General features: G+C 41.9%; 5 protein-coding genes across 16 annotated transcripts in view; 1 reads left to right on the top strand and 4 right to left on the bottom strand.

Moving 5' to 3' along the window:
* The window catches only part of nostrin (nitric oxide synthase trafficking), a 10,917-nt gene extending 1,046 nt beyond the window's left edge, over nt 1–9,871 (bottom strand). Inside the window, exons 1-14 of the mRNA XM_064327458.1 lie at nt 9,759–9,871; nt 9,489–9,574; nt 7,337–7,420; nt 7,137–7,199; nt 6,890–6,971; nt 6,724–6,786; nt 5,777–5,875; nt 4,366–4,491; nt 4,045–4,143; nt 3,459–3,584; nt 3,256–3,364; nt 3,059–3,147; nt 2,813–2,938; nt 551–776 (exon numbers count right to left, since the gene is read on the bottom strand). Of these exons, the coding sequence (XP_064183528.1) occupies nt 551–776; nt 2,813–2,938; nt 3,059–3,147; nt 3,256–3,364; nt 3,459–3,584; nt 4,045–4,143; nt 4,366–4,491; nt 5,777–5,875; nt 6,724–6,786; nt 6,890–6,971; nt 7,137–7,199; nt 7,337–7,420; nt 9,489–9,574; nt 9,759–9,785 (1,405 nt within the window). The 5' untranslated portion in view covers nt 9,786–9,871. The remainder of the gene's footprint in view (nt 1–550; nt 777–2,812; nt 2,939–3,058; nt 3,148–3,255; nt 3,365–3,458; nt 3,585–4,044; nt 4,144–4,365; nt 4,492–5,776; nt 5,876–6,723; nt 6,787–6,889; nt 6,972–7,136; nt 7,200–7,336; nt 7,421–9,488; nt 9,575–9,758) is intronic.
* A 1,255-nt stretch (nt 9,872–11,126) lies between these two features.
* On the bottom strand, nt 11,127–44,837 carry cers6 (ceramide synthase 6). Of its 2 annotated transcripts, XM_064327459.1 has the most exons (11): nt 44,501–44,837; nt 33,830–33,935; nt 33,136–33,266; nt 26,466–26,523; nt 24,242–24,292; nt 23,257–23,349; nt 18,738–18,866; nt 18,234–18,340; nt 15,267–15,423; nt 13,193–13,216; nt 11,127–12,621 (listed from the first exon to the last, which is right to left on the bottom strand). In XM_064327459.1, the coding sequence occupies exons 1-11, from the start codon at nt 44,668–44,670 to the stop codon at nt 12,463–12,465; spliced, it is 1,185 nt and encodes a 394-aa protein (XP_064183529.1). In that variant the 5' UTR covers nt 44,671–44,837; the 3' UTR covers nt 11,127–12,462. The 2 variants fall into 2 exon arrangements, with proteins under 2 accessions (XP_064183529.1, XP_064183531.1); XM_064327461.1 differs by lacking the exon at nt 13,193–13,216 and having other exon boundaries at nt 44,501–44,836.
* A 2,086-nt stretch (nt 44,838–46,923) lies between these two features.
* stk39 (serine threonine kinase 39) lies at nt 46,924–98,274 on the top strand. Of its 5 annotated transcripts, XM_064327453.1 has the most exons (20): nt 46,924–47,129; nt 50,080–50,192; nt 50,930–51,038; nt 52,151–52,292; nt 53,788–53,843; nt 55,831–55,940; nt 56,049–56,063; nt 57,854–57,955; nt 58,651–58,784; nt 59,237–59,285; nt 59,393–59,458; nt 68,070–68,147; nt 68,743–68,865; nt 69,600–69,629; nt 70,514–70,564; nt 71,409–71,479; nt 89,955–90,007; nt 90,450–90,518; nt 90,696–90,760; nt 96,535–98,274. In XM_064327453.1, exons 1-20 carry the CDS (start codon nt 47,024–47,026, stop codon nt 96,607–96,609), a joined length of 1,617 nt encoding a protein of 538 aa, XP_064183523.1. In that variant the 5' UTR covers nt 46,924–47,023; the 3' UTR covers nt 96,610–98,274. The 5 variants fall into 5 exon arrangements, with proteins under 5 accessions (XP_064183523.1, XP_064183525.1, XP_064183526.1 ...); XM_064327455.1 differs by lacking the exon at nt 70,514–70,564; XM_064327456.1 differs by lacking the exon at nt 68,070–68,147 and having other exon boundaries at nt 46,926–47,129.
* Nucleotides 98,275–102,040: 3,766 nt separating this feature from the next.
* Nucleotides 102,041–229,019, bottom strand: b3galt1b (UDP-Gal:betaGlcNAc beta 1,3-galactosyltransferase, polypeptide 1b). Of its 2 annotated transcripts, none has more exons than XM_064327452.1 (4): nt 228,941–229,019; nt 190,975–191,176; nt 157,522–157,661; nt 102,041–105,158 (listed from the first exon to the last, which is right to left on the bottom strand). In XM_064327452.1, the coding sequence occupies exon 4, from the start codon at nt 104,901–104,903 to the stop codon at nt 103,911–103,913; it is 993 nt and encodes a 330-aa protein (XP_064183522.1). In that variant the 5' UTR covers nt 104,904–105,158; nt 157,522–157,661; nt 190,975–191,176; nt 228,941–229,019; the 3' UTR covers nt 102,041–103,910. The 2 variants fall into 2 exon arrangements, with proteins under 2 accessions (XP_064183522.1, XP_064183520.1); XM_064327450.1 differs by having other exon boundaries at nt 157,610–157,661.
* A 13,240-nt stretch (nt 229,020–242,259) lies between these two features.
* Nucleotides 242,260–288,358, bottom strand: part of xirp2b (xin actin binding repeat containing 2b) — a 68,019-nt gene continuing 21,920 nt past the window's right edge. Inside the window, exons 2-11 of one of the 6 annotated variants that reach the window (XM_064327445.1) lie at nt 272,575–272,707; nt 259,391–259,560; nt 257,656–257,787; nt 256,383–256,475; nt 255,251–255,320; nt 253,903–254,006; nt 246,152–253,229; nt 243,695–246,115; nt 242,531–242,664; nt 242,260–242,398 (exon numbers count right to left, since the gene is read on the bottom strand). In XM_064327445.1, coding sequence (XP_064183515.1) covers nt 242,570–242,664; nt 243,695–246,115; nt 246,152–253,229; nt 253,903–254,006; nt 255,251–255,320; nt 256,383–256,475; nt 257,656–257,787; nt 259,391–259,560; nt 272,575–272,707 — 10,296 coding nt within the window. In that variant the 3' untranslated portion in view covers nt 242,260–242,398; nt 242,531–242,569. Of the gene's footprint in view, nt 242,399–242,530; nt 242,665–243,650; nt 253,230–253,902; nt 254,007–255,250; nt 255,321–256,382; nt 256,476–257,655; nt 257,788–259,390; nt 259,561–265,022; nt 265,204–272,574; nt 272,708–273,383; nt 279,772–282,196; nt 282,632–288,358 lie in introns of those variants that run through there. The other 5 variants (XM_064327447.1, XM_064327448.1, XM_064327444.1 and 2 more) reach the window with 5 other exon arrangements.

The following is a 288,358-nucleotide window of genomic DNA, read 5'->3' as shown; positions in this document are numbered from 1 at the left end:
TGCGGTATGTAAGTTTGATGTAAGAACACTTTTGTTCATATTTGGTCAAATGTCATTCACATCCCAACAAATATCAATAATTTAAAATATCAAAGAAAAAAAATCCAATCTCTGACTGCCCCAGGCTCTGAAATCAGACACTCCAAATTTCACCATGCCTGAATCTTAACAACCAATCAGGACAGCTGTCTGCCCTGCCTCCTGTTGCGCATTCACAGTGCTGCTAAAGCACACAGGGCGGGTGGGGCTAGGGCTACACAGATAAGAGCAGAGCAGAAGTAACGTTAACTAGACCTTCAAACGACGCTAAACTCTGGTACTACCTATCTGGTAAATATCAGCCTAATAACATCCAGTGACTTGATCATACCTGTGCATAATGAATATTTGTAATCAAATGTGCATAACTGAAGTAGTACTGTGGAAAAATGCTTTTTATTTAAATCAATAAAAAACCAAAACAAAAGCAGTCAACAGAATATCTCGCAACATTCAAATATGAAAATGAGATCATATAGTTAAGCCGAATAATTATTCATGGACTGTTCACCTTTTTCGTTGTCCTCATCAAATTCACAGAGAAGCCCATTCAGCCCATCTTCAGACTGCATTTCGCCGTCCTGGTCAGAGGCAGGCTGGGCTTCAGGAGGCTGTGCTATTGCATTCTGGGTAGGAGCTGTGCAACCGACTGCGGACCTCATCGACTGTCTCGACCTGAACGGCGTCTTCTTAATCTTGACCGGACGTGCCAGCTGTACAATGCTGTGCTCAAAATCCTTTAGAAACACAATAATACACAAAATAGAACACTGTGTGATGTACTGATGGAATGTATGAAAATGTATTGAAATAATGTGTATTACGAAGATATTGCGTCACCACCGTGTATTAGCAAGTTCAGGATTTACCGCTATTTACAGATATTGAAATATATTTCTCTGTTATGTTCTCCAAAAAGTCAGCATAATCACAATATACTGCAGTATATTCATTTTGTAAGGGCTAACAGTGAATGCACAGTTCTTTGGATGATTTTATGGATTTTATTTTTATGTTTTTGACTGGAACCTAGCAAGCTAGTTTGGTTTGTTTACAACTGCAGCCAAAATGGCAACCAACAGATGAAAGAACATCCAAACGCTGTGAAATCCCACAAAACAGCACCCTCTCAGAATCGGATGCTATCAGAGAAAATGCACACCAAACAGTTGCCTGGGACCCGACCAACCTGACAAGCAGACCAAACTACAAGCATTTGACGGAGGCTAGCAATATACAGGAATATTTTCTAGCAATTGGACCAAATTAATTCTTATTTGTCCAAGTCACCGAAAAAACTGCATCCTAGCAGAGACGTACAAAAACGCTGCTGCCCAAAATACCCCTTTGCCACAGAGTGGCAGAACGTACTTCACTACTAGATATGAGTAAGTTTATCTCGGTCAATATTTTGTATGTCAATATTTTTGTTTTGTGTGTCATCAATGTTAGTGCTCTTATGTATTATGTATATTGCTCTTGCTTGCACTTTGAAAAGGCATTTACAGGGCCACCTACAGTTTGTCAGGGTTTTTCCTGCACAGGTAGATCTTTGGTGTGCAGCGAAGCTAAATTTGCGTGCGCAAAAGCGCAAAAAAGGGAAAGCAACTATTAAAACTGCAGCTTGAATATTATTTGGGGTAGAATGCAGTCATCTGATAATCAAAGAAAAGCAAAGAGAGAGAGAAACATGACAGCAAGACAGCACATTTTGGGGCTCTGTGGGTGGGACTATCACGTGCAGGGACGACTGGCTTATTGGCGGTGCCACCCACTAATCAGCTGCGATGGTACTGTATGTGCCGGGAGAAAGCAAAGGCAGACATAATTCCATTGTGTTCTTTTATCAATGATTCCAGCATTTATAATATTTTAATCCCTATCACAGGAAACGTCGTCTATAATTTTGAGTCAGAGGTTGCAACAGCTTGTTTGTACAGAAATGTCATTTTTGTCAAATAAGACACAAACAGTTGAACTGCGGAGTCTTTTTTCCCTCTCAGAAACAGTTTGGTGAAAGCTATGATTTAAATGACAATTACGGTTGGGCAGTATACTTTATTTTTAGGCATACAGGCATGAATTCACACAATGGTATGCGGTTCTCCAGTACCAGCATAGGCAAAGGTGTTTCATTGTTTTTCATTCAGTGAATATAAAAAATTGCACATTGGAACAGTATGATAAAGAATTTGCGGAGTAAACTGTCAATTGTGGTGGGGGCTATAGCTGGCAGAATGACGGGGAGCACCAAAGAACCTTTTCATGTAAAAAAAAACCCTGCATATTGACTACAGGAGCAAGCATACTATTATTTTCATATTTTCTCAAGTCAAATAATAACTTGTGTTCTTTTATAGTGTGTATATTGTTCTTTGTCATTTCAAAAGGCATAGGCAGAGCACCGATATACCTAAATTAAACAATGATTATTATTTATTACAAGTGAGTCTGCTTTCAGATAGGCTTAACTGCTGCTTTTGTAATGTGGCAAATAATTATTGTCGTAAGATCATCTCCCTTCATAAGTTATCAAAATTAACTATTTAATATCTGTTTTTTATTCTCTCCAGCTAGGGGGTACCCCCTTCCTGTCCTTGCCTCATTGTTCTATGTAAACAGCCCCACCTATAACAAACAGCCCCACCCATGACAATTCCCACCAGCCGACACTCATTGTTATAAACGGAAGAGGGAACATTGGGCCATTGTTGGGAGACCTGTGACCAAATTAGTTAGGTACACATAAAGTTCTTGTAATTAATCTGTCTACCTTATCCTTCCATTTTGTAATGCTGTGGCTGAAGCGATGAGAAGATTTGGGTTTCCCTTCTAGTTCAGCCATGGTGGCAGACAGTTTACAGTGCGTTGCCTCCAGGAGGTCCAGCTTCAGTGTGGTCTAAGGCAATATGAAAAAGACACCATGTTTTGAGGGTAAATACATCACATCTGAAATCTGAAATACAAACACAGGCCAGAAGCCTCAGCCATCTCTTTGCATGTCTCAGTATAAAATGACCTCATCAAGCATCTGCTCGGTCTCCTCCAGATTCTTCTTGTTTGAGAAAGAGGGGTTTTCGGTGTAGGTTTTAACCATTCTCTCCAAACCTTAAACATAGATAATTTGTAAAGGTAAAAAAAAATTATTCTTCTTGAGTTTCAATTTGTCCATTGCATGCATGCACCATAAAGCATTCATTATCCCTGCACAATTACCATCCAGATCTTTCTTCGTTCTTGAGATGTTATCCTGCAGCCGCTGGAGTTTGGACTTCAGTGCCTCTTTTCGTCTTTCTTTCCCCATCACAGTCTTACTGTCCTCCTCCTATGAGGCATCATGAGTTCATAAAATAGCAGTGTTACTTACAATGCATCACAATACACATACATAGTTCAAGGTTTTGAAGAGAAGCCCTCACAAAATAGTCAGCCAGCAGAAATTCAGCCTTGTTGTCCTCTGCTGTGACAGAGGTCTCTTCAACGAGCATCTGAATGTCCTTCTCCACATCTACGTTTGTGATTGCCTGTTCTATTTGTTTCTGACACTGTGAGAGAAAGAGAGAGAGAGAGAGAAAATAGGGCATAGGGTATAGGGCATGGTTGGTGAAAATACTATAGACACTGCAGTCTGCAGGACCTGGAGTTGAGTAGTGTTGATATAGACTTTTTTCCAAGGTTAAGGGAGAGCTTGTTATCTACTAGCCACGCTCTTATTTTGAAAAGCTCCCAGTTTAGTAACGTTTTTCTTTATCCTTGTGCGATACCAGGATGGCCGGGTTGTCTGCATACAGGAATAAGCGGAACAGGCAGTTTTCATATCATGGGCATATAGAAGGAAGAGAAGTGGGCCCCAAAATACCCCCCCTTTGGTATATATTCATTGAGAGAGAGAGAGAGAGGAGACATTTCAAATTCTAAAATTCTCGGAGAATACAATGTGTAAGCCATGCAGAGGATGATGAAGAATGTTTCAGTTGAAGCACTTGAAGAGGAAGGTATACTGACATGGATGAGCGTCTGACCAAAGCTGGACATGTAGAGGCTGTATTTATGAAGGATGTTGCTCAGTATTTCAATGCGCTGTTTCTCCAGCTCTTGAATGATCTAAAATGGGAGCAAGAGGTAGACATTGTTGATCCTCAGTTGAGCACTGTGACCCTTATAGGTGATTTGTTGACAGACACCACTTGTTTGGCAACAAAACTTTTGTTGCTGGGGAACAAAAAAAATCAAGAAAACTATGTGGAAAGTTTTTTTTGAAAGAGGCGTGTGGAGTTTCAGGAGACAGGAAAAGTTGTAGACATGCCATTGGTTTACACTGATCACCTGGTAGCAGTTCTTCAGTGTTGTCTCCCATTTCAGTCTGAACTGATGACCGGCCATGTTGACATTGAAGTACTCCTCATCTGACCTGGCCTGTGCTTCAGCGGACTTAGTCAACCTGTTGAGCATCTGGATTAAAAGCAAAAGGAAAATCACATCTGGTTCAAAGCTACCATTGTAATAGCTGCTGTTATGAAGCTGCAAAGCTTTATAAAAAAAAAACAAAAAAACAAACACAACCAACATTTTGTTAATGCCTCAAATATCTAATTGGCAAAACATGGAATTCTCAGGAGCAATAATAAACTGTTCTTCTATTACATTTCTGCATTTAGCAGATGCTCATGTCCAGAGCAACTTTTACAAATACTATGTTGCATAAAGACAATGTATACAGCCGGATATCTACTTAGCACTCAGCAGATATTTACTGTAGCATATCAAGTTAGCACCCTGCTCAAAAATGCAGTGCACCAGCTGGGAATCAAGCTGACAACCTTTGAGTTATACTGCCATCATGACCTTAGATTACATGCTGTTCTATTTCTTCATGCCATTATTTTATTCCGTTATTATACAGCGCCCTTCAGAATTATTGCCACCGTTGGTAAAGATGAGCAAAAAAGGCTATGCAGGAATGTCTTTGTTTATCAGTTTGATATTACATGAAAAATATTACAGAAATCTGACCTTTAATTGAGGACAAATTTCCTCAAAAAGACATATCACAAAAATGAGAAAATCTAATTTATATATATTTCCATTCATATTGAACCTTTTTTATGCACTTAAGGACTTTTAGTCTTTAGGAACTCTTAAGTGGCCATCCATGGCTTCCTGTTTCACTGGGCCATGAATATAAGACATAATATAAGAATATAAGGAGCCAAACTCCGTCATCATTCATCATCCATCAGCAGGCTCAGACTTGCTAACAGTATCTCTTCAGACTCCTCGCATGTTTTAAACGAAGAATACCACCTTCTCCCCTCTAATAGGCGTTTCAGAGTCCCTCAGTTTAAACGCAACAGGCTGAAGAATTATTTTATATCACTATCCTGTTGCTAAACCAAAACCAGTGTGCTGCTAATTGAGATCTGAATCCAGAGGATATAATGTGATATGTATGTTTGTCATGACTGTTTGATGTGTTATGTACGTCTATGATAAGTGTCATATGTGTAACTATATGTTTAATCTGTATGTAATCTCTTGAAAGGAAAAAAAAGTTGGAGAACCTCTGGTATACAGAGCTGGATAAGAACTTTCAACATCTAGAAAAAGGTCCCAAAATTACAAAAAAGTCTTAGATTTGATATTTAACTAATAGATGAACCCAATGTTTACATAATTTCCCCATTGTTTCATATGGTAGAAAATATGAAATTGTTTTACTATTTTATTATTAGTTTACCTTCTGTTTTTCCTTTTCTGTACATATTTGCTTGTTGTTCTCTACAAAACTGAAGAGAGCTTCATGTTCTCTGGTCAACCCAATCAATTTCTTCTTGATCTGCAGGGAAATAAAAATTAGTTATGTGTGCATTTTTTCTATCTACATTTAATTTTAGTTGACATCCTGCTCTTGCAAATGAAGACAAGTCACTACAAAATTGGCCATTAGAAATCCATCCTTGTTGTTCCTGCCTGGTTCTTCAGTTGCATTGAAATTAATACATTTGACTTGTTACATTCACTGTGGACAATATAATTTAACCAGAGCACTATTTATGAAAATATAAATCAAGCCTGCATGAGAATTTCATTAGTGTTTTATACAATTAATTTAAGCAATTTAAATAAAGCTTGCCTGTAGTGTAACTGATTCAAATTTGTGAAAAGGAATAGGATTATCTCCATACACTCTGAAAAGCTATTTTGTGCTTTTCAGCTACACGCTCAGCATTCTAAATTGGTTATGAAATCATTCTACAAATAACAGTTTGTCTAAAATCACAATAGACATTTTTAAAAGCTATTGATTAAAAGTGAATCCGTTTCACTGTCATCTTAGGGAAGGAATGTGGGGCAGGGCTCAGTCCGGCAGAAGGAATGAAAGCAATCTGGAGCACATACACCTGGGATGCCTTCACCACCCAGCAATAGGGGTTCTCCAGAACCCTATGTGGAAAGAAGCACACCTTTAAGTCCTGGTCTGATTAGTTAATGCAACCCAGGTGTGTGTGTGCCCACTTAACCGCTAGGCGTGGCTCCAGATTGCTCTGATTCCCCCTACTGTACTCAGCCCTGCCTCAGAATGTTATATTCAAGTCTTAATATGTAAATACTGTATATTACTTTTTTTAAAAGAGTAATACAGTATAAAATATCTTTGTAATTCACAGTATTTGAATACCTTACCTTAAGTTGCTCATTCCAATTTGTGACAACAAGTTTCCCTGTCTTCTCAACAGCACCATCAAGCTACAAACAGACAATTAAAGTTATAAAAAGATGATTTCAAGTACTTGGATAATTTATATTTAATAACCTGCATAATTCTAAGCGAATAAAGAAAGCCACGTACTGGTCGTTTCCGCTTAGTGTGTTCATCAAGAACCTGGCGAATTTCTAGAATTGCTTCTTGTTGAAAAGCATTTCCCAACGTCCTAAGATTAAAATGAGAAAGGAAGATTTTCCTTTGGATGTGCCTGTCTCACAATGTAAAAATTCAATTCTCTCCTACCTATGGATGAGGCCAGTTGGTACACCTGATCAATCGAATTACAACAAGCATCCCTTCATGAACCAGGGTTTGGATTTTAAACAATTACCTGTGTATGTCTGCCATGGAATACATTTCATCTGATACCTGGGACCAAGCATTGTAGGTGGAGCTTAAAACAGGAGGAAACATAGTGTACGTTTAAGTTAAAGGTTCATTAGAGCTGTAGTCTTGATGTGATTTGTAAGCACAGTGCACATTTTAAAAAGTAGGTACAGGAGGCCATCCCGTTCGAGGAGGAGCCCTCACTTGCGTCCCATGCTACTCAAGGCCTTGATGAGCTTGCCGGCCAACTTCTGCAGCCCTTTGGCGTAGCTGGTCTCCAACTCGGCCCTGCGAGCACACAGATAAGAGGCATCACACGCCTAAATTACACCACCAATGAAAATAAAGAGCAAAGTCCTTAAATATGTAACCTCAGAACCGCAGCGCCTACACATATTTGTAAAATAATAAACATTTTGTATGATATCTCTTTGAAAAGCATGTGTGGCTAAGCACTATTGTGACATATTGCACATATTTATTTAGCTACTGTATGTGGGCCAAACTTACTGACTGATTAAACAAGGGTCAACATTATTTCAGTGGAACTTCTTTTGGTTTGTTAAAATGAAAGTCCAAATTCCACAAGAAAGGGATGCCTGTTCATAAGTTTGTAAAAGCAATGACTACAAGAGTGAAAAACCCCCTACAATTTCAATTGATTCCCATTGCTGTTCACACTGTTTTTGTGTGGTAGCTTGCAAACTTGAAGCAAAGAAATGGTGATAACATATTTAACTACTCACACTGCACTTTGGTCCTCTACCAGCAAGAGGTTATCATAGCCTCTTTGTCAAGTCCCTTCTCAAACAATTATCCTACTTTCACCACCTCAAGAATCTAAACCAGTGGTGACCAATCCTGTTCCTGGAGATCTACCTGGAGATCTGTAGGTTTAATTTCAACTCAAATTTTACACTACATGGCCAAAAGTATGTGGACACGACATCCAACATCTCATTCAAAATTATAGACATTAAAATGGAGTTGGTCCATCCATAGCAACTTCCACTCTCCTGGAAAAACGTTGCTTCCATTCAGCCAGAAGAGCATTAGTGAGGTTGGGCACTGAATGGGCAATTAGGCCTGGCTAACAGTTGGCTTTCCAACTGATCCCAAAGGTGTTGGATGGGGTTGAATTCAGGGCTCTGTGCAGGCCAGGTCTTCCACACCGTTCTCGACAAAACCATTTCTATATGAATCTCACTGTGTGCCTGGCATTGTCATGCTGGAATAAAATCTGTTTGGGGAAACAGAATCGTCTAGAATGTGATTGTATGCTGTAGCATCACCTTTCCCCTTTCGCTTGAACAACATTGCTGCTCTAACCACCCAAATATGTACTGCTCTCCACAAACATCTTAATGTACAAATTATATATCTTGGCATATGTACACACATCAAAAAATGATCATTTTTACTAGGTAACCATTTAATTTTTTGTACATTTGCAATGAAACACTTACACTAAGTGCTGTGGTATAATTTGACTTGTGGTTCTCATGACATATAGGCACTTCTGGGGTGGGAACACAGGGCTCTATGCAAACATTTTTTTCCAAGGAGCACATGTGCTCCTAAGATAAAAAAATTTAGGGGCGCACTAATGTATCCCAATTAGTAGATGTTCTCGGAAATGATTTTTCCAGTTAGCCAAAATAAAATTTTAGGAGCAAGCACTCCTAAAATGGGAGCACTCTAGAGCCTTGCAACAGCACAGTGTTCAGCCTCTTGCTACATCACCATGCCAGGCCTGCATATTTTGCATGAGAGCAGCAGGGGTTTTCATAGACTATTCCTTACAAATTATCTCCAGACTTCTCTAATTCTTCAACCTACCCATTACCTCAGTTGTGTACATTACGAATCCCAGTCCTACAACATTTTCTTCAAATTAAAAAAGACTTAATTTTCCCCAATTCTGTACAGTCACAATCCTAAATTTTCATGAGCAAAATGACCTCACCCCACCCCCAGTGCTGCTGTGCCATGTACCATGCTGCTAGTGATGGTAAGCGATATCATCCTTGGAATGTCAGGGCCACTCAAATGCTCTCTCTTTCTATACCCGTTCTCACAGGCAGCGAGAGGCAATGAAACGATAACCACAACAGCGATTAAAATTTAATCCGGAAGCTCAGACTTTAACCTGCAATTTGTGGGCTGAAGGAGCTTGCATTTTTCAGCATCAAATTCACAGCAGTGGCCATTTCTACATCATCCTTCCTTATTATTAAATACAAAATATCACAGCATACGTTTGTGTCACTCAAGAATGTTCCGTTTAACTACCGCCCATTTTAAAACAATATATACAGCATGTGGTCCAAATTTATCACAAAGAAAGTTTAGTTACCTTTGCTGAAAGACTATCATGAGTTCTTTGCAGAAATGCTCCCCATTCTTTGAAAATTTCTTCAGATCTTGGTACAACAGATTGTACTACAAAAAAGAAAGCGAAGCCACACTTTTACTTCGAGCAAAGCACAACTTTCAAACATTAAACCCACCAGGTATCTAAATAATTTAAGCTTTAAAACAACGCCCTCTTTAAAAATGAAGCAGGGCAGTTTAAGATCACCATGCTTAAGAGTTTTGTAGGGATATTTTTCTAATCTGCCCTCACCGTGCAACCGCTCACAGGGTCCTTCATGCCGTCGTAGGTCCGGGCTGTTTATTGACTTGGCACTTGAAACTTTGACCACTCTCCCAAAGTCATGCATGCGGAAGTCACCTGCGCTCACCTGACCAATAAAACTTCGCAGGCAGATTCCATTTTAGCACGATGATGTACGCTTGAATGCAATACAAACCCTTCACTCTTCATGGTGATTACAATGCAGTTGCTTACCAAGACGTATACATTCGTTTCAAGATTGTTAGTAGGTTCAGTGTCTCATAACATAACCGATTAAACCAATTTAAACAACAAAGTAAAAAGACTGACAAGAATGTCTTTCTATAGCCTTTTATTAAAGCAAGTGTTTCATGATACATAACCCATCTGCATTAATGAAACTACTTACTTAATACCAGACTACAATAGACGAACACCTCATGGGTGGCAGTTCAACTGCAGTAAAGGAATTACACTTTGTCACTGATTGCATCATCAGTCATTGAACCGATGCACAATCACTTATTAAATACACATGCACAGAATTTTTTTCCTGATTACTCAATGAAAATAATGGTTTCCATTTGTAGCACTGATTTAGTGAAAGTCAGTGTAGCACTGCAATAAAATACAGAAACAAACCAACGGCTAAATGTAAGGATATCACAAATAATGTAAACACTGTCCTGAAGCATTTGGTTGGTTTTAAGATGTTTATTCAAAATACATGGCAACATTTTTCATTTGTACCTATACAAAGATTTATTTGTCTGAAAGGCAGAGGAACCCAGGCCTCTGAGACAGCAATTATATTTCGACAGCAAGTGTGAACTGTACAACAGCCAGCTCTGCAGGCAAACTGGTAATCTGGCAAAAGCGAGGAGACCAGGGTTATTTCATCGTTGGATATTCCCACACCACGAGAGGGAGCTGCAGTGGAGACCAGCAATCACGCTGAAATTAAAGACGGATTAAAAGAGAAGTAGCACTAACCGAGTGACCTTATGCACGGAAGAAACCAGAGAAAGGCACCTAGAATGTCATTTTGAAATCTAATGTCCGCCACCTACATAGTACTACATGGTAACAATGTTGAGCAATGATATGGACCGTTAGCTCGTGGAATCTAGGTGGGAGGTCTTTTATTATAACAGAACGTCACTTGTGTGTAGGGTTTTATCAGTTAATTTACTCCCATGTAAATGTCAGAGGTGTTGTTCATTCAGAAAGTCTGAAGACACGCACATCTAACATTTCATGTTTACTGCATTTTATTTAAGTTATACTAATTATCCAATTGTACTTCAGTAAATTCCTTTCTGGCAGTAAAATTGTGTTACCTATGTAAGCAGAAAATTACCAGGCATTGACAGTATGGAAAAAGGACATCGTTTTTAATACAACGTAATCATTTATTTCAACCTACATAATGGTACTTCTACATCTTCAGTTGTCTTAATAATGAATACTTCTGGAACATCATTATGTAATATTCCATTTTAGGGTTTCCCATCAAGTTGCATTGCTTGACACTTTTATGTTCAGAAAGAGGAGCTTGAAATGGTTAAAAGAAATGATCGTTACCGATTTCAGATTTACGCATGTTTGCTGGACAGAGGGAAACTGATGCAATTTTGGAGGAAAACCCTATTCCATGGCATTGTTGAAAGAATAAATGTATACCTAATTCATAAATAACAAAATGTACAGGTATTTATACCAGCTACCCAAATTTAAAACATAACCTAACCATACCAAACATAACCATAACGGCCCACTGAATTATGAGACTGGAATCATTGAACATTTCAATCGGATATTATACTTGCAAATATTTAATAGCTTTGGAGATTTAATACCACAATGTGTCTGGATATTTGAGTGTTTTCCAAATGTGCCAGAGGGCACTTTAATGAAAAACAGACAAAGAAATGGTTGAAGAATACTTGCAAAAAGCCTAAGCTTGAAATATATGTTTTAGCACTCTAAAATTACACACAGACATAATACTCTTACTGGTGGTCTCATTTACAGCTTAAAAGTGTAATAAGTGTGTGTTTTGTGGGTCCTCACAAATCATTGAATACGTATTATGGTTTACCGGCAAATGGAACAAATAACCACAGATTTAGCGAGAATGACACTGCAGCATAGAAAGCAAACCCAGATCTACAGCAGGTAGCCGGTGACTGGGCCCAACACCTGTCCACAACGAGTGGGCCAAGAGAAGATGAGGAGCCAAACCATGACCTAGCGATTTTCAACACTGACATTCAAATTATTAAAACACATCCAAAAAAAAAATCCCTTTTGTCCAAAATTCTCCAATATATATATAAAAAATAAATAATGTCCAAAGACACAGACAGAATAAAATACCACTTCCGTAATGTCAGAACTACACTTACTCGGCATGCTTACACAATGCTAATGAAACGGCCCCATTCGTTTGCAGGAGGAGAAGCTGGCTGGCGCGCAACGAGAACGCTAGCATATGACATCCCACTAAATGCTCTTCGATGCAGACAGTCGGAGAAATAAATGAGAGGGGTGGGTGGAAAAAAAAACCATACAGAAAAATGGAATGGAATTCACAAATTCTATTAAGAACTTCCAGTATCAAACGGGTGATGTTTGTGTCTCACGTACATTAACCTATTAATTGTGTATGCAACATCCTTCCAGTGCTCAAAATGTCTCAAAGTGGGGGTGATCAGTGTTCGTCCGAGCAGGGGGTGCCCGTCAGGTACCCGTTGGTCCCGTTGGTCCCATTAGTCCCGTTGGTGGCGCTGCTATGGAATTTCAGAGCAGGGCGGGGAACTTCCTCCTCGTCGGAGCTGGACTCGATGTCGCTCCGATCGTCCTTCGACACCTACGTGAACGTGAGCGGCAGTTAAAGGAGCGTAAGCGATAATGAAAACACTGGCTTTAGACCAAGACATTCAATCGAACTGCACTAGGCTTCCCATTTGAAGCAAATGCGGCACCCGTAATACTTAAAGATCTTGGTGTTCCAAAATTGTTAAAATACAAAAAGACTTTTCCTTAAATGCATGGCCATTACATTGACGGCACCAAAATATACCAAAAAGACCACGGTTTGCTAAATGGAACAACAGAAGAGTGTGAAGCCCGAAAGAGCAACAGCACTCTAGAATGGCCCATAACAGACAGGCAACAGAAATGACAAATGGTGGAGCATGTAGTGAATATGAGGTGGAGGAAAAGAAAAAAACCTTAACCAAAATAAAAGAATAAAACACACAGGGTATTGTGTGAAATATAGGTCAGAAATGTAGGCTAAAAAACATGTTAAAATATGTTGGCGTTCAATGTGTTTGATGCATTACTTCTGGAGATGGATGACTCGTTCTGGGGCCTAGCGAATTTCAAAGAGGGAACTGTATTGAACCTCAGGAATCAGGATTCCCTGCTGTACTCACATGTAAAGGATTCCATTTTCCCGACTTCAAGGTTGGCACAAGGACAGAGGAATGAGAATCACATCACCAACGAGAAAAGCCAAGCGAGAGCAACAGTATTCCTCATTTGGAGACACAGCAACACTGTATTCCACTTCCCTCTGCTGAGTAACCTTCAACATTCTTTGTGTCAAGCAGAAGGAAAACTTGCTACACTGATTTACGATCGTTGTAAGGACGGATTGGCTGGGAGACTAGGTTAGCAGGCAGGTTTCACAAGACATTGTTATAGAGAACACACTATTGATAACCCTGTGGTTATGGAGCTCAGGGGTGCATTCAGTACACAAAAGGGGTTGTGAAAAGCTTTGAAAACAGAAAGGGTACTGAACTGAATGTGCATATGCAAAATGCATCTGGAATGGCAGTGAGTGCACATATCCTCAGGGCCAGATAATTATTTTTTAAAAAGGTACAGCTAAATAATATACGAGAACCAAGATAACCACTAACAACATAGTAGCTACAGGTAGAGAACAAAAAAAAAAGACTATTTCAAGTATTTCAACAGTGAAGGGTTCTGGTGGTTCGGGTGTGGCATACATTTTCCTGGCATGGCTTAGGTGACTCACGCTATTGTGCAAGGTGGATGTTGAGGCTAGTCGCTACTTTAATGGTACTGAGTGCTCATGTTCGCCCCATGTTTAAACCATTCATTTTCTGTTCAGAGGGGCGTCTTTCAAGATGACGAAGGCCCCACTCACAGAAAGCAAGTTGCCCAATGGACTGAGGAGTAGGACACTGATATTATCCACATGCCTGGCCATTATTATATCCTGAACGTAGCCTGGAAAACCTTTAATCTGTATTTCAGTCCTCAGTCCTCATCCTCAAGGGGTCTCTGTGTGTCTCTCTCGTGACCAATATTACAATTTATGACAAACTGAAAAGTCTGTCTTACAAAACGGTCTTAAAAAGGGCTGAGGTGAATTTAGATTTTTTTTTAAACTTGACTCCAACAATAAAGATCTTGATTTACGACACTGATTAGCTCATTAGTTGGATATCTTCCCTTCTGTATGAGATATTGCTATCATGAATTTATGAGCGGCACTTTGTTATCCGTAGCCATTGTGATGTACAAATGCATCCCTTTACACTTATGCACTGACCTTTCTGCTATCCTTTTAATTACTTGCTTGAAACAAAGCACTGTGGGACCTGGAGTCATTTACGGCCAACTTGGTTTCACAAAGAATGCGTCATTATATCCATCTCTGATGAAAACCAACGAGAAATCATCATATTTCCTAACTTCATTTGTTTAAAAAATGTGAATGTTCCTTGTCATGGCTTTCGGGTCACACAGATACTGGGGGACAAGGAAGTAAGGATGCATTTTTACAGTACTGAAATGAAGCTCTGATCTGAACCCAATCCAGCATTCATGGGATATTCTGGAAAGATGCCCGAGACGTTCTTTTCAACTTCCTTCAAGGGTCGATCGACTTTCTCACGGAAGAGTGGTGTCTTATTCTTCTTGCAGGGATCCAGACACGGGTAGGCTCACCGCCATGACCCATACAGGCAGTGCTGGTTGAACTTTGTGGCCTAATGCCACATTAAGTGACTCTATATTAGCGTTTCTTCACTACATGCCCCAAATTTTTGATCACTACCTCTATATAACCAATATATTGTTACATATTATTACTTATGAATTATATGTAACACAAGTGATGCATGATATTATAATAGAATAAATGTAATACAACAAATATTTTCTCTGTATAAAAGCAGCTAATTTACTCAGGAAAAATTAAATGTGTTCTTTTGCTCAAACATTCAGCACAGCAGATACGTTTGTAAAGCATTTCCAGTGCATTCCGAAGCATCTTTTGCAAGGTTTCTTGATCATTGAAATCTGGTGCCGATTTAGCCTTCAGTCAGTGTATCAATGGCCAAAATGGCCTGTACAATGAACCAAACACCTTCCCCGTGTTGAAATGCTGAAAAGAACAAACGGGCACTACCTCTGATATAAATGAAAGTAGCATAACCAAAATCTAAAAGTGGCAATGCTATTGGTCCTCACCTTCCCTTTGGAGATGGCTCTGCAGGCGATCTTCACTATGAGATAGGACCAGAAGGAGTGCAACACCTGCAGCAGGAGCAGCAGGAAGTTGAAGACCCACCAGGAGGGATAAGGGCCCACGATTTCCCAGCTTTCAAAAAGGGTAGTGTTCAAAATCCTGAAGAGAAGAGAAACATGCTTAGTCCGTCGATACGGCACACAATGTCCTGTGTCCTAAATAGAATTATGGATTTCGGCATAATAAGGGGACTTAATAAAATGTCTGAACACACACAGACAAATGTCAACTTCTAGAGACCTTTCATCCATTTAAAATACTGCTGTCATTAATTCATGTATGTTTAAGCATTTCGGACATTGAGTTCAGAGTGTGATGGAAAAGAGGACGGAACATCAATTTAAATCGATTCATCAAATTTCTTATTTATTCATTTATTTATGCTTTAAACAGAGAATCCCCCTGACCCCCCCTCCTTGGGCAATGCTATAACCACGTATGTGCTGCCCTGAAAGGCTGCGGCACCGAGTTTGGATGGTAATGTAAGCAAGCACTGGCACGGTTCATACATAAATGATACATAACAAATGATACCTGACACATAAAAAAATGATACATAGCAGGTATTCCGAATAAAAAAAAAACACGGTCAAGAAATCACCAGGACGGAAAAACCCCATGCATTTTTTCATCTTTATCAACTATTAACTTGAAAGAAAGCTCTTGTCTGGAATGCGGCACCGTTTGTCTATACAACTTAATATTTCCTGAAAGAATTTCAGGCTAAGATGGCCGCCCGCAACCCCTGCGATTCAAATCTGTAGCTTGATCATTAAGTCCAGTTCCCTCACCGCACCATTGCCCAGAGACCAGGAGGCTTTTTCTTCTGCAATGAATGAAAGAACAGCGAGATTGCTGACACAGGGTAGGGTGGAAACGGAGGTTATGTCCCTGATGGGTGGAGGAGGGACGAATGTGAACGGGAGTAGGAGTCCCGCGGGAGGCCTCAACGCAGAGGCTAATTTTCAAAGTGCTCTCTCCCCGTACCATGAGTGTACTGTGCAAGAGGAGCATGTGGGCGTCTGTGTGGCCACCGGCACTGACTCACTCCCCATAAACGGCTCCGAAAAAAAGAAAATCAAACCCCAGGAGAGGTCGTGCTAACCTCCCTCACTGTCACACTGCTGTGTCAAAAGGCCTTTGCAGTTGTTTTGCACTTTGAGGTCATTGAAGACCCTGCGCCGAATGACTTCACTTATTAAACTGCAGTTTAGACAACAAAAGGCTGTTTTTGGACTGTGTTTGCGGTCACGATTCAGTTAGCACCAGTGTGAATTATAACCCGCATCGCTGTGGCTTGTGTCTAACGTTGAACCTCGAATGACAGACAGAAAATAAAAGAGGACCGAAAAATAGGAATTTCTGAGCGTTATGTGAACGGTAGCAGGAACCCGCCACCTGAGACTGAAGTCATGGCAACAACTCGCAGTAACAACACCTAAGGACACTCGGGCAGCGCATGCTTGCTGAAAAATAATCAGAGCCAGACAGAGGCTTGAGAAATATATTCAAGATGCTAAAACTGTGCTCATTGGAATCCTGAGGACTGCTGCAATAGCTACAGGTCAAAAACTTGTAGGTTGAATCAGAGTTCCAGAAGGCCATGGACATCTGCTTTGAACTGTACATGGAATACAAATACCAGTCAAGGCAGAGGTGTACTGGGTAAAGTTAAAATCTATTTATTGGACTGCATGGCCTCCCTGTTACAAAAATGCTGTCAACACTTCAGTTATACTGGCACCACCTTACTAATTTACATGGACAAAATGTCTGCAATTCACGCAGTTTCTAACAGGGAGAATGGGGTCCCTTTCTGAAACTAAACACGTCAAAATAAAAATGAGAGCACAAACCCGGTGTTCAAAATGCAGACATGCATTCTTATATATAGACACACAAATTTAGGAACTGAGCCTTGCAACCAGACAGTCAGCTCCACGTTCTTCAAACTGAAAGTCTGCCTGTGCTGAACCTCATTATTGTGGTTAACCGGCTCATAAATATTCAAAAGGGGTGTGGTTTGAGACAGAACATAGAGAGCTTGCATAGTGAAGTGGGCAGCACCAGGGCCTCCTCTTCCCAAGCAGAACCTAGAATGAGGATGTACAGGAGATGAGGGAACAGCTGACCATCTGGTTTACAAATGGAACATCTGTGACAGCACCTCCTGTTACCTCTACCCAATGTGGATTTTAGGAAGGCAGACATGACAGCCCTACAGTGAACTGCTGCAGGATCTCTGATTAATGTCACTCTCTCACATTATGGCTCAGTAAAAATGGCATTTTCTGAGACTTGGATTCAGGCCAGGATTCACTCAGCTGGATTTGAAAACAAAGCGCTCTTTTACCAGGCTTAAAAAGTGACATGTTTTGACATTTCTCCTCTGCTTCAGCAAGGTATTTTCGACATTCAGTTTCACAGAGGCGAAGCCAAAGAAACTAATTCTGGTCTGACTCAGTTCAGTGGCAAAAGTATGCATCGCTCATGACCCTCTTTACCAAAGTGTGGCTTAACCCAATATTAATAACTGTTGCCAGCCAGTTCACTCTATCCAATAAGTGACCTCAGACCGGCCCTATTTCAATGAGTCAGCCACTCTGTCCATTTGCCGAACTGAGAGCCAGTCCAATCTGTCCAATTGCTGACCTCAGACCATCCCCACTTAACTAAGAGCCAGTCAACACTGACCCAACCACTGACCTCAGACCAGCCTGGGTTCTCCCCCAGCCAGGCCTTATCCTGATCTCGATTTGCCTGTAGTTTTGAATTCTGTAGAACTTTGCCCTTAAGTTTAGGTGCTGCTGATGTTATAATGTTGTCGTGGTGCCATACGCAGAACCCTCATACAGGGCTTGCGTGCATAAAACAGACAGGACACAATAAAACACAAAAACCACACTTACCAAACAGGATACACTCCCAGCCTGGAACTTATAAAAACCAAGGAAAACATGACAAATATGAAGTTGCAGAGCCTTTGACACTTGGCGTAGTTGGCCATTTTTGCAGCCTGAAAACACCAAAGAAATTAAGTATTAATAGCTCAGACTATAATAAAAATACAGACTATGTATTCATACAGAAAATAATTAATGTGAATTCTCTGGATCCTAAAGCACCCAGCACTAAACTTTCCATGGGATCTCAATTTTCTTTTATGGAAATATCCATTTAATGCAATGACGTTTATAGTATAACTATCTGGCTTTTACTGTCAAAATGGAAGTATACTACATTTGTTTAGCATTACTGAATATGAAAGATTGGTCTGCAAGGCACGCTATGCACACAGACCTGCTACTGCACACTACATCCTTTGGCTCCACTACTCTACAGTTTGTGATAGGCCAGTTAACATAAGAAGCCCCGCAGGTCCCAGATAGGCACATATGGCAGCCTGCACTCACCTCCAGCAGAATGTCAGCTGCGTCGTGGAGGCACATGACCAGAGTGCCCACTCGCGCCATGTTATTGACATAGGAGAAGGTAATCAGGGAGATTGTCGCCAGGTGATGTATGACCATGACCAGGAAGTCCTGAGGGAGGCAGAGAAAGTGTGGCACCATTATGACCTCTGTGCCAAATTTGCTGGGCTTTTCCATTAAATCAGCACATTGCCAGAATAACTGTTTGCACAAAGAACATGGTAAATATAAGGGAGCATACCTACCTAGAGTGCCCTCCATAACATTGGGGACAAAGACATTTGTTTTTCTTGATTTGGCTCTGTAGTCCACAATTTCACATTTGTAATCAAACTATTCATGTGCAATTAAAGTGCAGATTCTCCAAACAAACTTCAAGCAGTCATTGCATGCAAATGATGTGATAAGTACTAAACATGACTACTTTCATTTACATAAATATAATACATCCCAAATATTATGGTGCCCTGAAATTGGGGGACTATGTAAAAAAGTGCTATACATACAGGGTGAAATCAAAATGTATATAGATACCCTTTGCTAAAAGCTGAGAATCTGCACTTTCACCACATGTGAACTGTTTGCAAATCTAACATTGTGGAGTAGAGTTAAATCAAAGACAAAATATGCTACTGTCTCAAACAGAGGGCACTGTCTACCAGCAGGACTATGGGTTCAAAGGTGGAAAATCCAGGTTCAGAAAGTAAAAGTCCTCCACAGTATTTTTGTTACAATCATCTGGATTTGCTAATTAGCACAATTCTTAGGCCAGAAGTAGAACTAATTACTAAAATCAGCTGGCTGAGTTTATGGGTGTAAAAAACGTGTCAGGACTTTTACTCCTGGACTTTCCACCTCTGCATGGGTTATGTGACAATAGCAAATTGAATGTTTTTTATCACCCATTTACCCTTCCATTTCTAATGCTCAATTGCAGCTGATGGCCAGTTTCCATCACTGCAACAAGCTCTGGTCATTCAGGAGGACCACAGGAGGTTTTCAGAAACTTTAAAAGTCAGAGATTGCTTCAGTTCCCCCAGCTGAGGTGCAACAGCTGAACCGTACCAGTGAGCTGTAGAGCTGTTACAGTTGGCTCAGACGGTCTGGGACAGAGATTGCCCTGTCTACACAATCCCCCCTCCCCCCTGTCTGAGTGGCTTGTAAGGGCCGGTCTCCTCCAAGCCCGAAAATACACACACACCACTGCACTCAACCCCAAGAGCCTCAACCTGGTGTGGCTCTCAGGAGCCAAAGCTGTGCTTTATGATACTTACGTGGTAGAATTTGGTGTGTGACTGGTGTGTATGAGTTATATTTGTGTGTGAGTGGGAGGGTGAGTCCTGCTAGTTCCCCCACTCAGTATGTTGAATAGATTGCGTACTCACCACTGTCAAAGATCAGATATCGTTCTTTTTTAAAAATCCATACTGAATTAATGCAGGTGGACATTTATAGAAGCGACTCCGCTTAATTAGCCTGCTCAAGAGTACTGGAACATTATCCCCACACTAGATCTAAAGCTCTCAGTAGCCTGTCAGCACATCAAGTATCATTGCACACTTGCAGAATTCAGACTACGCTACAGAGCTCCTGGAGGTCTGTATCATTCATGGATTGCATGGAACGCCTCTATGCATTCAAGCAACGGTGTGACACAGCAGCAGCAATCAGGAAGAGGAGGGAGAGGAGGAACAGCACGAGTGCTATGAAATATACAGCGCAGACATGAGGTGAAAAAGGGCAAGGAACATACTGGATTTGACAGAAGGTTCAGATGCCCTCTTCAATGCATGAAAAAACTGAAAGAAAGAAGAGAAAAGAAAAGACAGAAAACAAGGGAATGGTTAGGGGAGAGGGAAAACGATGGCGTGATGACGCTGTGGCGTTGTGGCAAGACAGACCGTGCCGAGGGTGGGAAGCGTAGGGAGGGGGGGGGGAAGCGAAGGAAACGATGCCAATGACTGAAGGAGGCATGAAGCAGGCGTGTGAGAGCCAAACCAGAAGAGAAATAAAGAGGCAGATCCAAAAAAAGCAGAACCCATGTCTAATTAAAACCGTAAATATTAACTCCTTTCTGCTAAAAGGCTTCTTACGACTTGATACCGTTCAGTGACTGCGGTTACGGAAAAATAAACTTCCAATCTTGTTCCTTTCAAATCTAATCAGCAACTAAGGCTTATCAACAAGCCTTTATGCATGCATGCACACACAGAAACTGACCTGTTCTGATATAACACGGTCAAAGAAAAAAAACCCCTCCTCTGTGCTACGTTGGAAGTGCTATATCTCCAAATAACATTCTAGAGTACTTCAGAATCATTTCTTAAGCATAAACTAAGTTCAACGTGCATTCTAAGTTCGACATTCTACGCCCCATTGGAAGTGATGGTGAGGTGCCCCATTATATGTAACATATTGCAGAATGTGGTTAAAACAATATGGTGGTATGTGATGGACCCATAGACCGTGTAAAAGGATGGACCCCATTGTCTGGTGCAGAATCCTCACTGACAGTGCTTACTGTGGCTGGAAGCCCTGCAGACCTATGATTGGTTGTAGCCATGTCTGGGGAGGACCCAGTCGGCAGGATTGTCCTCACTATCATCAGGCACACGCAACTCCTCTGCTAAATCAGGTACCTTAGCTCCTCAGATATTAGGACTGAAGTTCTGCTGGTGGACTGCAGAGTCAAAATGAGTGGTGGCCGGCAGGATGCACTTTGAAGGAAAGTGCAGGCTTGTATATTCTTTCCTTAACTGATAGAACTTTCAGCAATGATGGAATTCCCTGAATACAATCGAATACATTCAAAATTTGGAGAAAACTAAAACGTAGGGATAAAAATGGTCGAAAAAATTATTTATAACTACATTTAATGAGATTAATAAGAAAATCCATTTGCATGCAAGTGCGGATTTTACATCAAACAACCAAAACATTTAATTTTGCTGGATGTTGTGTTATTGTATGGTATGATATAATGGGTCTTCTGTACAGATTGATAAATATGATGTTATTAAACATTTGCGTGACATGGTAAAGGTGAACAACATATGCAGGCAAGAGAAGGGTTAATACAATTGGCAAGCTACAGCCTGCTTAAATACAGTAAGATGAGTCAGGCAATGGTGAATAGGTTAAGCAGGTATGAAAAAGGTTTGAGAGAGAAGGCAAACTATGACAATGGCAAATAGGACAAGTAAGGTAAAGGTTAATAGAATAAGCCTAGCATGACCATGAAGCAAGGTAGGGTAGCACTTAATAGGTTTTCATGTCAATTTGCCATATGGATGGCAAGATTCTTGTATTACTGTTGTTAGTGGTCAGTAAGGGTGTTTAGACATATGACGTTTTTAGAGTCTGAAGATCATAAATACTTTAGAGTCAAGGATTATGTTTTCTGAAGCCCAATTCATATAACAAGCAACAGCAAACAAGACAACACTGGTCATTAATTTTTTTCAAGGCTTAGGATGTTCTAAAGACTGCACCGTCCTCATAAACATGGTTAACGCATCAAATTACTGTTACCATAACAACAAGTTATGAATTGGTCGAGTGGATACATCTTATCTTTAACTCCGAACTCAAGACAGGACTTACTGAATCTTAGTTATTAAAAGCAGTCCTCAGCAGACATTCTAGAAACTCAGGAATTCACACTGTCAAAATTTATCCTGAAAACGTAAAGCCTAGTTGGTTGATAACTTTTTGATCTGAACTGGCCTCAACTGATAATGTGCTATACCTACCTAAGTTTTCAGTCACAAGTCCCCCAACACATCATTTGTAAGACAAGGCGATAAGTGGACAGTACACTTAATCAGTAGACAATCCAGAGTGACTGATGATTTCATTCCCATGTGTGTTCTTTTATTCCCATGTGCGTTCTTGCACGCTAACTGTAAGCATGCACTTCCTCCAAAGCACATGCAGCTGCTGCATAATTTCCCTCTGCAGTGCACAACCTGAGCTGCTCAGCATTAATGGTGTAGGTCTGCACTTATTGTGCAGTTGGCACAGGTAGCCTGTAGATGGTCCATGGCATCTCAATGATGAGATGGCTCATCATTGAGATGCCAGGGCCAAGTGTGTGCCACAGTCTGCACTGACATGGTCAGAATTTGTTTATATTTGAGTCTGGGTGTATCACTGCGCTAAGTGCTAAAGCTGGATATATGCCACTGAATAGCCGTTACAGGGTATCGGTTTAAATGAAATTAAGGCTTACTCCGCTACATTGGCTATGGCAGATTTTCTAAACTTTTAGCCTTTCGGGTGTGACAGGATTACATGAATTATATTTCAGCTTTTTGAAGGTTGACATTATCATTGTGGATGACCATGGCTGGCGTAGATAGATTAGCTGGTAGTAAACTCTTCAACACTCAGACACAGCTGGTGATTTCAGCAGAAGGAAACCCTGAGTCTTTGCCCCAAACAAATGCCCCTGAAGCATCATTTTAACTGCATAGTTTACAAATCCCACACAAGACGATACCTTTCGTCTGATGTCAGTGAACTGGGAGAATAGGAGGGACAGGTAGAAGGACAGCTCCACTATGTAGTAGTAGTGGAGATCCACAGTCAGGGGCTGTAAGAAAATAAAAATGAGACACTTAAGAGGAAAGAATGATCAGTATCTTGAGTGGCGAGCATTCCATTAGCATTCCTTGGATTTCACTACAAGTATTACACTGAGTACACGTAATAGACTGTACAGATTGCAGTGCAAAAAAATTTTTGGATGAAATTTTGTGTCTGAATGCCATATTTTGTGTCTATATGCCAAGAACAATTAATACATCCTAAGAACAGAAGTGTTACTAATATGTTAAATAGCAAACATCATTTTATTTAGCTATTAAATAATCATTCTTTTATGCTTTTGTGAGGGTGTATGTAGACATTTCCTGCTTTGCTTGTCAACATTCTGAATTTCACCAATGTCATTTCAGGCAACCAATAAGAAAACACCACATTAGACCTTAGTACATGATACCCATCTGAAGAATCTTCAAACTAAGGCGAAAAGTTTTGGCAGATGGTTTGGTATGCTTTGCACAAACTCCCATGTCATTCAATGTATTCAGTGATGATTATGACATTTTAAAACCTTTTATTGAACATGCTCATTGCACACTTTTTGAGTTCACAGTGATGATACTGAAGGCAACCAAAATTATTGTTCAATGTAACTAGAAAGTCCAGTTACACATGTCAGGAAGTTACAATGCCGGATAAATGTCTATACAAGTCAGATATGTTGACTTATGATAGAAAATACACCTTTTTGTACATTAACATGCGTTTCAAATGCTTAAAAACACAACACTGTGATTTTGTAGTCAATCAACAAAATAATGTAATCCTCAAATGAACACGTAAAAATCATTTTTACACTTTTAAAATAGTTGCTCAAAAACGTCAGACACTGATGCACATATTAAAAGACAGAAAGCAGGCCTCTAATGTTTAGCCCTCACCTGATAAGGGTAGTTGTACCAGCATTCCCTGGTGTTCCAAATCCAGGAGGTCTGTATTGGAATGAGAAAAAAAGAGTGATAATAGACAATTACAATTTACAATTATCCAAAGCAATTTACAAAGTATCAAGACAACGCTGTGTCATATATCTTACTGTATCGGTTATTACATAATCCCCACCCACTTCACTGCAGACTTACTGTGAGTCCACAAAACCCTACTTCAGTTTCACCGTTATTTTACTTTAAGAATAACATCTTACACACCAAGAACAAGGACCTAAATGTCACAAAATATGTTCTAAGACTATCCTTCTGCATGACTGTGGTGAATGATCCAGTACCTTCTATATTCTAAAATACTGATTAATCATAAACCACACAACATTAAATACTTTGCAAATGAATTCAACCTAATCTCTCAAAACGGTCTGAAAAACCCATTGCCAGAGAGTGCTTAATACACAAATCATAAATAAGTGGTTGCAAAAATGCTTTAGATTTCAACTGCAGAAATGAATCAAGTGCAGCATAAAGCATTTCCACATCTTTCTGTAGCAAATTCAGACATGGCTTCCCTCTTCCTCAAATGGTCTGAGCTGTTCATATACAAAATCTCCTTCAATCTGGGGAGCATGTTGCTTAACAACCAATCAAAAATCTATGTTGCTATTCAGAAATGTTATATCCCCATGGCAACCCCCCAGATCAAGCACCTGCTACAATCACTGGCCTGAAATTCTGATCAAATACAACAGTCTCTGGCAAGCCAAAGACAGAGGCAAATGACAAAAGAGCAGACAAAAGGCCTCTTCCTTTAGAAAATTAACAAACAGCAGTGTGCTGCCCCGAACATGTATTTTTAATTCAAATGCTTCAAACAAAATGCTTTAGAAACACGTGGGAATAACCTCCTCTCGAAAACATGATCTGTCCTTTACAGTATGCTATCATTATTTAGTGAAATACACAGGATCAAAAATGAAAATGTTCATTTCTTATAATGTTCTTTGGTAAGGACTTTGGAAAAAAAAACTAATGGAAAGCTTACAGGAAAAACTACAAATCCCACAGGGAGTATATGACCCATTCAAAGCTGATGCGCATAAAAATTTTGGTATGTTGCCCAAACCCTTCCATGACTTTACACTTACCATATTTTGTTGCACAAAAGTTGCTAAAATGAGTCACCAAATCAATCAGTATTTACATACTAAATAAGCCAGAGCAATAGTTTAACCGTCATTTATAATAATAATAATAATAATAATGATAATAATAATAATAATAATGATAATGATAATAATAATAATAAACACGGCGGATGAAGAATACACTTCAAAGAGAGTGCAGAGTTAAGTCTGCTCCTGCTGAAGACCTGCTGCTATTAATAAACACCCCCCAAGAGTCCTGCCCCAGCAGCAAGAAGTGAAACCCTTTCATAAAGTGCTCTGTCATGCAAGTTTTACAAGGAGACATTTATTAATAAAAAAAAATAGTTCCCACACGCACAAAAATAATAACAAAAGAGTAATATCGGGAATATCACACTTAACCTATTTACTAAGCATTCTCTGAGACAGGTCGCCATTTTACTCCTGTCGTAGCTACGAATACTCCTCTGTTTGATTAGCGGTTACTGTACCCCTTTGCAAGTGATCTGGAAACATTTAAAATAAGCGTTTGGTTGGGGTTTGGGGGGGATTTATAAATATTTTGAAGCCTATATTGAACCAAAGGCTTGAGTTCTCATAACTGCCCTTAGTGTCTCTTGAGGGAGTACCCCGGTTCATAATGCAACCGCATGCCTACATGCACGCGCGTGTGAGAGCACACAAATGCACCCGATGCAGCCGCTTTCCCAGACTCAGCACGTGGTGATGAACTGCGACTGCATTTCAAAGTGAATTCATCTGCTGTGGACCATTTCTCCGCATCTCGACAGCACGAACACTTATTTGCATTAACAAACAACTGTTATGACAAATTATACAAACGTACTAATGCAAAAATGAAGACAAAAACGGTGTGCAAGTCTCCGAGGGGTCAGTGGAGACACTTGGAGGTACTGTTAAGATGACATGCAGAACGTTGTATACTGAAGATGGGGCAAACACTGCACCTTAGCCAGAGCAGCCTTTATTGCATCTACCGTCCCAACGCCAGACAGCAACAAACTATCATAAAGGTCCCACTTTGTGTGAAACAGTGTTCTCCCTGTTACCTTTTTCAGGAGCCGCACTCCATACGTGAATATGTACAGATAAAATGTGAACCGCCACCTAAAATGAAAACAAAAAGAAAACTGTAGTCAGTAACACATCGTAACAAAGTCATTCATTTTGAGTGAAGCCTGCGTGAAGCCTCGAATCCCCTGGTCTACTGTGTGCATGCGTGAGTGTGAGTGAGAGAGAAAGAAGGAAAGAGAGTTTAAAAAATAATGAATACTGAACAAATCATCTGTTTATTTTTTTAACAGAAGCGGGCATGCATTAAACTATTATTCAAATATGTACGGCCTAAATGTACCCCAGCATGCATCAAAGGGATTGCCAATGTGTGACTTGCATGTATACTGCGTAATTCTGATAGGCAAAAATTCAGTATGTATAGCAGACTTTCCCATTCCTGGCAGCCACTTAGCATCTAACAGCAGTATAATTCCCACTGGCGGTAACCAAACGAAGTGCTGGATGCCCCCAAATGTACATGAAGTATACTTCATTTTTACTAATATTAAAACAAATATCTGGTTATAGTGAGCTAGTGATGGTGTGTGCTCTGCACAATGTTGGTATCCATCTATAGTTTTAGTGTCTCTCTGGGTGCAGAAGAGTAAGTTGCTTAGCAACTAAGCTTGTGGTGCTAGAGTGACACAGCCACAGCCAAGTAGGTAGCCCAGTTAGCCTAGCAACTGTTAAGAACATGACAGAAATACAGTAATTCACTTTGAACTGAAGCAGACCCTAACTAGTGCAGTTCTGCAGCGGTTCAGATCACATGACAAGCAGACAAACGGCTTGTCCCCCGTAAGGGTCTCAAGATTATTGCCTGGCCCAGGCAGCATTCATGCTAAGAGTCACTGGCACATCTCCCTGATGGTCAGAGGAAAGTGAAGCAACTTCCCCTGGCTTATCAATATCTGGACACTTATGTAACCTCAAAAGAAATTCCCCTTTTCAGATGTCTGTGAAACTGTAGATTAGGACCCAAAATGTAGCAAAAAAAGAAGATAAAAACCCTCCAGAATCCAAATTAAGTTTTTAACAATTTGAGTATCTGAGGCTTTTATTAGACCGGAAAACAAACTTATAATTCATTCAGCGCAAATGAGCATTTCATGTATCTATTTTATTATTACTTTAATAGAAAGCACTAGAACTCCTTTGTAACTCACAATGCTCCACTACATGGTGTAAGAACACAGACTGGAGCGCGGTGCAGCGAGAGTGCGACACTGTCGTATATATGGCATCGGACCACAGGTGGGAGTACAGTGCTCTTTTGTCTTTGTATGTGGAGGCCTGCATGATGCCGCATGACATTAGCTCTGGCACTCCAACCTCCACCGAAGCGCTTACATAAACATATCGCACTGAACGCTGCACATTCAGATGGAAACTCGTTTCTCTGGGTGAATTTGAGCAGTGAGAACTGAGCTGAACAATAGACAGGTGAAACAAAAAAAAAACAAAAAAACCCATTGCTATATATAAGGCACGGATGAAAACAATTTAAAAAGCAGTGGGTGTTTGGCTCTGAAACGCAATGGGGCTATTAGGGGGTCCTTCTAGACGCATTCGACAGGATGGACTTTTACTTCACTGCCATTTAACCAGTGGGGTGCCCTTCTCAGGTTAATTACACTCACAGCACCTGCATTCTAATTCTGTGTCCGGACTGAGAGAGGCACACGAATCGGGGAGCGACTCTGGACAGGATGGTCCAAGGTGACTTTGTAACCACAAGGGTGCATGTTTTAATCCGGAATATATTATTCAACAAGAAGCCTACTCAAAAGACGAACTGTTTAACCCTTTCTGAAGCACCGTACAGTTTATAACAGATAATTATGTATGATAATAATCACGATAATGATCATGAATCAGACCAGATGCCTTCTGAACCACGGTGGGTTTAAAACGCGTTCATCACACTGGAGAACATACAGTACATTCTGTTGAATTTTAAAATGAGAGGAACAAAGTCTGCCTTCAAAGCATTCGAGCAGCTGCAACGTCCAAATCATCCTCCTTGGGTTTGGATAAGTTTAAACACAAACAGGCCAAAATTATGCACCTACGGAAGGGTCAAGATTGTTGCTTAGCAACAGTGGAGTCAACTCCTGAAAAAATTTGAAGTATGGCTGAATCAAAGGCTCTTCCTAAATGAGGGGTCAGTGCTACCTTTTCAATTAAAAAGATTTCTCCAATTTTATATATATATATATATATATATATGAACATTTTTCATGGTTGACTGGTAAAACCTCTGACCTATTTCACAGCCATGAAAATCTGGGTAGTTTCAAGTCTGAACAAAACATGTAAAACCCATTGTGGGGTTTTTCTTTACTTGGGAAGTGTGTGCCAGCACAACACCGCAAAGTGGAAATGTTCCAAGTGTTTAAAAGACCCAGGCTTACTCATATATGCATATAAATAACACTAACTGCTGACTCACCATTACCCCACTGCATTAAAATGTTTATTAAGTGTACTAAAGTCGTTTAAAAAAAATATATCATTTCAGTTTTTGTGTATGTTTTCATACATAAAGGACATTTTATTTAGATATGCACAGACGTTTCTGATGACGGGTGGCTTCATAATGGCTGGTAGAGGGGCATTCACAAGTTTGTGGTTAAAAGCAAGAAAATACAAGTTTCTCCAAAGCAGCTTGTACATTGCACAAAAACTGTCAGGGAAAATCGAAGAAAAAAACAAGCAAAAATACATAAATAAAAAATCTTATCCAGAGCAACTTACACACAACTTTTACATAGTATTTTTAAGTTCCATCCATTTATACATATACTATAGCAATTATACTACCTTGCTCAAGGGTACAACAGCAGTGTCCTGCATGGGAATTGAACCCATGACCTTTAGGTTACCCATTATACTACACTGCCGCCCCCACTACAGGACTACAGTACGGGACAGTAACCACATCCTCTCTGGTATATGGATGCTTTTACGGCTCAAGGCATTCTGGTCCCCAGAAATGTCACATGTAAACACAAATGTGTTTTGTCTGTTCTCTTAAATTATCCTAAATTACCCATGTTCTGTGGATAATCCCCCCCACCCCCTCCCCCCTCCTCTGGACTCAAGTACTCTAGTACCATTTCACAATGGAGGCAGGCTGCAGTGGATGAGACCTGGGGTACTGGGCATACCTTGTACGACTAGACCCCTGTTCATACAGTGTATTTCCCAGACTACTAGCTGCACTCATGTCTGAACGCTGGATTTAATCAAAGTAGGCTGCGACTCTTTTGGCTCACCCAAAGCCAGATCTGAAAATCTGAAACATTGGCTGTGCCGATTTACTCTGAACACACCAACGTTTATTACCTTAATTTGGGCCGATTGCTGAAATGACTGAAATGACAGAAACAGGCTTTTACGATGGGCCGTTTTTAGGGTCCCTCGACCCCACTCACGATGGATGCAGGGCAGAGCCAGAGGGAGGAAAGCTTCCATTACCGCGCCCCAGCAGAGCACCGTCCCAACTCAAGACTCGCAGCACTGGCTGGAGGACGAACGACGAACTGCACAAGCCTCTTACCAGGCAGGACTGCGTCAGCACCGACACCGCTTCGACACCCACGTCGCCTGCCGCCGCGTGCTGCGTTCTCAGCGCCATTAAGCGGCCTGAGATATCCGTGCGGAGGAGGAAAGGACTCTCGTTCTGATCTCAGACGGAAATAGCGACGGAAATATCCAGCGATGCGCAGAGACGGCTAAAGATACAGGAACGTCACCCGGGCTGCAAGCCGGAGAACACGCTCTTTGGGCTCAGGAGGAACGACTCGATGCATCTTAAATCACGTCGAATTATCCATTATGAATGGGGCGCCCTTTTAAGATGCGTTTTTTATGACAACCGCGGCACGGTGAAAACTCCGGGCGTCGTTCGGGGAGCCCGCGTGTCAGATGTGTCCGTGTGGAAAAGCAGATTCTGCTGCAGCGAGACTGCTGAAAATGAGCCACTGCCCCACCGCAGACTGAGTAGCTTCTGCGCGGTACAATGTTCAGTGTTAAATCAACTCTTACAGAATATATACGGTCCCTATTGAGTTGAATTAACACTGGACATTTTACTGTGTGGGGCCTTCAAATTCATTCTAAATGTGAGCATATGATTTTCCAACAAATGATTTATAAAATTTACTGTTTGTAAATATGAAATCTTATGAAATCCTAAAATTGTGCACACGTGACCAAGCTCATGAACTCCACCCAGTGAATGGACACCCTCAAATATTCGTTCTTGGAGTCTGCATTTCTGCTATCCCCTACAGAACCATTGGTTGTCACATGATAAAAAAAATTGATATGTAATCCTTTTACATCTTTAAGTTTTGTTAGTTTACAATGTTAAAATTTCATATTTCAGGGGCCTGCATCACAAAGCTGGATTACCAAGTTGGCTGGACAACTGCACCGAGTAAAACCAAGAACAGCTCTTTTTACTTCAGTCCACGTTCCAGATTTGGGAGGATTTCGGGTTTTATTCAGTGCAGTTATCCAATCAACTCCGTAATCCTACTTTGTCATATAGACATAGCTTAATATTTATTCAAATTATTTTATTTCAATGGAGATGTCACTGACAGCCATCAATACAGGCCTTCTGTTGCTCGCTCTCAGTATAGCTCTGAACTATATAGTGTTTCTGCAAATCAATCATTATGACAAGATGTTAGATTGTGCATTGATTTCAGGCTTTAAAACCATAAAGGTATTGATTATTATTATTGCTGTGTTATTATAGTTCTTATTAGGCTGTTATACATCTTTTTATTTCATTTTTTTTTAACAAAGGTTTGCAGACTTGATAATGCTAAGAGCAAGTGCTGCAATAGCAGTTTTATTGGCCCACAACAGTGCTTATCATGGAAATAAATCTTACACATGCATGGTCCAATAGCCCATATATCTCCATATGCAAGGGGATTTGCAAAATATTATCATGTTTGAGAAAAAAAGGAATGTGTTGAGCCTGCAGTACAGCTGCATGACCACAAGGTCAAGTTTACATGCATCCTCTGGAGACTGCATGCTCATAAGGATGTTTTCACGTCAGTTTGAAATTTTATAAATATAAATTTGTCTATCGGTTTTCATGCAAGATCAAATCTATTGGATTTAGGATCAAAGTCATGCATATGAATGTTTCAGAAATGAGGCCCCTGGTACCTGTATTCAGTCTCTTATGCATAGGTATGACATGACCCTTGTCCTTGAATGTTATCAGCAACAGCTTTAATGCATCCATACAGCCATGGAACTCCTTAAATAGTAAAGGGCTATAAGATAAAACCGTTTGCTCTTTTGCTACCATACAGAGTAGATATCAGGAATTAAACTTGGTTGACCATTGGGTGATGCGAGATATTACTCTGCCAATTAATCAATATTCTAGGCTGTCCTTGTGTATATAAATGATACTGCAATGTCAGAGAGGGTGGGACCTCCACTCCGACTCCTCTTTGGCCATTTTCAGAGCTTCCTGCAAGCAGTAATAGGTCAGACTATGTGACGCATCCATGTTTGCCAAACAGGATGTAAATGCCACATAAGGAAACTGAAATGCTCAGTTCCAGGTTTGTACTGATGTGTTAATGTGTCAGCCTGTGCGGACCCTGTCATCTCCTGAAGCCTGAGAGCTCTTTAGGACCATACACAACATGCACAGCTGATTTTCACCAGAAGGCATGCACAGCTGAGGCTGAGTAAGTCATCACAGGTCCAGCATGCACTGTCTCTGAAGAGAAACCTGGATGGATATAGCCAGTGGCTCTCGGTTTGTGGCTCACTAGTCCTTCAAGGCAAGGCAAACAAAAATGCTTCACATTTGAATTTGTTTTCTTTTGCTCAGTTTAAGGAAATAAAAGCATCCATTGGCTTATTCACTGCAAATTCCATGTGTGACTGAGCCTGACAGTAGCAGAAATCTGGAACTGTATTACTGGAATGCTTATCAAAATACTTACTGTATCTGCACAAAAACTGCCAATTACCAATGCATGATTCCATTTATGCTAAACCCCATTTTCCCTGGTGGATTTTTCAGAACATTACTGTACCACATTACAGTACACTGGAGCAGATCAATCCCCCAAGATGACTGATACAGCTCCCATTACACTTACTCAGGGCAAACACTAAAAAAGAATGAAACCATCAAGTCTGTGCAACACATTTTTGTGTTCTTCCTTTTAAGATCAAAACACTGCATTTCTGCATTATGCTACAAGTTTTCATAATTTGTGCCGACTTATTACCACTCCATAAATAATTGTGACTACAAAATCCCCCGACGTCAATTGAAAATGTGTTCCTTTGTTCCCTAGCATAGACCACTCATAGATTTCCTATACTTAACTCCATTTTAGGGCCAATTTCTGCTGTTCCAGAAGAGCAACATCACATTAAGTTGAAACGAAAATATTACCTCTAGCAGAAACATTAAATGTTAACTGTCACTGGACAGAGACGCTTGAAAGAACTTGAATCTGGCATCATTTCGGTCTGTGAGACATTAAGGGGCTAATGTTTGAGCTAACTGTTTTGGCTCCTCACAGTAGCACCACAAACTCAAGTTGGCCTGGACGGGCGATATCCTAAGAACTGAAAGCATCGCGCGGACTGTGGCTCCCTCACATGCTCTCGCAGAAGCGGGTCAGGGTGCTGGGCTTCTCCTGGTTCCGGCGCTGGCGGAACCAACGCTGGATGGTCCGCACGTCCCAGTCCAGCTGCTTGGACAGACCCTCTAACCGCTTCTCATCTGGATGCTGGAACAGACAGACGTGGAGGAACAACGTTCAGCAAGTCAGCCATTGCTGTTGAAAAGAAGGTTAAATAAATGGCAAAGAGCAGTCATATCGTTCAAAGAAATTAAAGGCCTCCACCCCACAACTCCGCCCTATGTAACAACTGAAATTAGGACTAATTTGGGGGACACAATTTGGCTGCAGTTCTTTAGTATGCTGTGAACACAAGTGCTAAACCTGTTTGCATATGCTGTGGCTGGCTCAGGTTCTGAAACCTTCAGTGAGCGCGCTCAGGAAGATCGAGGAAGGCAGGTTGCTCTGTATGCGAATCTGAACATTTGTCAAAGAAACTTGCTTCTCGGTTGAGCTAAAAATAACCGTTGTGCGTCAGCAGACAGAGCTGCAGATAAAGGCACAGAGACGTGCGCGGGTCTCACACGCTGACCTCACACATTCGATTGCCCGTAATCGGCAGTCAGATTGCAAACTGTTCCCAGAGAATTCATTACTATTATTAATGCCTTCATTAAATCCAGAGCATTGAGTACTGTACCATTATGGAATGAGGGGTATTTTTGGCTTACCTTGGTGATAGCAGTGAAGACCTTCTCCAGAATCGCATTGGGCTGGGCTTTCTGAGGCCCGTTGGCTTGTATCTTCAGGCCTAAGGCGCAAGGCCTCGCAATAAACCTGCAAATAGTGAAAAAAAAGCATTGGTCCTTATATTCCTTTTCCCTCACTGCGGCTTTTGTACAAATCCTATGCTGTTTTATACAACAAACTCAGACGCAACATGGCAGCATTTCTGACTTGCTCTCAAAGAAGCACTTTGGGCTTCCATGAACCCAGCACTGAGCAGTAACTACGCCTGTGCTATCAGCACAACAGCAGTTTAAATTGTATATAACCAAAGAATTTAAAACCTCCTGAAAGCTCCTGAATTCAGATCACGATTCCATTATCCTCAGATTAATACAAGGATCCTCAGTATGGAAATGACAAGTGTCCCTGGTTTAAGGTTAGCATAATCCAAAGAATTGTACAAAATATTGTACAATTGTATTCAAGAAGGAAACATGAAGCAACAAATCCATCAATGAGCCCAATGAAGAGGTTTTAAAAGGAAAACATTTGTATTAGAATTTAGCCTAATAAGTTAAAATACATTTGTGCGTTATCAACCAGAAGAGCGCAATCATGAACTTCACATAGTACCTTTGCTTACATTTCAAAAATAATTGGCAACATACTACTGCAAGTGTCTTAGGCATGTCATCATTCTATGATGTCACTAAAATTTTTTAAAACATTCCATCCTTATGCAGACAGGGTTACAGATCAAGATCACAGTGCAGAAAATTCCTTGGTGGGGAAGCAAATAGGTGGGTAGGAGGGACCCATATAAACAACCTGAGAGTCAACGATCCTACAAACTGTCTCCCGAGTGAGTAAAATCTACGGGTATTATCAATAATTTGAATTGAAAAATTATTGATAATTCAAAAATATTTGAACCCACTAGAACCAAGCCCATGGTACAGTATATGGGATGGTCTCTAGGAGAGAAGGAGAGTTTTCCAGTGGTATTTACGCACCTGGCCTTAAAATCTTTTGTTCTCATGAATGTTTTGGTTGCCTGTCCTTGATGTAGGCCTAATTGGTGCTTTAAGCACTCATGTGTGTCATTTGGGGAGGAAGGTTTCAGGGAGGGTAAACATGAATGCAAAAATGTGTTTTGGTATTTAATGTACTACATTTTCATTGCTACCGGCCTTATTACCTCATTCCTGTATATTCGGGAAAACACAGCACTAACAGTTTGAGAAAATGTTCACTTAATACACATTTTATTTCTGACAACTGAATAACGCTGACACAATCTGACACAGAAAATGTCAATCTATTGCCACAATCAATTCACCTATTCTCAGAAATCTTAACAATGAAGAGAGTATGAGTGGGATAGATGGCTAATAGATAATTTAACAAGGATGTAACCTTATTGCACAAAATGTTCAGGTTTAAAAACGAGTGACACCATATCAGACCCCCTTCATAGTGTCACTTAATATATAGCCTACAGCCACCCATATGATAAACCACTGCCTCATTAATACTGGGAAGTTGATTCATTAATTCATGACTCAAGGAGATTTCATATTTTACACAGCTTGTTTAAGACTTAGGCTAACTGTAACTGGTCAATAAAATGTCGAATATGTAGCTGTGAAAGTGGTAGATGGAATCATATCATACCCTAGCTGAATTGACAGTTGCCTTCTTAAGTGAGACAGAACAAAGCTTTAGAAGTAAGCTTCAAGGCGGGGGATACAGGGTGTAGTTTCATTTTATATATCTGAAAATTTACATAGCCTATATGAAGAGCATTACTCATTCTAAAAATTCAAAAAGCACATTACTAGTAATAAAAATATGCATGTTTCAAGCAAATTAATAATAATAATTTAAAAAACTATACACATATTGACATGCCAATCACTGTACTGAAATCTAGAGTGAAAGAGGCAAGGATATACTACTGTAGCAATTCTTTGAACACAGCCCTAATGAAGAGTAAATTATTCTGGGAACCTCAGTGCCTCACAAAAGTCTACTACTTGACCTCCATTCTTTAAATTAGACTATGTGATTCTGTTTTTGTAATACATAGTTTTTAATTTTTTTTTTGAAATGTTAAAAAAAATCAACACTTGAGTCTTAAAGCCTTGTTGTGCATTCAAGTAGTGAAAAATCAGGGATACACAAACTGCTACCTGGTTCTGGATTGTGTGCTTTCCTTTAGTACAGTACTTACTATTTAACTGGCTGGTGAGCACAACAGACTGATGTACAGTATAAAATCTGTGATGTTGTGATGAAATCAGAATCAATTCATATTCAGGTGAAAAGGGTGACTTTGGCTAGATAGGTCCATTTTGAGCTATGGTGATATTTAGCTTCTACAACTACTATAGTTTCATAAAACGTATGAAACAATGATCTGAAACAACACAGTCATGTCAAGTATACCAAGCACAAAATTAGCTTCTGTAAGCATCTTTCATAAATGTGTGTTACCAAGTCTGTAGAACTGACCCTGCTGAATCACATATCATTCAAAAGCTTATTCTCTATAGTGTATAGCTAGCATGGATATATGATAATCGTGATAATGGTTCCTGAAATACAGGTAGCAACGTACAATTTTGAATGGTTATCGGTGTTAAAAGGCTTTGTTTAGTGTTGCAATTGACAAACATGCCAAATCAGTAGCCTACTTCAATCCACAATTTGCCTAGTGTGTTGTCCATCTTCAGATATGCTATTCAATGTATGTGTATTTTAGATGGTATTTATGGAAAATAAATGAATTCATGTCACACTACTTGTCACAGAACAGGACAACACATGATTCTATAATGAAAAATCTTTAATGGCCATTTTCTCCAAATTAGGCCTACATATTTCCTGGACAAAAAGCATTTTTTCCTCAACTTAACTTATAGCCTAGATATAGCGACCAAATTTAACATGGTGCTTTTTAAAGGCATACTATGCAGAATTTATATCTTGAAAATATTAAAAAGCAATCATGCCAAGGCATATCTATAATGCATGGCGCCCTTTTCTGTATGAGGAGGGGTGTGGGTGGCTAGAGAACATGTGTTTTGGGATCAGATTTCAACAGAGTGTTCATTGCTAGCTAGCCAGTCACTGCAATAGCCAAGATACAGCAAAACAAAAAGACCAGCCAACAGGGCTTGTGCAAAAACTAGAGTTAACCTTGGAATTGCTTTTCCTTAGTAGTGTCAGCTGAAGTTCGACAAGGTGATAACCAGCAACCCGGAGCCGGCGTGTTTTCTGTTGGACCTGTTAGTAAGGTAACCTCTAGCTATCCAGGTATGGTTGCCTGACGTACAGTTTTTGACTGGAATGTCTGGTTTATAAATTATTTGTACACGTCCGGTTTGTGGTCCCGACCAGGCAATGGAATGCCAGGTCCAAGAAATTTACGAGTAGTATCTAATGAATTTGTGTGTCAGTGACTTGGGTACTCAGGGGTGGGTGGGCGAGGCTGAAGAAGGAGGAAGAGACTTCTTTGTAACACAGGTCCACAGTAAGGATAAAACAATCCTACATAGTATGCCTTTAACCAAATAGCTGGTCATTTACAGAAGATTTTTTTAAAATACAGTTTGCCATTTCTATTTTATAGGATATTTTATGTGGAAAAATAGCAAAAACTCTCTTTTTCAGCATATACATAGTGTTTTTAAAATAATTAATCAATAAAATAACATTTAAAAAAACCCCTGTAAATGACCAGCTATTGAGTTATAGGCCTACATCATATTGAAACAGAAAACTCTGACTTAATCCACTGAGAAAGTGTTTGAACTAATATGCAAATTAGCACTTTTTAATTACTCAAAAGCTAATTTGCATTTGTGCAAAAATGAGTAAGTCATCATCTGTGTTCAAATTCAAAATATGGAATTCTTTCCCTATTCACCTGTGGACATTCATGGAATGAACTATGTATTAATGCCACATAATTGTTCATTTCCACCTTTATTTTCAAAATAACTCAGCTAATAAAAGTAATTTTAGTTTTAAATCTGTATATACTTTTGTGTATCCTACTCATTATCCTGTGGTTGCACATAAAATGTTGTGGTAAACCAAATCACATAGAACAATGTGTGCAACATGGCAGGCAGACGAAAGGTTCTTTTTGCTGACAAAAATGTTCCCAGCTTGAATCATATGGTATTCTTAAAATGAACCATAGCAAAGTTACTGAGACTCTAAACATACCCAGGCCATCCTGTCAAAACTCAAAATGAGGGAGACCGGAAGTGAATGCAAGATGGTTTTAGTGCAACAAAATAAAGAAATAAATAGGAATACGAATCGTCTTCAATGCTGGACAGGTTAAGGAGGAAAGCTGCCCCACAAATTACTGCTGCCAAATGAATAAAATATCATCAATTAAATGGTTTCTTCACATTTCAGAAGTTCATTTTGCAAGAGCTGCATTTTTGCCATTTTGAGAACAAGTTGGCAGTCCAGAAGCATAACTTTAATCATCACAAACAACTGGAATGTCATCAGATTAATTAATGAATTCATTTCATGTTATGGTTGAGTAGACTGCACTGCTATGTGGCCAATAGATTGGCGTTACATTTAGTTCAGATGCAGCATCATGTTATGACTTGTGTGCGAAAAGTTCAGTCCCAAAACTGCTGCGATTAAAATGGTTTCACTGCAATTTTCACAATGTTCAGCATTTCACTGAAACCAGTGCTAAAAACAAGTAGCCTATTGATTGGTTCACATATATTCCTTTAATAAAGCATGCATGCACAAACAGTTTCTTTCCTCAAGTTACCTTGTTCCGTTCATTTAAATGCATACTGCTTCAACAAATAAACAACTTTCAATCAGAATAAAACCCTTCAGGATGCTATTCTTACAAGTGGGTTGCACCATGTTCCATTGTTGCAGAACAATTAATAAAAATTGATGAGGAAAGTACTGTAAAGAGATGTAAAAAGATGAGGAAAGTACTGTACTGAAAACACAAACTCAAGCCTTCAAGTGAACAGGTGATAGCATAATTATCCAATGGCAATTCAGCACAATATCAAGCACAATTAGCCTACAGTTAAAAGCTAAGGGGTTACAATAATGATTAAACTTCTAAATCTTGATTGTTAAAAAGGTCATACAGTATTTATAAGTGATCAACCAAAACAAAATAGCAATGACAGAAAGGCACAATAGTACCCAGGTGGTATTGTGGTGGTTGATGGAGGCCCCCCTTCACTGTAAAGTGCTTAAAGATCATGAAAAGCATTACATAAATGCACTTCCTCATCATACTGCTTGTACAAACTACCGATTCAAAGTACAAATATAGAGAATTTTTTAGAGCTAGCGAGCTAGCTAGCCAGATTAACAAGTGCATTAACTAGTCATTGAACAAGTTTTATCTTGAATCATTCTTATGTGCTCTTAAAAATTCTTGACCACCTAGAGCTTGCCAATCACAAATTCAATTGTAACTATATTTGACGATCCATTCCCATGAACTTCCCATTCACTAAAATATTGAACTTCCTCTGAATAACACTGTTCGACATTTCAGTCCTTTGGATGGAACTTCCGAGGAACATGGAGTTTTGGCTTCACATTATTGAAACCATATGCAAATTTATGTTGGTTTTAATTCACTGGTTGGCTCATAAAACAAAAAGTGAAGCCATTTTTGTAATTATTGGGATGATATCACACATATCTAGACACATGGAGAATCAAAACACTCCAGTATTTATGTGTAATGATATTATAAATAGAGCTGCACGATATATGAAATCACAGTCTTTTTAAGTGTAATAAGAATAATCGCTGGCATGGGGCGATCTTTCATCTTTTTTTCTTTAATCACACCAGATATGCAGTGGTAGTAAATATTTGAGCATCAGAGGCATTGAGATATACAAGAACTGGAGCTAGCTCTGTTTACCTGTTCCTATGGGAGCTGCTCATTGGCACATGAAAGCCAATTCATGGAGGCTGCCATGTTTAACTATGGGACTTTTGGCACCAGAGCATACGCATTGAGTACCAGAGCAAATGAGTATGAAGGATCACGGTTTACTGGTAAATGCAGAGCAATCACTGGAACCAGTGGGGGCACGCTCCAAGAAAGCTTTCGAGACAAGTTGTAGCTATAACAAACCGTGAGATTGCACCTAGTAGCTGGATAGCTACAGGACTTTGTAGAATAAGTCACTCGTTTGTGACAAGGACATTTCTAATGTGGTCTCTAAAGATTTTTCAAGTTAAAATAAGGCAGTCAATATTTTTCTAAAAGTATTCAGCCACACTTGACTAATATTACATTAGCTACTTATGGAAAATTGGGCTGGTAAGCTAGCTAGTCAGACTTTGAATTACAGTCAGAAGAGGTGGTTAGTTAGCTAACGAAATAACTTTTGGCAAGCTAGTTTGGTATCAGGCCATTTACCTAACTGGCTAGCAACAACGTCTCACCAAAATTAAAAACCATGCTAGCAAGCTTGCCAACTAGCTTTGCCGTACATCGCTGATGTTACAGACAAAAAGCGTTAAGTCGTATCAGTTCTGTGTCATTGTAGCTGGCTACCTAGGCACTGTTTTGAGATAGACAACTGAATTCCAAAATAAGTACACATGCGGTCGGTAACTCAATTTAATTGCAGGCTAACGTAAACAGGTGCTTTCTGAAGCTATAAATAACCTTTGGTATGCTATGGTTGCTAGACATTTATAGCCTGTGGTGATGTCCTTTAGCTTTAGCTAACAGTACACTGATCTTAAGCAAAATCACCTACACCAACAGCTACAATAACAGCTAATTTGGATGGCAGGAATGCCATCCCGCCACGTTATGCCTTGGCGGGGCGGCATGCCCCATACCTATACAGCACCCAGTCCTTAAAACATTTCTGTACCTTCTCACCCCATTTCAACAGACAGAATACACAAACAATTTCACACGTCCGTACAAAGAAGCCCCAAACGTAGGGGATTTAGCATTTTCTCCTTTTTCCTTTGCGATTACATCATCACAATGCTGCAAGCCCACAAACAATAAGTCTCCCCATTGGACATTTACCTACCCCTGACAATCATTCACCTATACCAATGTGGTACAGGTAAATGATTGTCATGGTAGTTAGAAAAGCTATATCCCCACTGAGATATGTATCATTATGTCACTTATTTAAAAAAAATATTTAAAGCCATTGAATCTTAATCAAGTTCAAGAACTGTTATAAGATGAATGTTGACACCAGATGTTCATGTAGTTGGAATATCTCCCTTATAGATAATCTCTAATTGGAACCTGTTGATTAAACATTTCAGCTATTTGAAGTCGACAAAAAGGAATTGGTGTAGATATGGTTTCCTTGATAGGTTAACTTTCATTTACCATCCAGATTTTAGTTATATGTGATCTCTAAATCTGACACAGCAGGTGGTGCCATATGTTTTTTACTGTAACATTTAGCCTAAGTGCAATTCTAAACACTTTAAATAAATCAGTACAATACATGTGGCAGCTTTTACTTAATTTCTTTGATGGCTCAAGTGTAGGCTCAAGCATCTTAAAAGGTGATACAACTGCATGGGTTTATGACGGGATTGTTCACAAAAGCACAAAATTCTTCACAGATCTAGCCTCTTAATTGTCCTCTCAGAGTGCACCAGATTTATGCATTTAATGGATAAAATGTACATTTTCTCTTGGGTGAGGATGCCCCTGGACTTCCCACCCAACAGTTTTCCAAAATCCTGTGGGAAACACTGGGTTGTGTTTTCACATTTGATACAAAGCTATGTTACTGTAAACCCAGGTCTGAACATACATACTGACTCATAATTAAGACAGACAATAGACAGCTTTGAGGGGACAGCAGCAGTTGTTTATTAATTCATGTTTATTTTATTCATTTTGATTTTTATATTAAGTAAGCTGAAATTAGTTGGCTGACATTAACTAGCTAGCTATGTCAAGCAACAATGGATGGTGAAAGAAACACTTTTGGGTAGTTCAAATGTTTTAAAGTTTTTATAATTCCATAATTTTTGAAAATATTGTGTACAGGTCTTCAATTGCTTGCACATTTTATTGCATCCATCCATCCTTCTACTCTTGTAAGTCATCAGACGGAACACTTTAGAGTGATTTCTGAAAAAAGTCGCTCATGCCCCCAAACCCCCTAGAATCTCTCTCTCACTCGCTCTCTCCTCTTTCCCTCTCCCACTCCCCTTTTCTTAGAGAAATTTCTCAATAATTATTTTGTCAAAGTTAGGAGCTAGGATACCGTATTTTGTAAAAAGTTCAGAAAATAAAATTGCTCTCAATTTCAAAATAATATTTACTGAACTGAAAAGTCACTGTGAAATGCTTTTATTTGCATTACATTTTTAAACTTTATGTCCTTAATATCCAAATGCATAAATATATACCTCAAATTAAAGCAAAGTGTCTCTAGGAAAGCCACCTTTTTCAGGTAAATATGATTGAAATGCTAGTGCATTAATTTCTACTGGGGGGGGGGGGGGGGGGGGAGGGAGGACAACCCTCTGCATTCTCATGACAGGCAGTCTCACATTACTGCCTAACAGCCTGCTTCTATCTGTAATCTCCCTGCAACTGGTATTGTTCACAAGTAAAATATATTTTAGAAGGGGCACCATGCAAGATTGAGACAGATTTCTCTTAAGACTGGTCCAGTTAAAAATTCATGGCTGAGTGTGTTAAATTAACATCTATGTAGCGGTTATGACAGGCTATTTTAGGACAAGGTAGCCAGCCAACCAGCTGGCTGTTTTAATGAAACTCTATATAGGTAGCTAGCCAGGTCAGGTGTGGCGTTCCACCTGGTTATAATAATGTTTGTTTGGTTCAAGGGCATGATTTTAGCCTGGGGTTTTATGGCCTACCTTGAACCATGAAACAATATGATGCATGTTTGTAAGATGAATGATAAATACATTTTAGTTGTATTTCTGAAGGCCGCAGAAATAATACGTGTGAATGGAACAGTATTAATCTTTCGGTTTTTATTTAGTAAGTGAGCAGTAGCTAGTAATACAGTAATAACTCAATGAGTGAGTGGGGTAATCGCAGCAAGAAAGTTTTTCTTTTTTTGACATGTTCTATTGCAAAAATAATATCACATGTAAACATACTTGTGTAAAAATAGGTTTTTAACCTTAGTGTCCAGCAAATGGCAACTCTAAACAATGAGCAGATGTTGTGATTGGCTGGTGTGTCAGTTTTGGTTTAAACAGTGGTTAACCAACCAGAAGAATTAGCCTACTATTATCATGATAAAGGCAGGACATTTCAGAATGAGAAGATCATGAAGCAGGCATTAAGGAGCTAGTACAAAATAGCCCAAGTCTGGGACATTACTGTGTGGCTGTAGGAAGCGGTTGCTGAATTCTGTGTTTTTATATGAGGGTTATATCTAACTTAATGCTTGTAAGGACTGAAAGTCTGTGGCCGTTCTGTTCATTTCTGTAGGTAACGCTGAAAAGTGCCAAACTCTCTGTGCTGTATGTTGCATACCGCACTGAGGCATAACTTGGCAGATGGCATACCTGCCATCCCACTTGATAAACGTTGTGGCGAATGTAATTTCAAGGCATCAAATTAAATGCATTTGAAATTCCTTACTAATCAAAGTAATTTCTGTTACGCCATTTGATTTTAAAAAAAAAATCAGATCAACATCATTCATTTGGAGCTGAAATGATAAAATCAGTGGTCCATGAATAAACACATCATTCCATTTAATCGCTCTTCATTCAGTTCAACAATAATTTGTGATTTTTTTGGGACCGCTCGTATACTAAGGGAAAACGAAAATTTCCCCTCTATAAACTCTCTAGTATAGACTCCCAGGGGGCGGGCCCAAGTCGTTCCGGCAGCTTCGTTTGAAATAACCGATGAAAAACGACACTTTAACGGCGCTAATTTATCTCACACTGTTCGGGGATATAGAGACTATGAGCCTCAGACATACGCAGGGAAAGTGCTGTAAACATAACTCTGGTATCGTTTCCATATTGTGTGCAAAAAACTACCCAAATATGTAGCCCATCGTTACCATGCGTCTCCGCGAAAGCAAAACAGCACCCTAGCGACTACGTCTGGCACGTTTGGACGGGCCTCTTTAGTCAGAAAAAGTCTGGTTTACATCGTGATGCGCCCATGCGGTACTTTGGCCATCTGTAACAATAATGACATAAAATCCGTAAAGTGCATTCCTGGCAAAAATGCATGAGACAAATAAGGCGCTTTCGCCTCCTAGTGACAGCTGCAATTCATAACCAGGATGCTAGGCCAGCAGGTTATTATGGTGAAAATAATTCCGGTAACAATATTAAAATAAAAAAGTCTCATACTCCCTACTGTCAGTACCATTTCAAAACATTGCAACACAATTATCCGAAATTCTAAAGCAACAACGTGAATATATGTTTTGATAAAACATGGATCACCGTCGTAGAATTGATTCCATTTCATTGTCTGGATATGCTGCCCTATATGAGGTACCACTTCACAACAATAATGTACACTTTGGAACACTATTTTTAAGCAAAGGAAAATTTCCCGAAGAAGTCGATTCAGCATCCTTACTGACGTTTGCACAATTGGGCCATAGCGATGGCAAGTTCAATGCACTTACCTTTCGAAAACCAGCCGTATCATGAATATGCAAAATGCCAAAGGTAACGCCAGATACAGATCCTCGGCTTGCGGAAAGGTTGCCTCATCAGTGTTTTTTAAGTCTGCCCAGGTTACATTATGAGGGAGCCAGAATCTCTCGTTCCAAAACCAAGCCAAAATACCTGCCATCTCTGTTTTTATGCACTATCGTCTTTGCTCTGCCTGTGTCTCGCCGTATTCGCTTGCAGTGGCGGATGCTAGCTAGCTAAGTTACAATGGTCTATGACGGGTGATCTTTGCAGGTCTGTCCGCGTGATGGGATCAGGTTTGGCACCGCCCGTTGGATTCCCTTTTCTCTTGATTTTCAATGTAATGGGGAAGTAGACTCTATCAGACGTCATTCAATGCTGCACCAGTGATTGGTGCATTATACTGTCACACATATTTATTGCAATCAACTTACAAAAGGTATACACGTCAACTACACGCGCCTAACTATATTGTCGCTGCATGCACGTCCAGAGCGAAATTATGTTTTTCATAATAAAAAGTAAATATAATGCCACGAGTTTATGCACGTTTTCTCTACGGCATGCATCGTTTTATTCTGCGCCCATTCTTGATTTTATTTAAACAAATGTACGAATACGTATTTGTAGTTGCCCCATTTTGTTTAAAAGAGAAATAGATTTGTGACACAGATTCCGATGTTATTATGCTAAGTGAAGGTGCATTAAGTGAATAATAAATAATAATAAAAAATAATAAAAAAAACTTTGGAATCTGTGCTACCCAGTGTCTTCTGTTGTTGTCTGTACAGCAAGTCTGCATAGCTTATTGTAAATGGGTGTGTTTATGTAATTTTATGAATCTGGAAATATTCAAACTTCAAAACACTGTAAATATACGTGAGCATGTAGTCTTTCCTATGCTCAGTTATGGATGAATTCTGATATACGGTTCATTTTAATGCTGCACGTCATATTTGGATTGCGTCAGTTTTATTCAGGTAGCCTATTATGCCTTTTAAAATATGAAGTTAAACCCAAATACTATCCTAGATATTAGTTTTTTTTCAGACAGATAACCAGCCTCTTTAATAGGGCTATATGTGAATCCCCTGTGCAAAAGAAAAATAGTGTAATTTGAAGAAAAGAGAGCAACACTATGCAATATGCATTTGAGCATTTTCATAATGGGCAGTGATATTTTGGTCAACTGACCTTCAGGCTTCATAAAACCAAAGTTACCACTCAAAATACCCTCTCAGCACCAGTCCTATTGGCACAACAAGTGTTGTGCCAAAAGGGCTGGTGTAAGTTTAATAAATTACAGATAGCAATATCTGATTCTTGGTTCAACAAACTCAAAACTGAGAATGTATTCTGGGCTGAATACCCCTACCTATGCTCTTATTAAGAATACACCAAATACATTTGCTGTAGAGATAGTGATACTGCCACACCTTTGTATTAACTCTGCTCTTTGCCAAACATTATTGCATGCACTTTGTCAGTCACTGTGGATAAGTGTCTGCTCTACCTAAATATGAATGTGAAAAACATATTGTAAATATAAGCCAGTTTGTACATTAATGATCACATTGCTTATCACAACTAAAGCGTAACCTTAAATTCCAAATGCTGAACAGATTAAGGATTTATCTCAAACTGAAGTTTTACTTCCAATTAGGCTATTGACAACACAAGCATAATTTATGGTTAGTAACATACATACACCAGTTGATTTAATATTGTTATCATTTTACATATGTAGTTACTGTTCATATAATTTATAATTACTCAAGTGTATTGATAATATGTATATGAGTATAAATTAAAATAATATTTCAGATTAATTTTTCCGCACAAAAAAGTCTGACATGAAAATGCCACAATGCACTCTACTGGCTAACATTGGTACTTAATACAGCGAACATATTTTCTGTTAAATGCTTTCTTCATTGCATTCAATGTCCATCTTAAACAAAACAGTTTTGAAAGATTGATGAACAAGGCGAAGTTGAGTTTCCCACGTTATTTATTATTTCCAATTTCGCATTGAACATAAATGCAAGTTGAGAATATGCCTCCCATTTCATAACTAGTTTAACATCAATAACCTACTTAAATAGCAGAAAATTCATATTTAAAGTTTACAAGTTCATGTTATTTGGTTGGCCGACTTCATAAACTTAAAAGCATGCTTTTTTTTATCAACGCAGAAAAAATGAGACTTAAGTAGGCTAAAAATAATGTAGCCTAATAGCCTACACTCATGTAGCCTAAATCAGCATTTATAGTCTACGCAATCTTTTACATAATGAATATAATTTTGACAAATAACGTTAATAGTTAATACGATATCATTTGAATTTATCCATATGATGCAAACTGCGTCGTTGTACCGACATTTTCCGGATGTTTTCATCTCGGGGTTTACTGAGCCCGACAGCAGCTGACACTGGCCTGAGTCAGGAGGTGGAGGGAAATTGTTGATACTGTCTGAAGGCGCTATCTAAGTATAGCTGAGCAGCAGCATCATGGCGGAGACGAGCATATCTCCGGTTCACATCCAAAATCCGCAACCAGTGCCGACAACAAGCTGGCCAATTACCCGGGAGTCCTATGAGCTCCAGGAGGTTATCGGTTAGTCATTATATTACCTACAAGCTCGACTGGTATAAGTATGTCTTACTTTAGAAGTCCGCTGCTTATCAATAAAATGACGATGATGGCCTACCGGCTTTTTCGATGCTGTTTTGTAATGCGGATGTTGGCAACCCGCATCATTTTACTCGCTTTAGATGACAGCGGGGACAGTTAGGATGTGTCAGAAACACGAAATAGGATGATATTGTTTAATAAAGGACTTGTCATTTTCACAGATGTTCGCATTACAGATGACAGTCGGTTGCCGTTATTTTACCGAAAGATGCTCTTCTGACTGTGGCACGTGTCCAGTAGCCAAGGTAGTCTTTAGAGAAATTTAATGGAACAAATTACTAGCTAACCAGCTAGTTAGCTAAATAGGCTACGAATGTTTATGTACGCATATGGAATTAAATATTACTTTTATTAAATTCACACGACTGTCAAGTACAGAATATTGTAACTATGATGAAGGTAGCTGTAAAATGTCTATGGATATCTCGCTAGCTACAGATTTGTTGTCTGTAATGTAACTGAGTTTAACGTTAGCCAATAGCTTGGCTACTGTAACGTTACTAATTTATGCAGACTGCTGTACTTGTTGTTGAATTATTATTAACGTTATTTAGCTAGCTTTAGTTGGAAGTAAACGGCAGACTGAATTATTGTTAACGATTCATTGTAGTGTCACAATGAACTAGGCTAGCTGTTACGATACGCATACAAAATTTTCCTGAGCGTCATCTTCAAATGTAATCTAGACTATTTGAAATGTATTTATTACATTGTAGGCAAATTTTGTTGAGACAACTTAACATACCACTGGTTATTACGTACTTAAATAATAATAAAAAAATATTATTTATGAAACGCATTTAACGCGAAATAATTTCAGTTATGATACATTTAATTCTCCATGTCAGCACGCAGATGGAGTTTCTCTGATCACCAGTCGTTTGTGCCGCTTGCTATGTTTCTGGGATTTTCGTGTCCTCTGCTGGCGTTGAGGTGAATTGCCTTTCTCGAAAGAGTACAGCTATTAATATTGGAGTACATCTCGTGGAAGAATTGTACCACAGTCGTATCCACCTGGATAGTCCCAGGTTTGAAGGACATTTTGAAAGAGATGCTGTCATAGTGGGTGCAAGTTAGCCTACGTCGTGTAGCCTATGTTTCCTTTCTCTTGCAGCCGAATTGACGACATTGTTTTGATTAAAACTAGATGTACTTCATAAATCAACCCAAATACAGCAACGATTATCATAAAAAATTGTAACGTAAATCAGGCTGAGACATTTTGATGTGTTTTGCGTCACAACATTTTGCTACTGGAAAAATACGTTTCTTGCTAATACACAAGCTCTTTGTTGAAAGCCAGCCCTAACGTAAATATTCATTGTACAGACGTTCATACGCATGGTCTGCTTTGTAATTTGAGCCTATAGTCACTCCCACCTCCTTTATCTGCCACCTGTAGTTGGCGTGGCATACTTCCTATTGTGTAATCGTGCGCTCTTATTTAAGGATGTAGTTATATCCTTTATCCTACCGGTGGGAACTGGTAGACTGGGATGTCATGGAGACAATGTTCTTTTCTGGCCAAGTGTTGCTCCTATTCTGTGGAATTATAAACACACAAATAACATGAATGTCAAAGCAACATAAAAGGCTTGATGTTAAATAAAACATAAAAGGTATGCAGAGTAAATAAAAAATAAACACAAAAAGTTTGGTTGGACTTCACTCTGTGTTTATTATTATGCCTCATAAACTATTTCACACTATTTCATTTTTGTAATACTTTCTATTTTTTTCTGGAGAATTTAAATTTAATGCAGTGTTCCAGTCACTGTGATGCACAGTTAGCCTTCAGTGTAACCAGGTATTGCTAAAGACTAGCCAGAGGGTTGGTTATGTGTTCCTTCAGCCTCCCCTTTCTCAAGTTGCTCTGGTTAGTTTCATGATTCTGGTGAAACTGTACTTGGTCACAGATTTTCAGATGATGCTTCATACTGAAAGGTTTCACTATCCGCAGAAGGGAGACAGAGCTTTCGTTGGTAGGAATAGTGAGTTGACCATCTGGTTAGTCTGGTTAGTACTATCTTTAGAGAGTTTTCCTGTCACTATTGAGGTGTGCAGTGTACTACCTATGCAGCACAGTGTCCCAGTCACTGTTGTAATGCATTGTTAGCCACCTATGCAGCACAGTATCCCAGTCACTGTTGTGATGCATGGTTAGCCACCTATGCAACACAGTGTCCCGGTCACTGTTGTGATGCATGGTTAGCCACTTATGCAACAGTGTCCCGGTCGCTGTTGTGATGCATGGTTAGCCACCTCTGCAACACAGTGTCCCGGTCACTGTTGTGATGCATGGTTAGCCACCTATGCAGCACAGTGTCCCGGTCACTGTTGTGATGCATGGTTAGCCACCTATGCAACACGGTGTCCCGGTCGCTGTTGTGATGCATGGTTAGCCACCTATGCAACACGGTGTCCCGGTCACTGTTGTGATGCATGGTTAGCCACCTATGCAACACGGTGTCCCGGTCGCTGTTGTGATGCATGGTTAGCCACCTATGCAGCACAGTGTCCCGGTCACTGTTGTGATGCATGGTTAGCCACCTATGCAACACGGTGTCCCGGTCGCTGTTGTGATGCATGGTTAGCCACCTATGCAGCACATTGTCCCGGTCACTGTTGTGATGCATGGTTAGCCACCTATGCAACATAGTGTCCCAGTCACTGTTGTGATGCATGGTTAGCCACCTATGCAACACGGTGTCCCGGTCACTGTTGTGATGCATGGTTAGGCCCCTATACAGCACAGTATCGCAGTCAGGGTTGTGATGCATGGTTAGCCCCCTATGTAACACAGTATCCCAGTCAGGGTTGTGATGTGCAGCTGGCCGCCTGTGTAATGCAGAGTTTGTGGTGCTGATTCCAGGCAGTGGGGCTACAGCTGTCGTGCAGGCCGCCCTCTGCTTGCCCCGGCAGGAGCGCGTTGCCATCAAGCGGATTAACCTGGAGAAGTGCCAGACCAGCATGGACGAGCTGCTGGTGAGCACCGCCGTAAATACAGGGTTCAGTTCTCTGTTGATACCTCTGGGCCTTTCATGTTTATTTTCGCTCCTGTTCCCTCGGTGTGCTTTTATCGCTGTGGATAGAATAGGAACTGCTCACAGACAAAAGTGTGACAGTGACGGGGATGTCCTTTCCTTTTTTTGTAAGCGAACATCCCCCTGGCCAAGCAACAGTACCCCCGATTCCGGCACTGATTCTCAAGTGGGCCCATTATCATTAACTCCAGACAGCATGCATGTCTGAGCATCTTTCACTGGTCTTTCACAGGGTCAGGCAGGTGGGAAAAACGATTTCCTGTTTATGACGTGGGTTTTGTATAATGAATGCTTGTTCTTTATAGTGTGCTTAATGTGTAAGCAACTTCCTGTAGAACTGAACAGAAAATGATTCACAGTAGCTATCTCAGCAGGGAAATTTGTAACACAAAGCAGTACAGAAATCTTGAATAATACCTCATAGTACCTCTTTCAAAATGATTGGTGGAGTTCAGATACTTGACATTTTGTTCAGTAACACTGCAAACAGTGCAGGGCCTTCACCGCAAGTTTCCTCAAACTTTGTTGATTTCTTACATAGAAATTACACACACTGCTTACTGAAGTGATTAAGAGACAATGTGTAAGAAATAAAAAACAGAATGGGCCGAGCTTCATTGCGCCCTGGTTGAGCAGATTCCTGTGTGAAATTACGTACTTTCTTCTGTTTTAATGCAGAAAGAGATTCAAGCAATGAGCCAGTGCAGCCATCCCAACGTAGTCACGTACTACACTTCATTTGTTGTAAAAGATGAGCTTTGGCTGGTCATGAAACTTCTAAGTGGAGGTAAGCTTTGCCTCCTGCCATTTTCACATTTGAATTGACTGCATTTCTTCATTGAATGCTAAATGAAACGTACCACAGACATGGGTTTGTATAGGCCTAGTCATTGCAATTAAGGTTAAAATGAGGTGATTGATGTCTGAAGAACCCTTGGAAAGTGAAACAATGAGCTAGACTGGAAATGTAGATTGATATCTAGAAGGCAGTTAGAGCAGCACATCGTGTCATGATTTAAAATCCTTTGTGCTTAGCACTTCATTATCTCAAGAATATAGCATGAATATTAGATTTTCTGTTCCTTATCTGGGTGCTCATATTTCCTGAATGACGCTTTCTTGTTTTTCGGACTGGACTTTGAGGCAGCCTCTTGAGTGCTACTCGGTGGGCTCTCTCCATCCTTCGCTTTGTGTGTGTTTACGCGAGGTGTGTTTGGACTATACAGACAGATTTTAAAGGTGAAAAACGTGTGGATAACGACTAATGTGAAACTCAAGTAAAATGCAATGCAAACATAATTCCTGATTTACAACAGTGTAGCCTTTATGCACTGTGGCCAGTGAAGGCCTGAAAAGCTATGTGGTATTTACTAAACAGTTGTAATGGGTGTGCCTTAGGGTTAATCGCTGGTTCTCTAAGATCTGTACTGTGCACATACAGTGTGTAGTTCTATATGGATTGTAAAACTGTTACAGTGTGTAGCGTCTCTTTTGTTTTTTTCTCAACCTCCTTTCGTTAGTTCCTTTTGTAATGTAGGATAGTTGCAGTTTTTAATGCCTGAATGGATTTCAGCATTTCAGCAGTGTAAGATATTTGTAAAATGTTTGTTTTTGTATGTGTAGCCCAATTATTTCTTGGCACAGACAATATGGTAATGTGGCATTTTCTGGGCGCTGCTAACTGTGACAGTAGGACAGAGTACCTGCCTAAAGCCCTACCTTAATATTTACTGGTTTTAGTTAGTAGGCCTGGCTTAGAGATTTGAAGCGGTTTGCATTTTTCATGTTTAACTTTTATTACATTCCTATTGAGTAAAAGAAGGGAAGTATTTTTGACCGTACAGGGCCTGTGTGGACAACTGCAAAGCTTGGGGAGTAAATGGAAGTGTTTCTTTTAAGGGTCGATGCTGGATGTAATAAAACACACGGTCAACACAGAAGAGCAGCAGAATGGAGTCCTGGATGAGCCTATAATAGCCACCATTTTAAAAGAGGTATTAGGAGGCCTAGACTACCTGCACAGAAATGGTCAGATCCACAGGTAAAGGTATTCTATGACTTTTTGTAGCTTTACTTTACTTAATGTGAAAAGTTGCTGTGAGAGGGCTTTCCTTTTTTAAATAAGTTTGTTAGCAATCAGCTAGTATTTTGATATGTTCAGTGGATCCATTTTTCTTTATTAATTACAAGAGTTTATGACTGGAATTCTCTCTTAAATACTAAATGTCATTTAGGTGCACTTTGCCTTGGATATACGCCCCTTTTTTGAGTCACAAACAAGTAGTTTTGTTCCTGTGATGAGCACCAGGGCTAGTTGTTGAGTTCAGTATTGATGACATACAGTATATATGCCTACACATGCATAATACCAAGACTGTCTATACAAATTTGAGCATTTTTACTTTACTTAAGTACTCTTGCAGAGATACCAATGTCTATACCTATGTCAGTGTAACTCGAGAAGTGTTTGAACCTTCATGTTCATTAGTCTAGAAACTGTTCTCACAAGTGAACGCAAGTGTGTTATCAATTTTTCCATCAGGGATTATTTAGAGAAGAGCTTGTCAACACAAGTAATTATGATGCATTTAGAAGGAGGTGTTAACAAAGTGAGACAGAGTGTAGCAATACCCAGCAGGTTCGCTGCACACATTTGGACGTAATTTGTTTGGCACTACACACATCTATCATTAGGCCACACAACAAGAAACATAAAAAGGTGCTATGCAAATAATCAGTGGATGCAAATTATCTGTCGTCTTTGTGATGCAGAGAAAAAATTGCTGAATCGGTAGGATAATCAGTATTTATGTCGATATTGATAATTTACGGAAACAAAATTAAGTTGAGCATAATTATCAGGTTAAAGCTAAGATTTTTGCTTTGTGGGTTTCTAGCTGAGCAGTTGCCATTGGTTTATATGATTATTCCTTAATTGTTTTGTGATAGAATTATGTTATTTTAGAATTGTGAATTTTCTTACATCCATATATTTAATCTCGTGTCCATAGTTGAAATTTTGAGTAAATTTATCCTGCTCTTCAATCTCTGTGATGTAAAGATGTTAACTTCAGTATGATACAGCACAGAGGTGGTCTGCCACCTTAAGTGCATTTTTAAAAATGATTACATTGATTTTACTGACTTGAACTTTGTCAGATTATTGACTTTCTCTTCTATAATGAGAAGAAAAATTAATGCTACATTTAAAGAGAAAGCTGAAATATTACTTGCCAATCAAAAAATTGCAGATTTAATTAAATTAAGTTGAGGGTCAATATCTATTGACCCTCATAGAAAATAAAAATAAAATAAAAGCTGCCCTTTTCCTAGTGCATACTAATTAAACTACACAGTCATGATCAATGCAGCACGCTTCACTGTTTGGGACATAGTTATGTTACCTGATCTGTTTTCTGTGTGTGTGTGTGTGGGTGTGTGTACATGTGTGTATGTGTGTGTGTGTGTGTGTGTGTGTGTATGCATGTACATGTGTGTGTGTGTGTGTGTGTGTGTGTGTGTGTGTGTGTCCTCAGGGATGTGAAGGCTGGGAACATTCTTCTGGGAGAGGATGGTTCAGTCCAGATCGCAGGTGTGTGCCTGACATGATGCCCAACATTAATGGGGCAGCATTTCTTTCTTAGCCCTGTATGTAACTCGTTTAGCCTTGTGGAGATGTTATGTCTCCTGATGGCCTTTTCATTAATGTAATATTATATTATGTTAAGATATTTATGTTTAAAATTGTGAATAAATGTTCTAAAATGTATGTGTTCATATGTATAGCCTCCGGAAATATAATTTTGCTGTATGAGCTGCTTTGGATTACTTGTAGTATATTTTTATTTTATTTTTGCTTTAAACTGAAAACCCTGGAATGCCCCAATAACAGCCAATAAATAGCCCAATAAAGCTCTGCAAAATACATCTAGAACATGCTTCATTGCACACAAAATACTGTCTAGGTTAATGAAACACACTCAAGCTGAAATAGCCTAATATTTTAGGACGGCAAAAAGGTATAAATATGCTACTTTGCCTGCATAGCATGATTGCAGGTCTACAGGTGACATGAGGAATTAGATTTTTGATCTTTGAGGGATAGGAATCCCTTAGCTGATGACGTCAAACCACAGACGTTCGATTAGCTACCTTAATCAGGGGTGCCTGGATTAAAGGAGTTTGTCTGACTGCAGTCATAAAGCAACCCCATTCAATCTTTGAAATATAATCTCTCTTATAATAAGAGACAAAATGGGAACCTTTAAGCACTTAACTCTGAAGCATTTCAAGTTAATGAGAGAGAAGTTTTCGATCAGCACCGATTGTAAAAAAAATAATGTCTTCCACCCTCTTGGGTTTGATTGATTACACAACATGGGGAGAGTCACTTTCTCCCTGCGTTAAAGCTGCCTGCAGGTGCAGGTGCGAGTGAATTCGCTCTTTTCTGAGGTAACTGCTTCTATTCACAGCCCATAGATTCGGGGCGGCCAATTTCATGCTTGGAGGCCCAGTGCACTTGCAGCGTTTTTGCTTCGACCAATTAGCACCTGCTCAATTAGGCGATTAGCTCTGCACATCAGCGCTGGTTCACTTGTAGATTAGACCCCAGTAAAACGTTCTTACGGGGACACGAATCAGTTCTCGTCTGTCATTCATGTGCTTATCGGTGAACGTAGCTGAAATGCAAGGGCAGTACAAAATAATGGAAACATAACAATTTATGAATATCAATTAGCTAATAAGGAGCTTAGCCTTCAGAGCAGCTTGGTCCTTCTTGGAATAATGTTATACGAGTTATTCACTGTTTGTTGTGGGATATTGTACTGTTCGTGAAGTAGGAAGGCCTGCAGGTCTTTGTGGGATGCAGTTAGACACCTACTTTGCACTCTGAACCCTAGAACTTCCCATAGATACATGCATTTGACTTAATTCTTGTGCAGATGAATTTGTTTAGCAGTGTGTATGGGGGGCGTTATCATCTTGGAATATGGGGACTTCATGAAGGAAAAGGGTTTGCACCATAGGGTGCACCTGCTCTTGTAATTTAGGACCAAGCAGAACAATCACCAGACCCAGGCAGTCACTCCTATGAGATGACTATCCATTCTATTACAGATCCACCACCATGTTTAACAGTTTGTAGCAGACATTGGCTTTCTCTAAACATAAACCTGTTCAGATGTAATAAACAAGAGTAAAAGACAACTCTTCATACCATATTACATTTTTCCATTGCTCAGGGGTCCAAGGTTTTGTGCTCCTTACATTAAGCTATTTGTCTTTGTGCATTAGCCTTGAATACCAACTGTCAAGAATACCAGCTGTGTGAAGCTCATGATGTACAGTCTTTGTCTAGACTGGGTAACAGAGGTGCTGAATCAATTCTGTGGTCATTTTTGGGGTTAGTTTTGGGGTGTTTAGACACTATCCTGTAAGTGTCAATCTCTCACTGTTAATGAGCTTCGACTTGCAACGGCTGTTCTTATTTGCTGATTTTGTTTGAGTTTGTTGATGTTTGACTTATGCTGACATAATTTTTGGCACAATTTGAATTTGGATTGTTCTTGGTTTCATAGATTTTGGAGTCAGTGCGTTTCTAGCTACCGGAGGAGATGTTACACGAAACAAAGTACGAAAGACCTTTGTGGGGACGCCATGCTGGATGGCTCCTGAAGTAATGGAACAGGTATGTGTGGTCTGTGGCCCTTCACAACACTGACACCAATATTGTCATCTGTGTGGCCCCTGTCAATGCTGACGCCAGTATTTTGTATTTTTTATTTTTTTTATTTAGCCTTTATTTCATCAGGTAAGTACTCATTAACATTAAAATATATTTTACATGAGACATGGTCAAGAGGACAGCAACAGTACATCAATACAATAATTATACATTACAAAATTAATAAACATTTGAATTTTTCTCTGTCCCTGTAAAAAATGAGAAAGAATGCGATCTGTAAGATTGAAAACACAATTAAGCTTGGGTGTATGTTGCAGTTCTTCGACCATCTTTTTAAATTCACTTTAAAGTTGTAGTTCTTTCTGGACTATGTTCCAATGATGCGGATCTTGAGATCTATCATTGTAAGAGCTTATAATTATAGATCTTGAGATCTATAATTTCTTAGAGGTCTAGGAAGTGCTTTCTAGGAAGAAAGTTGACTTAGGGCTGCCTTTTAAATAGGAAGGCAGGGAATGAGGGCCGGTCCACTTTCCCATACCGCGTGCAACGATGAGGGGCGTAACGGTACATTCGGTTCACACCTCGGTTTAAACTTTGCGGTTCACTACATTTTCGGTACAGTAGAAAAATGTAAAATTGGTTTTCATTTCCTATGAAAATAGGTTGTAGTCTATTTTTCATACGGTCTATGGTTGTAATACAAAAAATGGTCATGTTGTTGCAACTGTGGTTTGCTGAAAGCATGTGCAGGTTTGCATATGCTCCCTGTGGGAAATTCCAGCTTAAACCAGCCTTAAATTTGTCAAGCTGGTTTAAGCTGTTTCTGACTTTTTCTAGCTGGTTTAAGCTGTTTCTGACACTACTAGTTGGATTTAGCTGGCTGACTGGCTGTTCACCAGTGGAGCATCCTGTAGTCAGCTTGTCCACCGGTCTGGTCATCAGCTTAACCAGCTTTAATCAGCTTTGACCAGCCACAGACCAGCTATGACCGCTATCTGACCGGCTATGACCAGTATCAGACCAGCTTTGACCAGCTAGAAGTCTCGAAAAGCCAGCTTAAACCAGTTTACAATCCCAGCAGGTCTTAGCTGGATTTTTTTCACCAGGGCTTAAAACCCATATTCTCTACAACTGAGCATGGTCGCAGATCCGCTGCGATAATAGCTCCAGTAGCCTTCCTCATTGCTTTGGGCAAGTCTGAATCTGCACCGAGAGACCGCCTGTATGCCATGGGGAGAAGGGCTGGCACTCCAGGCTGTTTTTTCCCCTTGCTCCAGTAATATGCACATTCGGGCGATGCCAAATCTCAAATGAATTGCCACGTTTGATGTATTGCCAGCGATTATACCGGAATGCCAGCTTCAGTGATATGGGAGGGTCGTGGTGCCCTGGCGTCTCATTTGAATCTGCCATAATGATGGAGCTGAGCTGAATTAACAACATCCTGTTTTGAATTCAAGTTCCGCACAGAACAAAGTTCCACATTTGTGTTGAAGCAAGACTGTAATTGTTAGGTTCACAGCACGTACTGAACCGAAAGTCCCATACCAAATGGGCTGCTGCTCTGTGAATACATGTACCGTTACACCCTTAGCAATGAGTTAGGAACTTTGAGTTTACTGTGGGATGAATCTAAAAGAACCACGGTAAACGGTGACAAAACAACAATCATCCATGCGGCCTTTCACACTTTCTCAGTACTGACACACATCCACGCGGCTCATCTCAAGTACTGACACCAGTAATCACATCCATGCGGCTCATCTTAAGTACTGACACCAGTAATCACATCCATGTGGCTCATCATAAGTACTGACACCTTACGTACTGACACCAGTTATCACATGCATGTGACCCTCGATACGGACACCATTGATGATATTCCTGATATATCAGAGCCAGTATGTTCACAGGTGCGAGGTTATGACTTCAAAGCAGACATCTGGAGTTTCGGAATCACGGCCATTGAATTAGCCACGGGATCTGCGCCATATCACAAATACCCACCCATGAAGGTACCTGAGATGTTGTGTGTGTATGTGTGTTTGTGTGAGTGGTTGTGTGTGTGTGTGTGTGTGTGTGTGTGTTTGTGTGAGTGGTTATGTGTGTGTGTGTGTTTGTGTGAGTGGTTGTGTGTGTGTGTGTGTGTTTGTGTGAGTGGATGTGTGTGTGTGTGTGTGTGTGTGTGTGTGTGTGTTTGTGTGTGTGTTTGTGTGAGTGGTTGTGTGTGTGTGTGTTTGTGTGAGTGGTTGTGTGTGTGTGTGTGTGTTTGTGTGAGTGGTTGTGTGTGTGTGTGTGTGTGTGTTTGTGTGAGTGGTTGTGTGTGTGTGTGTGTGTTTGTGTGAGTGGTTGTGTGTGTGTGTGTGTGTGTTTGTGTGAGTGGTTGTGTGTGTGTGTTTGTGTGAGTGGTTGTGTGTGTGTGTGTGTGTGTGTGTAGTGGTTGTGTGTGTGTGTTTGTGTGAGTGGTTGTGTGTGTGTGTGTGTGTGTGTGTTGTGTGAGTGGTTGTGTGTGGTGTGTGTGTTGTGTAGTGGTTGTGTGTGTGTGTTGTTGTGGTTGTGTGGTTGTGTTGTGTGTGTGTGTTGTGTGTGTGTGTGTGTGTGTGTGTATGTGCATGCGCGGCTGCCTATGCGTGCGTGTGTATACGTGTGCATCTCTGTGCGTATGCATGCGCGAAGCCTGCGCTCTTCTGTTTCCCTGTGCCTTTCACAGGTTCTGATGCTGACGCTGCAGAACGAACCCCCCACACTGGAGACCGGTGTGGAGGACAAGGAGATGTTGAAGAAGTACGGCAAGTCCTTTAGGAAGCTGATAACCCTGTGTCTTCAGAAAGACCCGACGAAGAGGTCCGCGCTCCTCCGCCACGCTTTCTCAGCCAATCAGCTCAAACTCTCCAGCTCACTGCCAGCCTCACCGAGCCCCAGATCCCTGCTCTCGGGGAGGAGGACGGATCAAAACTCCGCTATGAAATTAGATGAACGATCGGGGACGCTGACCCGCAATTTCTCACTTCCTCTCTCTAGCGGCGAATACAGCTGAGCACGCCATTCAGAAATTAGAATAAAATCCTTTATGGCGTTTTATCTAATTAGATTCTCAGCTTCGATGATCATAAGTGTGGTCTGGGTTTTCGGCGGGGGTCACGAGCAGGGAAATCCTGCTGACGCGCTGGCATCTGCTAGCGAGTGCATTTGCAGTACTGTACACCTAATCTGCTGTTAGAAGTGCACTGCCATAAAGCAGGGCTCTCTGTGCCTGGCGTGTGGATTGATTGCCCGTGTCTGTTTTTTGTCTTTAGGCCGACTGCAGCAGAGCTTTTGAAATGTAAATTTTTCCAAAAGGCAAAGGTACCTAATTTATTCTCTCCCATTTCCGCTCCATTCACATTTTAACTGCTGTGTGTCAAAGTAGCAAGATCCGTCTTATTTATTTCTCTTCCTGTTTTCATTTACAGAACAGAGAGTATCTGATTGAAAGACTGCTGAACAGAGCACCAAATATAGCTCAAAGAGCCAGAAGGGTAATGTTTTTAGCGCTCACAAACGCGCACGTGCACACACACAGACACATACACAAACACATATACACGTACACGTGCACGCAAGCATACAGACACACGCAGACACAATCAACATTTTTATATATAAATTATGAGGTAAATATATTTAAACAAGGTATACAGTAAATAACACTTGGAGAGACAAATTCATTCAGTGTTTCCTCAGTGCTCCCCTGTAGTCTGAAAACCAGCCTGGGGCCTATTAACAATAATAGAGGAGTGTTTAATGGGTTTGTGTGTCACTGAAATTCCAGCTCCAGCCTACAGAGGCAACACTGAGTGCTGAAGTTACACACTTAGCACTCATCGCTTGCCCACTTTGTATATAAAAAAGAAAACTTCACTGGGGGGGTCTAGTCATCATTTTAACCTGAATGCGATGAGTGGGGACCTGGACAATGTCCCCAGTTGGTTTCCACGTCTCCTCTTTGTGGATGTGTAATGATGCCAGTGGTCCCCAGAGTGCATGCACACTCACTCACCTCACTCTCTCTGACAAACGTCCATACAGGCACATTCAGTCTCTCTCACAGACATGCATGCACACAAGCACACAGGTACACGCACATCTACAGTGACCTCCATAAAGTTTATGGTCTCAGCTTTTATTAAAGGATATTTTTATGCATTTTAGTTTCACCATGTCAAAATCACAGAACTTTTTATACATAGTTCCCCCATGTGAATTGTTTGATTACAGATGTAAAATCGTGCAGTACAGAGCCAAATCAAGAAAAATGAATGTATGTCCCAAACTTCATGGAGCTCACTGTATATGCACACACAAACTCACATACCCAACGCACACTAACACGCTCACACACACACACAACTCTGTTCACATTCTTTACATTACAGGCATTTAGCAGACGCTCTTATCCAGAGCGACTTACACAACTTTTTACACAGCATTTACATTGCATCCATTTATACAGCTGTATATACTGTATACTGAAGCAATTCAGGTTAAGTACCTTGCTCAAGGGTACAACGACAGTGTCCTAGTGGGGACTCAAACCTGCAACCTTTAGGTTACAAGACCAACTCCTTACCCGTTATACTACACTGCCGCCCATCATTCTCCAACAGACACGCACATAGACACTCACACCAACACACAGCTGCCTCCGCCGCTAAGCAGCGACACTGAGGAGAATTACGTGAATGATTTGTCGTAAAGTATTATTAGCAAAGATAATGTTCAACGTTCTCGCAGTGTTCAATTTCCCATCATAACGCGCGCCGAGCGACCTCTCGCTCGAGCCGAGCGGTAACCGCGGGTTCCGTTTGGCTTGTCCCGGCGGCGCGGTCGGGCCGCGAACGGTGTCCTCGTAACTCATGCGGAATGAATGTGCTAACGAGTCAGGCGATCGCCGGCGCGTAGTTCCTTTCCGGCGCGAACGGTCTGAAGAGACGAACGGGATTTAATGTGAACGGTGAGGTAACCAGGCCCCGCGCTCCGGTCTCACCGTTTCCGTTTCTTTTTCGGAGATAGGGGGGCTTTGGCGGCGCAGCGCTTCGGCTCTCGTCGTCACGCGTGCGTCCGGAACCCGTGCGCGGCGCGGAGCGGAGCCGAAGGACCGGGTTTCGCTTCCGCGGCCTCGGCGCTCCCTAACCCGCGGCCGAGCGCTCGAGCCGAGCGGTAACCGCAAGCTCCGTTTACGAAGCGGGAGCCGTGATGAGAGGGTCGCCGCTCTCTGACACGCCGTGGCGGGCGGAGGACGGAGCGGGCGGGCGGGCGGGCGAACGGGAGAGCCTCTTATCTGGGCTCTCAGAGCGGAACAAAGGGAGCCGTCGGTTCAGATGCGCCGGCGCGGTGCTTTATTCTCAAAGCTAACGTGAACGCGGTGCTTTATTCTCAAAGCTAACGTGAACGCGGTGCTTTATTCTCAAAGCTAACGTGAACGCGGTGCTTTATTCTCAAAGCTAACGTGAACGCGGTGCTTTATTCTCAAAGCTAACGTGAACGTGGTGCTTTATTCTCAAAGCTAACGTGAACGCGGTGCTTTATTCTCAAAGCTAACGTGAACGCGGTGCTTTATTCTCAAAGCTAACGTGAACGCGGTGCTTTATTCTCAAAGCTAACGTGAACGCTGTGCTTTATTCTCAAAGCTAACGTGAACGCTGTGCTTTATTCTCAAAGCTAACGTGAACGCGGTGCTTTATTCTCAAAGCTAACGTGAACGCGGTGCTTTATTCTCAAAGCTAACGTGAACGCTGTGCTTTATTCTCAAAGCTAACGTGAACGCTGTGCTTTATTCTCAAAGCTAACGTGAACGCTGTGCTTTATTCTCAATGCTAACGTGAACGCGGTGCTTTATTCTCAAAGCTAACGTGAACGCGGTGCTTTATTCTCAATGCTAACGTGAACGCGGTGCTTTATTCTCAAAGCTAACGTGAACGCGGTGCTTTATTCTCAAAGCTAACGTGAACGCGGTGCTTTATTCTCAAAGCTAACGTGAACGCTGTGCTTTATTCTCAAAGCTAACGTGAACGCTGTGCTTTATTCTCAATGCTAACGTGAACGCGGTGCTTTATTCTCAAAGCTAACGTGAACGCGGTGCTTTATTCTCAATGCTAACGTGAACGCGGTGCTTTATTCTCAAAGCTAACGTGAACGCGGTGCTTTATTCTCAAAGCTAACGTGAGCGCGGTGCTTTATTCTCAAAGCTAACGTGAACGCGGTGCTTTATTCTCAAAGCTAACGTGAACGCGGTGCTTTATTCTCAAAGCTAACGTGAACGCGGTGCTTTATTCTCAAAGCTAACGTGAACGCGGTGCTTTATTCTCAAAGCTAACGTGAGCGCGGTGCTTTATTCTCAAAGCTAACGTGAACGCCGTGCTTTATTCTCAAAGCTAACGTGAACGCGGTGCTTTATTCTCAAAGCTAACGTGAACGCGGTGCTTTATTCTCAAAGCTAACGTGAACGCGGTGCTTTATTCTCAAAGCTAACGTGAACGCGGTGCTTTATTCTCAAAGCTAACGTGAACGCCGTGCTTTATTCTCAAAGCTAACGTGAGCGCGGTGCTTTATTCTCAAAGCTAACGTGAACGCGGTGCTTTATTCTCAAAGCTAACGTGAACGCGGTGCTTTATTCTCAAAGCTAACGTGAACGCGGTGCTTTATTCTCAAAGCTAACGTGAACGCGGTGCTTTATTCTCAAAGCTAACGTGAACGCGGTGCTTTATTCTCAAAGCTAACGTGAACGCGGTGCTTTATTCTCAAAGCTAACGTGAGCGCGGTGCTTTATTCTCAAAGCTAACGTGAACGCGGTGCTTTATTCTCAAAGCTAACGTGAACGCGGTGCTTTATTCTCAAAGCTAACGTGAACGCGGTGCTTTATTCTCAATGCTAACGTGAGCGCGGTGCTTTATTCTCAAAGCTAACGTGAACGCGGTGCTTTATTCTCAAAGCTAACGTGAACGCGGTGCTTTATTCTCAAAGCTAACGTGAACGCGGTGCTTTATTCTCAAAGCTAACGTGAGCGCGGTGCTTTATTCTCAAAGCTAACGTGAACGCGGTGCTTTATTCTCAAAGCTAACGTGAACGCGGTGCTTTATCTCAAGCTAACGTGAACGCGGTGCTTTATTCTCAAAGCTAACGTGAACGCGGTGCTTTTCTCAAAGCTAACGTGAACGCGGTGCTTTATCTCAAAGCTAACGTGAACGCGGTGCTTTATTCTCAAAGCTAACGTGAACGCGGTGCTTTATTCTCAAAGCTAACGTGAGCGCGGTGCTTTATTCTCAAGCTAACGTGAACGCCGTGCTTTATTCTCAAAGCTAACGTGAACGCCGTGCTTTATTCTCAAAGCTAACGTGAACGCGGTGCTTTATTCTCAAGCTAACGTGAACGCGGTGCTTTATTCTCAAAGCTAACGTGAACGCGGTGCTTTATTCTCAAAGCTAACGTGAACGCGGTGCTTTATTCTCAAAGCTAACGTGAGCGCGGTGCTTATTCTCAAAGCTAACGTGAACGCGGGCTTTATTCTCAAAGCTAACGTGAACGCGGTGCTTTATTCTCAAAGCTAACGTGAACGCGGTGCTTTATTCTCAAAGCTAACGTGACGCGGTGCTTTATTCTCAAAGCTAACGTGAACGCCGTGCTTTATTCTCAAAGCTAACGTGAACGCCGTGCTTTATTCTCAAAGCTAACGTGAACGCCGTGCTTTATTCTCAAAGCTAACGTGAACGCGGTGCTTTATTCTCAAAGCTAACGTGAGCGCGGTGCTTTATTCTCAAAGCTAACGTGAACGCGGTGCTTTATTCTCAAAGCTAACGTGAGCGCGGTGCTTTATTCTCAAAGCTAACGTGAACGCGGTGCTTTATTCTCAAAGCTAACGTGAACGCGGTGCTTTATTCTCAAAGCTAACGTGAACGCCGTGCTTTATTCTCAAAGCTAACGTGAACGCGGTGCTTTATTCTCAAAGCTAACGTGAACGCGGTGCTTTATTCTCAAAGCTAACGTGAACGCGGTGCTTTATTCTCAAAGCTAACGTGAACGCCGTGCTTTATTCTCAAAGCTAACGTGAACGCGGTGCTTTATTCTCAAAGCTAACGTGAACGCGGTGCTTTATTCTCAAAGCTAACGTGAACGCGGTGCTTTATTCTCAAAGCTAACGTGAGCGCTGTGCTTTATTCTCAAGCTAACGTGAACGCGGTGCTTTATTCTCAAAGCTAACGTGAGCGCGGTGCTTTATTCTCAAAGCTAACGTGAACGCGGTGCTTTATTCTCAAAGCTAACGTGAACGCGGTGCTTTATTCTCAAAGCTAACGTGAACGCGGTGCTTTATTCTCAAAGCTAACGTGAACGCGGTGCTTTATTCTCAAAGCTAACGTGAACGCGGTGCTTTATTCTCAAAGCTAACGTGAACGCGGTGCTTTATTCTCAAAGCTAACGTGAACGCGGTGCTTTATTCTCAAAGCTAACGTGAGCGCGGTGCTTTATTCTCAAAGCTAACGTGAACGCGGTGCTTTATTCTCAATGCTAACGTGAACGCGGTGCTGCAGCGAGTTAAGGGTGGGAAGCTAGTGAAACGCACGGGTTCTGCCCTTCCTGTCATACGTAGTGGAGAGCGTGAGTCAAGTAAGGTCAGCTCTCTCTCAAGCTGCCTAGTGGGATATTCAGCTGACGATGTGTTTGAAGGGCGATAATGGGTTTGTGTTTAGGGCGTAGGTATAAATTTAGAATGATGTCATGAGAAATGAGACGGCACAACCTGAGGCCATTAAGCCGTGTGTTGATAGGATTCACAACAATATTACAATATAATATCAGTGTTATTATATTTATGACCGTGATGATGATGATTATCATTATTATGCTGCAAGCAAATGCTGCTGTAAACAGACATTATTCTGTATCCCACTGTAAACAATCCTGGTAATTTAAGTTGTGTAAGCACTGACTTGGAGCTATATGCCCACACACGCACACACACGCGCACACACACATTCACGCACACGCACACACACACACACATACCTACATGCGCACACACACACAGACACACACGCACACACACACTTCTTTAGCTTAGGCGATAACTCACGGCTTTTATATCACATAATCTGCGGTTTATCCGAAGCGGGCGTCTTGTAGAAATCCCCCCAACGCTGCTGAGGAAGTGCTGCTGGTAAATATACTAAAGCAGTAAAACTAATAAATGTCCAAGAAAACAGACAAAATAGAATGTATTAACATTGTTATGGAATTACACTATAAAGTCCTCTTCTAAGATATACTATTAGCAGTAGGATTAAAGCTATAAGGCTATAAAGGGACCGGTTTTTTTGTTCGCCGTTCTTGGTGCTGTTGAACAAGTCTGCTCACTACGCGAGGACGGCCGAGAGCACTCGGCGACGATCCGGGCGACGGTCGCAACCGGCCCGACGCAACGTTGCCTGACGCGAGATCGCGCGGAACTTTCCGGAACTCAGCGTTAATTGGGGGGCGGCGAGGCCGACGGCCGAGTCGGAGCGGGGCGATCAGTATTCGCGGGAGGAGGCTTAATCCCGGCGCCGCCGAGAGCGGTTTGACTCTCTGCCGTGTCTGGTCAGCGGGATGTCGATTGATGCGCGAAGCTGGCAGACGCTGAAGCGGGGTGTCGCCGCCCTCTCTCGACGCTTCGGGCCAGGCGGCGGCGGCGGTGGCGGTGCCCTCGGCAGCAGTAACCTGCGCGAACGCGCGCCTGGCAACGAACTCGGTGACCTCGTTCCGTCAGAGCTGGACTCGGCTTCGCTCGTCCCCGGTTCCCCTCCCCCTCCCCCCCACTCTCTCTCCGTCTCTGTCCCTCTCTCTAATATTACATCCTGCCCTCACGCTAAGGATAGGACTCTCCATGGTGTAATTGGCTGCAGGACCACCTGGAGAGCGGAGAGGGAGAGGGAGAGGGAGGCGCCAAGTCAAAGAGAAGCAGCTGCTTCAGCAGGTTTGAGTGTGAAGCGCGGTGTTACGATGCAGCTTACGAGCTGAAGGCCCGGGTGGTGATTCAGACGCGATGATTCAGGGCCCATGCAAAGCAGTGCTCTGGACTGGGCGAGGGACTGCTGGACACACCTTTCATGGAAAAAGCCTCTCTTTTTAAAAGGAGAACGGGCAGTCTACCCTTCTAATCCTTTTTTGTTACTTTATATAGTACAGAAAGTGCCATGGCCAGGATTTGACCCCCCAGTTCCGAGGGGGGGGGGGTTAATGTCCATATATGGGTTGATAGTCGGCTGCCCTACACACTTGGCGACAAGGACCTGTCTGGCACCATTTTCTTGTTTCCCCCTTGGATATGGAAGGGACTTTAGGGCTGTTTGGGTCTGTAGATCTGCCTCATTGCTGCTGTGTCCTCAATGAAGTACAGAATGGGGCACTTCTGCACGCATCTCGTTGCAAAAGCCAACTGGCACTTATTTTCACTCCATTATTCACCCCCGGGACCCCCTTACAGCCAATTATGCGCTGGTTACTCCCCCAGCTGTGTATGCCATCCTAACCGCGCGCATGGTCAGGATTTAATGCATCCCATGGGGTGCCTCTCTGCACTACCAGTGTCTGGATATGCCACTTGGAAGCCCCAAAGCAGCACCTCATTTTAGAATCGGTTATACTTCGCTTCATGACAAAACGTATATGCAACAGATACGACTGAAGAACATTACACTCTTTCTCCCTCTATTTTTCTACCTCTTTCACTTTTTTCTTTCTTTATCTCTACTCCTCATTCTGTCTGTCCCTGTTTGTTGTTCACTCTCCCCCTTGATTCAGTTAGCTAAACTTGCCTCTAAGCAGTACAACATCCTGTGTACAGCTGTCAATCATACAGTTTTCATATCCAGCGTAATGCTAGTTTATATTTTAGATTGACAGAGTTACAGAGTTTGGTGCAAGATAACACGGCACATTGCTCACTAGCACACTGTTCTGCCAGCAGAGGGCGTCAAAGTTCCTGTATTCGGCTGTCCCGCGCTCAGTTTACTTCAAAGAGTCATTGATAAAAGATGATCGCATTTCAAGTGCCTGACACTATGGGGATGATGTTTAAGCTGCAGTAATAACCTGAGTACTATGGTATGTATCGGAAATGCAGAGGCTGGGAGGCTTTCTATCTCGTGAGAGATTTTGGCAGACCAGTGAGAGAAACCATCTGTGAGAGAAGCCATATATAAAAGGTATCATATCCCTGTAATTCGAAAACCCTGGGCCCTGTGGTAGCCTTCCTTTTAATGGATTTCCGAGTAACTTTAATGCTTTAGGTACTTTACTCTCCTGGTAAAGGGCGAGTGTGAAATTCTCTGTTGAGTTGTGCTCGCGTTTTCCGTAGCCTCGCTCACATCTCGCGTTTTCTGTCTGAAAAAGCGGCACCCGGTTATGCTCGTTTTAAAAAAAGCTTGTGCTCGTTTTAAAAAAAGCTTTCTGCACTCTCCCGTTTGGACGGGGCATGTCACAGTGAGCACATCCAGCCGGGGGTTCCAAAGTAAAACGTAAAGTGTGGGATAAAGAGTTTTTTAATTTTTTTTTTGTAAAGACAGAGCTAAAAAGTTTGAAAGGGCTTACGGAATATTAATCGAGCCGTAAACAAGTTTGTGGAAAAGAGACTTACGTGGGCCTGAGAATTACGATGAGCTTTTTTTTTCCGCTCAGGAGACACGAACACTAATCCCCCTGCCCCGAAATCCTGCTGATGGATCGGACCGATCCGCGTGACTCGCCTCCCGCGCTCCTCCGGAACTCCTCCGCCCGGCTCGCGAGCTCGAGAGCGCGGCCTCCCCGCGGGATCCGCTTTAATCGCGTACGCGGCTCGTCCCCGCTCCGAACCGAGCGACGGTTTCCGCGCGGCAGCTGTCATGTTTTTTTTTAAAAACGAACGCGCGCGGCGTCGAGGACGAACTCAAGCTCTTCGGAGTTCAGGAGCCGGGCGTTTTTTGAAGGGCTGAGGACCGCTGGGAATGCTGTGGGATGGAAGCGTGTTCCAGAACAACGCGAGCGGGCGCTGGAGCGTGCGGCCTGCCGAGCGCTGAGGCGCGCGGCCTGTGTTTTGTCCTCCTCCTGAGGGGGTCCTGACGCTCTTCTGTTTCGCTCAAGGAGCCCGAGCAGAGCACGGGGAGCGCGAGCTTGACGTCGAGTTCTGAGACAGGTTCTGAACACAATCCCACGCGAAGGGTACTCCCTCTTTGACTTTGCCCGTGCAAACTCGAGTATTGGCGGGTCACAAGTGCCTGCTGGTTTTTTTTTTTAGAGGCTCCCTATCAAGTAGCTACCAATCTAGGTCTTGGAACTAAGGTGGGAAGACTGTCAAGCCAATCAATGACTTCAATTAACCACGTAAGTGCTAGAACTACAAATACCAGCAGGCAACGTGGCCCTCCAGGACTGGAGTCTGATGCCCCTGCGTTAGACATTTGGTGCTCCCCATTGATTTGCGCTAGTTAGATTGGGTTGGTGGCTGTGTGAGGTATCCGCTGGGTTAGCCGTGTGTTTTTAACGCTGCATGCCCGCTTCCTCTCCTCAGTCTCCTGGTAGGCCGTGTGTTTCCCCTTGCTTGTCTGAGACTCCCCCGCATACAATACCAGCCTTCTGAGAAGAAGCTGTTTCAAGCTGTTTAGGATTCACAAACACATAGACATATGTGTGATGTGAACTACATTTATTTTTGTGTGCACTGTATGTGTGAAACCTATTGCGTGAGGAGTAAGCAGCATTGTGTCTGCGTGGTGGACGTATGTTTGAGGAGTTCCTGTTCCCCTTCCCGCCCCAGGTGAGGAGAGTGCCGGGGTCGAGCGGGCACCTGCACCGGACGGAGGACGGGGACTGGGAGTGGAGCGACGACGAGCTGGACGAGAGGAGCGAGGAGGGGAAGGCCGCGGCCAATCAGGGCAGGGTAGGCGGACCTCTGTCGCTCCCACCTCACCCGCTTCGTCCGGTCAGCTCCGTCCGCCGCGCCGAGCGTTTCTGAGGGGGGCGAGAGAGCTTTCTTTGCTGAACACGGCGGCTGGACCCTGTCCAGTGGTTCACTGCGCAGCAGCGCTTCCACACTGCTTAAACTGCAGGCCTGTTGGCAGGGCGGAGCGTCCCGCCTCCGAGCTGAGTCTTTCTTCCTCTGCAGCCAGAGCGAGAAACAAGCCGGTCTGTCCTATCCTCTGTTTGGAAACGCACCGCCGCGCCACCTGTGTTCCTGCTGACTGGAGACCGGCCTGCGCTGTCAGGGAGGCTCCTGTGTTTGGATCCAGACTAGCAGGCTAGCATTCGGAGGTGGCATGAACGTACAGGGGAACAGGGAGGAGGAGGAGGGGGTGGAGGGCAGTTACTGTCAAAGATGGGACCGTGTTTGAAAGATGTCAGGAGCTGGAACTGAGTCTCTCGCGGGGGAAAAGTAAATAACCCCACTCCTTAACGACCTGTGAGGAATCGCCTCCGTCTCTCAGCCATTCGTTTTGATTTGTCCTTTCGTTTACCCCGCGTCTAAGTGCTCACGATTCCGCTCTGATCATTCCGCTGCCCCCCCACCCACCCCCCGCCCCCCGCCTTGTCCCCCGTCCCCCCATCCGTCTGCCGAAAATTGTGTTTTTTTCCGAGGATGAGAACGCCCGGTTCTGTCTGATTTTGTCTTTTCAGTCACGGAGGATCCGCGAGGAGAGCCGAGAGGTAAGCCAATCGCGCACCGATATAAATAAACTTCCGGCCGTCTTTGCGAGGTAAGTCACCGTGCCGCCGTAATGAATGTTTATCGCCTTTGCGAAAGTGAATCATTGCACAGTCGCGTAAACAAACCTTTATTATCTTTGTCGAGGAAGTGGACGCACTCGCACGCAAACAAATCCTCGTTGTTAACTGTTGGTATCTGTTGCGCGTCCCCGCTGTGTGTTTTGAGAGGAATTTCCTGATGCCTTTCAGCAAAATCATTTCATTTAGAGCGGAGCTTCGCTGCCGTGTCGCTGTGTCCATAATGAGAAGGCGACAGGTGTTTTGGGGACTTTTATGTTGATGGGTCCAAAGTGAGAAGGTAACAGGTTTGCTGTGATGTCTTTTTTGTTGCTCTGTCAGCTCTGAGGAAAGTTTCAGGTGCTTTGTGAGTCGTTACGTTGCTGTGTCCATGGGGAAGAGGCTAACAGGTGTTCTGCCACAGTGCTCATTGTTTACTTCGGTCGTACCGCCGACGGCTTCCGGTAGAAAGCGTTCGCTGCAGCTGCGTTGAGCGTGAATGACGTAATGAGAAAGGCATCAGGGAACCCCCTGTTGTGCTCGGCCAGAGCCGCTCGCTTCGCCAGGCCTGTTTGATGAGCTCCGCGCGAGTCTGGCCTGGCCGCCGATGTCATATTAATCGCCGTCCTGTTACCGTCGCTTAATTTGCTCTCTGGCGTGAGCTCCCGGGCGTCGCAGCCGAGCTCGCGTTAGCCGCCGCGGGCCGCGCCGACGTCAGTTCGGGGAGGAAGGCGGCGGGCTTCGCCGCGGCGTTAGCGGACGGCGGGGGCGAGAGCGGGGCGCCTGAGGGATTCACCCGTTTGCCTCTCCTCCTCCTTTTCTTTCAGAAGGACGCCAACGGGAACACCGCCGACCCGCCGTCCGCCCGGCACCCCCAGGTGAGCGTCGCCGGAGAACGCCGCGACCTTGGCCCCCCCCCGTCCCTGTCCCCCTCCCCTCCCCTCCCTCCCTCCCCAGCCCGGGGGGGGGAGCCTCTCAGCCGTAATAATAATAACTCAGCTCCCGAGCTCCTGGCGTCGGTCGCGTCGGGCCGGGGGCAGGGTTATTACTCTGGCGAAGAGCCCCGCGGAATTCTCACGGAGCCCATTAGCATTTCAAAGATAACCCGAGAGCGTCGCTCGCTGGCGCGCGGGCGGGCGGGCGGGCGGGCGGGCGGGCGGGCGGGCGGGCGGGCGGGCGGGCCCACCGGCTCCCGGCGGCTGCGGTCCCGGCCTGCTCATCCTCCGTAATTTCCCCTTTAAGCCTCCCACAGCTTCGGGCCTTTTTTCGTAGCGAATCTCAATTATCCACAAAGTCCCGATAGCCGTCTTAACAGCGCCTGCGTTTTCGTTCGGCGCGCTCGGCTTGTTTCGCTAGCTTTCATCGTAGCCCGTTAGCCATGCCGCCGTAGCGCTCGGAGCCACCCGGGGCCTCGGACCGAGCCGCCCTCGACAGCGCCGGCGTGCGTCAGAACGTTTTTAAATTAGCCCGCCGCTCCCCCCCGGGGGGGATGAAAACGCGCGGCGCTCCGGAGGTACCCGCTCCCCGCGAGGCGAGCTCGGAGCGCGGGCTGCTGGTCCTGCGGGCGGCGTAGCTTCTTTCATTCGGCGCTAGCGTGGGCCAGGTGGCTCGGAGAGGCTCTGCGGAAGCCTACCGAGGGCGGCGCGGCCGTACGGAGGTGGCGGTAATTATCGGAGAGCGCCGTGACCGAATGACTTCCTGCTCTTCTCACGCACGCCGCAGGTCCAGCCGTACGAGGTCCCCGCCCCCTGCGCTCCAGGCCAGAGCGCCGTGAACATGGTGCTGCGGCTAAGGTAAGGAAGGCCTCTCTCCCTCCCTCCCTCCCTCCCTCTCCCCCTCTCCCTCCCTATCTCCCTCCCTCCCTCCCTCCCTCTCTCTCCCTCCCTCCCTCTCCCCCTCTCCCTCCCCCTCTCCCTCCCTCCCTCCCTCCCTCTCCCTCTCTCCCTCCCTCCCTCCCTCCCTCCCTCCCTCCCTCAGTCCCCCCCTCTCTCTATCTCCCTCCTCCCTCCCCCCTCCTCTCCGCCCCCCCTCCCTCCCCCATCCCTCCCTCCCTCATCCTTCCCCTCCCCTCTCCCTCCCTCCCTCCCTCCCTCTCCTCTCCCTCCCTCCCTCCCTCCTCCCTCCCTCTCCCCATCTCCCTCGCCCCCTCCCTCCCTCTTCCCTCTCCCCTCTCCCTCCCTCCCTCCCTCAGACCCCCCCATCTCCCTCCCTCCCCCTCTCCCTCCCTCCCTCCCTCCCTCCCTCCCTCTCCCCCTCTCCCCCTCTCCCTCCCTCCCTCGCTCCCTCCCTCAGTACCCCCCCATCTCCCCCCTCCCTCCCTCCCTCCCTCTCCCCCTCTCCTCCCTCCCTCCCTCCCTCAGTACCCCCCCCCCCCCCCACATCTCCCTGCGTCCATCCCCCCTCCCTCCCTCCCTCCCTCAGTACCCCCCCCCCCATCTCCCTGCGTCCGTCCCCCCTCCCTCCCTCCCTCTATCTATCTACAGCTCCTCTCTCCCGGTCCTCCCCATGACCGTTTACGTAACAGGCGTGATGATGGGACAGAATGACAGAGTGTATTGGGCTGCGCGGGGGCCTCGCGGTGCCCTTTCGCCTCATTAGCGTGGCGGCGTGACTCAGCCCAGGAGGTTTTATTACTCGTCCGTCGCCCTGACGCGCGCGCGCTCGCCCGTCAATCTCCGGGGGCCCCTCCGCCAGGCTTGCAGAGCGCCGCGCCGCGCCGGGGGGCCCCGCCTGTGTCGCGCGCCTGAGTGACGGAGGAGAGGGGCTAACGAGGGAGCGGAAAAAATTCCAGAAGCTTCCGTCAGAGCGTTTACCAGCGCTGACCCCCGGGGGGTCACCGTCACCGTCAGCTATCTCAGTCTGGCTGTGAGGGGAGACCGCCGGGGACGGGCTCACAGAAACCGGACCGGGCGGGAATCCTGGGAAAATGGCCTGCAGGACTTCGGGAAGGCTATTAAATTTGATAAATATGATGTCATATCTCACCGCTCACACTCGGTGCCACCGGACGAGATTTGTGATCACTCTGAAAGCCATTGGTGCAGGTGTTAAGTGCTTGTTCAAGTTTTACTTTGGGAAGGGTGATTGGACAGTGTTTTATAACATACAGAGAATTATGGCGCTCATTAAACGAAACGGTATGTGGTGTGTGGAGAGAATGAGAGTGTATTTCAGTGGGTGTTTTCAGAATGCTGCCCGGCTCCTCAAGTGCGGTGTCGCAGTAAAAGGGCTCACAAGCTGTGGCAAGACGTTAAAGCCGAGGGAACATTTATTCCTTCGAGTTTCCGCCAAACGGCTCTTGAAAGGCGTCGAAGGTGGTTCTCAGAGAAACGGAGCCCCGGGCGAAGTGCTCGGGCGGACACGCTTCCAAACACGTCCCGGTGCGGACCACTCAAGCGGGGTCTGTCCTGGCTCAAAATAGGACTTAGGCGGTGACTTTGTGTGACAGCGACTGCGGTCGGTCTGGCTTTGCTGCCGCTGTCAGCTGGACGCTTCGTCTCTCTATATTTAGCTACATTCAGAACGGAGAGTTCTGGTTTTCGAGAGACCCCCACAATGCATTGAGATGTAGGCTATAAAAAATGAAACGTGACAAAAAAATTGGAACAATTAAAATATTTATTGAAGTGTTACATATCGTTAGTGCCAGAATTGGGGTAGAAATATAGCCTATACTGAAGGATTTACACATTGAAAGTGGGCCATTCTACAGTAGTTGTATTTGGAATTGTAATATGTCTTTAAATATGCATCTCATTTTGGTTACTCAGAACTAAGGGTACAATGGTAATTAACCTCTTAATGAATCCGCACAAATGACAGCTTACTGTAATGAAATTATTTTTATACATTCACTCAAAGAATGCTTTTTTTGTGACTGGTATTACTTGTACCTTAAACAGCATTAAAGGCTTTTCATAGTTTTATTCCTCATTTCAGTCTGCACAGGTAGGCAAAAATGGTGTAGGTTAATGCATTAGAATCCACTTAATTGCATAATGGATTATTGCATAATTCTGGTATTTGCATAGAGTTGCCAAATCCCAAACCATTTCCCATTCATTCAATTGTACAGAGATTGCATATTTACAGAAACCACTAACGCATATTTAGGGTATTTGCATGAAATTATGTCCAGTTACATCGTGTAATGATCTATAAATATACTTTGATGGTCGGAAGATGATGAAGTCGACAGATCATAAATAAACTGACAAGTGCCCTGTAAAGAAACGAAACCAAAAAATCTTCAAAGGAAGGCGGTTTCTGTTGAAAATCACAGTGATAGCAGATGATAGATGACTTCGTACTTTAATGCAATTAAGCGGATTCTACTGTAGTTAATTTAGCTTGTCTAAGGTTGCACGTAAACATGAAAGCAGTCAAAACTTGAAAGACTTGAAATGCAGTGTCATTCGTGACCACATTGTACCAATAAAATCACGGACCATTTCTAACCGTTTTACCAGGGTTTTTTTGCGCGATTTCTCCTATAGGCGGCTTGAAAAAACACTTAGGCGGCCCGTCTGAGAAATTTCAGTGCAGGAAAAAACCCTGCTCATATGAACATACACTTTGGAGTTCTGGAACTTTCTGTGAAACATGAAGTATTTCGGGCTCTGGTTAAACATACTCGCTGGATGATAATTGCTTGGTAGAGCGCTAACTTTTTTAGAGCGCATCCCTGGGGGCCCTTCTTTGGGGAAGCAGAAAGTAGTCGGAGAGCTCCCTGTCTCATGTTCCCTCAGTTACCCTGAGGGTAATTCTGTTGGCAAAAGTGCAATGAAGATCCACAGCGCTCCTTATCCTTGTTCACATACAGAACCTTCCCTTTGTCCCAGCACGGACGTACACACTGACACGCATCACCCCGACCGTTCCTCTCACCCAGCGTGACGGGGTTCGGCCCTGTCACGCATCGCTTAGGCTGTTTCTCGAAATGTGACCTCTTGGTTTTTTAAAAAGCGGAGGGTGATTTACGAGTGGCCAGATCTGTCTCCAGGAGACAGTTTTACCGCGCCGAGCTCGTATCCCCCCCCCCCGTATTTCACAGCAGCCGGCCGGTCTTCAAATAGATTTTAAATTCATGCGCGGAAGCTAGAACGCCAAACGCGATCTTCGGTTACCGCGAGCGACGGCTCTATCAGCAGCGCGGTCACGGTACAGGAGCTCGGCCGCGCGGACGCAAGCGCGGGCGGCGTGGGGGGGGGCGCCCGTCGCCTGTAAAATGCGAAGGCGGCGCCGGTGCTGGGTCAGCGAGATAAGCGCGCCGAGCTTTCGGTCCGCTCCAGGCTCCCTCCCTCCCTCTGCGGAACGAAGGCCTGAGGCGTTCCGACCACACAGCCGCTCCGGGAACGCCGCAGTTACTCAGCCCGTACATCGGAATCTAATTAACCTCGCGGACCGGTCTCCGCTGGGTGCTGCAAAGCGGGGGCTTCTCGGGGACTTCTGTGGAAAAACAGATCGCTTGTTCTGTCGTTTTCAGTCGGGGCTGGGATAAGCGGCCCTAACGCAGCCGCAATGTCTCCGTTTCCGCTCGTTTCCTGACTCTTTGACCCGGCTGACCGACTGAATTAGCAGCCGCCGCGCGAGCAGCGTTTCGCCACTAGAGGCAGCAGAGGGTCAAAAAGTCGAGCCGTTTTCACGGCCGACGCGAGCCGTGTTCGTTGAGGTCTTGCTCATTTTGAGCTTAAAAAATGGCTCCCATTTTTGAGACAGTCTAATTGGAATCAGAAAATGGGGCCCCCACTCAAGTGTTTGTTTGAATGGTTGGAAGTTATTTTTTAATTCAGTCACATACAGTTTCTCTGTTTTTGTTTTTTTTTTTTGTTTAGAGAAAAACTTTTGGAAAATGTTGTTTCACAAACGGTGCGCAGTGCAAATGCGGTTAATTAAACTGAGCCCTCTCATGTTTGTTTTGCTGCCGTGAGCAAAAACTCTCAGAAAGCAAATCTCTCCTGGTTGAGAGCAACACGTACAGTGCCCTCCAAAAGCACGGGAACAGTATAGTGAAATGAGTTATTTTTGCTATATACTTAAGGCATTTGCATTTGAGGTCAAGGATGAATGTGAGATAAAAATACATGCATAAAATCACATCAGTTTTTATTTTGTGGTGCTTACATGCGTTTATGATTTACCATTTTACAGAAACAGTTTCTGTGTTTAGTCCACCCATTTTCAGCTGTGCTTGGGGGCACCGCGTGTTTGGTCAAGATGCTAGGACATACACGCTTGGACCAGTCGACACAAAATAACCCCATAACATTAAAAATCCACCACCATATTTCACGCGAGCGTTAAATCCTTTTCACGATGTGTCCTTCTAAGGCCAGACTCGCCCCTGATGAGCGTGGCCAAAAAGCCGGTCGTCCGCAGGCCGACCCCCGAAAACAAATTCCTGGCTTCGGCACTGCCGCCGGCACCCCCACTTTTAAATACAGTTTAAATACTGTCTGCCGGGGGTGCCAAACTTTTCCGTATAAGCTGTATAAGCTTCGCTGGTTAATACATGAAAACTGCAGCCACGTGTTTTTTTTTGTCCCAGTTGGAGCTGCCAGTTTCAGGCATATTAGCCAGCGCCGAGCCTCGCAGTTATCAGTCTGTCTGTCTCTCCTCATTATCCACGCGGGCCAATTGCTGGTAATCGCTTCTGGCATTTATGACCTGGAACGAGGAACCTGGCCGCTAATCTTACGTCTCATATGCGCAGAATTATGTTTATCCCCAGTATGTTCCACCTCTGCGGCCCGACTCAACAAGTAACGGAAAAAACGGAGCTAACCAGAACAACGGAGCGGAAGCATTTGGCAGACCACTTTATTTGCGGAGCAAATCCCATTATGCGGGGTGAATTACGCAGCTTAAGCAGATCCTTCCGATATTTCGCATGCCTGTTGCGCGCGGGGCATCTGCACCGGAGCGAATCGGGAGAAACCGCTTCGTTCAAGGACGCATCGCGGGTTTCCCAGGGGGCACCTGGGCTCAGTTACTCACTCGGCCGTCTGGGTGGTGCGAGCGGCGTCTCAGTTCGAAGGTCTGTTCCCGCCGCGGCAGCCGCGAGTTCCCGCCTCCCCGCGGGGTCAGGCGCGCGCTCCCCGGGTTGCCGTAGCGAAACGGGCTGGATTTCCCTCACCGCCGCGTGGGAACGGTGAGGTTACGGTGAGGACGTTCCAAAAGGGCCGAGCGATCGAAGGGGGCAGCCCCACCCCCCCCCGGCGGCGGTATGGATAGCGGGCGACGGACCTGATCGAAGCCGCGAGATAGTGGTTCACACCAGATCCGGCAAGGACGCATGACGACGCGCCGGACCCCCAGGCTGTCCATTTTATGGGGCAGAATATGGGCAACCGCTGTCACTGCCAGCACCTGATTGGATAGACGTGCTTCAGTCGGGTTTCGGCTCCCATTTTGGAAACAGGAACAATATTGTGGACCGTTGGTAAACTTTCTCTTATTCCACCTGAACAGTCCACTAGAATATATTTCTGAAAACATTTGAGGCGAGAAATATGCAATGCAGTTGCTGAATCTTGGTTCACATTTGATCTGCAACACCTAGTTTGGAAGTTTGATCTGAGTTTCGTGAGCCAGAGCGAGCAACGGTATGTCGGATGCCTTCATTTGCATCGAACAAAGACAGAGTATATTCTATGCAAATACAGAACCGGCGATGGCACCACGCCACTTGCCGGACCGCTTCCATAGAAAAATAAATAGGACGCATCGAGCGCCGTATCCGGTCTGGCCCCCCCCTGGAGACGTCGTGGACGCGTGCGTCCGCGGGCTTCTCCGAGCGGCGGCGAAGCGGGGGGAGAGAGAGCGCGGCGGAACAGATGTTCGGAACGCAGCGGCGCGAGTCGAGCCGTCGGTAGTGTGCTGCGGAGACCGGCTTTCAGCTACTGCTGAACAACGGGATTAAGGCTGAGCGGGGAGCATATCAGCAGGAGGCAGAGCGTGTGTGTGTGTGTGTGTGTGTGTGGGTGGGGGGGCAGGGGTTACACGGAAACCACAGACCCCGTCTCCTTCCCCGGCACGTAAACATGCTGTAATCTGGCACTGCTTTCTGACCAGCGTTTTCATTAGCGCCCGTAAACTTATCATTAAATGCATTTAATCGCGAGCCTAGCCGCCGCCGCCGCCGGCCGCGCTATCAGCTGGCTTTTGTTCCGGCCGTACGTGCGCGCTTATCTGAGCGGTAGCCTCGGCCAAACCAATTTGTTGCCTTCCCGCGTCCCTGTTCTAATGGCGTTAGCGGGTTTAAGGAGGGCTTTTCATTTGGGCGATCTCGTTCCGCCCGCGAGCGCTTTCCCGCGATTTGGCCCGGCGATAAAAACGAGGAAGACGAGGTCGACCGGCGTGAACGGCGGCCCGTGATAACGGGAAGCGGCGGCGGCGTTCGCGGGCGTCGCTTAATCCCCATTAGCGTACGCGCGGCGGCGCGGGCTGGCGGAAAGGAGCGTTTGTTCGAATGAGTAAAGCGAGGGAGCGCTACGGCATCGTCGAACGGGGCTTTTAATCCGGGATCGATCCAGAGAGAGAGAGAAATGAGCCTCACCCCCACCCCCAACAAACAACAGATTTGAGGGGATTTTTTCGTAATAAAGCGCTGTTGTCTGTGGCAGATAACATACAGTACCCTGTTTTATTTGTCTCCCGGGCTTAAAGAAAAAAAAAAAACAAACAATAAATAGTTCAAACTTCATTTTGGTGAACAATAAATTCTATGCAGTTTCAATGAATAATTAAAGGAGAAGACTTAAGGAATTACTTCGAGGAGTGTTAAGCCTGTTTAGTCAGATTAGTCAGTCGTCCCTTTGGAATAAACGTGAAAGAATGGTGGAACGCATTTAATTGCATAAATGAATTACAAACCATCAACTTGTTGGAATGAAAGACTTGAAAAAGCGCCGAAGGTTTAAGTGCTCTTTATGGTGTGACTAATTCTCATTTCCCATGGTGTTGTTGAATGGTTAAGTAAAGATCTTCACAGGGGCCTCTCGGAGTCAACTAATCCATTTATTTAGTGTGTATTTACATTTGAAACAAACTCTGAGCTCTTTGTACAACGAGGGCAAGAGCAAGTTATACATTTTTATTTCGCATGGTTTGTGAGCGAAAACCCAAGCGGAGGCGGGCTAGTTCAGGCAATGAGCTCGCTGGGTTGCTAGGCGCCGGTAAGTATTTTCCCTGTCAGCCGATTGCCTCCCCTTCCAATCATCTAAAGCCAAGTATTGACACCCTCCGGTGGCTACGTATGGTGCTTTCCGCTGAAACGTATCCAGCCACGCTACACTTCACCTCAAGCTGTGAAATGAATTACGCCTGCTGCGTTTGGCGGGTTCTTCCTCCGCCACGGCCCGCCCCCCTTCCCCCCCTCCCGCCGATTCGCCTGACAGCAGAGTAGCGAGCCGCTCTGCCCCCTTTGGCCTCAGCTCACCGCCGGTCGGGCGCTCCTGACGCGTTCCCTTCTGGGTGGCGGACACGCTAAGCGCTGGAGTCGAAGCCTCTTCGTTTGCGCGCTCGCCGAAATGTCGCCTAATTTCCGAAGTTCACCTCGTTGAGCCGCGCGAAGGCACGGCGTGTCTTGTCTTTAACAAGAACTTTCCTTTTTAATGAAGCTGTACGCTCATTAAATGTTTTAAGGGACACAAATTGGCTGCTGTTTTCAACAGTTCTGGCCCGACTACCGTATCATTAGGCAAATCTAACCTTAAATTGCCGTACTAAAGTGCCGTATTGTCTTTTTGTGATTGACATTGTTCTATGCCACGTGTCACAGATTGGTTTAAATGAAGCAGTCGCACACCTGGTGACTCTGTTTGAAATGAAGCAGGTTAGAGGCATGATTGAAAGCTGCTTTGTGTTTTGCAAGCCTGCTTTTTCTGTTGGGTTGGGTTGTAACTGTTGTAACCAAATGCAGCCAGATTTGCTAAGCTGTGTCATCTGTACGTTTGTACTGCAATTAGGAATTGCACAGATGAGTTCTTTGAGTAACCAAATAAAACCGCATTGCCTAAATTATTTGAGCATAACACCCTTAACTGCAAGGACCTTACGTGGAATGCATAGGTTAGGAATCACATCCAAAAACATCTCAGTGGGTTCTCAGTTCATCAGTAAACTTATTTAATTTAAGGGTTGTAGCTAAGTTAGTAGTGCTTGATGTATCTAGTAGCTAAACCAATTTACCTGACTTTTGTGTGTAGCTTGTAGCTAACGTCAGGATGCTCAATCAAAGTAGACTCACAACCTTGCGGTGCTATGAGTATGTGCACGTTGATACTGATTTGAGAAGTCTGTCCAAATTCGTTGGATGTGCTTTGCTTATAAACAAATGGACAGTAACTCCTTAGGATGAGTCATGATCTTGTGTAGGTGAGGCTCCAACTGTAGCCAGCGATTCAAAGCAACCCACCCATTGACCTGCACCATAATGCTGGCTATGCCCTAATGAGATTGCAGGATTCCCCACATTAGCTCTAGGGAATGTGCCTAGGATCAATACTAAATTCAAGTTAACCTGTTATGCTAGTTGACATGTCTGTGTACATAAAATATTTACAATAAAAATGTATTTACAATAGTAACTACTAATAATATAGAATAATAAAGCCATAGTAACAACCAAAGTGGCAACATTCTTCCAAGAAATGCCTTTCTGTTTGATCCTTATGTGGGTGGGGACCTCATTCGATCTGTTAAATTTCTGTTAAAAAGCAAGATACTTTACACTTGACCTAGCATGAAGTAGAACACTAATGTATCACTGACCTATCAGGGCCAACACATTCTAACTTTAGCCAGAGGGTTTTATTGATTTGGCTTTGTTGTCACCTTTTTAAATGCCCTTTTGAACACAACTGAGCTAAATATAACCATGACGGCGTAAATAAGCAAAAACAATAACAAGAAATAAAATAATACACTCGGTTTCCTTGCAGCTTCAAAGTGTTGCTGGAAGTGAAAGTGACAGGGAAGTTGAGCCAAAATGGAAAACTACCTTTTTCAAAGACATGAGAGGATTTACGGTTTATTCCAAATTCCTGTGATATCTGTGAATGCAGTCTTATGAAATACAATGGTTTCCAAATAAGAATCAAAGTAGAACCGAGGATTTGGGCCTCCAATCTGGAAAGAAAATCAGGACACAACAAACAGTAATACAGATCTGAATGATAGCATTATCCCAAAGTATCGGTTCCAGTTAAACATAAATCCAAAACAAGTGTGCGCTTCAGAGATTGGAACAAGCTCTGATTTTTTTTTTTTAATCGTACGCTCCTGAAATTACTCTAGGGAATTTTTGTGGCTGGCTGAAAGCTCTTTTCCGTTAGCCCCTGTAGTACATCTTGTGATTGTGGCACAAGGAGTCTTTGTCTTTTATGTGTGACTAGTTTAAGGGCATGTTCTGATCTTGGCTGTTCTTGGTTTGAGAACAAAGTTTGGTTTGTTTTGAGATGAGGGGAAATCCAACTACAAACGCCATTTGAGCCAGGCCAGCTGGTTCTCCTAATGTTCCAGTATTTGCTAAACCTGAGTCCGGTATCCCCCTCCCTTCACCCTAGTCTCACTATCATCTGTCTCTGACAAAGAATTCCCATCGAATGTCCCCTGATTCTGTAGTAATGCGACATGCTTCTTTTGAAATATGTTCTCGATATATTTAGCCTTTCTTCCTAGCTGTTACATCCAGAAGAATTGTTTAGATGAGACAGTGTTTGACCTGAGCATAGACAGAGAACAGTAATAAAAACAGCCAATGAAGCCTTGGAGCCTCCTCAGGGGACAGCACCTCCATTGCACTGCTGTCATTAAGTCACAGCATGGACTGTGGCTTGCAGTTTTATGCTTCAGGTTCAGATCTGAGGGAGCATAATATTGCATTCAGTGTGCATTTTTATGAACATCTGTTCGGCATACAAGTTCCAGGTGTATTCGTATTTCCTTTTTTATTTTATTTTATTTATTTATTTATTCATTTTTTAAATTTTGGATTATCCACTTGTTAGCTGTAGCGATGTTCATGCGCGATCCCTCACTGCCAATTCGGGGGAGTGAGGACAGCCGCTGTTCTCCTCCCAAACGTGCGGTCTCACCAGCCCACAGCCGAGCTCGCACAGAGCTGAGTGGGAGGAAGACGTCTCAGATGGCGCTTTAGCGGGCAGTCCACGGGGTCGCCTGCCTGACCGGTGGTGGGTCACTGGAGAGTGTGAAAAGCGGATCCCTGCCCGACCAAGCCGGTCTTGGACACAGTGTTACCACTGGCGCGGTCCGGATTCAGTCTGAGAGCGTGGGGCTCATCCGTGCTCCACAGCATGCTGCCTTAACCGAATGAGCCGGTATTCGTCCTTTTTCGACCGGTGTTTTGAATCATCCTGCCGTTTACTTGCTACGTACCATTTTTGTATCTCCACACATTTTACTGTATGTGACTGGCAGGATTGTGTGGGTTCCACCAAGCTTAAGAAACAAAATAATGAACACATGATAGAAATCTGCAATAAATAAATGTTATTCAACAGCAAAATAATCCCTTTCCCAATGGCCATTGGCATTGTAAAGGAAATAACTAAAATTAATATATATATATATATATATGCTTTAAAGGAGTCAAATTAACCACTGCAATTCTGTGGATTTAATTGACTTTGTTGTTTTTATCCCTCCACAGCAAGCCTCCATCGTCTCTTTGTGTAGCGTTTTATATACTGAGCTGGGCTGGCGAGTAATTTAAGCGTGCACCTGGAGGATCCTGCATTTACTCTACAAGGCGTATTGATTATGTTTGTAAATGGGTTGGGAAATTACCTTTTCCTGTCACATCAGCTGAGGATTTACAATATACCTTAGCGGTATGTTCACCGCAGATCATTAAATAAAGGTTTATTCGAGCTATTTATCTAACGCTTTCAATTTCGGTCACATGCATTTTCAGTAAATCCTTCGAGGTGTCAGAAACCTTTTCTTCCTGTCACTTTTTAGAAAGAGAGCCTTTATTCCAGCATACTGTATAACGCCTGTGTCACACGTTGAGCATTCCGCTTTCGATCGTCCTGAGAAAAAATGTCCTCTTAATGCGGTTACTGTAATGAAGATGGAGAGGGCGATGATGATTGTTATTGTTGGAGATTGGAATGTAATTACAATTGCACGTTATTAATGACAGCATGGCACAATCTTGTAGTTTGGAATTGAAAAATGACGAAATTGATGGAATGCCATGTAGCCATGGATTAAATCAAAATATTTTGCTTTATTCTATAATGTAAACCAAAATATTTTGGTTTGTGAAAAATTCCTTGTGTGCGTGTACTTTTTGTCTTGATTGAAAACAAAGCGTGCATTACCTGCAGCTGTACATGTAATTGTGCACATGGAACTGCCCCCCACACCCAATGAATCGCATGTAGATATGTGACAAGAGCATTTGTGTGTTTAAAGGCTAAAGCGCTTGTACATTAATGGCTTAAGAGAACATAAATAATGCGATAAGTGGAATACACACACAAAGCACCCTGAAAAACACACATGACCAGTTAACGACACGACCAGAATTAGCGAGAGAACCAGTGAACACTAAACATTGTTGTCTGTCTCTGCGTTTCTCATAGTGCAGAAAGGACATCAGCACCATTTCACCGGTCGAATACTGACCACAAACATAGCCTACCCTTGGGTATCCATGATTATTTATGTATAAGTGTTTCAAATGGTTCGGCTGTGCCATGCTCTCTTTCTTTCTGTCTTTCACTCTTTTTACACACTCACACTTTCTCCTTCTGCCTCTTTTACTGTATCTGGCATGATTGATTTGTGCTGTAAGAAGCATGTTAGCTGTTTCGCTCGCGCCTCACAGTGACTAACGCAGCTGGTGCTGCACCTGTTAAAAAGACACCTGCCTGCAAGGCAACCGACAGCAAAAGAGGGGTGCAGCTCCGGTGACTGTACTCATTTAATGGGGAGCTTTGTGTCAGTTTCGGTAGCGCAGTCACAAACATGCGATAGTCCTTTCAGCGGTTCCAGCTCCTCTGCATAGGTTGATATTTGTAACACACCACAGCCTTTGTCGAAAAGCAGAGAACTCGTGGTTCGTTTGCGCTTTCCGCCGATCTGAAACTTGTGAAAATGTCCCCATCCCTTTCAGTCGGCGTTCCTTGTTTGGAAAGCCGGCACGATCCGTGTATTTCCGCCGGTGTAATCCCGTCGGGGGTTTACCGGGCGCCGGGAGGAGATTTGCTGGTGCGGACGGCGCGGTGGAGCTGGGGGAAGTGAGTGGGCGGGGTTGAGACCGTAAAGCGAAGGGCTCGATGACCAGATTACCGGCCTTCGGGGAGACCGGCGTACACGCGACGAGCTGCCGCGCCCGGCGGATAAAGATGCCGCTTTTATCATTTTAACCGTCTCGCCAACTTACGCGTTATCGTTTGCCTTAAAATGGCCGTGCCGGTCGTCGTCAAATGTCGGTCTAAATAAAAGCACCTGTCCTCTGTGCTGTGAGGAGTCCGGGATTGACGGTAAGGGAGCCTTCTGCAACCAATAGCCCCTCCGGGCAGCTTGTTCGCAGCTGTAGTGACCTGCCGTCGGGGGGCGGGGCGATTTTGCTCAGCAGAGTGTTCCTCATTTCCTCAGGCATTAGGAAACGAAATGGCAGCGCACCCCAGCTGGCGAACTGCAGAGCGCTAAGAAGCGAACATGCTAGCGCTCACTCTGCCGAACCGATGGACGAAGCCGCAGTGATGGAACAGGCTCAGGATTGCTCTCGGACGTTCCAAATTTCAGAGGAGAAGAACGAAAAAATAGGGGATAGAAAGGCGTTTAAAAAGGCAACGGTTAGTGAGTCTGCACCAGTGGAGCCTGAAATTAATTTCTCATTTTCCCCACCATTCGGTAAGTTTTTTTAACCGACGGTGCTAACAGCGGCCCTTGTAAAAATGTAGAAGTGGAAAGTTCTGGAAAGCGCTAACAACTTTGTCAAAATCGCAGAATCACTCTTCTCACCTTCCCTGGCCTTTCCTACCCACCCTCACTCACCGGCTCACTGTCTTGGTTGAATAATAACTAGATTAACTAGATTTCAAATAAACATATTCGTGTGATTTTAACGATTTCATAACATATTGTATCTTTCATTCAGTCAATCAAATCAGTCAATCAAACTTTATATAGCACCATCCATGGCAGGACTGCATGCTTAACATAAAAAAGAAGTGCTTAATTTAAAATATTTTTTGAAAAGATCAATGATGAGATAAATGACAATAATAAAAAAGATAAAATAAATAAAGCAGATAAACTGTAATAAAAGCCAGTGCATAAAACTGGGAGCAGGTGGAACTGAGAGCTGAAGGCAGCACAGTAAAAGGGTAGATTAAAACTAGACGGATTTAAAAACAAAAATCAGGGTCGGATTAATTAAGATAATAAATAATAAAATGTGTAATAAAATACACATTTATTTTATGCACGTATCTTCTTAGCGGTTCCATCAGATAGGGGTGTAGACCCCCCCTCGTCGCATTAGCTCATAGTCAGAGCTGCCTCCTCCTCGCGTCTCTGATTATGTAGCGCAGCTGGATAGCGCCGCGGATGTTTTTGTTTTTGGCGGCTTTAAAAAAAAACTTTTAAAAAAAGAGAGAAGGAAATCCTGAAATGTGGGTCAGGGGAGAACAGCCACTTTGAGACGGATGCGATTTGCGGCGCTTAATTACATTCCACATGAATCCAATTAGGCGCTGCCATTCTCCGGCGCGCAGCGTGCTCCTTTCTGAGCGCGTGCAAAAAAAAAAAAAAGCGGCTGTCATCTTCCTTTTCGGCGCGACGGCGGCCGCGTTCGCGCCCAGCGCCCTCGCACCGGGAGGGACGCGGACGACGTGACGCGGTCACGCCAGACGCGATAAGTGCTTCCCTTAATGCTGCCAGTGCCACTTAATATCGATGCATTAGATGGGGAATAGACTTGGGAGCTGGACCATTATCACTGAAGGAGTCCAGACACGACGCCGGTGGATTGGGTGTTGAATGCTAACGGCTGTCGCTATCCCCCGTGAGGCGAGCCCCCAAACGCGATCCGTTTCGTTTTCGTTTGTTTTGATTTCGGTGGCAGCGTTGAGACTTCAGGACCGTACTGTTCGTTTCCCGGACCTCTCTTTGAAATCTACCGAGGATTCTCGTGTGCAACCTGCAGTTTTATATCTTGAAGTCAGCTTGGAATTAGGGGTCTCTGTTATTCAGGTGAATGTTCTGGAACTGCAAGTTTTTTTATTTTTTTTAATTTTTTTGCCTGTTGTTCATTTTACTTTGTCAGACAAAGAAAGTGGCAAAAATCCCTCTCGCCGTGTGATGAATTTGCTGTGCTGTACACAACTGCAGTCTTATCTGGATGGTAAGGGATGACATTGCCACAGAGAAGCTTTTGTGCTTCAGTGCTTCTGAATGAAAAAAAAAAAAACCCCTGCAAACATAATACGGTTTGGGGATTCAGAATGATATTGAAAATTTTTATCAGTTTTACCCGCCGAATTCGCGAGCAGAGCCATGCGGGGACTGGGCTGCTCCTTCATAATTTGACGTCTGCGCTCATCCACTTCCTCCGTGAATGCGGAAAGCTGTTTGCATTTGCGCGCGTAATGTAAAGCGGGGAGGCGCCGGCGAACACCGCCAGGCAAATATCGCTTTTTTCATTTACCCACAGTTCCCTTTGTCGCGCGCCCCGTACGGATATGCAGCCGGGGCGCTTCTGCGCCGGTATTCTACCTTTCATTAGGGAAGAATGGCTTTGCGCTTTGTGATCTCAGAGCCGGAGCGATTTAAGCGTCTGGCCGCTGCTCGGAGAGGCGCAGAATGCAGCCGGGTGCGCGGGAGTCGCCGGGAAGGCGTGGCTAAAGAGAACGGGCCGCGGCGGTCTTGACGTCGGCCGCGGCGACCGGCCTTTGTAATTGCCGTTCTCCTGCCCGTCTCGGCGACGTCCTCGAAGCCGTGGCCCCGCCGCGAGCGAGCCCCGCCTTCCCGCCCGAACAGGGGGGAAGAGACCACCCCTCAGTCTGCGTCAACAGGGCCGTCGGTCAGAAACGCTAAATTCCCCGCCGCGCATTCCTGTGTCCTGGCGCATTGTAGTTCTTCTGCGTGTCAGGATCCAAATGGCTGTGGCCTATGGCTCTTTGTGCACACCTCCATAATAGACCAATTACTCCCAAATGTGGAGAATATGCAAATTCGGTCACTTGTAGAAAGTGGCCTCATCCATCAATACGTCTCTAAGCAACACCAGTCTTTAAAAAAAAGGCCAATTCCTCACATACATAGAATTCCAGTCTGTTGAGAATGACTCACTGACTTTTGGTTATGGAGAAATGTTCTATTACTTTTTTTATATAACAGTTGTTTTATTAATAATTAAATGAATTACCTAATTAAAACAGGAACTTTCTTAGCATTAATCACTCAACTTTAGCATACATTGAGATGGATACTATGATACTTTTAACTAGAATTTTTGTGGTTTTCTACACTGTTTTTCCCTTTTTTTTTGCAGAGCATCTGTATTCTGATGCACAGCCGTTCACCAGGACGTTAATGATGTAGTTTAAATGGTGCTGTCTGCCCCGGAGTGATTTAGAACCCTGTTACAGGAACTGAGTGGCAGGTCAGAGCCTCCGCTTTAGCTGAGATGATATATCATTCGGGTAAATTACCCCCTCTTTGCCATTCTGACAATCCCACAATGCATTGCCCTCCCAGAAACACTGAAAATGACATCAAAGCCAAGGTCCTGCTCCGGGCGACCCCAGCAGAGGCGTCGGTGCAATCGCTCAACGCACCGAAGTGTTTTCGGTCAATTTGAGCCCATATTGAGTGAGCTAATATGCCATTGCTTCAGCTTTTCGTCTTATCGTCCTTCTGCTACCTCAAAGGGAGCTTGGGTCCGTATCACCGTGCAGTGAAAAACTCTCTGGACAGAATAATTTCCTTCAGGCATATAAACCTCGCATTTGTATTCCTGACACTTACGATAACGCCAAATGCTGCATTTTTAATATTCCGCTGCGGTATTCTCACTCCGCCATTTTGGAAAAAACGGAACAGCCTCAGCGAGGCGGGGCTGCTGGTGTCACCTGCGCAGCTAATTTAAGCTCAGATCTCATTTTTTGCGGATTTCCTCTGCCGCTTCGCAAGCCGCCTCTCTCGACACCCTCGTCGGAGCGCGGGAGGCCCGGCTGTTGTCTCAACGCGCACGTCGTTGGCCGCAAGCGCTGTACGAGTCAGTTCCACCGGACCACACTGGGTGAACCTTCTCCCAGTGAAATCAGGCGGTCAGCGGGGATAAAAATCCATGTTCAGAAAATAACCGCCTGGATTTGCTAATTAGCTTACTTCTTCAGCTGGCAGGCCGAAATAATTAGTGAAATCAGCTGGCTGAGTTGATGGGTGAAAGGAACACGAGGCAGCACTTCTACTCTGTGACCCCCTTTACTTCCCAGCTCTGCGGGTGGTTTGTGTGCTTTTAAAAAGTGAATGTGTCGCACCTCCTCTCCTCCCTCGCTGCAGGACTCTGTTCACTGCCTGGCTGCTCCTGTGGCTTTGTCTTATTTATGTGCCTCGTGTGCTGTAAATAGGTTTCATCTGTTACAGGTGACAGAAAAGAATTCATGCCACCGCACCCGCCCTCGTCTAAACAAAAGCCCGGGAAGCCGGGGCCTCTTTGTTAGGGTGCTAATTATGAAGGACTCCTTTAACACGCGGCAGCTCTTTCCAAAATGAGAGATATTAACATGCAAAAGACCTCCTGTGTCAGGATCTCAAACGCCAGTTCTGCACAGCGCAATCTCCAGTGTTAAATGAACTCTGATAGGAATGCTTCTAACTCTAACAGAGTAGATATTGTCCTTATTGGACTCTGTTAGAGTTGATATAACACTGGTGATCTTTCTGTGCCTGGAGGCCCTTATAGTGACTTTCGTTCAATCAGAAGCCAATTTATGCCTTGGAAGCAAGGTGTGGTTTAGTCAATCAGTGACTTATATTAAGCACTCAATCACTGTGACACCAAAAAAACAAAAAACACACACACACACACATCGGCAGAGACTGCAGCCCTCCACAACCTCAGGTGCACTATGTGTGATAGAAAAGGCTTCTGCAAAGCACACCCCATCCTCACTTGCCCTTACCTCTGAAACCATTCCAATGCTTTATTCTCCACTAAGTTAGTCGAGTTGGAATTCCAGTGGTGGCACTGTCGTCTCACAGCAAGAAGGTTGTGGGTTTGAATCCCAGCCGGGGCCTTTCTGTGTGGAGTTTTTTTCGCCTCGTGTGGGGTTCCTCAGGGTACCCCAATTTCCTCCCACACGCAGGTAGACATGCAAGTAGGCTAATTGGAGGCTAAATTGGCCATAGTTATGAGTGTATGAGCGAATGTTGTGCAATAGATTGGCTTGTCCAGGATGTATTCCTGCCTCTCACCCAATGCACGCTGGGATTGGCTCCTGCACCCTCCGTGACCCAGCCCAGGGTATAGATAACGGATGGACAGATGGAGAAATCTTTTCCCTGCAAGGAGAGAAAACATGCAGTGCCCTAGCGCTGGACAGCCCACTCGCTGATAGAGTTTTGAAAGAGGGAAGCTGTTTCTCAGCGTTCTGCTGCTGCTGGCTGTCTACTTGTCAGGCTCCACGGGACAGCCCATATGGCGAATCTACCAGCACAATGTGTGTTTCTCCTGTCTGCTCAGCTGAAGACAAGACAGGTGGGCTCTGTGGCCACCTTGAGTTATGTGTTTGTGTGTGTGCGTGCGTGCGTTTGTGTGCGTGTGTGTGTGTGTGTGTTTTCGTGCGTGTTTTACAAGCAAATAAATCTGAAAGTGTCCCTGAAGCTTTAAAACACCAGATGAAATCGCACAGTGAAAGGCCATTTGTAAGAACTATGCTACAACCAATGTTTTCTAGGTATTGGAAATATGTTGTCCTCTCTTGTTCGATTCATTTGGAAAAGAGCGCAACTTCATGTTGTGAAATTCATCACTAACCTCGGCTATGAAATCTTATTCCTGGCTTCAAAGAACTGCATGCTTTGTAAATTCGGTGCAAAGCTTCATGAAGCTGTTGATGTTAATCGGTCTTCTTATATGGGACAGAATTGTTACTGTTTTCCTTTTGCCAACCATATACACAGACTGCCATTTCTTTTGACCCCATCCACTTAATAATAAGTATCTTAGATGATTAAACTATCGCAATTTTCTGAACATTTATTTTGTTTTTCTTTCTTCAGAAACTCCAGAAAGGAGCTGAATGACATACGATTTGAATTTACTCCTGGTCGAGGTAAGCGTGTAGAAATTCCATTATGATAGCTTGATAGAAATAATTGCATGATGCCACATTTTAACTCAAATGAACCCATGAAACTGACGTTTGTTGTGAGGGAGTTCTCTGCCTTGCTGGTGTCCAGTGAGGGAGCTAGCTGTACTAATAGGGGACGAGCAAATGCACTTGATGTTTTGACTGCATGGGGTAAAAGTGTGCACTTTCTGTCTTGACGGCGTGGAGTGAGGGCACTTGCTAGATCGGCGCAGATGAAGTATGCTCTTGATGCGTTGATAGTGCACATTACAGGTATAGTTATTGCGCTGGAGGTGTAGAGCAATGCATACTTGCTGTCTTGATTGAGTGTAGAGAGTGCCCTTACTAGTGATGGCATGGAATAAGTGTGCACTTGCTAGCAAGAGTTCATTTTATTTGTGCTGACGGCATGTATTCTGTGAAGACACTGCAGATGGAGTGTCTCAGGAGCTCTTCTCAGCCGGCCTTGTGGACGGACATGATGTCCTTGTGGGTAAGGCAGTTCCTCATTCCAAGAGGGATTCCATTTGTTTCCTTCATTCTGTATACTAGAGTGTTATTCTTTGCACTGTATTTCCTGCTCTTACAATTTATGAATATGACTTAGAGCACTTGCTGTGTTTGTCAGGCACTGTTGTTTAACACAGACGTGTGAAATGTGACTTTTCAGTTGCTGCTAATCTTCAGAAGATTGTAGACGATCCAGTTACCTACAAAGTATTGACCTTTAGACTGGTGAGTGCACATATTATTTCTGCCAAATTGGTACATTACACAGCCCCTAGTTTGTGTTACATCACATCAGTAAGTCACTTATTTGACAGCATTGGTAAAAGCAAAAGCACTTAGCTTACATTTTAAAGATATACGCAGCTTGATTTACTGATTAAATATATTGCTCAAGTACCCGAAGAGCAGTTTAGATTTAAACTTGGGACCTTTCTAATACACAGTGTTCAACATGTGGTTTCTTGATTTGGCTCTCTACTTCACAATTTTAGATTTGTAATCAAACAATTCAGATGTGTGTGAAGTGCACATTTTCGGCTTTTATTAAAGGTATTTCTTTACACTGTGATTGCACCGTGTAGAAATAAGACCACTTTTTATACTTGTTGTATGTCCAGGTCTCAAAGATCCAGTTCCCTCTTCAGCCACAAAACCTTTCTTTATTTATTTATTCTTTATTTATCCATGATAAAACACGCATTGACATAGCGAAGGTTACATAAAGTGTTTGATTTACATCTATGCATGAAAATGAAAGTCAGTTATCAGCACTTAACACGTTGCTCATTGGTAGTGCAATTATTTACCTAATGCCTGAGCACTTGGTTTAATTGAGGAGCAAATACTTTAATTAAATTCAGTCAAATCCAAACAGCAATTATAGCAACAACGGCACAATCAACGTTCCTTATTGGAAGCGATCGCTGCTGTTCGCTCAGCGCTCGCTTTGCCTTCCTGTAAAATGTCATTTGTATTGATCGACGTGATGCACAACGGTGCTCTGTTCAAAAAGAAGGGGAGAAAAAAAAACCGATTACACGTCCCACTTAGCCTGAAGACGTGACTGGCACATTTTCATTGCGTTTTTAAAGCCAAACTGCATCTCGGTGCGTCAGAGTCATGATCTGTGTTGATCAGCATCAAGGAAACTTTTGCAGTTCATTTTCTAATTGAACGGGTTCACAAAAAAGTAAATATTTTGGAAAAATTACATCTTTTGGTGTTGACGTTTCAGTTAACCGTAAGCTGCATTTTATGAGAAAGTGACTAATATGGTTGAAATATGACTTTGTGCTGGTTAATAATATGAGAACACAATATGGGAAACATATTTCTGGATAATAGGTTATGATTGTATCTTCTTCCTGTGACTTTATTGTCATTCTGTATTGACATTGTGGGTTAAAGTGACTCTTCCTGTGCAAATTCTCCTTCTGTCGCTTTGTGAAGCGTCTTTGTGACAGCTCTCTGTAAAAAGCGCTGTACAAATAAAGTTGATTTGATTCGAAATGAAACAAAACAATTCTTCTGTGTGGCACAGGCCTTCCATAGAGCACAACCTGACAGAATTAATCCACTGAAAAACTCAATATAAAGAAAGTTAAAACTAAATGGCCCAACTGTTGTTGAATTAATGGGTTTCTTGTGGTGATATTTTTCTGAATTATATTAAATCCTTTTTTTTTTTTTTTGTTGAAAAATGTAATTTGCTGACCCAGGGAAAACAGAAGGAGCACTGAAGCAGAGCCGAATTCGTAATAACAATATTTGAGCCGTGGCGAGCTGCGTTGCCTCTCCATTCCTCTCATTACACACGTCAGGAGGGGCCGCTTTACCACACCGTTAGATCAGCTGGAATACCCAACCGGAATATGGCAGCACGCTCAACGTCACGCGACAGAAAGAAGAAAAATATTACTTGGAATTTGGAAGTGGCGATTGGTACCAAGGGCGAGGGGAGCAGAGGCGCGCTGAGAGCGGGGTGCGAGGGTGTGAGGAGGAGGGAGGGGAGGAGGAAGAGGGTGGGAAGGAGGGAAGGAGGGAGGGAGGGTGGGAAGGAGGGAGGGTGTGAGGGAGTTGAGGGTGTGAGGGCAGGAGGGAGGGAGGGTGTGAAGGAGGGAAGGAGTAAGGGAGTTGAGGGTAGGAAGGAAGGAGGGAGGAAGGGTGCGAGGGCGGGAGGGAGTGAAGGAAGGAAGGAGTAAGGGAGGGTGTGAGGGAGCGAGGAAGGGTGTGAGGGAGGGATGGTGGGAGGGAGGAAGGGCGCGAGGGAGGGAGGGAGGTTGTAAAAGAGGGAAGGAGGGAGGTGTGCGAGGGAGAGAAGGAGGGAGGGAGGGAGGGAGGGTGTGAGGGACAGTGGGAGGGAGGGGGTGAAGCAGGGAGTGAGGGTGTGGGGGGAGGCAGGGAGGTGCGGGTTTGTCACTGCGGAGGCTCAGTTAAGAGCGGGCGTGGGGAGCGGGCTCAGGTAGCTCCGGGAGGCTCAGCTGCAAAGCGGCGCATGCCAGAAGGCGGCGTGTCACGCCGTGCGGCTCTCAGCGGGCCGTCAGACGGAGCAGGCATCCATCGCCCCGCGGGAGCCACTGGGGCCGCTCTGAAGCGCATGTTCTCGGTAATGGGCCTCCGTCTTGGGGCCGCGTCGCGGCATAATTAGTTTAGACCCCCGGCGGCAGGAAAAGCCTTCTCTTCTGGGCGAATCCTCGTCGGCGAAACGAGCCCGGCCCTTCATTGCCGCGGCTTCTCGGCTTTTGGGTGAAATCGGTGGAGGTCGCGGTTGGATTTAAGCTCCGCGTTGAGGTCGCGACCTCGCCGGCGCGTACTCCCCCGGCTTCTCGCGTCAGAAGCCCTGCGCTTCCCCCTTGTTGCAAATTGTGTTTCCGTCGGGCCGAAGCATAAGTCCCTGATAATCTGGAGTAGCCCGACGGGCGACCTTCCGGGCCTTTCCATTAGCCCCGTCGCCCCAGAGCTTTCCACACGCTCTCATTTGGAATTAGAGCGAGACTTCCGCACGATGCAATCTCAGAAGCCCGGCTCTAAATATGTACGGGAGGCTCGGCGCTCGAGAGAAATCATCTGAGGACGCCGCACCCGGGGGAGGCCGTTTCCAAAGCTACGGCGCCGCCGCCGCGCAGAGAGAGCCAAAATGGCGGAGCCGGGGTTTAATTGGCGCGGTTTACGCCTCAATCGCGGCGAGGCGGTTCGGCTCTCCGTTGATTGACGGGGGCGCCGGGGAAAGGATCGGAAACGCGACGGCAAACAGAAAGGCGCGCCCACCCGCGCTGCCCCGCCCCCCTCCGCGCGCCACGCGGTACTGCCTCCAAGCGCCCAGGGGACGGGACAGCGGGAGACTCCGCCATCCATCAACGTCACCCCCCTCCTCCCGTCCCATAACGCCGCGGCGGAGACGCGCAGCTGTTGGAGTCAGCGCGGATAATTAGCTCCTCGCCGAATGCGAACTTAATCTAGTTTAATTCCGCCCGGCTGGTGTCACGCGTTTAGCGGCGCGGGCCTTGTCACAACATTAACTTGAGGAAAAAAAGTGCTCTGGTTGTAATTAAAAATGATATGGCAAAGCAGTGGCGTTTCGGAAGGGAAAAAAAAAAACACGACGCGCCCTGGGTCGATTGCAGATTGTAGGTCGATCGGGCTTGGGTGATGAACCGTAATGATAATTGTTTAGTATTTTTTGGGAAATTAACTGCTCAGAAATGCTTGCAAAAAAATAAAAATAAAACATCACTCCAGCTGTTGGGCATTGGTGTATTAGCCAATCAGCAGCAAGGCCGTGCCACTTGCATGTGATGCGTTTTTACCAATCAGGTAGAAGCCGTGTGGCTGTTATGCCGCAATGGCGGCAATGATTGTTACTGAGCTCAAAAATGCGTTCGATAATTATCGTTAGGGTTTATCGCCCGGCGCTGGTTTGGGTCATCGTTTTTCCTATTCCTCTCTGAATGCTATTAGCACAGATATTTTTTCACTTTCCATTTGACTAATGAACAGAATCCACGCGTTTCACTCGAGCAATTATTTTTTACAAGTCGAAGCATTTATGCGTTTTAACCACCGGCACACTATTGAACTTTTATTGAGCGCACTTGAGCATTGAGGCTATTTAAAATACTCTTGGCCACATAGTTTGGTATGTTTGCAATATACATCAAAATGATATTAAATCACCTGAGTCACAGCAGTCTGAATCGAATTAGGTATAAACTTACTCGGTCGTCCTGAATTTAGGTTCACCGTAGGTGCACAGCCTATTGAAGGGGAAATCCAAGTCAAGGTTAATAAACTACTATACTGTTCTATATTCCTAGAATGTGGCCCTTAATGTTTTCCAGTGTGCCTCTTTGTTTTGATGGCAGCATTCTCTGTGTGTCTCTGTGGTACTTTTTTCTGTGCGTGTTTATGTCTGTTTCTCCATGTGAGGATGTGTCCTGTTGATTGATGATCAGCTGTGCACATTACATTACATTACAGGCATTTAGCAGATGCTGTTATCCAGAGTGACTTACACAACATTCTACATAGCATTTAGATTGTATCCACTTACGCAGCTGAAGCAGTGCAGGTTAAGTGCATCGCTCAAGGGTGCAACAGCAGTGTTCTACCCGGGGCTCGAACCTGTGACCTTCACCATCGCTGCCCTGCCGATGCACATGGCTTGGACCTTATTGTTCTGAGCCACATGCACAGCTGAGTGTTAGTTTCCGTAGTCTGTTATAAAAGCGCAGTCCGCCGGGCCTCTGGGCAAACGTGTTCAGTGACACGGCTGGCCCACGAGCCCTGGGCACTGAGAACGGCACAGGTGGTCTCCACGGGAGGAGTTTCTGAAAACGGCAGTGGTGTTTTTGAGTGTTTGGGGTTGTATACTGAGCTCTACGCGGCTGCCACATTGCACATTAACATGGCATCATATCACAGAGAGGTCAGGTGAGTTGCTCGCGTAAGATGAACCGCAGAAAGGCGCGGTGAAAATTCTCACACGGCGGCTTTGCCGTTTCGCCGCGAGGGTGGATGCGTCGCCGCGGGGCCCGCGCGCGGAGGGGCCTGCGGCCTGTGCTGGGAATGAGAACGCATTAGAGACGGCGTTCTGGTGCAGATGGCGAATCGTTGTTCGCTAATGCGTCGGCGCAACCGTGATAATTATAAACCCCCGATTTCTTTCAATTTCGGCTATTTCATACGTCGCTGGCGAACTGCACCCAAATGCAAATTACCGCACCCGGATTTCATTACCGCCAGTGAGAATCCGGGGATAATCATAGTGAATCTGTGTACGGCAGCAGTAATCAGCAAAGACAAAAACTGCCATTAGAAATGAATGCAGAAGCCGTAGCGTAAATGGTTTCGTTTCGTCGGTTTATGTATTTCATCGCAATCGCGCCTGTTCCACGCTGAGCGTGCTTTATGAGTACCTCTGGCGTTTGACGACACAGCAGCGGTCGTGTGGCAACACAGCTGCGGATAGTCGGCGCCTGAAGCCGCCGGAACTGATCTGGGGGTCAGGGGTACCTGTAGAAACGACAAGCCGGAAGAAAAACGGCGCGGTTCAGAAGCTTCAGAGATTTAAAATATAGAAAGAAAAAAAAAACTTCAAAAAGTTCTCCTCATTAAACTTTTATAGATAGCTATGTAGTCTCTAAAAGCACAGCTTTTTTTTGTTTGTTCTGCTCCTCAGCTCATTTGCATGTTAAAAGTGATATTTCAGAGTTTAAATATTAAGGGATCACAGCGGGGTTTGTTATTAAAGCAGGAGCTCGCCACGGCGCTCGTTTACCTTCGGATGAGTGCCGCGGTTGGCTCTGGGCGCCTCGGCGACGCAGAAGGCGCTGGACCGTTTTTGGCAACGCGGCGCGGCGTGGCAGTTCTTGTCTGTATTCTCAGATAATCAGTAGCGGGTCGTCAATAACCCAAAGTGATTCAGGACTGGAAGTGATTTTTATGCGCTTTACCCTAATTGGCCGTCCCCCCCTGTTTTTCCCGCCCCCCCCCCCCCCCAGGCTTCGGGCTGCGAAAGCGCGGAGGTACCCGACGAGGTGAAACTGGTCGGTTTCGCCCAGCTGAGCGTCAGCTGATCCTCCCCCTCCCCCGGTCTCTCACGGGGCCTAACCCGGCACGGGTGCGGAAGAGCCCGTCGCGGGCTAACAGCCGAAGCACAGGAGAAGCACGGAGAAGCGCCTTGAGCCTCTCCACCCTGCAAGTCCCCCTGCCACTCACCGGGCCGGAACGCCAGCAGATCTCTTCTGGGATTCTGCCAGAGCTCTGCTAGAAGTAAAATTCCACCGCAACCTCCGTGGGAACTCTACTGGAGCTCCACTAGAACTCCGCTAAAACTCCACTGTAATTATGCTGCAACCGTCTTAGCACTATGCCAGAACCGCGCCCCAAGCTCTGTTTTAATTCTGCTTTTGATTCTAGAAGTCCATGGGTGGTCACTCCCAAGGACAGGCACTGAAAAGGGGAGGCTCAGGTGGTATGTTGAAAAGTCGCTTGAGAGGCAACTGTCTTGCCTCTCCTTTCAGTGTGGCTCGAACGTCCATTATTTATCGAACTAAGGATGCCTCTGTTCCTTTTTTGTTCCTGTTTTCAAAGTAAAGCGCCTGCGTCTTCATCTCGCGTATTGCGGTGAGTACGACTGACGTAAAAAGCAATTAGTCTGAACTGTACTCCGTCAGAACGTTAAATTTGTCTCAAAGCACATTTTGATGGACGCATTATAATTGTCGAATTCAATTTAATGAACTGCAGTGCGCGTTGCAGAAAGAGTAATCCAAGCAAAAGCGAAAAAAAAATGCGATGGGAGAATAGGAGTGAGCTATAAAAACACTCATTTTTTTTCAAAAGTCAGTGTTGGAAAAAAAAAAAAAGACGCTGGAGGTGCCTTGCTCTTCAAATAGTGCCTGAAGATTATGGCAGCGTTTTTGCAGCCTGACCACAACCTGTCATGAACTCTTAAAACACATTGTGTGGTGTTGACAAAAATCGTAAAGCACAAAATCATAACCTAGATACCTAATGATAAACAATGTCCTGCATCCTTAATGGACAGTAACAGTTTCTGCAATATCCAGGATTGTTTGGATCATTACAGTATGGCCCTTATATAACAGGCATGTCCTCCTACAGATATTCTGCTGAAATATAAGTATTTTCACCATCGACTGGAAGCTTTGACAGGAAAGCTACTGTGCACTTTTGGCCAGAGTATATGTACCAGGCATGCCAATGCCCTCCCTGTAAGATTCACCCAATGAATTCCAAACAGAATTTAACCTGTAACCATTGTTATCTGTAACAAAGATACCATAACCATTACATAATTCATAAACTGCAATACAATTTCATAGATGTGAACTACTAAACTTGAATACTGAAAAATAAGCTTATATTTAACTGCAGTGCAGAAATAGTGTCTTTCTGAAGGGCATTTAGTCTCAGAAATGTACTGTATAATGATGTACCTGGGAAAAAAAAAACAAACAAAAGGAAACTACTGAAGAATGTTTCGCCATTCATTTGTTAAAATAAGTGCAGTAGCTCTAAATTATTTGTAATTATTGAAGTACCGAGCTTCTATTGAAGTCATAATATTAACTGTACCAAGCTGTTTGTTTTGACGTAACTTGTGTTTTCTATATACAGTATGTATCATTTCTGCATATTAATCATGTTCTTCCTGTAAGCAGCTTGTTTAAAATGTCTACAGAAAGGTAAATAAAATCTTGCTGTTACAAAAATAATGGTGTTTTTTGTTTTCCATAGTCCATGCTAAAGTTCAAATTCGTTCAAAGTGCAGAACAGTTTTTTTAACAGCCTTAAGCAAGGTGAAGGTCAGTCTCCTGAACGCTTTCATCCGCTCCTCCCGGTGATTGACATCCCATTTCTTTGCATTGAAAGTCACGGAGGTGAAAGCAGCGATGTCGGGGGCAAGCGCAGAGAAATTCCTACTGCGGGAAAATAGCAAGGTAGGCTACGGGCATGGCCCAATTCACAGCCCTATTGTTCCACTTGATTTAAGAGCGAAATGTGCACCTGTGGAGCTAAGCATTCGAAACCGCTCTCTGAAAAGCTGTGTTTATGCTCGCGGCGTACCAGAGGGCTCAATCTGCTGTTGTAGAGGCTAAAAGCAGGGTTTGAAGGAGTCTTCCCCTCTCACCTCTTACTCTGTATGAAGCTTATCTAAAAGGGAGTGGCTGCCGCTTTAAGTTCTTGCAATATAAAGCAATGTCTTCTGAAAACTCCATGAGTTTGAACTGGGAACATAGCATCCACCCCTTCACAAGCCCTACACTTCTGCAGGGCAGTAACCTCTAAACACAAGCAGGCTTGATGAGTGAAATTTCAGTACTGATACATACAGGTGAACTGAGAAGCATATCGTTGCCATTTTAAAGCTCTGTCAAGCTTGTTGTTATAAAGACATTGTATGAACTGCATTAGCATTGGCTAGTTTGAAATGTACTATTCTGGGTTCATATCAATGAGGGAAAACATAGCTTTCATTATTCTAAGAAACACTCCTTCATAATGACAAACAGTATTAATGCACTAGTGCTGGAATCAAATTTTCCCTTGGAGCATGTTTCTTAAGAAAACAAAGAATAACCACCGGAGGGATTTCAAAGCAGAGCTCTGCCTAGGATGGCCTTGGTACGCATTCAACAATTCTGAGATGCCTTTCCAAACATTCGCTGCTGGACCTTGGCTACTGAAAAGCATGTATTGTGAGCATTTCAAAGGGCTATACATACAGCATTTATCTGAGTATATCTACTACAGGCTTACTTTTTTAGTCAAAATGCTGTGTGCACTGTGAAAATTAGTCATAGAGACCTTACAGGGAAGCAGTCTGCTTATTGTCTGAGCATTATTCAAACATACAGGAAAAGTTCTTCCAGCATATTGCCATTCTGGAACCTTCTAAGTGGCACACTAACACATGCTCTCTTATAACCGAGGACAGCCAAGGAACAATCTCAGATACTGCAAATCACTTTGGTATTTCCCCAAACCTCACAAGAATAAAAAGCCTTTGATGGACGATGAGGATAACTTATATTTACTTGTCGAAATAAATATATTTGACATAGAAGACACTCCACTGGACTAATTTGATAAGAACAGTATTCTAAGGCCCGTTTTATGTAATTGTTTTTTACACAAGCCGGAGTGTTCGTGTCAGAACTCAATATATTGTGTTCTGAACAGTTAGTGTTAACCTGAATGCAAATTGACATTCTGTTCTGTGGAACTATGAACAGTTTATTGTGTCACTTCCATTTTGTTAGTGCACCTCATTTTAAGGATTAGAGTAATCCTCTAAAAGACAACTATCTGCAACAGAGTATGAAATACATAGCCTGTGGGCACAAATGTTTGTTTTGTGATCTCCACTGGCTCAGAGAATTCAGTAGCAGACTTCTTGTAACTGATCCAGAAAAACCAATGAACTGAAAGAGTGGAAGACTGGAAAGTAACAATATGACGATTTTATAATGTGTAGAAGTACAAATATTTGTTTCATCTTAACCACCCCCGCTCAATTTTCATGTTTCAATGAAAGACTTATGTTACAAAGCATTTCAGTGAACCAGTCTCGCTCTAGGTAGTAATTCTCCACAGTAATTCTTCACCCATCAGAACCTTCAAAAGTAAGTGATTGATGCTGTACTTCATGATCAAAACAGCTATTGATTTTTGACTTATCACTTATGATTTATCACTGCAGCTGAGCGCAGATCTGAAATGAGTGCTTTCCTTCAGTCTAGTGTTACTATGCAGCAGAAGTCCAGACCAAATGACTAGCTGCTGATTATCACATATCTTATATTAACTCTTGAATGCAATATCAGCTGAAAGGATGGCCCAGTAGTTCTCTGAAGCGTCATTTGTCTTCAGATAACATCCACAAATTATCTTGTGGTATATAATTCATCTGTTACTGATTTAAATGAAAAAATGAAAATGATTGAAATAAAAAATAATATTGAAATTATTTTAGCTATGCCATTTTTACATTAGTCACAATATCAGCTTGGCGTAATTGTGTATGCTGTTTCTGATTTCATTTGGTTGACTGGACTGTCAGACGAGAACGGGCTCCCTCTCTAGAGTTTGGTTCCTCTCAAGTTTTTTTTCCAGTTTTTTTCTGTTCCACCAGGGGAGTTTTTCCTTGTTTCCATCACCCTCAGCTTGCTCTTGTGGGGGTTTAGGCCAGGGTCCACCATTGTGACAAATTGTAAAAATTGCCATACAAATAGATTCGATTTGATTAGATTAGTATTTCTGAAGTCCTGCTGCACTCACGTCTTCAAATATTCTTGAACAAAGTGGACTCATGGTACTGCTTTACAAATGATGACAATGAACTTACGAAGTCTACTCACATACAGTGTAGAATAAACTGAGTCAAGGTGCCACATTAGTCAACACAGATAAAAAAAAATATATAGAAAAGGGGAAGAAAGAGCAGAATATCAATGCTTTGGATAGACAGCCTCCAGACCTACTGAATTTGTTCACACTTCAGACAACCTACCATACGTACACTGTTGCATTTCTGACTGAACAGTACTCCTTATTGACTCTGTAATCAAACTTCCCTTTGATGCAGAGACAGCTTTCAGGAACAGGTGTGCAAGCGCGGGGTAGTTTATACTTTTCTGACCGCGGATGCTCATTAAACTGCGTATCAGAAAATGGAAAACTGACATTTCTATCCCAATTCCTGCAGTAATTAAAGAACAGTCACTTCAACACAAAAAACTCAAACATAAAAATGACAAAAGAAATATACACCAGCTGTTCAAGCTCTGAATGCTTTAAACATTTCAGACAAACGTCGGTTTTATTCTAATGCAAACTATTTTGTCGATCAAGAATGAAAGTGACCGTATGACATACTGCAGGCATCCGCACGCTGAATGTCTCCCATTCTCAGTTCTCTTTGTGACTGTGAACTATACTCAAAGACCTCTGCAACTTCATTGAAGAAAATTAACGGAGCAGAAGCACTCCTCTCCTTGTGTAATACCAGTGCAGCCAGTTCCATCAATTCAGAATGTCAAAGTGTCTCAATTTGCCACTAGCAGGTGATGGAATTTGGCAGTGTCACAACTTGGCGCATGCTGGGTAGGCTAAATGCTGCCAAGTGAGACTATTTGCCAGTGCCCGTGTTTGGCCAATCACTCAGGCGGACGTGAATGGACTTGGACATTTTAACAAAAACAGCATAATGTACAATTTCAAAACAAAAAAATTGCACAGGTTCAAGAAGTGTTCAGTGACTGTCCTGTACCCCTATACCAAAATTTAACTTTAAGGATGACATATTTAATTGGATCAAGCAGTGCTACAGTGATATTCACAGCTTGATCACAGCTTGAGTGGGTATCCGGGACTAAGGACAGATGCTGTGTGATACCAGGTTATCATTATTAAAATATCACCGTTCATAATCACTGTGAAATCCTCCATATTTTGAGACAGATCAAATTCAATTCAGAATAATACTCAAGAATGTTTATTTTTAATATAAAAAAGAAACGCTGTACAGTGTAATTATCCCATTCAGGATAGCCGGCTCTTCACCTATGCTTTACATTAAAATATCACAACAGCTTATAATACTAGAGGAATCATAAAAAAAGAATGAACATAAAAAAATAAATAAACAAAAAACAATATGCTTTAAATTAAATTGGCTCAGACAGAATGCAGCCCCTGTAACTGATCTATATCCGGTTTGAGACATAGAAAGTATAATAGTCTGCAATCATTTCAACAGCAGTGCTTAATTAAAGATTTGTACTTCACATACACAAGGTTCTCTTGGGAATGTAAATAGATACAATATGTCACCTATACAATGGTACACAGTACATATGCTCATTACCTACGTTTCCATTAGAATGTCACCGAAAATTCACCTTGGAGCACTACAGAATATTCCCTACTTGTGCATAAAACTGCCAGCAAGATTGTTGTTTCCAAAGTGTGATTTGTCAGCAAAAGGTATATCATGTAATTTCAGCGTACGCTGTGTGCTGTTTCAGTGACAGTTACTTAATAACTTTTATGTGGGAATGATAGATTTTTAATGCAGCAAAGGTGTGGGGATATGCTGTGCACATTACAGCTGTTCCCATTCGCATTAATGGACGTTTACAGCACATTTTCCAGTTTAATGAACTCCCGACACTAAAAATGCTAAAGTCCTGTGTTTTAATAAAGCCAAATAGCTCGTTTTTATATACACAATACTAATTTCTATTTGGCATGTTGCACAAAATTTTTAATCAAAATAATAAAGTCTCCTAAACTCACCCTAATGGAAATGTAGCAACAGATACATACTGAGTTCAAAAGATTAATACGCTCTGTACATACAAACAGGACTCCAGTTCCAATAGAAGCGAGTACAGCATGTCACTATCATTTACTCAAGGTAAGAAAATAATTTTGATATTGGAAAACAATGATATTACATCATAATTGCAAAGTAAGCCATTAAGGTCTGGCAATTCACTGGCCTTTAGTTCAGAAAGATGCAGTCCAGTCCCACAAATTTAAAAAAATGGATTGAAAAGATCCAAATAGCCTTCACATTAATTAAGCATCATTTGTTAGATTTACACGACTGGTTCTTTACACTAAGCAACAATGATGACCATTATTATGTAACAGCATTGTCTTAAAACATATTTTACACTACATCCAACAAAGATATACATTTTCATATTACAAGAATATGGAGTTAATTAACTGCAATTTCATTTGGCTTCAGTCTGCAGAGCGATCACATTAGTTATACTGGTGTATCTAATTAGCGCATTAAGTGCTGAGTTAATGTCACAGAGCCAGGAATTCTTTCTTTCCGAATTGGCAGGCTCTTTGGCGTAGCAGCGCCGTGAAGCAGCCTTTTGTCACTTTGACCTGGATAGTGGCATGTACTGTGCGCGACGCAGCTCTACAGCACGAACGGCTCAACTCTTTCACGGCGTGTCCCAGATTTCACGTGAAGCTCGAATCTAAATTTAACCGAGTTTTCGTAGATCTGCATAATTACAATAGCGCAAATTGGTAATGTTGAGGGAATTACGTGAATCATGTTTTGTTTTGTAATTATTTCTCAAGACTACAAAATAAGCAGTGCAACGTGATTCGAGTGGCATGTTTGTCTTTTTTTTTTTTAGAATGTGCACCTAGACAGCCAAGCGCTCTTGTGACAAAGGGCTGGATTTAAGTCTGACCGTAGATACAGTACGACAAAAACATTAGCTGTCCTCTCAGATCACATGACCCAGGTCTGTGATAAATAATGTTGCTGATGAAACAAAGAAATGGGGGGGGGACAGGGAGGGGGGAGCGCTGTTCATTAACATCTCAGGTGCTTCTTGCTGGACATGTCATTCCAGATCCTGTGCATCTCCTCGGGTGAGATCTGGTGCACGGTGATCACCCTGCGGTACCTGCAGAGGCTGTAGGCCATCTTCCAGTGATTGAAGCCACTGTTCTGGAAGGGGTGGATGCCCAGCTTGCGCAGGCAGAGCCCCACGTACACGTCCTCCAGGTGGAGCAGCCTGGTGTGGAGCGACGTCTTGTAGATGAGCTCGGCCACGTCCGCCGAGAACACGTACCCCGTGCCCGAGCAGAACGGGGGGTACTTACTGTCGGGGTACAGGTCCCGGGACATGTACCACTTACTGCGCATGTCCCGGATGGGGCCTCCGTTTATCACGTAGCCGGTGAAGTACCTCCTCCGGGGCTTGGTGGTGGGCTTCAGGAGCTTGTAGACCAGGTTGTCCATGTTGACGAAGATGTCGCTGTCGGTCTTCATGACGTACTTGGCCTTGGGACAGAAGGTGGCCACCCACCTCATGCCCATCAGGGTCTTGAGGGTGAGGTTGTGGTAGGAGTCGACAAAGTCCTCCACCACGATGTCGTGGAAGATCTGGCTCTCCTGCTCCACCATCTGGTTGAGGACGGCGTCCGTGTTCCGGCCCAGCAGGAAGAGGGTGACGATGCGGATGTCGGCGAAGGTGCTCTCGTCCCCCCACGTCTCGCGGATGGCCTGCCGGGCGTCGAACTCCTTGTGCGTGGTGCTGATCAGGATGACCAGGAACGGGCCGTCGGCCTCGCACTTCTTGGGCTCGTTGATGATGAAGTCGAACGCGTGCGGGTTCAGGGGCCGGGTGCGGATGTTGCTGAAGGTGAAGTTGCTCTTGCTCTTGGCCGCCTTCCGCGCCGGCAGCGCCAGCTGCTGCCCGACGTACGAGGACGAGGGCCGCGATATGCTCAAGTACCACAGCGCGCTTGCCCAGCACACCACCGTCAGAACATATAAGCAGGAGACCTTCGAAGGCATCATGTAGCGTTCACTCGCGTTTAGCGCATTGAATTTCGAGTGCTCTCCTTCCCATTAGCGGTGTTAATTCCAGCAAAGCAGCGCCGCGCTGCCTCCGCGTGACACTTGACATTAATTGTCAATAATGGGCCGTTTCGGGGGCAAAGTCAGGGGACTCTCTTTAGAGAAAGAGAGATCTGTTTTCTCAGTGCACGGCTGGACTGGGACATCTACAGGCTTCTCATTCTTCAGGCAGTCCTCCGCTCACTCCATTTAGCCCTGAAAAACACACAAAAAAAAAAAGAACCACATCACATAACAGCACCGACACAAATATATATTCTGTCAGTTATGTAAGCCATTATATTTCCGCAGCTTTAGGGAATCGGGCATAAACGTTGCCTGACCCAAATTAAAGAATGGAAGCTTCATACTTGGAGAGAGACACTTCTTTTTGCGCTAGAAAAGAGCATGCAGATGTGGACTGTTCATATGGAGGTTACCCTCAGCCGTTTAAAACACTAGACACTAGAGTTTTTCAGACCTAAAGCAATCGATAAGAGAACTATTTCCACTGATTTGCTAACAGGCAGGATTGGATTACAATAGGAAGTGCCACGCCAGTTGACTGCACAAGGGGAATGTGACTTTCAAACTGAACTGACAAGCGCAAGTAAAGGGAGAGAACGGGATGTAACTTTCTGAAAGTCCTTGTCAGGGCGTTCCTGTTCTTAAAATAAGTGTCGTTAGGGGTGTCTGACCTAGCGCTTAGCAACTAAGAGCTTGGGGAGAAGCACTCTCACATTTGCGAGAGAATTAGAGGCTGACACAGCAGTTCAGATCAATATTTTATCGGGGGTCTGCATATATCAGGCCATTTTGTTCAGATGTGTTCAGTCGCTGCCAGCTCAGTGTCACATCTAACAGAGGTGCACAGGGATCCTAACGGGTGGAGGTCGGGGGGGGGGGGGGGAGGGAGATAGAGGGAGCGAGCGAGAGAAAGGGACAGAAATAGAAAGAGCAAGCGCTAGTGAGCATGTCTGGCAAGCCAATAACCCAGAAACTCCCCGCCTAAATATATAATGAAATGATAGCTGATAGCGGTTAGCTGCCACTGAAGGGTCAACTAAATTGATTTAGGACTTAAGCGTGACAGAATGCATACTGTGCAGAGGAATCCTTTGTCTGTAGGAAGTCCCAGTTTAGCCAAAGGAACCGCCCGTGTTTTAACACTAGTCAGTATCAGGCTTTAAGAATCCTAGTCTCGAAATCCTTAGCTTGTATAGTGCATACTGCCCTGGAGATATATGCACAACATGTCCTAAACTTAAATGAAACAATTTATTATTGTGAGCTCTACCTCCTCAACTAAAAATGATGGAAAATAAACAATAGGTCTCAGAGGATTACTTCCTATGATTTAAAATAAATGCAATCACAGATACACGATTTTTTTCAGTTTCTCTTATTTCACGATGCCTAATTTGCTATTTTCTTTAGTGTGAGGTTCACGGACGTGCTACCTAGATTTGTCAATACAGACAGACAATTTCAGTACCCTGCATTTAGAAGCCGATGATCAATACGACAAATTAGAACTCTGGAGGCATGGCGCGTCGCAGCAGCTGGATGGCCGCTCTTGTTTTGGATCCAGGAATGTCAATTAACCCACAACATGCTACTCTGCCCCATGCATGGGATTAATATTCACCCCTCGCTTCGCTGAATCCGTGAAAGAAATCAATAAGCCCCATGACTCAGAGACATATTTCGCTGATAAGGTATACTCGGGAACACAAATGGAGAAATGAAAAATAGCGGAATAACCCTTTTCATGGTCTGCCCGTCTCAGATTTCTGATGGGTGCCGAATTTGAGCTTTCTATGCGCCGACTGTACATAAATAAACAGCAGTGTAGAATACTTGATAATATTCATATAGCCTTCCTCTACCACCTAGCACCATAATAAAAAGGTTCCCATTTAAGTGCTTTTCCATTTTATTTTCACTGTGCTATGCTGGCTGGGGAGTCACGGGCAGCTATTTGTCACCGTAGCAGCGTGCAGTCGACGACCTTGAACGGCACCTTTTTTTTTAATGACAAATCCGCAGAAATGACCACGCTCGCATTTTCTACGGACACAAAAAAAAGCGCGTGAGCGGCCGGTTCTGGATTCACAACCGGCGGCTAAATCCCGCCCGCGAGAGTACGCAGCAGCCGCTAGCAGGGAAGGCCCCCGCGGTTTGATTAACGGATTTTCCCGGTCGGACCCGCGCGTGGATCTCCCAGACCCTATGTAGGCGATACACTCAGGGGAACGCGCGGTCCTGATGTGCCGCGTCAGTCTGCGTGGAGACGCGTCTTTCCCCGCATTGCTCGCGTCCGACGCGCGATACCACGCTCCCCGTCGACGGAGCGCGAGCGTGACGCGATAAATAACAACGCTTTTCGCCTCGGACGGCGCTTCGACTCTGTGAAATTGTTACTTTGCTCTCAGCGTCCGTGTAGCGAGCCTTGGGCCCCGAGGGGAAAATTCAGGCAATTTGCAGTTAATGTTAATATCCTCAGCTGTAAGTGTGGCCGGAAGCACTCCCCTTTGTAAAATGGCGCGACTGCCCAAGTTTTTTCTCCGCGCTCTCAATGACGACGTGATCTTGAAGTGAAGGGGAACACTGGCGGTAATGAGCTTTTTTTTCCCCGAGGTGGAAACTGCAGCGTCCGAGGGAATCGCGCTGAGATGTCTGGGTGCCATTACTCCAGCCCGGGCAATTTCGGGCCTTTCCCTTTGGGTTTCTCCGAGCCTGTTCCCGTACGCACGGGTCAGGAGCACACGGGCGCGGGGCTGATGAATCGAGATACACCTGCGGCGGGGAGGGCGGCGGGGCTGCCATCACCGCCGGCGTCTTGTTATCTCGGCCCGAAGGATTATTTTCTTTCCCCACAGGAAATGACAAGATATCCCAGAAAAAAACTCATGAGAGAGAGAGAGCAAGAGACAGACAGAGGCAAACAGACACAGGCCTACGCTGACATTTTATAAAAACAGGCAATGATCTCGAAAGCCCACGAGGCCGTTTTTTTCGAACGAGGACTTCGGTCGTGGTAGAGATTAATAGTTTTGTTTGTTGCAGCGAAAGTAAACGTTCCGCACGAGGGGGGGGGGGGAACTTTTTAAGTAACTGCGCCCGTTCATGACTGAGCTGATGCGCTTTTATTAGCCTTCAAAGGCAAAGAAGAAAAGAGCAGCCCGGCGATATTTCAGGACAGCGCAGATGCTCCCGCTCCGGTCTAAAAGAGACAAACCGCGCTGTGCGCCGCACACAGACGCGGGGAAGAGGAGGCCGATGCCGCTCGTCAGCGAAGATGGATTCCTCGCGCCGCGAGGTAACTTGTGTCCGCTGGCAAAGCCCCGGGCACAAAGTCATTGGTCACACCGGTCCCTCCGCTCAGCAGCGCCAGAGAGGAAAGAGAGCTGGTTAGCACGAGGAACGGAGCTCGTTCTATGAGCAGCTTTAGCACCTCAGCCTGAGAACCCCTTCTCTCCATGATGTAGCAGCCCCCCATTTTCTCTGGTCTTCTAAACCGCTCCCTTCAGAGGCCTGCTGTGTTCTTTTAAGCGACCTATGCTCCATTCCACTCCCACCTCTGCAACACCGGCGTCAGTGCTCTCTCATAAGCATATAGCAAGCAGCCGGTTTACCAGCTCAGAAGCACAGTCATTGTGCCAGAGGGGCCTTCGCAGCCTGCGCTAGCATATTACTAGCGCTCGGCTGACCTGAGATACTACTGCGAAACGAGGCTGGCAGTGTACTGCTCTCTGACACCCTCCAGCCTTGGGCCGCTTAGACACCCTCTTTCACTCCATCTGGTTGCTTTTCAGAGACATTGTTCCACACTTTTATTTTGAAGATATAAAATCTGCAAACTGTGATGTGCCTTAGTCAAATAATCCAATAGCAAACAAAATGTGCTGGCCAAATTGTTGTTTTAAGCTCAGCGAAGGAAAAGCAGGGGTGATTTGGCACCAAGGGGCCAAGACCAGGCATCCTTGTTGAAGCTCACTTCCTGGTCTAGGTGAGAGATGCGGTTGGCTCCAGTATAGGTCCTTCTGCCACCCACTTCATTATAAGTCAATGGTACCCATGTAGTCAAAAAAGAAAGTCAATCATTTTTTCATACCAAGAAGATGTAGTCACATTGGGTATTTTTTCTTGTCTGATGTCCCTATGCCAATTTGTTAAGCTATTGTGTCATTTGGACAATATTTAAATATTTTGTGAACCATTCAGGGACAGTTTGCATCACTGCGTGGTATTTCACACGCTTAGTAAAGACCTTCACATTCCAAACCATCCTGCTCTTATCTCTGTGAAGTTGGCAAAAGCATGTACCATCTACCATCACACGTATCCCATTTCATATCGCTAGCATCATCATTCATTTTGAATTCATTATGGATAAAAGGTATACTAACTGACCCTATAAAAATCTTTCTCTGCATTTTTATCGGGAAGTCATTTTCACTATTTATCTTTTTGACCAACTAATTACTTAGCAGGGCCTACCTACTGCGACCTAACAACGCTTATTTTCTATATTAGCTAGTTCAATATGCTAATAGAGTTAGAAACTTTGACTCCAAAACCATTTGGCTAGCTAACTAATGTTAGTCTGCAAATGTAAAACCTGTCAAACATAGTCAATGGCTTGTCAGCTGTATAAGTTCTGTAAACCTCAATCTGATGAGCCTTTGTGTTTATGCCACATTTTTAAAATTTATCACAGCTTTGTAGCAGTCACATTGAAGGAACAGAAATTATACTTGATTCTTTGCCGACAAAATTTTATGTAGAGTGAATTCCAGCAGCGCTGATGTGGATTAGCCAAACAGGCTGGCGTATTTTTTATTTGAGGTCTTCAGTTCAGGTTGAGCAACATCTTAACTTTTAAAGCCTGTGGGGATTCACGAAAACCTGACATAGCAGTCATTTATCATGTTTGTTGCAATTACCTCACGTTTCCTCGTTTTGCTTGCCTTTGCTGCCTATAACCATCTGGCACCACACTTGACTGCGAGGCTATTAGGCAGTCTGACATTTTCCCATGACTCTTGAATTACGGCAGATTATAAGACGTTTTATACAAAATTTGTTTTAGATTCTGGGCAGTATCCAAATGTCTCATTTCAAACCATATTCCTTGGGTCTCAGACAATTTATTTGTAATGTATAAAGTTAAAGATAATTCTGTAAGTAGTAAGCGGTAAGGATGAGGGATAAGTAGACATCAAGGTCATGGTCATGTTTTCCACCCTGGACTGTCAATCACAATGTGCCCGGACCTGGCTGAGACTTCACTTCTTCCACTTTACCACACAGCTGCACAGAAACTGCACTTCCATGGATTCCCAACACTTTTCAAAAGCCCATGGAAAGTCAATGGGTGATGTCACAGTCGCTCTGTCCATAGTTCTTTTTTACTGTCTATGATTAGCGCACACACACACACATACACACACAATGCTGTTCTGCATCTTTTTCATAATTAAACACCCAGATTTTTGAATAAGTTATACCTCTACTTATACTCTCCAGTTAAGTTTCAAGCCAGGCCGAATCACATAGTAATAAAGATTTTTCAGCTCTGCTTTCAGCTCTACGCCATTATTCATTTTTCTTTATTTGCTTGCCACTCATATCCAGGGAGCTTTATAGAGAATTTGTTGACACAAATGTCAACTTTATTAGTTTTGTGACCTTTTCAACTCCACTTCCCTGAGTTGATGTAAATCTCAAGTATAAAAATACTTCCTTGGGAAATATTTAGTGATATTCACTAATGTGCACTGATATTCCACCCTGTACGAATGGCTGACAGAAAGAAATGTCGCAATAGTGTGAAAGGACAGCTGTAGCAGAACTTATTTATTATCTGAATTTATAGCTACGGAGCGTGTTTATTAACCAAATCACACTCTGTGGCAATGTTTCTATCATACGGCAGTATAAATGGCAGTCCAATTTATCTTGAATTGCAAAACAATTGAGCAAAAAAGGACCCCGCAGGATGGGTGTTTCTGCTTTTTCTGAGGGGAAAAGTGGTATTCGGAGAAGCAGAAGGGCAGCCAGCCCATCCCGCTGAGATGCTGGGTAGCGCGTGGAGCCCTGACTGCGCCGTTACAGACTGTCAGTTGGCGGCTTCGCGGGGCGATTCGGTTAGCGGGGCCGTCCTTCTCCCGTAACGCATGAGCGGGCGCGCCGGTCAATCGGGCGCCCGCGGCCCCGCCCGAACCAGCTGTGCGTGAACCGCTCTCCTCAAAACGCAGCGACCGCGCGCCTCGGCGGAGCGGAAACGAGGCGGCGGACGCTCGCGTGCGCACGCGCTCCCGAACACGCCGTCGCTCGCTATGAATTTAGAAAACACCGGAAAATCGGAGGTAGATATTTGCCGTGAAAGAAAATCGCACGTCATGTGAATTCACGCTCACATAAAAAAAAAGAAGCTAACTGTAACCCTAAGACACACCGGGAAATATCTTCCTGGGTTCACCGACCTTTACCGTCCAGCTGCATGCGCCTGCTGTCGGCTGCCCCAGAGAGCAGAAAGATCCGCGCGGGTCACCCGCTTAAGCCCTTTCTCCACCGAACACGCGCACGCCACAGATGTGCTTCGGTTTCAGAAACACCGGGCTTGACTCCGCACAGGAGTAACGTCGAGCGCTTTGAAGGCAAAGCATTATATGGGGAACGGGATCGCCATATCAAACGGTCCTTCTTCAGCAGAGTCCCCCCCGCCCCCGTAGCAGAGTTAGCGAGCGCTCCCAGAAGCATACAGTCCCAGTACGCGCGCACGGAGTCAGGGTTGAACAGGAGGGAAAACAACGGCGGTCTGATTTATGGGAGCGGCAGCCTGAGGTGGGTCTCACTCCGGCAGATGAAGTGCTGGCGAGGGGGGAGGCGAGCGACAGCTCCCCGATACCGTCTTTCGCCATCTGCGGCACGCGCACAAGCACAGGAAGGGTATAACCGCCCATCTGCGGCACGCGCACAAGCACAGGAAGGGTATAACCGCCCATCTCCAAACGCGTTAACCTCCTGAAATTAAAGCGTCAGATTGCTGCCGGAAAATATCGGACCCGGGCACACCTGCAGCAGCAAAGGGCTTCGGCCACACGGAGCCGACGCCGAGAAGATACTGACAACGCACAAAGGAACTCCTGCGGTGACTCGACCCCGTTTTCATACCTAGGGATTTAGGGCATTCCTTATCATTTCACTGCTGAACATGATCGGCTAGAGAAAGTATGAAAGTGTGCATATTTCAGGGGAGGTACGATGCTGAATAGGAAAATAATTTATTTTGTCCTGTCATAATTTTTTCTTCCAGAGTAACATACACATACATACATGTATGACATGATTTTTTGGCAAATCAGGTACTGTACTGTATTCTTAAATACATGCTAATTTGCACATTATGCCAATGACTTTCTTGGCACAGTGGATGTTGTCCAACATTTTTACATAAATATTTAAAAAACAATATAGACATGTCAATAAAATGCATTTTCACCTGTTTTTACAACTATAATACCACATAACTTAGAAAAGACAAAAGATATAACAAAAGCTTATGCACATAATCCGCTATTTTATGAAGCTGTAATATAATGATACTGTTGTGCTTGGTGTAGATGGGGGAGATGTTAAATAATCAGCTAAAATAACTTTATGATTATTATGTATTATCATTTTGCACATTTTGTGTGTAGTAATAGAAGCAAACTATCACAGTATTTCAAAATTGACATATGGAACCAAAAACCCCAAATTCACCCATGGCAACTGGCCTTAAACTGTGTTTGATAAACACAGCAGAAATAATATTGGGATTTTAAGTTGATTATATTACTTGATTATATTTTGTATATTGGTGCAATTTTGTCATGAGAGATGTATGTAACAAACAAGTGGATGTTTGGAAGACCAGTGCAGCATTGTGCATCAGGGTCATTGTTGCAGTAGATGCAATCTCTGGCATTCTGTCGTCAATAAAACAATACCTTTCATGACTTCATACTCTTATGAATGAATAATAAAAAAGAATTCTTATGTGAGATGACAGATCTTTTCTTTCTCTTCAAAATCCAACTGTAGCAATCTGTTGACTGACCAATATTATTGTTTGAGAATAGCTTCTTTTTTTCAGCGTTGGAAAGAAAGCATGACAGAATGCCAGGCTTCCAGGAAATACATCAAAACCACAGTTATCTCCTGCCTCTAGCCAGACCGAGGCTGATGGTATCTGCAGATTAAACGGTTGGGCTTCCCTCTGATATCCGGATGATTCATGCTGGCTGTTCCTACAAACCACATTCGGGGTGTGAAAAGTTCTCATTGGCTGCAGATGAACCACATGCTGGATGTTTAAAAATCCTCATTGGCTGATTCAATTAGTTTTGCCTTCAGCCTCCATCTAATAGACTCTTCATCTCATCTCTTAAACGCCCAAAGCAGATGGGGAAAAAAGCTCAAGGCACCTCCATTGCAGTGCATGAAATGTCCTATATGCATACCCATGCTTGCATGTCCAGACATTGATGGTGTATTAAAAGCTGGAATTGAAATGATTTTCCGATAGTGTTAACAGCACGAAAATGTTGTGAGGCATGGAAGTGCCCTGGACGTTATGAAGAAGTGTACGCCCTTCCCCTGCCTGGAGTACCAGTGCTAAGAAGGTCTGGGGACCAAAACAAGTGTTGCACCTGACACAAGAAGGGAGGAAAAAAAAACTGGGAAAGAGATTGTCTGACGACATTATTACTGGAACTTTTCTTCAAAGCTTTGGGAGCACAGATTTACCTCACCCCCTGCTGTCAATGTTTCATTTCATTTCAAATTATTACAAGTCATATAAACATGCCCATGAAATTAATATAGATTCTAATGACATCACTGCATTTGCAAGTGTCACTCACCCCTCAGCAAAGAACTTTACTGGTGCCTCTACTGCCTATTAAAATCCTTCATTGTTTATTTATAGTCAAAAATACTGAGTCATAAACAATCATTTCCTTTTCAATCAAATGTGTTTCATTCAGCTCTTGCAATGCTTTGAGCAGCCTATTCAGGGCTGAAATAGGTTCCCTGTCTCAAACGTTGCGGAAGGGACGTTGATGGAACAAGTACTGTGACCAATCGAGCGTTTAAGTCTATACGGCGAAGCTGCTAATACACAGAATTATTTTATTATGTCAATGTCCTTTATTTACGGTGGGAGGGGATCTTGCAATTCTATATTTAAATGGTTGGTACCGTTATTTATGAGCCTGTAAGTGTTCTCTTTGTGGTTCACCACACTTGCATCCTGGGAATTGGTCTGATATGCCATTGTGGTATTGAGTTTAAAAAAAAAAGTCACACATACATACAGTAAGTGCAAATTGAGAAGTTGGAAAATACAAAAGGTTGCGAATGTCTTCACAAAATAAATTGGATGCATTCCATGCATAATGTAGCTGTGTGATATGCGGTTTGCTTGCTTCGGACAAGCAAGTGGACGAGCGCTACAATAACTCATCGCCTTATCACTTCGCTCCGTGTACTGTATTCGCTAAATTAACAAAACAATACTGTGAGGAAAGAAGGCCGTTTCACAGGCCCCAACTCTTGCTTAAACTCAATCAACAGACTCGAGGACATTGTGGCGGGCGCAAACGGGGGCCTGTGCGTCACGATCGCTATTTCTGCTCTTTCTCCCGACACGTTCCTGCCATTTCCTCTGCCCTCCTCGAAACACTCCACGTCCTGCCTTTCACCCCCCCCCCCCCCCACCCCCGAGAAGCCGGCTTCCTGCTTCGTCAGTGGCATTTCAGCGGTGACATTTGATAAATAAACCGCGTCTAGCCCTGAGTCCCATACCACGGAGGATTGATTTTGTCACAGTCAAAGGAATCCGTCTTCTATGACTCTGCTGATATCACCACGCATCCGGAAATACAGAGTTCCCAATAATATGAGCAGCCATTTTGACTGAGTTATTGCAGTTTTGTCTTTGTTTATAATCACCCGTCAATTGAAATGCACCGTACTCACTTATGAGCCCCCGCTGGGAATCTCTCTCAGCCACAGCCAAAGCCTTTAACTGCGTGCTTTTAGCTTCCAGTCAGTTAAGTGGTGTGTGAATGGCTTTGGTGTGGAGGTACAGAACTGCTCATTTGAAGAGTTACAGAGAGCACAGTGCACTTGCACCTTCACAGAAAAGAAACAACAGTCCCACCTTCCCTTTGTAAACCCGTTTCACAGAGATTCAAAATACAATGATCCGACGGCAAAGGTGATTATTTTACAACAGAGCGGCGATGCTTGCTATGGGCCACCCTGCGGTATATATTTATAACCGCTGAAAGTGCAGACTGGGCGGCATGGTGGTGCAGTGGGTAGCACTGGCGCCTCACAGCAAGAAGGTCGAATCTCGGCTTGGGGCCTTTCTGTGTGAAGTTTGCATGTTCTCCCCCTGTCTGGGGAGAACATGCAATGTCCAAAGACATGCAAGTAGGCTAACTGGAGACTCTAAATCGCCCATAGGTATGAGTGTGTGAGTGAATGGTGTGTGTGCCTGCCTTTCGCCCAATTCACTCTGGGATAGGCTCCAGCACCCCCTGTGACCCTGCTCAGTATAAGCGGGTATAGGTAATGGATAGATGAAAGTGCAGAATCAGGGGCTGGCTCCCACACAGTGGGTTGCCTGTTTGAGGTCAAGCAATAGCGTCGCTCCTGCAGCCACTCGGCAGGGTTTACTCCCTCCACGTCCGCCATTTTCCCCGCTCAGGTTTCATTAAGCCGTCACTTCATGAGCTGAACGTGCAATAATGGCTGATTTAGGGCGTTTTATGAATTTCCGGTCCGGTAAATTAACACGCCGTAAATTCAGGCCCAGCTCTGCCATCGTTAAATGACGAGAAGGGAAAGCCACGCTTTATCTATTCTGGCTTGTTGATCTGAAGTCATTTCCACGCTCGTTGAGTCTATAGCTCAGAGGCAACGGTCTTGGTTAAAGTTAATAGGCTACAGACCGAGTTCCTTTTAAACTCATTTCAACAATGTATCACAGATGCTTCTCATCCTGAGAAACGCAGTGTTTCGCCATAATTCAGCCCACAGGTGCTTCGATCCAACAGCAGATTAATGACGCCTCTAGGTCTGGGTGCAGAGTGCATGTAAAGAACCAGGGCTTTGCTAAACTCTCGCATTAGGTGGCCTTCGTTTACAGCGAATGCATCTTTGTACAGGTGATTAAAACATCTTTTTTTCTTAATTGAATGCTTCAAAACAGCGGCAAAATGGCTTGCGTTCACATTCACAGTTCCGGCAATCAAACGCAATTTTTTATGACTGGCAGTGTCCGTTGGTTGCCATGGAAGCTGACATTAGACGGGGGCGCGTTTGGGGTAAGAGCAGAAGGTACCCGCCTGTTTAGGGACATTCCAACGCTTTGAATGAAGCGCCAAGCACAGATCATTCAACACCCCTACGGTGTAATCACATGTTAGAGCATTAAGTCCTCCACAGGCTTCTCTCGCACAGTACAGCTTTGTTAAGTGTGTTTTCATGGACGCAGTGGGGATGCAGAGCCGTTCCGCATTGATTATATGCAAGGGTAGTAAAAGGTCCCACTTTAAAAAGCACTGAGAATAAAGTGGCTTTATGAGAAAATGAACCGCGGGGAATACATTTTGTTGGGCTTGCAAAATGTATGTAAATAAACTGTCTGAAGGTCACTACTGGCCTAGTGTGCACTATGTAGGTCACTGACCTAATGGATCCAAATAAACACTTTCCCTGGCATTTATTTTCAAGAGCAAAAAAACTGATACGTCTATTAAATGATGAACTACAGTAATGGGCAAAAGTCAGAGACCACCCTTTCATTTATTCAATTTTCTGTCAAATCAGCCATTCAGTTCAGTTCAAAATGTATTTAACAGAAAATAAGCCACTACCACTACATATAATATCAGATCTATCAGTATTTGTCCGCTCTTTCTGTTGTGCACCCAACTACCACTTTCAGTCTTTCCAATCAACAAGTTACAGCTGTGTCCTCCCAGCAAATGTTGTTACCAAAAGTGTCAATGACGTTATGTTAGATCTCTTTGCCTTCAAAAGTCACTCAAACATTCAAATAACTTCAGAAACACGCCTTAGCTGCCTTGCAGATTTCTTTTTCATGTGCATCTAAAATGGTTAAGGACATAGTTCTGATGAGATTAGATATAAGATAATTCATCGACATAAGGAAGCAAAAAACAAACAAAAAAACAGGAGTTTCCAAAAGTGGAGTTCAAAAGATCATTGAAAGATACAGAGAAAATGGAATCTTAACAACCGTGAAAGAACAGGTAGACCACCAAAACTATCACCGTCACAACAATAGCACTTAAAGATTTTATCTTTGAGATAAAAAATATCAAGCTCCACTCTTACTTCAGATAAGAAGAAATCCACCAGTATTTCTGTCAAGAGAAGACAACTCAATACTATGGATCTGAAAGGATGTGCAGTTATCAAAAAGCTACTACTGAGAAAAGGAAACAAAAAGAAGAATTTGCACTAGACAAAACTGGATACCAAAGATGTGGAGTAAGGTTTTATGGACCGATGAGTCTTGCAAGTAAGCTAAGGCAGTATTTATGCTGCTGAAGCAATGAAAGACTCTCAATCAATGGCTACAACCATCAGTCAAGCATGGTGGAGGATCAGTGCATGTTTGGGGTTGTCTAACAACATCTGGAGCTGGTGAATGGTTTTGACTGAAGCTATTATTAATGCTGATAAATACAAACAAATCATTACATATCATGCAATACCCTTTGTACAAAGCTTGATTGGGAGCAAATTCATTCTACAGCAAGATAATGCCCCCCAAATACACTGCTCAGAACACCAAGCTGCTCGTGTTCTCAGAATGGACTGGCCACCCCAGAATACAGACCTCAACATCATTGAATGTGTTTGGGATTATTTGGATTAAGAGAAGCTGAAAATGCAATTCATTTATGAGACTGAACTTTGTAGGTATTTACAAGAAAAATATCCCCGCAGATTTCTTTGAAAAACTCAAAACAAGCCTCACGAAAATAAATTTAAGCTGTAATGAAGGTTGGACACACTAAATACGATTCGATACTGTATATAGTTGTGGACTTCTGTACAGTACTGCATATCCTATAAAAGAACCTCTCAAGGTACCATTTTAAATCCTTTGTTCAGATGTTAAGAGACAAGGGCAATGTATAGTAGAGCAGGTCTTATTTAAAAAGAGGGTGGCCCTGGAAGGACACTGTTGCTGGGTGGTATTAGGGTATTGGAATCCATTGGTTTTGTCATTAAACAGTGCAGGATTACTGATGTTTCTCTCTCCTCCCATAAGCCTTACCTAAGTAAAATGTGCCACTGAGCAAGAGGGATCCACAGAGGAAAGAGTTATCTGGTACACTGGAGAAAGGACCCAACTCATTCATCTCAATGTACTCCAGCATTTCAACGAGAGTGAAGGGGTTTGGGTCAGATAAGGTCATGCAGCAGAGAGCTGGCTCAACGCAGCGCTAGATACCCTCTGGGCAGCAGGTAAAAAATCTAGATAACACTCATGTTCTCGTGTTCATTATGAAACACTAGTTCCCTGCACGCATGCCCTGCTCGTTATGTGGTCACATGGTCGAACCACGTTTCTATGACTGTAATTACTCAGCCTTGACCAGCAGTCTTACTTTTTTTCCCCTGACGAACATCATAAACCAGACAGCAATAATGTAGAGATGGAATAAGCCATCCAAATGTCTTTGCTCATATGTTGAAATGATCCCTGGGATTTTGTTCATTTATATGTGTAATGTAACGGGCGGTGGGTTCATGGTTCGTGTCTGACTTTATCTCCATTACTGTAACACGAGGAGCCCCTGGGCAGGGAGCCAGGCCACTGCAGAGCTATTACTCCCATCCGTCTCAGTAATACAGAGTGCCAAAGACAGAGGCAAGAGGAACCTTTCTGAAAATCTCATGTCCCATGCACAACTGGGGAAGCTGCACCTATTGAAAGAAACACTCACACCATATGCTTATTTTATGCCTTTCCCCCCCTTTTTAGATATAGACTTTTACATAGTGCTGTACGATTCACGCCAGATTAGTTCTGTGCCAATAAAAGGACACTGAAACAATCCATCCTTTAAGGTTCTGTGAATTTCCATTAAATCTTTACGGTCTGCTATTATCCTATTGATTCAGATAGGAAAGGCTGCAAATAAAGCTTCACAGTTCAACTTATTTTATAGAATCTGAACGTACGGGTTGAATTTACCGTAATCCCCGATATTTGCAAGACAAAGGCACTAATTTTGCCAAACAAAAGGAGAGACAGAATTTATCACGACTGCAACAATGTGGCGGGGACAGCTCTGTGGTAGGAGAAGCAGACAAAGAATAACATTTGGGAAGAAACTGGCATACATTACACACAGCCTCCCTTTGGGTGCTGTCCCAATTGGACAACTGAAAAAAGCAATTATATTTCAGCCCCGTATACAAGGGGAATAGCTTGATTTATGACCCGATGCAGATGTAAAAACATCTGTCAAACATCATGCCTATTAAGTCTTCTTAATAGGTGCATCACTCAATTTAGCAATAGATTAAAAGGAAATTAAAAAAAACATTGCCAAAATATTTTGTAATCTTCTTAATGTGCACCATGCTATACACTGGTACCATACAGTACAGCACAGTATATCAACCCACCTAATGCCATTGTCCAGGTGCATGCTGGGCATGCCCAATCAGGCACTTTCTATGAGTTTTATATTTGTTTTGCTTATTTGTTTAACTTTATTTGACACTATGCTCATGAAACCATCATAAAATTGTCATTAAAATTTCATGGTTAATTACATACAGATGGATGACAAATTAAAGGAAAAACCAACATAACATAACCAACTAAGTATCTTAGTAAGGTGTTGGGCCACCACAAGCTGCAGAACAGCTTCATTGCACCTTGGCATACATTCTACAAGCCTCTGGAACTCTACTGGAGGGATGGAACACCATTCTTCCGAAAGATATTCCCTCATTTGGTGTGTTGATTATGGTGGTGGAGAGTGCTGTCAAACACATCGGCGAAATCTCCGAAATGTGTCCAAGTGGGTTGAGATCTGGTGACTGCAAAGGCCATAGCATATGGTTCACATAATTTTCATACTCAACAAACCATTCAGTGACCCCTCGTATCCTGTGGATGGGGGCATTGTCATCCTGGAAGAGACCACTCCCATCAGGATAGAAATGTTCCATCACTGGATAACCATAGGTCTACAAGTGCCGATGGTTTCTGCAATTCTCAAATGTGCATTCATCTTTGTAATGAGGGGTTTATGCACTACAACCCTACTATAACATTCCTCTCTATGTAGTTGTCGACTGACTGTTCTTGCTGACACAGTCTGATCATGTCCTGCATTGACATTCGCAGTCACCTGAGGAAGAGAATTTTTGGTTGTTATTTGCTTAATTATATCAGGCAGTACACCTGTATGGAAGCATCTGCATTTGTTATGTTTCTCCACTCATTTATTCAGGTTTTTCCTTTAATGTGTCACCCGTCTGTATGTCACAGCATGCATATATTGCACAGTATATCAAACCACCAAATGCCACTGTCCAGGTGCATGCTGGGAATGCCCAAATAGGCATTTGTTTGTTTTTGGTAACTTTATTTGACTCATGAAACCTTCATAAAAGTGTCATTAAAAATTTATGTTTAATTACATTTGTCACAGCATGTCAAAATAGTCCCACAGTCATGATTAGTAGGGGGTCAAATAAAGCATTACCTTGTTTTGCAACTGATAGTGTGAAATACTGATAACTTCAAGCCTTAACTGATATGACATCATAAACATGGTGCACTGTAAAATATTCAGAAAATATAAGCAGCACATACACTATATCAATCTATGTGAATGAATGCCAGTAAGTCAGTAAGAGTTAAAAAAAGTATTTGATTTTAATGAGGGAACACATGAATGCATTCATCAAGAAGTCTAGCATTTCCATGATTTACACACACAATAAATATATACTGTCTCTACTGGTAGGTGCTGAATACTGAATAATTTTAACATCGGACAATTACATTTTAAAGGGATTGTTCACTTTCTTGGGTTTTGTGATGTTATTTCTGTTTTAGCATAAGTTTTTGGCCCAGGTAATTTTTGGGTATTATAGATACTGACAATCTGCCTCCATTAAAATTGGAGGTACAGGGGCATTCACGACTGTTAAAACCTTTTCTCACTCACGGACCCGCTGGTGGGACGCTAGCGCTATGTAAAATTAGCATGGAATCCTAGCACTATGAAAAGTTGCATGAATATGAACATGTAATATATGTATTAAAAGATTAGACTCCTGTCTTTTCGGTCATGGTCATTTAAAAAAAAAAAAAAAAAAACGCCTGTCGTAAATACAATCCAGGTACTATTTACGCCAGACTTTTCAAAGTAAATCTTAGAATAAGGTGTTTCCCTACCTTCAAAGCATCCTGGTAGTCCAAAAATGTAATAAATCCTTGAAAACTTTATATCCTTATTCACCACAAGGGTCTAACGAACAAATATAGTTACTTTGTTTTATTATAAACGCAATCCATATCAAGATACTTTCGAGAGAACAAAAAGGGGGGTGGGTGGTAAAAGGTTAAAGTGAAAAGGAATAAGGGTTAGCACTGTGGAGTCAAATTTTTTCAGAAGAGGAAATATTGTTGTACCCATGAGCATGAGACCTGAACTGCCTCAGTAAATAAGACATCTGCTTTATCAAATTACAGAACTAAAGACAATAAACTGTAGTGTATTAAAAATCATAAAAGCAAAATTAAAAATCAATAAGGGGAACAACCATTTTGCTGCAGAACTTGCGAAACAGAAAGAAAATGATTCATGTGAAACATGAAGAGCTTTGAAACAGAGACCTCTTTCAATAAGCATGCATTAATGCTTGTGAATCTTAAATTGTATTTCTTCCCGTGTTTACACAATTATACTATTCCCAGAGGGGTCATGCACTTTTTATAATTCATACCGAGGTTTCTGTATATTTCTGTAAAACAACACAGAAGTGGTATCTGCGTATTGGAGCGCAGGTATAAAGCTCATGTCCATAAAAACAAAGAGAATACTCGCACTCCAAGCAAGGAAAAATACACAAGTGGAGAAAAACATAATGCCAATCTTTAATAGTACAAGTGGAAAAAACAAAAGTGCAGCAAGCCTTTTGGTTAAGAAACCATCTTGTGCTATACACATAAGACCATGTTGCAAGCACATACAGAGTAGCCAGCAATCGACAGCAATTCATTTGCCAATCACAAAAACAGCCAACACCTGAGACAGGTGGAGACCATAATTACATAGTTAGGAAACACCTAAACAAAATTACATCAGTATAACAGCCAAGTGGGACTAAAAGAGCAAATATGGGGCAAACCACAAGCGATTAGATATAGAATAGAATAGATATGCATACCCATGCATCAGTACAGACACTGTACGTGCACAAAGTTCAGTTCTATGAAAAATTCAAAGTAGGTTAAATATGATTGTAACTCTATACTTATCTTCTTTCTACACTTTTCAGTCATATTCAGACATTAAACTCATCCCAAGATTAAAAAAAAAAAAAAAAATGATGTATAAACCTTTAATCTTGAAAGAGCACATGATTTTGGTTTTTTGGGAAAACTGCCTTGTAAACAGCAAGCACTGGTGTGTGCTCAGTTGTTGGGGTGTAACGGTTAGAGAACTGGGCTGGTAACTGAAAGGTTGTATTTTTGATTCTGAGCTGCGGCACTGCTGCTCTGTCCTTGAGCAGAGTTCTTAAACTGAATAGCTACAGTAAAGTCCAGCTGTATTATAAATGGGTTGTATATAAAAATACAGTCTACAGTATGTGAGTAACTTTCCAAAAAAAAACATCTGCTAAATGGCCAAAAAGTGGTTGAATCCTTCGACCTTCTTTGAAAATATCATGTTAACTTAAAAAAAAATGTTGTTTGTGGAATATTGTTAGAAACACTGACATGTTTTGTAATTTAAGTTAAACATTTGCATTTCCAAAAAAAAAAAACAAAAAAAAACCCCACATATTTAAGCAGAGCAGATAAGCTACATCCAAATATCCATTTCCTACAGAAAGGTCAGTAGTAAAGCGAGGTACATTAAAAAAAAACCATAATAACAGCAGACAGGCAAAGATGTAGCCTATAGTGTTTGACTGCTACATTTCACACACTGCCTTAAAATCAGTAACACACAGCATACCTGCAATGTTGCTCAGCAGTCCTGACGTCTACAAATGTCAAACAAAAAAACACGAGTCTTTCCCGTTCGGCTCCGCGCTGATCAACAGCTACAATATAAGGAAAAGAAACCGACAATGCACAGAAGGCGGCCATCAGTAAAGAATTCTGACACCTTTCATTTCAGCGTGAATGGTACCTTTACCTAGAGCCGGCTGCCGTTGTCTCCTTGAAAGGTTTCTTGCTGATTTTCTCATTGTTAAACAGTGCATGAAGGTCTCCACAGAGGTTGAGTTCGAAGGTGTTCTTTCACTTTCGGAATTTCAATTAAAACGCCATTGATAAGAATTGCTTGCTTCGCCGGATGGCCTTGTGTATTGGAATGATAACAGATAATTGAATGATTGTTTGTGGGAAATGCAGATGGATGCGGCCAGGAATCACAGACGTGGCAAGGCTATGCACAATAATGGGACTTTACACTCCTGCAAAACACAGCAATAAATAAGCACCATAAATGGTGTATGGCAAATCTTATGAGCAGTGAATTTTTTTAAACCATTTTTTTTTCACCAGGTAACAGAATAAAATAGAATTCAGTTTTGAATTTATCAGTTGATTTTACTCCAGCATACAGTAAACAGTGAGGCAAACAAGAAGACAGCCTAAAACTGTTACCAGAGCTCTTAGGCCAGCTGTTTATAACCAAGGTTACTATGGGAATTAACAAAAGCCTCTGAACCAAGACACACGCAGCTACTGTCAAGATAATTATGCGTCACTCTGCTGGACTGAGCTGCAGTCAGCAATCCGAACCACAGGACGCATGGCTACATTATGCACCTGCGCTTAAACCGAACACAGATGACTGGATTCTCTCCAGGCTGTGGGAGCCATCACTACACTATGCATGAGCGCCTCAAACCGAGGCTATTGCTAACGGAATCAATCCCTCCACTTTTGGTCTGACCAAGCCATTGGATGATAGCTCCTCCCAAAGCATAAACATTGAATCCCTACCATTGAAATGATATCTATGTGCTGGTTGCACTGTCCACCCTGAATTAGACTCGACGGAATAACCTCAAAGCCTTCAGCCTCTGCTACACCTCGATACATGCAGAAATGCATAGCTCACAACTCTGTGATCACCTTGGTTACTGTGCCTTTCTCACAGTGTTTGAAAATGACATTGTGGGGAGGCCTCACAGGGGAGCCACTGCTCCTGGCAATATGCATGTATTTGAGAGAAAACAAATACCTACAATGCCAAAGAACACAAAACAATGTTTTAGATGGCAAAGACAAAGCTGACAGTCCCCTCATGCTCTGTAGATATGAGCATTGCTCTGCCTTTTCACTTGTACCTTGAAATGTAAGCAAAAGCCTGATTTATTTGGGCGAGGTACTGTTATATCTAACATGTCGCCGTGTACAACATCTGAAGCGTTTGAAGTTTGGCTAACTGCTGTTACAGAATAGGCAGGCTGAATGTCATGGTGCTTCAGTTTTTGTTGATATTTTAAGCAGACAGCACAGAATTTAACACAAAGGAGAGCGCATGCAGGATTTCTTCTCCAAGCATGAGACAAAAAAAAGCTACAGGGATGCTCTGCGATTAGTCATTAACAAAATCAGAAACAAACTTTTGGAAAAAAGGACTAGAGTCTGTCCACTCTGCACAGGCTTGGACTCCCCTAACGGCTCATGCGGTCATGTTTCTCTTCAGTACAAAGGCTGGGCCTTATAGCAGAGACACTGCAGGTTAAAACTGGAGTGGCTTCCAGCTCCTCTCAATAGGAGCCTACAGACTTCCAGTCTGTATCAATGAAAGACACGCCTCTCCAACCCATGCAAGCTCTCCTGTAGTATGCTGTGTGGCTTGTGGCATGGAAATAGTCACTGGCTCTCGAGAAAGCGTATCGGCAGAGTGGAGCCGTGCTGCTCTGAAGAGGGAATATGGACAGCATGGCCGTAATGGAGGGGCACAGTACGATTCCAATTCCAAAATGGCCGACAGGGCCAATACACCCATGCCCATACCCTACCCATAGCTCTCTGCTTCAGCCTGTATTTAACTGCAGTTCGTAATTCAAATTAAAAGGAGGTGATCAGGTTTATATTTAGGAACAATTTGAGGTTCATTAGGACTGGCAGCAGTAGGCTACACACTGACAGTTATTTTTCTGATTTTTATCAAAACGCATTGAGTTGTTCAAAACCAGGCAGGCGGGCCTCCGTGTAAATTGTGTTTTTGCAACTGGAGAAAACGTCAGCATGTCAAAATCAGCAGTTCCCTGCATGTGACGGTCTTTCTCTGAGATGGATCGCCTATAGAGTCCCAAAAGGAATCGTGGCCCAAGAAGACGCACCTTCTCTCTGTGAAACCCGGAGCATCATGGCAGTACTGTGATTTATATTTTGTGTGCTCGAGGCATCAGTTATATTGGGCCTGGCTGTAACAGATAGTAAAAAAACAATAGTAAAAAAAAAACACCAGACAATTAACCACAGCAAGCCCAAAGAAAACCTGTTAGACCACAGCCAATAAAAGAACACAAAAGAGCATAAAATCTGCATGCTACATTATTCCAGAAATAGAAAATAAAATTTATTACAAGGAGTCAGGAATGGAGGTCAAGTATACTTAACACAATTTTGGCACTGCCTTGTCATGTATTAAAAGAAGCCTAACTTTACATTAATCTTTATCCAGAGTACCCCTTGTTGAAAAACAAGCAACTGCAGTCTACTCATCAAAACACAATGCATCACACTGACGCGTCGAAACCGCGGACGTCGCGGGCACCTCAAGAGCATTTACACTGCACGTTACCCGGGAGACTAAACTTCAAAACATCAATTTCAACGAACCCCAGTCTTTTTCAATCTGCACTGAAAGGTAGTGGCCCGGAACAAGAAACAAACAAGGAAACAGTTTGTACAGAACAGAAGAGACGTGCTGACCTTTAGCCGGTCGTCTGATGCACTTTTCCCACATTTCTTCCCTTGGGTCTGATTTCATATCGTCCCAGAACGACTGAGCTCCCCACAGCTCCCCCGGAGACCCAGCCAGAGTGCTAACCATCCACCTGAGATGCAGGCTTACCGCGGCAGTCAATTACACACATTTCAGACTGTCTGGAGACGGGCGCATTGATATGAGAAAAACATCTGGAGGGAGGCGAGTGACAGACAGCATACCAAACGCCCGTCCCCCCCGTAGCAACCGGCGCCGCGCGGACGCCCCGCCCTAGACTGGAGGACGGCGAATTCGCTCGCCCTTCGCTTCGCGGGGAATTGGAACCTTGATCTCGCGACCCTAAAACGCTCCACCCGCAGGAGACCAGCAAAGAGTGGAGCTCCGCCGATCGTGTTAAACAACACCTCCCCCCCGTCGTCTGTCCCCTGGCTGGATAACGGCTAGCCTCGTCCCCGCTAGCGCGCGCGGAGGGGCGGGCTCTGAGGCGCAGGCCTGACGACCTAACGGCAGGCCGCAGCTCATGAGGCCACGCCCGGATCAGGAGCTCAAAACCTTCCTTTGGCCCGACGCCAGCCGCGGCCCTTCCAAACCGCCGACCGGGAAGGAGAGGAACGAGAACGAGCGACGGCTTTTCGCGACCGAGACCTCGTTTCCCGTCGAAGCGCGCGGCTGTCCCAGAGACGGCGTCCGAAATCCCCCGAGCCCGCCGCGGCCCGCGAGAGCCGCTGTCGCTAATTCCACGCCGCGCGCAGCTGCGGCTGTAAATAAATAATGGAGCGCGTCTGAAACGACGAGCCTCGCCCGGCAGGCAGCGCGGCGGGCTGGCGGGCGGAGGCGGGGAGGCGGTAATGAGCGGGCCGGCGGGGGGCCGGCACGCCCGGGCGGCTGGAAGCGAGCAGCGCGGGAAGCCCCCGCGGCGGGGCGGCCGGAGGAGGAACCGACCGTCCCCCTCCCCACCCCCCCAACCCCGATGCCCATTCTGCCCTCCCCGGTCTGCGGTGAGGACCAGATGAGCCCCCGTCATGCAGAACAGGGTGAGCTGTGTCTCGCGCAGGAGGAGGTCTCAGTCTGACACACTCAGAATGGTGTGAGCTGGGCTTTCCAGGTGGCCTCTGTCAATCGCTCTCTCTTTCTCCCTCTCTTTATCTGTCTCTTCTCTCCCTCTCCCCGTGATGGAGTGCATTTGATTCCTCTTCGACCCATATAGACTCCTTTATAAATGAATGCTATGCATTTTACTGCAAATGGGCAGAAGTGGTTTTCTGTGTGCGACATATTACCATTCGGTTCAGGGGCCACTTTGGACTGGCAGTTTTTATTGTTCATTTTTCAACAAAATAGGATTTAACTTTTATAAATACAGGCCATGTTGTCCTCGGAGTCCACAACTGCGAGTCATAGAGGCACAGCACACATACAACGCACACGCATGCATGCATGAACACACACGCACACACTCAGAACACCCAACACCCAAACACAATCGTACTTAATACAAACAGGCACATGAGCGAACACCCACATTCACACACGTGAGGTGGCTAGTGCTCAGCTTACTGCTTCATGGGTTAGCTTTTTCTTTTCTGTCGTTTTAAGACAGCTGGAAAAGCTAAGAATATGCGGCATAGTAGCACTGTGCCAAAGGATCTGAAAAAAAAAATGAAATGTCAAATCAGAGCGGGAGTGGGCCCTGTCTGTAACCTAGCAATTGTTCTCTCTCTCCCTAGAGCTCTCTCTCTCTATCTCCCTCTCTCTCTACTTTCTCCCTCCATCTTTCCCCCTCTCATCCACTCTGCCACTTTCTCTCTCTCTTTCTCTCTCCTTCTCTCTCTACTTTCTCCCTCCATCTCTCCCCCTCTCAGCTTCTCTCTCTCTCTCTCTCTATTGTGTATCGTGTCCAGCGTGTATGAGGCCCCACACAGTTGCCCCTCTGACCGCAGGGTGACACAGCCGGCCGCGTCGTCGGAGGTCACTTTCGCGGCCGAACCTCTGACCCCGAACCCCCGTGTTCGTTTCAGGGGTGCCTGATGGCAAAAGGGACATTCATATACCATCTATGATTTATGATAGCGTGTAACCATGGCAGCGTCGTAGGGGATTGGCTCGGGGATGGGGGTGGGGGGTGGGGGGGGGGAGGCACGGGCAGGGGGGAGGTGGGTTCCTGCAGGGATTTGTCACAGATCTGATGATCAAAACTGTGCATCGGTGTGATGGGAAATCGCTTTCTCTTCATTACCGGTGGCCTCCGCGTTCGCCTGACGCTCAGACGCCTAATGAAGGAGCCAGTGCTGGACCCCGTAACGCGACTTCCTCTAATTACATCCTGGCAGTGACAGATGGCTGAACCGAAACCGCGGAGAACTTACGCAATTTGCAGCACCTTCAGTCAATTATTCATAGAACCCAAAGAGTATGCAGTTAAAAATTACATATGTTTTTGTATGCTTATATGTGCGTGCGTGTGTGCTTGCGTATGGTCTTCTTTAGACAATCTTTTGTTTTGTTAAGTGCCACATTTGATACAATCAAAATTTCAGTGCATGTTGCAGTCCAAACACATTGCATGCGTGTGACCAGGTTAATACTCGGGATGCATTCGGACATCTTTTAAAACGGCTTTCGAAGCGTCCTCTCAATTTCAATCTCACTGCAAACTGGCAGAAATGTTGGGGGCGGCGGAATGCCCGACTCTCTCAGCGTCGCGTCCATCTTCGTATTCCTGCTTCCCGGGGGGAGGGCACCGTAATTGGCCAATAGGATACGGCGTGTCAAGGCCACTCTTTCTCCCATGTCGTCAAATGTGCTGAGACCTGCAGACTGGCATCGTCGCCGGACAGGCGCGTCTCATTGTCGAGCACAAGTTTCAGGCACGCGCCCGCGTCCTTTGATGGCCTCTTTTGTTTTCGTATTCTAAGGGGTGTCGATTAAAGTCAAGTGACCTGGAGCAGTACGCGTGTCGGTGCGGTGGCCTGCGTGAGGGCTGTCTCATTAAAGCCAGCTCCATGATCACACGGGGCTTGACGATGACACCTCAGCACATTTGCTGCTGCCTTTCATCACTTAACGCCAGTTTTCCGCAATTTCAGACATGTCCCTGTGGGTGAAAATTCACTGTCATGAGAGAGACAGAGAGAAGGAGTGGGAGAGGGAGAGAAAGAGAGAGAGAGACAGAGAGGGGGAGAGAGGGAGGGAGAGAATAGAGAGAGAAGGGGGGAGAGAGAGAGAGGAGAGCCGTTTTTTAATATGGATGGGGAGACTCAAGGCTCCCCTTGTGCTGCTTGTATAATCCTCACATCCTAAGGACACTTAAATGTCATGCTGATGGCCTGGTGCAACCAGGAGGCACAATTCCTATGGAATCATTTTCACTCTAGTTTCAGAGCTCAATGACTAAAGGCAGAACACGACCGGCAGTCCAAAATCCACTCTGTTTGCAGGGAGAACAAAATAAACGAAGACTGTGAAGTAGGTTAATTTTGGTTCTCATCTTCAGTATATATAATAAAAATCTCAACAAATGTTTTTTAACATGCAAAATGTTGGTTGATGATAGGCCTAGCTAACATTAATTTCAAAACATGGCATTTGCAAGGTAGCTGCAGTAGCCCAGTTAAAAAGTAAAAGAGCCCCAGCCGTCAATTTGACCTTTGTCACTTTAAGAAAATCGATAAACCTGCCTAAACCTGAAATCCGTATAGCTCCCCCTTCCTGACTTTTCATAAACATATGTATTAAACATTTTGATATAATTTGAATATCAATATTGCATAAGTTTTTAACACTGACTTACTAAACTGGCCATGAATAGTCAAATTGGCGGTGATTCATCTTGCCTGTATGCTTGATCATTTTCATCATTCTGTGTAACGTTGTTGGGAAATGACTCCAATAGTACTCAGCAGCAGCCCCACAGAACAAGCCCCTGACTGGGCGAAGCCTGCAATAGTAGTCCATGGTTTTAGGGCCTACCTTGTAGCCATGTAGCTATCCAAATCATGAATAGGGTACGGCCCCAAAACCCATTAGCACTATGGTACCAAATTGCAAAGCAGATTTCGATGCTTCATTTCGGTGCCATCGTCATTAACATTACACTCACTCTGGCAAGTACTGTTAGCAAGCTAGTGTTAAACTTGGTCAAAAAGCCAAAAGTGAAACTGTGACTGTGAAAAGTGTGGCTGTATTTCTCCGAAGAGGATTCAAAAAATGGAGCTTGCCTTTACAATAGAAAAGACATTCTTTAATGTCATCATTTGCTTGTTATTTTAGAAGATATACTACTGTTTCAGGCATCATTTAAGCACCATACTTTTCAAAAGTATTAGCACGGGTATCATCAAAATTTAAATGGTAACAAGGCCTAGTCATGAAACGATATGGGGTTCGCATGTGAAATCACAGATAACGCATTTCAGAAATATTTACAATATTTAATATATTTCCCACAAAGATTATACAGCTGTAAAAGTTAATATTTTTTTTTTTTTGCAAACAAGATGGCTTCCACACAAAACAAAGATGGCAACCATTAAGTTGTTAAAAACGTGTTCCAATGGCTGAAATAGCATCATGTGCACTTCCTTATAAGTCCATTTTGCCTGTGTATCCAAGCATCCTGCAATTTGCTAATTTGATCAGACTACTGTGGTCAGATGTTGTTATTGGCAGATGTAGCTAAATGTCCAATGGGGAGAATTACTGATTGTGGGACTGAAGCATTTGTGATTATATTGGCAGGATGAACAGGAAAGGAAAAAAAGAAGGAGGAAAACACAAAATAACTCCATTTTGGGGCTTTATTGTGTGGACGTGTGAAGTTGCATTTGAAGTCTGTGTTTACATGAGGCCAGAAGTTACAGAAGTTAATGTTCTTAGGGGCTGAGAGTCAGTGGTCATTGTAGTCATTTCTGTAGGAAACCCAAAAAAGTGCCAAACTCTCAGCCTTGTAGCTGTGGGGCATGCCCTGCCAAGGCGTAACTTGGCAGGTGGCATACCTGCCATCACAATAATTAAGTCACATTTTGCCCTTACTTTACCCCAAATAACATATGCTGAAATGACTGTAGGGAAGGTACTGTGTGTGCCCTTGGTTCCAGCTTGAATCAGTATAACAGTGCAACTGAGAATGTGGCCTAATCTACACTAATGGCAAATCATCCGCTTTGGTATCTACACATGGGCATCTTTTGATGTTTAGAAGAGTTCCCATTTGCTTTCCTCGGTTTTTGGATAATGAAAGATGACAGTTCCACGTCTATCACAATATTTACTTCCCACTCGCTGTGCAGCGGGTCTTTACCAATAGCCAATCGATGCACAGAATTGAAAGAGACCGCGGGGGAGGGGGGGGGGGGGGGACTCTATTCATTTTCCAGACGAGTTGCCATAGCACACCAAGCGTACTGTTACTTACAGCCCGCCTGCTGCGAAATGCCTTTGGATCAATGCCTTCGGATTCCTCCACTAACCCAAACCAACCACGCCGCATGCCAATCAAGGGTAGCCATGGGAGCGATCGCATGCTTTAAAAAAGATGGAACAATCACGGTAGATGAGAAACCATATTTACATTACAATATTTTAATAAGTCAAGACTTAAAGTGAGGGCACCATGACAGGAGTTTATTGAGCTAGTGTCAGTAGACTGCGAAGGTAAAGATGTGAAGAATGCACATTATCTGAGGTCTCAAGGCTTTGCTTGCCTGAATCTCTCCATTTTTACCTTCAGTGTGGTGTGCTAATCAATGCACGGATTATTTGCATGTCTATTTTTTTCCGTCTTGTGTTAACTGTTAATGCAAACAGTTAACCGTCCCAATTTAATTAAGACACACAGCAGGCTGTTTATAAATAGGTGCGAAGTTTGCACATTTCTTTTTTCCTGAACCACATATACAAACAAGCACGCACGTGCAGATGAGGTTTTAAATGGGAACAGTAAATTCCCTTGCATGTTACAACAGGCATAAAACATAAAGCACCTTCCTATGGTTTGTCAGCTCTCAGATTCGGGATAAAAGAGTAATTTCCTCTCAAGCATTCCCCGTATCAAAGAGCATCGTTAGTTTCAGCTACAAGCTCATCCAAAGCCATCATTATTAATGACCTGTGCTTGACAGGGAGAGCAGATGGGGCAGGTGCCATGTTTTCTAAATCACTGTTAGCATTATGTGCGCATCAATGGTAACATATTCATCACAAACAGAAAATGAGAAGAAAGTGCACGTAACCTGTGGGTAGATATTGTGCATTTAATCAGTTAATACACACAGATAGCTGATTTAAATATCTAGCCATGCTTCTCAAATAATGCAGGAGTGTGTTTGGCTTACAGCGCACCTTCTGTTTATTTTATGCCACAAGCAAATTACCCTCTTAGACACAGTCACACTCTGTAGGGATCAGTTCTGTTTGTGTTCATTCATCATTAAAACTAACAAGGAGATTTTTAAAAGGATGCATGCAAATATATTCAACTGCCTATGGTAGAAAGGACATTATATAAGTTTGTTTACATAAAGGACATTATATGGGAATGCTTGAAAACATTTATTTCTTATTTTATACTTCATACACAAAGTGTTGAGAATTACATTACTACATTTTTATGGTTTCTGGTTTTCTCTGTCAGACTGAAAATGTAAAATTTTGATTTGACAAATTGGAGAATACTTCAGTAGAGAAAGGTAGTCAGTCAAAATTTTGCTATTTATAGTGAAACATAAATCACTTCCATACAGCTTCTTCATAAACAATGAACAACCACTTTTTAAAAAGAGCAGCCTTAAGCAAACATTGCTATTTATGAAGATACAGAGCAACATACCAATTATCACATCAATGGATTCCTTTTTTAAAATAACTTAATCCATATTCTACAACATCTGTGAAGCGTTAAGGAAGGCTTCATACATAACAATAGGATTTGTCTATACTTTATGATTACTTCGTCAATTTATAGCTCATTTTTATGGTTTTTAGCTAACTATGAATCACTACCTTTCTAAACGCTATTGGGTATTGTAGTTTAATACATTTTTTGTCCTACAACAATTGCCTCTGGAGTCAAGAGATCGTCAGAAATGCAGCTGAGAGAGCGAGACACTTGGGAAATGTAGGCAAACTGTATAGGACGCCACAGCTATTTAAAGGTTTGCTGAACGACATATCATAGAAATCAAAATCTATTTGCCTTGCAGGAAATGTCAACAATACGCAGAATTGGTTTTGAAATGCCAAGCAAATATGAAGTTCTTGATGCATGTGAGGGTGGAATTTAATCTGCTGGATATTGCCTACTCATGAGTGTAGGTAGATGTGTGCAATCCAGCTCCTCTGACAGACTGATAACCCAGTGTAACAGACACCAAGGCAGAAGGCGAAACGCATCTCCTCTCCCCTACCATTATTCATTATAGTGTGATGAATAGGAGTCGCTGATGTTTTTCAAAATAAAAAGACAGTGTCACATAAATTCAAACCGGGTGGATCAAAGCCAAAAAAAAAACTTCCGGTAATTAATTTTTTACGGGAGAGGGAAGAGCAGCTTGCTGATGAGAATAGCTGAAATGTTTCCGCGTCGCGTTTCGACCGGTCGGGGGTGAAAGCGGGATCGATCCTCGGCGCGCGCGCCACTTCTGCGGGTTTTTGTTCTCCCGCCCACATTGTCTTCATCCTCGCCTCGTTTCTGCAGCTCGGGGAGATGTCGAACATGTACGCGGGTAAACAAAAGGGAAACCCCAGAGCTGCATTCAGAGCCCTTTCACCACAGGGCCTCAAACTAAAAGCATTCTCCCTCTTCACCTGGGACATCATTAAGACGTCTAATTTAAGAAATGCATTTGCAAACATTATTAGCGAAGGTCTTGGGTAGTAACTTTGGGGAGCACTTTAGAATGCGTACGCACTGCACTTCTGATAATAGCCAAGCTTGAAAAAAAAACAATGCATATTTACTTGCTAATTAGATGCTCTTTATGAAGACATTTTACATGTCACATGCCATTAATTTAGGCGGCTAGATAGTTTTTTTTACTGAAATTATCTTCATTTATACTTGATTTCTTAATTTCTATTTCACATTAAATAGACGGATAGATAGACAATAATTGATTCATTACTTATTAATTTCACAAGGACATAAATACTATACAGCTTTAAGGAGTAACACAAAAAGGCCTGCAGATGTACTCACAGCATGTGCACATGAGCGACAGGCACCATCTACTTCCTTCTGCCTTCTGCTCAATGTTCTAAATGGCACTCGGTGCCACCAGAGCCATCGCCCTGCATGCGACGTGCACTTGCAACCCGCAACTAGCCAATGAAAAATAAATAACAATACAATCAGGTCCTGATTATTTCATACCCGAGAGCCAGCAGCCTCAGCAGGGGAAGTTCCCCAGCGCACACCGCTTTCCCTCCGCCTTTAATAAATGAGATGAGCTTCATCGCCAGCACTTTCATTTCCACGGCGGTGGAGCGGAGCGAAGGAGAAGAAGCCTGTGCAGGTGGAATGACCCTGCCTGTCGAACACGGGGAAGCGGGCAGTCGTTACAAAGCGGACGGAGCCCGCTCCGTGTTTTGCTAACTCGAAAGCGCTTTTCAACGCCGCTCTGTAGGAGGGACGGAGGAACGGGCCCCACGCCTGCCGACGTCTCTCGAAGGCGACACGACGCAGGGACACGCACGAGGGCTCGCAGACCCCACCGTCTCTGCACTTTGGTAAACATCTGGTGCTGGCGAGGCTCAAGACGATGAATTAAATCCGCTGTTTTCATGCTTAATGATTCATCTCCTTAATAGAGTCACTATCGTCACGTGAGGTTCATCAAGAATGAGACAATCAAAGCATTTCCTTCCATTTACCGTATAATCCTTTGTGACAAATCTTCTGCACGAGCGCGGACAAAAAAAGACATTGAAGCCAGCGGTAAAAAGCCATTTGAAGGAATTTTCTATTGAAAATGAATGAAAGAGAATCAAAACTACGAAGAAAGAAATCTGTGGGGCTCAAGGGCTGTACTCATCCCTGAGCTTCTCCAACGCCCAAGGGGAGAGTTACATGCAAAGAACCGCTAAAAAAGAAAGCCCAGCTTCTAATGATAAAAGAATCACGACAAACTGTCCAATACCTGCAGGGCCATTTGCGAGTTTCTCCAGTATAGCCATCTCCTGCAGTTTTTAACAGTTATGTCATCACACTTTACATTGGGACCAGTTCTCCATTCCTCTCATGAGTTATTCATTAGCGGATTAGTTCCACAGGCTGTAACTACACGTGTAAATGCCAATATGCGGTCACGTCCATAAAACGTAGAGCACTTGCACAGTATCGGATTAAAAAAGAGGTTTCAGAAAAACTTACGTAGGCCTATATTTGACTGCTCATGTCATAGCAAGCTACACTCACTGGCCACTTAAATAGGTACATGTCCTTGTTTACGCAAATCGCAAACAGCAAACCATGTGGCTGAAACTCAGAGGTTTAGATGTTTGATCAAGCATTAGAATGGGCAAGACACGTGATCAAAGTGACTTTCACCATGTTATGATTGTTAGTGCATGCCATGGTGGTTCCAGCATCTAAGAAACAGCTTCCCCCCTGGGATTTTCACACTCTACAGTCTCTAGAGTTCACAGAGAATGGTGTGATAAACAAAAAACATCCGGTGAGCGGCAGTTCTATGGGCAAAAACACTTTGTTTATGAGAGGGGTCAGAGGAGAATGGGGAGACTGGTTCAAGCTAACAAAAGTGCTTGAATAACAGTTGATGTAACAGATGTTTACAACAGTGGTGTGCAGAAGGGCATCTCTGAATGCACAACGTGTGGAAGCTTGAAGCCCATGGGCTACTGTAGCAAAAGACCACGCCATCTTCCACTCTTGTCTGCCAAGAACAGGAGGATGAGGCGGCAGTGGGCAGGTGATCACCAAAACAGAACGATTGAAGATTATAAAAACACTGCCTGGCCTGGCGATTCTCCATTTCTGCTGCGACTTGCAGATGGTAGGGTCAGAATTTGGCATAAACAGCACGAATCCATGGGTCCTTGCGTCAGCAGGGCAGGCTGGTGGTGATGGTGTAATGGTGTGGGGAATGTTTTCTTGGCACAGATTAGGCCCCCTAATACCAACTAAGAATCAATTGAATGCCACAGCATACCCACACATTGTTGCTGACCATGTGCATCCCTTCGTGACCACACTTAACTATTGAAATGGATACTTCCAGGAGGAGAATGTGCTCTGTCACAAAGCTCATCTTAAGCTGTTTCCACAAATATGACAGTGACTCCAGTTCAGTACTCCAATGGCCTGCTCAGTCCCCAGATCTCAATCCAAAAAAGCACCTTTGGGATGAGGTGGAACGTAAGGTTCGCAGCGTGAACGTGTGGCTGGGAAATCTGCTGGAACCATGATTCTATCAAGTCAACATGGACCATAATCCCTAAGGAATGCTTCTAGCACTTTCCATGCCACAGAGAATTCAAGCTGTTCTGCAGGAAAAAGGGGGCCCAACCCAAGCTAATAGGCATACCTAATAAAGCGGCCATTGACTGTACATCACCTATATTAAGCAAATGATAAATAATTTTAATAATAAATAGCAATCCACATATAAATATGATGTATGATGAAACTAATTTAATGTCGCACATCCATTTCCCGAGGGCAATGGTCCAAGGCCTGTTGCTTGGCGCAAGCTGCTCAAGCTCCCTTGCTTCTGCATGAAAACTGGAGATGATGACGGGAAAAAAGGCAACAGAATCGTTTTCCCGCTACTGCCTGGTTCACTGCATCGCGTTTGTACAGGAGATTAGTCATTTTCCGCATGTAATCCGCAAGCAATCCATGCAATGGGTTTCACCTGAGGAATTGCTGAAAATCTATTGTTTACCTTGTTTCCTTCATATTTTAGCTTGAGACAAATGAATACAGACCAGGCTGCAGAGTTACAAAGCTGTTCTGCTTTGAACAGTTGATCAGACATTGTAGAGTGTGCTCTGTTTTCCTCAACTGTCCTCCTTTCTTTTGGCTGTTGATGTTATTCTTGTTGTTGTAAATGTCCTGTAAATGCTGAACAGAACATAATATAAACATGCCACCATTTTATGGAGGTCGGAGAATGGCCCAATACACTCCACCGCTCAACAGGTGGCATCAAAATTAAATGTGCCTCCACTGGAGTCTAGGCAGCACATATGAGGGCTACCACCACAGAAAGGCACCGTCTCAGACACGGATTAAAACTGCTTTCAACAACAGCTGAAAATGGGATACATCATAACGAGAAGGATGGCTTGCACTGTCACCCTCTCGTATGCCACCTTTAAGTGATCTCAGTTTTCCCTTACACTCCAGAAACTATATAGCAAAATAAAGGGAAGAAAATACAGGGAAACAAAGAATATGCACCCAAGAAATGAACTTCAAGCTGTACATTACCTCAGACCATGTTTCTTAATTAGCACAGAAATCTGCCTTCAGTTCTCTGAAATGGCAATTCCTAGGTGGTACGTGGACTAAATGTTAATGAGCAAATAAACAGATAAATTAGCATTTTTATGAGAAACCAGTTCTGCAAAAAGGGAACAATTGCTATATATATCATGTCTTCGAATCCTTAGCAACCCACCCTTTACATGCCCCTTATTTGTCTTGCATGCTACGTGCTGAGGACATTTTGTATAAAAAGAAACCATACCTGGTAATGAAGTATTGAATATAACATACATTATGTATTTATACATATACGCATAATACATGCACCTTTGGCTATTCCATCAAATATTAAATTGATTATTTGAGGAAGTAAATATTTATCATGACATAAAATGGTTCCATTTCCAAAGCGGTTCATTAGCTGAGCTACCACAGTTAGCACACTGGATAACCATGCAGCTGAGGCTGCTGATACAGGAAAACCTCACTCACATTCATCATATTTAAACCAGTCGATGATACAAAGCTTGGTGGTTCACAGCTATACTGGTTATCAAGTCACTATCAAGCCAGTAAGAAAACGGCCTATTCACATTGGACTAGCATACCTGGAGCATGTTTAAGATGCAGAAGACATGAAAAGAGACCAGATATTGCCGGCTTTCGAGTTTTTCTAGTTGATTTTTTAAAATCCAGTCCCGCCTACGCCCCTTCCTGCACCAGCCAGACAGGGCCTCTGCTAGCCGCAGTTGACGGTGGCACGTTTCCAAACTGCAGGGCACGCTAAGGTGCACTCAGAAATAGCACTTCAGTGGCATGAGCCTCCTGACAGGCTCACCAGCCACCATTTTCAGTTTCAGCTTTTAAGTTCAAAAAATGTGAATTCTAATGGATGAAACGTGACTGCATTCAGCTGCAACAATTTAAACAACAATTCAGTCCTGTCCTGCAGCCGACTGTTAAAGGTAGCCTATTTTTAAACAGCGCTGATTTGTAATTTTCGAAAAGGACAAAGCAATTATCCTCTCTCCCAGCAGGAATCTTCAGTAATCTGTGCTTCACAGAGATGTGATTTAAAATATGATATTCAATGCTATTCAAGGTATGAACAGAACTGCCCTACTCTGAAACAAAAGCCTACTCATTATTCTGATAAGAGCGAAGATGTTACCTTTTCAAAATAAATCCTATATTGCATGCTTATTTCCTATAAGCAATATGCTGTAACAAAGCACTACATTGGACAGAGGGCAATGACCAATTTTTATATGATAATTTATATTCCTTCAATTCAAAAAATAATAGTGATATTGGCCAATTATAAATAGCATTTTTCTGAAACTAGATTCAACGGGGATTTGTCTCATGCTCTTGTGAGGAGAAAAACGTTGTTCACCAGGTTTCTTGCGATGACACCGTAATTATCTGAATCAGTCAAAGCTCAGTGCTGCTTCATTTCTGCAGACTCTGCAGCCTCTTAGTAAGATAAAAAATTGACATTAGAAGAGAATTTAGTAATGGGCAACCATGTTGCGTCGCCCAGCAGTATTATGTAAAACCGTGCCAGCAGCGTGTGGAAAATTCTGCCAACGTCCTCCCTATACTTGTGTTTGCATTGCACAGCCACAAGACAATAATGTCCGCCATTAGCAGAGGGAAACGATATCAGATAAATCTACCCGTTTGAAATGAAAAGCAATAATGAGGGTAATTTTCTGAAGAAATCTACAGGAGGAACAAATTCATTTGCCATCGTGTTTCACTGAATACCCACCGAGGGCGCGTAGCTGAATCCCAATGCACAGCGATTCCGTTTATTCCGAATATAAAGTAGCCATATTTGCTAGTCCAACATCAGGCACTCTCGATGCCGAGAAGCCAATTCATCTAGCTACTTACTAATTAGGTACGTTGTTTTTTATTGACAAAAACACAATGCACTGCTTTTTTTTCCCCTCCAGAAAAGCAACCATAAACCAAAGCCAAGTCAGGTTCATATATGATTTAAAGCATGCGGATCCTAGCGCATTAACATAACCCCCACGCTGGGGTAATATCATTACAGCACATCTCTAGTAAACAAGTAACCAAAATAACAGATGTATTTACCATCTTTCTGACATTTTAAGGGAAGCAAAAAAATATAGCAAGTAAATAAATGAAAAAAAAAAACTCTGCTTCTGAACATCTCATTAGTTTCTGAGTTGCACACAGACTGGTTGACAGAACTTTGAACATGGAATCCAGCAGTTTGTGTGTGTACCCCAGATAACTGTCGCGAAAAAGAAAAATCTCATGGTGAGACCTGGCAGCAAAATGAAAAATGAAGATAGCACGCATGACAAAAAAAAAAGCTACCGTCTCATCAAAGCAAATGTGAGTGCAGCGCGACCCCTTCGGTGTGAATGCAGACCTTGGCTCATGTTAATCTCCAGCTGTCATTAAAAGCATCTATAATTACCAGGATAATAAGCTTAATGGCATCAGAAGTAATCATGTTCTTCGGGAAACAAATTACATTTTAAATGATGTCTGATTTCGAACAATAATAATCTAATCTGTGCTTGTGATACGTTTGTAACATAAAAGATTTTCTTCAGCGAGCAAAATTGAGCAACCTACAGCACTTGTGGCAGTTTACAGTCGTTCTGCATCAGATAAAAGCAAATGCACTTAATGGCTATATTTAGTATACCTCTTAACTCTTAAGTTTAAAGGTGAAAACAAGTGAAAGAACGGAAGTCTACTAAGCTCCAGTCATTTTAAAAAAAGAAATGAACTATATTGAGGCTCGTTTGAGTCAAGGCAGCGCAGTACCTGATTGGACCCCAGTCGACAACATCTTCACTAAATTATTACTTGGCTGGCAGCACAGAGACCATTCTGTTTACACAGCACTCCTTTTGTGCACCGCTTAACATAATTCATATTTTTGGCTCATGATAAACACAGCAGGTGATATATAAAATCAGTATGTCATTTATTCCAATTTTCATACAGCAAATGTGCCAATGACATAGACCTTTGAGAAGATGAAACAGGAAAAATGTATTGTGTGCTTTTCAGAATTTTTAATTAGCAAAAGCGTCACTCTGGTATCGCTGATAATTCGAGGCTATGTTATATAGCTTCTTTTATGCTTCTTTTATAAGTGTGAAGTTTTCATCCTTGGTATCGTGACTCCTTGTGCAGAATTAAGTGATCTGCATCTTTGTAACTCTCCAGTATCCGTCTTCCATACAGTGAAATAAAAGATGTGTCATTGAGCACCTTGAAGTGCTTTCATTTTTTAGTAAAAATTATGTTTTCATTAATAAACTACATGAGGGTCAGAATGTGCTTCCATATAAACCAGCAGAAAAGCTGATCAAATCTGCATGGCTTGTATGGGGAGAGCTAGCTTTCATTCCTGTGAAGGATCAACAATTGCTTTCACGGTAAAATCGCTTAGCAAATTCAAAAGTGTTGTTCCTCGCAGAGGCAGCTCTTTGAGAGGTCAGTGTGTGTGTGTGTGTGTGTGTGTGTGTGTGTCTGTGTACGTGTGCGTGTGTGTAGGAGGGGGCATGGTTTTGAAGCATCTGGGGGCGTACAGTGCGATGAAGAGAGGCGGGTGAGAGATCTCGTAGCTGTTGAAGTCCCAATCATTATTCCACTGCGGTAACTCAACACACACAATCTACATTGCAGGGGAGAGGGATGCAAAGCTGGAGTTGCAAAGAAGAGCAGCTCATTCTTTTCAAACCAAAACAGCCTTGCCTTTCATTAGGATGAGTGAAAAGCTTCTCAAGACAATGTCACTTGGTTAAAACTAGGATTTGATCAGTGCTTCAGGTCCACCATCATTTGGTTGTGTCATTTTGGCTCACTTCATAGACAAGGATGCATTTGCAAAAACACAGACATGCCTCAAGAAAAATATCTTGCCACAAATGGCACTAATATTTATGATTATGTGTGAAATATGATATGAATATGAATTTCAAAGCTCAAAAGTATTTGAAATAAGAATTTTGAAAACATTGCATTGGAAAGACTGCCTATCCCTGCTGGGAGGCAGGGTCCTGAACCACATGTCCAAATTGTGCTACTTTCTAGCCCTATCTCACTGCCGCTTCCTCCGGTCCATATATCAGATGGCTTCAAAAGCACCCTTGAAAATGAGCCTCACTTTAGCCTCATTATAGATTTCATGCAGCCAGCCTGAGATGCCCTATCCTCAGTGGCACTGGGAGATGAGTCCCTGTTTGCCTGCACACCCAGCACAGTACACGTGCACGAACCTGCATGTGACATATGAAAAGAAGAGAGGTGCACTCCCGCACCCCAGGACTAACATGCTGCAGTGGCAGGAAGGGTGACGGGAGCACCCTCACCCTGTTCCTGGGTCTGCTGAGCTGTCCGTTCAGCCCCGCAGGTGTTTGAGTGATTGGGAGTGCTGCAGGACCTTGGACAGCGCCGGCCCCACTCACAGGCAGGGAAGCAGCTGTCCTGTTTCTCACTGCCTTGCTCTCCAAGTCTAAAGGTAGACCACCTTTCTCCACGTGACAACAGCGTGAGCTTGGGCTCGCTACATACGAGTCGGTTCTTCTGTCTGACAGTGGTGTCTTTGTTGTTATATTATCTTCCTATTTGAAGACTCTTCCCTTTAGTTATGTTCAAGGAGGTGATAAAAGGCGGTAAGCCACATCTTCCAGCGTTTATCTTGTCCATCCGCTACGTGACTCAGCGGGCCACCTGCAGCACCGTCACACACATACGCACCCTCACAAACACGTTCCGCCGATTATCAAACCGTCTGTCCGAGACACCAGAACCCATTTTTTTTCCCATTTGCGAACAACAAGATGCTCGACTCATCTGTCTGCGGCACACATTTTACTCACCGCCAACGCCTTCGCGATAAACACGTTTCCATAAACAGATTAACACGGGCCCCATTACGGCGCCATCTCCATAAATCCCAGCGCCGACGCATTGGCAGAGCGAGAGCGATGGTGGGAGGAGAGGGGAGGGGAGGGGACCGGAGGGGAGGGGAGCTAATTAAGCTTCCATTACCCAAACTTCCGCAGCCCCGCGCGCCGCTAACGGCTCACGAGATCGCGCAGACGCAGGCTGTGAATTCGAGCGGAGGCAGCGGCCCGCGCCTCGGTTCGAGACGGACGGAGAATCGCGCCCCTCTCCGCTTTTCCGCGGCGGCTCTCGCGTTCCTCCCAGCAGCCGCGCAGTCAGCGTTAATGACGGGTAATTAGGCGGGAAATTTTCCCAATGTTCAGCTAATTATCTGCCGGTTCCGCGGTTGCCGGCCAACCCGCGCCAGCCCCCCGGAGAATCTCGGGCTCTCCCGCAAGGCACCGTGGCGCAAGGTCCTTCTCCACCAGAAAACCTTTTAAGGCCCCTGTGGAACATGACCCTTTTTTTTTGGACGTCAACTTGCGCGACTGAGACACGCTAAGAACCCTAAGCATCTTTTCTTGATCTTTTCAAGATTCCGTGGACGCAGTCACAGAATATTTTGGGCTTATAGGTTAAGCAGTCGACTCGTTTGTAAATTTGCTGGTAATGAGTTCAGCGTGCAGTAGTGGCCTGAGCATCTAGTGCCGAGGAGGCTGAGGCGGTTTCATAAGCACCGTGGAACACTGCTGTACCTGTTCTAATATTAAAGAGATTCATTATTTAGCTTCATGGAATGGTGCAAACGTGTTTTCGACACAAGTCTGACAACAGAGCTTACATCAACGAGGGAACTGAAATGCTCGATACATTAAATATCACCATATTTATAGTTACAGTACGCACAAGTGGTCACCTTGTGCTTCTCATTTTCACCAGCAAGCACTCGGCTACTGTAACTGCAGAGTTTTTTTTTTCTTTTTTTTTTAATACACAGAGAAAACAGCAAAAAACTCTGCTAGATGTGGGTCTTGTGTAGTATGCATAAGGCTTTAATAAGTGGTTCATGCTGCATCGTACCTATTGTCTGCAAGCTCATACCAGCTGATTTCCTCTGAACATTTCCAGTTAAAAGCAGGTCATTATAGCTGGCATGCTTGCAACAAGCACAACGGCAATTCAGTTTTTAACACCCACACCAAAGTGTTACTATTTATCCCGCTTTCTTCGGATCAAGTATATCTATTCAAATTGCGCCACTGTAGCACCAGGAAGTGGATGAATCACCGCATAAACAGTCCAGTATTACATGGTGAAAGGAACTGATGCAGAGCTGGATGAAAGAGAAAGCTCGTGGTCAACCCAGCGGCAACCCAGCGGCATGCCGAATGCAACTGTAAATTGTGTGTAATTACAGTTGAAGTGCTCAAATCCAAAATATAAACCATCATCCGTTCTGACAATTTTATATATGTGTTTTTAAGCTACAGAGTGAAAATCTATAATTTTTAAGGTTTTTTATAACACAAAAACATGCACAGTTATGTCCAAAATCTCAACAGCTCAAAATCTAGCTCCTATTTTACAGCAAGAAGGTATACATTTTTAATGTTTTTTTAAAAAAAATTTTAAGGAAAATATAACTATTTTATTTGCCCTCCCCCAATAATGTGATAATAAAAAAAGATCTCTATCCCAGTTAAACATACAGGGGGTAAGAATTAAGAGCAAAGTGAAGTACACTCACATTTTGGAGCACAGCCCAGTTCTGGATTACACTTTGGGGAAAGTGAGACCTCTCAGTTTCACCTGATTACATTAGCTGAAGGTGTGCGGAGACACCAACCGCCTGAGTAACAGAAGCCTGCTGCCTAATCTCATCCTTCAACCTACAGTAATTTGCTTTCATTTATTACTTGTTTGTAATACCTGTCTACTGTTTGTATACAGTCAGCAATACAACAGGCTCCAATAATCCTATTTAAGACATCTCAGTTTTCCTTATAAGGACAACAAATTAAGTTTGAAAATCCAAAGTGTTACTTAGCTAGCTACTGAGGTAGCCAACTATGTCATTAGCCTGGATCTTCATATCTTCATTGAAAATAATGCCATCATACAACTTAAGGGATGCATACAGTGTTAATTACAATCTTCCATCTGTTGCAAAATCATTTCTGTGGATTAAAGGTTGACATTAGCTAGCTAGTTATTTTACAGCTGCCGTATTATGTTTAACTACAGTCAGAAGCTTGAACACTCCATTTCAGCTGAACTATGGACACGGTGAATTTTGTTAAAACATTCGTCTAATGGATACTGGTTTTTGCCAAAAAAACATTTAGAACTCAATAAAAACAATCTAATTCATCGAGAGGACATAAACATTATGCTCATAAAAAGCTTTCCACTGAGAAAATTACGGTCAAAAATATGCAAATGAGAAAAATTGGCATTTATCAGGTTTTGTAATGAAATTCCTCAAATGCACCGGTGTGATTATATTTACTGCTGAACATGTAAAAACGTGTGATTACCTGCAATCACAGAGCAGCCACATTTAATACAATAATAACCGAAAGATGTCAGTAGGGGAATGAATGGAGAAAGTGAAACAATGTATCAGTGATCATTCAGGAGTTGAGCTGAACTCTTCTGTGGATTTAATTGAGGACTTCAACCCTGTAAACGCCAGAGCTGGCTCAAACAATTGACAAACGGCCTTTGACCCTTCTGACACCTGTAAAATCCATGAAGGTTATTGACAATTTATTTGATATCATTTTTTTCTTTTAGCTTCACTCATATACAAAACAAAATTGGTCAATAAAAGGCTGCAGAGGTTCCAAGTATTTCCAAATAAATATTTGACCCAGGTCAGACCTAAAACCTATTTGACCCAGGTGATGACCTAAGACCTATTTTGTGTCGATGTGGGACTTCCGTAAAAAAAACTCTCAATTCTTTGGATGGGACAACTATTAAATACCTCTGATATTACCCGTTGTTCACATTCTGGCATGGCATATGGCTGCCGTGGGTAGCGAGTACTACTATTTGGAACTCACAATAGCAAACATTATGAGTTAGGCCCTCTATTTGTTAGACTCGCTCAAACTGGGTAACATATGCATTTCATTCACTATTTACATCCTCTGCAATCCTGTACCAATAACAGCCTTCAAATATTCACGTTTGTATCCGTATTTACAGTAAGTATCCTTCAGAAAAACGTGTTTCCTTTTTGGCAGATTCTCATACTAAAACAAGCCATAAAAGACAATGGAGCATCTGTGGCACGCTGAAACGAACTGCTTTCATTTCCCAGCTCGGCTGGTTCAGTTACCCCGCGGAGGCCGCTAACCTCGAGCTCGTCTGGGTAGCAGAGTGTAAACCGCTCGTCAAATGAATCAGCATCTTCCAGGAAAGCAAAACAGTGATTTTAACAGCAGCTCATAATTAAAACATGAGGATTTCATAATAGAAGCGTTTCATCTGTAAGAACAGACATGAAAAGTATGATAGTGTGGCACAGAGGAACAGATCATTTCTAAGCTGTGACACGTTTGTATTCCAGATAAAGGATCGTAGAGTATAGAGATAGAGAGAGATATTAAAAAATCAAAATCCACATATGTATACTGGCTTGGAAAAGGGTCATTTAAATACTTCTAAATAAAAACAAATAACTTCTTGGACCTATATATTGTTTGTTGGGAAGACTACAGTAAATTGTAATTACCATAGGTCAACAAAGGACTTTAGTTGCTTTGTTTCTTCAGTTGTGCTCTCGAAATGTAGGAATTATATTTGAATTATACGTAACTTGTGGGAACGAGGGAAAAAGTGGGAGTTACAGCTGTGTACCATCTCCTGCATCTCCAGGGCAACAGGAGACTTTAGTGATAATTGTTTCATGCGCTTTTTAGCTGCTATAATTCACACGTGAAATTAAAAGTCAAAATTCACTCCCGAGTAAGTTATTTATACTCAGCAGGGGGGGTTTGCGGGGTTTATCAGTAATGAGGCAAATTACGGCAATTATTTTGGAGTAGCAAACAGGAAAGCTCTGACACACTGGCACCTCGGGGCCGCGTGTATGGGAATGACTCAGGGCTGACTCACGCCATCAAAGGCAAAGTGTGCACCCGGGCCACCTGCACGCTAGCACAATTTTGGCAGAGGCTGGCGAGCCAGCACGGAGGGAGAAATTTTCTGAGAGCGCGGACACGACGGCGCTTACGCAATGGCAACGATGACGCCGAGCCAGGGCCGGGCATGCGGAGGCGTCGCCGAACTCCCCACGGCCCCTGGCCGCGGCCCTCCAATTAAGACGATCGCGGGTCCCGCGGAAAGGGTCAACAGCTACAGCCCCAGAGCTGCACCCGCGGGGAGCGAAGGCATTAAAACACGCGCACACACGCAAACACGCACGCACACGGACGCGCACACACGCGTGCACACGGGCATATCCCACAGCAAGCGTTCAGAAACAACGCTGTTGGCGCTCTACGTTGATCTCGCGGTTCACGTAAGGAGCATCCCCTATTGCAGGGGTTGGTAGGGCACCTTTTTACCCTCCAGAGGCATGGTGGATGCATTGTGACATCACAGAGCAAGGCCAGCCTGAGCGGTAGGCACAGCATGTCTGACAGACACAAACAGCCCTGAACTGTATCTTGTGAACTGATGTCCTGTCTGGTGAGTAAATCTCTCTCTCCTTTCGCCTGCATCCTTACTCTAGTTGTTTCATACTGTATTTATTTGCAGCAATGCTGCTGTGAAGCAAATAAAGGCCCTTCCAGCACAGCCTCCCTGTCACCTCTATGAAACTTCTGTCACAATTTCTTGTTCTCTTTTCAGACCTTAAGGCAATTTCCCCAGCTGCCTTAAGGCAGTGACACTGGATCTGGGAGCGTTGCCCATAGTGATTTTACAGTTTCTGTGCCAAGGCAAAAAATAACTGCATTCAAATTCAAGATGCCTAAAAATAAACTGCACATTGTTTAATCGGTATATTGTTCAATCCTTTGCCCGTTTTTGTTAATTGCCGCATTATAGTGTCAGAACGATGTTGCCTTTTGTGCTTTAAGACAAAAAAAGACCAGTAACCTGAATTGAACTGAAACCATTCAGGCACTACTAAGACACACTTAGTAAAACGTAAATATATTGTGTGCTTATGAAGCACAATGCAGTTGTGCCAAAACCACACCTGACAGCTATGATGAGGTTACAGGGCACCGTGAATCGATTTAATTGGATAACGGATTTTCATGCAGAACGATCAATGATTGGATTGGATGATTATTATTATTTTTTTTTACTTTAGTTGCTGTTGCTACAACTATCTCCACAATACAACTATTTGCAGTTAGCGAGTGTGTGAGCATCTTTGTTTTTTTGAGGTAGCATCTTCTGTCTTCTTTGGTCATGTTAAGCAAAGCATACTAACACATTGGCATATACGGATGGCAGGGGCTCTCAAGACTATTATAACTCAAACCCCCATAAAACATTTCTACTAAATTTGAACCATTAGTATACAGCAAAATGGAGGGCAGCACATACAGACAGGCACTCTTTAATAAAAGCTGTGAATCTGCACTTTAATCACATTTATTATTTGATCACAAATCAAAAATTGTGGAGTAAAGACCCAAATCAAGAAAAAAAGCCTTTATCCTAAATAGTATGGAGCTCACTGTATGTATAGTCCTACACTAGCCCCAAACTAAGACAATAGATATTATGTTAGTAACAATTCCAACGTGTAATTCTGTATATTTATCTCAGAATTGAAAGCAAGGGAAATATGTGCAGTATTGCTTTGAAATAGTGCTTGTTTAGTTGAGTGAAACGATGGTGAAAGTTTAGTTGGAACATGGCGTCATTTTGAAATCAATAACTGGTTTGCAGGGAGATTTAAAAATTGTATTTTAGTGTTGTATTGAAAATAAATTCTTTATATACGTGACCAACTTGCTTTGTAACCTTGCAGCCTTTAAAATTTTTTATTATCTTTCTTATCGTTGAGAATCATATATAGAATAGCATTCTCATAGTTAGAAGACTCATATATAGAGTAGAATAGAATTCAGCGGTGGATACTGAGAGACCTAATGATCGCCACAAGTGATTTGTCCGTATTTGTAAAAACAGTATCGCAATCGTGGAAGATTAATATTAAACTGTCTTGTTTATGAGGAGCTAATTAGCTATTCACATTTTCCAATTTCCTCACCTTGTTGAGGAAATATTGAGTTTGACAGCCTAGTTAGTGTTTTCCTGCTGTTGACAAACTGTCCAATCAATGCTCTCATCTCTATAAATGAATGTTTTCCAATGAAACGGCTTTGCAGCGGCTTAGAACTGTTGTCGACAGCTAAGGGGCGTGGCTATGGCAGAAGTTGGTTGGGGGGAAAAAATCACGCAAATAAATCAAACCCGTACTGCAAGCATCGTCTCTATTTTATTATACATAATTATTCACAACGGCGGTCACAAAGGACAATGTGATGTAATATAATGGAATGAAGGATGAGCCGCTGGGGCTCGGAGCCTTGTGATGTAATAATGATATGAAGGATGAGTGGCCGGGATCCATGGGCCCTCCTTAACAGAGCCCAAGAGGTAAGGTGGGAGAGGGGAACCAGCGGCTCCAAGGTCAGAGCATTCTGTGTGCGTTGACTGGAGGTCGTTCTCAGGAGACCTCTATCTTAGAAGATGCACACACCCCCTTTCAGCTGGTGGCCAGGTTTACCAGCTACACCAATTTGTTAATGTCACCCACAAAAATGGAGAACAAAATTTATCCAACCAACTACCCACATGCATTTCTTTATAAACATATAGTAAGTTACATGCTACATAGGCCACATACACTTTAAATTTTATGACTAGAAATAGAGCTAACAGCTGTATTGGCTTTAAATTGAGGGAATCTCCATGCTCAGAGAAAAATACACATCAGAAATTTAGCAAATAACACAGGATTGGAATAAAAACCACCTAAATGTACAATATTGTGCCAGGTACTCTTCCATTTGGAGCTATTAAAAATCTGGTGAAAGCACTGCAATTTTGAAATGTGTTCCAGGTGTCAGCTATTTTAGCTGCCCATTCAGCCTGCTTGCCTTTTCCATCCCATCACAGACAGTGGGTGGGGAGGATTAGCCCTTAAAGGAATACTATTCTGGATTTTCACCTTGAAAATATTATAAACCAACTATGCTCAGTCATAACTGTGATGCACTGGCAATCTGTGTCTATGGGCAATTCTGCCCAGTCCTTGCTTTTTTGCCTGTATTTGTGATCCTAAAAAGTTTTTGGGACATTTCTGGTTGTGACCCTTTTTTCTTTGTGGGCTGTATCTGAAAAGCATGTGACCAATTGAAGAAGAAGGATAACAAGAAGAGGACACGTGTATGGATAGGCTACAGTGGTGTGTTTTCAGCTGGGTAAGTGCTGGAGAGATAGGGTCATGTTGGTGGCTAACCTAACGTTAGCCAAGTGGCTGGTCAGTATTCGGTAACACCAGGTAGCTGCCATTATTAGCAAACCAAATTCAGTTATGTTTGGGAACGTTAGCTAGCTGGCCATGATGACCAGAGAATTTGCTGTGGGTCCAATATCTTACAAAGTAACAAATTAAGGCTGAAGAGTAAGAATCCAGTCCACTTCTCTTGCCTCATGTGGGCGAGCTAACTATGATTAGCTAGGTACAACTGGGGTGAGCCCAGTTAGAAAATTCTACTCTCCCATATAAGTTTTATTTCAGATAGCATAGGTCCATGCTGTCCTGTGGTTCCATCACCACTAAGCTAAAGCTTGCAATTGGATATGTAGGTTAAGCATTTTGCAACTGACTGACTGGTATAAATGCAGCTACAGCTGCAATACAATGTTATAAAGTGACTGACATAACTAGCCAGAGCTATATGTCTAGTTATTTTGCTGGTGCATGAGCTTCGTCATCTTGGTGGCATAGGCGGGGTTGAGAATTGAAGAGGTGATGTTTCTGACTGTAAACACAGGAGCAAAGCAAGGAAAAAAATCCGGCTTTTAAGTTTTCACTTTGTGTTTGGGTCAAATAATACAAAATGCAATATTTAATTAAAATAGGTATCTTTGCCAATAGTTTATATTTTGATGTTTAAAACGCTGTGAAACTCAATATAAAGCAAATAAGCATTATTTCACAGTTAATCCCAAAACATGACGGTGTGAGTTTTAAAGAAAATTCCATACCCACATCAACTTCTTGGAGTTAGATTGCTTTATGGGCATATCTGGACTGCAAGGTCAAAAGAAGTGAGCGGAATTGATTAAGAGAGGTCTTCTCCTTAGTTTGATAGCTACTCCACACAGGAACAGATGGCCAGGCCATCGGCGGTGGCTGAGCAGCACTGGGGACGCGAGCATAAGGGCCTGCTTTTGCCCTCGCGTCATGTGACGAGGGTTCGCCCCAGGGACCGAGGAGAGTGGGAGGTCACATTGACAGCTAGAGCCCGGCAGGGTGAAGAGCAAGTTTAAATTTAATCTACAGCTCACTGGGGACGCTCCCCTTCAGCGCAGCACTGTGAAGCCCTGTTTTGTAGGAGGCCGCGTGTTGAGTGTGCGTGTGCATGTGTACATACGTGTGCCTGGGACACAGCTCACGCTGTTCTGAGAATCAGACCGAGAGATGCGTCAGTACAGACAAAATGGCAAAGAGTGTTTCATCTTCATCCTCATCTTCATCCCAGCCAGAACAGGTTGGAAGGGGTGTCATTAGGGGTGGCTTTCTGGGCTCAGCGCGACAGAGGGAGAGAGAAAGAATGCTTGCTTTCGACCACAAGCTTGCATAAGCTCTTTCAGAGATAACGTTGTAACAACAGAAATGCAGACCTCTGGAATTTTTCATATAGAGACTGTTATTAGCAATTTACGGCATGTACTTAGTGGAACACTGCAAGCAAAAAGGGTAAATGTGAAATCAATTTTATTTATTACTATCTGAGATATTACGAGGCCAGATCATTCAAAAGATTAGTAAAGTGAGTGGGCACTGCAACATCTTGAGAGCTATTACCAGTTTATGCTGAGCTTTGTAGACAAAGGGCATGACAGTAAATTAAGATGACAGCTAATGAGGAGCATTTCTGTATTAAGACCCTTGCACTTGTGTCCTATTTCTGATTTCATGAAGTAGACCCTTCATTTTTCCCTCAGCAATGTGGAAAATCTGTGAATAAATAACAGAGCCCTCAGAAAACTATTTTGTGTAATTTATTAGCTTTTCCTCACACATCGTCTCACACACCACTGGATTGACAGAGTGAAAACCACTTGGCAAAAAAAAATTCCCAAAAGAATTTAATTAATTTCTCGGCAGAGCCAAACGTATTGTTTCCGGGCAGACTGCGAGCCAAATGGTACCAAAACCATACCAATAAAGAGGCACTATAAAGCTGGACCACCGTGCTACGCACATGGCACTTGGCAAGACCAAGCGCGATTCCCAATAAACACTATTTTCCCATCAGCTATCCCAACACTTTGGGCTATTTATTGCTTTCCTGAAGCCCATTAACATTTGCTATGGGACTGACCCCAGATTAACCTCATGGAGGCTGCCTCATTCTATCCAGGCTTTTATGGCCACTGATTAAAGCACAAACCACCACATGCACATTACATTAAGAGTTATGATTTGGAAAGCTGGACTTGTATCCTTGATTACAGTTGGCCATTTCAATTCATAGTACAAATCTATTTAAACCAATCATGCGATGCCATTTCCTTTTTTTTTTTACCTGATACATTATTGTACATTTAGGCGGTTTTTCTTCCAGTCCTGTTATTGATTAATCTACTGAAGCAGCTGCATGCTTCTCTCCCATCCCCCAGAACAGAGTTGCCCTCGGTCTAAAGCCAAGACAACTGGCCTACTAGAACAGCCAGAGGATGTGTAAAATTGAGCCTCGCCAAAAAAGACATGAACATTTTTTTGAACAATTTGAAGTAATATGAAATCTTACAAGCCTCTATGGGAGAACTAGCCCGTTCTAAACATTCTATTATTTCTATGTTTATATTTCAATAAATGGATCTTACTGAAATATGAACACAAGCATAAAATTATCTGTTTGTAAGCGGAAGATGAGACAGATTTATATTGCATTTTTTTGAACATTAGACAATATTTTATTAATTGTACTCTAAAAGATGGTCTAATCTCAGAGCATATATTTGCAATGACCTTTTGCAAGACGCTCCGTAGGGAGAGCTGCAGTTTGCACAGTCACTGGTTGGAGGAAAGACTGCCAGTGCACCAAATTAAGTGCACTCCAGGGACACAGCTCCTGGGAGACCCTGCATATTCTGCATTATTTATGATGCAATCCAGCTGCTACAATAATAAAGTGCTGGCATCTGCACCTTATATAGGACTACTCATAATATACTGTAATTTCTGCACAGTGGCTATGTAAGAAATGATTGAAAGATGTACTGAAAGATGTTTATATGTCAAACAAAAGCCTATTGCACATTTCCTCAGAACACAGAATAAACGTGCAAAATCCCTGGAACAAAGTACATTGTATCAGGATAGTATAGTACTGCTGGGCATGCTGGTATAATTCTCTCTCCTTTAAAAGCATGGATTTTACACAAATGCTTGTGTTTGGGATGTATCTCCTTAATTACCTTCCATAATTCAGGTCTAATTGATCTGGGATATTGACTGATTAATTAAAATGTGGAGGACCCAGTGGTAAAGGGGTAATTAATTTGCCAGCTCTGATGGATCCATTAGTGGAGGTTTCCCGATGGTAGTGGAGAAGCACCTTTACAAAGGAACTTCATGAGGCTTGAGCTCACACTCAATAGCATTAGCTGACAGTACATAGGCGCGCGAGAAGAGTTACTATCTGTCAGCTACAGTAATGTATCACTGATATAGCCTTCATCAGAAACCATCAAATGAACTGGCTGGTCATTTGAAATTAACTGAAAAGCAATTCTATTTGCAATCGATCACCCAAGGCAGTATGCCTAACACGAGAAGAGAATAAACATAAGCGTACATCGCATTTAAAAACGAATGATATTTTTTTCCCACTTTCAGTCAGTTCTTTTTCATGTTATTTATAATCCAGCCGTACATATTGGCTCCTTTGTCTTGTGTCTTCAGTGACTGCACAAAGCTCAAAATTATTTATGCAGCTTCTCTTCAAAGAGACATTGTACATGATTTTTCATTAGCAAGGAAATGTGCACAAAAATGGAATGTATGACAGAGATCTAGGATGTAAAATATGAATAAAAATATGACTTGGCTTCACTAAATAGCATTTAAAATACCAATTATGATTAAAAATGACATTTTGGTCTAGCATCTGAAACAACTGCCTCATCTCAGCCAATGTCTCAGTGTAATGACCTTTAATCCTCTGTGGGCAGGATTGATTATATTTACATATTTATTCCTAGAGGGATTGATTATATTTACATATTTATTCCTAAAGGACAAAGTTATTCATTAGAATTCCACTGCTACATTCCAACAAGTGACACGTCTTCCAAGGCATTGATTTACATTTATAAACATTTGAGAATTACCAGAAACACTATTTCACAGTCAAGCAGAAAACATTCAACACTGATTGTAGGACAACTAGACTTATATCTTTTGGAATTTCTTGGCACATGTGAATTGTATTGCAACACATTTAACTGATGAATATTATTTGAGAGACATTTTTTTATAGGTACATGGTTCAAACAGCATCCTCCAAGGAAATGAAATGTTGTTTTTTAAATCTAAAAATACAACAGGATTTTATTTAATTATTAACTTTGCTTTTACCTTCATAAATATCCACATGATTTCATGCTATATTAATTTAATAGCAAATGATGTGGGTAAAAAGGATATAACCTATAACTAGGTGTGCATTCCCAGTTTACAAATGGCTGGTCTGTCTCCAAAACTGCAAAAACTGCTAAAAACAGATGATTTCTCTCCCAAGCATATAACACTCCAAGGACTACTTAGGGGGATTTAACCCCGTTTCCTGTCCAATTCTGCGATTACATGGTGCTTCTCATGACCGTAGCCAGCACTCCAGCTTTCCAATTTGATGCTTCCGAAAGAATTCCAGAATTTATGAATCTCAGCGCAACCATGAAAGCGCCACCATTTAAACCGGGCACAATCACTGTTCCACCATCATGAGTCTGGCAGGGCTGAGAGTGACTGAAAGAGACGATGCTCATTTGACACATTTTGATTAGGTGATCACAGTGGCAGGGTACATATAAAGGAACTGGCCTTGCACATTAGAGGTCGCAGGTTCAAATATTAGGAAGGGCACTGCAGTTCTACTCTTTACATTTAAAAGTAATTGTTTCAGTAAATATCAAGATATGTGAATGGACTATGGAACAAATGAAGCTGTGTCACATCACAATTGATAAGGCCAACTTCTGGACAAAAATAAATAAATAAACAAAGTATTCTAAATTTAAAAAAAAAATCAAATGTGGGATGCATTAAAAACAGCATAAAAATGCTCAAATTTATGGGTTAAAGATAAAAAGAAACTGCCGTCTTAAAACCCTGCTGCCACACTTAACCCACAGTAAATTATAGAGTGCTATTTGCCTCATAATTACACATTGCTTCGGAACATTCATGTGTCAAAAAGACATCTCAACAACCTGGACTTGTTTGTTTGAGGTGAAACAGCCTGATATATACATGCAGACCACTGCTGAAAAGTCTAACGCAGCAACTCAATTGGCCGTGTCCCATCAAACAAACTATTTCTCCATGTCAACATACATCTCTGTATAGCATACACATTTGGTGTGCTGGCATGCTGTGGCAATGAGCGCTTTATGACAGCGCACGTAAAACGCCCATCAAAGTGACTGTCATAATTCAACATCTGCTTGATATGAAAGAACAACACTTGAGAAAAATAGCACATGGACACCCTTAATTTAATGTTCCTGTGAAAGTCAATAACATGGAAAACGCTATGAATAACATCAGCATCGATAACAGGTGCATTCATTCTTAATTATTTATTTTCTAACTAATTAACTCCTGCAAACAGATACCTGTGTCTCCTGTGTCTGAAAATACAGTAAGTTTCTGTGTGTATATATACACTATATACTGGTACTGTATATACATATACTGTTACAAAATGACAGGGCGTAAACCTCAGCGTTACAAAACAGGAACCGTCAAGCTCATTAGCATCTATACAGGAGAAACTAATCATGCACAAATGCAGTAATCTTCAAGCGGCTAAACTATAATCGTGTAAGCAGGAAAGTTGCGGTCTGTGCCTTGTGGTCATTCAACAAATTACAAAGCAAAAGTGAGTAATGGCGCTCTGCTGCAGGAAACCTTGAGGAAAAACAGGCAATATAAAAAAAAAATCAAAGGTCAAGGCTGTATAAACAGTCAGACACAGCCCACTGAGTGGGCAGTGGATTGGATTTTAAAATGGCACTAAATCAGGGGTTAAAAAACTTTCTGCACACATCTCGTTGCTAATGATAAAGGTTTCTTACAGTGCCAGGTGGTCCTCAGCATAATCGGGGAAAAAGGCAGATAAAGATTTTGTTATTTGATTTTGATTTTGTAAATCAAATTGGAACGGTGACCTTCACAGTAAGAAGGTCCTGGGTTTGAATCCCGGCCTGGGCGTGTGGGATTCCTCCAGGTACTCCAGTTTTCTCCGAAATTAGGTTAGGCTAATTGGAAACTCTAAATTGCCCATTGGTATGAGTGTGTGTGTAAGCGGTGTGTGTACCCGGCGATAAATTGGTGGCCTGTCCAGAGTGTATTCCTGCCTCTCGCCCAATTGGCGGCCTGTCCATTACCCCCCTGCGAACCTGACCAGGTTAAGCGGGTATAGATAATGGATGGATGAATGGAAATTTGTTATGTTCAAATAAAACAAATATAGACCGGTTTACTGATACTGGGTTGCATAAATTGAGTGGTGCCAGGAAGGGAGTGGGACGCTGCCCCTGGTGGACAGTGTCGGCCCTACACACAGGCAAGATAGCAGCTGGAGCTCATTAAAGTTAGCCCAGCTGCTACCCATTGCCTAATCAGTGGGCTGTATAAAATGGCCTTGCTCCCAGGCCTAAAAAAGAGGACCTTCTCCCTTGAGAACTGCAGAGTGACGGAGCTTGGGGTTTTCTTTTGGTGCTTTTCTACTTTGTTTGGATTGTGACATTTTTCATTTTTGGTTTCCTGCTCATTATTTGATAAGAGTATTTTTGTTTGTTTTGTTCTGCTGTAATAAAAAGGCAATCGGCCAATTAACCTTTTTGCATTGTTTCTGTCTGTTCACCATGCGATGCAGTGGCCTTCCCCAGCCCTGCATTACAACTGTTAAATATTTATATTATACTACACAGCTACATGTCTTATATAGATGCATAACAATATAACCAATGACAAGATGAAATAGATGTATCCACAAGTACTTGTGTAGGGTGACCCTTAAAAAAAGTTTGGGAACCCCTAAAAGAGGTTATGCACAGGCCAAGCATTATCTGAAGCAAGTTCTATATACAGAAACGTTATGCCTGGTATGTGTGTTATGTCCTTTATGGTACGCTATGTGTACTGAAAGCGTCATCCCTTATACACTCCTGTCGGGCCCTCCACACAGACTTGTTTCAGGCTAAAGGCAAACATCCACATGCACAGAGACAGGCAACCTCACTGATTTATACAGTAAATACACTTCCAGTTCCAAAGTGAAAAGCAGTTATTGGCATCGATTCAGTATTTCTACTTAAATCTGGCGTACAAATGGACGCAAATGTTCCATTTGATGAGTTCCTTTCGGCGATCGCCAAACTCGGCGCGCTGTATTTTGGAAAGAAAAAGAAAACTAACACTTGAACAAATTTGTCACAGTCAAAGTAAGTTAAGAACCAAACTGACTTTTCGTATGACGGAGCTGAACTGTGCCGCGTTAGACGGGGAGGAAAACGGGCCGGAGGGAGGGAGGGAGCTGGCTCATCTACTGTACCGTTCGCTAATGGCGGCTATCCAGATCCACAGCCTCCGTCTTCACACTTTCTCTGCAAACAAAACACAGATCACACAGATGAGCGAGAGAGTTGTTCACATTCGTTAAACAAACACACCTCAAGGACAAGTTAGAAAGGAAACAGTTTGGCCACATACCAAAGGATATTTTTGCCTGTGTTTGTCAAGAATTTCAGAACGTGAATCACGCTAGTTTGGTATCCAAGAAGCTGGTTCCCTCATCAACATCACAAAAGAGTTTTGGGAAGAAACAACCTCAGTTTAAGGTATAAACTCTTGATAAATGACGTACAAATGTATTTATTGCAGCTGGAAGCCTACAAAACAAGGTTCACATTGTACAAAAACCTCCACTCATCCTGACACTTGACATTGCTTGCTCAGTAACCTCAAAACAATGCTGTAACATTTTCTCGTCAATTTTTCTCCATACAAAATGTCAGAGTCATTGATGCATGGTCTTTATGCTCTTTTATGTAAAATTAATACCCACACCACTTACTGCAGGAAAGGTCATACATAATGCTTTCTAATGAAACGAAATGTTTCAGGCTTAATGTGTTGCCATGGATGGCTGTGTTGCACTGTATCCAGAGTTTCACATTCAAACAATGTAATATTGACCTGAGGGGTAAAAGCGGTTTATGCATGCAGCGTGGAATCATCAATGAACTGCCACAGAACATGCAATCCTTGTATGTATTTATTGGCATGGATATTATTAAATAATGCGTATCACAGCGAATTGAATCAATCTAATTTCTCTCCAATTAGATAGCTTTAATATAGTAATTATTGTTACATCAGAATAAAATCAGTTTGAAGAAAAACAAACAAACTGTTTAGGTCTTCTCAAAAGGGCGACTGTTCCTAAAGGAGTCGTGTGCATTTACAGCCACTTGACAGACATTCCGGTAGTCCTGGACACGGATAGAATGTGTGTGCTTTCTGTTTCTGTACACACGCTCAGTTGCTGATGGTGGTATCAGTTGAACGCGTGTGCAGTCAGTTATGGCTAGCACAATCGGGAAGTTAGCGATGTTCGGTTTCCACAAGGGCCTCGCGATTTTTTCGGAAATGAGACGAAACGGGACGATCGACGTGGCATGGCTTTCGGCGTCTGCGACAGCCCATATGAAAACACGGCGTGCAAAATGCCAGCTAATGTCGCGACTGTGAGCTGGAATGACCCAGAACCCGGGAAATGTGGGGTGGAAAGGAGTCTTATCGCTGCAGGGATGGCGTGGCTTCGTTTTGCAGTTGGCTCCAGATCATCTCCGATTAAGCTCATCCAGTGACTGGAATATGGCACGACTTAGTAGCCTGTAGGTCATCCCCACATTCTCCCCTGACAGGCCAAGAAGCGATACTCCATCTAGAAAAAAGAGATCACCTTTCGCAAACGTACCACGTTGACGACGTCTCCCCCTAAGGATGGCAACAGCCGGCATGCCGGAAAGAACTTAACACCTGCTTTTCCCAGACCTTAAGAAGCAGATGCCTTTTGCCGCATTAGCCACCAGCCATGATAACTCAGCTGTAGCAGGTCATATACATAAATTTCCATTCTCTCCTCCCATATTTTTGTGGTCCAACATCAGAATGCCGTAAAAAAAACATATGCATTAACCAAAACATGCTAATTTTAGGGATGCTGCTTTTCCTTTTATTTTACCAGCGCCAACCTCAAATGCTTTATGTCTCGTTAGCATCTATAAAAGCCCCACAAATACTAAGTAAATGGCGCATTGTAATAATTTGTATATTTTTTTCTGTCCTGAATAGCGTACTGTATCTAACCCCTGTAAAGGTGGAAACCAACAAGAACAGTAATTTCAGATACATAAAGTCATTTCTGGGCCTTCAGTTGATGTATTGTTGCCCCATAGAAAAACATGAAAATATTTTTGTTAATGATACTATGTAACAAATCTTTCAATCTTTGGTGGTTGTAAAACAGCAATGCTGTGTCATTAAAGCTTTTCATCATACATTTTCATGAAGAACATGCAGCTATACTATTTATATTTTGCGAGAGGAATGACTCTGTTCAGGCATTAATTTCAGCTGACAGCCAATGGGCAGTGAAGTGGAACACTTGTGCAATTAAGTAGAGTAATTAATCATATTTACCGTCTGCTCCCGTGTCAAAGTTACAGGCCCAGAATCTGAGATAAGATCCTTTCATTGCTATACAACCACAACTAGCTTGTGCTGCTCTCTTCCATAATTGAGTAAAAAAAAATGGGAAAAAAACATACACACACATACATACATTCATACATACATACATACATACATATCTAATTCATCTTTTTTTTTAATTCAGTACTTCCATTCAGCTGAAAAACTCCACTGCAATTACAAAAAATAATTGCAGTAAAGTTGCAGTAAAAACGGGTATGTCATTTCAATGAATAGGAAAAATAATTATTAGAGTTGCAATTATAATTGTGTGTGTGTGTGTGTGTGTGTGTGTGCGTGGGTGGGTGTGTTTAAATGGCAGCAACTCCATGGTTTTAACCTTGCTCTGTTTGTAATCTCATGATCCGATAGGACTATTGCGTTTTCTCTCTGAATCAATCACAGGACTTTTATAGCAAAGTTTTCACCATAAACGCAGTCTTTCACTTTCGGTGAAATTACTCTGGTTTATTTTTTATTGAAAGTCCATTACTTTGTCAACTTTAACAAGCTTCTCGTTAAAAGCATTTCAATTACTGTGAGTTTTCCTTCTTGGTCTTACTGCTTGAAATTAAATTCCACGGACCGGCATTGTGAACATAAGCTTCTATATCTACTTCAGTAAAAGTGTACTATAGTTGCCACATAAAACAATGAAAGCTGTATATATGAAATGACTTTCTTGCCCGCTAACCTCTGTAGAATATATAAACATGACCAAAATAATAATGGGCTTGATCCATCACAATGATTATTATAGTGTGGACTTCTTATCCTGGTTTAAAAATAGTAAAAACAATATATATTTTAAATACCCTCTTAATTCTGTGAAATCTATGTAATTTGTGAGGAAGCTGATATGTATATTAAAATAACCATATCTTCACTGCGGCAAGCTGGTGCAGTGGGTAGCATTGTCGCCTGGGTTTGAATCTGTGTGGAGTTTGCATGTTCTCCCCATTGGTGACTCTACATTGCCCATAGGTATGAGTGTGTGAGGGTATGGTGAGTCAATGGTGTGTGTGCCTTGCGATAGACTGGCGACCTGTTCATGGTGTATTCCTGCCTCTCGCCCAATGCAAGCTGGAATAGGCTCCAGCATCCCCCGCAACACTTCCCAGGATAAGGGGGTACAGATAATGGATTGATGGGTGGATATCTTCACTGAACTACTGTTAAGACAAGAAAGCCTGCAGCATTGTAGTTATTGTAGTAATTACACATAAGCAATGAATCATTTTCTGCTCTCTATAAGATGTCAGACTCCGCAGAATCTCTGCATTCCCAGGCATGAAGACATAGACATCTGTAAGTATCAAACCCCTGACATGCAGCACTATCCTGTCCCAAACCTAAAAACAAGACAATCCAGCAACAAAGTGGGGAGGCCTTGTCCTGGAGTAACCCTATTTGGTAGGTGGGCAGTTACCGACCCCCACTACTTAAGGAAAGTACAGTATCGGCCAGATGGCAGCACTATAATGCATATATTTGCGTTTTGGTCCATAACTTTCATACTGCATGTCTAATTGATGCCAACCTTCATAGTAGGGTTGTCAGATTAAGAATCTGTCAAAACTGGACAACTCGCACAGCCAGAAGCTTAGTCGTGAACAAGGTGGGAAGCTGGCTGAGACGCAAATTTATTACGAACTAACGCTCAATTCTTTCAATCAATTACTCAGACCGGACATTGCACTGTCGGGACCACAAACCGGCAGAGACCACAAACCAGATTTGTACAAATAACTTGAAAACCAGGCTGTAATTGCAACACAGATCACCCAATATGGATTTTTTTTAAATCCTTTATTTAACCAGGGGAGGTCCATTCAGAATGTGTTTCTCTTTTTCAAGGATGCCCCGAGAGAAATGCCAGAGAGGAGTTATAAGTGGGCAGAGAGAGAGAGAGAGAACAGGGGTAAAGCACCTGGAGCAGTTTTTTGGGTTAAGAGCCTTGCTCAAGGGCCCAGATGCAGAGTTCTTTTAGACACATCTTTTTAGACCAGCAGATCGTAGTTGCCGTTTCACTGTAGTCAGGGAAACTGGTTTCTCCCTTGTTGTACTGATTGCTTCCCGTAGTTGTGGTGCGGTTGTATGATGGTTTCTTTTGCTAGATCCCGCCAAGGCATTTGTCTTCCGCCCGTGATGTTATCCTTCTTCTTCCTAGTCTTCTCATGTTAACATTACTGCCCATCAGCTGGACCCTTCCGTACTGGACGACGTCTACATCTCGTGGAGCACAGACCCAAATAAAGAAAAAACGGCAGTAATGGGGAGAGAGATGAGCTGGGCACTGCAGCTGATGATTACCGAGCCTTTCCTAGCGGAGACGTCTTCACTGCAGACGGCTGCTGTTTAAAGCCGAACTGCAAGCTGGGGGTGGGGGGTGGGGGGGGGGGGGCTGTGCACCGTCTGCTCTCCCCTCGGCAGGCCTCTCCAGGTGAGCGAGGTGATGTGTGTGACAGGGCCGGTTTCAGGCGAGCAAGGCTGTCAGCGCCCATGACAACGTGACAAACGGCACAATGAGGCCTGGGCAATTTGAAGGGATTCCTTCATTCTGGCTGAAGAGCAGCAGGATACCATCTAAACAAGACAGGCTTGCACGCGGCGCCCTGTAAACCTGTTAAAACTGCGTGTGGATGTTCTGGTTCCCTTTCAACCGGGAGTATGATCGGCATAATTACGTGAAGTCTGTGGTTGAGCTCTGTTCACACGCTTACTGTGGGCGGGGTCAAAGCCCCCAGTCCTCCCTCTGTTCACACGCTTACTGTGGGCGGGGTCAAGGACCCCCCTCTGCTCACAAGCCTGCTACTGGTGGGACAAATCCACACAGCTCTGATGGGTGGATAATGGCCCATGCTCCAGAATGAAGCCAAATGCGCTGATCATTCAGTGATATCTGCTCTCATTCAGAACCTCACTTGAATAAACGCGTAGGGTGAGGCAAAGTCACACATGACGATAATGATATCCTTCACTACCTACTGCTATAATGAGCTCATGCATGTGAATGCCTGTATTTTGCAGTCCTCAGTATTTTTTTTAAACAGCCACGAAAATGACATTTGCTTTATAGCATATTCCCCCAGCTGGCCTTGCGTTTATGTGCGTGACCGCAATCACCACTATCATCAGCAATTGAGTAATGAACACAACACTGCATTTATCTATCAATTCAAAAACAGGGAGGGACTTAAAGCAATTTGGGGAGAAACAGTACTTTTGGTTGACTTATGTAATTGGGCACTGGAATGCAAGAAAAGTCCGCCATTGTGGTTCATTTTCGGCTGCGTGTAGCAGAAATGATAACGACTAACGGAAACTAATATCAGATAAGCAGGGTAGCAGCATGCTGTGGACACCGCTCTGTCCCTGCTGTGGAACTGTTGTTAGCTTTATGAAAGCTACTCTATATCATTTCTAAACTATCTTCGGAAATAGCTTCCACCTTGGAGACCGTTAACTGTCATGCCCCTTGCCTGTTATTAATGGATGCAAGCTTGTGTACAATTATATCTACATAATGCATTCAGCCATTTCCATGGTTTTGGCCGATAAACAGTACATCATTAAGCAGTTATTCCATTTCTGACAAGAGAAGCTCAATGTTATACCATTTAAAATGCCTTCTAATGGAGCAAGTCAGGATTGTCCCCAAAGCACTACAAAGCAAATTTGATAAGATGACGAGCTGTTCATGGCTCCAGCTGTGTGTTGTCATGTAAGCTTAAGCCTGGTAGCAGTAACCAAAATACTTAACCTTTTGTAAATCTTCTCCTGTACATACATTAAATCAAGATGCACACACACACACACACACACACACATATTTATATAAATATACAAGCATAAAAACATGCACAGTCATGTCTATTTGTGCCCATCTAAGCCACAAATAAGCCAGCGTAGCCCTACTTCATCCACCTCTGCTATGTCAATAGCCTATCAGGTCACAGAGGAAGGCCCCTGTCATCTGTCACTACTCTCTCTGCACTGCTTATCTCACTACTCTACTTTCTATGTGACTCAACAACCAGAATCTACCACAGGCAGTACACGCATTTGGTAGCTATGGGTGTTTCAATGGAAAAATGTGGGCGTGCTCTGTAATCAATAAACTCATCAAGGTCTAATTAACATGCTTCCCAGTCCTCTTCTAAGGATTAAGTACAACTTCTTTGCTAATGCTAAAATAATTAACTGCCCTAATACATTCTAAATTCCTTTTGAAGCTACCTAAGACAAGGCACAACAGATGTTTATTGTTTATCGTTGCGTTGTGGCATTCTCAAGCCTGGTGTATACTAGTATAGTAACAAATACATATACCAAATATTCCCCATTGTAAAAAAGAATCATTTTACCCACCATTGTTCAGGACACTACACGACACGGAAATTCATAGTGGTATTTAATCAAGACAAACATGCAGAATGAATTCTTGTCTAATTAACAAATTCCTTCGTTTGGCAGCATTTTCCATCAATTTCAAGAATGCATTGAGGTTTGATTGAATCTCAGCTTAATTGCAGGTATATCACTCTACCTCTGAGAAATGACCAACATCAGCAGTGAACCACAGAGGTATATATGAGTGATGGCTTCCGCCCAGCTGAATACAGTGACGTTTGTAAAATAATGGTGTTACACAGATAGATTTATGGCGTCCCCCTCTTCACTTATCATGCTCCATCTCTGTCCACAAATGGTAACCCGAACGGTGCCTTGGTGACTGAACCTTTAGGGACATCAGTCAGTGCTCGTCTTAAACTTCGTATTGACACTCAGGCTCTTAGATCCTAATTGCAAACAGAAATGGGTGACCCTTGGGGGTCTGTTTTGAAATTCAAAGCACACCACCGCTGAATAAGATACAGGATAGGATTCTCTGAGGAGCGCCAAGCTACAGTGCGATTATCCTTCAGCTGTGAAGTGTCCTTACACAGCCGAAGCAGGCATCGTTAGCACGGAGAAGCCCTCAAAGATGGCCGGCATTGCACAACTGAAATTTGATTCCGACTGCCTCCGAGCGCGAGCGCCGCCGCGATCCGCGTCGTCATGAACTGTTCGCTACGAGCGCCGCTGTTTTTGACCCAAGTCAAGGCGTGGGAAGGCAAAGAGAAAAAGCACCATCTTTGTGTACGTTTTATTTTCTTTAGCATCGCCTCGATATTGTTCACGTGGATGCAGAACCTTGCACGGAAAGCATCTGCGCGCTAAATGAACTGGCAGACCATCTGTCTGCAGGTAGCTTCCCTCCTCAAGCGAAACTGCAACTGGAGTTAAATTCAACTGCAGAAAAAGATTAGCGGAAAAATATTCCTGAAATGAACCTTGGGGAATTTTAATTGCATGCTGTGCATGAGCTGGAGCATTTGGCCACCGTTCTTCAAAGCCCCCCCCCCCCCAAGAGAGGCCCCCTGTTTTACCATCTCCTCCTCCCGCCCCTAGTGACCCTGTGTTCCGGGAGGTGGGGTGACACTGCGGTCTTAACGAGGAAGCTGGGGGCAGCTGAGGGCTGAGGCAATTACAGGCATCTTGGCATCGGGTATTTCTGGCAGCGCTCATTACTGAAAGAGCAGGGCATTAGGGCCCGTCTAGGGCATCTGCGTCTCCCCTGTCCCTCGTGGAAGGTTGCAGGAGGAGGTGCTGAAGTCCAGCCCATCTGAAATACGAGGCTGTGGTATGAAATTGTGCTCATGACATAATGGAAACTCAAAAGATGAAATTCTAAAAATATCAGGAGTAGGCTAATGAAATAGCTGTAGCATCAGTGAAATGACGGTGCAATTGCGACTAATGCACTTTTCATACTGAAAGGGTGCAATTTCATTTCTCTTGTTCTTTCCACTCTCTCCCCCCCCCTCTCTCTCACACACACACACACACACACAGATATACACACACATATATATATATATATATATATATACAAGCACAAATTGAATTTGGACTTCTTCACTTGCCAAAGTGCTTTGTTTTCAGGTGATGGTAAGATGGCTGCTGTGCGCTGAAATGGAACACAGGCACGACGTAGCTCAGCATGCAACATGAAAATGAAAACCCAAGAGCCGTTCTCTTTACATTTAGCATTCAGGCACCACTGCTCAGGCATCTTTCTGTTTACCAGTAGATATGACAGTTCTCTCTCAACTGACCATAGAATCACAGCGGCTTTATTAATACTGTATGAATATAAAATACCTGGAAATGACCACTGAAAAGCCAGAAAGCTATAAATAATCAAAAGAAAACCACATGGGTGCTGTTGATTTATGACTCAAAACAACAGCCATACAGATGCTCGAGTATAAACCAGACTGGGGGGCTATTTCTGAAAACCCACCAGCTTCCAGGTGAAAGCCGTCAAAGGACATATTCTCATACCCTTCACAGAGGGAAAAAAGTGTGACGGGGCTCCAGTGAAAGTAGGCCAGTTTGACCTACATTCCCCTGGCAACCTCACAGATAACCACGATCATGTTTAATGAACGAAGCACGCTCATTAAAAATGGAAGTGTGTCATACGTTCCCTTGGCTCAACCCCAAGTCCCTGTGCATCACTCTCCTGAAGGGCACGGCTACGGGCCGGAGCCTCGGACACCAGGACTCTGGGTGTGCCACACGGCTCTTGTATGGGCCAATGCATATTCTTAGAAGAGAACCTCAAGGATACACTACAGATCATCTTAAACCCTACATGTACATACTGTGTGCTACAGTCAGGCACTCTAGAATGAGCTGGTTATTTTATGAGCAGAGATCCACATCCCACTCACTCTCCCCCGGCTCCTGCCCAGAGATGCTCCCTTCCATATCTAACAATGATGTAACTTATTGTGGTTGTGGAATGAAAGGCAAGTAGTTCTCCATTGATGAAACCACCTCTGATCTCCCCCAAACAAGTCTCCCTCTCTCCTGCCAATCTCGCGGTACTCTGGAGCATCCTCCTCACCTGAGAGCTGGCTGTTCAAACGGATGCTGCTGATTGTTTCCTCAGACTGCGGAGTGGCTCGACTGTTTCCGCGCGGTCCTTTCATCCTGATTGCCTCTCAGACCCTCCCCAGAACGCAGGGCTTTAATCTCGGGCTGGTTGAGTCTAATGGGAGCCGGCATGTCTCCGCACTTATCCCCAGCCTCTTCAAACAGCCGCCATTATTCCAAGCTACAGGGATGCTTTTGTTGCTATTGGTGTGGCTAATTGTTGCAATTACAGGAATGAATCTCAAGTACTGCTACTGCCATCCAGCACTGTTGTGAGCAAATGCAAATGTAAGACGTATGGGAATATGTCTCAACAGACTCTCAACGCAAAGGCACAAAGGCACAAAAGGTGGTAAATGCTACCTGTGATTATCAATCTTTTGCCATTTTCTTCCATAACAACACATTATTCTTTCTGTACATTTCTTTCCTCTGTATTGCTATGATTTCCAGTTTAAGTCCATTTCCTTACTCAACACATTCAAAATAGAAAATAAGCAAGATATTAAAATAAAGATGAATCATGATGAGAGGTAATTAAAAATAGGAATCATGACCCTTAATACAATAATACAACTTAACACACAATTGACTATTTAAAATTTTTTAAATCTGGAGCATTACAACCACTGCTTCTTTCGGCAAGTTCTTAAAGAGCTTTCAAAGACAGAACTGCAAAACATTCAAAGCCTGGGTGGCAAAGGATGAGCAAACGATTTGCATCTCGTTTGCGCACTGTTCTGCCAACAATGGCCTGAAGTTCCACACTGAATTTATGTTCTACTATTCTGCCTTGACAGCATTCCATATCAAATCAATACCAATTCCAGGCTCCAGGTAATTCTAATCAAGTTCAGCCCTTTTACCCTGCCTACCAGTGGCAACAGTATCCAAGCATTCTGACAGCAGACACTTTTCCCTTTGATTTCTGCCACCACAAAAACAGAGCAAATATTAAAAGATGATGAAAAATGCTTTGTTTTCTTTTCGCCCATGGAACGGTACTATAATAACCACTTTTCAGATTCAGGGGACCAAGTGTTTCTTCACTACACTACATACTGCACTATCCATTTGCTATAATTCTTACAGGGCTTCTCAGTACATTTCAGCAACCAATCTGAGCATCAGGGGGTTTTTTTGTACAAACCCTACTCAGAAAAAATCCCCGGTTATACTGTTGAATATTTACTGAAGGGGGTTAGGGAACCTTGCTCAAAGGTAAAATTGATTCAAACCGACAATGTTGGGGCGACTAGGCCAGGCCTCTGTGCATGAAACGCTGTAGCCGCGCATCGCTCAGTACTCAGCTCAGCTCAGTTTTCTGCGATTAACTGATAACACGACGAGATGATCCGAATGCTAAGGAAGCATTATTCCATAAACCTTGTTTTCCTAAAGCCTCGCTTCAATTTGACAGTCCACAGCAGAGGATAATTATTCCCCCGTCTTAACCAGGATCTCCGTTGCCAACGCCACGAATATTTCTCTAGAAGCTGCAGATGCTAATGGAAATTGATATGGAAAGTGCCGAGCTGTATTTGCATGAGATTATAGTGATTTCATTTATATTCATGTTTTCAAAATGGGAAGGAGAGCGAAGATGAGAAGGCTGCCGCCGAAGAAAAGACCGCAAACATTTGCGTGCTTTCAAAAACATCAGAACAAAGGAAACGCAGAGCGATGTAATGCCCGTGACAGGTTAATGGCACATGCGAGGGCTAGAATCCCATCAAAGCCAACGTTTCCACCGTACCGCAGGAAAGTATACAGTGCACTGGATGCCAGTTCCTTATTTAAACCGGGCGATCCTGCTCTTTGGCTCTTAATTGCTGACATGAAAATTACCAGTGGGAGCGCCACAGAAGACCGGCTCTAACACTTTGTTTCACATCAGTTATCACCATCTCCATAGTGCTATTTGCTGTGAAAGTGGCTGTGTTGGTGATGCCTGTAGTCTAATTCTTAAACAAATTAACCTAAGTAATTACAAATCGACTGCTCTCACTCAAATCTAATTATGCATGAAGTCAGATTATTCTGACTTCAGTCCTTTGCAAGATATAACATTCTAGACAAAAGTTTGTTGCACAGTAAAGCCATATTTTTTCAAATGCAATTTTATACTTGAAAGGTAAATACACCATCGCTACGAAGATGAACAATTTTATAGCAAATGTGACAGAAATGTACACATATTTTTACAAGTGCTGCATTTTAAATGTGAGTTTAAGAGAAACAGAAAAAGCCTTCTCAAATAACTGAGAAAACCCATGTGAAAACAGATGGATTTATCCAGCAGCGCATAACTGCCAAAGTTGTACAACTAAACAACTTGAGTTCTATAACTTCTAAATCCACCATGACCACAGAGGGTTATTTAACACAGCAAACTCTACAAAAGCTGTCCTCTATATACATTTTTTGGAGATGAGCGTCATGCTCGGGTAATGTGCTAAATTTGGTTCAACGACCAGGAAGCCACCTCGGCAAATGCAAAGGAGCTGAACCGTTTCCAAGGCAACCTCCATTTGCTTCCCATTAAAACCTTCAGGGACAAATTTTGATGACACAGACTCGATTACGGTCATGCTCATTTTGCACCAACTTTATTTTTCTATCCCACATTAATCACTTAAAATGAGTAAAGAAGATATTAACACCCATTCTTTATGCTCAAATTTTGCAATACCTCATTTGCACAATGAAAAATGTCCATTACAAACTGGCCTTCCAATGCCAGGCCTTAACTGTATGTAATCACCTAATAAACCGCAGAGAGGTACTGAAGATGATTAATTGAATGATCAGAACGCAAGTGAGATATTTTACTGAAATATTTTATCTGAAATGGCCTTTAGTTCATCATATCTGCCTAATATAGTCAATAGTGATTGTTCTGACTACTACATAGTCAATATAGTCAATACAGTCCATAACATCCTTTATTCTATATTCTTCATTCACTTGTCAAAAAAATAAATATGTGTTGTCTGACAAGACCATCTCAATGAGCAATGACAACGAGAAAAAATGGCTCAGCAAACTCCAAGTAGTTAACACTCCCACTGCCAGCTAACACTCCCGGACACTGCATTTGCTAATATTTTCAGGCACTGCAAAGCCTTACAATCCCAAAGATTGCATAGCCACTGCATTCTATTACACTCCCAGACACTGCAAAGCCTAATATTCCAAGACACTGCATATCCAAACACTCACAGACGCTGCATAGCCTAACATTCTTAGACACTGTACACCCTAATGTCCCTAGACCCTGCATAGCCTAACATTCTTAGACACTGTATACCCTAATGTCCCTAGACGCTGCATAGACTAACATTCTTAGACACTGTATACCCTAATACCCCTGGACACTGCATATCCAAACACTCACAGACATAGAAAATCCTACAAATCCCAGACACTGCACAGCCTAACATTTTTAGACACTGTACACCCTCATTTCTGGTACAATCCAGACACTACCAACCTACCGTCCTACCAAAATGACAAATCGGATGAGAAGGGTACTGGAAGGAATTACCAAGAGGCTAGCTACAGCCCTGACAAGAGTTGCAGCTCAATGGCTGAAACTGTAAAAGCTGTCCAGAGATCAACAATCTCTTTAGCACTTCACAGATTTTACCTCTAGACTGAGTGGCTAAACTGAAGCCAATTCTGAAAAAGGTCAGCATTTTGAAGCCATGTGACAGACTGAGCTTTCTGGCCTGAAAGCAAACATAGCCCACCAACCAGGTAAGACCATCCCGACTTTCAAGCATGGTGGTGGTGGCAGCATCATACTACGGGGCTGTTTTTTCATCAGAAGGGAAGGGGAAGCTTCTTCTCATTAAGGGCAATATAAATACAGCCAAATGCAGGGAAGTCCTTGATGAGAACCAGCCTGAAAGAGTTTGGGGTGAAGATTTCTGTAGAAGAGGACAATGACACAAAGTGCATGGAAAAAAAGGAATGATTTAAACATAAGAATGTCAGTTTTCTGGAATGGTTCACCCAAAGCCGTCCCACTGAAAATATTTAGTATGACCTGAAAATTCTGTCCAATGATGCACCCTGCTACACTGGCAGAATTGGACAAATATGCATAGAAGAATAGAAGTTTGAAAATTTGAATGCGCAAAGCTCATACAGACATACCCCAGAAGGCTCAGAGCTGTAAGGCCAATCTACATTCTGACAAGTATTCACTCTAATGACTGACATATTTAAGCCTTTCATTTAAAAAAAAAATGCATCACAAAAGTGTTAACTTCATGTTGATGAATGGGAAAAAAAACATATCTCAATGCATTCAAACAGTAAGGAGTGACAGAATAAAATGTGAAAAGTTCAAGAGTGATTGCATAGCCTCTGAAGGCACTAAAAAATATTAGTCTGAATTAATTCACTGTTGAAGAAAGCATTCCTGAATCACAGAATTAAGCAGATATAATGCTCGTTCCAAAACTCTGATTTGAAAAAGTAAGGTATCCAAATATATTCACATGCTTTTAATTCCAAAAAAAAAACAAGCGTTTCAATATGGAGTAAACAAAAGTTACCACATATTTCAAATTCAAGCACCAAAATGATCTTATCTTACCCGAAGGCCTCGATTTGTCAATTATTTAAATGCTTTTCAGTTCTGAGATAAACATTTGAACGGAATGTAACTTTAGTTTTTCATCACAATTCACGAAATTCACAAAGCCTCCACAAACCTGGCAACCTATTAGCTGCCCATACTGCCCTTTGGCAATACAGTACACATTGTGGTGATTTAAACAGAATGAATCTTTCCAGCATGTGGAACTCAAAAACAACAATGAAAGACCTTCCGGTGACAAAGCCAATCAAACAGAGAATATACAAACTTCTCACCTTATCGCAGATAATTTGCAAAGCAACTCCATCATGCATAAAGTCACAGAAACGAAGATTTACACAATTATCATATCACATCATGCACAGATCAAATTAAATTGTAAAAAATATTTTAGGAAAGTGGACATCCTTGATTGAGCAAAATAAGTCAAACAGAAAATACAAACAATATGAAAAAACAATACCCACATTATAGTGGGAAATTGCCGAAGCAGTAATGAGAGGGAAAATCATTTCATACTCCATTTTCTCAAAAAAGATATAATTCAGAGCAGAAAATTAAACAACTAACACTCACCAACAAAAACACGTGATCAGAATTAAATGCAACCAAACTTCAACTTAATAATAAATAAAAAATAATAAATAAAAAATGCAAAGACTTTTGCAGAAGTACTTTGTACACAACAATACATCTGGAAAATTCTTAACTAATTAAAAACAAATAAAGAGGATTCCACGATCCCAGTTATTAAAGACTTACAGAGTATTACCAAGAAGACAATATTTCTAGAACTTATTACAGTACTTATGGTTCAAACCACATACAGAATCAGAAATGATGGCATTCCTGGCCAACGAGTCAACGACTCACTAAAAAACAACCAAGTTTATTAACACCTCTCCATTTGGTCCGTCACTTGTCCACTTGTTGCAGCACTTGTCCAAATGTCCTAATAATAAATCAGCAGGATCCAGCTGAATTATATAAACACATCTGGGGCTAGTGGGTGGCTAATCCTGTTCAGACGCTGCTGTAATTCTGACGCGTGGATGAGCCCCATGCTCTGGCACTGAATCCCGACCTGGCAAGCGCTGACTTTGGCTGAGAGCCCCGCGGGCTGACTGGAGGCATAATTGGAAGCAGCCTTGCCCAGGGTTAGGGAGGGTTCAGTCGGCAGGGATCCACACCTCCTCACTCTCTAGTGACCCCTGCTGGTGGACTGGGCACCTGCAGGTCTGCGCGTTATGCTGCACATGACGTGTCTTCCGCTTAGCATCGCGTACTTCGAAATCAACGGCATGGTTTCCTGCAACGAGAGCTGACATAGGCCCACATATGACCAGGCACTCCAAATTTGGAAGAAAATTCCATTTTCTTTTAGTTCACCTTTTTATTGTCTCTCCACCCCCCACACTCTTTCAACTTGTTCATTTTTTTTGGCATTTTATTTTTGTATTTATTTGCATCTTTATTTTTCAATTTTGTTTATGACAAGGTCATAAACATAGGATGTCAAACAACTGTATGCGCACCCTAACTGCACTGTGTGATACACATAGCAAGTTAAAGGTTGAATAGCACACCAAGGTTAACAGATCATTTTAATTGCTAACAACAGACAATTACCAGGTTTTATTACAAGCAAGTTTGTTTACCGTGTCCTCCAGTGACCACACTTGCTGCTATATTGTTATAAACTGCTACTCATTGCTGCCACTTTTCCCTTCTTTGACCTACCCATGAGTGACTGAGAGACTCATCCACACGTACATCAATCGATTAGAAGGCATTTTATCTTTTCATCAAATGTAATTCTGTTTATGGGGTATCTTAGTGGCCTCCTTCAAACTCCAGACCTGGAGGTAACCACAGCCACTGATTTTTTTGTTTTGTTTGTAGTGGTGTGCAGTATTCACGCATACAATAAAAAGGCAATGGTAATTATATTTTCATGCTATTTTGTAGTGCACTACATTTTATGTAAACACACTTGTCAAGCATATCAAGCCGGTGGCTTCTTACAGCTTTGCTGGAGCCAAAGCAGCAAGTCCATGCTGTATCTAAATATAAAAGGGATTATTAGTCCGGTGTTCTGATGCAGGACACAGGCTAATGGTGCCTCTACTCAGGCCTGCAATACCTGAAGTGAGTAGGTTCTCTACAGACCTCCATTATCTCCAGATAAGGCTGGATCCCTGAGAGTGGGCAGTAATTGAATCCTTTCTCTCTTAGCAGATATGGCTTTAATCATATACCATACCGCAAACTGGCCGGGTGCGTATACCTGCTGTAGGACAGGAGCGCAAGCACGGCCGTATAAATCAGAACAAAGCGGAACGGGGGGCGCACGGAGCCGAGCGGAAAAAAGCTAATTAAAAAACGGGCTTCGCGGCGACAGCCCGAAGAACCGTTCCGGGGGCGAGGACACGGCGGACGTGACCGCGCCTCGTCCGCCGACCTCGCCGACCTCTCCCCCGACAGCTCCGGCGAGACGACGCGTCGAAGCGGGCGCGACCCCGAAAGCTGGAAGAGTCGCGCTGAGCCGCCCCCGGGCATCGTGAGGAGGGGGGGAGGAGTTTTACCTCAGCGAGCGATCGAGCGGTCAGAGAAGCCGCCGGACCACGCCGCACCCCTCCCCAAGGTCCCCGTGGCCTCTTCAAGCCCCGGCGAACGAGCCTTCTGCAGCGTCAGCCGCGACCCTGCGCCTCATCGCCGCGCTAAGGACCATTTGGAAAATCCATGACAGGCCAGCTGTGCACCGCTCACCGCAGGGTAGCTCTTCACACCATTGCCTCCACAGCCGCCCCGCGATTCTCCCTAGCTGCATTTTATATTTTCATCACTTTTTATACAAGTTGCACAAGTTTTTATACTTTATTTTACCAGGAAGTCCCTCCCTTGAGGTTTAACATCCCTTTTGTGAGACAGTCCTGGATAAGATGGGACCCTATCCCCCCCCCTTACAGCAGCAGGAACTACAGGCTTCCAGCATCACACCAACAAGTGACACATCTCATCTCCCCTCATCACATCTCATAACAACCGACTCCTCTGCAATCAATACAATGCTCTCAACAACCCGCTTGATTTGATTTAAAGCCCGGCTCCACAGCTGAGCTGGATTCTGCCCCTGCTAACTGCTCCGCCAGCCACCATTCCAACAGCAATCAGACCCCAGCAGCTGCCGGTCTGTCAACAAAAAAAGAAATCGTTGATGAGTCGTGATGAGTCGATACCCCATAGATAGAGCATCCTGTCGCAATTTGTTTGTGTCATCTTAGCTTTGGACCTTTCAACTCTGTACATTTTTGACGTTTTTTTTTCTTTTTTTTTTACGAGAAGGATATTGTTCTGCAAATCCCAGTGCATCAGTCACGGGTAACGTAGGAACAAACTGCTCTATGTGGCTCAAGGTCTGTTGGCAAAGCCACAAAAGAAACATGTGAAAGGTTTGCATTGTCTGAAACCGCCAAATAAATACATACACAGACAATGGGAGAGTATTCCATAGAAACTCCAGTTTGTTTTTTTCTCTGCCTTCTGTCAATCCTCACCCATTCCCTTTACCATCCCTCTCTCTCTCCCTCTCTCTCGCTCTCTCTCTCTGTCCCTCTCTCTCATCTCTCTCTTGTTCTCCCTCTCTTTCTCTCTTTGTCTCTCTCTCTCTCTCATTTTGATTAAAGGGGGATATTTTAATCTGTCTGAGCCTGCTCCAGGTGGATAATTGTCTAATTGGGCCTCCTCATATCAGTCAGTAATTACCATGGTGACATTCTCATCCCAACTAGTCAATTAGGCATCCGTAGGAAGACGCTTCCAACGGTTTGAGGCAACAGCTCGGGCTGTCGTGTACGTTCACAGGAGGGAAAATACAACCACAACACAAAACACAGCTCTCTGGCAACGACAAATATAATTACCTTCAGATACAAAGAAAACACCTTTTGCCAAACGTTTCCGTTTTTTTTACGCCACACTTTCGATAAAGGAAACACACCCACCAGTTAAAATTGTGGCCGCTCTATTAACAATAATTACAAAAAAGGGGGTATTGATTTATAAGTCATGAAAATTGCGATATTTCCTGGGTTCAAAAACAGTGCAGCACTTAAGCCAAATGTTTGTTCGGCCCTGGAATTTTCAATCTAGGAACCTGACACTGTATTATATAGGACAAATAATGCTCATTTGTTTTCATGACTGTTCCATACTACAATTGAGTGATTCTACAGGAAATTGCACATCAGCCTTCGAGCAGATGGTCTGGTGAGGAAACAATGCAAAATCCTGGGGGAAAGTCGGGCTCGCATCTGCCTAGCAAGGCTAGGGAGTCTGAAAGACCACTGGGCAAGGCTGAGCTATCCGTCCTGAGATTTAATACCAGATGGACACAATCCTGAGAGGAGTGGGAGATACGGCAGCCAAACTATAAACAGTCTATCTGTTTCCAGCGGCTCTCCCTGCAGCAAGCGTACCGTGGAACAGATTCGACTCAGGTAGCGCACAACGCTGAAATACGCGGTTTCGCCGAGATTCCAGTCGATGCGCCTAAGAGATCAATTTTTCAGAAGCGTGCAGTCTCATAAAACACACGCCGTTGTCACGATTAAAAGCACACAGATGACAAACCACGATGAGCGGCACATTACATGACCTAAGCTGTGACAGATTAAAAAAACAAATCTTTTTTTTCAGAGGGTAGTTCCAATATAGCCCACAGCTTTGCATTATGAGAACAGAATTTGAAATATGACCATACAAATTACAAAAAAAAAAAACACTCGGTAAATGAAGATAGGATAATGAGAGGTCTCAAAAGACAAGGCTGCATCACACATTGAATATGTGATCAATCGCAAACACCACAATTAAAATGTAGTTATACTGTTAAACCGGTGATGTGAATCCTGTCAGAGCCTTTGATGGTGAAGGAATTTTAATGTTCATTGTGCTGCAAAATTTGTAATAATATTCATGCATTAAACAGCATCACAAATTATTAATTCATTTGCATTTCATGGCTAATGGGCCAACCTTTGCCCATACTGTGTAGGAATTTGAATATACTCCTAATAACACAAACACAAATGAAATACTTAGCATGAATGGTAAATAATGATCTGTAATCCACTGACACACAATGCATTCATTATTGTAATTATACAGATAACTATATGATAATAATATAATAAAATAAAAATAATAATTCTCTATACATTATTAATAATCGCGTAATACATTATTAAAAAACTGTGATTTGTCAAGTATTAATATGTGTAGTAAATGTAGACAGATTTGCAGGCTTATTTTAATATTAATGCATTTCGTTTTGGACAAACCGCCAACAATTTTTTTAATGAAGCATAATACAGTTATTAATGCTGTATTAAGAATTCATAACTCCCAACGTTCAACTGTGACCTTGAGTTGAGCTTCATTCACAGCTTGGTGTTCTACTGGATGAGTTAAGAAAATAAATGCGGTTTGGTTTCTTCATGTGTGATATACATACTCATTGAGAAATACCAGGTAAAATACCTCACAAGGAAGCTTTGGGTGGATCCATCTTCCATATTATACACCAAGGGCCTGACGTCCTAAGAACTTTTGCACACACAAAACTAATAACACAACCAATGATTGGTGCAGTACAAATACCATGACCAATCACTGGTTTTGTTATTAGTCTTGTGTGTGCTAAATGATTTTGTACATGCTAATGGTATGTTTAAAGTACCCATATAGATATTCACTCCATATACCTGTATGTATCCATCGATCTTTATTATTATGTACACGTGAAGTAGACATAATAATGTTAAAGTATCTAAAAATCTACAAATGAATAAGTGAAATATTACAAGTGAATAAATTCAATCATACAGATAAGTTAAGAAATTATAGTAAATTGGAATTCCAAATTAGAGATAAGAGCTTCTTCCTTGCATGACTTCCCTTTAGAAGTTTAGAAAATGCATGCCAAAATGCAAGCATTCATTATTGTTCTTCAGAGGCCTTGACATTTTCAGGCAAAGGTTTGTACTTAAAACTGGCTCGATAAACTCAAATGAAGCTTCGCATCTAAATTTGGAATGCTTGCCCCAGTAATAGCAATACGTATGAAGAACTTCAGGTGCACAAAGGGCAAAGGAACAGGGTGATGACTTGACCACGACAGCGCTTGACTGTGAATGTCACCCATCGTGTTGGGCTAGTGGTAGAAACCACGTGCATTCATCTGTTTCCTTTCCCAGCTCTTCACTAAGCAATGCAAATGCAATCCTTCAGCAAATCTGGCTTAGGATCATTTTCTAAGGGAAACCAGATGCCTACATTGGAAACACAAAATGACAAAACATTAACATATGACTGTGCTTTATAAAGTGACTGAAGTCCCATTGCCATTAGCTATGATTAATACAAAAGCTCTACATAAGGGGGTGATTGCATCACATGGGGGGGGGGGGGGGGGGGTCATTCTAACCCCCCCCCCCCCATGTGCAAACAGCAATGCGATTTTTGTGGTCGTTGACAGTAACATGTCCAGTGTTAAATCAACTCAGGACAGTTTAATTAACACCGGACATTTTACAGTTAGAAATCACGCAAAACTTGAACGTTGAAGACGGACCACAAGGGGGCGGGGCCGAATCCCTCCTGGATGTGCGTACGCACTTGAATGGTTCACAAGCAGAATAAACAGCACTTCCATCAATACCTCTCTCCTTATTCGCTGGATTTGAGCAGGGCCACACAGAAAGTTCCCAACCCCCTCCCCGACTGTCATGGGGTGCAGGGAGCTGAACTCCACGCCTGGCAGCTGCTCACTCTGTTTGGACGTTCTGCTTACTGAACTCTGTCCATCTGCCACGGCATTAACTCCCCAGCCTGCTTCCTCATACGTGTGTGATATGATGACAGATGTGACACCCTCTTGCAGAAGCAATGCATTCTGGGCTATCTGCCTTTTGAAGGTGCTCTTCCTGAGGAAAGAGAATGGGGTGGCAGTGGAATGGAGGCTTGGCTGCTCATTCATTAGAATGTTCCAGGTGAGTCTCAATAAGATCATCTTGTACAGACAATTCTTTTTACCCCAAAACCCAGAATTTAGCAATTATTATTATTCAAGTAATTCTGTCTACTTTTGTCTGTTTCATTCTAGTATAATAGAAAAAAATGGTCTAGAACAACAGGCATATATGAACATAAATGTCCAACAGAGAAAGAATTACAATCTTCATATTCACTTTTTATTAGCTGCCACCGCAGCTCTATAGCTCTGTCTGTCGGTCGGTCGGTCCACAAAAGTGTCCCCACCCTGTAGCGGCCACTGTTTTCACCCCAGGAGGCTGAAATTTGGCATGGACATTGGTCATGACCGGAAGGTACAGCTGAGTAACTTTCAGGCTGATTGACCAAGAGGGGGCATGGTGATGGGCGTGGCCTATCACAAAAAGGCGCATAACTCCCAAATGGATTCACAGATTTGCACAAGATTTTGTGGGAAAGGTTGGTCATGAGCCAAAGAAGAGGTCACATGTTTGTGTGAGGGTGTGTGCGTGGATGTATGAACACATGGATGCATGCGCATGTGCGGTCGCAGCTATTGCGGATTTGCGCTTGTTCGTGAAGTATTGTATATGTGCATACATTGGTTTAGTGTGGATATTGTACATGATGTATGTTTATGGGCATATACCTTTTGTTCCTGTGTGTGTTTTCCTGTGTACAATTATGCGTGTGTGCGTGCGTTTGTATGCGTGTGCATGCACGCGTGTGTGTGCGTGTGCATGTGTATGTGTGTGTGCGTGAGTGTCTGTGGGCGTATGTGTGTGTTTGTGTTTCTGTGCATGTGCGCGTTTGTGCATGTATGTGTGTGTGCATGTGTGTCAATGGGCATGTGTGTGTGTGTGGGCATGTACGGTATGTGTGAGTGTTTTGGCGTATCTTCCAATGCCCTCTGCACTGTAGAGATAATCCTCCGCTGGGGTACAGTACATGCAGGCTTGCGCCAGCCCATGAAAGGCTGTACAAATTGGGAGCCTGTAATCTCTGTGGTCCCTGCTGCAGAAGCAGGAGGCAAAGTGCCTCCCAGCCCAAGCACGGCCATCAAGGCAGAGCGGTTCCCCTCGCTCCAGTCTCTACCCAGCATATGGGAGATGCGAATGAGAAGCAAATTACCCGGGGCATAAAAGGGGGAGGGGCTCTCCGTGCCTGAAAAGAGAGCCATGGGTATTATCCGCCTTGCACTGAACAGCGGAGGCGGCGACTCTCCGATTGAACGCGCCCACTGAACCGGAGGAAAGCCGCTCGGTTAGCGGTATTAATACTGAGGATGGGATCAACCTGTGAACCGTCGCCGAGCGCCAGCGAGACGAGCGAACCCTCGACATCAACGGCGCCGGAATCTGACGTTACGCGTGAAAAGGGCTGTAGCCGGGGGCCGTTCACCCGCCAATAGCAAATGGGTGCTGATGCGCACCTCGTGAAATATTCATGGCGGCTCAACGCGGATCCCACCGAGCCCTCCCGCGGCAGCGACATCAGACGAAGCCGGAACGGGGAGGCCGAACCCCGCAGAGACGGGCCCCGGCGAATTCTCGCCGCCGCGCCGCAAAGCACTCCGCGCCGCCGAGCCAGCCTTCCAGGCCCGCGTGCCCGCTCAATTATGTATGTTTCCCTTCCAAATTTTTTTCTGCTCAGAAGCCTCAGCCAATTGCATTATGATGACAAGAAACTAGCGATGCATTCGCTGCAGAGGTAGAGCATTAGCCGCAGCAGGCCTAACTGAGGCGCTGGCGGTGACCCCGCCGCCTAACGGAGACGGATGAAATCTGTCTCAAAGTGAAGACACCGTCGGACTAAAGCACCTTTATTTTGGGAAGCGATAGGGCCGGGCATCGTGAGAAATTTTTAAACACTGGCACCAAACTAAACATTTATTGCTTTTTGCAATTTTCCTTAGGCAGACTATTCAACCATTCTGAAATGTTAATCTAAATTTAAATATAAGTTAAAAAAACTCTTGCAAAATTACAGCAAGGTGTACTTTTGTTGAACAGTAATATAAAATGAGGCAAACACACTTCACATTTCTATTTATTCCAGATAAAACTAGCCATAATTTGCACACTAGCCAACAATTATTAAATGTTTCAGTCCTGTACAATGGTACCAATGTACAGCTAGGTAGAAACTAGTTTCAAAAAAATGTACTTGTTGGTTAACATAAACGGTGTAGTCTCAATTTTTTAGTATGTAAAATAGACCACTGTTCTAAAATGCTCAGACAGCATCTAGCATCTAAGACACTGGTATTTCCTCTTGTGCTTTACACAGCATAAAACCCCCACCACCCAAGTATTTATAATACAACTTACCATACCACTTTCATATTTCCCATTTTGCTCTTGGCAGAACATCTCTCTATACAGTGCTAATCTGTTGTACCGGCCATATACCAATAAGTCATGTGTTGAATACCTTATCTAGCGGCAGCAGGGAAAACACTTAGCATGCAGCTTCTTGATTTAATCACGGCATAGAAATAGCCTTGAGGGAATTAAGTTGTTTCTTCAGTCCGAGATGACACCCAATAAAGTGAATTACTACTTTAATGTTTCACAGAGAAGTTTGTAAATATCTTTATCAAACAAGGGGTCTGTTTCCCCTCCTTCCACCACCAGCTAGGTTCAGCCAAGACAGCAGAATCTGATTGGGCTATAGCAGAACTCCAAAAAGTATTATCAGCTGTAAACTGCATTCGTTGGTGAAAGTGGTCGTTACAATGTTGGGAGAGATGGAGATGATTCTCTTTACTTGTGTGTGAGTATATTAACCTAGCTGCAAAAGGCTAGGTTTCAATCACAGAAATGCAGAGTTACTCTATCCTTGAAAATGACTTTTTTACGGCTGAAGTATTTGTTGGGCAGGGTAACTGTCTCTATGACTCAGAAACATTAAAAGGCAGTATAATTCCATTAGAAAATAAATCCCAGTTGGACAAGCATTTAGTTGGACTCAGAGCCAAGTATAAATCAAATCAGCAGCAGCCATGGATTCAGTCATAATAAAGTCATAATGTTGATAATATATCCGATCAAACACTTTCACTGGGGCACACTGGAACATTATTATTGAGATTTTTTAGCAAATCTTAAATGAATTAATTTTACTCTCAGCTCCAAATAGAGAAATACATTAAATAACTGTTGCTATGCAAAATACTCATGATTATTAGCTTTTTTGGCTCTAGAGTGCCCTTTAGCATTTGCACTGATGAATTTATGAATTATTCACTCATTTTAATTGAAAGTGATTTAAAGTGAGATTGCAGGGAACAGACTCCCACGAGGTACTGGAGCAAATCTCGTGGTTGAAGGACACAGTCGCAGACAAAGTTAAACCAAGGAATCATGTTTTTCAAATAAAATACAATTACAGCACAAATACAGGTTAGAATAAGAAAAATATCTGCACAGGGCAGAACAATGGGCTGTGTCAGTGGTTCTCACACTGGGTGCCACGGGGTACGCTAGTTCTTGTTACAACAACAATTTGTAATTGGAATTTTAACAAGCTCGTTTCTCTTAATGATCTCTTTTCAGGTTTAGAGGGTCTATTTACTCCCTTAAGCCACAGTATGTCAGAAACAGCATTGCATGCCATGAAGAATAAAATGTCCATACGTAAAAATGATATATGGAAATATATGGGAACTACATGTACTAGCATATATACTTACATTTGTTTATGCATTTATTATACATATACGTATATATTTTTAAATGTTCCAACTTGGCTGCTTTTGCATATTTACTTATTCCATGTATTTGCATAAGTAAATATTTTGAATTGTGGACACAGAGTGTTAATAATGTTATATTACACAACATATTAAAATAAATTTAGAATTTCCTGCCATATATTTAAATTTATTACTTTTTCATATGGGTCATTAACCTTGTGCTATATCGCAAATGATTACCCAAGGAGAGGGGGAAAAAAAAAAAGAAGTTTAAACTGACCAAATTGAAAACTGAAGTGGCCGGCCCTAGACCTGGAGATCTGCTGAGTTTCACTGTTACTCAGCACTTAATTGATCGACTGAGTGCACAGTGAACTCACCTCATCTGCTTTCTTGGGTCTGAATTGGCTTCTGCTTTTTTCAGTTAAAAGAAAGCCCAGCAGATACTGGGACTCCACGTCCAGGAGTAGCCACTACTGCTACATACACTGAACAAGTACAGTGGAGAGTAAAATACAGTCAAAGAATTTACCATTAAATACTATGCATGCTCAAAGAATAATCCACTAAATATGCTAGATCAAACAATATGGCATTCAATAATATATAATAAGGGAGATTATAGGATAAGGGAAATGCAGTGGGTGATCCGAGAATTACAATGACACTCAGACAGAAGGTGATTACCAAGGCAAGTGATTACCAAGCCAATTTCACAATTCTTTTGTTGCACATTACAGAAGACTGTGAGAGTCAGAGAATGAGAGGGAATGAGAAAAGGGAGCAAGAGAAAGAATTAAATCCAATTTCCCCTTGAATAGTTAGAGGTATGAATGTAACCCCTTTGAAGATGAATTAAAGCATTTATTCCCTGAATTTTAATGTGCACGTTAACCTTTATTGGAGAGTGTACTATTGACATTCAGTTTTAATACTATGTAATCCCAATTTAATGTAAATCAGCCTTTAATATTTTTCTCTCGTCTTCTGAATTTTAATAGTCTAATTGGAGGGAATGTATTCAGGAAGGAGAGGATTGGATATAAGTTCAAATAGGTACCAGTCCAACCTTAATCATGCTCTCTGACAGCGACTTGAGACATGTTGCAGTGAGGAGGCCATCAAAGCTATCCCACGTTCATTACGCACCCAGCTATGCGTCTGTCTTTAGCTAGAGCGTGTGCATGTGTCTTTCTGAGCGTGTGCGAGAGCACGTGCACATGTATGTCTGTGCACGTGCGATTCAGTACACTGCTGAGGATGAGACCTACGCGATTCTTACAGTACCGTGCAGGGACACGTCTTTCTATCTCAACACTGCAGCTTGATCTGCCCCATTCACTTGACACTGATACATCTACTGTGATGGCTTCGCACTCATATGGGAACTGAATGCAATTCTGCGGCTAAGGAAAAATGAAAAGAAACATGTGCAGAGGCAAAGAGGAACCTGTGAACTGAAATCCAGAGCCTCTCAGTCAAAGCTTCATAACTACATTCAAAGACCTTCAAAGATCTGGAACTAAGCAGCAACCAATGTGTTATGTACAATAGCAGCTATTAATAAAACATCTTATATTGTAGGCATCCTTTGTAAACTCTTACCACGTTTTATTAGACTCTTTCAATTGCGTGTTTTATATGCATTGCCCAGCCTAAATGGGAGAACAGTGTTTCTCTCTCAAAATCTATCAAATGCAACGTGCAAAATATCAATAAAAGGCTCAAAAGAGATCTACGAGGACAGGGATTAAAAGCTGCAAATTACTTGTACATAAAATGACTCGTGAAACATTTACGGTTGGCAGAGGAAAACTTGTGCTAAGCGAAGGAAAGCCACATCCCTCGATATAAATAATTGGCGACAAGTAGGCACCAGGTCAATGGCTAGATGCCCTTAAGCAGGGGTATACCTTGGAACCCTAGCCAATGAAAGCTTAACTTACCCCAGCAGGAAGCAGACAGACCCCTGCTCAGAGCAAGTTCCTTTCCAGACTCAGCCACACGGAAGGCCAGGTCTATTTATCTAGAAGCTTCGCAATCTAGCCTAAGATAAACTGATAAGATAAACTGATAATGATTCGGAGAAAGCAAACAATGAGCTGAACGACGCATTTTCAGTACACTACATGCTGGACCTCCCTATTCACTGCCAATAACACAAAATTTTGATTGGAATTTAATGCACCACACACAAAAGACACACCAGTGCAAAACATGCTCTGATCTCATTCATTGTTAAACCGTTTGTCTATAATTGGAACGTGTTAAACTTCTTGGAACTGCTGTGAGAAAAACACACAAGCAAGCCATCTCCAGCGAAATCCCTTCGGGCTGTGAGTCAACAGCCCTACAACTGGGATGCTGCAAAGCAGCTACACAACGCTGAAAGACTGAGAAAGACCCAAAGTCAGGTAGCTGGAGATGGAGTGCTTATTTAAGCAAATGTTTGTCAGCATATTTTTCAACAAATTAGTTGTATTTCTTCAACTGCAGTACTGAAAACCATGGGATTATTGTAACTCTCCAGTCTGTATTCTTCGAAGGTGCCGTCCTAGTCATGAAAATCCATATTTAGCATACAAATGTGAAACCGGTCCTGCACGTAAATCAACTGGCATCTACAGTAGCACTTATTAAATCAGATAAAGAATGCTAAACAGGTAATTACTTCTGCGGCACGTGAGCATGAACGTTCAGGTTTTCTATGGTTCAAGTGGAAAAATATTAGGTTCTTCTTCAGAGCTTTGCACAAAGGGTGGACAATTTGATCTCTTGGTTCAAATTCAAATTGCTATCATGTAATATGTCATCATGTAACCTTTCATGAGGTTTAAAACAGAAAATTACTTAAACACTTATTGCGTGCTACTGTAAAAGTTAAAACACTTCAAAATCACATAAATCCACTTCCGCAAAATCCACCTAAAGCAATTCAGTCATTAATCGATCAATTGAATCAAAAGCAGCATTGCAAATATCTGTTTGTAAAATATACTGTAACATAGACCTCTGTTCATGCTTAGAGATTGTGGTGACTGGACAAAATGAGTACCACATTAAACTGAACAATGAAAATACATTTGAAAGAGTATGATTTTTGGGACAGGGAAGAAGGACTATGCAATTCTCAGTGGTGTAATAACCTCTACATCACTCCTTTTAAAAAAGCACCATCAGATACCGCCCTCAGAGACGTGTTGCATACTCTATTAAACGAGGAGGGAGATTTTTATTTATTGCCTGGAGCACAAATAAAAAGCACAAAAGCAACAAAATGGCAGCCCCTCCTTCAAAAATATTAGTTAAACGAAAATCGATTTCTAGCATAAATACAACAGTAAACCATTATAAAATGTTGATATAGACACCTGAAAAATTGCAACCAGTTAAATTCCCACATGGAACACTTCATTTTCTCTCTCTTCAGGTAAATTTAACTCCTTTGACATTCAGGCAGTCAAGGGAACTGAAGGTATGGGAAATTTCAAAACAAATAGATTTGGTGGTTAAAGCAAAGAAGCTTTCATATGTATGTCATGTCAAAATATTTTAAAAAACTAGACTAAAAAGTGTGTGTGTGTGTGTGCGCGTGCGCGTGCGTAAACACCGGTAAACATTGCATAGAGTAAACATCTAAAATGTTCTTAAGTCGCAACAAAGGAGATGATCATTCTCCATCTTCAGTTAAGACTTGGATTTGCAGTGCTCATTTTCCAGATGACTCGTATATATATGTATAACTAATAGTGGCATATTGTAAACCCCACACACAGAACACGGTCACACCTTATCAAGCTCCTTATTATCACTGCTGAAAAATGCCAGGATTAAAATGTCACACTTTTTCTTCATTAAAAACTGGAGTTACTATCAGAATGAGACCAAGGGACACGTCACAGTACTACAGTTACAGAATACAAATTCAAACAGTTTGCATAAGATGCCAAATATGCATTGCTTTTCAGCGATGTAAAGTATCAGAAAAAAACAATGAATATTCTAATGTGATCCCAATTACCAATGGCTTGATTTCTACCATAATGTAAGTATAATAAGTCAATAAACAACAAAATATTTTTCTGTATTTTCAAGTCACATTGAAAGTACAGAGTTCATAACTAAGTAGTTCTGGTCACTTTGCAAAAAAATATGGCTTTAAAGGTTATAGCATATGTTATGTCTTCACCATCCATTTACAATACCATCAATGGCATGAAAAAATATAATGGTAATGCATCATTCCACAGTTTGTTATTCAAATTATTGTGACCTTTTGCATTTCATAACTGTACTGTCTGTGAGCTCAGCCCTACAAAGAATAATGCACTGTGGCCCCGGATTTCCATTTGAGATCTTAACTCAATTATGTAGACAGAAAAAAAGCACATGAAAGGCAAGCTCAACCTCATTTTAGGGTCACAAAACCAATTGGGTATGGTTGAGTTTTTATTATTTCACACAGCAATTCAATGTCTGTGCCCTTGCCAAGAGAATAACTGATTCTCAAGTTCCTTGCCTTTAATAAGCAATATTATATTAGCCTTACAAAGCACCGATGGGTCCTTTTGAGAGGAAATGAATGAAATAAGCACATCCGCATCTTTTGTCCTAGATGATCCTCTTTTTCCCTTTCACTGAAGGCCTCTGCTACCTAACTGCTGTTTATTCTGAATACAGAACTCAACCGTTTCCCTGGATTCTGATATACTTACATGAAAGCACTAACTGAACAAGCAAGGTTTGAAAAATAATGGATTTCTTCCAGGAGGACATCGGTTTGCCAGTAGGGTAGTGTGGTGGCACTCTACAATATTGTATTGGAGAGCAAGTGAGATCCTTGTATCTGACCTGGTGCTCTGAAGATCCCCTTCCTTCCCACAAGAAAATGGAGAAATTAACTTGAGGTTGAGTGGTGCGTTACTGTGCTCACAGCCAGACCCAAAACCTACAGACCACTTGATAAGATGACGGTTATGTTTCTCAAATTCAAAATAATGTGAAAACCAAGCAGAAAAACAAGGTCCCATTAAAACCATCACTACCATCAAAAGGCACTGAAGACTAGGACTTGCCTACTCATTCAGCTCTTAACACTTTGACCCTGCAAAACTGTTAACAACAAACATCACCGCCCTTCACGGGACACAAACATATCCAATATCATACAAGGTCAGACCTTTAGTTGTGGTTTCAACTCTGGTGCATCTACTTAGAACGGAACATGAATAGAGAAGGTCTTCTAACTGAATGGAAAGCAGGAAATTGTGCAGAAGTTGGGTAAAAAAAAGAAAATGCGTTCTTCCCTTTTCTTTTGTGCTCCATGCAGCATCCCTAGCAACAGTAGCACCCTTCACTCTCTCCTGACCACTTCACGCCCAAGCCCAGTCAGAGAGGTGGAGAACTTGTTCCTGTAGATACTTATTCCTGTCTCTCAAGCTCCCAAAGGACTGGAGGAAGCCATGCATGGACCCGCTGGGCTGTCTGGTTTTACATCATTTGGCTGGACATGAATTCTTAACGTACACAGAGGCTCACATTCATGCTACAGGCACCAGCATGTTCTGTCACGAGCTTTAGTCTACAGCCAGGCAATTCAAGGCTGAGGCTATACAAAAAGGAAAGGTGTGCTAATACTAAGACAATATTTATGGTACTATTACAAAAAAAAAACTAGTTTAATATATTGTTTCTTCCTCTGGCCTGGTCTTGTCAGGTGGCCTCATGTCTTGTATATGCATTACACTTACCAAGGTGCATGCATGTGTTGAACAGGTGAACTTGTCATCTGCATGTCCCCTTGTTTACCTCTTTTTATGAGGAGCTCTTGCTACAGGTTTTGATTGGAGCATATCTCTGTGCACGCTGTACTGTGCTGGTTCAGTTAAGAACTGTCATCCGCCTGCATGGTTGGGTATATGACTGGTGTATGAAGCCAGTGGGTGGGCCTGCTGCCTTTCCCCTCTTCCCATTGGTGGGCTGGAACAAGCTTTTTCTCACGGCAGGGGCCGAGTAAGCACGCTTGATCGATGTGAGGTGGGGGTATATATAGCGCGGTTTTGACAACTTGGAGGCGCGTAAAGAGGTGTACCTCGCACAAAGTGTGCAGTGTAAGCCTGTGTCCGCAGAGTGCTGCTGAGGGGATAAGAGATAAATCTCGGCAACACCGCGCCCGTCCGCTCTTCAATTTATCTGTGAGTCAGGTACTCGCCCTCCGCCCACTGACCGTGGCTCGCCGCCAGGCCAAAAAAAAGAAACCTCATTCAGCATTCGCGCTCATGCCAGGATAACGAGATCGAGCTCATCCAAATCAATATTCAAAATCATGCCTTCAAATTCGCTTCACGCTTTTGTGTTAGTTTGTTCAATTAAGAAGCAATCACGGAAATGTTCACACCGTACTCTGCTTACTCTGACAAGCTCTTAAATATTAGGAAAATGTACAACATCTGGGGTGGCCAGCAGCAGCTGCTGGAGAGGTAAAAGGCAACAACAATGTGTTCTCACCATAAAATCAGCAGTCAGTATAGACCCAAGTAACCAAGTAGGATGAGCTGAGTGTGTAATAAACTTCATTATTTACCAATTAAATGCTGAATAACAAGGAAAACAGACTGTCCAGCACTAGTGTTGATCACTCATGTACTACATAACCTCCAACAGTGCTGAGTTGTTTCATCTATCTATCTATCTATCTGATCTTACTAGTGATTATAAAAATGGACAACAATACATAAATTAAATGTTTTAGTAGTTTTTTTTAATTACTTGTAAAATGTAAATAATAATATACTGTATATATGCATATACTACTCTAAATGGTATTTCTGTTACAATGCCTACCTGTCAAATTGAACAATTGGCATATGGATTTAGTTAGGAAAATACTAAGCTCCCAAGTCAGTGGTTGACAGCAGGATTTAGGCAGCAGGCTTAAGGACTGGTTCCATGACAACATGGAATCTTTCTGACTTCATTAAAACATTCAGTGTGCCCCCCACAGTCGGGCCCCATTGTTATAATATAACATAACAATGGAGCGGATATAGCATGAAACACACTGATAATAGGCAGTCCGCCAGCTAAAATACTACCTACCAAAATGACTATAATGGTGGCTTTGCCTGACATCTAAAATGTTCTTAAGTCGCAACAAAGGAGATAATCATTCTCCATCTTCAGTTAAGACTTGGATTTGCAGTGCTCATTTTCCAGATGACTCATATATATATGTATAACTAATAGTGGCATATTGTAAACCCCACACACAGAAAAGTATGAAAAAGATCTTACTGCACTTAAAGCTGAGTTCAATGACAACCTCAGATGCGAACAATGTATTTTGCAATTCCTTCATCAGGTTAGCTCCTTATGATACAAAATGCCAAAGAGCCATATGGGTGAGCAACAATGCTCTGCAAGTGCAACATGAGTCAATCAATGAGCAGATGATCAATTAATTGCTCATTGATTGACTCAATATAATATAGACAATAATATACATACACAATTCACAGCTTACTTCATACACATTTGCATGCTAGCTAGTAAGGTTTCCACACTCTTTGGAGAGAAAGGAGGTTGCTTTGGACATAATAACCTACTGTATATGTCATCTAATGTTATGTGTTATCTAGCCAGCAATAGTCAAATATGTAATAATTTATTGAACATGGGGGTCCTATTGACCCATGTCTGCAGATTAATAGCTGTAACCATTCCTGAGCTTTGTTTTGACACTCTCATTTTGTACTCAATACAGACTAAAACAAATAATAATACAACTTATTGTATAGTGACACACAAATCCCCACCGGAACTATGCAATTCATTTAGTTAAACTTTGGAAGCAAGATAACTTATCACTGCAAAATAGTGGGCAACTAGGTATACTTTGGGAAAACATGAATCATCTTCCATTATCCAATGAGTATTAACACGTTTTGAAATACATTCTGGATGTCTTCATTAGAGAAACAATGCTTTTTGAGTGATTTTGAGGCATATTGTTTTTGACTACAGATCATATGTTAGTGAAAAACAAAGGCACTAAAAGAAGGTCTAATACTTCACTTGCATTGTTTGCATAGAATGACTATGAACTATGTAAGTCCTGTCATTTTGTGACAAATATGTTTCACATGGCTTGCACAACAAATAATGTTGCCTGACTAAATTAAACAAATTGCTGTCCCCTGCACATAAGCACAATCAAGCCGTATGCACACAAGCACAATAAACTACAGCAACAATGTACCACCATACTACCCTGTGAAATATGTAGTCCTTAAAAACAAAGTTAAATAAATAAATAAATAAATAAACATATTTCTAATTTTAATTTATCTTGCTTGTGGATCAATGGAAGCATTACCATGAAAGTTCCTGCTTGTTTGGAAGCATTTCAAGCAAGAAGAAAATTCTCAAAACATTTTCTGACCTTCAGAACTGTCTACAGTGAGATTCCACAATCCACAATTTCTGTTAATAGTATTCAGACTCGTAGGTGATACAAATTATTCATTGGCACAGAAATCAACATAGACCACATAATGACTTGAATCCAAGATAGCCTGAACAAGAGGATAAATATGCAAAATTTTCACAGATACTAACGGGGCACATTTGTTTTAAAACTTTTCATGATAACAGAACATTAACATTCAGTTATGTGAATGTGTGTGAGCAATGGCTATAAACATAGGTTTAGACTGGCTTGGCATGCACTGTAATTAAATAGCTCTCGTCTGAACCAAACAGCACTACTATTCTATGTACATAAGTCATAAGTCATTGTCGGTACTGGCCTACAAACCTGAGTACAAAGAGGTGGGTGTGGCATCAGGAGCGAGCAGCGAGCGAACAGAGCAGGAGTGCGGAGGTCAAGGCGAAGAGCTCGTCTGCAAAGGGAGATGAAGGCCCAGCGGAGGATGAAGGGGACTCGCTGATCAGAGAGACAAGTCCGGCAGATGACAGGTCTGACAAGCTCTGTGTCTCGGGAGCTTCCCGCCAGTCCCCTACGAGAGAGGAGAACAACAATTAATGACCACAAGGCGCCGAGCAGATCCATACTACCAGGCCGAGGACAGTCAGAACCGACCTCGCGCACACCCCCTCCCTACAAGCGCTCCCTTCATCTTCCCCGGAAAACAAAGGACTTAGGCTAATCACCAATCAAGTCTCTAAAAGTCAGAATCCATTCCCACACATACTGTTACAGCCATCTGCTGCCGATTTGGACAGACCCGGTTTTCTTCTGGAGAAAGCTTACATGTCACGCTGGGTTCTGCGTTTGAAGTCGGTGTTGCCTATCTTTGCATATAATTACTCCGTTTAGCATGTGCTGCTTTACTTGTTTCGCAGTGCAGGTTTCGCTGCCTTCTCCTCGCCGTCCTCTCTGCTGCCGCCATTTCGATTAGCCCCGCAGTTCATCTCAGAAAAATCATTAATGCAGAAAATAATGCCTTAATATGATAATGTTTCATGCCTATTGAACTTCTTCAAGATGAATGCAAATTGGTTCAAATGGTAACGACGTGTTGCTACTTTTGTTAAAGCCATTAAGTAAGGGGAAGTTGTAAGTTCACGTCTCTGCTATCATTAAATCTCAAAATTGTTCTGTGCATGCAAGACCGACAAGGAGAATGGTACTGTGGGAGGAGTTATTTATGTAGATAATTTAACCTTAATTTATATCAGCTCTAAGCAGTAATCATTCCGAACAAAATTAGGCAAACTGGCTCATTCAGAGCAAATTAGGGCTGACCTGTGTTCACTCAGACTGATGTGATGAACACAGGCCCACACACATTGCCCATTAGGCTTAATTAGTGAAAGTACTTCATTGGCCTAAACTGGAATTAAAAAAAGTTAAACAAAGGACAACAAAAGAAATTGAGGAGCAGTTTCCAATTTTGCAGTTGTTTTATCTTCATTTAAAAAAATGGAATGAAGCCACTGCAATGTAAAAATATCAGCTAGGTATACGAGAAGTCAAATGAGAGTGCAGACAGTCAAAGGGAGACTGTATTACATTTTATTCCACAATCTTTCGTTATCCTGTGCAGACAGTAGATGTGAAATTTGATTTGCATTTTTGGGTTCATTATTTTTACATACATAAAGTGCTTTAGCTGACACCAGTGTGCCGATAAATAACAACAGCCACAAGCTGAAGGCGCACCGTCTGATAAGAAAAAGGGTCAGCGTGTTTTGAGGGGAGCTACCACACATTGCGTGTTTTGAGGGGAGCCACCACACATTGCGTGTTTTGAGGGGAGATATGAATGAAGCCCCCATTGTACAACACTAGATAGCTTTTTATCACTCATTTTACTTGCTCAGCCCACTCACAGTTGTAGGCCCCTCCCATAGATGTAATGACACCGGTTGACCCAGTAGAGTGCAAGATAGCAGGCAGGTCCTCTAAAGTGCAGTGCAGACCACTTTCGCTTCTTTTCATTCTCCAGTTAAGCAGCTGAGCTGAGCGCCGCTGCACTGGAGGTCTGCAGTTCCTGTGCAGCAGCTGTAGGCCTGCAGCTGCCCAATCTATCAGCGGCATCGCTACTGCCTGATGACGCGGGAAACACCCCATCTTCCTGGGTGATGCCAGTTATGCCACTCATAGCTGGTTCTGGCATGGCCAGGATTTGATTCTGCACCTTGAGGATTCGATTCTGCGCCTTGAGGATACAATTCTACACCTTGAGGCACGTCACTGCACCAAAATGTCTAGCTATTCTTAAGCTGCTGTGGATATTCCATTTCCCAGGAAAGAAAACAGCAGAAATGAACGATCGCCACACTGCTTGTGCAAGGGTAAATATAATCAATCCAGGAATTGTGACCATCACCACACTGTTAGTGCAAAGGATGCAGTTACTCACCCTCACAACTCAAGGATTCATAATATTTACCATGTGAATGCAGGGCCCTGCAGTGAATGCAGACAGGGCTTGTTATCCTTTCCACATAAAACAAATAAATGAGCATTCACAGTGGATACTGACAGAGCTACTCAGCCCACACATTTAAAATACCTGTTTAAACGAGGAGCTCTCAGAGATAATCCAGACCCAAAGTATTTCAATTGTATTCTCAATCTTTACTGAAAAAAATTTGAATCCAATATATTATTTGTAAGAAAGAAAGTTCCTCTCTCAATCTTTATTTACCTAGTTATTGCAGAGGAATTTCCTTCGTGAAATAGCCTTCGAAAATGCATTTTACAGTTTTCTTTCACGAGGTAAATCATCAAAGGAACTGATATCTGGCAGCACCCTTTAAAGATAAAGTTGTCAATTTCCCTCCCAGTTCCCATGTCCCTGTCCATATCAGCTCAGTTGGGATCTCCCATCAGTCTCTTACAGCTGGTCTAGGTTCTGTTCTGAGTTAAAATCCACACACACGATGCAGAAAAAAAAACACATGATGGTAATTGATTACTGTATCTTACATCAGCCTTATTGTCACATAACACTTGAACCCAATATCAAACAAGAATCTCTTAATTACCATTCACCTCATCAAAATGAAATAATGTCCTTCTTTTTTTCACAGAAGAGGTACTAGACATGTCTGTGAACAAAAAAAAAAAACATAAAAAGAACAGACAAAAGATAATAACATAAAATTGTTTGATTGGGAACACATTCAACCCAGTTAGCCTCATCATTTGCAAACCAAACAGTCTTTGCCAAAGTTTGCACAATTTGCTAGATGTCACTTTTTAAAATGCATTTTTAACTGCACTTCAACACGCATCAATTTTACAGTTCTGTCTCTGCTATGGCAACTTAATGGCATAAGGTTATGGGTAAAAGCTAATAATTATCCAGAGCTTCTTACACAGGGGTAGTTCAGTGTTTAAGATGACACATTTTCTTTATTTTTCAATTGATGAGCACAGCTATGTTACGTGACTTTTTCTTTAAAATCTTCTTGTGCTCAAAACGACTTTCAATTTTAAATGCCAAAAGACTTACCAAAAGCCTCAAAATACAACACCTTGCATTGCATGCTTAGAACATTTCAAGTAAGTAGCAAATTATGTAATTAAAATGTAAACTGAAAAAAATTATTTTATAGAAGCACAAACACCCCAACACTTGATTAGCATGCACTTTGTGAGCAGGGTATTATTAATTAATGTATTACACATTAATGCTGCCAGCACAATAAATGTGTTCTTAAAAAAATGCTGCTATCAGTCCCTCTGTGTTAATGTGGTGTGCTTCACTGTGTCTAACGAAGGATCCTGCCCTTCTCCTCCTCTCCCTCTCTACCTCAGTTGAAAACACAAAAATTGCATGCCCTTTTTATACCCCAGAGAATACAAATACCACAGTGTAAGACTGCTGCAATCATAACAGATTGAACACGATTCTGTATTTTGAAAAGCACATCAATGCGGATGACCTCAATATCTATGCATAACAATAGTCACTGTAAACAAAGAATAACCATACTCTGTGTTTACGGTAAAACAATTCTCGCACAATCCAAGAACAGCAGCAGAAACTTTAACGACAGCCTCTCCTGTAATTCAACAATCACGACGTCTGAGTTCATCGTTGCCTTTCCCAGTCTGAAGGGTCACCTCTATCTTTTCCGGTGAGCCGGGCATTCTGACAATGCGCACATCTGCAGGTTAATGCGCCTCGTCTGAACGGGAGAAACCGAGGGAGTCGGAGAGCACAGGGGTCATTTCCGACCTCAGGCTCTTCCTCTCCCCTCTATGTCTATGGGGTTTACTAACATTCAAAATGCACTTGCTAAGCTTTGTTTAAACTATTATCTGTCTATCACGCAGCCCTATGTATTGCAGGAAGAACTTGCTGATAGTGATACAGCTAGAAGAATGCGATCAATAATAGACAAATGGATTGACTTCGCACAGCGCGGTCAGACCAGGATAAGCCTCTTATCTGAACGGACAGAACATGAAATAGTACAGCCTACAATGAGCCTACAGGCAAACACAGGAAGAGGGACATTACAATAAGTCACTCTCATACGTCCATCCATTGGAATTAGACTGATTAAATTAAACAGAATTCCTCTACAGGCAATGGACAGGAAGGTAACACACCGGGCAATTTCCCACTCACTAGCAACAGATCGCAAGAGCACAAAATCACAATCTGAAAAACACATTCCCAAAACCCAACAGACTGCAGAAGCGAGGTGAATTTCACATGAAATAGGTGGTACAAAAAACTGCCCGTTGAAACTAAATCTCTCACAAGAGATGAACAAAAGCCTCCACGCTGCAAGGTGCGAGCAAAGCCTGCTGTTCTCAGACGGTTCGCAGGAGAACGGAGATGAATGTAAAAATGTTTCTGACATCTTCTCCATGCCCGCTCAGCAGGGGAGTAGCGCCTCTCGCCGTGTCCCTTCCCGAACAGGCGATGGAAGCGCATCACCAAACACATCAGGCCTTGTTTTGACTTTGACTTCTCACAAGGTCAAGGGTTCAGCAGACAGCAAGCATATGGGTCCAGCTGTTAGGAGTGATCCATAAAACATTTCCATCTGGCCACCGGGGAAATCAGCAGTCGAACCTCTGGAGGCCCGAGAGACACTCATCTTCCTGCTGGCAGCTGAGTCACAGAGAGAGAGATATCTAGCAGGTGCTCACTTGTAATTTATGGTTTCTGAAATTATTCTATATATATTTTCTTGATTCTCACTCTTGATACATGTTGCTTTTATTCCAAGGAGGGAGACCCAACTCCATTCTCAACGGTTTCAGTAATGTGTGTAAATAGGTTACACAAAAGACGTGTACCAATGAAAAACAATCTACTCATACAGACTTTACTCATTACTCTTCCTTACCCAAATAACTTTGCAGGGACAAGCCCAAAATAGAGAGAGCAGGAGCGCTCAAAGCTCCAAAACAACACCTTTAATCCTGTTTCGTTAAAGGTGGCGACAACTCCTCACGTAATGCAACACTCACAATGCGTGCAATGTCTGCATGGTGCATTTCAAACTCGCAAGAAATTTCCAGCAACTTAAAATGACCGAGAGACAGAGAGACAGAGAGACTTACAAATCAGACCTTGTCAGGAAATATCAAACTTCCACCTACAGTGTAACATAAAGAAAAGAAATTAGGTAAAAATCTAAAACCAGCCACATACAACACAAAACACAGGAAGACAATGTTTCTTCTCTTAACTCCCCCAAACTCCAAAACTTGACTTAGTCCTAAACATCCTAAATTGTGCTGCATCCTAAAGGAACTGAAGATACAGACCCGATTTGGTTGATGCCACATTAAAGCACTGAATGAATTTGTTTGAAAGGACTGACTAACCTAAGGTCTGCCAAAATATTTTTCTAAAAGGTTAAATTTTCCACATTGTTAAACTGAAGTATTGTTGCCTACACCCCACACAACCCAAATATCATATTTGGTCCCACACAATTTTAATGCCACAATGGGTTCCACACATTCTGAATAAGCCGAAACACTGTGAACCTCACAACAGCCTAAATTTGTTCATATGCAAGGGATTAATTGTAACACTTTACAATAAGATTTCATTGTATTAAGTTCAGTCTTTGTCAACAAACCGGAAAAAAACGGAATGAATCTATAAACAGGGCATTTGCAAAAATGAACAAATCATTTATAAAAAATGTATAAAATCATGTACCATTCTCTTCCATGTTATCTCAATGTAATTGACGCATGATTTGTTCCCTTTTAGTCATCACAATTATTGTTTCATATACTGGCAGGAAAAGTATTTTCTAACACGAACAAATTGTTCTAAATGTAACACTTGCATAGATAGCACATTATTTACACCTAAGAAGGCTACTTGCTCAATCTCTAGCTTCTATTCCACCATTGCTAATGGTTTAGTTAACATGAATAAATGTTAACATATTAGTTTGTTCTTTGTTCAGGTTAGTTAATTCCTTAACTCATGTTAGTTAATGGAACCTTATTGTAAAGTGTTACCAGATTAATAATATATTTAAATGCCCAAGCGGTTTCCTTTGATGTTTGGGGTGCGAGGGGTGTGTGGTGGAGAGGGGGTGGGCAAGGCAAGTGCTGGATTTCAAGCCTAACAAGAATGTGTAATTTTTGTAACAATTGAATATTGTACTTCCCACAAGCAAATGACCTGAAATCAAAGCATACCATCTCCTCTCATATGCCATAATATAAAACTAGACATCTAACAAGAGCTCCCATTAAATATAGAATTTTGTATGGGAACTACAATCTCAAACAGAAAAAAATAAATGAATCAGAAGCAGGGCATGAAAGCATCGGCTTTGGCTCTGTCAAGGGCTTGGAGCTGCATTCCTAACCCGTAAACCACTCCAGCTCTCGCCCTGAGTAAACAGAAGCACTTAGCGCTGTAGCAGGGAGGAGTCAGATTTGAATAGTGAATCTGGCAAAGAGTCAGTTTCAGATTTCTTTAACGCAGTGCCTTCCGCTGGGAGCACTGATTGCAGCTACGACGTGATGACATCACGTGGGGGTGGAGCGCAAAACAAAAAATAGCCCAAAATCTTATTACATTACAGTCATTATTTTTTCATGCTCTTTGGATTCCGTACATTATTTAAGGATGTGATGGCTTAGCAGTAACCAACACCGGAGAGAATTTAAAGTGTTTGAATTCAACGACAGCATAAAGGTAGATACAGAATCAGACACAGGCGAAGGCTGTCCCCATCAAATCCTCATTACTTTCTTAGTTCTGTTGTAATCCTGAAAGCTTTTGTTTGGGCTTCACCCAGCTTGAAATGTTGAAGCACTCTGTGAGTCAGGAAGGTTCTCACAGAGGTATCTATCACACTCCTGCTAAAGGATGCATCGGAGTATAGCCCTTATCGATCGACATCGCTACTGGATGCTAATGTGAAAATACTGGCTAAGCTACTTCCAGGTTGGATGCCACCATGACAGATATCATTTCAACAGACTAAGCTGTTTTTAAGAGGGGTCCTCATTCCTTCGCTAATGCTTTTTATCGCAATGTTGTGCATATCTGGATGAGCCTGCAGTTATTGCCATGGAATCAGAGAAGGCATTTGTCTGGGTGGAATGGGGATATGTATTTGCAGTCTTGGAAAAGTTTGATTTTGGACATAAAGTCATAGTGTGGCCGCACAAGCAAGTGATTACAAATAAATTGAGCTCTTGACCACGCCAGGCCCAACTGTGGCCTGCTTACTAAAGCTGCGCAGGAAGTGTCATCCTCTGACTCTTATCTGTCTGAACATGGCTTGTGGGCTGCAGTGTGAAAAGAAGCAGACGGTGACATCACTTGCGATGGAGAAAGCGTGCTTGTCTATGCTGTCCTGCATTGGGAGTGGGGTTAGGTGCGGATGTAGCCTACATGATTGAGAATTCCAAATTGTAGAGAAACTGTGTGGAGAAAATGGGCTAAATCATAAAAAATGAAATGGGGCAAACTCCATATGTCTCTAGCTGAGAGAATTAATTGGGTAAAAATGAATGTCTGGCTCAGGTTTTTATATTTATTTCTGTGTCCTCCACAGTTTCTGTCCAATCCTTTTTCCACTCAAAAGATAAGCTATCACCTTTTCATGGGGCAGTGTTATGGCCAACAACCCCCTGGGTTATAGTAACCAGAAAGTTAACAACTTATAAATGCCACACCTCAAGTCAATACCAAAAAGCAAAACCTTATATCTTTAAGGCAACACATACACAACACAAAACACAGGACAGAAATGCAGGCTCAGAGGAGGAATGTGAGAGTAAGATAGCAATATCTGCTCTACGCGGTGCAACATTTTTACCTATGATACGACTCTGAATCTTCCAAATCTATGCAGCCACACTGCAATGAGAATCCCAAAGGTAGAAAGTGCAGGGAGAATTGGATTTTCCTGATCCAAATTGTACTACTGCTAGGCAGCAAATACTCAAAAAACTGTATACTGGGTTCAGACCCAAGAGACAGATTGGTGTCAGAAAGAAGCAAAATAAAATTTCTCAATATCTCTCCCTGCCCTAGTCCCTGCCAAGCCATGTCTCTGTCCCTCATGTTATATCTCTCACCCCATTGATGCTTCCGCCCTCAAGATCTGGTCCCAGTTTCAACAGCATTTTGAGCTTGGAGGTTTGTCTTTCCTAGTCCCCATATGTAATAACCGCTTCTGCCTTCCAGCTAAACTAGACTCCACTTTCATGTAATAGCAGAAATTAGCCAAAGCTGAAAATGTCAACTTTTAAACTAATTTCAATGTCTTATCTGCGAAAAAAGTATCATACTCCATTCTAATTTATTTTATTACTTTCAGATTCATCAATAAATCAAAGCTCAACCTGCCCTAACTTGCCACGAGATCAGGGCTGGATGCAATATCACAAATTCACACCTACAGTAGCTTAAGGGTCTCATATCTAAAATATTTCTTTATAATCATGTCCCTTACAAATGTGGCCCTCCATAAAATAATAAGGATTTGGGAGTAGAATTGAGAGAGGAGATATTGGACAAATCTTTGTGCAAACCAGTGCTTTAGATACATTGAATGTGACATGACTGCATATCTTGGTTTTATGCAGTTTAAGGGCCTCCACCATATCCATTGAAGGAAAGCAAAACTGCACAGAATCTACCATAATTTAAGCAGGGCAGGTGTCACAGTGTCAGAGAAGACTTGACTGGCATGTTTTGGCCTTGCCCTCGATTGACTGACAGCTGGTCTTCTATACAGACCCTTTCTGAGGCATGTGACATAGATGTTGAACCCGGAGCACAGATAGCTATTTTTCGGGTTCCAGGTGATGGCTTAATTATAAACTGAAAAAAAAGATACCTTCATCTCCTTACTAGCTTGGAGAAGAATGTTATTGGAATGGTCTGCTAACCCTTCTGATGCATCACTTTGGTATAATGGTTTGATGCTGGAAAATATATTAATTTTCCATTAACAATCATATGCCATAATATTTGGGGCCCTATGGTCTGATACTGATAAATTTGAAGGAAACCTTCTACCATGTAATCCTCTCTCACTTTCTTCTGAGGTAGCTGCTGTTTATGGACTCACTCAGTACAAAGGCTGTTCCAGTTGTTTCTTACACAAGAGATGGAACACTGTATGACTATGCACATGCATGTATCACAATATACTTATAACTGATTGTTTCATATTATTTCTATTTATGTTTCCTTTTTATTATTTGTGTAATTCGTTTTTTCTTTATGTTATCTTACTCGTCTAATTCTAGTCATTTGCCATTAGGTTGATTGGTGTTCTGTGAATGCAGTACTGTAATGTGATGGGACTGTTTTATGGGTGGAGGGTAACAATTGGTTGACGGGTGAGGGGTGGGGGGGGGGGGGGGGTGGAAGAGTAAAATGTGAATAATGTGTATGTTAATGATTTTTGCTATACTCTCCCTGAATAAAATTGTGATTAGAAATATAAACATATTTTATTTAGAGGAATGTACACTTCACCAATCCCATGGCATGCTGCATCCACAGAACGCCAGCGAAAGTAATGATGATGAAACGAAATTAGAAAAGCAAGAGACATAAAGAAAAAATGAATTATACAAATAATAAAAAGAAAAACACAAACAGAAATATGAATATTATACAGAAATATATTGAATTCCCACTGACTAAACAGTAATGTCACTGAATTAACATTTAAGCTTGACTGGGTTTAACACCTTGGAATTATTGTTGGTTGACTCAGAAGGTAGTCTCAGGTTCCTTAAGTGAGGAAAAAAACCCTTCAACCTGCATGGCAAGTTTAGGGAGAAAATGTCCCCCTCCAAAGACCAAATGAAAAAAATGAAACATACATCATAAGCAAATAATATAATAGTGCTTTCAAATGATTTATATCAAAGAGTGACCCTCTCTTCAAATTTTACTTTACATTCATTACTTTTATCAAAGCAAAATCTATTTTTATTCATTTTGATGATCACTCAACTCGGCAAACTTTTGAAAAAGACTAATATTGACTTTTAAATACACGTTGACGTTAAAGTCAAATGACAACTGAATGTATGTCTAAATATATCTGATCCTCTGGTTCAGTATGATATGGCTCCACAGCATCTCGGTAAGTTCTAAGCAAGTGACTGTCATACTGAATATACTTATTTTTCTGTCCAAAAGATTGCCTTAATTATGCTGATCAAAGAAATCACAAAGAGAGAGGATTTTATCAAAAATACAGCTTCTTCAGTCCTGAAAATGTTGAAATTGAAGTGCCATGCCTTAATCACGTAGTGCTGATTGTGCTGAAAAACTGGGCATGAAATAATAAGGTTGGGATATGCTACAGATATATTCAAGCTAAAAGGGACAGCATATTCCTGATATATACAGTCAAATAACAGTCAAATTATTATTCCTTTATATTTGCAGTTCAAAATACACAGGGTACAGAATCTAAGGACAAGGGACCATTGCAGTTTTATTTCAACAAACGTTTTCCAGCTTAACCATGTAATAGGGATATGATAAAGAAAACTAAAAAGATATGCCTTTAGTTACCATTTTAATGCAAAACCACGGCATCCAAATATGAATATTTCAGAAGCAAGATAAGAAATTGGCTTGGCTAAGTTCATAACAGATATAGTTATCAGATCCCAGTCATAACTCCTCATCACAGTTTTCTGGGTCAAAAGCAGTAGCGTCCATTCACAATTACATGAAATCCTGACTATAACACGGTAGCAAAATTATTCTCTGCCCGTATTCTCAGGATAAAAGAAATCACTTTATAAAAGAGCAGGATCCTAACCCCATCTCCTTGTTGCTATGCATCTAGGGAACCTCAATATCAGCACTCATATCTTCTTCAATTACTCCCATAAGTCTCTGCTGTAGTGATGGGAGTGGGCCCTTTTCTCTCTAACCACACCATTGTTCATCTCTCGCTCTCTCCTGCTCTCTCTCCCCCTCTTCCCCTATCTCTCAAGGAACTGAAAAAAAAAAATGTCAAATCTGAAATCCACTACTTTGCCAGTAAGGATGTACTAAAAAGTTCAGTCACATAAGAAAAGCTCCCACTAAAGTGAGTCTAAAACAGCATTATAGACATATTTTTCCATTGTCAAAATGATAAAGGAAACAACATGGTGATTCAAGTGATTAAGTTTCATTTTGATATATTACTGGTGCCCAACTATTACCAAGAAATGTCTGCATTTATACTCTGCTTTATGAAGAAATTCAGATTTTCCCTTTTAAATATTTTTTTTTAAGCTTAACCACTCCAGTATTATTACTGAGCCATTTTCTTACAAATAGAATACATACTTTTAGCAGAGATTGGTTTGTCATTGTTGTTTTGGGGAGTAACCCTTTCCCAAGAGATTTTCAATATTCATGTAAAAACACATACAACATCACTTATCTCTCATCACCATATTTTGAAATCAAACTCTTCAAAAAACATATTAATTCTATCACAATAGTACATGAACAAAATCATACCAAGAATATGTTCAGGTTTACTCATAATGCTATCTTTATATCAGCAAAATTGTGTCTGCACCATTTGGGATGAAAACCTATTATTACAGCTGAAATGAGGTCATGTCAGGAAATGTGTGGGAGAGGCTCCTCTCCCTTGTGTGTTTTCAGTTCATCTTAACAACCATACTTATTGAATGTGAAAGACGTTAAACAGTAATCAACTGTACTGTGAAACACAGTGAGCTCCATAACGTTTGGGACACACTTTTTTCAACAATTCATATTTGCACATTCTCAGCTTTTATTAAAGCATATATTTTATACATTTTGGTTTCACCATTTAGAAATTACAGCACTTTTCATAGATAATCCTCTATTTAAACATGTTTGGAACAAATTATTTCACGGGTGTTTCTGATTAGTCATGTGTGTTCAATTGCAGGTATAAGAGAGCATTGAGTATCTACTCTTGATTCTAGGCTTTTGATTGCCTTTGGAGTCTGTTATTGGCATTTGTCAACATAAGGATCACAGTACCAATGCAAGTCTAGGAAGCCATTATGAAGTGGAGAAATAAGAAAAAGCAGGCCAAATTTTAAGCTTACCAAAATCAACTGTTTGGAACAGCATTAAGAGGAAAGATAACACAGTAATTGCAAAGGGCCTGGTAGGCTAAGGAATACCTCTACGGTTGATGACCAAAAAATTCTCACCATAATGATGAAAAACCCCCAAACACCTGTCTAACAGATCAGAAACACTCTTCAGGGGCCAAGTGTGGATGCGTCAGAGTCCACTGTCCACAGAACACATCACCAACAGAACTACAGGCGGCTACAATGCAAGATAGAAACCACTAGTTAGCTGCAAAATCAGAATGGCTAGTTAGTCTGCATGCTGGAGGAGAGCAAAACACATTAACATAAGGCTACCAGCACTTACCTGTTGGTAAGTACCCATGTGTGAATGTGTTTTTCTCTCCTCTGGCATGTTATTCAGCAACTATCCAGAGGGAGGGTTTTGAGCAGAAAATGGCACAAACCTCCTGTATTTTCTTAATGTGCCAATTTTTTTGAATTCTAAAAATTCAGTTATTTTAAGCCCAGATATTTCATAAAGGTTGTGGAAGCATTAGCTGTGTTTAGGTAATTTTCATTTTAAAGTCCAAACGCCCGAGGGCGTCAGCTCTGGCCTGTCTAGCGTTAAATGTGGCTAACCTCGAGTGCATGTTTGACTGTAATCACATTGCATTGCATTACATTCAGGCATTTAGGAGCAAGTCTCATCCAAGGCAACTTCAACAGATATTTTAGGCAACTTATTTTACAATCTATTTATACTATTGGATATTTTTTTAAACTGAAGCAATTCAGGTTAAGGACCTTTCTCAAGGGATGAGTGCCCAAGCTGGGAATCAAACCCACAACCTTTGAGTTAACAGCGCAGTTTCCAAACCACTACATTACACTGCTGCCCCAGGAAGAAATGCACATTACATTTGAGTTAATGTTTTGAAACTGTAAGCATGGAACTACAATTGACTATGTTCAGTATTCGCAAAAGAAAATATAAACCAATCACTGCTCAAAAAAGATGCCAACAGCGAAGTTGTACAAATGCCATTGACAAATAAATAGATGAAAATAGAAAATAAAAACCATTGCTTATTATTTTTTGTACTGCCTTTAATTAACAGATTTGAGGCGGCAATGCATAGTGCCAGTGATGTGAAAGTGTTCCGATGAAACCTGAGAGATCTGCTTCTCAAAGCAGCTTCTGCCGAGGGGCAAATGGGTCAAGGATGCTCCAGTGTTCTGTTTTGAAGCAGTTCCTGAAATTAAACAGTGTATTTGATATAGTTTGGCTTGCTACACAAAGGGAGCACTTTCCACGACACATTCCCACACTTTGCTTTGAATCTGTACGATGTCATTTACCAATGACACACAAAAAAATATGTACTACACAAACGAGCAAGGCAAGCACAAGAGGGAATAGGTTTTGCCACTGTCAATGCCAACGACGCCTAGCAACAAGCAGATTTTCAGCACGCATATACAACCTTGGAGTCCATTTAAAATTTGACAATGCAGGGACATTGACAGTGTGAGAATGTGGCTGAAACATGGTCCAATGTGAGGACTGCAAGCATAACAGAGTTGAAGGGGTCCAATACGGTAAAATCGAAAGGATGAATGCACGCTCAAAGGGGTCAAACTTGGGGGTCACTGAATGAATGATAAAGGGCTGAAAGGGTTTATTGTGACGGGGTGCTAACCACATGAACACAAGGTGAAGCATTTAAAGACCCGGGCGGCCGAGATTCCTCCATCTTGGGCATTTTCTCATCATGAAATCAGTTTTGCAGACACTGCGTGTAATTTTGCGAAGCAAATGTCACATCTGCATATCCAACTCTAGGGATGTTTCTGAAATGCTGCAAGGAATACTGTGTTGCTACACGGGGAAAATGTAGCTTTCCGAACCAGAGGTATGGATCGGGACTCCCAAATTCGGGAATTCGTAAGGCAGGCAAAAAACAAATTAAAGAAATAAGCTTGATATCCAAAACACTCTTATCTTAAAGGGGATTGATTTGCCATTTTGTGCACAGTTTCTTCCAATCCAAATAGGAAAGGCTAACATTAACCTTTCTAATTAAAAAGCATTTTTTAAATGTAGCCTTTTAGCCTAAAAGCAAAATGCAGAACTACAGCTTGATTCTAGTGACTAGCCTCGAGGTGCCTGATGTTGCAAGTTCACCACATCAGCCATGAGTGACCTGCCTGAAAACCTGCAAGTCACAGTGCCATAGCGACGAGTAATTGCTAAGCACCCAGCCCCATAGCAACCAAACCAGCATGGCTAAGGAGCCAGCATTGTACTAAAGCTCAATTATTACCAACAATCCAGGAATGCACCTTTAGCACACACTATAGGCTACTACCCCAGCAGAATAAAAAAGACTGATCCTGACCTTTTGAAAAAAGATATACACAGTGTAAAATTTATTTTGGTAGGGGCAGAATGTTGCATTTTTTATCAAAGGTTAATTCGCATAGTGGCTTGAACGCAACATGGTCAAGAGGAGCATAGCACCAACAAGGAAAACAAAATAAAAGCTATGCCTTTGGTTTTGCTTTATAGCATACTATAAAATATTAATAATAAAAAATAATAAACAAAGGATTTTCTTTAGTTTGGCAGTTTCAGAGTAAAAGAAAAATGTGGGGGGATTTCAAATTTAAAATGCACATTAAGCAGGCATTATCACAGCATTCAGTCTTTCTGGAAGTGCAGAACTTTTCCATGGACACACCCTCTCTTCTCTTGGCCTGTGTGATTCTTAATTAATAAGGCAACACATACACACAAGCATGCAGACCCATACACACACACACACACACACACACACACACACATTCATACCTCAAATGGCTAGCCTTGGCAAAAGTCCATAAAGGCAGTGAGATTGCCAGTCCATCATAGATATGCCGTAGCATGGTAATTTTATTATATTTTAAAGTTAATCTCACATAGTAAAAAAAGTATTTGCCCCTTCCTGATTTCCTCTCTTATTCCATATTTGCAAATGCTCAGTGCTTTCAGATCAGATGTAATATTAAAAAAGGGAAAAATAGTAAACAAAAAAACACATTTTTAAAATTATTATTTCAGTTATTTAATGAAAAAAGTTAACACCCATATCACCCTCTTTGTTACTCAATCAACCAATATCCATCCATCCATTATCTATACCCACTTATAATGAGCGGGGGGTGCTGGAGCCTATCCCAGCATGCATTGGGAAAGAGGCAGTCACCCTGGACAGGCCGCCAATCTATCACAGTGCACACACACCATTCACTCACACACTCATATGGGCAATTTAAAGTCTCCAATTAGCCTACTTTTGGACTGTGGGAGGAAACCAGAGTACCCGGAGGAAACCCACGCGGACACGGGGAGAACATGCAAACTCCACACAAAAAGGCCCCAAGCCGAGATTCGAACCTACGACCTTCTTGCTGTGAGGAGCCAGTGCTACCCACTGCACCACTGTGCCGCCCTTCAATCAACCAAGATACCAAATTAAATTGATAATAACATTTAGCTGATTGAATACTGCCAGGTTTGACTGCAGCCAACCCTGTTTAATACAAACTTAACTCATACTGAACCTCATCATCAGAGTGAAACAGTCACCACAAAGTTTCTACAAGCACACAGTGGCACAATCATAGGACATTCCAGAAAAGTCCAAATTGTTGAAATATATTGCCTCCAAAGAACTGCAGCGACCTGGAATACTTGCCATTATTTAAGGAACCAGGAGGAGCCTCTACCAGGAAATTATTAAGCAGAATGTCCGGTCATCTGTCTGTGAGGTGAAGCTGAAGCATAATTAGGTTATGCAGCAAGACAATGATCCAAAACACATTTGAACAGCTGAAAATAAATTAAATTAAAGTTCTGGAGTGACCTAGTCCTGATCTGGACCCAGTAGAAAACCTGTGGTAGAAACTGAAATGAGCAGTTCATGCTCAAAAACCCTTATCTGATTTTAAGAATTTCTACAAAGAAGAGTGGGCTAAGATTCCTCCACAGTGATGTGAAAGACTGATATAAAATTATAGGAAACTGCTAAAGGTCGTGCAGCCAGTTAAATTTAAGGGAATAATTACTTTTCACATGGGTGATATGGGTGATTGATAACTTTTTTCATTAAATAAATGAAATATTTAAAAAAAAATTTGTTTTGTGTTTACTCAGGTTCCCTTTATCTAATATTACATTTTATCTAAAGATCTGAAACCATTCCGTGTGACAAATGTGTAATAACAGAGGAAATTAGGAAGGGGGAAACTCTACTTTTTACAGCATTGAAGCAAGCTTGGACTTCTGCTTACAATAAAAATGCACCTGTTGTTACTGAAAGTTATCCTGCCCAAAAACATCACTCTCTTATCGTAGCAAATTCTGGGGGCAGCAACTTCTCAGTTCCACCACAGACACCTGGCCTACCTTTCAGCAGGCATCAGCATGCAGCCAGCCAGCATTTTGTTTGTATTAGGTCTATTGGACACAACCCATGATCTTGTGATAGGAACAATTCATTTTCTTGTCTGTCAAAATGATGGATGGCTTTTATCTTTTTCGGGGGGGTTTGCAGGTATTCCACCCCGATCGCTGAGCGCAGTGCCCCCTTAAGGCTACTGAAGGGGAAACACTGCACTGCAAGGTTACAGCCATCAGAGGACTGATTTATAAATGCTTTATACATCAAGCCAAACACTTTCCCTGACTTTTATTTCCCCATGCCTACCTACTGCAGAGGCCTTGTAATTGGAGTTCTTGCTTTGCCATGGGTGCAATAGGAATGACTCCTGCTTGAGTGTGTAGGCCCTTTAATTTCCATTACAGTCCAGCAGCGCATCACTGCCCTGAAGGATACTGTGCACTAATTTCCAAGGACACTTTCACTAGGGTTCTTTTTAATCAGGGCTCCAAGAACTAGCGCCAATGGACAGAATGCAAGTCAGCTACTAATATTCCAGGTTATTAGCCATTTTATATTTGTTCCAAAGACTGGTTTCATTAAACCGTCAATAATAATCAAAATACTAAAAGGTGAAAACTGCTTGTGCTCATCTCCTCACATAGTTCTTTCCTGCCCATTTCACACAACTTCTTAAGTGGCCGCCATTTATATTCATAAGGAAAGGATATCCCATTTCATTTTATGTTTCGGGAATTTGAAATTTTCTACCATCAATATCAACAGAAATAACGTAATTCAGTATGATTCTACATGAAATACGACTCAATGCCTGCTGCAGCTTTCAAACCAAGGCCCTCAGTGGTCACTCTGCACAACAACAGAAATGACCAGCGCATTGATTAAAAGACCAAGGTCTCCAGCCTCTCGGCACTCTACTCAGTTCACATGCTAATGCTTCCGAACCTGCCTGTTCAGACTAACCCTAACCTCCATTCTCACCATGTGCACCCAACACAGTGACTGAAAAGTTATCTAAATCACACTGATAGATCAATGGAATTATTTTGACTGTTTGGCCCATTGTTTTGAAAAATGCCCCTTTGATGAAAAGATTTGGATCCCCCAGGGTTCAGATATCATTTTCAAACCCTATGCCTAAAAGACAGAGCTTTTAGTAACTGTGGGTTTTATTAAGCTGTTCATTTTATGCTGATCTGTCTTTTACATCATTGAACAAGTATCAGCAGTTCACAGCTAATGTATTGTTTCACAGATGTAGGTTTTCTGAAATGTATTGGCTATAACAACATTTAAATTATTTCAAATTATTTGGGTACATTTAACAAATAAATGACAAAGAAAGGTATTGAACTTTGTGGTGTGGGGATGGCTGGTTTAAGCAGCCACACCTGCCCTGGGTCAAGCTAATTAGACCTGGCCAATTGGATAATTGGTGAAGAATTAGATAATTGGCCAGGCTAATTGGACCCAGGAACAGGAGTGGCTGCACCTGTGCGTAGTGAGGTAATCACTGCGCACAGGTTAAATCTGCCATCCCCACCCACACCGGGAAGCTTCTCTGTCATGACAGTGTTTGAGATCTGCTCACTTGGCTGTAACATCTTGCCAAACCCTCGTGGAATAAATGTGGACTGTTTTAACATCTTCTCCCTGTGTCTCTGTGCTGGAGGGCCCCAAAGAAAAGCCACTTCGGTGGCCTGTGGCAGGCGTGTTTGCCACAGTGGCGCCCAACGTGGGGCTCCTCCGGCACAGCACAGAGACACAGGGAGAAGATGTTAAAACAGTCCACATTTATTCCACGAGGGTTTGGCAAGATGTTACAGCCAAGTGAGCAGATCTCAAACACTGTCATGACAGAGCTTCTAGTAAGTGGGATGGCAGATTTAACCTGTCGCAGTGATTACTCACTCACGCACAGTGCAGCACACTCTGTTCTGGGTCCAATTAGCCTGGCCAATTATCAATTTCAAATTATCAATTGGCCAGGTCTAACTTACAATCTGCTAAACCACATCCCACTGAAACTTCATTGATTTTTGAAGACTTTTCATTTGGACCTTCAACAATGAATTGCATAAATGTATTTTAAATGCCTGGGCTAACCAGAACTTTTCCAAGGGGCAGATATTAACAAAAAACTGTTCATTAAATGTATTTATATTTCCATTAGCACAAACAGTCCCGCAACGACACATTTAATTCATTTAGTCTTTTTGGTAGTCATTAACTAAAAGATCAGCGTTCAATAAGCGACTCAATCAAACCCAATTATTTGAGAGCTCCGCTGGAATGGAAAACAGCATAAACATTGTACCCCTCAGAACAGGATTGGGAAATGCTGCTTCACTAATAAGTAAACACATGTGAAGAATTTAATGTGTCTGATGCTGCCGGTCAGTACAGCACATTCGGAGTACATAAATCTCTTGCCCTTGACGGGCTACTAGGTGGCTCATACATTAAGGTACTGTTCTAGTCCCTTAACCCCATGGTCTAGTTACAAATTCAGACAGTGTAAGTGCCAATTGTGGCCATCAACTTGGCAAAGCAATGCAATATTAGCACTGGCAGCACTCAGGGACGGAAGGGTTTCAGTCGGCCACCACCGATGTCTGTGCAACGTGATGCGATTTCTGTTATGAGAAGCACTGGCTGGCCGACATTACATGATTCTGAGGATGGCTTGTGTGCCCTCTCCCAAATCAGCTGCAGCAGCCAGCAAGCACTAATAATGAATATGATTAGGCGTTCCACACCGCAGACAAAGCATTAAACAATCATGAACTGTACCCTGACCAAGCCAGTTTTGTGTCCGGCAGGCCAACAGAAGTGTCAGTTTCACAATGGGGAAAACTCAAATTCAAATTGCAAATAATTTTCGCAAGCACGTGATGAATTTCACTTCACAGTTTCACTGTTGTGGCTGTAACTCCTCAGATCTCAGTAATCATACATTGTCCATGTGTGTGGGAAATCAATAAACCCTGGTTAAGGTTGGGCCAATATCCAGTAATATCATATCATGGGTTATAGGACTGGGCGGTATACTGGGAACACTGTATGCAGTGGTATTAAACCGATAACTCTGCACTATTTTTCAATACTGTCATTTCTTGAAAATATTCATTGAAACAGTCTTTCCACATGTGTGGCACTGCCAATATTCACATGAGCTGCATGTTTAAGTTATGCTACACGATAAACTGCAGCACACAGGAACAACAAACAGGAGCTTAATGTTCTGTGGAACCTTTGCTTCACATTCCTTAAACAGAATCTCTTTGCAAAACACTGCCAAATAGTATAATTGTCAGTTGCAAGTTTATCATCCTTTTTATCATCCGCAGTAGCATAATAAACATTTTAGACAAGAATGTGACAATTGCACAGCATTACCTTTTGTCCCACATCACACACAGATGGCTTCCCACATTGTAAATAAAACCTTAATGGGGCAGTTTTCTCCCAAAAAGAAATGAAAGTAGTACGTCCACTGTGCCCACTGTGTATATCCGCACAGTTTCGACCAAAGCATGTTACCGTTTGTAGTCCTAAAACTCAGAAGTGAGTTAGCATTTATGAGCCATGGGTTCCCTCTGAAGATTTCCAATGCCTTTTTCCCCACTGGGTTTTATGCAGAAAATAAGGTCTCTAGTGAATATGAGCTGAACCAAGTTTCACATTTTGTTCCACAAATTAAATTACATCCGTTAATATCTCAAACATGAATTTCGAAGCAGTTACGTGCTTTAGTAAAGTAAATTGCTAACAAGTTGCTACGCTGAACGACCATAAGCGGTCACATTCTGCCAAAGTCACGTCACCACCACTCAAGTAGTGATGTGTCATTCTTGAACGATTCATTCTTTTTGAACAAATCATTTATATGAACAAAATGTACTGATTCGCCTCCATGTAATGATTCATTCCTTTAGTTAGCTCTCAGTAAGTTGTGAACTTGCCTTTTGTTGAAGCTGCAGCTACTCCTCTTTAACAGTTTTCACCACTGGGCTCTGTAGTAACCATTAGCCAACAACAGCATTGATCCGCTTCAGCGGGGCGTGCTCTCTGAGCAATTCCTTTCGGTGTGACCGAAAGCAACAGTTCCTGAACTAAAAGCAGTGGCAGAACGAATCCGGGACGGAACCGGGCCGAGAAGGAACTGGGCCCGCAATGAGTTCTACACTCGCTGCAGGTCTACCACTGTCTCTCCCCCAGCGTCTTCATATTGCAATGATGAACACTGAGAAAAATCAAAAAGCAGCTGGCTTACAGCTTAGTAATGTAGCCTAAATAAAATGTGAACGAAAATATGTTTTCAGGATGCATTTCCCAATGGATTTTATACCAATAAAGCTCCCACTCTCCCACCCCCTTGATGTCTTCGTATTACAATGACGAACACTTGAGTGTCTGAGTAAAATTAAAACCAACTGGTTTACAGCTTAGCCCAGCTCCATGATTGCCTGATATAATGTCACCTAAATAAAATGTGAACAAAAGATTATGTTTTCTCAGCATGTGTTTCACACATTCATTAGAAACTGTCCACACAGCTAAATATTCTTCTCTTTTAATAAAATTGCCTATAGATTATAATGTTATAATGAACCCTTTGTGGATTGGAAATGACTTTGTAACTTGCGCCACCTATTTACAAGTAAATCCTACACAGCAACTTGCAGAAAAAACATGCCCAGATACATTTATTTTTAAATGTAGGTTCAACGTTGCAAAAACATCTGAAGAGCATAACAACAGTATGCTGTAGGAATTCACCTACAGAGGACGTACAGTACAGGCTAAAAGTATTAGGCGATCAAAGGCGGCAGTGTAGTATAATGGGTAAGGAACTGACCTTGTAACCTAAAGGACACAGGGTCGAGTACCCTTGAACAAGGTTCTTATCCTGCATTGCTTCAGTATATATTTAAGTTGCTCTGGAAAAGAGTGTCTGCTAAATGCCTGTAATACAACCTGTTAAAAAAAAAAAAAAACTTTAGGTAGAGAATAATTCAGTTAATATATGCACATTTATTGAATATAAAAGTATTAAAGTAATCGTAAGTCATGTCTAAGATTACTTAAAAGTTTCCTTGAAATAGCCTCCTTTGGGTTTAATTACAATTTAATTAATTACTGGATGCCCAATCATTTTGCAAAGTGGGAGGTGAAGGGGTGGGAGGGAGGCGGAAAAGTAATTAAATTGAGTGAAATCTCACCTACCTTAAGTTTTTTAGAACTACAGGCAGCATATTACCATTAGCCTGTAGTGTAAGTAAAATAGGAACTAAAGTTGATGTATGAAGCCAAGTAAACATTGTGGCAAGAAGGTTAAACCCAATGAGAAAATGCTAAGAAGCTTAAGATTTCCAGATGCAGTGTTCAGTACATACTCAGAAGGTTCCAGCTGACGACTGAAGATCAAGATGCAGTAGACAAACATCTTGTGTTGCCTAGCAAGAGAAGCCCTACAGGAAGTACAGGAAGAACTCAATACAACTAGAGGGAAACCAGTTCCCCTAACTACAGTAAAACGGCAACTACGATCTTCTGGTTCAAAAGAATGCGCATCTTTGAAAAAGCCTGTGCTATATGCTGTTAACAAGAATAAAAGACTCCATTGGGCCAAGGGCCATCAGCACTAGACCAAAAAGATAGTGAAAAGGCAGATATACATCCTTTTAGACAGTGAACGAGAGTCTGAAGTCGGAAACAGTCATAGCATGGCTCTCATTCTCAATCGCGGGAGTCTGAACAAGAGCAGTAAAGGAACCAGCAAACGAATCTGTGAAGTAGGCTGGTATAACGTTCACCTGCCAAAGAGAAAATCTCTTTGCTCCCAGAGCCAATGGTGTATGAAAAGCGAGATAAATTATAAAGTCAAAAAATAAAAAAATGAAATACACACCTGAAATTAACATATATTTTCAAAGACCAAAGTGATCATTTATGCAAGTGATTTGCTGTAACATGAGTCACAGCATTGGAGCCTTTGAAAATTTGAAATGTTTAGTTATTTAAGTTATTTTTTAACATTTCAATAAAAAATATTCAGAAAGAATTTCAAATGTCATTAATACATGATAAATTCATATTTCTAAATTTAAGAAATAAATAAATAAAAAAGAAACTGAAACCGAAAACTGTGATTAATTTCCAAAACCGAATCGAAAATGAACCACACTCAAAAAACACTAATCACTCGGCACTAACATTAATGTTACCTTAAACAGAATCTCTTATTACATTGCCGCCATTGTTTACAACAGCAGCAAGAACTATTTCATGGTATGTACATGAACACAATCCAGCATTCTAAATATATTTCAAGTATAAGATCATTTTAAAAAGATGAACTCAAAATAGCATTTCATGGGAGTTGATAAAATGTCACCACCAGCAAAAAAAAAATTGTAGAAAATGTATTTTTACTATCAGATGATTATAAGCCCACCCCTACCCCCTCAGAACACTATATCTGTAATACCCTGCTTGACAAGATATGCTTTAATATTTAGACAAAGCAAAGAATGTAATTGGGAAGAACTTTTCTGTTTAAAATAAGAAGTAAAGCCCATGCATACTGTATTAGTATTCATACTCTTGGCTACTTGTCATTATCTTTAGAATCTAAAATAAGTTGCCAACACATGCGATACTACTCTGTGAATCAAGCAATTTCACTTGTCGTGATGCTGTTCTCAATGCTTCTCCAGTTCATCTTGTGAATATCGGTTGTAATTACTGAACAAGAATAGAATAGGCTCTTTTTAGAGTGAGTTTGGACTTGGTTGGCTGTTTTTGGTTCTTTTTGGGGTGCGTATCTATGCTTAGTTAGGGGGATGATGATATGTACTCAATTATGTTGCCGGTGTGTAGTAATGGTAAGAGGTTTGTAAAACACAGGTATGGACACTAAAACCTAATACCCAACAACAGTGAGAATGTAAAAGGACAAGTGTTTTCGTCACATTTCCTAAAGTACTAGTGTAGTAAATGTTTGCCAGCTAGATGAACTAGCTAATATTAGCTAAGGCTGACATAAATCACCAATTCACCATAAATACCACGTAGCTATTTAAGCAGCTAAGCTATATGCTGTTTATGCCAGAAGTAACTATGTTTTCTTTTTATTTGCATGCAGGCATTTTGACAGCTTTCTGTAAAATAAATTTTATTCAATCTTGTCACCCAAATCAAGTCAGTAAGATAACATATTTTTAAGCGTTGACACAGCCCTGCCACTGGTTATAACTTAATGAAAAATGTCAAAACAGCATACCATATTAAGGTTGTCATGATATCCTGTTCATATCATTGATATGCCTTTAAGAAATATGGTAATATTTAATATTATTTTATTATTGTTTTTATATTATAGTGGAATTATGACAACATCTACAGAAGTAATTATCATATATGCCCCGGTGAAAGCATTGATCTTGAATAGCCTTAGTGCTGCTTACTTTGCTTACGTATGTTACGGTAGTTACTTTAGTGACAGTGTGCTCAACTACAAACAACGACCAGTAGCTTAAGTTAAATAAGGCAATATTAAATAACAATTACTTTAAAATAAGCTTAAATACATAAAAACCTAATTGAACTTTATATTAACTATGTATGAACACTTAAAAAAACAGCTTAGCAATTAAAGGCATACTTTGCAAGATATTTACCTTGAAAATATTACAAAATAACAATGTTCAGTCAAATCTATGATGCAGTGGCAGTCTCTGTCTGTGTGAACATTAGCAGAATCTGTGCTCATCTGCTTGTACTTCTTCTTCTAAAAAGTGTTTGGGATATTTCTGGACATGACACTCTCTTCTGAGCACTGAGGGGAGGGTGTGACTACAGAGCCTGTGGGGTGGGATCAGAGTGCTTGTAGCTAGCTACTGCAACGGTAGAGGCACAAGTACAGCAAAACGAAACGACAAGCCAATAGGGCTCATTCAAAAACCAGAGTCAACCTTGGAATTGCTTTTCCTCAATGGTGACAACTGAAGTTCACAAAGTGGCTGAAAAGTCATGTGTAGTTGGCACATTTTTTTGTTGGACCAGTCAGTAATGTTACCACTAGCTATCCAGCTAGCTACGTTATGTACCTAAATGTCCAAAGTCAGGTACTTAGGCTGAGTCAGGGGGGGGTGAAGATGAAGAAGAAAACTTTTTTGATTGTACACACAGGACCACAGCAAGGCAAAAAAATCCTGCATAGTGTTCCTTTAAGGAATAAAAACATTTTAGTAACATTAAATCAAATCAAATAACATAACACTCTAAAATTAGAATTTTCTCCAAGCTAAACGCTAAACTTATTTGATATTTTCTGTGTTTGATCTAGTTTTCTGTGTTGTTAGCCAGGAAAAAGATCATGTTAACACTCTCTGGTTTTAGGAGGTTATACAATGGAGTGGCAATGTTTCTGGCAGTGCTGAACACTCACTCCGGTACCAGTAGCACAAATAGACCCACACAAGTACTTCCTTGTGACTTCAACCACCGAGGGTAAGTGTGTCTCGTTACATCTCCGTCAATTATCAAGGATATGATTCTGCATCAGATAACTGGCACCATTAATAAACTAAATGGCCAATATACTAATAACAATAACCAAAGATTAAAAACAGAGCAAATAATAATAACAACCAAATATAAAAAAACAAAGTATACGGACGTTGTTGCAAGGCAACATAAAACTAAAGTAGGGGCGCTCCACACAGATTTGACTTATGTGAATAACTAATTATTTGGTTACTCAGATTTTGACATATTAACTCACCTGTTATTTCTAATGAATCTTATTATTTGAAAACATTTGCACATATTTTATCCTTAAAACAGTTAATAATAATTAGGATTTTAATTATTGTAGCCATAGACAATCACATCAGAGATATCTTCAAATATCTTGACATGAGATATTATCGGATATCGTGACAACCCTACACCATTTACCCCAGTACTTTTCAAGGACAGCATGATGGTGAAAAATCTGAATACTGCCCAAACGTATAACTCCAGCTGTCACTGAATGACACACTGTATTCCATTAATGTTGAATGACCCTAGTTTTAAACCTTTATATCAAAAGGCTGGTTTATTTTTACACAACGAGAAGCTAAAGCAGGGGGAGAGAAACTAGTCAGGAAGCACTGCATAGAAACGCACCCCATAGGGCCCACATGCCAGACCTCTGACACTGTAGGCGTCACACTGAACGAGACTGCACAAAGATCCCGTAGAGCTCTGCAGTCAACGGAAAGAAGGTTACGGTGGAGCCACGGGGAAGATAAACAGACTGCACAATGCTACTTCACATTTCAAACTGAACTTAATATGTCTCTGATGTACGCTGGCAGTACTGTGAAGAACTTCCACCGACACGGAGACAAAAAAAAAATGCCGTTTCAAAATCAGTAGTGCCCCGACCCCCTCACCCCTCCCCCAGGTGAAAACCTCAGGACCAACCACTCGAAAGAGAGTGCAATGGCATCGTTATGCACGCGCTCCACAAACGTGACAGTGTGAAGCAGCAAGGAGTGAGCGCAAATAAAAAGTACATCAGGCATTCCTGTAAGCGAGCACTGAAGCCAGACCAGTAGGCTCCAGATCTGTCTGGGAAACCGAACTCTTTGACAATAAATGCATGAGGGTATATCATGTCAGACAAACAAGACTATTTCAATCTCCTTGCTTTAAGCATCCACAGTATAAAGGGATAGCTGTACTGAGGACAGAATGCGGGATGAGGAATGTCCACAGTGTACAGCCAGGCAGCTGCTGAACGCAGAAGAGAGCTCTGAAACACATGACAACCGTAAAACGGAGAATGCACCTGCTACAACCGAAATTAAAACCAGAGGCGTGCCGTGGCAGTTTCAACAGTTATAAAATGAAACAGGCCCCGAACAGCAGAGGTACCCCAAATGCCCATGCAAATTTTTGAAAAATATTAATATAAAAGGGCTGAAAATTAAGCTTGCTACTCGCCAAAGGAGAGTAGGCCAGTTTATGTATCCATCAAGTCCAGTGTGAGTGATCAGTCTACCTCAAAAAAATAGGTGGGGTTTGGGTTATGGCAGTTGAATGACCTGTCTAATCCAATCGCTAGTCACAACAAAGTTTTCACAGCAACATAAATCCCGTCACTATTTATGAAAATCACTTAACTGCGCTCTTTATTTTCAAGGACAGCTCTGACCAGTGCATTGGGAGCTCCATGCATATCATTCAAATTTTCGAATGTCATATGTTCTATTTTATAGGTCTATTTTTCAGATGTGTTATAGCCTACGTTAAAATGTTATATCTGGCTATCCTAATTTAAATTCTTAAATTACATTTGCTATAGTTTTTTAAATTTTATTTCTAGAAGCATGTAAAAATTCTTAAAAATTGTTTTTTAATTAATAAAACGATTTTACATGTTTCTCAGAGTGAATTTAACGTCTCCTTTGCCTTTCCCAAAAGCTATGGAAATGCATAGCCTGAATGCAAACAAAGATTAAATATGTGGATATGTGGTTTTTTTTTTTAAATACATCTTTTCAAAATTCCAGTAATGAATGGTTGAAAGAACAAACACACCACCTTTAGGTTTTATGATTAAGGCTTAGAGTTTACTTCACAAAGGGATATTCCACTTTGGTATATCCAACATAAGTAATTTTGTGAAGCCAACCACTTAGTATTTGCAAGCATGATAACAAGCAAACCAGCTGTCACTCCCATTCATTAGCAGGACCTTGCCAAAATGAATAGTTCAAAAACACAAACTAACTATGGAGAATAATAAATCAATATAATGTTTTTTTTCTTAAAGATATCAGATTTTGTAAATTGTTAAGCTGTTTTCAGGTTTAGGATAGCTATAAATAGAGGAGCTATTTTTGCTACAGCATAAAAATACAACAAGCCATAGTTTGATTTACTTTGTTATCATGTACAAGAATAAATCACTTAGTTAATACAACAAAACCTTTTTGCCAGATCTTATTTTTCTTTTATAAGTTTTATAAGTTCTGAAAACAGAAACCTTCTGACGTTAGTGCTTTCTTTTATCAATCTACTATCCTTTGTAGTTAGTTTGTGCTTCAAAACTATTCATTTCGGCAAGGTCCAAAAAATGAATGGGAGTGAACTGGGAAGAAATCAAGACCCTGATATTCAGGAGGAACAGAGATGCTATTAATGGTCAGCGAGGACAACTAATTGCTAGAATTCATGCTCTGCAAATACAATGGGGTAGGCTCCACAAAATGTCTTACGCTACACCAGAAATAAATATGCCTTTGCCCTTACGCTTCTGTTGGTGTTGAAATTAGTGTCCTGTAGACCTACATAAGCAAGTGGCTGGTGGGGCAGCGATGACAAGAGAGGAGAGGGCCTTATGATAGAACTGTGATACGGGCCCGCATGGGCCACAGAACGTCCCTGGCTGAAACCGTCAAGTGGCTAGATCAAAAAGGGCAACCTCTTTTTATAACTGCACCTGAATAATCACCCAGAACATCTAGCAAAACATGTAAAAGAAAAAAAAATGCATCAGGCAGAAGAAGACTGTTCTGAAGTCCTCTCCCACGTCTTAACCCAAACATCATTAAAGATGAGGTATAAACAAGGCAGAAATACCGAGTATGTTATTATGCAGCCAGAAGAAAATATTTTTATTTGGTTGCAGGCAAAGCAGAGAATACCCTCAAGGAGTGACAAACAACAGTTTAAGCAGAAAAATAGCAGTATATCTCCATAAGATATTTGGGAGAAATGCATTAACGAGTCTAGTCAAATATTTCTCCTTAATCTGTTGACATGAGGCTTTCTGAAATAACAAACAGCACACAGTACACAAAATGAGAAACATAACATGCATATATACCTTAAAATGCATTGTCTATGGACTCCTAGAGCAAATTTTTCACTCCTAAATATCACTGTTTAATTAAGTGGGCTGGAATATTGCCTTAGCACAGATAGTTGATTGAGGAAAAATCTTTATGGACAGAAATGTTATCCTCTTGACTATATTCATATCATACTGAAAACACATGCATAACGCAAAAAAACAGGATTAATATTCCACGGTTTCCGCCAGTGTATTGCAAGCCCGGAGGCCCGCTGGGCCTAAGTTGACCCCCCGCCGGGCCTAAGCATCGGGGAATTAAAAAAAAAATGTATTTTTAATGTTTTTTAAACTACGTTTACAGTGGGAAAAGCTCCCCAGCGAAATCTGTTGGTTAAAACGTGAACGCACTATAGGAGAACAGCAGGTCTGAGATCAGATTTTCTTTACCCTCATTGTGCGTGGAGTGACGTTAAACACTTGACGCTTCCAACTATCACAAGCTAACGTTACCTAGCAAGCCACAATTTATTATTTAGTAGGCTAACTAACCTCGTTACAAACTGCGTTATCACTTCATCTCGTCGGTAAGTACATTATATTTATATAAACTTAAGCAGTGTGTAGGTAACGTTAAACTAATAGCATGAATGTAACGTTCGATACATTGTAACATTACATGATTTATTAATCGCCATCGAATTAACGACTTCACTTGTTTATTAATAAGGTTAGCTTGATGACATTGATGTGCAAGACAACGTGGTCATTTAGCTAACTTAGCTAACTAACATTTAGCTAACTAGCTAGCCAAACAGTCAGTAACACAGATACATATATATTGTTGTTGTTGAAATGTGCCCAGCATTCCAAGGCTGTACATTGTTGTAAGATTCAGTAGCCAATCAGTAGGCAGTGTTGTGCATATCCCGCTCTTACAGCTCATTTCCAGCCCAAACCGCTGCAAAGAGAGCAAGCTTTTTTTGTCAGTGACATTTCCTTCTGACATCTACGACGGCAATCGCAACCACAACATTTATTTTGCCTTTCTGTGTAGCTATTTCCATGGATAAAATCGCATTTTTTATTATTATTATTATTATTATTATTATTATTATTATTATTATTTATTGCTAAAAACATTTACTTCATATCCAGGGAGATAGCCAACTACTTGCACGTTACATGACATGTGTAGCCATTTAGTAATACAATCGCATTTCAGGCTAGAAAATAACCCGTTAATGCAGAGAAATTGCTGAGTTGTCTTTATCTGAAGACTGAATCTTTATCGCAACAGAACGTATCAAGGCTGGCAGCCTGGATCGAATTTGTTGTGACAGCTGCCGTCCAAAGCAAACACCTGAGAGAGGCTGCCTGCGTGCGAGCCTCCCCCAAGGCGTTACGTCATTGTTTTGCAATGTGCAGCTGTCGTAAAAACATGCTGGCTTCGGAATCGATAAGCACGGAGGCATACAATTCCAATGAATAGGACAACTTGGAACCGGTTCTCGTTTCCCATCCCTATTTAAATGTGCCCTGCATTCCAAGGCTTGTTATAAGATTCAGTAGCCAATCAGGACTTGAATATAAGTTTTTTTAGAGTGCAAAAACTTTGATATTATTTATTTTAATTTAATTTCTTTTGTTGTTGTTGAAAACACAGCATTCCAAGACTGTGCATTGTTGTCAGATTCATTGTAAGACTCTGCTATGCTGTAAATAGTTGTTGATTTTTTTAAATGTGTGTTGAATAAATGACTTAACAACATTCACATTACGTAGTCATATTTTCAAATTTCCAGTTAGCTTTAGCACTGACTTAATGTAGGGCCCTATGGAATCTGTGATATAGCTTTTTTAAATTCTCAATTCCGCGATTCCGTCCGTGATTCCGTTATCACAGAAACTTTAGGGCCCTACCTTAATGCTGCCATCAGTCTGTCGCTGGCCCGCGCCGGGCCCCCGTCAAAAAAGACACTTGGCCGCCGGGCCGTCGGCCCCCGTCAAAAGATACTTGTCACCGGGCCTAAGACCTTTTCTAGGGGAAACCCTGTATTCTCCTAGTATTGCGGTTTTGGGGATTCACAGATCAGATCATCCCTGGTTTTCTTTTACATGCACTCTCACAAGAACACAATCGGCAAACATAGGTCAAAAGCACTACTGTACTAAAGAACATTAAGAACAACACACTACAGCCTATAGTTAGTGAAAATATGGAAATGTATATTCTAGTCATTAAATATTTGCATTTAAAATATAAAGTTAATATTACCTATCATTTCAAAGAAAGCAGTATGTAAGGTGGATAACAGGCAATACATGTACTTCATATATAAGTTGTACTGGTGTATCAAAGTGCGACTGAATACAGATCAATATTTGGCAAAATATTCCATGTTTTGTGGATTCATATATAATTGAAAAGAAATCTATCACTAGAGCAGGCAGTTCTGAAATATGATTTATTTTTATTTATCAAAAGACGACAAATACAAGACGAAAGACAAAAAATACAAAACAGATCAATAGCTAATAGGATCTCTCTAAAGTAAATGGGTTATGCCCATTGAAAACGTTGTACCTCAATCCAAATTGTATTTGGTTCTTTTTAAAACAAAGGACAACGGTGATTCAATATATAATAGGCACAACACATAATAATTACTCTTCTATGTAGGCCATTTTATCATGCCCCAAACGGCCTCTGCCACACTGTTAACTCATTCTAATCTAATAGTCAAGTGCTGCATTGCATACTGATGACCACAGAGAAAAAGAACAACCTTTGTAGAGCAAATCACTACTTATGGTCTGTGCAAACTGTGATGATTAAAACCCCCTCTCCCAGTTTGTGTATTATTCTTTTTCATAAAGGGTATTAAAGTACACTGCAGAACATTTCACAAGAAAATCCTTTGTTAATATTTTTTCTATTATTTTGTACCTATTATTTAAAATATACATTAGTTTATACATTTAAGCTATACCTCAAACATGCAAAAATTTTCATGACACATATTACAAATTATATCCTGCATGCATATACAAATATAATTTGTTTGGGACAAATTTATATTTTTTCTTGATTTTTCTTGATTGTACGACATAATTTTAGATTTGTGATCGAACACTTCACATGTGATTAAAGTGCACATTCTAACCTTCTATTAAAGGATAATTTTTCACGCATTTTGGTTTCACCATGTATAAATTACAGCATATTTTATACATGGCATTTTAGGGCACCATAATGTTTAGGACAGATAGCTTCACAGGTGTTTCTGATTAGTCAGGTATGTTCAATTGCTTCCTTAGTGCAGGTATAAGACAGCTTTTAATATTTCAGTTTGATTCTATGCTTTTGAATGCCTTTGGAGTCTGTTATTAGCATTTGTCAACATGAGGGCCAGAGCTGTGGCAATGAAAGTCAAGGAGAAGTGAGAGAGCACTGGTGAGCTTTTGAGCCAAGGAAGAACTCTAATGTTGATGACCAAATAATTCTTACCATAATGAAGAAAAAACACCTATCAGACAAATCAGAAACACTTCAGGAGGATCTTACAGTATCTGCTCAAGTTCAAGCAAATGCTTTCGAACTCACTGGATAGTACTTCATCCTACAGCAAGATAATGATCCCAAACATACTGCTAGAGCAGCAAAGGAGTTTTTCAAAGCCAAAACTGGAGAATATTGACTGGCCAAGTCACTCACCCTATACTGTACGAATCCACTTGAACACGTTTCATATGCTGAAGAGAAAACTTCACTACTTGGGTGTACTACTTGCCCCCGAAACAAGCAGGTGATGAAGATGGCTCAGGTACAGGCCTGACAAAGCATCACCAGAGAAGCTACTGAGCACCTGCTGATGTCTATGAGTCACAGACTTCAAGCAGTCATTGCAAGTAAAGGACATGAGACTAAAGTACTAAACATGACTACTTTCATTTACATGACATTATGATGTCCCAAACATTATGCTGTTCTGAAAAAAGGGGGGGGGGGTGTATAAAAAGGGCTGTAATATCTACATGGTGAAACCAAAGTGTATAAAAATACCCTTAAATAAAAGCTGAGAATGTGCAATTTAACCACAAAATCAAGAAAACAATATGTCCCAAACATTAAGGTGGTCACTTTATGTATACAATATATATTTCACCTAAAACTCCACTCCAGAGGTTAAGTGAGCAATTATACAGTAATGTCTGCAGTGAGCATTTTGAACCCTGGTCACTGGTATTTATGGAAAATGTCTATACCACTTCAGAGTTAAAGTGTACAGCTGAGGAAAGACCTGAGCTGTGCTACATGTGTTACACTACTCTCAGCAACAGGGCTTAACCTCTACCTGATACGTGAGCCCTAAGTGGCTGGAAAGCATCCCTAGATGTGTACTGAACAATAAATGCAGCAGTGACAGATAACTGATGTTCAGTGCCAGCTGTAATACACCTTTACATTTAAAAGTGAGAGAATAAGAGAAAACATTACATTTCAAAATGTAAAGTTTCAAGTAGCACCTTACATTTATCGAAAATAAATAATTTTAAAACAATGGATGGGAATTTCTGGGGGGGGGTCCACATCTGCCACTTCACACTATCAGTGGTCTGTCTGTATCTGCTATTGAGCAGGTATGCAACTCTTCAGTAAATAAGATTCTAATTATTTACAGGAATTAAATACACTGAATTGTACACAGAGTAACGTGCACGTCCACTGATAATACTTCAGTATGGTGTACTGTGTACTGTGTGACTAACTACATTTTGGCACATCTAATTAAGAGAGCTGTCAATGTGCAAAATTTTGGTATTCTAAATTATAAAGACCACAAACTATGTGGGAGAAAATGCCACTGTCAGTTTACTTGAAATAAATGTAAAAGAGAAAAGATGAACTACCTTATTTTCTTTGAAGTAAAAGAACAGTTAAATGATAGTTGGCTTAGAATCAATACTAAATCGATATGATCTAAACCTGTACCGATATTAATGATGGCGCCCCGACTTAGAGGTCTCCTAAGGAGGCGAATCGATCGGCTTTACACCCCCCACTGTTCGGAAACATTGAAAAGGTGCCAAACTCTGCAGTTCAGGGACACTGTACTTGAGTTCTGCTCTGTCTGCACTAGCATTGCACAACCTCCATCCTCAGAATTTCTCTCAGTCATTTAAATCTAATATCCCTGCAGCGGCCTGTCAGGGTCATTATCAAAACCCACCATCGATTTGGTATTTAATTACACTTTTTCATTTAGCACGGATGAATGGCCCAGTCATTACCTCGATCGCAGATAAACAAACTGAAATAAAACATATTTGTTATATTTGTTAGAGACACGATAACGATGGGAGTTCAGTGTCCAGTTTAAATCTCGTGAGCTGCCTGCCTGGGGGAGATACAGCCAGAGAGATATATCTCTAGATCTGGAAAAGAGCACTTCTCTGCAAGATTCCCACGCAAGATTCTATTCTGCAGTGCCGTGTTCTGTCATCACACTGCATTAAACATGTCAATATTGAGACTTAAAAGGGCAAAATGTACTGTGAAAAGAGCATCACTCCTACCACGGAGAAAGCCTAGAGACGCGCACACTCGGAACACGTTCAGGTGCTGTCATAAAAAAAAGCGAAATATGTTGGAATTTTAAATCAAGTGTGCAGAGCAAGGGACATAGATAAATTTACCCAAATAATTTATTTCATAAGATCCGAGTGCAAAGTACTGAATTATAAAGCAATTTGGTCTATCCTATTACCATGTTTCTGCAGAGGTATCCAGTTCTTTTACAGAAATAATACCCAATATTGTAAAAGAACATGCACCTCTTATCTGCTGAAAATATATGATTGTTTGGTAAGTATTTTTGCCTTGTGAGGCTGGACCTTGAATAATTCCATTGAAACATCTAATTATTTTTCTTTCTCAAAAAAAGAAATATTCCCTGGAGTCAACTGGTTTATGAACACTGAAGACATTGGAGTCTTTATATACAGTGCAGTCCATAAGTATTTGGACAGTGACACATTTTTTGACTCTGAACTTCTGCACATTGGATTTTAACTTTAGAGTATTAACATCGACATCCACTGATCACTGTAGTCATTATAGCCCTTTTTTACATAGTCTCCCCATTATAGGGGACCACAAGTAACTGGACATATTAACATAATTTTAAATAGTCATCATATTAAGTACTTGGTTAGAAATCATTTGCATTCAATTACTGCCTGAAGCCTGGGACTCACAGATGTCACCAGACACTGGGCATCTTCCCTGGTGATACACTGAATAGCCTGTATTGCAGCCATATTCAGTTCCTGTTTGTTTCTGGGGCGTTTTGCCTTCAGTCTTGTCTTCAGCAAGTGAAATGCATGTTCAAGTCGATTCAGGTTGCGTGACTGACTTGGCCAGTCAAGAACATCCCGCTTTTTGGCCATGAAAACCCCCTTGGTTTCTTTAGCAGTGTGTTTGGGGTCATTGTACAGCTGCAAGATGAATCACCATCCAATGAGTTTTGAGGCATTTGGCTGGATCTGAACATATGTTTCTGCACAATTCAGAATTCATACTGTTCCTGCCATCAGCAGTCAACATCAATAAAGGCAAGTGAGCCAGTTTCAGTGGCTGTGATACATGCCCAAGACATCACCTCCACGTTTCTAAGATGACCCGGGGTGCTTTGGATCACGAGCAATTCCTATCTCTCTCCACAATTTTCTTTCCATCACTTTGGTACATGTTAAATCTCATGTCATCTGTCCAAAAGAGTCTGTTCCAAAACACAGTTTTTTTCATGTACTTTTTTTTCCCTACTCTAACCTGGCCATTCTGTTCTTGAGGCTTACCAATGGTTTGCATCTTGCAGTGAACCCACTTGACACATCTATGTGAAGCATCCTGGAGAGTGATCTTGATCTGTTCGACAAGTAAAATGGGTTTTTTCTTCCCAATTTAAAGTATAGGTCAGTCATCCACTACAGTGGTTTTCTATGGTCTACCAGGTTGTTTGCCGGTGCAGACTCACCAGTGTGTTCTTGATTCTTAACAATGTAACAAGTAGTTGATTTTGACACACAATTTTTTGGCTATTTATTCAGATTTTTCCATGATGGCCTGCTTAACTGGCATTGACACTTCTTGGTCCTCATGTTGAGAGACAAAAGCAACAGATTCCAAATGCAAATTGCATGCTTAGAATCAACTCTCGACCTGTTGTTAGCTTTCTTGTGCATGAACTAATAATGATTCAACAAAAAGCTAGCCAAGAAACAGCTTCAACTGTTCAAATTACTTTTGGTCCCCCAAAATGTGGGGACTATGTATAAAAAGGGCTGCAATTCCAACAAGGTTCCCCTGATATGAATGTAAATACCATTAAATTAAAGCTGACAGTCTGATTGTTTAATTGTTTTCAAATCCAATGCTGTGGAGTACAGAGCCAAAACAACAAAATGTGTCTTTGTCAAAATACTTATGAACTGCACTGTATAACACCTGTATACTTCAGAATACTTAATTTATATACTTAATTTATATTAAGGCTCCATGGTCTCAGTAGGCATTGCTGGAGGTAACAGGACATTCTAGCACACCAGTTGGGTTTGAGTGTTACAGGCATATTTAATTATTGAAAATGATAGTCAATGGTATAGTCAGGCGGTGAGTTTTTAATGTCTTAGGAGGCAATGAAATTTGCATTAGCCAATCAGAGAACCTGAAGATTTTAAATCCTAAATAGCTACCTCCCAAAAATGCCACTCTGTTTAAATGACCTGCCTCTTTCTTGCTTATTTAAGGGAGATGTCACGTGGTATTGAGAAGAACACACACCAATAAATTGTGAGCTGAGTTGAAGAATAGCAATGCACTTCTTAAAAACACATGGCAGGATTATATACAGAGAAAATAAAATTAATTTTAAATGTTAAGTATTTTCCTTACTAAATGTTAAAAACTGAAAACGGATTCTAAATCGAACCTAATTATTCGTCTGCTATTGATGTTAAGCGAAAAGTCTTCAGGGTGTTGTAAACAGAAGTTATATTGATCTGAATACTTTCGGTGGACCTAATCTAATTGTTAAGTTGTTTATATGCATAGTTACACAAGCTAATGTATAATTTCGGTCATCATTTTCGTTATTTTCGTTATTTATGAGTATAGAAGCATACCCTATAGCCTATTCAAGATATTTAACGGCATACGGGAGAAGGTGCCGGTTATGAAAAGAGAGCATGCGACAGTGAGCTACGGGATGGCAAACCTTCGACATCGGAATATCTGCGCTTCAGAACAAAAGCACGCTTGACTGAGCAACATCTCGAGATATAAACAGCAGATGCATTAGATTTCAGTGCCTTCTGTTTTCAAAGGACCCTGATGTTCTCCCTTTTTCTGTGAAAAATGACTTTCGTCTGTTTTCCGAAAAGCACGTATGAAATTCAGTGTAGGTACTTCACCAGGATACAGTGAAACAACTGTGAAATCAGTTACCAGTATTTATTTCCAGAAGACGCTTCACGCATAAAAATACATTCGTGGCTCAAGAAGGCTCGTATAAAAGAAACAAATAAATTTCATTTTTTTCACATTTTAAAATAAGTGAATAATCAATTTTCTATTATTTCGCACACGTTTAATTACAGCTCCGCTACATGAACTCTGGGAAAACTAATTAGTCAGGTCACTGGCATATTTTATAAAGCCTAAAGGCTTAAATCAATCTAATATTAATTTTAGATTTCGTTTTTGTCCCATAAAAAATGATCGTAGGTAAGCTACAGGCTATGCCATTGAACTTATCGAAATAGACTTCCTGCAAATTCCAAATGGCTATAAGTAATATTTACAATTTGTTTTCACTTTGCCCGTCATGTATGACGTATCTGTTAAGTTTAATTTTAAAATCCTCCCTGATAACTAAAGCAACAACCACTTTTAATTAAGTGCGATTCCCCTTTAATCCAGTCAGTGCTGGAGGGAATGACCTCTTAGCATGGCAAAGTATGTCTCTTTCGCGTAATACCGCTAAACTACTTTATGCTTCACAAAATAATTTGTGAGATACTGAAACAGAATATGCAGAGAGGCTACAATACGTTCACCTAGGTAGCCAAACACCGCATCGATACGAAGTCCAACACAGTGTTTGCCCAGAGTACGCGTCCTGTGGAGGACATGAGGAAACTGGATAAAATGGTTCGCTAAAACATTTAACACCGAAATCCGCCTAAGAAGAACAGCAATCAATGGAAACGTAGCCAGCTGTTTGACTCAGTAAGACCCAGTTTCATTTACAATATCGAAGAACTGGAGAATGTGAAGGTTATATCGAAAGCCTCTTAAAAAATATTCCCATGCTTCCCGTTGCACCGGTCCTGATGCGAGGCGGAGAATACATAGCAATTGCATCAATGGTAAACATTTCGAACCTACCAGTTGTATTGTCTCCATCCCACCAAGACTACAGGCGCTGATGCTATGACTGTCCCTTGATCAGCGTCTCTGGGCGAAAGGCTATGTGTATCGAGGAAACGTAATAGCGGAACGCGGGGCAGGCGCTTAGTCTGACAAGAGAATCGTCCAATCAGGGGCATCGGTACGGATTCATAGCCAATCCGTTTGATAGAAATTACGCTACTTTATGTAGCAGGATAGATTGTCTTTGTTTGAAACGGGCAATTCCTCTACATTCCTGACTTTTGGAAAATATATTTCGAGACAACACATGTTTAAGTCGCATGGGTTTATGTCGAAACAGCTGTTTTTGGGAGTTAATAGAAAAAAAATCTTTGTGACTTTGAACAAGCATGATATTGATTTTTTTTTTTTTTGCATATTTACCGCACTGTTTTGTACTGCAAATATATATTTAAAAAAAAAACATTTTAATTCAAGTCTTGCATAGTAGCCTATTAAGTTGTTATATTTAGGCTATCAAATAATCTCAACAAAAAACGTTTTCAACGTACAAAAAGACAATGTAACTCACTCATACAAAGCACTGTCAGTAAGTCATTAATTAAAAATGGCCAAATCTATGTCTGTCGTTAAAAGTATTGATATACAAATGAGGCCAAGTTACAACAAAAAATGTTAGCCATTTTAGCTCAAGCTTTAAACAAGCTTTATTCCAAAGCAATGCTATCAAATGTTTCCTAAATGATTTAATGTAACTTTGACCAGTGTTTTGCATATAACTATCTGAAGAGAATGAGGTCATTCAAAGTTTTTGTGTCACATGAAAGTGTGAAATGCAAATCATTTATCGTAAAAATAACCAGCAATTAATCTTATTACTACACTGATTGTACAGTTGTCTGCATGCAGTGCTTTGGGTGCATGAAAAACATGTAATGAATAAAATTAATTATTTTATTTTATTTTCATAATTATGTTCACAAGTGAGATTTTTCATTATTGTACATTTTAAAATAAATAATATTGTTTAACTTATTTGGCTAGAATTTATCTGACCCACAAACATACAGTGCATGAACGGGACAAGCATATGTCTGGATAGATTCAATGTTTATTTTATAGACATAAATATTTGTCATTTTTATCTGTATTTATTTATTCATCCTCCCCTTTCTCTAGTGAAAATGATTGTATGTCTCTTGGTATAACTGTCTGGTTGTAAATGAGAATGTTATACACAGCAAGGGAAATTTCTCAGTGGGGATAATAAAGCTTATTCTATCTATCTATGTATCAATCTATCTGCAGTTTCTATTTTACAATCCATACTGATTTTAGTATACAAAAATTGAACAAGCTGTACAATTAAATTGACAACCAAGTGTAAACATATCCTTTCTGTGTACACTTATTTTCCCACCTGCATTTATTGTTATTTTGTTATGTTGTTATTTGACACTTTGATGTGACACATAAACTTTGAATGTCCACAGTTCTCTTCAGGTAGCTGATATTTTTTGTGGTAATTTGACCTCTTTTTTATATAAAAACTTTTCCTCTGTTATTGCATATTCGTCACACGGAACGGTTTAAGATCTTTAGACAAAATGTAATATTAGATGAAGGGAACCTGATTAAACGCAAAACACATTTAAAAATAATTTTTTTATTTAATGAAAAAAATTATCAAACTTTTAGTCCACTCTTCTTTGCGTAACTGCTTTAATTCAGACAAATAGGTTTTTGACCATGAACTACTAATTTCCAGCCTTCCACAGCATCTCTATTGTGTTCAAGTCAGGACTTTGACTAGGCCATTGGAAAACTTTAATTTAGTTTCTTTTTAGCCATTAAGATTTTGTGTTCTGGACCATTGTCTTGCTGCATAACAAAATTATGCTTTTGCTTTCAGCTCATGGACTGTGCAGAATTTAATCACCATCACACTACTGTACCACCATCATATTTGACTGTCTGTGGATATGATGTTCTTACTGTGAAATGCTGTATTTGCTTTACGCCAGACATAAGGGGACCGGTGTCATCCAAAATGTTTCATCTTTGACTTATATGCCCAAAATACATTTTCCCAAAAGGCTTGGGGATCATCCAGGTGCTTTTTTAATAACTTAGCATTGATGTTTCTCTTGGTTAGCAGTATTGCCCACCATGCTACTCTCCCATGAATTCCATTTTTGCCCAGTCTCTTTCTTATTGGGTAATCATGAACATTGATCTTCACTGAGGCTAGAGAGGCTTACAGTTCTTTGGGCATTCTTCTTGGATCTTTTGTGGCTTCCGGCATGAGTAGTCGTTGCACATTTGGAAACTTTTTGGCAGGCTGGCCACTCTTGGGAAGATTCACCACCATTCCAAGTGTTCTCCATTTGGTGATAATGGTTCTTACTGTGGTTCAGTGGAGTCCTAGAGCCTTAGAAATGGCTTTGTAACCCTTTCTAGACTGATACTTTTTAAAATCTCTTCTGGAATTTCCTCTGATCATGGCTTAGTGTGCTTGTAGAAATTTAGTGGCGACTACAAAGTTTTTTGTTTACTCTGATGGTAAGGTTCAATATAAGTGAGGTTTAGATTGAAGATTAGATTCAATAGGGCTCACTGCAGTCAAGCCTGGCTGCGTACAGTCAGCTGAATTTGTTTATAAATTTATAAATTTGGCTAATTGGTTGATCGAGAAACTAAGGGGGCAATTAATTTCACATGGGTGATATGGGTGTTTGATAACTTTTTTCATTAAATAAATGAAATAATTATATAAAAAAATGTGTTTCCTCAGAGGAAATCAGGAAGGAGACTAATTAATTGAGTTTTTTTGCACATTGAAAATGTTTTTTGTTGAGATATACTTTCTTTTTGTATTGTGTTATGAGTAACTGATAATGATAATGCATATACATGTATGGACCATACGATAATTAAATCTAGAGTGAGACATACAGACATGCAAACACACATACATTCCAGCTCAAAGAACACATAGGCATGTATTCTGTCATTTTACCATGAATTGCCAATAAATGAAAGTGTTTGTCATGCTGTATATTTAAATGGATGTCAGTAACTGTTTTTAATGGGTCATTGCATAGAGTACATGACCCATCTACTAACCGTTTGTGTGTAGGTAGATAATCACGGGTCTAGCTACCATTTAGTTTTGTAATGTGGAGTTTGCAAGGTTGCTACAGGAGCCTCGTTAAAAAGTAGCAAACACAAGAAATGCCACAGGGGTCAATTTTCACTTTCAATTTTCAAGGCTGACCATAAAATTGACCATCATTCTTTCCCGTATGCTTTAACATTTTGTTCCTGCATGTAATGTTGTTGCGAAATGACTCCAATAGTACTCAGCAGCAGTCCTGCAGGACAAGCCCCTGGTGTGGGCGAAGCCTGCAATAGTAGTCCGAGGTTTTAGGGCCTACCTTGTAGCTGTCCAAGTCATGAATAGGGCAGGGTCCCAGTAGCACTATGACAACAGTTCCCATACAACAGGTACTAACTGAACCAAATTGCAATTGCAAATTTCGGTGCTTCATTTCGGTGCTGTCTTCACAAACATTAAACTTTGTTTGCTCTGTCGACTCAGTCAGAGACAGTGGGTACCATTAGCAAGCTAGCTAATATTAAACTTGGCCAAAATGTCATAAGCAAAACTGTCTAAAGTGTGGGTATATTTTACCCTAAAGGATTCAAACAATGGGACGTGCCTTTGCAATACAAAGATATTCTTTAATGTCGTCATTTGTACATTATTTTTAAAAAGGTAGAGTACCGGTTCAGACACCATATAAGCACCGCACGGCTTCAAACGTATCGTTTCAGCGTGGGTATCATCAAAATGCAAATGATACCCATCCCTAGTCATGAAACAATATTATTTGTGAAATAACGCTGTATTTGGCCTGTCTGACAGACAGACATTCTCACAGTGTCCCTCATGATGAGTGCATCTTCATCTGTCATTATTTCCCAGGAGAGCCTCGTCTGTCTGAACAGCCTCAACAATTCCTAGGCAATTTACTCAGTAGCTTTGTTGGAGAAAGAACATATCATAGAGTACCTGCTGAGGTAGTTGAAAATTGAATCCCTTAGCCATTTTAGGAAGGGCATTCAAATAGTTCAAAGTTGTTTCACTAATGGGTGGGGGAATGAAGACCTTGTGGTTGCAGGGTTTTGGGGTGGTCTTCTCGCACACCAGGCATGTAATCCTTTACAGCTGCATATATTGAAGGTGACAGTGTTTCTCTGGGTTCTTCCTGGTCAAGAGAGCCTCCATGATGTGGTTACGGTCAAGATTAAAATAAAGACCTGTTCTTTCTCTTTGGGGTAAGAGGGCTTTTGGGGCTCCACCATTCCCCTTATTTCTCATCAAAGTGATATTCAGGATCATTTTAAATCATAATGTTAGGGTGACTTCAAGTCCCATTCCCACCAATTTATCTCAAGAAACCAATAAATTTCACCATGCATTCATTAAAGTTGATTCTGATCTTAGCTCCCAATATGCTGTCTTATTCTGTTCATACTCCCCAGTATATTTTAAACCTGTTTCATCTCAACCAGGGACTTCCTTGTACTGACCCCCAAAACTGTGCTGGGCAGTGAAATGCAGTGCATTTCAGGTACAGTACCTCAAGCTTCATCACACATGCATGCTTTTTTCCCAACTTCTTCAGCCTGTCAGTATCTCAGCGCAGTAGCTTTGTTAAAATATTAATACACCCTCAGAAAAAGAATAAAAGTTAAAAAAAAAACACAAGTTGCAGTATACCTGTGTTTTGAATCACCAAGCATTTATAAAAAGCAGAGAGGTGAAGGAACGTTTTGACATTCGCATATACTCATCTTTTTTGTTTGCCCTTTCCTTTTAATGAGTTCCAATTAGGTTAACCTACACCCAGCCGCGGTACCAGCAGGATTTTCTGGCAGCAGACAACAACATCAGGGATGCAATCGTTAATGTCACAAACAGTGAATATAAAGCAAATTAAATGAGGGCACCAACTGTGCTTTTAAGTGCACCACAGCAATGCAATTTCACCTTATGAGTAGAAATAACATTAAATCAATCAGGCATGATACTAATTCACATGCACAATCTAGACCAGTACTACACTTCCCGTAACACTTGGGCAATGACTGAACCATGTAAGAAATCACTAGACAATTACTTTAATTTATATGCTTTTCCAGTCTGGAGGAGCTATGCCTACAGTGATTCCAATCCCTTTAACATGCAGTTAGATTAGACGATGCACTTAATTCTTAAATGGGACTTTCTTGGATAGCTATTGTATATATTGTCTGTCCATGGGGAGACTGACTTCACTGTAAATTTGAATTAAAGCTGTAGTAATTTAAAAAAAATTGGACATACGTTATCTTTACATCTTGATCCAAGGGATGAAAATGTGTCAATAAAATGTAAAAAAAAAAAAAAAAATAGAAATGAATTTTTTTTTAATAAGCAAAGTGTTATTTAATATTGTTCTGAAAGGCATGTAAAATCTTGTTTTCAGATGCCTGAGGTTTATTCGGACATTTTATGTGTTAGAACAGTAGTTGTATCTTTATGTAAACTCACATCTAATCTATCACTATAAATCATCATAATCAGCCCTAGAACATTTGACACATTTGTTTATATACTTTTTCACCGCCATCATCACAGATAAATTATATTTTAGGTAATACAATTTGCAATCATGAGCAAAAGTCTTTACAAAAGCAAAGATATCCTCATCAACAATAATTTACTGTACTGTTATGATGAGTACAATAAAACATTTTATGTGAGCAGGAACAGTGCTGTAATAGTTAGGGACCTTGATTTCTGAAGTGCTATTTTACTTTTAGCTCATGACTATTTTTAAATGCATGACTTTCTCTATGAGCAATGAATTTACACATGACTCTACTGTAAATAAGTAAGTATATAAAATGTAAGTTATGCAGATATCCATCCATTTGATAAACTTCAAAAATGTCTTGATATTGCTTACAATATATGCTTGTACCAGAAAAGAACCATAATTCCATGAGCTTTTAGAGCCTGTGTAGGCCTACTAATCTGCGCTGACTGAACACACACAAGATTAAAGGGGTGGAAGACCCAAATTTACTGGCATCCTTTATAAAGACACATACAAAGGCTGTACAAAATAAACAACAGGCAACAAGCTATATTTGCTTGTAAAACAATATGGGAAAATTGTCATGTTCCATTCTAATAAAATTGCTCAGAGTAAAAGTTTTTCATCAATAATTAATTTTCCAAAAAATACAAAAAAATCACGTACTAGCACCCCTAAAGATTCTAATAAATAGAATTTTGAAACACATTGTACTTGTTTTTATTCGTCTTCACCTCAAGGAACTGTTTTGTGGTCATCCACAGCTTCCTGTTTCACTGGGGTATATGTAGGTATAAGATAACACCAATGCAAAATCCATTTTTCATCTTTCACCACAGGGAAAATAAAAAAATCACAAATAAAAAGGGAAAAATAGTTGTTGGCCTATATAAATCAGGCAATGGGTAAAACAATAAATGAAAAACTATATTACTTGCTATAGTACAATAATGGCAATAATGAAGAGTTTCAAACCACTCAAACAGTGGCAAACTTGTCAGATGCAAGTGTATCAAAAAAAATCCTCAGGAAACAGGGGCACAGTTACTTGGTTTCATCTTGGGGTTTATTGCTGTTTGCTTTTTTAAATGTTTTTATTTGTTTTTAGTTATTAATTGTCTTGCTTAGTCTGGACTAGATAAGTAAGATCAGACTGTTATGGATTGAGCGTTCCATTCCAAACCTCAGACTACAGCTTGTCATCCTTGGGTAATGGTATCCCTGGTAACAGCCAGTTAAACTGAACTGATATTGTGACAATATAAACTGAAATATTTTAACTGGCTTAATAGCAATGTAGAGTGCAGTCTGTTTCTATTCGGACAGTGACACATTTTCCGCTCTTTTGAATCTGTACTCTTTTGGATTTGAAATGAAACAATGAATATGACGTTAAAGTGCAGACTGTCAGCTTTAATTTAAGGATATTTACTTCTATATCCAGTGATACATGTAGGAATTAGGGAACCTTCTATAGAAACAAAACCAACACAATCTGTGTCACTTTCCAAATGCATATTAAACTAAACAATTTCTCCTAATTATAGTGCAAGCAAGTGTCCTGTATGGCATACAAAATGGTAGGTAGATCAGGTAAGTGGAAAGACAGATCAGATTTGGAGACGTTGAGCTGACCAGCTTCTGCAATTCTTAGCTCCTGCAGCTCTTAGATGCCATGTGAATAGGGACTGAACTTTAGTTAACTTTCTTATTGTGAATACACGAGTACATCCGTCACCCAAGAGCTGCCAAATTGGTTGGGGTGATGAGCTCCGCAATATGTAATCTCTACAAATATATTGAGCAAATGCTAGATGAACTGTTAAACCTTGTTAACTCTCATGAAAAAATAAAGATTTAAACTTTCTAACTGTCTAAGGTATATGTATCTAATGTAAGTACGTATTTATTTCTAATGCATCATGCAGTTATTTGGATTTTTAGGGAAAAAGATGTAAATTATTTATTCTATTGATTTTTTTGCAATATGTACAGTATTTGAGGTTCACTCAGTGTTGTTAATGCTGAGAAATCCTTTTTATACTTGAAAAAAGAATCTGAAAAAATAAGCTTCTTCTTTTGTCCCCCTCTTCTTCTTTCTTTATCCTTTGTACTAAATTAAAGCGCAGTGAAATGTATATTCAAACAGGGAAATCTTCAAACAAGGACCAATCTGAGGGAATTTTCTTTGATCTTTGCATCAGACCAGTGTTTTCATACTCAAAGAAGGGGGTTGGACAAAATAATACATGCATATCAAGTAACTAATAAGGACTAGAGTCACCATTCACTTTCAGAACAGCTTCAGTCCTTCTGAACTAGGTGTAGTGGGACACTGGACCATTCTTCAAGAAGAAAAGCCTCCCATTCTTCGAGGGATGAAGGAGGTGGAAATCAACTTTGCACTCTGTGGTTCAGGACCTCCCAAAAAGATTCAATGGTGTTTAGATCTGGTGATTGTGAAGGCCATTGAAGGCTTTTGACTTCACCCAGGTGTTCATGAAACCACTCTTGAATATGTTTATCAGTTTGTATAGAGCTGTTACCATCTTGGAATATGGCGACATCATGAGTGTTTGCACCATATGGCATACCTGGGCTGGTAAAATGGCTTAATATTACTTAATCATTATACAACCATGCAGAGTAATCAATCAGCCTTGGTTACAAACAGTTTCAGAATGGTGACTCTGTCATAAATATCATCTTTTGGCCCATTGCAACTGGGTTGTAGGAACTAAAAGTAGGCAGGACCTGTCCACAACGTGCACTACGTGATACCTGGAGTGTGTTCACATTTGCTTTCCAACCACAACTTAAGAATCATGAAGATTAGGAAAAGTAGGAGGAAATTATGCAAAAAACAAAGGTTAAGTTTAATTGTGTGGTTTTTATTACTATTTTTTTTTCCTGGCACTGTTTAATTGAGTGGTCTATGTCCAGTTCAGCTAAACACTGAAATGTTTTGGAAGAGCTTTTCATAGAAATGCTTTGGTAGGCCTTTTCATTACAGGTCACCCACTCTAACTCCCACAGAATGTCGTTCTCTGACCAGATAATGATTAAAGCTTGCACCTCATTATTGGTCTGTGATTTTGCCTAGTTTTGTTTTTCCATTTCCGTTCTTCCTTTGTTTGAAAACTTGTTTGCTCTCAAATGTTTTTCTGTTGCCAATATTTTAAAATACTGCTTGGTCTAATTAGCAATTCTCACAAATAATATGTTTGACAAATCAGTTAGGTTCAGTACTGCAAGCTCCACCGCAGTAGTTCACGGACCATCAAAAAGTACTAACTCATCAGCAGCAACTAAATCCGCAGGAACCAACATCAGTTCCTAGAGGTGGAAAACAAAAAGATCCTTAGTTCCAGAAAAAGTTCCGTTGGTGGAAAATAATTGGTAAAGCTAACAATGTAGTCACATACGTGTTGATTCAGTACTGAAGGCTTTTTGTAGGCTACAGTTTTGGGGTACTGAGCAACTATGTTGTTAAGCATCTGTCTGTCCCTTTTGGTGAACTGCAACCTTTGTTCCTTTGTAATGATGCAGTACGTTTTTGTTTGGCATATGTTGTCATAATTTTCAACACTATTCCCTTGCCACAATAAAATTTTTTGCAATTTTTGTGATTGCTGCACCTGCGATTTGTGAACTAACTATTTGGCCTCTTTGGAAATCTGTTAATTGTCTTATGTGGCTTTGGAAACTCATATCAAACTGATAATTATCAGACCTCTTTTATAGCTGATGCATACTGCTAATTGCCTAATTTCCGTTCGACTTAATATAACTCAGCTGTGTGCTGGCTTTGTAGTTGTTATTTAGTTACTTCAATGTTATTGGTTAATTAGTACTCTCAGGACAGATGCATGATTTTACCTTGTAAATGCACTCTATGCTCTGAGCCTGGTAGCAAGGTGAGCTAGGTAGCTAGTTATCCAGGTATAGTGTTGCCAGATTTAGAATTTGTCAAAACCAGACAACATGGGGAGTTTAGCTATCGGACCAGATCACACACCGGGGATGGTTGAGATACAATTTCATTACAAACTAACGGTAAATTTCTTAATTTAATACCCTGACTGAACATTATTTTGTCAGATCGGGACCACAAATCAAACTTGTACAAATAATTTGAAAACCAGACATTCCAGTCAAAGACCAGCCATCTGGGAACCCTACCCAGGTATGATATCTAGCCATGTAAAAGCATGTAATTAACTTAGATAGCTAGCTGATTCAGTTAACCCACTGAACATGCAGGTTCAGCTAACATTAGTAAAGTTTACTAACCAACAGGCATTGCCTATAGGGGCTGTTTATTCATCTGTCTGAAAACATTGCATTTAGAAAATTCTGATGCTAGAATGCTAAAATATAGCTATTTAAATTAGCTAGCGACTATCACTTTCTATCCTTTGTCCTCCATACTCCATTTTTGCTGAACCTCAGCGAATAAATGCACTTGACCTTTTTCATCCTTTTTTCTAATTGGTTGAGTGAGTGGCTAAAGGAATAAATGGACTGGAGCATAAGGAAAATGTTCTGTATTGTCATTTTCATTGCCGGAAAAATGTTCTGGATTTGTGAAACTGTAGGTCACATTCATTCCCTATATCGTTTGCATATACTTTGACACTAGTGAAATATACTGCACAGTGATATAAACTGTGCACAAGATAAAAAGTTTAAAATGACATGAAAAAATGTATTCATCGTATAAAAGCCTTCACTTCATAAAACTCTCTCATGCCCCATTAAGTTGCTGTTCCTATTAAATTTACTTTTGAGGCTCCCCTCAGAATCCTACCTTCCCTGCCTGCTCAGTTTTTGAAGCACCAGCCATCAGAGGCACACATACACACACCTGAACATGCACGCACACACAGATACAAACACTGCATATATAATTATTATATTTACAGTTAAATGAATACAGTATGTGCCTCATAACAACAAAAATTCTATGCGGTGCTAACCAGTTTCGATTTGATCCATTAAGATTCTGGATTATGCTGAATTTACAGTACCTTGCTTTTAAGTACCAGTACCAGTTTCAGTTCTTTATAAATTGTACCATCTTGCAGTGTCACAATGAGGGGGAGATTCAATTGATATTGATGTTTAAAGTAACTTCAGTTCTGTCATTCAAGCATGTGCAATTCTGCAGTGTAACCCATCAACAAACAGGGATTGAAGTTTAAGTATCCTTAAACTGTTTGCAGTAAGCATAATATCTGATTTTGTATAACATTTGTCTAGTTTAATTGTCCTTAATTTTTTCTTAATAATGACAGCAACTTCTTCAGGCATATGTGACAGAACAAGTACACCTGCAGGCAATTGGGCTGATGACGTAAGAAAACTGCAGTCTGGTACAGACAATACAAATGGTGCAATCAGTGATCCTTATCACACTCAGGTTGTCTCAGTGGAAATCAATAAAGCACTCACTGGAACCATCTCAGCACATCTCTGCTCTATGGCTGGTCTGCCCCAGCCACACAGGCCATAGATCATCTCAGAAAACCTTTTTACACAGTCAAAAAAGAATGTCCTTTTTCTGTTTAAAATGTGTTCCTCGTTAAACTTACAAAAACAAAAAAGGGACTCCTGAGACATAAATCGTTTTATGTTTTTATTATTATTATTACTATTTATGGATAAGCAATAACATATAATTACTGTAGTTAAGCCAGCCTGATAAGTTTAAAGCCATCAGGAATTCAAAGTAAGTTCCACTAATCTAATAATACATTTATGCTGCAAAATATATCTGAACAAACATGATAAATAAAATTTGATGTATATATGATGCGTATTACATTGAACAAAAATAATTGCCTTGATCATTTTTTTCTAAACTGCACACCAGGTGCTTACAAAAGGCATGTTTAAAAATGTAAATATTTATCCATGATTAGCCTGGACAGAATATGATCTTTGAAAGTAGTACAAAAAAAAAATGAAGAATTTTAAAAGCATACATTTAAATATATTCAAGTCATCTCTCCATGGACTTATTTGGTTAAATGAAGAGATAGTGATATACGTACAAAATGTATCTGTCTGAATACGGACTTTTGAATTAGGAGCTTGGCCTCAGGCACAATGGCCAAAGATTTATTCATCGTCCTCATAATATCTGTTTCTTTTGATTTGTTCCTCCACGGACAATATCTCGCATTCATCCTGCCAGGGAAGCCCAGCTTGTCCTGATGTGCCACAAACATTTGCGCCAAAGATATCAGCCATCACATCCTTCTCGTCCTTGCCTGTTGGATGATCTGTGGTTGCACTTGACTGAGTTCCAAAATCCAAAAGGTTGTCAAATAAAGAAGCGAAGGACTGTTCCCTCGAAGGTTCGCCAAACATGTCACCAGAAAGCAAACTGGAACTGGTGTCAAGGCCAGCAAATATGTCCTGGAGAAAGCTTGAAGCAGTCATCTGAGGTTCCTTTACAGGTGAAAAGGTATTCTTTGGAGACAAATCAGCAAACGAGTCATCGATGAAGCAGTCCCCTGTGGCTTCAATGGATTTGGTACCTGATGGCACAAAAGCGTCATGCTTTTGGGCTAATTGTAAAACATTATCGGGCTGTGCCCATCTCAGCTCCTGTGAATCACTAACACAAGTGTCCTCTTTTGGCATGGATTTCTGGGAAGGACTACAGGAGCCACCCAGGAGCTCCAAATTTACCCAACTGTTCTCCCCTTCTGTGCAAAGTGGTTCGAGGTCAAATAAAGTCTGATTATTGTTATTGTTTGAGTTTGCATTTTCTGCCATTACTGCTTGTGCTGTGCCATCAGTCAACATAACCTGCGCTGCCCCTGCATCTCTTTCCTTCTCTTCCTCTTTACGTTCTTCCCCACACACCTTCTCGTTCAAACCTTCAGCACGTTCTTTGCAACCTGTGTCCCTATCTTCACTCACTTGAATACCCAGCACTTTCTGGGGTTGTTCTCCTTCCTGTGGAAAACTCCCATCACTTCCAGCTTCTTCACTATTCCTATCCCTCCCATCTATCTGGTCAGCTTCAACATTCACCTGCTCCACCATTTCAGCACCATTCTCATGCTCTATAATGTTCAGACCTGGTCTAACATCTGCTGCTGATTCTACACTTTCTACAAGCCCTACATTTTCTACAACCCCTACACTTTCTACAAGCCCTACACAGTCCAGACGCCCCACACAATCCAAATGCCCTACACTTTCTAAAGATTCTATGGCATTTATAGATTCTACAGGTTGTACAGTTTCTACAGGTGTTACTATTGTCTCTTTTGCTGCTTCCCTCTCTGTTATTATGCTGTTTTCCTGAGGTCCAGTCTCCATTTGCACAGTCAACTCACTGATCTCTTTCAAAGCCATTTCTTTGGGCAGATTTGTCTGGGCTGGTGTTTCAGATACAGATGAGTAATTATCCGGGGAAGGCCAGCTTGGCTTAACCAACTTAACATCCTCCTCCATGTTGAAAGTTTTCTTAGGGGACTCACTTTGAGGGGGCCATACAATAGAAATTTTATTTGTGGGCTTTTTGGTCTCATCATATGATGTACTTATTTCTTTTTTGTTTTGGGTTGGCCGTTCTTTCTCTGCTGAGCTAATGCTGATCTGTGTACTGGGGCATTGCAAATCAGTTTTCACAGGGGAGGTGTTGAGCGTAGCCTTTTCAGGAAAATGCTTTTGGTTTTTAGAGCTCCATAATTCCTTGTGAGGTTTCTGTCCGAATCCCTCATAATAATTTCCTTTGGACTTGAAGAGTTGCTTGAAGTGTGGCTTGCAGTATATATGTCCATGGAGAGAGGCGTAGTTGCCAAGGCTGTGGACAACCCCCGCCCCCCAAAGAAAAATAAAAAATTGTAAACATAGTTGAAATGAAAGGGATACAGAAAATATGTTCATCATATTTTGACATTTGTGGTTTGTAACACATTTTATTGATTGGGATTACCTTAATTTACTGCCGCAGTGCACACAGCGGAAACAGGATTTATGGAAGTTTTGTTTGTCTGCTATCAGGGATTCCATCGGATACACCTTCTTTTGACACACCTGGCACAGGTCCAACTCTGGAACTTGAATTTTCTAGAAAGAAATAAAGGAATATTAGTAAATTTCACTACTGCAAAATAACACCATTGTAAAATAGTGTGGGAGCTACAGTATATAAGCTGTTTACAACCATGGCTAAATTATCACCACTGCGCAGAAACAGGTTTAATGAATTTTAGTTATTCAAAGGCAATTATTTGACATTTCAACTGAATCAGAGTTACTAAGTGTCCTCCAAGACTGAAATGGCGATAACACTGATCATATTAAAAAATATATGATGTTGTGCTCCACTGTATGCTAAACGCAAATTACACAATTAAAAAACAATAAAAAAGTATTTTTACACAGTTTGTGTTTAAAAGCAGAAATATGAATACATATTGTTTAATAGATACAGATACAGTCGCAGTCATAGTGTTATTATCAACAAATGCAAACAGTGGTGATATTTGGATCACACATACAGAGATATTTTACCATAGATTGTACACCAGCATCTCTGCATGTGACATCCACACATCCCCACCACATCAACACACACAGACTATAGTCTTGAATTAACTCAGTGAGACAGTATGCAAATCCAATGTCATACTATTCCAAAGCATTAACGACTGATGACATGATGTCAAAAATGACATGACAGAAACTGAGACACCATGCTGACACACAGTATCTTTTATCATGAAAAAAAGTTTCCTTTTTTCATGGTTCATAAGCAGCTTAGTACAACTGCGCATATAAAACACAAGCTTCATCTGGGGTTACAGTAACAACCCCCTGTAGACAGGACATCATGAGACTGTTTCTTCAAACCACATCCACAGATGCTTAACAGATTGTCAGCCCCCATTAAGTTTAGAAGCTTTAGTGAGAGATTACAAGGCCTCAGAAGCTATAAGGCGGAAAAAAATAAAACAGGGACTGGAAATCTGATATTAGAACATGCAGGGGAACAGAGAAGGATTGGAGCATTAGTAAAAGTACAATTCAAAAGGTAAAAAACAAAAACACACCGTTACTGCGTATTAATTTCTTCATGCTGCACAACCCAGTTTACCAGTAATGACGGTCTGCTCCTGGTGTGACACAACCCGTGACGTTCTCTCTTCAGAGATGGTGTAACCGAGGCTCTTAAAAACGTTCTGGCTGTCTGTCCAGGTCTTGTGGAAGTTCTTCAGAAGCTCCTCAGGGGAATCCTCAGCAGGAACATCCAGTACAGGGACTTTCCCTTTCACTACATCTGCATATGTGGGAGGGGCCCGTCGGGTCACCACGCTCTCTGCATGCTTGGAGACTGTCGTGGAGCTCCTTGACCCACTTAACTTGTTGCCAAATTTATCAGCGCTTGAGAACTGCTCACTGACAGACTTTGTCTCAGAAAGCCCTGTGGGTTCAATTGATTCCTCTTTCTTTTCTTCATGGTGGACAGGCAGGGGAGAGCTCAGCCTGGAGCCCTTTTCTGGCCCCGAGGAGTCAGCCTGTTTTGAACCATCTGTCATGATGTCTGGCTCCACTGCCTCCTGTTTGTCATCTTGCTCTTTGGCTTGGGAACTTTTCTTAGTAGTCTCAAACACCGTTCTAATAGCCTTAATGCTAAAAGTGGGTATTTCCTCCATCAGAGTGACTTTTTTGTCTTCCTGAGTGTCAGTTTCTTCCAAGTCAGTCCCCAGCCTCTCTGCTATGAGAATAGGTTCTTTTCTGACATAAACTTTTTGCTCAGGTGATTCAAATTTGTTAACAAGTTGTGACAGGTCAACCCTAGGGAGCTCCTCCTTTTCCTTCTCTTCCTTTTCCATCTCCTCCACATCGAGACCCAGGCGCTCAGGGATATTAATGGGCTCCTTGCGCATGTAGGTCTTGTTCACCTCGGCTTTTTGCGCTTCCTCAAAAAAGTCCTTTTTGTCCTTCACGGATGCGCTTGCCGATGGATCTGAAGTTTCCGAAGTCTCCATGACGCTTGTTTCAATTTTGATCTGTCGATGGAAGGACGTGGGTGATTCCACGATTTCAGCTTTTTTTTCCACAAACTGAGCAGACTGCTGAGGAGGAGGCGGGGAAGCTCTTTGAGAGAGCATAGCAGTGGTGTCCTTCAGTTTAGCCAGCTTGTCAGCACGACTGAAAGTTGGAGAGGGCGTGGCCCTGCTGATTTGAGAGGATGGTGTTTCTGACCTGCGAGGAGGAGGAGTTGGGGGCATTGGTGGAGGCGAAGGTGCCACCCTCTGGGGCGAGTCAGTTTTTCGTATGGATTCAATGGTGATATAGGATGGCGACGGTGAACGCATTCTTATCATGGGCGAGGGTGTTCTGGGACCAACAGCTCTTCCTTCCACCAGCTCCTGCTTTCTGCTGTCGTGGGAGCTCTTTTTCTCAGTTAACACTTTCTTTTGAGTGCCAACTTTAACAGATCCAATGCTTACTTTGCATGTCTTCGGAATTGCCCCAGCAGCATCCGTCCTTTCAGAGACATGTTTTTCCACTGTGGTGCTGTTTCCATTTAGGATTAAAAGCCTGGATTGTACAAGATTTTTCACGTACTCTGTGATCTCTGTCAGCTTCTGCACATTGCGCTCAAATACAGCTCTATCAAAATCGTTCTTTTCCTCCGGGCTGATTAACCACTCTGGGATTTCGCTTAACATTGTCTTTACTTTCTTAGAGTCCATTTTTCCTGCAGTGCCCTGCAGCTCTTCAATGTGAGACAGCAGCCTCTGTAGCACTTCACTATTTTGTGTATCCTCTGCTACAACCTGAACAGCCCCTTTCTGGTCTGGCTTCCCTATCAATTTAACTGAAACTTGCTTGTATTCACCCTTTGGTTTTTCTTGTATTTGTTTTTTGCTGGATTCTTCTTTCTGCTTTTGAGAAGACTTGACCTGCATCTGAACTTGAATGGAGCCCTGCTGCTGGAAACTCTGGCGAACTTTACTTTCAGTAATAATCACTTCTTCATGAACCTGGGTGTGCTCTTCATGGTGGGCCTTTTGCATTGGGAGCACTCTTAATTCCTCCTGCTCTTGTGTTGTCTTCAAGGTACTTAGTGACTTTGTGTCTTTATGAGCAGTGGCAACTTTAATGGGAGATGGTAGTCTCTCTTTCTCCTTCTTTAGTTTTTGCTTTGGCTTTTTCATTTGGACCTCTAGATTACTGTCCTGTTGTTGTTCCTCTACTTTTTCCACCTTGGATTCTATTTCTGTGTGTGACTGGGCACCGCCAGCTACCTTATGAATGTTTTCTTGAACCACCTTCACATCACACGTCTCTGAAACAGTGACATCTATCTTTTTTTCTTGCTTTTCAATTTTTTCAGCTTTTGGCAGTTTGACTGTTTTAACTTTAAATTTGGGGATTACCTTTTCTGGCTTCTTTTCCTTTGTGGGTGCAGCTTTCTCAGACAACTTGTTTTCTGTTACTTTGACTTCAGTTTCAATGTGTTTCTCAATGGCCCCAGACACTTCAGTGCTTTCCTGAACCACGTTCACTTTCTGAACCTCTGAAACAATTTGCTCTTTTTGACTTAATACCGAAGTGTCCGTTACAACAACTTGATCTTCCAGCTTGGTGTCTTTATTTTGTTCTTGATTCTCAATTTTCTCAAGTTTTGGCACTTTTACGGTTTTCACTCTGAATTTAGGAGTTACTTTAGACATTTTCGTGGGCTGTGGGGGTACCTTCCCTGGTCCCTGAACAGCTGAACTTTCTGCTTTCTTGACTCCTTCTGTTTTGATGCTAGCGGAAGTCTGACTTTGCAAATTTGTAATGTCTTGCATAATGTCTTGTTTAGAAATCAGGCTTTTTGGGCCAGTTTTCGAAGAGCCCTCTAGTTGCTCAGGAGTTGTGGATCCAGAGGGATGATCTTTGATGTTAGAGGAAGAGTCAGACTGAGCAGAAATCACTTCTTCTGTTTTGGCAGAAACTGTCTGATGCTTGGTGGAAGAAACAGACGAGGACTGGTGCCTCGAGACTACAGTCTGATTGAAGGTGATGTGCTGTTTAGCCGAGGAAATGCCAGAAGATTGAGAAACGGATTTCTGACTAACAGTCAGACCTGTGGATACAGCTGGATGAAGAGATTCTGCATCTAATTTAGCCTCAGTCAGAGCCATTTCAGCATGAATTACATTGGAGGCAATGTTCTTTTCAGATTTCTCTTCAATTGTGTCTTCTTTCACATCCTCTTTAATTACAGCATTGTCTGTGACCTGCAGGTCTGCATTACCAGGGGGTGAGGTCGGGGTCATGTCCTCTGCTGCAATCTCATCCTCTCTCTGCTTTCGGTACTTTTCCTCTGCCATCATTAGTGGTGTTTTGAATTTCCTTGCATAAGTTTTGGGTTTAGCAGGTGGGGACTGAACAGTTGGCAGAGGCAGTTTCTTCGGAGGGCTGAAAACCTTCCTCGGTGGGCGAGGCGATTCTAAGTGAGCAGGCTTTGTCAGCGGAGTCCCAGATGTAGCTTCTGTCAAGGGCAGTGGATTTAATTCAGCTTGAATCTCTGTTTTCATGGTTTCCTCTGGTTTGCTTATCTCAGTCACTGTGTTGCTTGCTGTGAACACCTCCGTGGCTGTCATGACCTGCTGTATTTGTGTTTGTGAAGTCATCACTGAAGGTTGCGGGGGCGGTGGAGGTGGCATTTTCTTCTTCTGTGCCATTGTTTTTTCCTGCTTGAACTGCCTGGATGTTTCAAGTTTTGGGACTTTATATAAGGCAGGAGCCTTTACTGGTTTGACTGTCATTTTTTTAGCCTCTGCAGGTAATTGGTGAGGTGTATGGGAAGGCATGGATTCCAGCTCTTGCTGTGATGGTGGGGGTGGCAACACGTCCTGCCCTGCCATTGAGGGTGGGGGTGGAGGTGGGGGGGGAGGGAAATGATCTGGTTCAGGTGACAGGGATTCAACAGGGGGTGGAGGAGGTGGGGGAAGGTCACTGTCCTGCCTCATGTCAGGTGGAGGGGGGGTTGGAAATGTCTGACGGTCAGGTTCGACTGGTGGAGGTGGGGGAGGGAGAGGAAATTCCGACTCAGATGGTGGGGGTGGGGATGTGGGTGGTGGTGGGAAGTGTATCTCCGGTTTCATCTTCTTTTTACCAGTCTTAATGTGACCCTGTCGGCTTACGTCAAGATTACGGAACTCGGTCTTCAGGGTTTTAACATCATGCTTTTTGGTAATAGTTTTTTGCTCAATCACGGTTGTCTGCACCTGACTGACTGTTTTTGTCTCCTGTGTATGCTCTGTGTTTACACTACTTTGCGATTGGTTGCTGATCTCTGCTGAGGTTGCTGTGTTTTCAGTCACCAGATTGCTCACATTTTTCTTATTTACGACCACAGGTGCAGGGGAGGCCACCTTCTGTTTCGGTGGTCGTTCTTTAACATTTATCTGCACTGGAGAACGGGCCATATTGATCGCTGCGGTTTGTGTTGTGAGAGAATGCTCCTCCTGGGCTAAAGACTTGCTTTTCACCGATTTAGTGGCTGTGTGCTTTTGTAGGGTGTTCTGTGATTCAGTGCACTGAGACAGATTTTTAACAGCAGGAGCTGGCTTCACAGCCTCATTCTCAGTTTTAGTCTCAACTGAGCATTCATGGATCTCCTGCTGAGAAAGTAATGGGGCTTTCACTGTTGCTTTAGCTTTTCTGAAATCATTAACAGTGGTTTTAGCACTCGTGTGCTCTTTCCCCTGGAGCAAGCATTTTATAGTGCCTTGAACGTCACCTTTTATCACCTCTTCCTTCTCAATTTGGGTTTGATCCTGTCCATTGTACAGAGATTTTATAGACATTTTCACATCTCCCTCTGTACTAGGCCTACGCTGAGTGGATGGAGGTGGTGGTTCCAGCAGCAGTTGTATGGTGCCTCTCACATCTCCCTGTACACTCACTTGCTGCTGGTAGACCTTCTTTTCATTGGATGCCTCGCGCAGACTCTGCATTGCTGTCTGAATATCGCCTTTGACAATTTCTTCTTTTTCAATCTCTCTTGAAAGTTGCTTGGCCTCCTCCAGTGATTTTAAGGTGCCTTTGATGTCACCAGGCACTAAATCTTCAATGACAATTTCGACTTTTGTGGTTGCCGATTTCCCCAGGGACTCCAGTGCTCCTTTGATGTCACCTGGAACAATCTCTGGCTTCTCAATTTCCTTGGACAGATTTTTGGCCTCTTCCAGAGACCTCAGTGTGGTGGATATGTCACCTTTAATCACTTCCTCTTTCTCAACCATGACTGTTTGGTTGATGGCCTGTGATAGTGAATCCAGGGTAGCTCTTAAGTCTCCCCTCACAATGTCTTCCTTCTCAATATTATTCAGGGAGACCACAGGTTCAGTCATGAACACCTTGACTGTGTTGTGCACATCTCCAGGGACAATGTCGTCTTCCGTCACAGTGCGTTCGATTTGCAGCTGATTGTTCTTCAGGATGAGCTTGGTTGCTTTAATGTCGCCACCAACAATCTTCTCCTTTTCTTCCTTTTCTGGGAGAATATCCTCTGGCTCAACCTGTAGGTTTTTCAGGTACTCCAGAGCTCCAGACTCGATGCAGGTGGAATAAAAGTTCACATTTCCCTTCTCTGTATCACTCACTGTAATCTTCATCATCTGCCCTGCATCTGGGCCAGTCAGTAGCGTGTGCAGGGTACTTCTAACATTTCCTTTGACAATGTCCTCTTTTTCAAGGACAGTTTCATCTCTTCGATTGAGAAGAGAATATATAGTCATTCGTACATCCCCCTTCTCATCTTCCTGAATAAGAATGCCATGTTTGGCAGACCCTTCACCCTTAAACAGGTTGTTTATAGCTTCCTGAATGTCACCCCTGATGATTTCCTCCTTCTCAATGCTTCCCACTTCTTGAGTGTACAGCTGTTTCACTGTTGTGTTGATGTTACCCCTCTCTTCTTCATTGATAATGATGCCTTTCTCTATAGAGTCCCCTTTGTTCAGCAGGTTCATCATTATGTTTTTAATATCCCCTTTAAGGACTTCCTCTCTCTGGATTTGGGGCTCGTCTTGATTCATGAGCTTGAATTTTGCCATTCTGACATCCCCAATCTCATCTGCCTCGATGAGTACTCCTTTTGATGCAACCATTTTCTGACTGTATAGCTCATCTAGCGTCTCCTTAATACTTTTACCAATTATCTCGACCTTCTCTATGCTTTTTTCATTAAACTCATGGACTGGGGTTGTTTCAAAAAGCCATTTAGTTGTCTTCACATCTGCATTTGGAATCTCTTCACGGGTAACAACAACATCTGTTTCCTCAGTTGTATTTATACTATCAAGGGGCTGTTTTTCAAATAGCCAGACAGACTGTTTAACATCTCCCCTTAAGACCTCCTCCTTTCTCACTGTTTCCATTTCATTGTATTCTGAGTCTTCACTGCGGATCTTATCCAGTGTATGTGTTTCAAACATCCACGTAGCAGTTTTAACATCGCCTTTGTGGATTTCACTCACACTAACTGTTCTCACAAGTTGTTGTGACATCCCATTGCACTCAAAACGTTGTTTGTTTGTCTTTACATCACCCCCTTGAACATCACTGACTGTTTTGACTGAGACTTTTATGTCCTCTGCAATTTCGTCCAGAGGTTGAGTTTCAAACCTCCACCGAGCTGAACTCACGTCCCCTTTATTTATATCTTCCTCAGTGACAGACTTAATTATATAGACCTCATCAGTGTCTTTTATTGAGTCGAGAGGTTTTGTCTCAAAAAGCCACCTCGCACCCACTACATCACCCCTCATGATTTCTTCCTTAGTCACAGTGGTGACCTCATGGTAATGACCCTCTTTGTCTTGAATTGCATACAGAGGCTGCGTCTCAAACATCATGGTGTAGTTTTTCACATCTCCCTTCTCCTCCTGTTGACACATGATTCTTTGAAGTTGGCTCACCTCTGTGTCAGAGGATTCCTTCTGAAAATTATCTAAAGATGTGGTTTCAAAAATGAATCGCTCTTTTTCCACATTGCCCCCCTGCACATCTACTACAGTCCGGATGGTCTTGTGTTCTTCAGAATCCTCACAAATGGCATCCATAGGTTGATTTTCAAACATCCATTTGCAATTAACTACATTTCCTCTCTGAATGTCCTCTGCCTGAATAGTTTTCAGCTTGTGCATGGTTTCCTCTGAAGTTGAAGTCATAATGTCAGAAGACTGATTCTCAAATATATACTTCATTCTGGATACATCTCCAGATTGAATATCTATATTAGTGACTTTCTTAAAAGAAGTATCTTCTTCACCTGTGATGTTCTCCAGGTTCTCTGTCTCGAAAAGGAAACGAACCATACGGACATCTTTGCTCTGGACATCCTCCTGCTGCACTGTACGTGTTTTAATGACGGTTTCTGACTCGTCCCGAATCGTGTCCAGGTTCTGGGTCTCAAACATCCAAGTGCAGGTTTTGACATCACCTTTGTGAATTTCCTCAGTTTCACTCTCATTCTTTTCTTTCTCATACAGTGTATCCATTTGCTGCGTCTCAAACAGCCACTGACACGTTTTGACATCACCTTTCACAATTTCAACTTCTGCCTTAACTTCGCTCTCCTCATCTTCAACATTGCTGAAATATTTAATGGAATCCAGAGGCTGTGTTTCAAACAGCCACTTGGCTGTTTTAACATCACCTGCCTCAACCTCCTGTTTAGATATTCCTTTAATAATCTGGAACTTTGTGATGCTTTCATCAAACTGATCAATAGGACGTGTTTCAAACATCCACTTACAGCTTCTCACATCGCCTTTAACTATTTCCTCCCTTCTCACTGTTTTTACCTCATGGTAGTGACCAGAGCTGTCTTGCATTGCATACAAGGGTGTGGATTCGAAAAGAACTTTGTTTGACCTCACAGAGCCACTGGTGACACCCTCAACTTGTATTTTCTGACTTTCATCGCACCTGCTCAAATCCATAGTTTCAAAAATTTCCTTGTAGTTTGAGACATCCCCTTTATCCAGTTCCTCTAGATTTACAGTTCGGATGAATTCCTTTTTCTCTTCTCTGATGTTCTCAAGTGGCTGACTCTCAAAAACCCACTTCTGATGTCTCACATCACCCTTTTCCTCTTCAGATGCCACTAGCTTTTGAAGTTTTCCCACTTCACGATTTTCCTTCAAATCCTCCATTGGGACAGTTTCAAATAAATGTCTAGCTGCTCGCACATCGCCCCCTACAATCTCTTCAGCGGACATGGGTCTGGCATTTGAATCATCTTTCAAAGTGTCCATTGGCTGAGTCTCAAACACCCAACACTGCTTGCGAACATCCGCTCCAATAATCTCCTCCTTTTGCAGCGTAGAGCCTTCCCATTCTTCATCTCTGATGGAGTCTAAAGTCTTTGTTTCAAACAGCCATCTGCCCTTTTTCACGTTATCCTGGTAGGTGCCCTCCATGGACACACCGCAAACCACCTTCACCTGGGTGGGATCCCTGTTAATCATGTCCAGTGGCTGAGTTTCAAAGAGCCAGCGTGAGGTCTTCACATCCCCTTTCTCAGTTTCCTCTCTACGGACGGTTGTGATCTCCAGCATCTGACCGGAGTCTCCCCTGATGACGCACATTGGCTGCGTCTCAAACATCTGTGTGGTTGTCTTCACCTCCCCTTTGATTTCCTCTAACTCTGACTTCAGCTGCAGGAAGTGGGTCTCATCAGTGGCCTCGGTGTGGCCCAGAGAATCCAAGTGTTGAGTTTCAAACAGGTACCTTGCGGTTTTGACGTCCCCTCGAGTTACGTCATTTGTGAGGATGACTTCTGTGGTCTGCCCTTCCTCATTGTAGACCTTGTTGAGAGTGTCTAATGGCTGCGTTTCAAACAGCCAAGTTGCGGTGCGCACATCTCCTCTCGCCAGCTCGGGACACTTGCCTTTCTGTTCTGAATCTGGGTTTTCTGTTCCTAAGCTGTCCATGGGCTGCGTTTCAAACATCCATGCCGTGTACTTTACGTCATTTCCAGCGATTATTTCCTGCTGAGCAATGTTCCTCACCTCGTCCTCATCTGCCGATTCATCCTTAATGGTGTCCAGGGGTTTGTTTTCAAACATCCAGCGCATGGACTGTACTTCCCCTTTAAGGATCTCGTCCCATTCAAGGTACTCTCGCTCAGGGCTCATACACTTGCTGGGACTACTTCCTGTGTTTTCAAACACAGATCTGGCCTGCTGGACGTCTCCGGTCACCTCCTCTTGGCTCTCCAGCTGGGTCCTCTCTATCTCCGTCACGTCACTGAAGAAGTCTCGCTCCAGGTTCTTGCGGACTTCCGGGTGGATGTGCTTGTAAAGGCGCTTCAGCTCATAGAGGTTCCTCTGTTTGGTGTACTGCTTGTTGACTGATTGCTTGGATGGAGGGGCTGGTTCAGGAGGTTCTGGTGAGTAACCTTCTGAATGTTCAGATGGTGGCTGAAGTAGCTCTGGGGGTGGTGGAGGCAGGCTTTCCATGCTCTCATAGATAGCGGCAGAGGCAGAAGCAGAACTGGAGGCTGCCTCCTCCACTTTCGAAGTCACGGATGATACTGTAGTCGTCTTGCCTGTTGAGGCTTTAGACGAAACATTTACAACTGGAGCCCATTGAAACTGGTTGTAATCAACATCAATCTTTTTGGAGAAAAGAACAAGGATACATTCATTGCTATTTTAACTGAATACTGGTGACAAATATGATTTAAAGCCATTCATTTAAAATGCAAGGCAAGTACATTTTTCTGCTGCAAGAATAAATCAAAATTACAGCATGGGAGGGCATCATGTTGTCCCAGTAAAATTGCTCAATATCATAAATGTATGTGTATATACTGTATGTAAACCACTTAACATAAGTCTAAATTTTAAAACAATTTGCTATATCCTCTATTTAGCTATGAATGTATCACATGATTTAGAAAGTATAGTGAGAGGACAGTTTGAGGAAAGTATGAAACAAAAGGTAGTGATGCTCAAGCAGCAGAAAAACAAGAGACCGAAGGCAATAAAACAAATTATGGGTACATACTAATGAAAACAGTATTAACAGTTTTAAAATTTGTGAATGGTCTACTAAGATTTTCTCTCTTTTTTGCATAATACACATTTCCTTGAAAAATGATTAGTTAATGGTACTATTTCAATTTCCATTCCAATTGTTTTTTCTTGATTGTTCAGAAGAAACCAGGGGTTCCATTTTCGACAGAGATTTTAACTTTAAGTGACTTTTCAGTGACCATTATATTTACTATGGCTGTATCTGGTAAAGTTGGGAATTTGGATGTGAGTGATGAATAACCCATGTTACCTTTATTTGTTTGCTTGGGGTGGCATCTTCAATGGCTCTTTCAAACTGCTGCTTCAAAGCCTGAGTAGAAATCTTTGGCAAGTCCTCTCCTCCAATGACCTTCACTAAAATAAAAATTGATAAACCACATTGTTATTCACACCAAAAGTAATGAGAAACAGCTGAGGCAGTATTATTATATAGGAATTTTGCCTGAACTGCAAGCTCTTTATAAAGTTAATGATTATAAATATGCAAACATGACCCAGGATGTAAGTGTAACTTCCAATCTGCTCATAAGCTATTGTTATAAGCTAGATGTTAGTATTCTGCAGTGTTAGTCTACACTGTGAGAAGTGCCCTAGTTAGCTAGCTTTCTATCCAAATAATAAACAAGCAATTAATATAGGAAGTACAGACAAATAATTGAAATAATTGATAGCCTGCTTGCAAAAACAGATTTTGTGAATACATTTGGTTATCAATCAATGAATTCATCAATCAATAAACCAATCAGTGTTTATAGGCAAGCACTAGATCAAATGACCTGATCAACTGTATAATAACAATTGTTCAGAAAATAGCTAAGATGTTTTTTTAAAAAAGAAAAAAGAATAAAAGAATAAATAGTCTAGACAGAGTACTACCTTAACTATTATAAAAAGCTCATAACAGCAAATGAGATAAGTTGCCAAATAAGGATTGCTTGCAAAATGATGGTAATGCAAAAAAAAAAAATAATAATAATAATAAAAAACCAACAGGGACAAGTAAAACTGTATTAACTGCTTGTCACTAAATGCTTAATTTTTTTATTTTTTACTTTGTATGATTTTATCTATAAGTGCTATGAATGTGCCGGCTGTTTTCACATAATAGAAAAACTTCCACAGGCAAACAGTGAATTCCAAATGCTAAATTGTCGCAACACACGCAGCAGTTGTTTTGATTATTCCACATGAATAACTGAAAATATGCTATCTTTAAAATAAAAAATAAATAATTATCAAAAAAGAGCTTTAGCACAGTATGTACAGTACTGCAGGTGAATATATGTGACTTTACATTCAAAATCCTCAAAGGAAACATATATGAGATGTTTCATTTTTAAAGTGGGAAACCACTATTCCAACCATAAGTAATCCTGGCAGATAGGAATAACAATAATAAAATTATTAATAATAAAAATAATAATTATGTAATGTAATGTATTATTGTACATTCCACACCTCACGCTGTCTCATTTAAGCAATGTTCAGACCATTATAGTCATTCACCACAAAAATGCAGGTCATCTCTTTCCCCTGGTCTAATGACAAAGAATAGAGGAATCCGAATCGATTCAGCATAACAATAGAAAGCGCTTTACCAGTTTCCTCGTAATGGTTGGCATAATCGGAGGCCACGGAGCTCTTGTGAACACTCTGATCGTGCGAGACCTGCAATGAGATTAAGTCACAGTGTGATTACTGCAATTATTGGCAATCCAATTTCATATACTGATGAGTTAAATGAATTCAACACACCAGACAAGCTATGACAGCTTTAGGGAAGTAAATGCCTACCCACTACAGTTGGCATAAAGGAGACAGTTTGAAGGTCCAATATAAAGGATATCAATATTATATTGGAGTGACAGAGCAATGAAGTGTTTATCAGTGAAAGATCTGACAATATCAGCTGCATCGTGTTTAGTATTGCACTAACCGAATTGGATGGACTGCCTTTATTTTTCATTCATTAGTGAGATTAAAATCAAAATCACCTTTAAACCACCCCACATCCAAAGTTCAATTTACTAAGTTAAATCTTCCTCGAGACTGGTCCTTCTCTTGCACTAAAAGTCCGTAGTAGCCTTAGCTCATCCACCCACTAGTAAATTGTGGTCCGATTCAATGTCCTGCAAATGTTTTAGCAATGAAGATACATAGGAAGCACAATACTTTCCAATTATTACAGTGGAAGAAACAAACCTGTCAATGTAAGCTAAGAGGATGTGCTACTGGTGTAAATGTGTTATTGATCACTTCTTATTATCTCATAACTATACTTAATCAAATTGGCCCTCTGAAGACCAAGGAAGAAATCATTAAATGGTATCTTACGAAGTTGCATTAATCTTAACTGCTGAGGTACATGGTCACAGACCCCCCACACAATGGATCATATTTTTGCACATATTCCACCATGAACACAACATAAAGATGGAAGAAGTACCAACTTGTCAAAATCTTAGCTTTTGTGACCGCTGATTTGATTTTGTGCCTTCAGTGCTTTCCTCTCAGCCTCGTGTTGCGGCCACACTAACTCACAAATATTGTCAGGGCAGGTCAGGGGCCTAGTGATTGTAATGTCTTGAGGTAACATCTACCAAATAGCAACCATGACAACAGTATCATAAAGTGAAGGACACCAATATCTGACCAGTTATCTACATTATGTTGTGCTCATAGTATGACATTCCGGGGAATGTGAAAGTGTGAAGCGCTGTTCTATGGTACCTTTTCTTCCTGAATGAAGGCCGCCTGGTGAGTTGATGGGACCACCTCTCTAATTTTGCTCCTTACGGTCACCTCTGACGAGCTAGACACTTCCTGTTGCAAAAAGGACGCCATCAATCAATCACAGTCTCTCACACACACGCACACATGCTCACGCAGCTACATGCATGTAGGCACTCACGCAGATGTACATGTGCACATATCCACACGTGTCAATGCCTACATACTTGCATGCACACAGACTCACAAATCACACAAACACACACGCACACACACAGAGACACACAAATCAAACAAACTCACACACACACATAAACACGCTCCCACATGCACACACACTCACAAATCAAACAAACAGACACACACGCATGCACACACACTCACAAATCAAAGAAAAACACACACACACGCAAATCAAACAAACACACGTACACACACGCAAATCAAACAAACTCACACACACACACACACACACAGGAATTTCTCTTTTTCACTGGTGGCCTGCTGCTATTAGTGGCTGGAGAGGGACTAATTAATGTTAAAATGGAAGCAGATAAAGAATGCATCGGGGGAACAATAACAAGTAGCAGCTTCACAATTAGAAGCCTTTCGTATGCAAAATGACATTAATCTGACAGAGGAGCGACAATTCTGAGATATCTCACCATACACGTTTACTAGGAATAGGAAGGAGAAAGCTCATTAACTTCATAGACTTTTTGTGGCATTTTAGAACGTGCGCCATTTACTTCTGTCTAGGAAACTGTGCACAATTAGAAGAAGGCAGGAATCTCCAGTACCAGACTGTATAAAATAACCCAGGGGCAGTAGTGCTGAGTATGTCAGACCCACTGAGGGCTGTATCTTTTCCCTGTGACATGTAAAAATATTGCTGACATGCTGTACAACACAAAACCATTTGCTGCTATCACCAGAACGTAAAACATATAACTCCAATCCCACCCACACTTTAATGAACCAGGTACTATGAATATATTGTACTACACATCTCTTCAGCCCCAGGAACCATTCAATATTCACACACATCTGTGCCTGCTGACTGCATTAGCCATGTTTTAAATTCTGCAGGGGGAAGTAAAAAATGCAGGAGTTCACCGGAGCGACGTGGCTCAAAAGGACAACCAGATGGCACACAGGAGACCGGGGCCAGACTGTCTTTGTGTTCTCCCCGTGTAAGCACGCCCCCCTGACGGCCTCTTCTTTACCCAGCGTCCTCTGCGCTCGGCGCACGGCAATAATTTTCCTTAATTACCTGCACCGATCTGTGCTGGATGTGGACCTGGGTGACGGTGCTGTGAGAGGACGCAATTTCCTGGCTCTCAAATTGTTTCTTCACGCCGGCGAGCCCTCCGGGTAAGGAGCAGACCTCGGCCTCCTCCACAACCTGACGGAGCGGTTAAAAACATCATTAGCTCCCTTCGCTTTGAATGCCCGCAAAACAGAGTGATGGCTTTAATGGGCCTCTTTTGTGCGTTGACCTTTGGCAGCAGCCTATCGAGCTGTGTGGCAGGGGGAACCAAAACAAGGGAAAGGACCCGAAAGGGTGTCGCGCGCGATTATAAATAATGGTGTACCGGAGTGAAGTGCATGCGACGTTTCCTTTTCCCAGAGACACAGCGACGTTTTTAGGCTGCTGTTCTGGGCGAGCAGGCGCGGCAGCCTAAGCGCGTATCGCGATAGGCGGGCTGTCCGCCCTCAGAGTCGCGCTGACAGGTACAGGGATTAATGCGTAAATAATGGTTTCCAGGGAAATCCTGCAGGGGGCACAAATAAGCCGTCATGTAGCGCTTGTGCCGGAGTGAACTATTTTCATCCTGCGCCCGGCGAGCGTGAGTCATGTTTCCTTCTGCGGACGTGGAATCTCAGCGCACGGTGGCTAACTGCTTTCGCGTTCTATTGATTCCGCATGACAAAGTCATCGAAAACAGTCGCAGGTCCATAATTCACGATGAAAGATTATGATTGAGCTGCGGCCAAGTGTTACTTCTAATGCTCGCGCGTGAGCATTACTCGGTTCTGTGCAGAATCGGTGCGGTTAAAAGCGAGCTTTGACCAAAAAATCTGCGATAAGCATTCATCACAGATAGGTACGCTTATCTCCAAAGTGTTACTTTTTCGGGCCGGGGGAGCAAAACCAAAAGAAAGGTGGCAAGGGGGCACCACTGTTTGTGCTCGAGAAATTCTGGGTGTTATACGTCTCCCAAAAGAAAGAGACGAGTAAAAATATTTGCCGCGGCGGTAATTGAAAATCAGGAATAGGAGAATAGGAAAAGCTCCCCTCATCTTCCTTTCAATGCATTTTAAGCAGATGCGCTACCCCTTACTTTTTGTAACATGTTTTTCTGTAAATGTTTGATAGGGAGCGGTCGAGGACCTGAAAACAAGAGAATGCTGAATAGCGGAGGAAGCCTGATGGGTTCTTTCACGTGGGCTCAGTCTCGGGCGTGAGGCGCAAACAATGTTTTTGCACACACGGTGCCTGCTGAAGAAAGGCAAGAAGCGCGACGTGATTGAACTGACCTCCGTGTGGAGTTCATGTGCAATTCAGCAGCGTTGTCAAAAGTCTGCAGCAGTGTGAAACAATATCTTCTTGGCATTCTGAACTGTGATGTGCCACACACACACACGCGCGCGTGTGTGTACGTTTGTGTGTGTGTGTGCATGCATGTGCAACTGTGCATGTATTTTTTGTGTCTAGTATGTCACTGTCTGTCCTTCAGTCTATGTGCACATGTGTGTTTGTGTATTCATGTTAGAAAGTATACCTACAGTACATGCATGTGCTTGTGTGTGCATATGGGTCTTTGAAATTGCATGTATACAGTTGTGTGCTGCATATATACATTTTTGTGTTGATATGTGCTTGTGTATGCGTGAGCCTGCTGGTTTCATCACTCCATTACCGTGGCCATGTGTACGTGTAAGCACGCATGCAGGTAACTGTGCAGGTAACCGTGTACAGTGCACCAGGGCAGATGCGCTCTCACCATTCCGGAAGAGGAGCCCGCCTCCTTCTTTGAGACAGCCGCCTGATACATGGCCAGCCTTTCCTTCAGTGGGATGGGCTCTGGCTCCGTTCCCTCAGCGGGAGCTCTGCTCCACTGCCTCTCTGCTTCCTCAGGAAGTCCTGTCCTGGCTCCACCCGCGCCGCCTGCAGCTACAAATACAGCAATACTCTAATGACTCACCGCTTCCATCATAACGCCAGGGGGGAGAGAGATCGGGGAACCGGGGTCGGCTCAGTCCCATTTCAAATCAGTCAGTCCAGGAAATGAGTTGAGAAGTCCTCATAGAACATTACAGGCATTTCTATAATTAACAAATTGAATTTAGATGAATTTACCTAATTGCCCGAATTGCAATTAGGATTGACCCCAGTCCAGCAAGGAATGTGTTACAGAATGACACATCACATTCTTTATTCATCAAGCTAGGACAGTGGGCATTGCTGAAGCCTCTTGTCTGCATATGACATGATTGATTTTCTGGTATTGAATCGTCACAACTGGGACTCCAAATAGCTGTCACAAAAACTGTGAACTTTTCATTTCCAATAACACTTTCCTTGGAATTCTCTGTAGCATAATATGAATTGGTTTGTTTTATCTTATTACCACATTTCAACACAAATTTAATAAATATATGTGAAACCCATGTGAAGTAACACAAATAAAACAAAATATTTTTCATAATTCTGGAAAACAAATCCCAATTCTGTAAAGTTCAATCTGAAAATCTATGAATGGAAAAAGAAACTGCTGCTGTATTCTGTACTTATGTCGACAATGGAGGTAGGGGTCATTTTTATATATAGCTAAATGCCTTACAAGGCATTTATATTCTTAGAATCAGAGGATAGCAACCAGGATTAACTTTATATCATGGGCTCCCAACCAGCACCTTTAAGAGGTTAGCTGTGCACATTTATACTGCCAGCTGAAGAGTTATCTGCCATTTTTTAAACATGCCAACATGCTTTATGTCCAAGTGTGACACTAGCAACAGTGCCCGTAAATCTCTCCTGTCATCCAAAGGACTCCATACTCAACATTGTTGAGTATGAGGTCATTCTAGACCATTTACATTCTGTACATAGCCACCTAAGGTAGTATTTATAGAGGATGTTGTCACGGAGTCCAAAAGGCACGCTCATGAATCAGGAATGACCACGTTGGCATTGCACCTCATTAAAATATCTGAAGGTCATACTGGTGGACGGCCAATCAAATAAGAGAGTACGAAGATTTATACTTTTCTCGGCACTAAAAACATCCCCTGAAATATAAGTCCCAGTAACAATGACATCCCAAATTGCCAATAGACCTACAGAGAAATGTAAGTCAATATAGTGAGTGAGCACTGTTTTTTGAGACCTCATTGTGCACACAGCCAGGCTATCAAACATGAAAAAAATATAGATAAAATATATAGATAGATATATATACCTGTCTGCTCTTATGATCCACATTCAGAGAGACATCATTGGGGGAAATGATCAGTACTGGGCTGTGCATCAGTTTACAAGTAATACTTCTGTTTTTGGAACAGTCCCCCCAATTTTTAAGCAACCTGAAGATACTGCAGCTATAATAGATATCAACCTGAAGATACCATAGTGTTTCTGGAGAAAAATACATGGTGGTAATACACAATATGAATTGTGTAACAGCACATTGACTTCATAAGCAGGCACTATAAATGATATGTGTTGTGTCACCAGTTTCACTATTCTGTGCACAATTCATACACTTGCAAAGGTAAGCTATGTGAATGCACCCTCAAGCTATGTGAGGGTAACCTTTAATATTTATAGTTTTTCTTCTCTTAAGTAATACGATCATACAGTAAATACAATACAGCCACTAAATTTGTGTATGCAGGTTCTGCCATTTCCTTTAAATCACCAGCCAGTTTAGGCCATGGAAACAAGGCATGGAAACTTTAGTCAATTAATGACTTTGATTATGTGCTGTTATGTAACGCCTGGCTTCTGGGTGGCTCATTCGGTTAAGGCTCTATACTGTAGTGCAAGGATGAGCCGCACAGTCTCAGATAAAATCCAGACCTTGGCAGTGCCAACTGTGGCCGGTAGCTCCATAGGGCAACGCACAACTGGCGACCGCGCTACTGAGGGCACAGAGGGACTTCATCTGACTCATTCAGTGCAAGAGTGGGTGAAGCAGAGGAGAACTGCCACACTGTCCCAAATAGGCAGTGAGGTTCGCGCACAAAACACGATTGCAAATAGTCGAACGTTCCAAATAAGGCCGGAAATTGTACACATTAGCTTCCCATTAGGCACCAATATTAAATGAAATGTAAGTGCTGAAACACACCCTCCAGGGCCTGAGGTTGCAATCCCTGTCTTACGCCCTTTCTGCGTAATTGGCATGCTACATGAGCCATCATCAGCGTAAGCCAAGTGAAAAATATGGTGTTTGCAGAGGGCAAATTGATGCCTCTCGTCAGAAGCAAATGATGCCCTTGCTACTTGAACAAAAAAATGCACAATCCTGTGAGCGGAAAAAAAAGAGGTATCAAGGTCTAGTGATTTTGTTCATAATTACCTTTGATAACATATAATTTACAATGCTAAATGACAGTTAACATAATGAAATGGATCGATGTGCATTCTTAACAGCCAGAGAGTGAAAAAGTAAACCTGGCACGACTCTACATGGAGATAAATACATTACGGAGAGTTTCGGCTTGTCTCAATGTAAGCGAAGCCGTACCAATTAAATTGATTTTATCGCAATGTAAACACAGTTTACGCTGAAACCTCTACGGTTACTAATCTGATGAAGCAGAGGCAGCGGAGAATTATGGACGGAGTAATGAGGTGTCAGATCTGAGGAGGAAAGGAGACCTGTGCCTCGCAATGCTCTCCTGACCTTACAGCGTCCCTCAGCCTTACTACTGTCATTCCTGTCACATCCGCGGCACAGAAAAAAAGAGGAGAGAGACCCGAAGGCTCTTGGACTACGCTTATGTCACGGCATGCAAACGCTAGGCTCCTGTCAGACACCATGTGATTTTATGACACGATGTTCCCCTTAAACACCAATTTTAGATTCTGAGCTATGATGGGTATGCTGGTGTAAATCTATCTCCTCTGTCAGGAGATGATGTGTTCCCAGCACGGCAGCATCCCAAAATAAGCAGGGTTTTACCCCTCCAGCCTTTAAAAAGCAGGTGACATGTTCTGCACCTGAGGTAAAAATGAATTTAGGAACACCGCGAACGAGAAAACGAGAGACAGGTTGTTGTTGTTGTTGTTTTATATACACGATCCGCGTGCATTTCTGGGTAGGTAAGGTGACTCAGAGACAAGTTTTTTCATGCCAAAAAATGTGGAAAAGGTTGGCTGCTGTATGATCAGCTTTAACAGCCAAGAGGTTTTTATAACAGGACAGTGAATGTGCCAAGTCCTCTTGAGAAAAAAACCAACTTCACTTTAATCCATTGCCTGTGGAACCTTTCCTCTCATGGAGAGGGTAAGGGGAGAAAAGAATGTCAGGAACAACAATTTCCTCTAGGTTCAAGAATGAAAATCTATTTCCAGAAGGTTCTTAGGCAAAAATCAACCTGGTTGGTTGTGGAAAAAGAAGTTTGATGAAAAAAATTCTTCCTTCTGCTTACTTTTTAGCGTTATAATTGTATGAAATTGTGTGTATGTGTATATAACATTCTTCTGTGTTCACACTGAGAAAATGTAAGCATACAACAGACTGGCATTTCATTGGTTAACTTTAATATCATTTCAGGTCAATTTAGAGGGATGCACTATATAGACTATTCAGCCAAGGATTTGTAATAATTTCTGAACAGGAGTTCAGGGCTTTCTGTCTTTCAGAGTGTAAAATATGGTTAAACTGACAATTCTGCTAGCTTTCAGAAGACTCTTATAACTGACGGGTTTAAAGACAGTGATGACAGAAACAACATAAACAGTCTTCTCTGGTATTCAGAATGCAGCATTACATTACATTACAGTACTGGCGTTTACCAGATACTCTTATCTAGAGCAACTTATGCAACTTTAGCATTTTTACCCCCTTTAACGTAGTATACATCTAGACAGCTGGATATATACTAAAGAAATTCAGGTTAAGTGCCTTGCTCAAGGGTGCAACAGCAGTGTCCTACCTGGGAATCGAATCTGCAACCTTTTGGTTACAAGCCCAGGTCACTACCTATGGCACTACACAACAGTCATAGTGACCAAAGCTCTGCTCTATGAGATAAGCTATGGAACATGATAGAAACAGCTTATGGGAAACAATATATTTGGAACAGTGATTCAGACCAGAGGTAAAGTGCACACCAGTGTAGGTGAAATGGGCCCAGTCAGACAATTGCCCAGTCAGACAAGGAAGCCCAGTCAGACCACCCATTCATCAATGGAATTAACAAGTAATTTAAGATTTGTAATAAGTAATATGAATATTATTATGCGATGCCAAGAAAGACAGATGAGCTAGCAGAGGTGGAAAAGAGTAAGATGTTAATATGACAATATGGTCCGAAGCCTGTGCTGCCAGTTCCTGTCTCTCTACTGTCCACCAGCTGAGCAGTCAGACTGCCACGTTCTGTATAGCCAGTGAAGGCACACACTCGACCAGTCACCCAATCGACCAGACGAGGGGCCGCTCTCTCACAATTAGATGGGATCACCCCGCAGACTGAAATCTGCCTGCCCCGGGGCATGCTACAGGCAGTTATGCCCTGCCCCATAGGGCTGGCACCCACAGCCAGCACAGTGGGGTGTGCCAATACACTGAGAACCTGTGCTTTATCAGGATGAACCACAAGGCAGCCCACGCAATCATCTTTCAATCTTGCTATTGAATATCATCCTGGTGTGATTGGCTTAATAATTTCCACCTCAACTGATGTGCAGTGTGCCTTCTAGCATTTGAGATCCACTATATAAAAAAAATGGCTACATGAATGTAATTATGAAATGATTTGTCTGGTTTCATTTCTTAATGATTCAGTCACATTTTAATGCTAATTATTAAATGATACAGAAAACATGTAGTGCAGTGACAAAAAGACAATGTTACATTGTTGCTTTTACATATATGGGCATACAGACACCAGAAACCTTATTATCGTAACTGCTGATATTTATGCAAGTAAAATTATTTATAATTCCCTTAAATATAGATTCTGTCTGACTTGAATTGGTTCACATAAATAAGAGCTTCATTATGTAAGCTAATTAGCATGTGTTGGATGATAGATTGCCCAAGTATTTATAAAGCACTGCAAATAAATCACACACACACACACACACACACACACATAGAGACACCCACACACACACGTTTGTCATTGCCTTTCAGCTGTTTAAAAAAGCTCTAAAATAAATTCTACCATTAAAATAAAAAACAATTAAAAACAGTCCTTAGAAAAAAGGAGGCACCATTAATGTGGCACTGATAATGCCTGAGATCATCAGTGAAATTTCCTAATTATTTTTACATTTGCCGCCTGAAGAAAAATCAATTTTATCGAAGTTCTGTCTCAATGAAATGCCATGGCGATTATTAGCGGCGCAACCAAGGCAGCTGGCCTGTCTCATGCTTTCATTTGCCAAGCTGTGGTACTTACCAAATTACTGTGACTCTACCACAGGGTTGTTCTGGAGCTAGAATCCCACAAGACCGTCTTAAAATCCCTAGCCTGCAGGGTTCCTTTTCTGCCCGCAGAAGACTAATAGCCCTTAGCGTTGGAGACCAGCTCCAGCAACGCGCACGTTACTTCACCTCTGTCTCTCTAGCAGACAGGGGCAGCTGATTTTATTTTAAACCCCCTTGTAAAATGACGGGCCCTGGGGTCTTTTTTTAGAAGGTGAGGTGTATGTGTGCCTCACATCAGACCCCAGAACTTGCAGAGACTTCCTGTTAGTCACTGGACCCCCCACCCCCACCCCACCCGCCTCCATATTGAAATCTTTTCATTTATGAAATCAGAGAGCCACACTCTCTACATGGACAAGATTAGGGACCCTCAGAACCTCAAGCTTTAGGGTCATTTTGCAATGACACACTTTTACAGTTGTATGCTTTTATGACAAGCCATATTTATTCTGAAATTATGCAAAGAATATAAAAGCCTAGCTGGGTTTATGACTGGAGTAGAGACACAAAATGACAGCCATGGCATTAACATTACAATTATTGGCATTTAGCAAACATTAAATTTCCAGAGCAAATGGTAAAAGAAGAGTTTTTGCCTACAATCCATTTATAGAGTGCTTAAGGGTACAACAGCGGTGTCATACCCAGGAATAAAATGTGCAACCTGTTGATGACAAGATCAGGTCCTGAACCATTATACTACAAGTTTGCCCATAAATGGCAAGTTCAGGTCCTTAACCATTATACTACAAGTTTGCCCATAGAAAGCCCTTTATGTGGTGGAGTTTTTGTATGGGTCACTGACCTGACGGTGTGGGCTGAGGGGTGTACTAGACAGAGAGGAATCACCTGAGGCCTGAGGACCGCATGTCCCACCAGCCCAGATTCTGGAGAATGACGGCGCCAGACGCAATACTGTAGCACTATCGTCTGAACCTGCAGTAATGTGTGGAGTCCAGACGCTATGCAACCAGAGACCACGCATCACAGCAGCACTGTCTACTGTGTGTAATCCGCACTCCCTCTTGCACTCATGTCAGTGCGTATTGCGTGTGTGAGGGTGTGTGTGTGTCGAGGCAGGAAGGTCAAGGCAGGAAGATACTACACTCACAGACATATTAAACTAATATTGAGAGAGTCAGAGACTATACACATATAATAAACCAAGGTAAGAGAGGGAGAGACTATGTTCACAGATATATTAAAGTAAAACTGAGAGAGTGAGTCTACACACATAGCAAACCAAGGCAAAAGAAGGATAAACTACATTCACAGATATATTAAACTAATACTGAATGAGTGAGAGACTATACACATATAATAAACCAAGGTAAGAGAAGGAGAGACTGCAATCACAGATATATTAAACTAATATTGAGAATGAAGTTCACAGAACTCACATATATAATAAACCAAGATAAGAGAGGGAGAGAGTAAACTCACAGATATATTTAAACCAAGGGAAGATGCGGGGGGAGGTTGCCTTCCCAACAGCCATAAATGGTTCATTAGACGGCATGCTGTGACGCCATTTGTGATCCCCATTATGACTGTTCACATAATAATAATGTATTGGCAATATACTACTGGATGGGCAGGTAGATTCAAAAATTACTGTTCATTTTTCAAAGATGACGTACATGGATTCTTACAGTATATACAGTACTCATTGACGTTACATATGCATACAATATTAACCTCTTTAAGTCCAGTCTTTCCATCAGTGAGGAATGTCGCTTTACTGCACTGTCATCAATCCACTGATGATTTATGAAGTCATAACTTTCATATAGTACCTCATAAAAGCTTGGACACTCAATACCTTTTAAGCTATAAGTGGTCATTTAGTGGACATGAAAACCGTGTAAAACGTATTCACCAGAGGTGAATTGGCCTAAAATGTGGAATATATTATTACACCATTAGCCATTTTCGTTACATTATTCTTTCGTTCTGCTTTGAGATTGCCTCCTGTAATCCACCGCAGAGAGGAGATTTATCCAGAGCAAAGTGGAGAGGACGGGCCACTTCAGAAAGTGCCAGCTGTAATCCGGCAGAGCTGGCTGTCGCTTTTCACAAGCAAGGAGAGGAGACGTGACTTCAGCCCCGCTCTTAAATCCCTTACATGCTACTGAACGCATGGCACGAGCAGCCGGCAAAGAGGCAGGCCGAATACGCGGGAGAAATAACGAGCCGGAGACGCGGGGTGACGGCTGCCGGGTTAGCCGCAGGGTACCGCGCCGTTCCGCATGTGGGTCACCCTGACTTAGAGAGTGCATTTCAGGAGGAATAAGGGGGGACGGGCCTGGGGTCAGGGAGGATCAGGGTGACACTTACACCAGTTACTAAGTTTACACGCAAGACCGCCGTACACTTTTGTAACTGCGACACCCAGTGACTGCAATAATATCAGTGAACAAGCTGACAGACTCTTCTGGAAAGTACAGGGATAGGGGGCATTGCATAAAACATGTGGATTGCTAAGCACAATTCATTTATTTGTGGCAGGCACCAAGATTATATTTGTAGATATTCTCTTCATGTACCGAGGCAAAATGTTCAGAAGCAATTCAGTTTAATTTGCTACCAGGTTCAAGTTCCCTTGGGGAGAGCCCAAAATAAGATTTCTCCATTTTTCAGTTTACAAGGAACGAGGCACAAATGCTTGGTTCATATACCACATTTTATTGCATGCACAGTAAAATGTTCAGTGTTAACAGAGGACATATGTTCCTAATTGGACTCTAACAGAGTACATGCAGTGTATGTACTCTGTTAGACTTTAATTAATACTGGACCTATACAAAAAAAAGGCAATGTACACATTGTTGAATCAGGATCATGATAAAATTATTGGCTGTTATCTTGTGACTGATAAAAACTGAATTTTAGATTGATATCTAAAATGTTCCATTGGTGTATAAAATGAAAGCTGTGAAATGAAACTACCACAGTTTAACAGTGTTCTTTGAACATCCTTGGCGTGCACATGAACTGATGCCATTGCTCAGACCCTGTGAACTGAACCGCAATGAGCAGATAAAAGATTTGTTATCAGGCATGAGAGGAGCTGCGATTACTTTCGAGAAGCAGTCAAATTCAGTGTCGAGCTTCCAACAGGTCAGATCACGCTAAGCTTTGCATACCAGTCATCTCGTGATCATCTGTCTGTACAAGGTAATGACCTTTACACTGCAATGCTAGCAGATGCAGCCGCAACAGTAACAGTGCTCCTCTATAACAGAGTTGGTGTCAGTGAAAGCCAAGGAAGCAATATGAGGCTGAGAAATAAGAAAAAAAAAACAATCAGGCCAAACTTTAATCTTACCAAAATCAACCGTTTTGAACATCATTAAGCAGAATCCCCAAAACCTGCCCGGGAAAAAAACCTATCTGGCAGATCAGAAACAGTCTACAGGAGGCAGGCATGGATGTATCAGTGACTACTGTCCACAAAGACTCCGCAAACAGGACTACAGAGGCTACACTGCAAGATGAAAACCGCTAGTTTTCTGCAAAAAAAGGATGACTAGGTTATAGTTTCCAAAAGAGCCTGCAAAGAGCTCTCGAAAAAGGTCTTGTGGACAGATCAGACCCAGATTGACTCATACCTGGATGAAAGCAAGAACTGAAGTGCGGTGGTCAAAAGGGGGCTTCCCAGGATCTAAAGAACCTGGTGATGCCCATGGGATCACAGACTTCAGGCAGTCATTGATTGTAAAGGATAGGCGACAAAGTACTAAACATGACTATTTTCATTTACATAATATGAATATGTCCCGAACATTACGGTGCCCTGAAATTGTGGGGGCTATGTATAAAATGTACTGTAATGTCTACATGGTGAAATGTATAAAGTGTATACATATGCCCTTAAATAAAAGCTGAGAATGTGAACTTCATTCACATGTGAATTGTTTGATTACGAATCTAAAATCCAAATTGAGAAAAAATATATTTTTTGTCTCAAACATTATGGAACTCACTATATGTATTTTCTGTATACGGACACACACACTCACACACTCACACGCACACAGTTTCCAGTTAAAGAATTCGTGCCAGTAAAAACGAGTAACCTTAGTAACCAGTCATAATGTGTGACTGTCCTTGTGTGCATCCATCACCCCTCTCAGTTCCCAGCCTGGTTGTCTGAGCCAAAATAAACTGAGCCGAAGATCAGGACTTGTCCTCTTATCGACAACTGATACTCTGTGTTACCAGGAAGGGGACTTGTTCTCTGCTTGTCAGTGGAGGCCTGTCAGTAGTAGAGATCTACCCAATGACAGGGGCCTAAATCGCAAGAATCCTCAGCTCCCATGAGAGGCCGGGGTTAAGTGCATCCTTCAAGTACCCTGAGGGTGACATCACAAGCTATTCTCTATCTGTCCCAGTGTTCATTTGCGAGCAAGAGAACAGAGTGAAGCGATTCAAGGAGAAACGGCATCACTCATCACACATCAGGAAGGCACACTGCTGTGTTATAATTCCTCTAAAGATATATGCACCGCACAGCAATATCCAATTACTGAAGCAAGTTTAAATCTGCTTATCTCATGACTAATGAAATGCTCTTGGATTTTGCAACAGAAATATGACACGCCTTCACATAAAATAATACGTGATTGTATTATCATGTAAACAACTGATAAGAGCTCAAGACAAAATACAACCTTCACCACTAGTGTTGGAAAAGCAAAAGACGCCTGTTTATCTGAGCTTATCTTCCTGTAAACAGAAACCTTGAAGTGCTTGCTAAGAGAACTAGAGCGATTCCTCACCTTCCCACTCCCTCAGACAAAAAACCTTGATGAGGACATTTACAGTAATCCCTGCCAGGAACACTTTCACTTCGTGTCACTTTTTGTTGAGCATGGCAAACAGTTCTCACGTAAGTTATGAGATTTTAATACACAGCCCCTTCATCTTCTCGTATACCGTAGCCCCTTGTTCATTAATACCCCTGACAGTATATGTGGTGGGTGCCTGACAGTCACATATTTCAGCTGTAATATCTGAATGTTATTTTGGTGCACGGGCGTTCCTGAAGGCCCGGCCTCGCTGTCTGGAACAAAGACCGATTATCTGTGCGCCGGACACCTGTGCGGCAGTGATAATGCTGCTGGACTTAAAACGTGAATTATTGGACAGAAAGCTTAACGGGTACCTCCAAGCCTGGCTTTGACGATAACACCAGCTGGTGGTCTAGAGCTGACGCTGGGATTGGAATTCGGAAGATCTACCACCAAAATTCCTGCCCTTGAGCAGTGGAGTTCCGGAAAAGTCTCTGGGATTGGCTCCCCTCCAGCATTCAGATAGACCCGCTATGAAGCTAGCAGCACTGTGTACACGTATGGAAATGAGGGGAATCAGAGACAGGGAAGTAAATCACAATGCCTCCTTTGTTCTGCGCACGGTAGGTTTCAAAATTGGGTTTTGGTCTCCTGGGTAACATTCATCAAATGGTCTCTTTGTGGGGTTGGATTAGATCCATTTGCTATGGCACAGGAAAGAACCCTGGTCAAAGACTGCTGCCACGCCTATGGAGCTGGATCAGTTATCACACTATATTAATGCAAATGACTGGTTGACACAAGGCACATGCTGTTTAAAATAATTCTGAAAACCCAAAAGTCCAAGACCGGGGTTGCTTTCCCTTATCAGTTTAGATTATAACACAAAAAGCCCTATCTTCACCGTTAAAGGCAGAGAATAAATCAGTGTCAAGACATAACAGGAAACACATGGCAAACTTATTAAAATTAATCTGAAAAATAAGCTGCCATTTGTTAAACTTTAATGCATCACTAACCCCACAGATGTGAGTTACAAAAAGCCAACACTGGACTTGCAAGGCCACTCTAATTTCACGTATAGCTCCGATTACAAAACTTCCATTTGATAAATATCTCTGCAGTTCTGCTATCCTTTTCTTTAATGATAACACAATGCTCTTACTCAAAGACACATTACTAACACTTACTGAATCCATCGACTGGAATAAAATATGGACGCCAGAATGGGTTTTACCTCAACCCTAAATTACCAATTATGTCTGCCACTACAATTCTGTACAGCATTATTTAGCTTCGGGCAGATATTTCATACCCAAAGAGATATGGGGGACTTCCGTATTAACCGTCAGATTATTTAAATATTTAATCAGGTTTTATTTAAGAGCCCCTTGCACCATAACATATAACTTTTCAGAATCTAAAACCGTTTGGAAGGTTTGTGTGTTTACAGTACGTGTACGTGTACGAGGCCAGAAAGAACATTACGTTGCACATCTCCATATTTATTGATTTATAAATGTATTTGGCACTTCCAACTGCAGTAGTTTACAAAAGCACACTCGGTTCCTTAATAGTGAGAGGGATTAGGGATGGTTCACGTCTGTCCGCACCGCGTGCCAGAGTCAGCTGTGTACACACTCTGCCGCAGCCAGGCCGGTATGTGACAGCAGTCATCCTGCTTCTGTCTTACACTGCCCACATGACCCTTTCTCCCGCGTCCAAAAGGTCAGAGAGATGAAAACATACATCAATTCAATTCAAGATATATTTACACACTGCAAACACTGGAGTTATTAACGGAGTTTGGCTCACCTTTCCCAAAAAAATATGTGCAAATGTCCTGGCATTTGCACATATTTTTTTGGGAAAGGTGAGCCAAACTCCAGTAATATCAGTTATTTTGAAATAGTTTGAAGTAATTTGAAAATGTTTCAAAATAATTTTGAAAATGTTTCAAAAAATGATTTTAAGAATTCAATTGCTGCCATGTATGTAGTGTGTTACTTTAACCTGGTTAAATATTAGTTTAATACTTAGTAGTTTCTGATGGGATAAAATATCAATGCTGTAAATATGAAAATGTGATATGATATTGTCTGTATGCCTAGAGTAGGGTGCACACTGGAATTTTGTTGTCATTCGCCTTTAGTCACAAACGTGCTGCATTCAAATTAAGCTGTATTGCTGGCATAATTTAATGGGAAGAATAAATTAAAGCTCATTTAAATTACCTGGGGGCTAAATACAAATGAAAACAAGTCACAAAAAAGATTTGCTTTCAAATTTGCAACAACAAAATATAGCATTTGTGCATCCTCACATTTTGATATTTCAATTGCTTTTAATTAAGTTTTGAGCAGTTTTTTTCCAGCAGTTTTGGTATCATAATTAGGTATCATATTCCCTAAAACTGACATTTTTGCTGTATTTACAGTATACATTGGACAGGTAGAATGGTCTGTGAGTGCATGAGACTTTTACTTTAGTTAACACTTAACATGTATAAATACACATATTGAGAATTCCAGATTGTCACACTTTAATACAGCTTTCTGACAAAAGTTAAAAACGATTATCGATTCAATGGTACTGTCAGCATTGATTTTTAAATGCTTGGCACACCCAGCCACACACCCAGCCACCCAAGGTTTTCAACCAGACTAAGTATTCATATTCCTCTAATGTATTTATAATTGTGTTTAATAAAGAGATGGTTAGCTTCCTTACTCTGGTCTTGTTTGGAGGACATGTTCTTGCCAGGTGTCTGCTGTTCCTCCAGATCCATGGACACACCGTTGTGCTGGCCTCCCTGTGCTCTCGGATGCTTTGGGGAGAGCGCTCCTCTCTCACGTGCAACTTCCTGGTGCAGACAGAAGGGGGAGGGTAACAGTTACCACAAGAAGCACCTGTGAGGCACGTGAGACAGGTGAACCAGGGAGGCCCGCTGTTCCCCTGCTCCTGTCCCCTGGTGCGTATGGGGACATTTCATAACTGACAGATACCACCAACACAGAAATGGGTGTTCATCAGTGATGGCTGTCTGTCAGTGGAACAGCACAAATGGTTTGAGCTCGCCGAGCGAACACAGACGTCCTTGAATGGACTATGCAGAATGCACTTGCCGAGGAAAATGGCACTCACAGCTTTTGAACCGGATTCAAAGGACATGTCGACAACTTTCATTCTTCTTTTTTTTTTGCGTCGGCTTGTTTCAAACCCACATAAAAAGTTTATACAAAATGCAACTTCCGTGCCATATACCCTGAGGCGTCATTTTAAATGCAAATGAGTCAGGGTTGCTGAGACAGAACATTTAATCATTCCGCATACTTTAAACTACATGAGAAAAATTCATTGTCATCACTCTGTGAATGGTGCTCACTCATTGCCATGGCAGCCAGAATGAGAATGAGTTACACCGTGCTCACAAAATGTTCACCTCTGTCTTCCCCGCTAATGCTGACGCGCACCCGAAAAGCATGGACGGCTGCTTATCAGCCATTTGGGGAGGGGGGGGGGGGGTTGGATAAATGTACCTTTGTTTTGTATTGCAGGGTATTTGCAAATCAAATGCGCTCCCAGTTGCAGTTCCCCGGCGGGCCCCCCCGTGGGACGATTCGCAGAAAAGCAGGGCGTCGCGCCAGACCCGAGCGTCTTTAATCACCAGCACGCCCGACTCAGGCTTCCCACTTCGGCTTTGTTTGGGCCGAATCAATGCCCCGCAAAGCTCATCCCCAATAAGCAGATGGGAAAAAAAGAACAATAACAACACAAGAAAAGAACCACCATTTCATGAGCAAGATGGAATCCCACTGGATCAAATTATGGTTTCCCAAAAGGCTGCGTGTTGTCCTTCAAGGACCACCGAGTTCTCTCTCCAGGCCACGTTTCATTGTTCTTACAAGGCCCTTTAAAGCACTGTAAGCACAAACTGTATAACCTCCTATTATTCTGTCTTGTACATAAGAAAATGTACCGACAAGAAAGAGCCATTCAGCCCATGTTTGGCTCGTTGCTGTAGCTTTAGTCACCAGAACTACTTTGTTTTGTAGAGTTAAGTAACATCATTGATGTTTTTTATTGTTTATATTCATCTAAAGTATGTACGCTATATGACCAAAAGTATCTGGAAACCTCTTGGTCCGTGGCTGTTTTTCATGGTTTGGGCTAGGCCCCTTAGTTCGAATGAAGGCAATTCTTAATGCTACAGCATACAATCACATTCAAGACGATTCTGTGCTCCCCCAATAGTTGGGGAATAGTTAGGCCCATTCTTGTTTCAGCATGACAATGCCCACGAGCACACAGAAGGGTCCATACATAAATGGTTTTGTCAAGAATGGTGAGAAAGAACTTGACTGGCCTGCACACAGTCCTAACCTCAACCCCATCCAAGACCTTCGGGATCAATTGGAAAGCCAGCTGAAAGCCTGGTCTAATCACCCAATCAGTCCCTGACCTCACTGATGCTTTCCTGGCTGAATCGAATTTGGAGCTTAGCCTTCAGGCTCCTTCCCTTTCATTGCTGTACCACACACATGGACAGGTAGAGTCAAAGGTTGCAAATTACAGTGAACTAGGAGGAAACAGCTCTTGGTGCTTTCCCATTCTTACTTTCCCATGTGTTTACAACAATGGCATCTGAGTAGGATGTGGCAAGATGTTTATTCTTAAAACTGTAAGGAAGTACATTAACAATAATTGATCATCCCTGCCTTTATTGTCATTTTGCAGCTTTAGGCTCCTGGCTCCAGCTTTCAGACCAGGGGCCTGTATCACAAAGCAGGATTACTCTGTGGACAACCCGGGCTGCATCTCAATCCAAATTAAAATGGTAAATGGACTGCATTTATATAGCGCTTTTCTCCAAAGTGCTTTACAATTGATGCCTCTCATTCGCCAGAGCAGTTAGGTGTCTTGCTCAAGGACACTTCGACACGCCCAGGGCGGGGTTTGAACCGGCAACCCTCCGACTGCCAGACAATCGGTCTTACCTCCTGAGCTATGTCGCCATTTCACCCTTCACTTCTTCCCTCCAATGGAGTGAGACCTCCAGTAACGTATCATGTGACATTTATGTGAGGAAGCCCTTCTTGAACAAGGGGGGCGATCGAGGGGAGGGGTCAGAGCTGTTTGAATTATGCTTATCTCATGCGTATCTTCCTCACTTCAACATTCATCAGCAGAGAAAAGAATGTTTATATGGTTGGCCTTTGAGGACATATGTTTTATGCGTTTGATATCATTATTTACTTATGATACAATTTATATCAGCGCATATACAATGGTATCTTATTGATCAGCAACGAGTATTTTTATAATGAATTGCGCATAAAAAGACAATGATGAACGCACTTAGTCCTCTGTGTAGATTTCCCTATGGGAGGAAGTGAAAGGGCCATTCTGAATGCAGCCCTAGAGACCTCACTGAGATAATTAGTAAAATCAGTTGTGCCAAATTAGGGTCAGAGCAAAAGCCTACAGGATGGTAGATCTCAAAGAACAGGGCGGAGCAGCCCTGCTGTAGAGATTCCTGATCATGTGCCTTGAGAGACAAGTGGCTGCTGTTTCAAGAACCTAAGAAATTATAACCACCTTCACCTTCTTCTTCTTCTTCTTCTTTCGGCTGTTCCCGTTAGGGGTTGCCACAGCGGATCAGATCCGCATATTTGATTTGGCTTATGTTTTTACGCCGGATGCCGTTCCTGACGCAACCCTCCCCATTTATCTGGGCTTGGGACCGGCATTAGGTGGGTGTGTTTTGGGGCATTGGCCGGGATACGAACCCGTGCCGCTGGCATGGCAGGCAGGAGCTCTACCACTGAGCCACCAATGCAACCCCGTTTTTAAATTATAACCCTAAGTCTCAGTATTTATGAAAAAATAATAATGTAAAAAATAACTACTTATATGAGCAAAACGTAGAGGTTCCGATACAGTGTACTGGTCCGTTCGGGCTCACTACAAGCACTAGTTGTTAGATTAATACCTTGTGTATAGAGTGTTGTATGACATGTTCTATAATAAAATGTATTATTTTTCTATCATAACCGAATTCTACTCTTTGCGTTTTAATGAGAAATAACATTAGTATCTATTCACTGAAACGATCAATCTCAATTTGCAATATTTTTTTAAGCACATTATTTAAGCAAAATTCCTGTCGTTACACTTGTAAAGCCTCGAAATGGCATTAAATGATTGCACACTAATAAGCCTAATTATCTTTTGTTGCATAATTTGTAGAGTGGATTTTCTTTCAATAGTGCTTTTGATTTTGAACCCATTCATATCAAGACAAATTATGCAACAAAAGTCCCATAGTCCATATGATCAAAAATATAATAATTTGACAGCCGTATTCATATTACCAGTATAACACATTACTTCAGCAGCATATAAAAACACTTTGGTAAGTTCAGCATTATATAAAACATAAACTTACTAGAGCTTCTTACGAAGTAGAATCACGGGCTGTACTTTTTATAATGTTGGTGGACTTCTCTTTATTTCATTTATTTATTATAATTTGCTTTGGTTTGATGATACTCATAAAATCAATTGATGCTTGAAACATTGTCTAAAGATCTGAAACTATCAGGAGGGGGGGAAATACTTTTTCACAGCATTGTACTGTATGTATTTTACTTGTTTAGTAAATCTTAATAACTGTCAGTATGTATTATGCACTATTCCACAAATTTGATCATATTAATTTGTATTTACATTCCTCAGTACCATAGTGTAGTTAAGGTAAATACAGTGGCATATAATTGGCCCTTTCCTGATTTGCTCTATTACTACATATTTTTCATATTGAATGAATTCATATCTTTAGACAACCTGAAATATTAGACAAATGTAACCCGAGTAAATACGAAACACGTTGTCCTGGTTGCCATGGTGAACAGATGGATCATGCTGAGTTAAGAGTAAATGGAAGTAAGCTGTGTCAATAAAATAATATTATAATATTTTCATTTTTCTATCAATCATCAGGGTATCAGTGAGCTTGCACCTGAAGGACAAGATGCAGCCTAACATGTACAAAATCAAATATAGTAATCAGCCAATCACTGCTTTTGTTTCAGCATCAGTGATGAGGGGGGTAAATCACAGGAAAGATTGCTTGTGCATGTTAATGGAAATGAACATTTGCTGAACATAAAATTGTAAAGAATAATAGAAAACAGGCTTTGCAGTAGTATGGCTCCAGTGGTCTGTATCACAAAGCAAAATTACAGAGTTAGCTGGATAATTGCATTGGAACAACTCTTTTTACTTCACTCCATGTTCTGGGTTTTTACTCAGTACAACTAGCTCAGTACTGTAACTAACTCCTGTCAAGCCTGCTTCATGATACAGCCCCTGATGTCTTCAACCTCTTTCCACACCAGGAGATGGGGAGAGTAATGCTGCTTCTTTGAATTCTGAAAGAATAGCAACTCAGAAATTACAGCCACTGTTGTAAGAGCAGTCCATGTAACAGAAGCCTGGAAGGTCCATTGTTGTGTAAAAAGCATATGTCTCCAGGTGTGTCACAAATGTATGCCTTTTGCTAGGTCGGTATACGGTCATTGAACAAAACAGGCAAGGAGGTACCACCAATGAGTTTTGTCGACAGTAACTGGTCTTGACTTTAACTGTAATGTGTTTCTATTAAGCACGTTAATGACAGTAATATTTAAATGAGCAATTTAAGCTAAATTATGAGGCATGTTCCATTTTTTCTCATGCTGATGTATTGATGCTTTTAGCTAGCTAGCTCATAAGTTTTTAGCCTCACTTAATACAGTTTTGACTTTGCTACAATGGGTAATAAAACACATATTGTATAATTGACTGGCAATTAAACATCATTTTCAAATATTAAATGCAACAGTTTAGTCAAATGCCGCAACTTCTGTTCAAATACCACAACTTTTGTTCATGCATTATTTACTTGCAGGTTCACTTGCTTGCAAGATCATCAAACGACAGAAACAGAGGCGCACGTCTTCAGTCAAACACAGAACTGTGGTCAAAGATATCAGAAGGCTTCTCACACGCCTTCATTGGAGGATGCTTTTGACTGGATAATGTGCGTAACTAACGGAATAATCGACCAATAGAAAACATGCTTTCAACATTCCCTTTTTACTTTCGACACGCCCCTTGCTTTTGACATGCCTCGTACTCCGGTCTGTAGATCCTGATACTTGATATTGTCTGATTCATGGTACACAGATGCTTATAATTGGTTTTACTTTACACACAATTTATCATCAGACCATGCCCACAAGACGTTTATAAGGAACGCTGGATTTTGGGGTTTGTTCCTCAATAATACTGAAAATGTTTCATTTTACCTTATCTGAATGCTCAAGCATAATCACTTCAGTTAAAAAATGAACATTATCTCTTATTTTGTTTTAAAATATATCATGGCAAAGTACATTCCCATGCTGTATAATGCAGATTAAGTATGCTAGTTATAATTTTCACATGGATTTTCCCTGAACAAATGAACACACTAACATTTTATTGACTCTAAAATGTCAATAAATAAAATAAATACAAATGGCAGGCGAATAAACAGTCTGTACATAAAACTCACAGCATATATAAAATCCTGCTCAGCCAAGAAAGAAAATATGGCCAATGTTTTTCCTCTCAATTACAATTGGCTTGTACCTATTATTGAGTAGAGCACTGACTAATAGCAGTGCTACAAATGTGATCAGATCAACGGAGCTGGGCTGATGGTAATTACATTAATAGAGACGATTAACACACCGCACTGCCTTGATAATTTAACAAGAGGCCTGGAAGCGACTACAGTGACCTTGCAGCACTGGAAGGAGGGAAGTGCTGATAACAAAATAATTCAGTAATGTCCGCAGGCCATACTCATTAGTGTTAAGCTTACTGGCCATTGGGGTGAGCAGTACAGCTCCCCTCTAATCAGGGACTGATTTAAACCTGATGCACCAGGTGAGTGTAATCTCTGGGCATTACTGGACTATCAGGCAGAAGAAGAAAACTAGCAGTAGCTACTACTGACCTTGAGGGCCAGATCTGAATACCCCTGATAAAGAGGTTATACATAAAATAGAAAACTGACAGTAAAACATATTATTCCGAAGGAGCACAGCCCAGTACATGAGCCTTATTTTAAAAAATCCTGTTATAGTTTAAAACATTCAGTGTTTCTGTTTCATTACACTTATAACAGCCCCACCCACCCATTGAGACCTTCTGATCATATGATAGGAAGTGCAAGCGAACTCCACTTGGCTCCTGAGCAGCACTGAGCATAGCCAAGAATGGATGGGAGCGAGGGACGCGCTGACAGATTTCACACCCTGATATCTAGGACCTGGGGCCAGGTTGAGATGTTGACTCTGGGGCACAGACTCAGTGGGGATGAGAAAATGTGTGTATGTGTGTGCATAGGGTGTGTGTGTGTGTGTAGATGTGTGTGTGTGTATGTTCAAATAGAGAGCAGTATCATTTCCTGGGCCAGCTCGGAAGGGTCAGTCTCGGGAGAAGCCCCGTTTCAGAGCGCTGATGAGGAGAGGTGACTGGCGTGTCTCTCTGCGTGGAGGGATTGTTCCACTTGAATTGCAAGTTTCTCTGTAGAACTCAAGACCTCCCGCTATTGCCTCCGTGATTGAAACGCATTTCCTGTTGTGATCACCAGCTCCCTTATTACCTTCCCGGCAGAGCGTTAAGTGGTCATTTTAAAATTCAACAGGACGACTTTCAGCACTAAATGAACACAACAGCAGTGACTTACAAATCAATTGCCCACAGCTTTCGAGTTCAAGGAATGTTCACATCGCAAACCCAAAGGCAGCATGTCCATACATAATGACCGCTCTGTTTCTGACAATTTTTCTCACACATTTTTTTGATTGTTTCTTCATTATCGTATCTTTTTATTGCGTAATACTAGCCTAGTGGGACATTCACAAAATAGCTGCAGTAACACAACCAGTAGCACAGAGATATTTCTTTGATTTATTGCATTATCAAAATGTTATTTATATTCTTCTCGCCTTTTGCTCCTAATTTGTGTTTGCTAATTGTGCCCCGCGAGTCGCTGCTATGCTGCTTATACCTGTGTGAAGAACTACAGCTGGACTGCCTGCCACATCCCTGAGAGGATTTGCAGTGGTATCCTGAGGAGCCGTAATGACTCAAAGTCATGGATAAGGCCCATAATTCTTGTCTCCTGGCTAACGGCAAAGCTTGGACTCAAACCTGCAGCTGCAGGCAGGGGCGCCACCAGGGATTTTGGGTACCATGAAAAGATCAGAAAATTTGGTTCCACCACCCCAGAAAATCCTATGTTCTAACATTTTTTTGAAGGCCCGTGCCAGTCAAGGCCCTTGGAAGCATCTTAACTCCCCCCCTCCCACCCCTTACGGTGCCCCTGGCTACAGGCCTTGTGTTACTTGCAAGCACCTGTGCTGACTGAGCCCATTGGGGGCCCCAGGAAATGTATAATTGAAGAGAGCTTATGGCCTTATGGCCAGTATCAAAAACTCCCCACGTTCAGAGAACACTTGTGCCTCTGATCCTCTGTGGGGAGCCTCACAGACCGATTTCAGCAAATAGCTCTTCCTTCAGTTTCAATCTCTTATCCCCCTCCGAGTCACAGAGTGGAAAACCTGAACTCGTGCTTTCCTAATGGCATACAAAGCAAACTGTTTGGTTTTGAAACACCGGGCTTGTTCCAGGGGAGCGATATAAATGTTTGCTGTCCTCTGTACCACTCGGTTTTGGCGGCTGTTATCTAAAGAGTTCTAGCGACTGTGCGCGCTCTTTGCCCTGGCTAGCTTTTGTGGTGACGCGCACAGTTGTCGCTTTGTGCGAGTCCGTGACATTGCATTGCATCTCCGCTGCACCTTCCAAAACTGCGCGACTCGGGCGTCTGCTTCCGATGCTTCCCGTCATATGAAAAAGGGAGCCGATATGCACAGCTCGCTAGCACACCTGGGCGTCCCTGCCCCTCACGGGGCAAAGCCCATTGGCTGAGGCAGAGGGGAAGACAGCAAGGGCTCTTTGAGATTTGAAAGCACCTGGAAAGCTGTCTGCTGTGTCCAACTCGTCCGTGGGCAGTAACTGGACCCTCGCGCCGGTCCTGCTGAGTGAGGGTCCGGTGGTCCGCTCCGGGTCTGATATAGGGCGTGCCTGTCTGCCACACAGAAAGGCCCGCCTCTCACGCATTAGCCTGCCAGTCAGACAGCGAAGCGGCAGAAAGGGCTCTGGGTCTGACAGGCGCTGGTTAATGTGCTCTGATGGGAGGGTTTGTACCTCTCGCAGCGTTTAAGCAGGTGAGTGGGAGAGGCTATTGCACTGTGTGACGTATAACACTAAAAGAGCTGCAGATGTGCCTGTCACAGATGTGACTGTAACTTCATTAAAAATATTTACATTATACAGTTTGCATCTTGCAGTAGCTTATGTCCATTATTTTTTAATATTTTCTCATTATTCACAGTGTACATTAAATTACGTTTACATAAGTGAATGACATATTATATAATTATCAAAATCCATAGACTATTATTGACTGATTTCACTGACTTGACACATTTTGCAGAGCAATTACATCCCTTTACATCTATTTAGAGTATCAAGACAGTCAGTTGCACAAACTAGATCATTACATGAACATTTAGTTAACTGTGCAACAATTTGGTCTACATGGTTATGTTTAGATGAAAAATGTGATTACTTTAAGTAATGTTTGTATCTACATGACATTCCACAAATATTAAACAATACGCCTTGGATTCAATCAACATTTGTCTGTAACTTTGATTCAAAATTAAATTCAATTAAATTTGACAACAAAAAAAAATAAACACTCTGCAAGTGAGTACAGCAGTCACCTTAATTAACTCAGCAAATTTATGTTTGCAAAAATGAAATGAGTATTTGCCTCTGTAACTCAACAACAAATGTTGATAAAATCCAAGCTTTTGTAGTAGCATAGTGTTATTAAAGTATGATGTAAATAACTGGAATTATCATACACTACTACTGGATTATTTGAGCTGGTATTTTCACTGGTTTCTCTCATCAAAATCTACATTGTTCAGAGTGAGGTAATATAAAATAGAGAAATATAACCAACAGCTTGCTTGGCTGTATTGTGTGTTCTTGTGTATGAACACGCAATGTAGCCAATCTTTGATTGTTCACAACATTGTGAAAAAAAAGCTCTTTCCTTTTCTTGTAAAAAATGGCGATGCTACTTTCAAACAACACAAAGGAACACACTGTATTCGGCGATACTGCCAAAAGGCAATTCAGTGAGGTTACAACACTTACAGCAAGACGTTAATCAAATACCTACCTTACTGATGAGGCTGCATCTATCTCACCACTGGGTACTGTTGTTATTGTAGCACTTACAAATAGTGCTGACCATGAACCAGAGAAACCAGAAGTAAATCTCAACGGCAGTAACAGGACATTGAATATTGTTTGAGCAGAGAGTAACTGAACAGCTCCTATGCCCGCTCCAGGCTTCACTTTATTCTGATTTGCATGCAGTTCTTTAATGCATGCGCATCATGTTTCAAGTTTTATATCAGACCCTATATTGCACTAATACTCGCTGCGTGCAGCCTACTGTATTTATTTCCAAGGAGGTTAAACTGTTCTCGCAAATCATTTCTACACTTTTCTAAATATCGCAGCTGGAGTTACATCCCTGTCGAGCATCTAATGAATTCCACCAGTCCCAGGGCTATTTATATTGTGGAGGCAAAAGCAGAGGTCTGTGCAACAGGTTAGTCGTTCTATTTACAATGTAGAGAACACAGTAACCTTGACATTAGTGCTGTTTAGCTGTACTAGCCTCCTGCACCAGAGTTAATGTTTTAACCAAGGTGCTTTGCCAGACTGTGCATAAAAGTTTCCATCAAGTTGGCGCATATCGGGGAAACTGTTTGGAGGGGGATAGAGGGCTTGGTACTGTAAGAGCTCTTTCCTCTTGCACAATTTTTCCAAGCAGTTTTTTCCAGCTGAAGGTCTGCACTTCTAGATGCCAAAGATTTGTCCGTGAAGAAAAGAGGGCACTACCAAATGCTACAATAATTTGCCATCAAGTGAATTTTCACAATATTTGTTTTTACTACGCAGATAGTGAAATGGGTTCAAGTGAAAGGTATTCTGACGCTAGTAATTACATCACCAAGTGTGTCCTAAATCAAAGCTGACTTGCACTCTTGCATTCTGTGAAGTAAATTCTAGTATGCTTGGAAGAATGTAATATGAATTGAAGAATTACACAGAATGCAAGTATGCATAACACAATGCTTAAGTGCAAATTACTACATGATTAGCGATACACACTTTACATGGGCCTACATTGTAGAATAATTTGTCTTGTTTTTATTCATGGGGTGAATAAATTTTAACAGCCCATCTAGCACCTGCTCAATCTGTAGTAGAGATAATATATTACAGAGATAATTTGTACATTTTTTGACATTCATTTTGTTGTGCAGCCCCCATCCTGCCCCCCTAAAGGTTTTTTTTTATGATACACCAGATGTTAGGGTTTGCCAGCCTCCCAAATCCCAGCTTAACCCCTGTTTATACAACATAAAGACTAGGGGAAACACATTATGGCCTAGGGGAATCATACACTCTTTAAATTATACCATAAACATCAATAATGTCCCAAATGTCCCAAATGTGTTTACTCTGTGCACACCTCACCTTAAATAGTAATACAACTTCTAGAGGCTAAAACAAAAAAGGAGGGGGGGGGGGATCTCTGGAAAAGAAACAGTTTAAATGATCCATTTACCATAAGCAATGCACACTATGGATTTCTAAACAGGGTGATAGATTGCTGGAGTTCTACAGAACAATGGAATAACAACAGTACAGGATTTACATTGAATTTTCATAATGTACTCTTTATCCATCCATTTATACTTGTTTATGCCTGGACAGGGTCAGAGGGGATGCTGTCTGTACTTTTGTCTGGCTAGTAGTCCCAGTAAGCTAGCATGCAATATCAAAACTATGTACGATTACATACATTTGGATAATTTGACATACTTGCATAATACAGTAGCTGAAAAACACTTCCAGTAAAAAAATTAACTTGCATACTGTATAGCCAAAACCTTTGATAGATAGATAGATAGATAGATAGAAACTTTATTGATCCCGTAGGGAAGTTCCCTTAGGGAAATTCAGGTTTCCAGTGAGTACAGCACCATAAGTCAAAAAGTTAACAAATTAAACATCACACATCAAATATCAAACATAGAGATAGTAACAATATACATAAAATAAATAAAGAAAATAAATAAAGAATAAAGTAGCAGCGGTTATATGAAATAGCAGCGGTTGTTCCAGTTTAATTAAATAGGTAGTAAACAATAAATAATGAGACTGTTCAGTGTTCAGTTCAGTTATTTGGCAATAACTCCCGAAATATTCACTGAACTCTCCTGCCATTCGTTCGAGACAAAGAGATGGTAAGATGTGTGTTTAACCTGAAATACATTGTTCAAGCTCGATGCTTCTCCCAAAAAATTTTACCGTGTTACATTTTACCCTGTGTTTTGCCCCACTCTCCCCTACTTCAAAGGGCATGTTTCTTCAGCGAAAGAGAAATAGTTGAAAAGTTCCAAATACAATAATATTTAAAGTGTTATTATTCTACTAACTTGTAAACCATTGTTCATCAGATCCACATTAGCTATTTATAATTCATTCATAGTTGTTTCAACCTACGTGGCAATTATCAACACAGTGAGCCCAAATGAAACAAAGATTTATTTCTTATAATTCACTGATAAACACACCACAGATTAGTCAACCTTGGCATAATCAGTCCTGATAGCATGGGTAGCAAGATAGCAGCAGTAGCAAACGTACTGTAGCTCAAAGGTGGCTAACTAGATATCTAGCTGTTTGATTAAGGTAGCATTTCTTCATCATTATTAAGCTTGGATGATGCTCTTAAGGGCAATTTTTTATGTCTTTGGCTTTAAATTTCCTAGAAAAAGGTTTGATGTTTTTCACCCACTATTGAACAAACTAGGTGACAAGGCTCTGCTATGCTTGTTTATGGGAGCCAATTACATTAGCTACGGTAGCTACTCTATTTATTTATTATAGTGCTGGATTGCTAAAGTATGGAATATAACTGCGGCCATTGTAGACTACACATTATTTCACATGAAACATTATCTGACAGTTAGACACAGGCTTTTTAAATAAAAAATTTGTCTTTAACGCTTCTTATTTATTTATAGACACACGCAGATATGCATCTTTCTGGTGTGGGAAAAGAACAAACAGAAGACAGAATCTTGGTTAAAAAAGCAGTGAACTCAACGGCCTCAGAAGTTTGTTGTGTTGTCACACAGCATCATGTCCCCAGCTATGTGTACAGCCTTGAAGCTATGCTACTACTAGTCATACAGAATGAATCACAGCATTACAACTGGCCCACACAATTAAATTTTGTGCTATTGTTAAATTATTTACAGCTTTATTCCTATGTTAATACAATGGACATATTCAAAATTTCCTATGAATAAAAGCAAAAATGTTTTCTTCGGAAGTTAAACAAGGAACAAAGAAGAAGCTCCAGTTCATAGAACAAGAAGTCAATCATTCTCATGCTTTTCTCTCATTTGCTGCATATGCTATGTGACAGACTGCTGTGGATAGCCTTGGAGAAACATTTTTCAATTCATGCTCACAGTTTTTCTCTTTGCAACCTTGCACAGCAGTATCTTTGCTGTTTTGCCTGTCTTCCTTTGAAAATTCTGAAATTGTGTGGCATTGAATGGGGCTTTTCTGAAACTACATTTAATCAGGAACTTGTGCAATAAGCATGCAATTTCCATTAACAAAAAGTAATATGTATCTCAGGTATAAAAACTTTCTCAGAAACGCTTCAGAAGTTTCAAATTTGAGATGAATAACATAGACAATTAATTCAGTCACAGTATGTATAACCAAGAAAATTTGTAATTAGATTTTTTCTAAAACAAAAATGTTTTAAGTCTGCATGAATAAGTAAATTCCTGACTTTGGTGGATTATTGCCTTCAAGAGAAGTTATTATTGATAAAATGAAGAAGGAAAAGGCTGAAATGAGTAGGGGGTGGGGGAGGGATGGGGGGGTTGGCAGGGTCAACAGTCACAGCTGATTGCTTTAAGATGAAAGAGGCAGGTGGAGGTCATGCATTCATTTATCAATGCATAGACGTGCACTTGCATTTCAAAAAGAAAGAGGTTTACACATAGAAACAACATTTTTATGAAACTAATTCAAAAATATGTTAAAACAAAAACAGCAGTGATAAAAAGGCAATATATAATAATAAATTAAAGGCAAGAGATGAGAAAGTACAGTACAGTAAAAATCTAGTGCAGTCAAGGCACTACTGTCAAAGCAGTGACTCAAGGCAGTGGGAAATTAAGGTGTATCCAACTCAATTTAGGTAATTTTGTGACTAGAGACTGTAGTGCACCCGCAGTGCAGTTGTGAAAGAGGTTGGTTTAACAGGAATAAATTACCTGCGGGTAACTGAAGTCCAGAGGGAGTTTTGCTGAGTGAAGTGAGCAGACTTAGGGTCAAAATCCCCAACAGCCTCAAGAAATGTGTGCGCTGGTTGAAAGAAATGAGGTTTCTTTCAGAGTGCACTGGGGTTGAAATATGTGTTCAGTTTCTGCACAACTCATCTGAAAGTTTGGCATTGACTATTTATTGTTTTTGCCTATGCTGTACATCTGCTAGACCAGTGTACGGCCTAGTCATTTTTAAGTTGTTCAATCTTATTGTACGGTATGTTTCATAAAGCCCTAACTTCTTGACTCTCAAACTGGATCATTTCAAGGTTTTCGCCATATTCCTTGATTAACGTGAGCTCTGAACCTACATTGTACAACAACTCCATACTGAGCTGTGCCAACACAGCAGTATAGAGACGTCTATCTCGAGGACCACAAATCTGGAATAGGTACTGAGGTACTGGGAATGGTATGACACAGCATAATGCTGTCTTACCTCTGTTTCAGATGGCTTAGGCTTGAGTTTTATTGATAGGCCCGAAACGTGTTCCGTTATTACCTTCCTGTGAAGAAGCTTTCCACTTGGACCATGCTTAAAACCTTTCTAAAAACTTCAACAAGCTTGTCAGCTTAAGGGATAGTACAGTTCGGTCACGTGCCACTCGTCAATTGAACTTCCTCGAAAGACAAAAATATGTGCAAAACATAAATGTCTGTGCCATCAGTTGACTGGACTGGTTCTTGTACAGTTTAAAAAGAGACTCACATAATTTGGCATTATCCAATTTTTCAAGCGGAAGGTTTGCACTAAAAAATGCATCAGTCAAATCATGGATAACATCTTTCCACCTCTTCAAGCTGTCTTGTGCCCTGCTGACTGATTTCCCTTTTGATTTTCCCTTTTCCCCAAGAGTAGTTGATGTTTTTTTTTTATTGCAAATGTCTATTGTTGTTTTGTGTGTGTGTATATGGATGCATTTCAAACTGAACAGAATGTATTAAATGCATCTGCGTACAGTGTACCAGGCAGATACTGGTGCCCTTGGCCACTCAAAGACTTTTTTGTTTACTCTCCTTCCTCTCTCTGTGTTACGAAAAGGACTTTACAAGGGTCACAATTAGCCATTAAATGTAAGATTAATCAGGTGATCAGGTAATCATGTGATCCTGTGCCTGTGAGCACACTGCAGGCATTTGCAGGTAATACAATATTAAAGTCTATATTTTTATGGGATTTATGGAGAGGATGGTGGACTCAAGGCGAGGCTGATGATGTGGCACATGGGGCTCCCTGCTCAAACCGCTCCAAATAATGCAGCCGAAGTTCGAGTGTGCCACCAGCCATTATAGCAATCCCACAGCAGCTTAGCAAAACGGTGAAATAATAATGTGGCTTTCATTATAACCGGGAACTGTGCTCGCTAACTATTTGGGTTGTGCGGTAACTGGATTTATATCAATGCTTCAGTGAGACGGTCATTAATATTACAGGGATAGCTTTTGCAGCTATTGCACAATAACAACATGAGCTGCATTCGATATCTTCCCTCAGTGGATCAGCCAGTCAGGGCTTTAAAGCAAAATAACTAAAATTAGCCCTGAAATACAAAGATGCCGGGCAGCAAAGACAGAATAAATGTCAGATCTCATTGTTGTGCTGGTTATTATTCTTGCAACTGTATTTTGAACAAACTGCAATCTGTCAATAGCCTTTTTTTTTGGAAGAACAGTAAAAAGAACATAATTAACCTCTGCAATAACCCGTCAGAATGAGGCTGGAAAAGGAAAAAAAAAAAGGTGTTACTTTGGCAAAATTTCTCAAACTAAAAAAGGTAGTTTTAATTATATTATACGTATGAGCTGTGAAACTCAGACTGAATTCTAAAATTACCTTTAGGTTCTTTACTTTCCATTTACACTGTGGAGCGAAAAGCCCCAATTTGCTCACTATTGTTTTCTCTCAG

Source organism: Anguilla rostrata, chromosome 3 (assembly GCF_018555375.3).
Source record: "Anguilla rostrata isolate EN2019 chromosome 3, ASM1855537v3, whole genome shotgun sequence".
In the NCBI taxonomy this organism is placed as follows: domain Eukaryota; kingdom Metazoa; phylum Chordata; class Actinopteri; order Anguilliformes; family Anguillidae; genus Anguilla; species Anguilla rostrata.
The sequence above is the reverse complement of the archived record's forward strand: the minus strand, read 5'-3'. Positions and strand labels throughout refer to the sequence as shown.

Bases quoted from the DNA above. Each gene is read 5' to 3' on its own strand.
- cers6 (XM_064327459.1), bottom strand. From the start codon at position 44,670: ATGGCAGGTATTTTGGCTTGGTTTTGGAACGAGAGATTCTGGCTCCCT. The intron at 33,267-33,829 runs GTAAGCCAAAAA...TGTCTGTTCCAG, and splicing joins TCTTCACTGCTATCACCAAG to CATCCAGATGAGAAGCGGTT. The intron at 24,293-26,465 runs GTAACAGGGAGA...ATTCCAATACAG, and splicing joins GAGTGCGGCTCCTGAAAAAG to ACCTCCTGGATTTGGAACAC.
- stk39 (XM_064327453.1), top strand. From the start codon at position 47,024: ATGGCGGAGACGAGCATATCTCCGGTTCACATCCAAAATCCGCAACCA. The intron at 51,039-52,150 runs GTAAGCTTTGCC...GTTTCTTTTAAG, and splicing joins CATGAAACTTCTAAGTGGAG to GGTCGATGCTGGATGTAATA. The intron at 68,866-69,599 runs GTAGGCGGACCT...TTGTCTTTTCAG, and splicing joins CCGCGGCCAATCAGGGCAGG to TCACGGAGGATCCGCGAGGA.
- b3galt1b (XM_064327452.1), bottom strand. From the start codon at position 104,903: ATGATGCCTTCGAAGGTCTCCTGCTTATATGTTCTGACGGTGGTGTGC.